Here is a 288,358-nt window from a genome sequence, read left to right as displayed (position 1 = left end):
TAACAAGGAAAAGGGAAGAAAAAATAAGATAAAGCTGGGGATGTTTGGAAGAGAGATGTGTTAGGTTAGGCTATAATATGCATATCACAAGACGTGCTTACTTTCTAAGGTGATGAGAAGACAAGTTGGGACTTAATTAGTTAATAAAGAATTCCAAGCAGCATGGACATACAATAAAGTATCCTTATTAATATAATAAATCACAATAGTAATAATTATTATTATTGAAGTAGTCTAAAACAGAAATAATACACATAGGAATGAGATACCAAATAAGAGGAGATAGATTTGACTTCTAAGTAGATATGGAAAGTAAGAAAGAGAGAGAATTATCATTAATTTTATTAGTTATAGAATGGCATTAGAATTACATAGAAATCTTTTCTTATTTATTTAGAGATGTATACTGAAGCATTAGGAATTATCCATCGTATCTACAGTTTACGTGAAATGCTTTAGCAAAAATGTAGAGCAAATAATTATAGTAAAATACTAATAGTTGTGATTGATTATACTGTCTTCTATCCTATTCTGATGTTTGAAGTGCTTACTCATAAAAAGTGAAACAAACAAATAAAGCCAAAATTTATTAATTGTCATCTACATTCTAGGTTGTGTTTTATGGGCTTGTAAACATTAGTAAATAGAACAGACTCAACTCACTGCCCTCAGGGAGCTTATACTGTAGCAGAGGGAGATAGACAATACATAAACAAAATAAACAAGAACAGTACGTATGTATGAGGTGCTAAGTGCTATGGACAAACAGAGCAGAGTTTGGAAAACTGGAAGTGCAAAGAACATAGTGGTCAAGGTCAGCCTCATTGAGAAGCAGACAGTTGAACAAAGACTTGAAGGGTATGAGGGAATTTTTCACTTTTATATCTGCAAAGAGCACTTGAGTCAGAGGAAAGAAAAGTGCTAAGGCATGGATTTCTCTGGTATGTTCACATTCTGTGAAAGGCAAGGGAGCCAGTGTGACTGAAGCAGAATGAGCCAGCATGGAAGCAGTGAAGATGCTCATGGGATCTGGTGGGCCACTGGGAGGAGTTTGGGTTTTACTGTGAATGAAATGGGAAGCCACCAGATTTGATTACAGGAATGACATGATCTGAGTGATGTTTTGGTTTTTTAATAATAATTTTTTTTAAAAAACAAGCTTTTATTATTCCTTTTTAAAAAAGATTTTAATTTATTTATTTGAGAGAGAGAGCTCATGAGAAGGGGGGAGGGGCAGAGGGAGAAGCAGACTCCCTGCTGAGGAGGGAGCCCGATGTGGGGCTGGATCCCAGGACCCTGGGATCATGACCTGAGTGGAAGGCAGAAGATTAATGGACTGAGCCACCTACTCTTCCCTGAATGATGTTTTTAGAGGGTCACTATGGCTGCCGCCTTGGGAAGGGGCATCAGGGCGGGCAAGGATAGAAGCAAGGAGAAGAGTTAAGACAACTAGAGTAACTGAGTGACTGACAGTGGCCTTTTGAGCCAATATTGTAAAGCTCAATATGAAAACTGAAACTGAATGTTCAAAGAGAAAAAACAGAGGAAAAACTTCACTGCCTCGGCATAGGCAGTTTTCTTTTACAGGACATAAAAATAATTATCAAAATTTAAAATTTCAACTCATCAAAATATTCACTGAGAAAATAAAAAGGCAGACTACAAACAGGAAGAAAATATTCATAGTATGTATACCTGATGAAGAATTCATAGAGTTCTGCAAGTCAACAATAATAAGTCAAACAAAACTACAATTATAGGCAAAAAACTTAAACCATTATTTCACAAAGAAGATATTTAAATGGCCAATAAATTTATGAAAATGTGCTTGCTCAACATCATTTGTCATCAGAAAAATTAAAATTGAAATCACAATGAGATACCACTATACACCCACCAGAATGACTCATATTGAAAAGACTGACTCCACCATTCCCTTTTAAAGTTGTCCAGCCCTTCAGTTCAGGAGTTCACAGCGGGATCTAGGGGACTAAGCGGACAGATGGTAAAGCAGAGGGAGGCCTGGCCTTGCTCCATTCATATGTATTGACAAGAATGCGGAGCAATCCGAACTCCCCCCACAATGGTGGTGGTTTAACAGCTCTGGAAAATTGGCAGTTTTCTATAAAGTTATACACCTACCTTATTACCCAGCAATTCCATTCCAGTTACATACCCCAAGAGGAATGAATATTTCAGCAAAAAAGGCAAATGTTATTAGTGACTTTTTTATCATAGGGTTATTCACAGTAGTCCATATGAGGAAACAACCTGCTTCCCCATCAACAGAATGAACAAACAACTGTGATATATTCATATAGTGGACCACTACTTGTCAGTAAGAAAGAACAGACTCCTTATATATGAATCAATTGAAAAACCATGAGAGTGAAAGAAGCCTATGACAGTAACATACTATATATTATTCCCTTTATATGAAATTTGAGAATAGACAAATCTAATCTTTGATTGATGACAGAAAGTAGCAAATTGGTTGCCTTTGGGTTGGGGTGAGTGGGAAGGGGCACCAGGGAACTTACTGGAGTGATATATCTTGATCGGAGTGTTAGTGACACTGGCACATTCACTTGTCAAAATCAGGTTTGTGTATTTTTCTGTTTATAAATCAGACTTTGATAAGATACCATAAGCATAAAGACAGATGATTCCATAATACCCTTTTAAGCTTGTTCAGCATGTCAGTCACATGGTTTGCTTGAACCTGTTCGACCAGGCACAGAGGCCTTACGGGAGTTGGGGGACAGCCCTGCTCTGTGTAGGGAAGGAAACCAAGAGGGTGTAATATCTCTGAAGCCAAGTGAAGAGAACCTTTCAAGGAAGAGGGAGGAGCAGCTCCGAAATGCTGCTACGTGAGGTTGAGAAGGACCAAGGACTGGCTATTGGATTTGACAGTGGAAAGGTCAGTAACTGGTGACCTGGAAAAAATGGTGTCAGAGGGGTAGTGGAGGTGAAAAACCTTCCTAGAGTAGGTTTAAAGAGAGTGGGAGGAGAGGAATTAGATATGGTGAACACAGACAAGCATTCTCAATTGTCTGGCTGTGTTCTCAGTGCCTAGCAGAATTCCCGGCATATATTTAAAAGATATTCACAAATACTTTATATTGAATGGTGTGTTTACCCCGAATAACCCTGAATCTGTTCTAATTAATTAAAAATCTCCCTCTCACACATGTGATTTAGTCATTGATACTAAGAAGTTCCTCAGGGCACACCTCCTTGAGTGAGCATTTTTAACGTTTACTAAAACATTTGTGTAGTCACGACTTCCAGAGCTATTGACACCATTATCCTAGCCATTATTGTTGGACCCCAGTATTTGTCTTAATAGACCCTTGCTAAGAAGATTAAGGATTTGGTGAGATAGTTAATAGCTTCAGGAAGAGGATTCCGTAGATAAGATTACATAGGTCAATCTTGTGGTATCCTACAGAAAACAAAACAAAAAAAGCTTGATATTTGTCTCCCCCTGCTCTCAAGCTTTTGGTTTTCTGATAAGCAGGAAAGATGTGCCTTTCTCCAGGGCAGACACAGAGTAAGTCTTCCTTTTACCCTTGACCAAGGCATCACAAAATGGTTAAGGACGAGGTCTGCAAATATTTCAACAGGAAGTCAAGTCCCATAAGTGAGGATTGAGGAAGAGAATAAAATCAGTAGGACATAAATGACAGTCCTTGTCACAAATGAAGAGAGGAAGCTTTATCAGGAAAGAGGCTATGTCTATTTCATTCTCCAGTGTAACCTTAGTAACTATCTCAGTGCCTGGTACTCAAAACAAAATATGGTAAGCACTCAAAAAAACAAACCAAAACCATATGAGACAAAATAGTTAAGAGTTTGGTCATTTGGGAATGCTAAGGCTGAAACATCTTTTTTAAAGGATTTAAGACATAATCATTGGGAAGTTGAGATGAACCTTGGTCTATGTGGTTGATGGGCAGAGGTCAGGCCTCAGGTAAGGTAGAATCTGTCTTTAGGCCCCAGAGCTCCAGAGTTAGCTCCCAGTGAGTCTTCTGCTCAGACTCTAGCCCTTTTACTTAAAGATGCTCAGACCTCCCGCTGTGGGACTAGATGGGACTGAAAGAGTTTGTATTAGCCCCCCAATAACTCATGCTCTTTTTAGAGACTTGATAAATCAAGTGTAGAATGATTCTTTTCAGCCCTTTAAGTTTTCTTATTGAAATGGTCCTAAAACATGTGCCAATGACCAAATTTTGACAAAGTGTTGTATTTCCAACAAACACTGATAAAAGAGGTATTCAGACCAAAATTTAGGAAACAGGATTTAAAATGCCTACTCCACCCACAGCTCTTGCTTACTGGCATTAGATCATGTGACCTCTTTTTTTTTTAAGTTTTGTTTTTGTTTTTGTTTTTGTTTTATTTTATTTGACAGACAGAGATCACAAGTAGGCAGAGAGGCAGGCAGAGAGAGAGAGGAGGAAGCAGGCTTCCCGCTGAACAGAGAGCCCGATGCAGGGTTCGATCCCAAGACCCTGGGATCATGACCTGAGCTGAAGGCAAAGGCTTTAACCCACTGAGCCACCCAGGTACCCTCATCATGTGACCTCTTAACTTTGTCCTCTGCCATTACTAATTGGACCCAGATTAACACCTGCCCTAAGCTGAGCCCATTAGATTCCCTCTCCCAGGAATATGGAATTGGTATTGGGGAAATCTCTAAGGACAAGGTACCAATTAAATGCACTATTTTTGGGATATGAAATGTTCTAAGCATTTTATAGAAGCTGGTCAATAATTTTCCATCTAAGATGGAATGCTTTTTTTAACATCATAAATTGACAAAGATCTAGGATACTTATAAGCTATGCTTCAATTTCTTTTTCTTTTTTTTTTTATTTTTAGATTTTATTTATTTATTTATTTGAGAGAGAAAGAGAAAGAAAGGAACAGAGGGAGAGGAACAAGCAGACTCCACACTGAGCATGGAGCCTGATGTGAGGCTTGATCTCAGGACCCTGAATTTATGACCTGAGCCGAAAACAAGAATTGGATGCTTAACTGACTGGGCCACCCAGGTGCCCTGCTTTAATTCTTTAGATAATTGTCACAATTGTGAAATGTAGTAAATGCCATTATTTGTGGTTTAGTTGAGCTATAGAAAGAAGAAGGAAAAAATGACCTTCCTATAGGATAAATCAGGACATTCCAAAGAGGAAGACTCTTTAAAAGAGCCATCCTCAAACTCTTGACCATCACTCACAGTTAGAAATATATCTTACATTTTAATGCATACACACACAATTGACACAAATGTTGTACAAAATTGTTTAAATCCTTATTATGTATAATACACCCTGATATTTTCAGTTCTATTTTCTGTTTTAAAATTACTGGTAACAACCCACTAATTGATTTCATAGCTCACTAGTGGGTTGTGTCCTAGAGTTTGAATGACACTGCTCATGGTCTATGTCTTTGTCCATTTGGGCAGCTATAACAAAATACCATAAATTGAGTAGTTTATCAACAATAGAAGTTTGTTTCTCACCATTCTGGAAGCCCAGGATCAAGGTGCTGGCAGATTCAGTCAGTGAAGGCCATAGATGGCCATCTTTTCCCTGTAACTTTACATGGCAGAAGAAGCAAGGGGTCTTTCTTAGAGGAGCAGTTACCCCATTCATGAGGGCTAATCACCTCAGAAAGCCCCCACCTTCTAACACCATCACCTTGGGGACTAAGATTTCAACACATGAATTTGGAGGATAAAACCATTTAGTCCATTGTAGTGTAATAGACTAGATAAAATAGTTCAGCAGATCTGTCCCAACAAATTTAAGCTTTGTACGAAAAGAGAAGCATCCAAAAGACTAAACAAAATGAAAAAAAAATTAACCCAGTTTCATTGAAAAAAATATTGCAGTTCCAAGGAGAAGTACCAAAGCATTAAGTACCTGGAGAAAACATCTACAACAATGGAAACTAAGAAACCCGCAAATCACAGACAGGTAAGATTAGAGTGTTTATGTGTATTTTGAAAGAGATGCATGTCATATTGAAGGCCCTCAAATGCTAGGGTAACAAGGCTGAGGCACTCTGGTAAATGTTGAAGGATCTAAAAATAGTAGTGAAAACTACCCAGTATTTAGCAAGGCTCACGGAATCCATGATGCCAGTACAGCTTAAGTATAGTGGAGGTGAAATGAGAAATTGAATACTCCACCCACCCATAGTGCAGGAGACCAGAGACCCCACTGGACATGTCCTGGGTGAGGAGTAAGGCTTTGGCTTCCGAGACCCACATTTTGTGACTAACAGCAAGGGCTTTGAAGGGAGCTGGTCCCACCTCCTACTAGCCCTGTGACTTTTATAAACATCTCTAAACATTTGTTTCCTCATGTGAAAAATAGGGATAATAACAGTCACTGCATCGTGACTCATTGTGGTTGTCACAATTAAATGAGATAATGCATCAAAAGGATTAGCAAAGTTCCTAACATTAAAAAAGCAAAAACAAAAACAAAAACAAACTAGCTGTGTTATTTTTGAATCAGTCACAACATAGGCAATGAGGGATCTGGCATCCAAATGAAAATGAGGTGAGAAAAGAAGAACCAAGATAGGAAACCAAGAGGATTCAGTACTCAAGGAGTCGTTGCATAAGAGATAGCAGCTTCCATGAGAATCACAGTTTGAGGGAGCATTTTCTAGAATAGGGGTTGCTGTTCTGGAAAGACAAAACAACAAATGTCTGTCTACAATACTGAAAAAGCAACAAACAGAGTAATTGAATCCATGTTACTGTGAATCTAAAGCCTATGTTCTTAATTACTGTATTATCCCATTGTAAGATTTTAATTGGGACGTTGCAATCAATAAAATCCAACACATACAACAAAGAGAATTAACAAATAGATTTGCTGAAATAATTCCATAATTAAATACTGTATGTACTTATGTACTTATGTTTCAAAGTGTTTTCACAGTCTGACAAAACTTGCCCTCTCATAGGGCCTTTATAAAAACAATAAAAAGCTCATGTCCTGTTCTTTCACCTGCCTGTTATTTTCCCTTCTAAATAAAACTGCCCCATGTTCACCTTAGAATCCACAGGCATAGAGGCTCAACAAATGTTTACTTGGTAAACTGAAAATGTCATCCAGAAAACCATATTTCTGGGTATAATACCTCAAAATGCAGCTAGCACTGAAAGATACAAAGAGATAAATAGTATCATAGAATCTAATACTACTTAGCAATAAAAAGGAAAGACTACTCATGCATGTTACGTGAATGAATCATAAAAACATTATTTTAAAAATCATTATGATTCCATTTTGGAAAAGATAAAATTGTAGGGTCAGAATCAGTGGTAGACATGGCATGGAAGACAGCCAATTATAAAGAGACATGAGGAAACTTTGGGAAGATGGAAATGTTCTATATCTTTTTAAAATTAAGTTTTATATTTTAATTCTAGTATGCTTAACATGCAGTGTTATATTAGTTTCAGGTGTAAAATATAGTGATTCATCAAATCTATATATTACACAGTGCTCATCATGGTAAATGTACTCTTTAATCCCCATCACTTATTTCACCCATCCCTCCTCCCACCTTGACTCTGGTAACCATTGGCTTGTTCTCTATGGTTAAAATCTGTTTCTTGGTTTCTCTCTAGGAATGTTCTATATCTTGACTGTGGTGGTGGTTACATGACTATATACCTTTGTATATGTCAAAATTCATAGAACTGTATGTTAAAGGGGTGAATTTTACCTTATATAAATTTTGCTTCAATAAACCTGACTAAAAATTTTTTTAAAAAAAGAAAACAAACAAGCAAACAAGACCCATCTATATCCTGCTTACAAGAGATTCACTTCGAATATAAGGATACACACAGACTGGAAATGAAGAGACAGAAAAAGATATCTCATGTGTATGGAAGCCAAAAGAAAGTTGGGATAACTGTACTTACATCAGACAAAATAGACTTTATTTTTTTTTAAGATTTTATTTATTTATTTGACAGACAGAGATCACAAGTAGGCAGAGAGGCAGGCAGAGAGAGGAGGAAGTAGGCTCCATGCTGAGCAGAGAGCCCGACGTGAGGCTCGATCCCAGAACCCTGGGATTATGACCCGAGCTGAAGGCAGAGGCTTCAACCCACTGAGCCACCCAGGCGCCCCCAAAATAGACTTTAGAACAAAGACTGTAATAAGAGGAAAAGAAGGCATTACATAGTGATAAAAGAGTCAATTCAACAAGGGAATATAACATCTGTAAATATCTATGCTATAGATAGAAGCTATCTATAGCATATCTATCTACGTGTAGAAGCCCTGAATTTATAAAGCAAATATTAACAGATCTAAAGGGATAAACAGATAGCAGTACAATAATAGTAAGGTACTTTAATACCCCACCATTATCACTGGATAAATCATCCAGACAGAAAATCAATAAGGAAACATTGGCCTTAAATGACACTTCAGGCCAGATGGACTTAATAGATATATACAGAACATTCCATCCAAAAGCAGCAGAATATATATTCTTCTCAAGTGCACATGGGATGTTCTCCAGCATAGATCATATGCTAGTCCACAAAACAAGTTTTAACAAATTTAACAAGATCGAAATAATACCAACTATCTTTTCTGACCCCAGTGATATGAAACTAGAAGTCAATTACAAAGAGAAAACTGGAAAAGTCACAATTTTGTGGAAATCAAACAACATGCTACTGAACAACCAATGGGTCAGTGAAGATGACAAGAGAGAAGTGTTAAAAATGTCTTAAGACAAATGAAAATGGAAATACAACATACCAAAACATATGGGATGCCACAAAAACAGCTCTGAGAGGGAAGCTCATAGCAATAAATGCCTACCTCAAGGAGCAAGAAAAATGTCAAAAAAAAAAAAAACCACCTAATTTGCTACTCAAGAAACTAGAAAAAGAAGAACAAATAAAGCCCAAAGTTAGTGGAAGAAAGGAAATAACAAAGGTAAGAGCAGAAATAAATGAAACACAGACTAAAAAAACAATGGAACAGATCAATGAAACTAGGAGCTGGTTCTTTGACAAGATAAAAAAATCAAACTTTTGGTTAGATTCACAAGAAAGAAAGAAAGGAAAAGAAAGAAATAAGGAAAGGAAGAAGAGAAAGAAGAGTACTAAAAAAAAATGAAATCATTTATGAAAGAGATGTTACAACAGAAACCACAGAAATACAAATGATCATAAGATGACCAAAAGACCATTAATAATGAACAATTATACACAAATTAGAAAACCTAGAAGAAATGCATAAATTCATAGAAAAACACAACCTTCCAACACGGAATCATGAAGACATAGAAAATCTGAACAAGACTGTAAGGAGATTGAATCAATGATCAAAAATCTCTCAACAAATAAAATCCAGGACCAGACAGCTTCCACTGGCGAATTCTACCAAATAAGATAAAGAACTGATATTAATTTTTCTCAAACTCTTCCAAAATAGAGAAGAGGAAGGAACACTTCCAAACTCATTTTATGAAGTCAGCATTACCCTGATACTAAACCTAGGTGAGGGCACCACAAGACAAAAGAGCATTACAGACCATCAGTGGAAGGCAAATACTATATGATTTCACTCATATGTGGAATATAATAAAACAAATGAACAAAATGGAAAAAAGAGAGAGACAAGCCAAGAAGACTCTTTTTTATTTTTTTAAAGATTTTATTTATTTGACAGAGATCACAAGTAGGCTGAGAGGCAGGCAGAGAGAGACAGAGGTGGAATCAGGTTCCCTGCTGAGCAGAGAGCCGGATGCGGGGCTCTATCCCAGGACCCTGGGATCATAACCCGAGCTGAAGGCAGAGGCTTTAATCCACTGAGCCACCCACGTTCCCTGAAGACTCTTTTTTAAAAAAAGATTTTATTTTATTTGAGACAGGGAAAGCAAGAAGACAGAGCATGAGTGGAGGTGGAGGGGGAAAGGGAGGGGAGGGGGAAAGAGGAAAAGTAAAGAGAGAGGGAGAAAAAGAGGAAGGGTAAGGGGGGAGGGAGAAGAAGGGGGAGGAGCAGACTCCCTGCTGTGCAGGGGGCCTGATGTGGGGCTCATTCCCAGGACCCTATGATCATGACCTGAGCCAAAGGCAGACACTTAGCCCATTAAGCCACCCAGGCGCCCCCAAACAGACTCTTAATTATAGAGAACAAACTGATGGTTTCTAGGGGGGAGAGGGTTGGGGGATGGGTTAAATAGATAATGGAGATTATAAAATACACTTGTCATGAGCCTCAGGTGATTAGTGGAATTGTTAAATCTCTACATTGTACACCTGAAACTAGTATAACTCTGTATGTTAACTGACTGGAATTAAGATAAAAACTTCAAAAAAAGAAAATTACCAGCAATCTCCCTAAAGAACATAGATGCGAAATCCCCAACAAAATATTAGTAAGCTATATTCAAAAATACATTACAAGAATTATACGTCATAGTCAAGTAGGATTTATTCCAGGGATGCAAGTGTGGTTCGACATCAACAAATCAATCAATATGATGCACCATTTTAACAAAATGAAGTATTAAAAAATCATGATCATCTCAATAGATGTAGAAATGCACGTGACAAAATTCAACATCCATTTATGATTGAGGGAAGAAAACCTCTCAACAAAGTAGATATATTAGGAATGTACCTCAACATAATAAAGACCATGTATGACAAGCCCACAGCTAACATCATACCCAATGGTAAAAAGCTGAAAGCTTTTCCTGTAAGATCAGAAACAATCCAAGAATGCCCACTCTTAACGCTTTTATGCAATACAGTATTGGAAGTCCTAGCCAGAACAATTAGGCAAGAAAAAGAAACAAAATGTATTTCAATTGGAAAGGAAGAACGTACAAGTGTCACTATTTAAAGATGAGAAGATACTATACATAGAAAACCATAAAGAATCTAAAAAAACTGTTAAAACTAATAAATTCAGTACATTTGTAGGATGCAAAATTAGTACACAGAAACCTGTTGCATTTTTATACATTGATAAGGAATTATCAGAAAGAAATTAAGAAGACAATCTCATTTATAATTGATTCAAAAACATTGAAATATCTATGAATAAATTCAACCAAGGAGGTAAAGCGTACACTGAAAACTATAAGACACTCATGATAGAAATTGAAGGAAACACAAATAAATGGAAAGATATTCTATGCTCAAGGATTAGAAGAATTAATATTGTTAAAATTTCCATACTATCTAAATCAATCTATACATTCAATTCAATCCCTATCAATTTTCTAATGGTATTTTTCACATAAATAGAACAATCTTAAAATTTATATGGGACCACAAAAGACCCCAAATAACCAAAGCAATCTTGAGAAAGAAGAACAAAGCAGCATGTTCCCTGATTTTAAATTGTATTACAAAGCTATAGTAATCCAAACAGTATTGTATTGGCATAAAGCCAGAAGAGATCAATAGAACAGAATAGAGAACCCAGAAATAAATCCACATATATGTGGTCAATTAACTTTTGAAAAAAGAGCCAAGCACATACAGTGGGGAAAGAACAGTCTCTCAGTAAATGGTGTTGTGAAAACTGGAAAGCGACATGGAAAAGTGTAAACTGGACCACTATCTTGCTTCATACATAAAAATAAACTCAAAGTGGATTAAAGGCTTGAATGTAAGACCTGAACAATAGAATTGCTAAAAGAAAAATGTAAGCAGTAAGCTCCCTGATGATTTTTTGTATGTGACATCAAGGCAAAATCAACAGAAGTGGAAAAAACAAACAAACAAAAACAAGTGAACTGACTACATCAAATCAAAAAGCTTCAGCACAATAAAGGAAACCATCAATAAAATGAAAAGGCGACTTATGAAATAAGAGAAAATATTTTCAAATCATATATCTGATAAGGGTTTAATATTCAAAATATATAAAGAACTACAATTCAGTAGCAGAAAAATAATCTGATTTAAAAATTGGAAGAGAATCAAAAAAATGAGCAGATGATCTGAATAGACATTTTTCTAGAAGATATACAGATGGCTAACAGGTACAGGAAAGGATGCACAACATCACCAGTCATCAGTAGAATACAAATCAAAACCACCTGGTAGAATGGCTAGTATCAAAAAGACAAGAAATAACAAGTGTTGGTGAGAATGTGGAGAAAAGGGAACCCTTGTGCACAGTTGGTAGGAATATAAATTAATTCAGTCCCTATGGAAAAGACAGTAGGGAGTTTCCTCAAAAATTAAAAATAGAACTACCATATAATCTAGGAATCCCACCTCTGAGTTTTTATCAGAAGGAAATGAAAACAGTAACTCAAAAAGATATAGGCACCCCCATGTTCACTGCAGCATGATTTATAATAGTCAAGATATGAAAACAACTTGCGTGTCCATTGATGGATGAATGGATAAAGAAACTGATTGTGTGTGTGTGTTTGTGTTTGTGTAACAGAATACTATTCAGACATAAAAAAGAATAAATTTGGGGCACCTGGGTGGCTCAGTGGGTTAAGCCTCTGCCTTCAGCTCAGGTCATGATCTCAGGGTCCTGGGATCAAGTCCCACATCGGGCTTGCCTGCCTCTATGCCTACTTGTGATCTCTCTCTGTCAAATAAACTCTGTCAAATAAATAAATAAAATCTTTAAAAGAAAAAAAGAATAAGCTCTTGCTGTTTGCAACAACATGAATGGACCTTGAGGGCATCGTGCTAGGTGAAGTAAGTCAGACAGAGAAAGACAAATAGTATACAATCTCACTTATATGTGGAATCTAAAAAATGACAAAACAAAACAAAAAACAAGAGCTCATAGATACAAAAAACAGATTGATGGTTGCCAGAGACAGGGGGTGAGGAGTGGGCAAAATGGGTACAAGGAGTCAAAACTTCCACTGATAAATAAATCATGGCTTACAGCATGCTGAATATAGTTAATCATGTGTTGCATATTTGAAAGTGGCTGAGAGTAAATCTTAAAAGTTCTCATCACAAGGAAAAAAATTCTGTAACTATGTGTGGTGATGGGTGTTGACTAGATATTGTGGTGATTATTTCATAATATATACAATTATCTGATCATTATGTTGTATTGCTGAAAGTAATAAAATGCTGTATGTCAGTTCAAGCTCAACAAAAAAGCGCAAGAAATAAAGGCCTAAAGATCGTAATGTAAGACACTTTTTGATAGCTTATTTCTTTAGATTTTTTTTTTATTCGACAGAGAGAGATCACAAGTAGGCAGAGAGGCAAGCAGAGAGAGAGGAAGGAGGAAGCAGGCTCCCTGCCGAGCAGAGAGCCCGATGCGGGACTCGATCCCAGAACCCTGAGATCATGACCTGAGCTAAAGGCAGAGGCTTAACCCACTGAGCCACCCAGGCGCCCGATAGCTTATTTCAAATACACCTATTAATTTTGATTATCAGAGTATTTCACAGAAGTCTTGAAAGCAATTATCCTGCTCTTAGCAAAGTCCAATATATCATTTAATTATAACATCTTAAAAATATGATGACTATTCTATTCTGTTAATTTGCTATTGTTTTCATGAAAAACATGTTGTGTAAGCCTGAAAAGAAAGTGAGAAATAGAGGGGGAGACGAACCATGAGAGTGAACTCTGAGAAACAAACCGAAGGTTTTAGAAGGGAAGGGGGTGGGGGAAATGGGTGAGCCTGGTGGTGGGTATTAAGGAGGGCACGTATTGCATTGGGTGTGAATGCATAAACAATGAATCTTGGAACATTGAAAAAACAATAAAATTAAAAAAAGGAAAGAAAGAAAGTGAGAAATCAGACATAAGCCTTAATTTGGAAGAACCACCTGGAACTGAAAAGTGAAAGGGGTAAAAGTGAGATTTCTTATATGAAAAATGTTTGGTTTAACTATTTTTAAATATTCAAGATCTGAATGATAAAAATGTAATCCTACATCTTCAAAGTATATGGAAGTATCCAGCAATTGGAGAGCTGCTTATCTTCCCGGACCATTTCCTTGGTTGGTTATCTCTGTCACAGTTGATACCAGTATATACCACTGCAGATTGTTATTATCCTGTCTTTTATGTTGTCCTATTATTCATTCATTCATTCTTCCATCTATTCATTCAATATATCATTTATTTAATAAATAAACATCTCTCTGCAACAGACACTGGCTGTGCAGGGCTGAGTAAGATGCACGATGGCCATGCCCTTTGCCTTAACATTCTAGGGAGGAGAGAGACCAAAAAATGTGAACAAGTAAATACCTTCAGATGATAGTAGATAGGTCTTCTGAAAAAGTAAAACAGGGTAATGGGATATAGAATGACTTCAGGGGTGGGCAGTGGATGGGAGAGCACTTTGGGCGGCGTGGTGAGGGGATCTGAGGGGCCAACACTTGATGAAGCAGCTCTGGGAAATGAATGATGGGAGGCAGTCTGGCTGGGGGAGAGATCCATGGGAAGATTATTTCTAGCATAGGGAACAGTAAGAGCAAATCCTAGGGCAGAAATGTGTTTGGTATTCAGTGAGGGCTGTCAAGCTGGCCCGTGTGCCCAGAGTACATTAAAGAGGAGGAGAGGGGTAGCAGATGAGGCCAGAAAGCTATGCAGGTCTCAGAGGCTTGGACAGGAGCTGCAAGTTTATTCTAACAGCAAGGGAAATCATCAGGGTTTTAGGGAGGGCAGTCATGTGATTTTCTTTTTAAAAGTCTCTCTCGCTTCTTTAGCGGTGGATGAGAAGGTAAGCATAATGTTCGGATGGCCACTGCTGCCATCCAGACCAGAGGTGAGGGTGGATTGGACAAAGGTCATAGCAAGTATGGTGGTGAGCAGAGGTGTGCTTAGATTCCAGTTTGCTGGAGGGCTGACAGGACTCTGATGGGTCCACTGGGGTGGCAAAAGGAAGAACTGGGTGACGAGGGATGTTTTTCGCTTGCTGGAGAAGTCTGGGGATACGAAAACATTCTACTTTTGTCTTTTTTTTTTTTTAAGATTTTATTTATTTATTTGACAGAGAGAGATCACAAGTAGTTGGAGAGAGAGGCAGGCAGAGAGAGAGAGAGGGAAGCAGGCTCCCTGCTGAGCAGAGAACCCGATGCAGGATTCGATCCCAGGACCCTGAGATCATGACCTGAGCTGAAGGCAGCAGCTTAACCCACTGAGCCACCCAGGCGCCCCTACTTTTGTCTTGTTACATTTGAGAATCACTAAGGGATACAAGTAGAGAAGGCAATTAAATATTCAAGTGTGTAGATCTGGGGAGAGATCAGATTATTTTGTGATTCATTAGCATATAGATTGTATTTAAGCAACAAGATCAGGTATAGTCACCTATGAAGTGAGAAGTGACTTTAATTGCAGAAGAAAAGAGGTCCTACAAGAGAGACCTAGGATGCCTAATATTTAGGGGAAGCTTAAAGGAAGAGGTGACCCACAAGCAATTCCAGTGATGCAGGAGGACAATTGAGAGCACACAACAATGGAAGCCAACAATGGAATGTGATCTAAGGAGAAGAAAATGGCCTTCTCCGCCAAATCCTGCAGTGTGGTCAAATTAAACAAGACTAGGGGCGCCTGGGTGGCTCAGTGGGTTAAAGCCTCTGCCTTCTGCTCAGGTCATGATTCCAGGGTGCTGGGATTGAGCCCCACATCGGGCTCTCTGTACAGCGGGGAGCCTGCTTCCCCATCTCTCTCTCTCTCTGCCTGCCTCTTTGCCTACTTGTGATCTCTCTCTCTGCCAAATAAATAAATAAAATCTTTTTAAAAAATTAAGACTGAAAATTGACATTGTATTGGACAAGGTAGAGTCACGGGTGACAGATTTGATTTAAAGGTCATTTCAGCAAATTCGATGGATGTCTAATTACAGTGGGTTGAATGGAGGCAGAGAAGTGAGAAAGAAGAGACCAAGTACCAACAATGGCTGGTAAGTTTCCCCGTGAAAGGGATGCTGAAAGTTGGGGCAGAAACTGGCAAAGGTCTGAACCCTCGAGAGAGTTTACTTACAAACAACACTTAAGGCATGACGCAGTAAAGGGCAAATAATGGCCAGAGAAAAGCTTGGCAGGCATGAGATCTAGAACCCCGGAGAGCAGAGAGTATACTTCTTCCTTGCGAAGAGAGTACATGTACTCAGAGTTAGACGTGTTGTAGACTAGATGGTGAGAAGATGAAGTAATTCGTGCCTGTTGGCTTCTATTCCTTCAACAAAGTATAAAGTGAGATCACCAGTTGAGAGTGAGGGAAGAGGAAGTATTGGAGGTTTGAGGACACGGGAGATAGGACATAAACAACATGGAGAGTCAGGAGCAATGTGTTTTATTTGTAGTTTCATCCTAGCACAGTGCCTGGCACATTGTAGGCGCTGAAATAATGTGCGAAGAGTGACTGAAGGTAAGAACCAGAAAAGAAAGAAGGAGGCATCCTTGCAAGAGGTAGTTAAGACAAGATACTACTTGACGCTTTATGTACAAAGCCACTTTCCCCACTATGCTGACCTTTTCAAGGGTAAGGGGATTCTGTCTCTTTATCTTTGTATTCTCAGGACATGTATCAAACGGTACCCGGACAATGTAAGTGCAAAATGATGCCTTTTTAAAAATAAATGAGTGACTATAAACATCAGGAGCTTGTGATCTCAAAGGATTTACAGGGTGAGATGGAGGAGTCGCCAGAAGAATTTAAATATTACACAGATGAAGAGCTGTAGTGGATTGATTATAAAGACAAACAGATGCTTTAGAGACATTTTAAGGAGGTTATAATATGCGACTACACATTCCCACAAAACTTCCTTTGTGACATTGTTTCAAGAATGAAAAGTGAGCTAAATGGATTTTTGCTCTCACCAATATGGCAACTCTTATAATTACTTGAGTTGACAGACTCTTTGATCTTTTCTGTACAATAGTAACAGCCTTAGTCTTGTTTGGCTAACACTGCATGTTATTGTGAACTACATTCCCACAAGCTCCAGAACCATGCATCTTGCTGACTTTCCTCTTCTAGACAGACTCAGAGAGAGGTCTTTTCTATCTGGCTGATGAAGCACCACATTCACCCACACCTGCTGTGGAATACCAGCCCCAGGGGAGTTTGGAGCAAGCAAGCAGATCCTGGCTTCTATGTTAGGCTTTTCTTACTTATTCTTACTTAGTTTTGTATAGCATCCTTCCCCATTTCTTGTAACATCACTTTTAGGAGTCAAATATTTGAAAAAAAAAATAGAGGAGGAAATGGGGCTATATAAGGGAAGATAACAAAACAGAAACAGAAAGGAAAGAAAAGAGAAATCCAACCACTGTAAAGTCGGTTAATATAATTACAGACACTTAATAAAAGTACAACAGAAAATGCAATAAAAAAGTATAATAAACTTCACACTCAATTTTAAAACACAGCAAGAAGGGCAAGGAAACAAAAGTTGAGAAAGAAATTTAACTCTGATCTGGTCCTTTTGCCCTATAATGGAGCTATTTTTTTAAAAAAGATTTTATTTATTTATTTGACAGACAGAGATCACAAGAAGGCAGAGAGACGGGAGAAGCAGGCTCCCTGCTGAGCAGAGAGCGGGATTCGGAACTCGATTCCAGGACCCTGAGATCATGACCTGAGCCAAAGGCAGCGGCTTAACCCACTGAGCCGCGCAGGTGCCCCTATAATGAAGCTATTTTTATGATAGGGAGAAATATGGTGCGGCCATAGCTATCTCCGGTTTTATGTGTTTATAAATCATAATAAATCAGAAGGGAGAGAGAACACAAACTATTTATTAAGGCTTTTACTAAGCACACTTGGCTTTTCTGATCCAGAAATAGTTCAAAAGAGGCAAGGCGAGGAACCGTTCCTCATCTTTGTGTAAGTGGTTGGCGCCCCCTAGTGGCTACTTAGATTCCCTGCCTGAGGATCCTAAATTGCACTTCAGAGACAAAGAACTTTGTGGAAAAAATAACTGTTATTTTTTAGGGTGGGGGGAACTACTCGGGTTTTAATGTCCTGATATAGAGGGTATCACCCCCCCCGCAGTGTTCTCTGGCAGCAAAGCTAAAATTTTTAATTGGGAAAATACAATCAATATTTGTTACATAATTAAAAATAAGCTTTCTTAACAACAACAAAACAAATAAACAAAAAAAGAAGCTGTCTTTGACAAAATAAAATGGCAGTCAAAGAGACAACAGCAATTATTCCATCAAGGAAAGCTTTCTCCTATCCATTTGCCAATATCTCCATCCAACTCTAGAGAATTTGCACAAGGGAATTTAACTCTGCAAATGGGTCAATATAATGCTATTAATTACTCTTTATATATTAATGAATGTACTTGTAAGAGCATTACTCAATTAAAACTCGTTTCCTTATAGTTTATATGTAAAGACTATCCTTTTATTTGTCCGAAGGTAGTTCTTTGCAGACCTTGATACAAGTTTTTTGTGTGAATCTGCAGCTTAATCCAGTGTTAAACATGATAGAAAAAAAAAATCTTCATTTTGATTCTTTATGTTTTCAGTGATCAACAAAGACTGGATGTTTGATACAGCTGTAACAGTCATGAGGTAAACATGTGATAAGGTGCTTGCAAGTACTTTGGGCATTACCTGATAGGCAAAAGCAAGCTGTGGTATTGATAAAAGCCTTTCACTGACAAATTATACTGTTGGCACTGAAGAGGATGGACCCAATCAGGGGGCTTAAGGAAGGAGGCCAGTTCTTTTTTTCTTTTCAAGTTTTTATTTAAATTCCAGTTAGTTAACATACAGTATAAATTTAGTTTCAGAGGTAGAATTTATGATTCAGCACTTCCATACAACACCCAGTGCTCATCACAAGTGCCCTGCTTAATCCTCATCACCCATTTAACTGATCATCCCACCCGTCTCCCCTCTGGTAATCATCCGTTTGTTCTCTATAATTAAGAGCTCTTTCTTTGTTTTCCTCTCTTTCCTCCCTCCTATGTTTATTTCTTTTGTTTCTTAAATTCCGTATATGAGTTATATCCTATGGTACTTGTCTTTCTCTGACTGAATTGTTTTGTTTAGCAGAATACTCTCAATCTATCCATGTCATAGCAAATGACAAGACTTCACTCTTTTCTTATGTCTGAGTAATATTCCGTTGTATAGGAGGTATACTACATCTTCTTTACCCATTCATCAGGCAACGGGGCATTTGGGCTTTTTACATAATTTGGCTATTGTCGATAATGCTGGTATAAACACTGGGACACATGTATCCCTTTGAATTGGTATTTTTGTATCCTCTGGTAAATGAGACTAATGAATCAAAGGGTAGTTCTATTTTTAACTTTTTGAAGAACCTCCATACTGTTTTCCGGAGTAGATGCACCAGTTTACATTCCCACTAACAGTGCAAGAGGGTTCCCCCTTCTCTGCATCCCTGACAATACCTGTTGTTTCTTGTGTTTGGGTGTTCAGTTTGATCAGTTCTTCATAGTTGTACATACTAACCATTTATCAGATATGTCATTCGCGAATATCTCCCATTTCATAGGTTTCCTTTTAGTTTTGTTGAGTGTTTCCTTCACTGGCAGAAGCTTTTAATTTTGATGAAGTCCCAGTAGTTTGTTTTTATGTTTCCCTTGCCTCAGGAGACATATGTAGTAAGAAGTTGCTATGGCACATGTCGGAAAAGGTTACTGCTTATGTTTTCCTCTAGGATTTTGATGGTTTCCTGTCTCACATTTAGGTCTTTCATCCATTTTGAACTTATTTTTGTGTAGGGTGTAAGAAACTGGTCCGATTTCATTCTTCTGCATGTCACTGTCCAGTTTTCCCAACACCATTTGTTGAAGAAACTGTGGGTTTTTTCCCACTGCATATTCTTTTCTGCTTTGTTGAAAATTAGTTGACCATAGTGTTGTGGATCCATTTCTGGGTTTTCTCTTCTGTTCCATTAATGTATGTCTCTATTTCTTTGCCAGTATCATACTGTCTTGATGTTTACAGCTTTCTAATAGAGCTTGAAGCCCAGAAATTGATGCCACCAGCTTTGCTTTGCTTTTTCAGTGTTGCTTGGCTACATTAGGGTCTTTCATGGTTCCAAACAAGTTTTAGGATTGTTTGTTCTATGTCTGTGAAAAATGCTATTGGTATTTTGATAGGAATTGCATTAAATGTATAGATTGCTTTGGGTGGTAAAGACATTTTAATAATATTTGTTCTTCCAATCCATGAACATGGAATGTTTTCTATTTCTTTGTGTCATCTCCAATTTCTTTCATCAGTGTTCTGTAGTTTTTAGAGTAACGATCTTTTACCTCTTTGGTTAGATTTATTCCTATGGGCATTAGGGTTTCTGGTATAATTGTAAGTGAGATCGTTCCTTGATTTCTCTTTCTGCTGCTTGTTATTACTGTATAGAAATGCAACAGACTTCTGTACATTGATTTTATATCCTATGACTCTACTAAATTCATGTGTCAGTTCTAGCAGCTTTTGTGTGGACTCTTTTGGGTTTTCTATATACAGTATCATGTCATCTACAGATAGTGAAAGTTTGATTCTTCCTTGCCAATTTGGATGCTTTTCATTTCTTTTTGTTGTCTGATTGCTGAAGCTAGAACTTCCAGTACTATGTTGGACAACAGTAGTGAGAGTGGGCATCCTTGCCTTGTTCCTGACCGTAGAGGAAAAGATCTCGGTTTTTCCCCCATTGAGGAAATAGTAGCTGAGAGATTTTCATATATGGCCTCTATAATACTGAGGTATGTTCTCTCTAAACGTAGTTTGTTGAGGGTTTTGTTTTTATCATAAATGGATGTTGTACTTTGTCAAATGCTTTTTCTGCATCTATTGAAATGATCATAAAGATCTGTATCTTTTATTAATGTGGTGCATCACTTTGATTGATTTGTGAATATCAAATCACCCTTGTGTCCGTGGAATAAATCCCATTTGATCATGGTGAATGATTCATTTAATGGACTGTTGGATTTAATTTGCTAGTATTTTATTGAGAATTTTTGCATTCATGTTCCTCAGGGATGTTGGCCTGTAGTTCCCTTTTTTAGTGGAACTTTTATTTGGTTTTAGTATCAGGGCATTGCTGGCCTCATGGAATGAGTTTGGAAGTTTTCCTTCTATTTTTTGGAATAGTTTGAGAAGAATAGGTATTAACTCTCATTTAAACAATTGGTAGAATTCCCCCGGGAAGCCATCTGACCCTGGACTTTTTTTTGTTGGGAGATTTTTTATTACTGATTCAGTTTCTTTGCTGGTTATCAGTCTGTTCAAGTTTTCTCTTTCTTCCTGATTCAGTTTTAGTCATTCGTATGTTTCTAGGAATTTATCCATTTCTTCCAGGTCATCCAATTTGTTGGCATATAGTTTTTCATAATTTTCTCTTATAATTGTGTGTATTTCTGTGGTATTCGTTGTTATTTCTCCCCTCTCATTTGTGATTTTATTTATTGGATCCTTTCTCTTTTCTTTTTTTTCTTAAAGACTTACTTATTTATGTAAGTAGTCTCTACACCAGTGTGGGGGTTAAGATCGAGAGCCTCAGGCTTTAACAACCGAGCCAGCCAGGTGCCCTTTTTCTCTTTTCTTTTTGATAGAAATCTGGCTAGGGATTTATCAATTTTATTAATTTTTTTAAAGAACAAACTCTTGGTTTCATTGTTCTGTTTTTGTTTTTGTTGTTTTGTTGTTGTTGTTGTTTTAGTTTCTATATCCATTATTTCTGCTCTAATCATTATTATTTCCCTTCTTCTGGAGGCTTTAGTCTTTGTTGTTCTTTTCTATCTCCTTTAGGTGCAAGGTTAGGTTGTTTATTTGAGAATTATCTTGCTCCTTGAGGAAGGCCTATACTGCAATATACTTCCCTCTAGAACCACTTTTGCTGCATCCCAAAGGTTTTGGATCATTGTGTTTCCATTTCCATTTGTTTTCATTCTTTTAATTTCTTCTGTGATTTCCTGGTTGACCCATTCATTGTTTAATACATGGAAATACATGGATTAAATGTATGTTAAATACATGGAAAGGCCATGTATTTGTGGTCTTTCCAAATTTTTTTTTTGTGGTTGACTTCCAGTTTCTTAGCATTGAGGTATGATTTCGGTCTTTTGGTTCTTGTTGAGGCCTGACTTGTGACCTAGTATATGATCTGTTCTGGAGAATGTTTCATGTGCACTTGAAAAGAATATGTATTCTGCTGCATTAAGATGTAATGTTCTGAATATATCTGTTAAGTCCATCCAGCCCAGCGTGTCATTAAAGTCATTGTTTCCTCGTTGGTTTTCTGCTTAGATGATCTGTCCATTGCTGTTAAGTGGGGTCTTAAAGTCCCCTACCATTACTATATTATTATCAATGAATTCCTTTATGTTTGTTATTAATTGTTTTATATATTTAGGTGCTCCCATGTTGGGAGTATAAATATTTACAATTGCTAGATCTTCCTGTTGGATAGACCCCTTTGTTATGATATAGTGCCCTTCTTCATCTTTTGCTACATTCTTTGGTTTAAAATCGAGTTTGATACAAACATGGTTCCTCTTTCTTTTGATGTCCCTTTACATGATAAATATTTCTCCATCTCCTCACTTTCAATCTGCAGGTGTCTTTAGGTCTAAAATGAGTCTTCTTAGGCAGCATGTAGATGGGTCTTGGTTTGTTTTTTGTTTTTTGTTTTTTATTTTTTGTTTGGACCAAGTATCAAACACTTTATTCCAGTTCCTGCTAAGCAGAAACAAATTATTCCAGTTCCTGCTAGGCAGGACCATCTGAAAGAGAAAAACTCCCCACATTCCTGACCCAGATATCAATCATCCAGTGGAGTGAAGAGGGGGAAGAGGAAAAAAATTTTACTGAAACGATGGTTTTTAATGGGAACCAGAGGTACGGTTACAATTACATAGTCCGACACAAAAAAACCCATGGTGATCAGGAGTTGGAAGGTTACAGAAATAATGAGGGTAACACTGGGTACAAGAAGGAAAGCTGTTGCAGGACCTCGGGAGCCAAGCTAATACGGCCTCTCCCTGCGATCCTGTCTGGGCTCACCTCTGGAGTCCATCTTGCCAGGGCCAAAGCCACCTCTGTCCCCACCACCCCGGCCCCCTCGGAAGCCCCCATGGTCTCCGCCTTGGCCTTGGTAGCCACCCCGATCATAGCCTCCTCTTCCACCACGACAATCATCTCCATAGTTACCCCCCATATGAGAGCCTCCCGGTCCCTGTCCTGGGCCATCTGGTTTAGGGGCCTTACACTGGTTGCATTCATTCCTCCAGGAGAAGATCAGGTTCTCACATATAGGATTTGGACACTTCCAGTCACCAGCTCGCTGCTGGCCGCCGCCAGCACCACCACTAGGGAATCCTCTCCGGCCACCGCCACCACTGCCACCACCTCTGTAGCCTCCGGCCCATAGGTCCTCCTCGCCCTCGGCCTCCATGACCATTGCCACCGCCCCAATTGAGGTCTGCTCGCCGAGTAGCAAATGAGACCTTGATAGGATTCCCAGAGAATTCTTTACCATCAAACCAGTCAATAGCTGCTCTAGCAGATGGTGGGTCATCAAACAACACTGTTGCCTCTCCCTTCAGCTTGCCCGTTTCCCTGTCTGTGTACAGATTAATCATGGGCTGTCCTGTTTTCCTATTTGTCTTAATAATACCAATCTGCTTGAAGTAATCAGCCACAGACTCAGTTGTAACATTTTCGCCAAGTCCTGCACCAAGATGGTGGTGTTGTCTAAATTATCCTGTTCGGAGTCATGATGTGATCCTTGGTCCCAAGGGCCACCAAATTTATTGAGGCCACCACGGTCACTTCCGCCCATGCCACCTCTGCCTCCACGGCCACCTTCACGACCTCTGGGTTCATAGCCACCGCTGCTACGGTTGTAACCACCGCCACTGCCCCGGCCGCGGTCCCCACGGTCCTGCTGGCCTCCCCCGTAGCCACCACCACCACCACTCTGGTCCTGATTGCCATAACCGCTGCCGCCACGACTCATGGAGGACTGATCTTGGCCGTAGTTAACTCCACTGCTACTGTTGTACTGGTTCTGTTGTCCATAGCCTTGAGGGGGATTATAGGAGCTTTGCTGCTGTCCATAGCCTTGCTGCTGTCCACTATAGCCAGACTGCTGGCCATAGCCCCCACTCTGGGGCTCCCCGTAGCCACTGCTCTGAGAACAACTACCATAACTTCCCGAGGTGCTGCTAGGAGCTGGCTGCTGGCCATAGCCAGGATAAGAGGACTGTTGCCCATAAGATAACTGAGAACTCTGGCTACTGCCATAGCCACCAGTCTATCCCTGGGAAGCTGACTGAGGGCCATAGCCTGTGTTCTGGGTCTGTCCATAAGAAGAACCATAGCTGCTCTGGCTATAGCCTGAAGTGTCTGACTGGCCATAACCACTGTAACTCTGTTGTCCAGCGGGCTGATTGCTCAGCTGGGAATAGCCCTGTCCAGGCTGGTGGGGTAGGCCCCATAGCTTTAGGTTGCTTGTTGGGTATAGTCATTTGAGGCCATATCCGCGCACGCACGCACAGGCTGACAAGCAACAAGATTCCAACACCACACAGCACCGACGCCTTGAGGACTGACTGGTTTTTTTTTTTTTTTTAATCCATTCTGACACTCCATGTTTTTTGATTGGAGCATTTAGTCCATTTACATTCAGAGTAATTATTGATAGATATGTATTTAGTGCCATTTTATTGTTCTGTCATTGTTTCTGGAGATTTTCTCTGTTCCTTTCTAGTCTTTGTCATTTTTGGTCTTTCTTTTCTACTCAAAATGTCCTTTTAATATTTCTTTCATGGCTGGTTTGTGGTCATGAACCCATTTAGTTTTTTGGGGGGGAGAAACTGTTTATCTCTCCTTCTATTCTGAATGACTGTTACTGGATAGAGTATTCTATTCTCTTGTTCTATCTAGTATTCTGTTCTATCCAGAACATTGAATATATCATGCCACTGCCTTCTGACTTGCCAAAAGTTTCTGGGGAGAGATCTGCTGCTAACCTTATTGGTCTTCCCTTGTAAGTTAGGGACTTCTTTTGTCTTGCTACTTTTAGGAATTTTTTCTTTATTGCTACATTTTGCAAATTTAGTTAGAATATGTCTTGATGTTGGCCTGCTTTTTTTTACTTTGATGGGAGTTCTCTGTACCAAAAGGAGACCAATTCTGAGGCTCTTTGGATAGTCCAAGTGAAAGATGATGTAAGCCTAAACTAGGGCAAAGGCAAAGAATGGGAAAGATGGGCTAGACTGAAGATTTTTCTGAAAGAGAATATTTAGAATTACTAACTGAACATGAGAGGGGAAAAAGTGGGAGTAATTGAGAATAACTGAGATTTCCAGCTTGGGGAAAAGGATGGATGGCAATACCATTCACTAAGAACAGGAATCTAGGAAAAGGACAATTTTTTGTGTGTATTCAGGTGGTTAATAAATGATAACGAAAAAAATATATTTTGTATGGCCACATAGAGGTGTCCAAAATACAGTTAAAAATACAAGTCTGGAATTCAAGGTTAAGGTTGGTGCTTAAGAAACAGATTTGAAAGTTAATATCTATGAATGAAGCAGTAAGAATGGTTGAGGACATCAGATAAGCACACCAGAGAGAAAAGAAGGAGTCCCAAGAGAAATCACAACAGCTAAGGCAGTGAGAGAGCCCAAGATAAGAAGAATGATCAGAGTTAAAAGGACCTCAGACAGTGGTATTTGAGAAGATCAGAGAGGAAGGACCATGAAACCGTGGCAATGGATAGTATCAAATGGGGCAGAGAAGTCCAGTAGACTGTATTTTTTTTTTTTTAAACAGCCTTTGGGCAATGAATTAAACAAGCAGAATAAATACCATTCAAAAACAGGCAAACATGGGTGCCTGGGTGGCTCAGTGGGTTAAGCCTCTGCCTTTGGCTCAGGTCATGATCCCAGGGTCCTAGGATTGAGCCCCACAGCGGGCTCTCTGCTCATCAGGGAGCCTGCTTCCCCCTTTTTCTCTGCCTGCCTCTCTGCCTACTTGTGATCTCTCTCTCTCTGTCAAATAAGTAAATAAAATCTTTTTAATAATAATAAATAGCATTTATTTCAACATGAGGAAATAGCTTATTGAGCTCTCAGTTCAAGGGAAAATATGTGAAATAAAAGCTTCTGTCTTCCTAACTGAACAGAGTGACTGTTGTAAAATGCTGAGGCTATTAACTTTTTTTTTTTTTTAAAGATTTTATTTATTTATTTGACAGAGAGAGATCACAAGTAGGCAGAGAAGCAGGCAGAGAGAGAGAGGAGGAAGCAGGCTCCCCGCTGAGCAGAGAGCCCGATGCAGGACTCGATCCCAGGACCCTGAGATCATGACCTGAGCCGAAGGCAGCGGCTTAACCCACTGAGCCACCCAGGCGCCCCGGCTATTAACTTTTCAAATGAATCACAATATATGAAGATATCGAAATTTAATGAAGTAAATGGATTTGTGGCCAGACAACACAAATATTTAGAAATACATTTAAATCACTAAACATTCAGCTGATTTGGTTATTAGGTTAAAATGGTAGAAGCCTGGGGCCCCATAATGCCATGGATAAAAATGGGGACTGGCTGTGGCCAGTTTAAAGGTGCTTCCTGTCAGGGTCCAGGCGGTTGGGAATAGGCCCCACCTGCCCAAGACCAGCTGATTCATTTCTACTGCGCATGTGCGACATAGGTCAGGTTGGCCAGGGAAGTGTCCTGAGAAGCCTGGTGGGGGGAGCAAGCTGTTGGGGGTACCTGGCGTTTGCCTAATTCCAAACCTTAATCTACACAATGCTCATCTTCCCCTTAAAGGCAGAGCTGGAGGAAATTGGAGGACTGGAGGACTGCCTTGCCAGGGTGGGGCCAGGCCTAATAGCCTGGGTATTTGGGAACTGGAAACACCTGAATTTCTTGGTGACTAGGCTCCATGGACTAGGAGGTCCCAGCTGCCCACGGTGGGACGGGGGATTCATACTGTGCATGCACAAGCCGCCCAGCCAGAGGTAGTGGAGGACCTGGAACTGGGTAAGTGTATGGAGAGGTCAGAGCACGACAGTGAGCTGTTGGGGATATAATGCATCTACCTAACCTTCACAAATGCAAATATTTCTCCTGGAGTCGAAGCTGGAGAAGACAGGACTGCCTTGTCAAGATGGAGTCTGGCTGGCTGCCCGGTAAACTTCACGAAGAGATGCCAGGGAGCCTTGATTACTGGTAAGCCTGGGATGCCATCAGGCAACCCATCAAATGAGAACCGACTGACTCCTCTGTAAAGCTGCTGCCTCAGAAATATTTAGTTGGGGCAGTTTCCCTCCACTCTGGAGGATATGCGGGTGGTTTGGAGCCAAACCGAGCTCCACCAGCCAGGAGGGCCTGGGCTGCCCTCGGAGGGCTGGCTGTGCACAGGCCAGGAGCAGGGGCCTGCCCTATTGGGCAAGTGTCTGGAGAGGCCAAGTCATGGAAATGGGCTGTGGAGGTTACAATTCATCTGCCTAATTCCAAGCCCTAAACAACACCAGTGCACGTATTCTCCTTGAAGGTAAGGCTTTGGGAGTCTGGACTTCATTGTGAAGACCATTTCTGGGCATCGGCTGGGGTATGCTTAACTGAGTGAGAGACACCTGGGAGCCTTGATTATTGGGAAGCCCAGGACATCATCAGGCATCCAGTCCAAATGGGGACTGATAGCCCCCAGTTGAAAATGCAGCCTCGGAAATATTTTCAGGGTGTAAGCTCTCTGCACCCTGAAGCCATTAAGTGGTTGGGGTATTGCCAGAGCTCTGTGGGCTGGACGGGGCCCTACAGCCCTAGGCCCGCTGACAGTGTGGGTACTGCCCATGCCTCAGCAACACAGGTCAGGGGAGCTGGGGCCTGACACCTGACACTGTCAAGGGAGGTCAGCTGACAGGAGGAGGCCACTGAGGGGACCTGCCATATGCCTAATTCTAAGCCTTAAGCCCCCTGAACACAGAACTGGGGGAATCCAGACTGCCCTGCGAGGGTGGATAGTGTGGGACACCTGGGTATCTTGATCGCTAGAGAAGTCGCGGATGGCATCAGGCAGCTGGTCCAAGTGGTCTGTCAAGCTGGTCTGTCACCAGTTTAAAGCTGTTGCCTCAGGAAGACTTCCGGCGAGCGGGTATTTTCCACCCCAGCAGCTCTGCAGGGTTTGGAGACTGGCCTGAACCCAGCAGAACTGCAGGGTGGGCAGAGGTCAGGGGAAGCAGGGACCTGAGACAGGGCAGCTTAGGGAGAGGCCAGGTCACGGAAGCCGGCTTTTGAGGGTAGCTGGTGGCTGCCTAATTCCATGCCCTACCTACACAAATGTACGTATTACCCCAACTCTGCTTTGTTTCGGGAGGCAAATCCTGTTCAGACTGATTCTTGTCTTTGCCAGCAACGGAGTTAACACTAATTCATGGTGTGAATTTCACAAGCCATTAGCACATGGGGTAATGACTTTTAATTTACCAATACAAAAATCGCATACTCCAAACCGAAGTTGTTAATCATACTGTTGCTCCGGTCAAGGGGAGATGAAAGGAATGAAGCTCTAATTTAGTTGCCATTCTTCCTCATTATAGGAGCTGGTTCTTGGGTGAGACTGCTTAGCTACTTGCCAGCATCAAGTCCAAGTCCCTTGGTGCTGAGGCAGGAGTGTGCTGGGCTTGCTAGGCAGAGAGCCACGGCCAGTAAGAGTCACCTTTACCCTGGCCGGAGCTAATTGTCCCAAGGGCTTTGGAAAGCTCTTTCAGATCAACAAAGAGCCGCCTTGTCCAGACAGAACACCTTTGTGTAGTAATTAGAAAAATCTCTGTATTTATAGTCAAAATGTCCCCTTGCCATGGTTGGTCCTTGTTTAGTGATAAGCCCCCAGCAGGGCCCTTCACTGCTGAGCTACTGAGTTCTTAAGGTTGAGAACAGATGAGATAGTGCCAACCTGATACCAGTTAATTTATTCTTATATCAAAACAACTTCACTACTAAAAAAAAAACCCACCTTTTTGTGTCTTTTTGTGTCTTTGCCATAAGCAAGTGGATTTGAAAGCCTTTCAAATGAATACACAAAAATCCATCTTGTGATTTCAAATCACTCTCACTCTAACTAATACTAAGGGCCTCATGGGGTACTTGGGTGGTACAGTCGGTTGAGCCCTCAACTTTCGGTTTCCACTTGGTTCATGAGCTCAGGGTCCTGGGGTCAAGCCCCACATGGAGCCCATTTTGGGATCTGCGCTCATCCTGGAGTCTGTTTGAGCTTCTCTCTTCCTCTCTCTCTGCCCCTCCTGCCGGTGCTCTCTCCCTCTCCCCCCCCCCCTTCTCCCTTCTTCTCCTTCTCTCTCAAATAAATATTAAAAAAATACTAAGGGCCTAATGCTCTGTACAAACATAAATTCAGGGAAATATCAACCCACGTTGTGATTCCACGTCACTTACCATCTTAATCACAACACTCGATTGTATTTTGCAAGTATTTTTCCTTTGACACACATTCTTTTACACCATAGTTTAATGACCAGTTTAAGCAACCACACTTCTAGTATTACCAAAATAAGGATGACAAAGAAAGGTACCAAAACATGGCATCATATCAATCACAAAATGGCCAAAAGTTAAGCTTCTTTTTTAAAAAAAGATTTCATTTATTTATTTAATTTGTTTTTTTGACAGAGAGAGACAGCAAGAGAGGGAACACACAAGCAGAGGGAGTGGGAGAGGGAGAAGCAGGCTCCCACCAAGCAGGGAGCCCAATGCAGAACTTGGTCCCAGGACCCTGGGATGGTGACCTGAGCTGAAGGCAGACCCTTAACGACTGAGCCACCCAGGTGCCCCAAAAGTTAAGCTTCTTAAACCACTAGGTGTAACTTCTCTGACAATTATGTTTCCAAGTAAAAATCTTTTTTCAAGATTTTCTTTCTTTCTTTCTTTCTTTCTTTTTTTTTTTTAAAGATATTTGTTATTTATTTGACAGAGAGAGAACGAGGGAGGTCACAAGTAGGTAGAGAGGCAGGCAGAGAGAGAGGAGGAAGCAGGCTCCCTGCTGAGCAGAGAGCCTGGTGCAGGGCTCCATCCCAGGACTCTGGGATCACGACCTGAGCCAAAAGCAGAGGCTTTAACCCACTGAGCCATCCCGGTGTCCTTCTTTCTTTTTTTTTTTTTTTTTAAGTAACCTCTACAGCCAGTGTGGGGCTTGAACTCACAACCCAAGATCAAGAGTCACATGCTCCACCCAGCTGAGCCAGCCAGGTGCCCCTCCAGGTAAAGATATTTTTTATGAAGCTCCACGGGGTATGGCCTGCGTAACACTGTCAAATTCAGTTGCCATAACATCAGAATTCAAGGCTGCCATTATTTTAGGATTTATTATTTATTTTGTTTTTGTTCTCTTTTCAATTCCTGCAAATTATTTTGACTTTATTAGTCACATCTTCCAAATGTTTCCTAACTTGTCTTAAGTTTTCTAATGCATGACTTACATTTATTAGATTAATTTTAGGCGGCTCAGTGTGAAACATTTCTCTGGTTATTTTAATAGTTCCTTCACCTTCTGTTGAGCTCAAATAATATCCTTTTCCTTCTACTGTCACATTCATCATCTGTTCTAGTTTTACACATCCCATCATGCTGCATTCCTTATTTTTCCCTTGACTCCAGGGTCCTGGGACCAAGTGGGAGAGGTTAGCTTAGCCCATGCTCTCATGGTCCAATTTCCTGTGTTAATTGGTTAAGCAGGCAATAAGGCCAGAGTCATAGGCACTCATACTATAGGCATAGCCACAAGTTTAGCAGTAATAAAGCCATTTTGGTTCAATTCCATAAACATATCCTTAGGTACATGTTTTCCTTGTATCATAAGGAGGATTTCTGGGCCTGTAAGCTTCACTCTGAGTTTTAATGTTGGGGAACTACACAAGTGTAGTAACCATTGTCATGCTCCTCCTAGAAATGCCAATATTCTAATTTCACAGTGGCTCAAAGAAGCACAGCTGTTAGGATGTATGGCACCTACTTGACTGATGTTTGGGCTGTTATCTCAGTATTGTCCTGAGACTATTGCTGGGGTTTTTTTTTGTTTGTTTGTTTGTTTTTTGGGTTTTTAAAAAAGATTTTATTTATCTGAGAGAGAGTGAAATCACAAGCAGAGGCAGAGGGAGAAGCAGATTCCCCACTGAGCAAGGAACCTGATGCAGGGCTTGATCCCAGGATGCCAGGATCAGGACCTGAGCTGAAGGCAGATACTTAACCAACTGAGCCACCCAGGCGCCCAGAGAACATTGCTGTTCTACACTTGAACTTAACCAAAAGGCTGAGAAGTGATTGAGAGTATCGCTGTTCCAAGAGTATTCCACACATCAACCAATCTTAACGGCAACAATTGATGATCTACAGGCAAAGAAACATCTTTTATGTCTTTCCTTAGTATTTTGTTATTTTTAGCATTACCTCCAACCAAATTTTCATTGCTCTATTTACATCCTTATGAAATTAATTGATGTTCTGTAATATATTGCTAATTTTATCCATCTGTGTACACAACCATGACAAAGCTGCCATGGTATACATGTGAAATTGTGATTGTTTGGTTTAAAATTCTTTTTAAAAATTTCATCAGTTTGGAATAAGAAAAAGTAACTGCCTTTTATCCTCCTACCAGTCCAACAAGCCTCTTCTTTCTTTAGCAAATCTGTTTTTGGCATAAGTTGTAAATTTGGCACAAATGAAGGTGGATAAAACTGAGCACAATTAGGGGATCTATATCTGGCTTGAAAGTGCTGTGTATTAAATGTCAAAGTGCTGTGTATTAAATGTCAAAGCATAGTCTACTATTTTAGGTTCTATTATGAGCATGAGAGGTTTTATTATCAGAAGATCCTAGATTCTTGAGTAGAAATCTGTGGTGTGAGGCAGAAGCCTGATGTATATCACCATGGATACTGATATGTGTGATATGCTGTTTTCTATGTGCCTACCATCCACCTTACAAGCTGTCCCTCTTCTTTTAATGACTAGACATAGTATCCATAGATCTGTTGTTAATTTTCTAATAAGTGAACATGGATTAAGTTGGAGTGTAGTAAATAATCTTTTTTTTTTTTGCTTATTTCTATTATAAGGTATAGTTGCCCATTTTGCATATCCAGCAGCATCTCTCATACAATGAAATGCTAGTGCACAGAGTAAATTTGGAATTAAAGTGTGGTTACTTTTAGAGAGTCTGCTTTGTGTTCAACACTGCACTCAATTCAGTAAGATAAGGGAAAAGTACAAAAGTCGGTACCTGGGTCACCATACGCTCTGGGTTGTAATACCAAGAGCCAGTTAGTAGTTCAGGCCAATTTTCAACCACCAAATCAGCATCTAATAGGGTTGTTCAAGATCCTCATTGGTTCTTACAGAGATTGAAGTGGAAGGTTTCCACAGCTTCATCGGCTTCTCTAAGTGTTCTGTTTTACCATTGATTGAAGGTTTCCCAGTCACTAGATCATGCTGATAGCAAAAGATGGAGTCAGGATGTTTGACTCGGTGATGCTGGGATGCTAAGTTGCAATAAGGTGACCAGCAGGGTGATCCACAGGGGAAGTAGAGGATGTCACAGACTATGGAGTTGGATCTGGACCAAAAGCTGTCATTCTGATTTGGACTGGTGGCACAACCATTGCTGGTGCTATCAGAGGAGTACCCAGAGCAGCAGTGAGAGTGCCATTCAGTAGTACACAATAGGCAATATAATATGTCCAGCTGGTGCCACGCAGCACTGACCCATTTAGTAACCTTGATATGGCCAAAGATGCATACTACATTAATTCCTGCAAAATAAAGATAGTGTCCTATGCATTTTTAATTTTTTGTTCTTGCTACTCAAGGAAATCTGTGGTTTTCATGGCCATTATTCCCAATATTGCCTCAAATATCATCACCCAGCACCATGCTAGGATAAACATTAGGCATCTAGTGTTGACAGAATAAAATATATTCTTCAGGCCTGAAATTTCTACAGAGGCATTATGTTATTTTTAAAAATTTGATGTAATGTGTCCTTTCCTTCAGTTACCCACGAGGTTTCATTAGTAGCAGGTGCAATAATTTTTGCAGTACTACATACATCATTATGTCTTTTAAATTAACACTTTTCCTTTTAACTTAGATTCTGGGGTGTTGCTAGTGCTAATTCTGATCTCTGTTGATGCCTACAATATTAATATGAATTTTTCCATTCTTTGTGTATCTACAGTTTATTTTTTTTAAGATTTTATTTATTTATTTGACAGAGAGAGAGAAATCACAAAGGCAGAGAGGCAGGCAGAAGCAGGCTCTCCGCTGCAGAGCGCCTGACGTGGGGCTCCATCCCAGGACCCTAAGATCATAACCTGAGCTGAAGGCAGAGGCTTAACCAACTGAGCGACCCAGGTGCCCCTGTGTATCTACAGTTTAGAAATCTTGCCACCTCCCAGATTGTTTTAGTCTAAGCTTTCATATATAGTTTGTTAGTAAACAACCTAATTTTTGCTTGAGCAACCCATTATACCTTTAAGTTGAATCAGAGATGATTGAGTTGTAGGGCTGGTGGAAGTTCCACATTATGTCTTGCTCCTTAGCCCATTCTTGTATTAGCTTTCCTGTGAAATGGGCCCCCTAAGCTAATTGTAGGATGACAAGCAATCCAGATTTCTAACACTCTGACGGTGGATTTTTTATCATGTTTCCTGCAAAGATAGGGTGATCCTATTCCTGACCACATGGTACAGTGGCATGCATATGGTTTATTCTATGGTACAGGCAAGGATCCCATGTATTCAATCTCTGTAATTCAGAAGGGTCTGTCAGGTTTGATCTTACCTCAAGTATTCATCAATGGCCTCCAAGCTTTACACTTTCAGCAATTCTCATATATCTTAATTGAAATTTGGCAGGTATCCGTATGTTTCTTTTTTCTAACCATGTTCTAGTACTGTGTGCCAGCGTTTGGTGATCTGACCTGTCAACTGGCATATCTCAGTATTCAGATTTTATGTTCCACTGTTTTTCTTGTTTGTTTATAGTTATGATTTGAATTGATTTCCTCATTAGCCTGTGAATCATTTTATTCTAAGATAAATTTTAGGGATCTTTGCCTCATTAGTTTTCTTGGTGAGTTTGTCTACCTGGTTATTAAATTTGATTACTTCAGAGTTATCCTTCTGATGGGCAGACACCCGTGTGATGAATATGGATAGATCAGCCAGTGATATTTTCTGCCACATGCCCTTATCCTGCATGTTCATATTTCTGACTTTCCAGTCACTTTCCTGCCATGTTCCTGATGAAAGAGCTACTCCATTAGCTGTTGCCCATGAGTCTAAGAAAACATAGAACTCATTCTTATTTTTCTTACCTGGTTGTTCATGGTCAATTTTATGGCTCTTGGTTCAGCTTATTGTGCTGCTTCTCCTGAGCCTGATTCTGTCAGGATTAGACCATCATTAGTTAGATTAACCAGTCTGCCAGCATATTCCAGAAGGCATCATGGAGGCTGATTCATCTGTAAGCCATGCGTTGTTGAGTGCTGTAAACCAGGATGGTCCTCATTGCCGTACTGTTCAAGTTTGGAGAGGCTCATTCTTTGGAAGTTCTGTAAAGTTCACCATTGGCATTGCTGAGATCTCCTTAGTTAATGCAGAGGGTTGATTCTCCATCCATATGTCTTGCTTGGAAATAAACCAGTTGCATGTTAGGACTTTTTGGGCCGGAGTAGTTCCTTTCTCTGTTGGTCTGAATATGCTTTACCTACTCCAGAATAGGCTATTGGATTTTAAGTATAATTACTTTATTTTCTACTAGTGGCTCTGTATTTTGTAGGGCCTCAGAGACTACCCAAGTGAGCCTTTCAGTTGGTTGGTATCTGTTCTCGACCATGAGAAATTCTTAGACTAAAATCCAGTTGGGTAAAATTTGGGAATCTGCAGTGGTTCAGTCCATAATAACAAGTTGCAAACCCTTGTGAATTTAGGTACTCTAAATATAGTTTATGTTTGGAATCCTCATTATTTGGTGATAATGTACTAGATGTTCTGACATTTTTTCAAATAAGTAAAGGCTGCCTCTTGAGTTTCTGCCCATCTAAATTCCCTAATCTTCTTAGCTATTTTATAAATGTGTTTTAATATATCCCCATATGTGATATGTTTGTTTCCAATATACATGCAGTCCTATCAGTTTCTGATCTGCTTTTTTTGTGATAGGAGTTGGTATGCAATCTGTTTGGTTTATGACTTGGTCTGGTATTTATCTGCCTTCAGAGAACCAAATTATGCCTAAAAATTCTGTAGTAGTGTGGAGTCTTTGGACCTTACTTGGGTTGATTGTCCATCCTCTGAGTGTAAAGAATTCAGTTAATTCAACTTTTTTTTTTTTTAGGTCATAATAAACTCTTTATAAACATATATTTTTATCCCCAGGGGTACAGGTCTGTGAATCACCAGGTTTACACACTTCACAGCACTCACCAAAGCACATACCCTCCCCAATGTCCATAATCCTACCCCCTTCTCCCAAACCCCCTCCCCCCAGCAACCCTCAGTTTGTTTTGTGAGATTAAGAGTCATGGTTTGTCTCCCTCCCAATCCCATTTTCTTTCATTTATTCTTCTCGTACCCACTTAAGCCCTTTGATGCTAGTTTGTTCTTCCAGGTTATCACCAGAAATAGGAGTATCATTAATAAAGGAAATACTGGTTTATGTGTATGTTGAATTTTCATGAACAGCCTGTTTATCTTATGTTAGTGTGTTGTGGGCTATTACTAGTCTGCTAATTTATCCTTGTGGTAATCTAGTAAACTTATATTGCCTGCCTTCTCACGTACCTGCAATCTTGGTTTGATTTTCCTCATCGACTAGAATAGCAAAGAACATGTCAGGTAAGTCTGTCACTGTGTATTGAGTTCTGGATCCAGTGGTGATACTGTTTATGATAGCACCTCTTTCTAGGAGTGCTCCCTCAATTTGGGGGAGTTTTGTTTAAATTCCTATAATCTGTGTTTTTGAGGGTGGATTGGGTTATTATATGGTGAAATAGTAGGCAATAATTAGTTCCTTTAGGAGTTCCTGAATTTTTCCCTTAATTTGAAAATGTCCTGTGACTTCCATTCCAAGCATGTTTTCTAAATTGAGACCTGTGAAACCATAGGCCATATTTTTACTTATTTTTTTAAAGTAGACTCCATGCCCAATGTGGAGCTGAACATGGGGCTTGAACTCAGACCCTGGGATCAAGACCTGAGCTGAAATCAAGAATTGGATGCTTAACTGGCCGAACCACCCAGGCAGCCTCAAAGTGATTGGTTGATTGATTTATAGAAACCTATAGCCTTAATGAGTGGTCTATCACCAGTCTATGCACTCACATCCCTTAGGTTGATTTTTCTCCAAATCCTTCATTAGTCCCTTTTTATTGTTAAAGTTTTCTAAATTACTAGACTATCCTTGTAATCATTTTTACTTGGGACCCTATATCTAAAAACAGAGTGGTATATGTATTTTTATATACAAGAGGTTTCTATAGTTAGTGTAACATAGGTGCAGTTGGTTTTTAATGAAGTTATTCTATTACTTATACTGAGTTAGTGGGTCTACATATGGGTTTCTTTTTTTTGTTTGACAGGCAGAGATCACAAGAAGGCAGAGAGGCAGGCAGAGAGAGAGGAAGGGAAGCAGGCTTCCTGCTAAGCAGAGAGCCCGATGTGGGGCTCGATCCCAGGACCCTGGAATCATGACCTGAGCCGAAGGCAGAGGCTTTAACCCACTGAGCCACCCAGGCGCCCCTACATATGGGTTTCTATTCATAGGTCTATTTACTCTAAAAGATTCTTTATTTCTGTTTCTTTGCCACCGTAAGTAGTTTCTGGGTTTTCTCTATCTTTTTAAAAAGATTTTGTTTATTTCCTTGAGAGACAGAGAGAGGCCAAGGGAGGGACCAAGGGAAAGGCATGAAGCCCAATGCAGGGGCTCAATCCAAGACCCTAAGATCATGACCTGAGCCAAAATCAAGAGTTAGACGCTCAGCCAACTGAGCTACCTAGGCACCCATTTCTGGGGTTTCTATTTTTATAATTTGTTTTACAGTGTAGTGGTCTAAATAGTTAAGGTGGCCAGTAGGGCCTTGTGGGTTTAGGCTTTTATGGTCCATTTTTATTAGGCCCATTTATATTAAGTAAAGGCCTTTTCTATCCATATATGTGAGTGTTAAAATTATAGCCTTTATCTTAGTTCCTCAGCTGTTCTTATCCAGTCAATCAGTTTCCTGTGTTTCTGGCAACTGCAAATAACTGTTAATAATGTTGTTCTGTTCTGTGGGGTATAGCTTTAAGAATGACCTTTCTATTTAAGTTTTTCGTAAACTCCAGTTAACAGTGTAGTATTAGTCTCAGGTGTACAATACAGCTATTCAACACTTCCACACAACAGCTGGTGCTCACCACAAGTACACTTCTCAATCCCTGTAACCTATTTAATCCATCCTCCCACGAACCTCCCCTCTGATAACCATCAGTTTGTTCTCTATAGTTAAGGGTCTGTTTCTAGGTTTGCCTATCTCTTCTTTTTTCCTGCCTTTGCTCTTTTGTTTTTAAATTCCATGTGAGTGAAATCCTATAGTATTTCTTTTTCTCTGACTTATTTCACTTAGCAAAATACTCTAGCCCCATCCAAGTCATTGCAAATGGAAAAAGGACCTTTTTATTTGTTCTGTCACTTTTGCATGTAATGATGAGGGTGTCTATCCCCTAACATAAGTCATAGTTAATAGTCATAATTTCATTATTACATTAGTAGATTCCCTGATATTTTCCATGGAGATGTGTTAAGGGACATCTTAGGGCCATATTAGGTATAAGCCATCTTAACCTCCAGGTGGCTACTATTCTGTCAAACAAAGATCTTTGTAAATTAGTACTATTTTCTCCAGATGCTCTGAGATGATGATTAAATTTAGCATCTGTGTAATGGGTCTAAGTTGTGCAGCCTCTATTCCTGTGAGAACCAGGTTAGTCCTACTTTGGACTACTAATAGCCACTGGGGTTTTTTTGGTCCAAATCAGTCTCTTGGAATTCCATTCTAATTTTTGTCATTTCTTGTCTGGAATAAGCTCCCCCTCCAGTGACTCTGATTATAGTTTTGTGTATTTTCATGGTCCTCAAATCTAGTAAGTTAAAGTTACCAGGGCCAAAAGGATTTTAAAAATCCTCCTCCTCTAATAAGAAGTTTCCAGGATCCTCTTTGAGAATCCTGGGGCACACTGGTGTCCTTAATCCACACTGCTCCATGGATTAAGGGAGGTCAGAGTCAAGATGGCAGAGAAGTAGCAGGCTGACACGACATCAGGTAGCAGAAGATCAGCTAGATAGCTTATCTAAACATTGAAAACACCTACAAATCCAATGGGAGAGTGAAGAGAAGAAGAACAGCAATTCTAGAAACAGAAAATCAACCACTTTCTGAAAGGTAGGACTGGCAGAGAAGTGAATCCAAAGCGATGGGAAGATTGACCACGGGGGGAGGGGCCGGCTTCCGGCAAGCGGTGGAACAACGGAGCACAAAATCAGGACTTTTAAAAGTCTGTTTCGCTGAGGGACATCGCTCCAGAGGCTAAACCGGGGTGAAGCCCATGCGAGGTCAGCGTGGCCCCAGGTCCCACAGGATCACAGAAGGGCCGGGGGTGTCTGAGTGTCACAGAGCTTACAGGTATTAGAACAGGGAAGCCGGCTACAGCGACAGAGCCGAGAGTGAGCTCACAGCTCGGGGTCACCTTGAACGGGTCGCAGGCTCGGTGAGCTCAGAGCGTGGCTGGAGGCCAGTGATTGGGCTCTTCTCTCTGAGGGCGCACTGAGGAGTGGGGCCCAAAGTTCTCGGCTCCTCTGCGCTGGAGACTGGGAGGCCGCCATTTTCATTCCCGTCCTCCGGAACTCTATGGAAAGCGCTCAGGGAACAAAAACTCCCCAAAGCAAACGGAAGCAGATTAGTCAGCACGCCCGTGGTAAGGGTGGTGCAATTCCACCTGGGGCAAAAACACTTGAGAATCACTACACCAGGCCCCTCCCCCAGAAGATCAACAAGAAATCCAGCCAAGACCAAGTTCACCTACCAAGGAGTGCAGGTTCAATACCAAGGAGAGCAGCAGAATTCCAGAGGAGGAGAAAGAAGAACATGGAACTCATGGCTTTCTCCCTATGGTTCTTTAGTCTTGCAGTTAATTTAATTTTTTTTCTTTTCAATTTTTTTTCTTCTGCTAATTTTTAAAATTTTTACCCTTTTCTTTTTTAACTTTTTAAAACTAGTTTATCTAATATATATTTTTTCTTTTGTTATATTTTTCTTTATTTGTTTTCTTTTTTTAATTGTTTCTTTTTTTTTTCTCTAAACCTCTTTTTATCACCTTTCTCCCCACCCCCCCACAATTAGGGGTCTCTTCTGATTTGGTTAAAGTGTATTTTCCTGGGGTTTTTGCCACCCTTTTAGTATTTTACTTGCTCCTTCATATACTCTTATCTAGACAAAATGACAAGGCAGAAAATTTCACCACAAAAAAAAGAATAAGAGGCAGTACCAAAGGCTAGGGACCTAATCAATACAGACATTGGTAATATGTCAGATATAGAGTTCAGAATGAAGATTCTCAAGCTTCTAGCCAGGCTTGAAAAAGGCATGGAAGATATTAGAGAGACCCTCTTGGGAGATATAAAAGCCCTCTCTGGAGAAATAAAAGAACTAAAATCTAACCAAGTTGAAATTTTAAAAGCTATTAATGAAGTACAATCCAAAATGGAGGCTCTCACTGCCAGGATAAATGAGGCAGAAGAAAGAATTAGTGATATAGAAGACCAAATGACAGAGAATAAAGAAGCTGAGCAAAGGAGGGACAAACAGCTACTGGACCATGAGGGGAGAATTCGAGAGATAAGTGACACCATAAGACAAAACAACATTAGAATAATTGCGATTCCAGAAGAAGAGAGAGGGGAGCAGAAGGTATATTGGAGAGAATTATTGGAAAGAATTTCCCTAATACGGCAAAGGGAACAAGCCTCAAAATCCAGGAGGTGCAGAGAACGCCCATCAAAATCAACAAGAATAGGCCCACACCTCGTTACCTAATAGTAAAATTTATAAGTCTTAGTGACAAAGAGAAAATCCTGAAAGCAGCCCAGGAAAAGAAGTCTGTAACATACAATAGTAAAAATATTAGATTGGCAGCAGACTTATCCACAGAGACTTGGCAGGCCAGAAAGAGCTGGCATGATACATTCAGAGCACTAAACGAGAAAAACATGCAGCCAAGAATACTATATCCAGCTAGGCTATCATTGAAAATAGAAGGAGAGATAAAAAGCTTCCAGGAGAAACAAAAACTGAAAGAATTTGCAAACATCAAACCTGCTCTACAGGAAATGTTGAAAGGGGTCCTCTAAGCAAAGAGAGATCCTAAAAGTAGTAGATCAGAAAGGAACAGAGACAATATACAGTAACAGTCACCTCACAGACAATACAATGGCACTAAATTCATATCTCTCAATAGTTACCCTGAATGTTAATGGGCTAAATGCCCCAATCAAAAGACACAGAGTATCAGAATGGATTAAAAAAACAAAACCCATCTATATGTTGCCTACAAGAAACCCATTTTAGACCCAAGACACCTCCAGATTTAAAGTGAGGGGGTGGAAAACAGTTTACCATGCTAATGGGCATCAGAAGAAAGCAGAGGTGGCAATCCTTATATCAAATAGATTTTAAGCCAGACTATAATAAGAGATGAGGAAGGACACTATATCATACTCAAAGGGTCTGTCCAACAAGATCTAACAATTTTAAATATCTATGCCCCTAACATGGGAGCAGCCAACTATTTAAACCAATTAATAAAAAAATCAAAGAAATACATCAACAATAATACAATAATAGTAGGGGACTTTAACACTCCCCTCACTGAAATGGACAGATCATCCAAGCAAAAGATCAGCAAGGAAATAAAGGCCTTAAATGACACACTGGATCAGATGGACATCACAGATATATTCAGAACATTCCATCCCAAAGCAACAGAATACACATTCTTCTCTAGTGCACATGAAACATTCTCCAGAATAGACCACATCCTGGGTCATAAGTCAGGTCTCAGCCAGTATCAAAAGATTGGGATCATTCCCTGTATATTTTCAGACCACAATGCTCTAAGCTAGAACTCAATCACAAGAGGAAATTTGGAAAGAACCCAAATACATGGAGACTAAACAGCATCCTTCTAAAGAATGAATGGGCCAACCAGGAAATTAAAGAAGAATTGAAAAATGTCACGTAAACAAATGATAATGAAAACACAATGGTTCAAAATCTGTGGGACACAACAAAGGCAGTCCTGAGAGGAAAATATATAGCGGTACAAGCCTTTCTCAAGAAACAAGAAAGGTCTCAAGTACACAACCTAACCCTACACCTAAAGGAGCTGGAGATAGAACAAGAAAGAAAGCCTAAACCCAGTAGAAGAAGAGAAATCACAAAGATCAGAGCAGAAATCAATGAAATAGAAACAAACAAACAAACAAAAACCCAACAGAACAAATCAATGAATCTAGGAGCTGGTTCTTTGAAAGAATTAATAAGATTCACAAACCCCTGGCCAGACTTATCAAAAAGAAAAGAGAAAGGACCCAAATAAATAAAATCATGAAAGAAAGAGCAGAGATCACAACTAACACCAAAGAAATACAAACAATTATAAGAACATACTATGAGCAACTCTACGCCAACAAATTTGACAATCTGGAAGAAATGGATGCATTCCTAGAGACATATAAACTACCACAACTGAACCAGGAAGAAATAGAAAACCTGAACAGACCCATAGCCAGTAAGAAGATTGAAACAGTCATCAAAAATCTCCAAACAAACAAAAGCCCAGGGCCAGATGGCTTCCCAGGGGATTCTACCAAACATTTAAAGAAGAATTAATTTCTATTCTCCTGAAACTGTTCCAAAAAATAGAAATGGAAGGAAAACTTCCAAACTCATTATGAGGCCAGCATCACCTTGATCCCAAAACCAGACAAGGATCCCATCAAAAAAGAGAACTACAGACCAATATAGTTGATGAACAAAGATGCGAAAATTCTCACCAAAATACTAGCCAATAGGATTCAACAGTACATTAAAAGGATTATTCACCACAACCAAGTGGGATTTATTCCAGGGCTGCAAGGTTGGTTCAACATCCACAAATCAATCAATGTGATACAATACATTAATAAAAGAAAGAACAAGAACCATATGATACTCTCAATAGATGCTGAAAAAGCATTTGACAAGGTACAGCATCCCTTCTTGATCAAAACTCCTCAGAGTGTAGGGATAGAGGACACATACCTCAATATTATCAAAGCCATCTATGAAAAACCCACCACAAATATCATTCTCAATGGAGAAAAACTGAAAGCTTTTCTGCTAAGGTCAGGAACACGGCAGGGATGTCCATTATCACCACTGCTTTTCAACATAGTACTAGAAGTCCTAGCCTCAGCAATCAGACAACAAAAGGAAATTAACTGCATCCAAATCAACAAAGAAGACATCAAACTATCACTCTTCGCAGATGATATGATACTATATGTGGAAAACCCAAAAGACTCCACTCCAACACTGCTAGAACTTGTACAGGAATTCAATAAAGTTTCAGGATATAAATCAATACACAGAAATCAGTTGCATTTCTCTACACCAACAACAAGACAGAAGAAAGAGAAATTAAGGAGTCAATCCCATTTACAGTTGCACCCCAAACCATAAGATACCTAGAAATAAACCTACCGAAAGAAGCTAAGAATCTATACTCAGAAACCTATAAAGTACTCATGAAAGAATTTGAGGAAGACACAAAGAAATGGAAAAATGTTCCATGCTCCTGGATTGGAAGAACAAATATTGTGGAAATATCTATGCTACCTAAAGCAATCTACACATTTAATGCAATTCCTATCAAAATACCATCCTTTTTTTTTTTTTCAAAGAAATGGAACAAATAATCCTAAAATTTATATGGAACCAGAAAGGAACTTGAATAGCCAAAGGAATATTGAAAAAGAAAGCCAAAGTTGGGGGCATCACAATTCTGGACTTCAAGCTCTATTACAAAGCTGTCATCATCAAGACAGCATGGTACTGGCACAAAAACAGACACATGGATCAATGGAACAGAATAGAGATCCCAGAAATAGACCCTCAACTCTATGGTCAACTAATCTTCAACAAAGCAGGAAAGAATATCCAATGGAAAAAAGACAGTCTCTTCAACAAATGGTGTTGGGAAAATTGGACAGCCACATGCAGAAGAATGAAACTGGACCATTTCCTCACACCACACACAAAAATAGACTCAAAATGGATGAAAGACCTCAATGTGAGACAGGGATCCATTAAAACCCTTGAGGAGAACACAGGCAGCAACCTCTTAGACCTCAGCCACAGCAACTTCTTCCTAGGAACATTGCCAAAGGCAAGGGAAGCAAGGGCAAAAATGAACTCTTGGGATTTCATCAAGATCAAAAGCTTTTGCACAGCAAAGGAAACAGTTAACAAAACCAAAAGACAACTGACAGAATGGGAGAAGATATTTGCAAATGACATATCAGATAAAGGGCTAGTGTCCAAAATTTATAAAGAACTTAGCAAACTCAACACCCAAAGAACAAATAAATCCAATCAAGAAATGGGCAGAAGACATGAACAGACATTTCTGCAAAGAAGACATCCAGATGGCCAACAGACACATGAAAAAGTGCTCCACATCACTCAGCATCAGGGAAATACAAATCAAAACTACAATGAGATATCACCTCACACCAGTCAGAATGGCTAAAATTAATAAGTCAGGAAATGACAGATGCTGGCGAGGATGTGGAGAAAGGGGAACCCTCCTACACCGTTGTGGGAATGCAAGCTGGTGCAACCATTCTGGAAAACAGCATGGAGGTTCCTCAAAATGTTGAAAATAGAACTACCCTATGACCCAGCAATTGCACTACTGCGTATTTACCCTAAAGATACAAATGTTATGATCTGAAGGGGCATGTGCACCCGAATGTTTATAGCAGCAATGTCTACAATAGCCAAACTATGGAAAAAACCTAGATGTCCATCAACAGATAAATGGATAAAGAAGATGTGGTATATATACACAATGGAATATTATACAGCCATCAAAAGAAATGAAATCTTGCCATTTGCTATGACGTGAATGGAACTAGAGGGTATCGTGCTTAGTGAAATAAGTCATTCGGAGAAAGACAACTATCATATGATCTCCCTGATACAAGGAAGTGGAGATGCAACATGGGGAGGTTAAGGAGGTAGGAGAAGAATAATGAAACAAGATGGGATTGGGAGGGAGACAAACCATAAGTGACTCTCAATCTCACAAAACAAACTGAGGGTTGCTGGGGTGGGGGGATTGGGAGGGGAGGAGGGGGATGGCAGAGGGGGGAAGGGAGGTGGGGTTATGGACATTGGGGAGGGTATGTGCTATGGTGAGTGCTGTGAAGTGTGTAAACCTGGCACAGACCTGTACCCCTGGGGATAAAAATACATTGTATGTTTATTAAAATAAAAAAATTAAAAAAAAAAATCCTCCTCCTCAGTGGATGGATTGTTGTCCTTAAGAGCAAAAGGCTCTAGGTTTCCTAGAGTAGGTTTCCTCCTACTCTGGAGATCACTTTTTTTTTTTTTTTTTAAGATTTTTAAAATTTTATTTGACAGAGAAAGACACAGCAGGAGAGAAACACAAGCAGGGACAGAGGGAGAGGGAGAAGGAGGCTTCCTGCTGAGCAGGGAGTCCAATGCAGAGCTCCATTCCAGTACCCTGGGATCATGATCTGAGCCAAAGGCAGAGGATTAACCACTGAGCCACCCAGGTGCCCCTGGAGATCTTGTATTTTTGTTGTTTTGTTTTGTTTTGTTGTTTTTTAAATTTATTTATTAGAGAAAGTGAGAACATGAGTGAAGGGGCAGATGGAGAGGGAGAAGTAGACTCTCCACTGAGCAAGGAGCCGGATGCAAGGCTCAATCCCCAGGACCATGGGATCATGACATGAGCCAAAGGAAAATGCTTAACCAACTGAGCCACGCAGGCACTTTTTGTTCTAGTACTTTTCCTTTCATCTTATCAGCATCTATTACTTAATGCACCTAATAAGAGCACTAGAATGTTTTCCTTTGTTGCTTCTTTTTTAAGTTCAACTCTACCCTCAATGTGAGGCTTGAACTCACGACCCTGAGCTCAAGAGTCGTAAGCTCCACTGAGCCAGCCAGCTCCCCACTGATTTTTATTTATTTATTATTTTTTTTTGGTAAGATTTTATTTACTTGACAGGGAGAGGTCACAAGTAGGCAGAGGAAGGCAGAGAGAGAGGAGGAAGCAGGCTCCTCACTGAGCAGAGAGCCTGATGTGGGGCTCGATCTCAGGACCCTGGGACTATGACCTGTGCCAAAGGCAGAGGCTTAACCCACTGAGCCACCCAGGCATCCCTGCTTTTTTAAAATATAGGCTATAACTTAATGGATTAAGTGATCAGGACAACATTTTAAGCTATCTTCATTTTAAGATTTGTCCAGACTAAGTCTTCAGGGGTCTTCAGGGATCCAAAGAAGTTAACATATAGTCCATACTACCCCTAAACCAATTCTTGAGTAATTTTGGTTGGTTTAGTGACTGGGGCATATTTGCTATTGTCTTCCTGCCTTTCCCAACAGTGTTCAATATATGTTTTATTACAGAAGCACCTTGATGAAGTTCTTACATTGTCGGGAGAAGCCTGGTTACTGGGGAGGGCTATTGTGGGGTAACTGCCATCTGCCTAATTCCCAGCCCTAACCTACACAAATGCACATATTCCCATGAAGGCAGATCTGGAGGAAACCAGACTGCCTTGCTGGGGTGGGGTCAGGAAGATGGCCCCACACCCGTATCCTCTTGGGATCTCCTGGGAGCCTTGGTTACTGGAGAACCCCAAGACCCCATCAAGCAGTCCAATTAGAGACTGATTATCTTCTATTTAAAGCTGCAATATTTGGAGGTGGGCTTCTTTCATTCTAGAGGGTACACAGGTGCTGGGGACCAGCCAGAGCTCTCTAGGCCTGGAGGGCCCCAAGTGCTCAAGGGCAGCCATCTGTGCACAAGCTGCACAGGTCCAGGTCGAGGGGCCTGGAACTGTGCATGTATCAGAAGAGTCCAGGTGTCAAGAGCGGGTTTTGGGGATCCATGACATCTGCCTAAATCTAAGTCCCAACTACATAAAAGCACACATTCTTCCTGCAGGCAACCCTGGAGACTGTTTTTGCTAGAGTGGGTCCAGGAAAGATGGCTGGGGTACCCTTCATTGAGTAATTACTGGGAGGCTCAATGACTGGTTTCCAAGAAGATATTTTTCTACCCTTTAAGTTTTTTTTATAGCTGCTCTAAAGATTGAATTGGCATAAAACAGATTAATAACAGATAAAACAGATTAATAGGTGGGAAAAAACCTATTATGGTTTATTACATATGCACAGGGACCCAACAATGACATGGAGACCCAAAGAATGACCAAAGCTTTTGTACATTTTAGACAAAGAAATACATCCCTATGAGGAATTAACAGGACAATTGTGTTCTTTTGTTCAGGAGCTTCAGTTGGTAAGAAATCCTAATCAGGATTTGAACTAGGGTAATAAATTAGTAAAAATAGCCAGGCTTGTTTATACAGACTACTTGGGCCTGAATTCCTTTTCTCTGCCTTCCTGCCTCCTGGTAGAGCCATGGAAGTTACGTTTCATGGGCAAAGGCAGGTCAGAGTGTTTTCCAAGCACTGGCTGTTTAATAATTTTAATTCAAAATAATCAATATGCCCAAGTGGCACCTTTTGGGGTGGCCTGCCCCAGACCCCTACACTTTCGTCCTTTGCAAACTCCTCAGAAGTTCCAAGTCCTAAAAAACTAAGCTGGTAGATTTTTAGTTCTGAAAATGAGTCAGTTCAGTTAAACTCATTTCAGGAGGCAGTGATGCAGGTGTGTTCCCAAAGTTAGGGCTATGGTGCTATACCAGAATTAAATAAGAGGCATTTCTATGGAAATAAGGAAAAATAATGGTTAATGACTGGAACAAATTATGTGCCAGTTGCAAAGGTAACCAGCTGAGAAGATTTGTAGATGTCAGGATTGAGGCATCTTTAGGTGGAGTGAGGTCAGGCAGTGGTAATCTGATAAATTTTCCTGAAGCTTTATAAACTCTTGACATTTTGAGTGGCCTGCCCATACAGCAACAGACAGGAAGATTGTCTATATGAGAGCTATTGTAGCCTCAGGAAAAAAGGGCAGTTATTGGTTTTCAATTTCAAATAAAACAAAGGGGAATGTTAGTTTGGATATTGTAGCTAGACATTGGATGAAACTGGAAGAATTCAAGATCTAGTCTAGTTTATAGAAAATGGAACCTCAAAAATAATGAACAGAACTAGAATCTAATGTGCAGAAGTATATATTATAGTTTCAACTGAAACATTTTTCTCTCCATAGTTACCCCAATTTCTATCAGTGATAACCACAGTAAGACTAATTTAAAGTCTAATTTCAATAAAATTGTCTTGATTATTTACATCAGTGCAGCAAGAATAGTGATTTGTCATATAGACTCTTTCAAATTTGCTTTGCTGGGGCTTTTCATAAACAATCTCAGATTGAACTTTTTACAGCCTTTCATAGTTTAGAAGCCAAGCCAAATACTAGCCATCAGACTTCACCTGCAAAAGCTATAGATTTGGGTTACTTCTTATCTTTTTGATGTTCTCAGACTATCATGAGGTTCTTGATCCTCTAGGAAGTGATGTGCTCACCCAGCAAGGATGCTAGGAACTCTGTAAGCAAAGAATCAAGCTGATATTTCCAAGATGCTTATTGGCTCCAAACAGTCAACCTTAGCTCCTAAAAGCTGTCTGGTCATATCAGAATCTATGCATGTCTCTCTCAAATAGGATATTCCAGTCAAAGCCTTGTTATATAACCAGTGTTTCCAATTGTGTTCTGTTCTAAGGAGAACAGATTCTTATTGAAATTATGCAAATATACAGCCATGAAAGCATAAGAAAACTCATTGAGAATTTCCAAATTCTGGAGGGATTGGATAGGGGAAAAAAAGATAAATTATTCAGTTCTGCTTCCAAAGGTGTAATTTACCAAATTTCTGTAAGTCATAGCTTATTCTTCCAATCCATGAGCATGGAATGGTCTTCCATCTTTTTTTGTCTTCTTCAATTTCTTTAATGAGTGTTCTGTAGTTCCTTGAATACAGATCCTTTACCTCTTTGGTTAGGTTTATTCCCAGGTATCTTATGGTTCTTGGTGCTATAGTAAATAGAATCAATTCTCTAATTTCTCCTTCTATATTTTCATTGTTAGTGTATAAGAAAGCAACTGATTTCTGTGCATTGATTTTGTATCCTGCCACATTACTGAGTTGCTATATGAGTTCTAGTAGTTTAGAGGTGGAGTCTTTCGGGTTTTCCATATAAAGTATCATGTCATCTGCAAAGAGAGAGAGTTTGACTTCTTCATTGCCAGTTTGAATACCTTTTATTTCTTTTTGCTCTTTGATTGCTGGTGCTAGGACTTCTAGTACTATGTTGAACAACAGTGGCAAGAATGGACATCCTTGTCGTGTTCCTGATCTCAAAGGGAAGGCTGTCAGCTTTTCCCCATTGAGGATGATATTCACTTTGGGTTTTTCATAGATAGATTTTATGAAGTTGAGTGTTCCCTCTATCCCTATACTTTGAATCATTTTAATCAGGAATGGATGATCTATCTTGTCAAATGTTTTTTCTGCATCAATTGAGAGGACCATGTGGTTCTTCTCTCTTCTCTTATTGATTTGTTCTGTCACATTGATTGATTTGTGAATGTTGAACCACGCTTGCATCTCAGGGATAAATCCCACCTGGTCATGGTGGATAATGATTTTAATGTACTGTTGGATCCTCTTAGCTAGGATCTTGTTGAGAATCTTAGCATCCATGTTCATCAGGGATATTGGTCTGAAATCCTCCATTTTGGTGGGGTCTTTGCCTGGTTTGGGGATCAGGATAATGCTGGCTTCATAAAAAAGAGTCTGGAAATTTTCCTTCTGTTTATATTTTTTTGAAACAACTTCAGAATAGGTATTATTTCTTCTTTCAATGTTTGGTACAATTCTACAGGGAATCCATCAGGTCCTGGGCTCTTGTTTTTTGGGAGGTTTTTGATCACTCCTTCAATCTCATTACTAGATACTGGTCTATTCAAGTTGTCAATTTCTTCCTGTTTCAGTTTTGGAAATTTAAGTTTCCAGGAATGCATCCATTTCACTAGGTTGCTTAGTTATAACCTATAAATCATAGCTTAAGAGAAAAGATTTTCTTACATCTGGAAAACAAAAGATTAAAAACCAGCAAAATTTCTAACAAAAAGCATTACAAATTATAATCATACTCCTCAGTTTATTCAGTCCTACATAATTAATTTTTGTTGATCTTGATCTTTGTTAGTAGTTTTATGAAGCCATCAGTTTCTCCATCAGAGTCCTGTAAATTCTTACACAATTCAATGGTATGATCTTTAAGTTATCAGAGACCTGTATATTGGAGTACTTGCCAGAGATTTTTCTCTGACTCTCCTTGATGATGAAGCAGTCTTGCCAAAATATTAGAACAATTAACTGTGTGTAAATGACAAAAAGACATAAGAATACCTATGGCTAAAGATCTGATTAGCATTTGTTACAATGCAATTAATAAGGAAATTTGGTTATTTCTGTGACACACAGCACTTCAAGATAATAACTAGAATTAAAAGTGATAACATACCAAGACACATCAGATTTTTAGGAGTTTCATATAATTTCTAGGACCCTTACATTTTAATAACATATATCTCCACAAATTTAATCTAAGAAGATTTAGCATCACTTTTTTGACAACGCTTCCCATGTAACTTAATATACCAAATAAACTTAATTAACTTATTATCTCTTATGAGAACAAATCCTTTTAGATATTCCAGGGATCTGCTAAATATTTCAAGGTTAGTTTCTGGTCAAAAGACTTCATTTTAGGGGTGCCTGGATTGCTCACTTGGTTGAGCATCTGCCTTTGGGTCAGGTCATAATCCTGGAGTCCAGGGTTCAAGTCCCACATCAGCCTCCCAGCTCAGTGGGGAGTCCGAGTCTCCCTTTCCCCTGCTCCTGCTCTTTCTCTCTCTCTCAAATATATAAATAAAATCTTAAAATTAAAAAAAAGACTTTAAAGTGGGATTTGGGGAAGGTTTTTGAAAAATATATAAAGACTTGGGCATTTGATTAAATAGGATCACAGATCACTATGAAACAATACTTGGTAATCCATTTAACCAAAGTGGCAATTAAAAACTTCACAGACAAATACAGACAGTTAAACACTTACAAAAAGCCTTAGCTCTTTTAATGTTGAATAGAGATATCTTAAGTAATCAAAGACCTGAAAAAGACAAAATGTATGGGGTGCCTGGCTGGCTCAGTTGGAAGAGTGTGCAACTCTTGATCTTGGGGTTATGAGTTTGAGCCTCACATTGGGTATAGAGATCACTTAAAAATAAAATCTTAAAAAAACAAAAGATAAAATGTAGAATATTTGTTTTTCTAGATAGATTCCATTAAAGGTAAAGAAAAACATTTCTTTATAATTTTTTACTAAAAGACGATCAATCTAAGAAAATTTTTAGCAGAAAAGACAAATTTTAATTTTGTACCAGCTTACTTTGATATTAAAACTAATTTCTAGTCATTAAGGTTTGATGGAGCAGAAAAAGAATGCATACTTGGAAGGAAAAAAAAATGTATAAAGTGGATTTCCTGGAAAGAATGCTGCTGATTATGGACATTTTACAGCTGATGTAATTTTCTAAATGGCCATAAATTTACAAATGCAATATTAGAGTAGTTTTAAAAGGAGATGTTGGGTATATCGGGATCATTACGGGTATCATTTTCTTTGAAATTTCTTTTCAGCTTAACAGTATTCATTGTTTTTGCACCACACCCAGTGCTCCATGCAATACGTGCCCTCCCTAATACCTACCACCTTGTTCCCCAACCTCCCATCCCCCTCCCCTCAGGTTGTTTTTCAGAGTCCAGAGTCTCTCATAGTTCACCTCCCCTTCCAATTTCCCTCAACTCCCTTCTCCTCTCCATCTCCCCATGCTATTTGTTATGCTCCACAAATAAGTGAAACCATATGATAATTGACTCTCTCTGCTTGACTTATTTCACTCAGCATAATCTCTTCCAGTCCCATCCATGTTGCTACAAAAGTTGGGTATTCATCCTTTCTAATAGAGGCATAATACTCCATAGTGTATATGTTCTAATAAATTTATTTTAATTTTAGCCAGCTTGACCATACATTAAAATTTCTTTTTAAAAATGTTTAAAGCTTATATTTATTAGAAAGTATAACCGAGGGGAGCAGAAGCCAGAGGGAGGGGGAGAAGCAGACTCCCCATGGAGCAGGGAGCTTAATGCGGAGCTCAATCCCAGGATCCTGAGATCAGGACTTGAGCCTAAGGCAGACAATTTAACTGACAGAGTCACCTGGGCATCCCTAAAATTCCTTTTAAAAAATTCCTTTTCAGGGCACCTGGTGGCTCAGTCAGTTAAGTCCTTGGCTCAGTTCATGATCCCAGGGTCCTGGGATCAAGCCCCTCATCAGGCTAGCTGCTTATCAGGAGACCTGCTTCTCCCTCTCCCTCTCCCACTGCTTGTGTTCCCTCTCTCGCTGTGTCTCTGTCAAATAAAATCTTAAAAAAAAATTCATAAATAAAGTTTGTCTTAAGTCTCTCCTCCTTAAGTAAACAGCCTCAGCTTCACTTTAGGGCAAAATTATTGGCTTTATTTCCTCAACAAAAATGCATCTCATTCCTCATACCTTCTTTTACCAAAAGCACTCCCCCTTTTCTTGCATAAGGAATTTATTTTTTAAAGCCTTTTTTTGTTTGTTTGTTTGTCTCTTTTTTCTCCTGGGAGCTTTAGGGTTTCAGGTCTTATATTCAGGTCTGTAATCCATTTTGAGCTTTTGCTTTAATTCCAGTATAGATAACATACCACATTACATTTGTTTCAGGCACACAATATAGCAATTCAGCTATTCTGTACATCACTCAATGTCCTCAAGATTAAGTCTACTCTTAATCCTTTTCACCTGTTTTTCCCATATCCTTCCCTTCTGGTAAAACTATCAGTTTGTTTTCTGTAATTAAGAGTCAACTTTTTGGTTTGTCTTTTTCCCTTTGTTCATTTGTTTTGTTTCTTCAAATCCACATGTGAATGAAATCATGTGGTATTTGTCTTTCTCTGACTTACTTCACAGCAGTATACCCTCTAGCTCCATCTGCATTGTTGCAAATGGCAAGATCTCATTCTTTTTATGGCTGAATAGTATGGCATTGTGTATATACACCACATCTTCTTTATCCATTCATCTGACAGTGGACACCTGGGCTGCTTCCATAACTTGGCTACTGTAAATGCTGCTGCTATAAACATAGGGATGCATGTATCCCTTTGGATTTGTTTTTGTCTTCTTTGGGTAAATACCTAGTAGTGCCATTGCTAGGTCATAGGGTAGTTCCATTTTTATGTTTTTGAGGGATCTCCATACTGTTTCTACAGTGATTGTACTAGTTTGCACTCCCACCAACAGTGCAAAAGTATGCCTTTTTCTCCACATCCTTGCCAATAGCTGTTGTTTCTTATGTTGATTTTAGCCATTCTGACAGGTGTAGGTGATGTCTCATTGTAGTTTTGATTTTGCATTTCCCTGATGATGAGCATCTATCTTTTCATGTGTCTGTTGGCCATCTGTATGTCTTTGGAGAAATGTCTGTTTACTTCTGCCCATTTTTAAACTATTTGGTTTTTTGGTGTTGAGCTTGATAAGTTCTTTATATATTTTGGACACTAACCCTTTATCAGATACGTCATTTGCAAATATCTTCTACCATTCTGTAGGCTTTTAGTTTTGTTGATTGTTTCCTTTGCTGTGAAGAAACTTTTTATTTTGATGTTGTCCCAATAGTTTTTTTCTTTTGTTCCCCTTGCCTTAGGAGACATATGTAGAAAAATGTTGATAGAGCTGATGTCAGAGAAATTATTGCTTGTTCTCTGCTCTAGGATTTTTATGGTTTCAGGCCTTATCTTTAGGCCTTTAATCCATTTTGAGTTTATTTTTGTATATAGTGTTAAAAAGGGCCCAGTTTCATTCTTGTGCATGTAGCTGTCCAGTTTTTCTAATATCGTTTGTTGTTCTTCCTTTTGCATATACTTGCCTCCTTTATCAGAGATTAATTGACCATGTAATTGTGAATTTATTTCTGGGCTGTCTGTTTGGTTCCATTGATCTGAGTGTTTGTGTGCCAGTACCTTACTGTTTTGATTACTACAGATTTGTGTAGTATCAGTTGAAATCTGAAATAGTGATACCTCCTGCTTTGTTTTTCTTTTTCAATGCTGCATTGGCTATTCCAGGCCTTTTGTAGTTCCATGCAAATTTTAGGATTGTTTGTTCTATGAAAAATGCTTTTGGCATTTTGATAGGGATTGTATTAAATGTGTAGATTGCTTTGGGTAGTATGGACATTTTAACAATATTTGTTCTTCAGTCCATGAGCAGGGAATGTGTTTCCATTTCTTTGTGTCTTCCTCAATTTCTTTCATGAGTACTTTAGTTTCAGAGTACAGATCCTTTACCTCTTTGGTTAGATTTATTCCTAGGTATCTTATGGGTTTTGGTGCAATTTTAAATGGGATTGATTTCTTGATTTCTCTTTCTTCTGCCTCATTGTTAGTGTATAGAAATGCAATTATACATTTGAGATTCTATAGTGCATTGATTTTATATCCTGCCACTTTGATGAATTCCTGTATGAGTTCTAGCAGTTTGGGGTAAAGTCTTTGGGGTTTTCTACATAGAGTATCATGTCATCTGCAAAGAGAGAGAGTTTTATGACTTCTTTGCTGATTCAGCTGCCTTTTATTTCTTTTGGTGTCTGATTGCTAAGGCTACAACTTCTAGTACTATGTTGAACAGCAGTGGTGAGAGTAAACATCCCTGTTGTATTGCTGACCTTAGGTGAAAAGCTCTCAGCTCTTCCCCCATTGAGAATATTTGCTGTGGGTTCTTTATATGGCTTTTATGATATTCAGACATGTTTCTTCTGTCCATAAATTACAGAGCTTTTATCAAGAAAGGATGCTTGGATTTTGTTAAATGCTATTTCTGCATCTGTTGAGAGGATCATTATAGTTCTTGTCCTTTCTTTTATTAATGTAGTATCTCACATTGATTAATTTGAGGATGTTGAATCACACTTGTAGTCCAGGGATAAATCCCACTTGGTTGTGGTGAATAATCCTTTTAATGTACTCTTGGATCCCACTGACTAGTATTTTGCTAAGAATTTTTGCATGCATCTTCATCAGGGATATTGGTCTCTAGTTCTCCTTTCTGCTAGGGCCTCTATCTGGTTTTTGGATCAAGGTAATTCTAGCCTCATATAAAGAATTTGGAAGTTTTCCGTCCATTTCTATTGTTTGAAACAGCTTCAGAAGAATAGGTTTTAATTCTTCTTTAAATGTTTGGTAGAATTCCCCTAGGAAGCCATCCAGCCCTGGACTCTTGATTTTGGGAGATTTTTGGTTACTACTTCCATTTCTTTGCTGGTTATGGGTCTGTTCAGGTTTTCTATTTCTTCTTGTTTCTGTTTTGTTAGTTTATATGTTTCTAGGAATGCATCAATTTCTTTGAAATTGCCTAAATTATTGGCATATAGTTGTTTTATTCTTATAATTGTTTTCTGTTTTAATTGTTTATATTTCTTTGGTGTTGGTTGTGGTCTCTCCTCTTCCATGATTTTATTTATTTGGGTCTTTTCTCTTTTCTTTTTATAAGTCTGGCTAGGGGTTTATTGATTTTACTAATTCTTTCAAAGAACCAGCTTCTAGTTTCATTGATCTGTTCTCTTCTTTTGAGTTCTGTATCACTGATATCTTCTCTAATCTTTTTTCTCTTCTCCTGCTGGACTTGTGCTTTATTTGCCATTCTTTTTCTAACCCCTTAAGGTGTAAGGTTAGGTTATATATTTGAGATTTTTCTTGTTTCTTGAGAAAGGCTTGTATTGCTTTATACTTCCCTCTTAGGACTGCATTTTTTTTGTTTTGTTTTTAAAGATTATTTATTTATTTGACAGACAGAGATCACAAGTAGGCAGAGAGGCAAGCAGAGAGAGAGGAGGAGGAAGCAGAATCCCCGCTGAGTGGAGATCTTCTGCTTAGATGACCTGTCCATTGTTATGAGTGGGGTGTTAAAGTCCCCTGCTATTATTGTACTATTATCAATGAGTTCTATTATTTTTGTTGTTAATTGTTTTATGTATTTAGATGCTCCCAAGTTAGGGGGTAAATATTTACAATTGTTAGATCTTCTTGTCGAATAGACACTTTTATTATAATATATTATCCTTCCTCATTTCTTATTACAGTCTTTGATTTAAAATCTACTTTGTCTGATATAACGATTGCTACTCTGGTTTTATTTTGATGCCCATTAACATAATAAATTGTTCTCCACCACCTCACTTTCTATCTGGAGATGTCTTTGGGTCTAAAATGAATCTTTTGTGCTTGCTTAGGCAGCACATATACTAAAATTGGAACAATACAGAGAAGATTAGCATAGGCCCTGTGCAAGGATGACAGGCAAATTCACGAACCTTTCCATATTTTTATTATAGCAAATAAATAAATAAAATTTTAAAAATAAAATAAAGTGAATCTCTTCCAGACAGCATATCAGTGGGTCTTGTTTTTGTTTTGTTTTAACCCAATCTGATCCCTTATATCTTTTGATTGGAGGATTTAGTCCAGTTACATTCAGAGTAACTATTAAAGATAAGAATTAAGTGCCATTGTATTACCTGTAAAGTCACTGTTTCTGTAGATTGTCTCTGTTCCTGTCTGGTGTTACTTTTGGGCTCTCTCTTCGCTCAAAGGATCTCTTTAATATTTCCTACAGGGCTGGTTTATTGTTCACAAATTCCTTTAGTTTTTGTTTGTCCTGGAAACTTCTTATCTCTCCTTCTAGTCTGAATGATAGCCTTGCTAGGTAAAGTATTCTTGGTTCCATATTTTCCCCACTTAGCACTTTCAATATATCATGCCAATCCTTTCTTGCCTGCCAGAAGTCCATGGACAGGTCTGCTGCCAGTCTTATGTTTCTCCCCATATAGGTTAAGGGTCCCTTGTCCCAAGGTGCTTTCAGGATTTTCTCATCTCTGAAATTTGCGATCTTCACTATTATGTGTCAAGGTGTTAACCTATTTTTATTGATTTCAAGGGGGGGGTTCTCCTGCACTTGAATGCCTGTTTCTGTCCCCAGATTAGGGAAGTTCTCAGCTATAATTTATTCAACTAAACCTTCTGCCCTTTTCTCTCTCTTCGTCCTCTGGAACTCCTCTTATTCAGATATTCTTTTTTTTTTTTTTTTTAAATTTTATTCATTTATTTGACAGAGAGAAATCACAAGTAGATGGAGAGGCAGGCAGAGAGAGAGAGAGAGGGAAGCAGGCTTCCTGCTGAGCAGAGAGCCCGATGCGGGACTCGATCCCAGGACCCTGAGATCATGACCTGAGCCGAAGGCAGCAGCCTAACCCACTGAGCCACCCAGGCGCCCCATTATTCAGATATTCTTTTGCTTTATGGTATTGCTGTTTTCTAGAAGTCTCCCTACATCACCCAGTAGTAATTTTTCTCTCTTTTTCTCAGCTTCCCTATTCTCCATCATTTTGTCTTCTATATCACTGACTCTTCAGCCTTGTTTATTTTAGCTGGTAGAGACTCCATTTTTTACTGCATCTTAATAATAGCATTTTTAATTTCAGTCTGATTAGATTTTAGTTCTTTTATTTCTACAGTAAAGTATTCTCTAGTGTCTTCTTTGCTTTTTTTAAAAACCCAGCTAGTATCTTTATACTTCTTGTTTTGAATTCTAGTTCCAACATCTTATATCTATATTGATTAAATCCCTGGAAGTGACTACCTTCTCCTGTTCTTTCTTTTGGGGTGAGTTTCTCTGTCATTATGTCCAGAAAAGAACAGAAGAAAGAGAGAGAAAGGACAAAATAATAACAAAACTGGAAAAATACAAATAAAACAAACCAGAAGAAAACAGAAACAAAACAGAATAAGAAAAATTCAAACAAGTAAAACAGAACAAAACAATAAACTAGATCCCATGTGTATTTTGGTCTGTTTGTTACAGTGAAATACAAGGAAAGGAAACCAAAAGTGAAAAATATGTATAATGTATATATAAAAATTAAAATTAAGAAAAACACCCCACAAATGATATATACTGTTTTCCCCAAGAACTAAGCTGTGCAGCCCTCTATTATCAGAAACTTGGTCTGAGCAAGTTGTTCTTGTTGGTCTTCCGGGGGAGGGTCCTGTTGCACTGATTCTCAGGTGCCGTTATAGTTGTGAAAATAAACCTCCCTTGCCAGGGGTCTGGGCTCAGTGTAGTGGCTCTGGATTGCATTATTTTGTTCCCTAAAGGCTTTCAGCACAGATGGGGGATGAAAATGGTGGTGTCCCCTACTCCTCTACCATCTTAACTCCTCCCCCTATTAGATCTTGCTGAATAGTCCTTATTGTGATATAGTGCCCTTCTTCATCTCTTGTTACATTCTATGGTTTAAAATCAAGTTTGATATAAGCATGGCTACTCTGGGTTGCTTTCTTTGTTTGTTATATGTATTCTATCTTATATATTTTTTTATTTTATTGTATTTTATTTTTTCAGTGTTCCAAGATTCGTATGGTCCATATATACAAATGAATATTAGGCAGCTATCAGAAAGGATGAATACCCTGGCTTTTTTTTTTTAATATTTTATTTATTTATTTGACAGACAGAGATCACAAGTAGGCAGAGAGGCAGAGAGATAGGAGGAAGCAGGCTCCCCGCTGAGCAGAGAGCCCAATGCAGGGCTCGATCCCAGGACCCTGGGATCATGACCCGAGCCGAAGGCAGAGGCTTTAACCCACTGAGCCACCCAGGCGCCCCAACCCTGGCTTTCTTTTGATGTCCATTTACATGATAAATGTTTCTCCATCCCCTCACCTTCAATCTGCAAAAGTCTTTGGGTCTCAAATGAGTCTCTGGTAGGCAGCATCTAGATGGGTTTTTGTTTTTGTTTTAAAGATTTTATTTATTGATTTGACAGACAGAGATCACAAGTAGGCAGAGAGGCAGGCAGAGAGAGGGAGGAAGGGAAGCAGGCTCCCTGCTGAGCAGAGAGCCCAACACAGGGCTCGATCCCAGGACCCTGGGATCATGACCCAAGCTGAAGGCAGAGGCTTTAACCCACTGAGCCACCCAGGCACCCCTGGGTCTTGGTTTTTTATCCATTCTGATACCCTGTATCTTTTGATTGGAATATTTAGTCCACTTACATTCAGAGTACTGATATGTACTTAGTGCCATTTTATTACTTGTTCTGTCATTGTTTCTGGAGATTTTTCCTGTTCCTTTCTGGTCTTTGTCACTTTTGGTCTTTCCACTGAAAGAGTCTCTTTTAACCTTTCTTGCAGGGCTGGTTTAGTGGTCATGAATTCCTTTAGTTTTTATTTGTCTGGGAAACTTTTCATCTCTTCTTCTATCCTGAATGATAACCTTGCTAGATAGAGTATTCTATTCTATCTAGTATGCTATTCTATCCAGTGCATTGAATATATCATGCCATTGTTCTGGCTTTCCAGAAGTTTCCGTGGAGAGATCTGCTGGTAACCTTACTGGTTTTCCCTTGTAAGATAGGGACTACTTTTGTCTTGCTGCTTTTAGGATTTTTTCTTTATTTGCAAATTCAGCTGCAATATATCTTGGTTGTTGGCCTGCTATTGATTTTTATGGGAGTTTTCTGTGCTTCGTGGATTTGGATGTCTGTTGCCTTCTCCCAATTATGGAGTTTTCAGCTATAATTTCTTCAAGTAAACCTTCTGCCCCCTTTTCCCAGTCTTCTTCTGGGACTCCTTTGATAGAGTCACTGAGTTCCCTAAGTCTACTTTTGTGGTCCAAATTGTTCTTTTTTTCAGTTTCATTATTTTCCACAATTCTATCTTCTAAGTACATTCCTGAAACATATTCCTGTCCTTCTCCCATCCTTGTTGTCATTACATCCTTTTTGTTGTTGTTATTTTGTATTTTATTGGACTGGGGTACATTTCACCATTTCTGAGAGTGTGAAGATAACATAGGACTAAGAATATAGAAAAGGAAAGGGGGAGAAGCCATCCACAAATTTGAGTAAACTAGAAAGGTATGTAAAACATTCAGTTGCAATTGAGGGGAAAACCTGTTTGGAAGTGAAAGGAGGTCCTTGGTTTCTAACAAAAATCTCCTAAAGACTCTACTATATAAGGGTCAGTTTATGGAAAAACTCCAAATTACACAAAACCCCATTAGGCAGGAGAAGTGGGCAGGATAGAAGGATGTGGGCTGTGAGGCAGCTGGTGTGCAACAGGGACGGCTGGGCAGGAGGCTGAGGCTCAGGCCCAGGACCTAGAGGTAGGAGTGGGCTAGAAGACTAGAGGTATGTTGACGCATTCACCCAAAGCTCTGGCTTTCCATTTCATCTCTAGGATGCTGATGCTTTCCTCAGACAAGAGTCATTTTGTCCTTGTAGTCATTACATTCAGCTGGCTTTCGATCTTAGTTAATCCATTTTTCATTTTGGTCTGGTTGTTTTTTATCTTTTTTAGTCTTTGTAGTAAGGGTCTTCCATGCTTTTCTGCAGCCCAACTAGTATCCTTATGGTCACTGTTTTAAATATTCCGTATATCTGTTTTGGTTAGATCCCTGGCTATGACCTTCTCTTGTTCTTTCTTTTGGGATGAATTCCTCTTTCTTGGCATTGTAGGTCTCTATCTTCTTCTCTGTGTTGGGAAAGCCTGTTTGGTTTCCTGCTCCTGAGAGTAATGGCTTTATGAACAAGAGGTCATATACTGTCCAGGGCCTGGGACTCTAGGAAAGTGTCTTTGGGGTATGCTGTGTGCCCTCTGCTGCTGTGTTTTAGCTACTCTATGTCTCAGGTCAGGGCTCTCTAGAGTTTCTAACAGCCTGCAGTGGGGAGTGTTTGGACCTTGGCCAGAGTGTGGCAAGTTGTAACTAGGTGTGCTCTGGTCTGCTTGTTGAAAGAGACCTGATACTGCTTCCACTGTAGCTGAAGTTTTGTAGAACTCTATGGTCAGTAGACATGCGTGTGCAGGGTTTTGTGCTGGTCTTCTCGGGGAGGGGCCTACTGCACTGGTCTCATGCATGCTTGCCCAAAAAAAGCTGCACCAGCAGAGTGGGGTGGTGGTGGTCGGGGGGAGGATGGGACCTGGTGCGAGCAAGCTAGGCAGCGAGAATTGGTGCTTAACTGCTTCCTGATGTTGATTCTGCTGAGGGGTGGGGGAGGGGGATGGTGCCAGCCTGCTCTGAGGAGAGTCTGTGCTCACTGCTCTCAGGGAAGCACTTTCTGAGGAGTGAATAATTTCCCCTTCTGCGTTCATGGGCATTTTTCAGATCACTGATGTCGCGTTGTCTCTGGGTTTCTTACCTGACACAGCACTGCACATCCTGGGCTCTACCTCATCCAAGCTTGCTGACTTTTAAAATCCCAAACTTCGGGTCCCTGGGGTGGCTCAGTGGGTTAAGCCTCTGCCTTCAGCTTGGATCATGATCCCAGTTCCTGGGATTGAGCCCCATGTGGGGCTCTCTTCTCAGCGGGGAGCCTGCTTCCCCCCACCCTGCCTGCCTTTCGGCCTACTTGTGATCTCTCTGTCGAATAAATAAATAAATAAAATCTTAAAAAAAAAAAATCCCAAATCCCAACCTGGTGTGGTGGGGATTTCTATCCTCTGGGAAAGGGCTTCACCATGCTGGCACTGCTGCAGGTTTGCTCCAGAAGGGCTGTCTCGTCAGAACTCAGGGGCATGGGGTTTGAAGCAAGCAGGCTAAAGAGCCAGGGTCCTGGTTAGCTGCCCTTGGTAGGTGTGTCTAGACCTATAAGGGGCAGGAAAGGAAATGGTGCCCGCTGTTTTTTTGGTTCCTGGAGAGGCAATGCCCCTTCTCACAGATGTACCCCAAAACGTACAGTTTCTCCCCGAGCTTCTTAGATGTCCTTCAGATTGTGCAGTCTGCCCTCCTCCCCTCCAGGAGGGGGTATCTGTCCTCCAGTCTCCATCCCAAGCCCAGGGACCTCTCAGACTCCAGTCCTGAGCCCAGCTGGCTGCAAAACTCATAAAACTCAGCCCTTCTCATTTTCCCAGCCAGTGGCTTTGGGGAAGTGTTCTCCTCCAACATTCCCCTGTCTACCCCCCAACCCCCGGCCTTTCTCTGTGACCAGGGCTCATTCCCCTCTGCAGCACCCACAACTGGTTTCTCCCCAAACACTTCCTACCTTCCTTGAAGTGGCCTCTTCTCTCCCTCTAGTTATGCAGTCTATCAGCCCTCAGATTGATTTCGTGAGTGTTTAGAATGATTTGATAGTTACGTAGCTGTATTTGAGGCCCGAGGCAAGCCTAGGGCCCTCCTACTATGTCACTATCTTAGCTCTGAACTCTACTTTCTATCTATAGTAGGTTCTTTATGAATAACTGTCACTCTGTAATGTACTCTTTTAATTTTTTTTAATGGTAACTTTGAGATAAGTTTCAAACTTTGATCAAGTCCAGTTTATTAGCTTTTTCTTTTATACTTAGTGCCATTTTGGGTCTTAAGACATCTCTACTTATTCCATGGTCATAAAGTTACTCTCTTGTTTCTTCTAGAATCTTTATAGTTTTAGCTTTTACATTTAGGTGTGTCATCTACCCTGACTTAATTTTAAGATACCTGAGGTAGAGAATGAGGCTCCTTTTTTTTCCCTCCTTAGCTTTCCTTTACCAGGGTGAGGATATTTCCTTCATCCCTTAATTTGTTGAGTCTTTATCATATATGGGTTTTGTATTTTGTTAAAAAGCTTTTTCTGCATCTTTTGATACAATTGTGGTTCCCTCCCTTTATTTCTCTTATTCTGGGCACCTGGGTGGCTCAGTGGGTTAAAGCCTCTACCTTTGGCTCGGGTCATGATCCCAGGGTCCTGGGATTGAGCCCCGCATGGGGGGTCTCTGCTCAGCGGGGAGCCTGCTTCCTCCTCTCTCTCTCTCTGCCTGCCTCTCTGCCTACTTGTGATCTCTCTCTGTCAAATAAATAAATAAAATCTTTAAAAAAAAAAAGGATTATAGTTTTGTGCCACCTGTTGTTCAATGCCTAAAAAGGACTGCCTTGCATGTTTTGTTCAGTTTTATAATCATGTAGGACCTGAGGGCAAGACCAATACCAATAATTCTATTATGGCTATATGTAAAAGGTTCCTACTCAAAGTCCACATTCTTAACTACATTAGTAAATTATCTCTATGATGGGATTCCATATTATAGAAAAAAATGTTAAACACTAGTATGTTGTTTTTTGCCTATTAGAGAGGGAGAGGGCACAAGTTGGGGGAGGGGCAGAGGGAGAGTGAGAGAATCTCAAGCAGACTCCCCACTGAGCATGGAGCCCTGACTTGGGGCTCAATCCCATGACCCTGAGATCATGATCTGAGCTGAAATCAAGAGTTGGATGCCCAACCAAGTCACCCAGGTGCCCTGGAAATACATTTTTAATAATATGGAAAAATATCAGCAGGGATTAAAGAATGAGAGAGATGAAAGGGTAAGAGATTGTTGTCAGAGACTAGGGATGCTGGAATGAAATATTTCATAGATGAAATACATGATAACAAGATCTTACAGGCCTAGATGGCTTAAACAGAATAGTGTAATTTCTATGTTTTGCATAAAGACAAAACAGTGACCTGACAGCCACTGGATTATGGTCTTTGATGGCAAGAACTGGGTGAATGATGATGGAAAATAAGCAAACTTCTAAACAAAGGGAAAACAGGAAAGCAGGACAGGTAAATTTTGAGAAAATGCCATTAGTTCAGTTTTGAATAAATTTTAAGTTTTCTTAGAAATCTATATGACATCCAGGGACTGCCTGGGTAGGCAACTGAAAATACAGATCTGTTGCAAGGAAAATATGGAGATATAGATCTGAAAGTTATTACCATAAAGATTATTATTGAAGCAACAGGACTGGATGAGATGATATAAGAAGAACATATACCTTTAGAGGAGGTAAGAAACCTAAGGTAGAAACCTAGGGAATCCTGATATTTTAGAGTAGGCAGATAAGAATACTAAGAATGGATGTTCAAAGAAGTAAAAGGCAATGTAAAGAGGCAATGTGGCTTTAGTGGTTAAGAGCATGTACTTTGGAGTCAGTTCAAATCCCAGCTATTATAAAGCTACATGACCATGAAAAAAATTACTTAACATTTCTTTGTCTGTTTTCTCTTCTGTAAAGCACAGTGAACAATACTAGCACTTGCCTAATGACAGACAATCGTGATAACTATGGAGGCTCATTCAACACCCAAACTCCTGTCCTCTCAAACTTTATTAGTAAAGAAGACAGCTGGATCAACAAATTTGAGTTAGCTCAACAGAGGAACAGAAAGATTCCCCCTCTCTAACACAGCTACTTCATTTACAAAGAAGTTTCCATTAGTACATAGCTACACAGATATTTCCTACTCCACCTCAATAATAAATATGTAGAACATTATAGAGGCAGGGTTTCTTTCCACTGGAACTTTGGACACAGTGCATGCAGACTATACCAAAGTTATAGGATAAGAGTGGGATTGTGTGTTTTCTCCTACTACTGACTCCGTAAACTTTTCCTCAATAAACTATTTTACACCTATATCATATGGTACTACAGTGTTGTGCTGCATGACTTCCTTGAAAGATATTTCCTTATGACTCTTCCTCTTACTTGTTCCTCATTAAAATACAGTAATACTTGTAAAGAGTTTACAAACCTGCCTGGCACACAGTGTTAGGTAAAGGTTAGCTATTTATTTTTAAAAGGACAATCAGGAGGGGCGCCTGGGTGGCTCAGTGGTTTAAGCCTCTGTCTTCGGCTCAGGTCATGATCTCAGGGTCTTGGGATCGAGCCCCACATTGGGCTCTCCGCTCAGCGGAAGCCTGCTTCCCCCTTTCTCTCTGCCTAGTTCTGCCTTCTCTCTGTCAAATAAATAAACAAAGTCTTAAAAAAAAAAAAAAAAGAAGAAGGAGAATCAGGAAAGACTAGCAATGTTCTAGAGTCAAATCAAGAGATAACAAAGGAGAACTGGTAAACAGTGTCAAATGCTACCAAAAATCAAAGAATGAAAATAGGACACTGGGTGTGGCAACAGAGTTGTAAAAGATTGTATTAGGTTAAGGATTGGGTTGGAAGTAGGGTAAAATAGGGAATATAGAATGGTTTTTCTAAGAAATTTGGTGGCAAAAAATAAAAAAGTGCATAGGTTAGTGTTTTTTTTTTGCTTGCAAGTGACAGAAATCTAATTCGAACGAGCTTTGTAAAAGGACTTACTATAAGAATATTGTGATGTCACAGAAGGCAAGGTCAATCATGTGGCTGAGTCCCAAAAGCATGTGGAACCAGGATCTTCAGCTATTCTTTTTCTTGTTCTTTTCTGTAGGTTTGTTTCACTTTCTCTCCTTCTTTCTCCAGACTAGTTGCATTGCTGCTGGCCCACATGGTAGGAAAGACGACTATCAAAAGCTCTGGAGTTTAACATTTTACAGTCCAAGCATGCAAAAAGATAGAGGAGTTTGTTTGCAGTTTGAGTTTTAAAATTCCTAAGACAAGGGGCATCTGGGTGGCTCAGTGGGTTAAGCCTCTGCCTTCAGCTCAGGTCATGATCTCAGAGTCCTGGGATCAAACCACGCATTGGGCTCTCTGCTCAGCTCAGCAGGGAGCCTGCTTCCCCCCACTGTCCCCCCAACTGCCTCTCTGCTTACTTGTGATCTCTGTCTGCCAAATAAATAATAAAATCTTTAAAAATAAAATTCCTAAGACAAGACTCTGGCCCTTAACCTAAGTGTCTAACCCTGAATGAATCCACAGTAGCCAGGGATGGTAGAGGTGAATGGACTGGAGTATAACATGGCTATTCCTATTGCAAATATGTATGAAATGCAATGGGATGTGGGAAAGTTCAAACAAAATAAGTATGCACTATAAGGATACAGAGTATTTTTTTGAGAAGTAGGTATTATAAAGGTGGGGTTTTAGTTTTTGTTGTTTAGGCCAGGGAAGGGATTTGAACATATTTATAGGAATGGGAGAAACCAAAGGGATAGGATTAAAGATAAAGGACAAGGCATGGGTTATTTGAGAGAGTAAAATCTGAGAATCAAAGGGAAAGAATGGAATTTACAAGTACAAGGACTGGCCTTTCAGAGAAATAGGCCTTTATGAGAGGGGAGGGAAGAAAATATGAATGCATGCTGGCATAGGCAGGTCTAGAAAGATGAAGGAAACTAGTGGAAACTGGACCTGAAGATCTCCCATGAAGCATGTGGCTAAGTCACCTCTTGAAAGTATAGGAGATTCAGTAAAGGGGGTAGTTGAAAAGAATAACAAATATTAACATTCCTGTCAAGAGGAAGAGAATGGAAGCTAAAAGGAAGAGGTTAAGGTTTGTCAAAATTAAAAGTCCAGCTCAGACTGGAAACTAAATTAATGAAGGTGTCAGAAGTACAGTCGACTAAGTAATGTTCACTAGTCCATGAACAAGAGCTCATAAGGCACATGATAGAAGGTCAGGGGAAAGGGAAAAAGGGTGTTGGCCAAGAAGACTGAATCAGTAATTTAACTCTTACAGTCAAGTCACTAATGAGTAGCAGTAAAAAGATAAACTTTATTCTACCCCTGACAAGTAATTATAAATTCTGAATTACTGTTATTCAAATAGTACTGTCAACATTAATGGCTTTGCTGCTTACATATTAGAAAAATTCCTAAGGACACATTTATATATGCTTTAAGTATATGGTCTAAAAAAACCAAATTTGAACCCTAGAGCGATTTTTAAATTTGAAGGTTTAAATATGTCATCTTAATTTTGCTGCAGTATTTTTATTCTACCATAAAGCTAGCCATGTATAAATGTGCCCCTAACCCAAAGTCCATCTCCTGATACTTAGAACGAATCAGTTTCTTTGGAACACATACTTATGTCATTATGTAAATAATTCCACCTGTAAAACAGGAATAATAATAGCTTATGTGAGGAGTACCTGGGTGGCTCTGTTGGTTAAGCATCTGCCTTTGGCTCAGGGCATGATCTCAGGGTCCTGGGATTAAGCCCTGCATGATGGGGGGGGTGGTCCCTGCTCAGCAGGAAGCTTGCTTCTCCCTCTCCCTCTGCATGTCACTCCCCCTGCTTGTGCTCCATTAAATTAACACAAAATAAGTTGTGTTAATTTAATGAGTTACTATAAAGCGCTTAGAATAGTGATGGATAAATGGTAAGCACTCAACAAAAGCCAGACATTATTATTAGTACAATTATGAACCCGGGGCAGAATGACTTCTAAATTCTTACTTACTCATTCTAAAAGTAACATATTACTAGAACAATAATTGAAAATATAAATTAGTCCATGTACTTCCTATGCATTTTAACAGTGATTTTTAGATAAAAAACAAAGCAGCAAGTTAAAACAAAATGAGTAATGAATTAACTTTCACAAACAGAATAAGGTTTAGAAGAACTTTAAATATACTGAAATAAAAATTTATTCAAAAGCAATAAATTAACAGCTTCTATGAAGTATGAGCTACATGTAATAAACACAGTACCAAAAATCTCATTTTTCACCACATCAACATCTTCATTTAATTATAAATTTTCTCCCTGGAATAAAAAAAAAAAAGATTAGCTTTTGAAATATTATTAATTTAGCATTAATGTCCACTATAATAATCAGGAGCGTAACTGGAAGCAAGAGTGGGAAGTATTTACTCAATTAAGAAATATGAATCAGGGGTGCCTGGGTGGCTCAGTGGGTTAAAGCCTCTGCCTTCAGCTCAGCGTCCTGGGATCGAGCCCCGCATCGGGCTCTCTGCTCAGCGGGGAGCCTCTTTCCTCCTCTCTCTCTCTGCCTCTCTGCCTACTTGTGATCTCTCTCTGTCAAATAAATAAATAAAATCTTTAAAAAAAAAGAAATATGAATCAGAAAAAGTCAATAATGGACCACATGGAATATAAAAAGCAAGTAATTCTGGTTGGGCAATGGGAGGGAGTGCAAAGTCAAACTAAATTGATATAAAAAAAACAGAAGACATAAATATTTAGACAGTGAGGTCAGACCATGGTTTGAGGGCACAATAAGGAAGATAGATGAAGGGCTACCTGAAAATAGTCAGTGAAAAAGAAGAGAAGTAAGAGAAGGAAGGGAAATGACAAGGAAAAGCCGTGTGCACAAAAAAACAGCACAACATAGAGAAGTAGAGAAATACAGGAAAAAGGCCCGGGAGACTTTTCTTTTTTAAGAGGGAGAGAAAGAGAACAGGCGGAGGTGTAGAGGGAGATGGGGCGGGGGGGGGGGATCTCAAGCAGGCTCCGTGCCCTGCACAGAACCTTTCACAACCCTAAGATCACGACTGAGCTGAAATCAAGAGTTGGACGTTCAACTCATGGAGCCACCCAGGTGCCCCGGGTCCAGGAGATTCTAAAAATATAGGTCAAATACTTTTGTCCTACTTAAGTCAGGGATTTGAAAATGTTACCATGTCCTTAGATATTACCTATAGTCTTTCTTTGCCCTGTTTCTTTCCAGCTCTGTTTTCAGTAGCTGACTTTCTCAGTTCTTATTTTTCATTTTATTGCATGGCATAGGGACCACATTTGTTAACTATTTCTCCTTTTTGGAAATAAGATGGATACAAATAATACTTCTTGTAACTTCCTAATAACCTGTGAATTAGCTAATCAATCAAATTCACAGCACATTATTCCACCATTCAAATCTAAAACAGGAGTTTTTAACTTTATCTCTGAACTCCTTTGATAATGTGTTCAAAATTTTGTGCACGTGTAATTTTTTGTGACTTCTGAAGCTTTTGTCAGCGGCTTTATTGTTAATGGAACTGGAAACAGAGTCAACTGTTAGGAAAATCATTTGGGCTACAAAACAAATAAAAGAGCTAACACTTATTAAGCGCTTCTTACAAAGTAATTTCTAGGTTTTTTTCTGCTGTATCAGTGGACTTTAAAACTGCACCGTTGGTGGGGGCGCATGGGTGGCTCAGTGGCTTAAGTGTCTGCCTTCAGTTTGGGTCATGATCTCGGGGGAATTGAGTCCCCATCGGGCTCTCTACTCAGCAGGCAATCTGCTGCTCCCTCTGCCCTCCCTTCCCACCCCCGTTCTCTCTCTCAAATAAAATCTTTAAAAAATATATAAAACTGCACACTCTGGAGCAGGGCTGGATTAAGCCCAATAATACCCTCAACACAGCCCCAAAATGATACCCCCTCACCTGACCATTGCTTAAAATAAGGAGCTTAATGGTTCTTAACACAGATCAGTGCATGACTTAAATGCCAAATTGTTTTGCTCTCTAGAGAAGTGAAACTCACACCATAAATCAGAAACCAATGTAGTATCTTGAGGACGCCTTCAAATCAAACTTAAACCTGAGTCACTCACTATACCGAAGAAAAAGATACATTAACAGTGCACATTAAATTGCAGCAAGGCAGATAAAGACAATTACAAAACAATCTACTACACTTAAGTGTGGTGGTGAAAGGGTTAAGAGCATTATAGCTAGAGTAAAAACTGGTGCTCCCCTTCCCTTGGTGCCCTAAACTCAAGCTTATTTTCCTTAAAGGTTAATTCAGGGCTGTTCTGGAGTATGCATAAGCAGACATGTAAAGAGGTGAACAGGTTAAGTAACTGGATAAAGGTCAGATACAATCCACCTTTAATCAGAGAGATTATCTTTGTATCTGATTGACATATTTGGGTGGTTTCTTCATGACATCTCATTTAGATAATACTTTCCTTGGCTTAAAAAAGTTTTAACATTTCTGCTTTTAAATCAGAGACCAATGTAATATACTTTCATGTGGGTGAAATGAGCTAAGGACCAGACATGGCCTACAGATCAAGGTTCTACAACCCAATTTTATATGTCATTTTTTTAACATTTATTAATGCAATGTACATATAAATGACCATGAAGTTAGTTAGACAGTAAAATTATAGGAAGTCAAAGTTTCTTTCAATGATAGCAGTCTTGGGCACCTGGGTGGCTCAGTGGGTTAAGCCTCTGCCTTCAGCTCAGGTCATGATCCCAGAGTCCTGGGATCGAGCGCCAGAGCCCCACATTGGGCTCTCTTCTCCGCAGGGAGCCTGCTTCCCCCTCTCTCTCTCTTCCTGCCTCTCTGCCTACTTGTGATCTCTCTGTGTCAAATACATAAAGTCTTTTTGTAAAAAAAATGGTAGCAGTCTTGCTCTGAATTTTCTCACCTTCCATTAAAGACAAAACACACCCCTAATCTATTAGGGCTAGTGGGGAAGGAGCCCCTACAGAGAAAGTATTAAAAAGATGTCTTCAGTCACCTTTCCCTTAAAATTAAGGTTTAATACACAAGTAATGACCATCCAAAAGTTGAATAAAACCCACAGATGAGCATTTGTCAAGCATCAGTCCTAGCATGGGTCCCAAAGGTGTAGTGAATGGAGTTCTGAGCAAACCAAAGAACCAGTCCCTTCTATCAAAGATGAAACTAAGCCAACACATGTAATGCAGTTGAGAGTCATGAGCTATGAGGCCCAGGTGAGATTAATGTTGAGTAGCATTTGTGGTTTATACAATTAAAACTAAGAATATGACTAGCAATAAACAAAACTATATGTGAACAGAATTTAACTTAGGCTGGATTTTCTAAAAAAAAAAAAAAAAAACTGGAGATAACATTTTGCATATTTTAATATGGCTCTGGGCTTCCATTATAACAGAATAGGTAATAGTGCCCACTACAATAGAAGAACCATTTGGTAACTAATTTTTTTTTTAAGATTTTATTTATTTATTTATTTGACAGAGAGAGAGATCACAAGTAGGCAGAAAGAGAAGGAAGCAGGGTCCCTGCTGAGCAGAGAGCCCGATGCGGGACTCGAGCCCAGGACCCTGAGATTATGACCTGAGCCGAAGGCAGCGGCTTAACCCATTGAGCCACCCAGGCACCCACCATTTGGTAACTATTAAGGTAATAACAGTACCAATCAATAAAGATTAAATGAGTCAATTTATGTAAAGCATTTATTTCTTTATTTTTAAAGATTTTATTCATTTATTTGAGAGAGAGAGGGAGAGCGTACAAGTGGGGAGAGGGGCAGAGAGAGAGGGAGAAGCAGACCTCTTTTTAATGGGGAGTCCATGGGCGCCTGGGTGGCTCAGTGGGTTGGGCCGCTGCCTTCGGCTCAGGTTATGATCTCAGGGTCCTGGGATCGAGTCCCGCATAGGGCTCTCTGCTCAGCAGGGAGCCTGTTTCCCCCTCTCTCTCTCTCTCTGCCTGCCTCTCAGTCTACTTGTGATTTCTCTCTGTCAAATAAATAAATAAAATCTTTAAAAAAAAAATGGGGAGTCCAGTGCAGGCAGGGCTGGATCCCGGGACTCTAAGATCAGGACCTGAGCCGAAGTCAGACACCCAACTGAGCCACCCAGATGCCCCTATGTAAAGCATTTAAAATAGTGGCTGGTGGGTGCCTGGGTGGCTCAGTGGGTTAAAGCCTCTGCCTTCAGCTTGGGTCATGGTCCCGGGGTCCAGGGATTGAGCCCCGCATTGGCCTCTCTGTTCCATAGGGGAGCCCGCCCCTCCACCCCGGGCCTGCCTCTCTGCTTACTTGTGATCTCTGCCTGTGAGATAAATAAATAAAATCTTTAAAAAATAAAATAAAATAAAATAGTGGCTGGCAATAAAATCTTTAAAAATAAAATCTTTAAAATAACAGACGAATGGATAAGGAAGATGTGGTCCATATACACTATGGAGTATTATGCCTCCATCAGAAAGGATGAATACCCAACTTTTGTAGCAACATGGACGGGACTGGAAGAGATTATGCTGAGTGAAATAAGTCAAGCAGAGAGAGTCAATTATCATATGGTTTCACTTATTTGTGAAGCATAACAAATATCATGGAGGACAAGGGGTGTTAGAGAGGAGAAGGGAGTTGGGATAAATTGGAAGGGGAGGTGAATCATGAGAGACTATGGACTCTGAAAAACAATCTGAGGGGTTTGAAGTGGCGGGGGGCGCGGTGGGAGGTCCGGGTACCAGGTGGTAGGTATTATAGAGGGCACGGATTGCATGGAGCACTGGGTGTGGTGAAAAAATAATGAATACTGTTTTTCTGAAAATAAATAAATCAATTTAATAAATAAAATAAAATAGTGGCTGGCATATAGTAAATGTGATGTATTACCATGATTACAATATGTCACTGAATTAATCAAGTTTATCCTACATAAAATAAGTTCTATTTACCAGAAATAGACTGTTGCTCATCTAGGACTCTAAGACCATTGGAATAGAGTAGAAGTTCTCAAAGAAAGCAGTGCTCCCCTCCTGGGGAACATTCTGAAAATTTGGTGGTAGTTCTTTTTGGTTGTCACTGCGCTGAGGAGAGCCTGTTGCTGGTATATAACTGAGGACAAAAGATGCAGATATATTTGCAGGGCCATTTCACCCAACAGAACTATCTGTCTGGAAATCCTACTAGACTTCCCTAGTCTCATTTTCCAAGATAATTTTCACATACCTTTCCTGTTCTTAGTCTTCTAGAATCTTACTCTGCCACAGTTCCTAACGTTACTAAGAAAACCTTCACTAAGAAAATAAAGGCATGTGATAAAGAAATTTCTCCCTTCTCACCAAATCTACTCCATGTGTTTCTGTACCCATATATTGCACTTTCTTTCCCACTACATTACATGAACTGTCCCTTCTTTTATCAAAGGCCAGTTCTACTTCTCTGCTGTATTCTCTCTTTTAGCCTACCTTAAGAAGTTTGTGCCTTCTATTCTCTGTCTTGAATTATCATTTTCCCTGTCTACCAGATCACTCTCACCAATCAAATGCTGTTTTATCTCTTATTCTAAAAAAAACAAAACAAAACTCTCTCTTGACATTCCATCTCCCTCATTTCTTTACATCAAAAGAGTTGCCTGTTTTTGGTGTTTCCTTTTCTTCTCCTATTCTCCACTGATCACACTCTAACCAGGCTGCCTTTATCCTGTTACTCTAAAGCCTTTCTCATAAATATCACCAACAGCTTGCACAATGCCAAATATATCAATTATTAATCCTCACTTTATTTAGCAACATTTAATCTTTTCTGAAACATGTGCTATATTACATTTTCCTTATTTTTTCTATGTCTATGTTTAAATCTCAGCTTTATTGGATCCTCAAATTCTTGAGTGCTAAAAATAATTTAGCCTTACTAACTTAGGCTTAATTTGGGAGCTGCTTTTTCTACCTCCACTAATTCCCTGGACTAAATCTAGCATTATGGCTTTAACAACCATCTATATGCTGATACCTCAATTTATAACTTCAGCCTCATTAACCCAGTCATTTGTTTGTCATCTATCTTGGACATCTAATAGAAATCTCAAATTTAATATATCTAAAGTCAATCTTTTGAACTCTCCATGCTTCCAAATCTGCTCATCTCCTAGTATCCCCAATGAGTGAAAGCTTAGTTACTCTTGCCAAAATCTCTGGAGTCTTCCTTAACTTCTGTTTCACTCAAGACCTACATTAAATCCTGTTGGTTCTGTCTTCAAAATGTATCCAGAAATGGAACTATTCTCAACAATTCCACATCTGTCTCCTGCCTACCCCAAATCATTTCCTGTGGGGATTATTATAAGTAGCCTCCTGGATAGTCTCTGCTCTTGCTCCTTTATCATTCATTTTTCCTAAAAGAGCCAGAATGATTCTTTAAAAACATAAGTCAGATAAATGTCACTCCCCTAAGCAGGACCTTCCAATGGCTTCCCATCACACTTCAAATAAAATCCAAAGTTCTCACAGGAGCGGTAACACAGCTGGAGCACCCCCACTCCCACCTTAAAACCCAACAACTAGCATCATCTCTTATCTCCTACTACTTTCCTTCTTGTTTATACCAAACCAGCAATACCTTCTAGCTGTTTTTTGCACCTATCGGGCAGGTCACCACCCCAGGACTTCAGTACCTATTGTTCCCTTTCCTCCAATGCTCTTCCTTCAGATATTGGGATAGCTTACTTCTGACTTCCTACAAGACTCTGATCAAATGTCACCTTCTTAAGACATCTTCCCTGACCACCCTATCTAAAACAGTACCCCCCATCACATTGCATGCTCTTACATATTTCCACCTAGCATTGGAGCATATGTCTATTTATCTGTTTACTAATGATCTCCTCACTAAAACATAAACTCTGTTTGGACAGGGTCTTTGTCATTTCTGTTTATTTCTATAATTCTAGAGCCTGGTGTATACTAGATGCTCAATAAATAATGAAATGGCTGATTAAGTGATAAAAATAAACACAACCTTAGTTTTAAAGGCTATATGAAAACTAATTTTCAGGTATTATATATGATTTTATCAGGCATTATACACAATTGCCTAGTTTACCTCTTGAAATTTCATTTGAAAATTTTATTTAACAAGAATATTACTTAAACAGTGTTTCTTTTTTCCTATTTTTTTTTATTATTATAAACATATATTTTTATCCCCAGGGGTACAGGTCTGTGAATCACCAGGTTTACACACTTCACAGCACTCACCAAAGCACAAACCCTCCCCAATGTCCATAAAACAGTGTTTTGCTTTTAAGTAGTAAATTAAGCTCTTTTCAATGTGGAAAAATGAAGGTCTTTGTCTTGGATCCAATCTAAAAATGCTTTAAAAACTTTTTAGGCCACCAGTGCTATTTTGATATGTTTGAAAATGAAAAAAATGAGCATTGGAAAAAGCTGGATTTCTCTGGAAGGGATTCTTTATTTCTGCATGCAAATTATAGATTAAATGCTTTTAAAAACATATTGAGGGGCACCTGGGTAGCTCAGGTGGTTAAGTGTCTGCCTTTGGCTCAGGTTATGATCTTGGAGTTTTGGGATCAAGTGCTACATCAGGCTCTCTACTCAGCCCAGAGTCTCCTTGTCCCTCTGCCTCTGCCCACCAGCCACTCCCTCCCCCTCCCCGATCCCCTCCCCTCCTTCCCTCCCACCACCTGCCAGGTCCTGCATGCAGGTTCTCTCTTTCTCTCTCCTCCCTCAAATAAATAAAATCTTAAATGTTGAGTGTAAGGTATGTGTAATAGGAACAGAATTGCCTATTTATGATATGCTCAAGGAATAAAAGAAGTAGAAAAATCATGTAAATGAGATACTCTGCTACTGTGGAAGTCTATGAACAAAACAAAGGTCACCTTAATTTTTCACTAGAATGGTTTCCAGGAAGTCTAGAAACACAGTAAGTTTTGGAACTCCAAAAACATTTTCCAGTACAGCTGACCCTTGAATAACATGGGTTGACCTTTGATTAATAGGTTTCAATGGCACAGGTCCACTTATATACTAATTTTTTCAATAAATGTATTGGAACTTTTTTTGGAGATTTGCAGCAATTTGTAAAAATAGAAGACCCTCATAGCCTAGGACTACTGAAAAATTAAGAAAAATTTATGTCATAAGTGCATAAAATATATATAAATTTATTATAAAAAGTTAAGATTTATCAAAATTTATACACACAGAGACTGTATATGGTGCCATCTGCAGTTGAAATGTAAACAAATGTAAAGATGCAGGATTAAATAACTGCATAAAAGTACATATAGTACTACTGTAGTAATCTTGTAGTCACTACCTGTTGTTACTGTGGTGAGCTCAAATGCTGTATTGCTTAAAACACTGTGTGATGTTAATCACAGTTCGTCTCGCCAGTAAAATTACGTATCGCAATAAAAAAATGACCTCTTGCAGTTCTCACATATTTTTTTGGTGTTTAGTGCAGTACCATAAACTTCTGAAAACAGGGGACCCATAGGAAGTGCTGCTAGTGATGTTGGAAGTGCTCCCAAGAAGCAGAGAAGAGTTGTGTCATTACAAGAAAAAACTGAATTGCTTGGTATGTACCATAGATTGAGGTGTGCAGCTGTGGTTGCCCATTTCCAGAAAAATGAATCCAGTGTAAGGACAATTGTAAAAAAATAAAAAAGGAAAATTTGTGAAGCCATCACTATAGATCAGTGGGCATGTATGAAAACCTTGCACTTTTTATCTTGTGTTGAAAATGCAACTTTTATGAGAGTAGAAGAATGCTGTAAGAAAGGCATATGCCTATAAGACTCTAAAACCATTCAAGAAAAAGCAAAGTCATTGTATGATAACTTAGAGCAAACGAAAGGTGAAGGGTCTAAAGCTGGAGAATTTAATGCCAACAGAGAATGGTTTGATAATTTTAGAGATGGGTTTGACCTAAAAAATATCAAGGTAGCCAAGTAGCAGCAGCAGACAGCTCTGGAACACCATTAAAAAAATCACTGAGCAAATGGTGGAAGTTGGATTGGTATCATATAAAAAGAAATGCAAAAGAAAAAAAAAGAAAAAAAATCACCCAGAAATAGTGATGTATTTCCATAAAGCTACACCAAATGGACCTGCCTCTCCTGTCTCCCCTTCCACCTCCTACCCCTTCTGCCTCTGCCACCCTCAGACAATAAGATCAACCCCTCCTCTTTCTCAGCTTACTCAGTGAGAAGACAAAGATGAAGACTTTTATGATAACCCACTTTCATTTAACAAATAATCAAGCTGCATGGTTAATTAACTTACCTTTTGTATGTGTGTTTTCACGTGAAAACCTAGTAATGTATGACAAGAACTGAGAGACATTTCTGTGTCATCATCACCTAAGTACTGATTGTATAGAACATCAGGTGCAAGATTTGTATGGAAGTGGACAGACTATCCTTACATAGATTAAAGGTGAGTAATAGGTAATATAAACTTCATAATGTTTTTTCTTACCATTTTATAACTTCACTTTCAAAGAATAACACCATACAGTGTGCCCTTCTCTCTATTAAATGAAGAAGGTGCACAACAGCTCATCATCACAAGTAAGTGATTTTTAAGAAAATATAACACTGTTTCCAGTGCTGTATTATAAATATGACTAGAATATAGTTTGCCATAAACATTTTATGATTCATCCATTAGTGTATAAGGCTAAGCTACCATAAAGCATTCATATTGCTACTGCTTCCTTTTCTATGCATGAATTATTATACCTACAAATAAATATGAATTTATTTTTTACATTACCTTTTCATTTTTGATATCTAGTGTTAGTTATGTATATAACATCTATAGTGTTTTGTATAAGACAGTACTGATATATGTACTGACAAAATGTAAACAGATGATTTATAAACTTACAGTATCAATAATATCTGGTACTGTAAATGTACTTTCTCATATGATTTTCTTAACATTTTCTTTTCTCTAGCTTCTTTTATTATAAGAATACAGTATATAATACATATAACATACAAACTATGTGTTAAATTGACTGCTTAGCTTCCCAGTAAGGCTTCCAGTTAACAGGCTATTACTAATTAAGTTTTGGGAAAAATCACTGTATGATGTGATTTAACACAATAAAAAAAATTTAAAAAAGTTATATATGGATTTTCAGCTGCACTGGGGTGGGAGAGGGAGGCAGGGGGTCAGTACTCCTAACTCCTGCATTATTCAAGGGTCAACTTTATTCTAGAGTTCAAAATATTTTCCTAAAAGGAGGCAGACTTAGTTCTTTAATCAAATATAGATTATATTTAATTAAATGTATAGGCTGTTTTAATCAAAGTTAATTTTCAAGGCTAAATTTTCTTTCTTTCTTTTCTTTTTTAAAGATTCTGTTTATTTATTTGACAGAGATCACAAGTAGGCAGAGAGGTAGGCAGAGAGAGAGGGGGAAGCAGGCTCCCCGCTGAGCAGAGTCAAGGTTAAATTTTCAAACCTACTTACAATGGATTTTTTTGAACTTTCAATATTTGCATATCACTTAATAGCATGCTTCATTGAAATATATGGATTTTCCTACAAATAACAAAATGATATTCACTGGAGACAAATTATTATAACTTCAAATGTATGACATTACATACCTGAGGTAAACCAGCACCTGTTTGCATAGAAGATTTTTTTAATAATCTCACTTCCTTGTTTATGTATCTTAGCATTCCACTGAGAGTACTGAAGTCATTACTCTCAGAACTATCATCTTCTGGGTCATATGTGAGAGGTTTAAATGAGTCTGACTGGGTATAAGTCAGATCCTTCTGGCTTTCTTCTAATGTTGCAGGCTGTTCGAACTGCATTTTTTTTAAGTCCTGTAGTAATTCTTCAGAAAGATCTTCAACACTACGTGTCTTGAAACTAAGGTCGCTGGCACTAATAGAGCGACGTAGCTTTCTATACTTGAAAAAAGCTGTGTGAGAATGTTTAGCAAGTTTTGGATCTTGAATGTTCGGCATAATTTCTGCTGCAGACGTAAGCAGGGCTGGTAGAAACTTGAGGTCTTCTGCCCTTTCACGTCCAGAAATTTTGGCTTGTAATCTGGTTAATTCTGATTCCTATAGAAAAATAGGCACATAGTAGGTGTTCAGACATTTTTGTTAAAAGAAAAAGTTACTTAGATGTCTTCTGGGAGTCCATGATTTTCTAAGTCAACCTTCTGCCCAGAACACATATTCCTTTTATAACAACCCATGAGACTTTTCCAAGCTCTGTTTAAACCCTTCATTTTGAGACAATTACATATGTTCACTTGAAATATGTTAAAACTATGCTAAGGAATTCCATGAAAACTCGATTTTCCTTATACCAATGTTTTTCGATTTTAAGTGCTAATGATAATAGTATCAATTTCTATTTAAGACTGAAATCTTACATCTAAAAATTTCTCTTCAAAAGTATAATGGTACACTATATTTTGCTAATCTAACATATATATATATACACACACACACACACACACAAAACTACTCCCTTTAAAATTTCTAATAGGAAATAAATTTATGTTAACTATTATGCTTCACATGCCTTCATTACAAGAAAGCTTCATTATACCAGAAATTTTTCAAAGAAAAACCTTTCAATTGGCAATAATCGTACTTTGGATAAACCTCATTGGCTACGATACTGCCACCGCGCAAAGCTCAAAGAAAAACCTTTTAAAAAGTGATTTAGTAAAGACTGATTTATGAAATATTAAACTTCTCATTTCTTTTTTTTTTTTTTTTTTAAGATTTCATTTATTTGACAGAGAGATCACAAGAAGGCAGAGAAGCAGGCAGAAGGCTCTCTGCTGAGCAGAGAGCCTGATGCAGGGCTCAATTCCAGGACCCTGAGATCATGACCTGAGCCTAAGGCAGAGGCCCAGCCCACTGAGCCACCCAGGTGCCCCTAAACTTTTCATTTCTACTATTTTTTCCATGTCCTTCATTTGGATCCTCTGACCCAACTTTAGAATCCAAGAATGAGACTGCGTATACTGAAAAACCATAAAGCCTAAAAAAATGAAGAGGAGACGTAAGTTAATGTTTAGTAGTCTTCTGTTCAAATACATTTTCTGTTTCTTATAGGTATCTATAAAATATATATTTCTAAATCGGTCACTTTTAATCTGATAGTATCTCTTCTTTCTAAAAATACTCTGCTTACTAAAACTGTCATAACCACAGAATACATTACAAAATGAAAGTTTAACATGCTTATTTAAGTACTACTTTCTCTAGGTAAACATTATTTCCAAGTGGCTAGAGTGCCAACTTTTGTAGTAAATCTTATATTTACATTCTGATAATCACAATTAATAAAGTAGCTACAGAGTTAACACATACAGGGTTCTGTGCAGTTGAAATATTTTTTAACTCTAGCCACAGAGTTATCTAGCCATAATTGAGAATTGTGCTATCTTAGCTAAATCGAGTCCATGTAACTTTCAGTTTAACACTTAGCTTTTATAATGAAATATAGTGTAACTGAATACATTAAACATAATTCAACTTATTAAGACTTGCAGAATTTCACTGTTGTGGTCACTATTATATAATAAAGTAATGCCTTTAGGGCTCTCAGAAAATGGTCTAAGCTTTGCCCTTACTCTGGTTAACCTCAAATGATAGGGTATTTGTGAGGGTATTACAGGAAGTGAGCTGAAAAGATCAGTTGTCTCAAACTCTTGTTCTTTCTTCTCCCTCACTTCTGTTTCTGTTCTCTGTCATTTACTGCTGCTGTCAATGGAATTGTTGTCCATTATTTATAGCTACTTCTAATTGTTATAGTTATGCCAGCTTCTGCTCTTGTTAGCTTTTTTTCCTTTCTATTCTCCTTATCTATTCTTCGGTTCAGACTCTAGAGCCAGTTAATATTGACTTTGAGAATTACTGTCAAAAACTTCTGAATAATTAAGTGCAATCCAATTCTATTTATCTCGGTAGTAATAATTAACAAGTGAGCAGAGATAGCTATAACAAAGGATATGCAATCTAGAATCTTTAAATTTTGAGTCAATTTTTTATAGTGAAGTTACATAATTTTATATAATTGTTGTAAATCTCCAGAACACTAGGTATATTCATGTCTCAAAAAAGCACAGAGTGTTCAATCTAAACATAATTTTAGATTATATCTAGGGGCACCTGGCTGGCTCAGTGGAGCATGTGATTATTGATCTCAGGATTGTGAGTTCAAGCCCCATGTTGGGTAGAGAGATTACTTAAAAATAAAATCTTAAAAAAAAAAAAAGATTATGTATATTCAGCTTTCCTTAGTATTGTGAATAACAAGTATGTTACAAAAGGAATTTGAGTGCTCAGCTTAGTAACTAGAAATATTTCTAAAATATTATTTGAATTTTTTTGCTTTTTAATAACTTCTGTTTTGTAATAAAATTATTTATTGCTTCAGAGCTGTTAGTGAACTTTTTTTGTAAGGTCTTAGCTAGCAATGTAAATTTCATACATAGTGGCAGTTCTGAACTAATATTAAATTTTTATCTCTATGTAGCAGTAGTGATATTAATTTCAAATTCTACACTAAACTGCCATAGCTCAGCAGCAATGAGCTATTTGGAAAATAGTGTATAGTAAATTTTTTTTTAATATAAAGGAATTTTGTTTAATGAAAAATGCTCCTACTTGTAGGTACATCAAGGGTGGAACTTTCTAAAGTAAATATAATTAAGTCTGTATTTGAATAAGTTCTAGTCCAAGATGATGACATAAGTGATTCCTCCCAAGACACACTGAATCTACACCTAGTCATGGAGCAATTCCCTCTCAAAGAAGCCAGCTGAGCAACATCCACACACCGGGTTAATGAGAAAATACCTACAAAAGGGCCATTCTGTGGGGGAAACACTTCACTCCCAGCTTCTCCCTGAGGAGTGAAGAGTATGGACCCCACCTCTAACACCCCAACTTTTAAAACTACCATTTGAGGAATGTGTGCTAAAACAGCTAGCTCTAAAAAGCTATTCATGAGACCTACAAGACTAGAGCAAATAGAAAAATAGTTCTTAATGGGCTCACAACAATGTGGTATGGCTGTCTACCAGGGATCAGCACAGAAGAAGCTGGCAAAAACAGTCCACCTCTTCATCTTTCCCTTAATGAGTCTTATTTATGTACTTTAAAAGCTTCTGCCCGAGGGTCAGTTTTCTAATTTAGCACATGTCTAGGAGCACCAGAGCACCAGGTACCCCATCCACCTTTTTCCCTAGAGTCTGCTTCAAATTTCCAGTATCAAAAAAAAAAAATTCCAGTATCTTCTTGAAAGGAGCTTGTACTCATCTAGCATTCAAGCTTTTGAAGCTGTTGCCCAAGGGACTGGCCTCTCTGGACTACATGACTCCGTAGCCAACAGGGTTTGCTTTCATATGTCTAGCAGGACTGTGGCAAACAAAGCAGTTCTTAGTAGGCAGAGGAGCACACCCTCATGCCTAAAAATGTAAGCCCAGCGCTGAGGGAACAAATAATAAAGCCCGTCTCTCAGTTTCTCTCTGTAAGGATCCCAACTACATACTTTCCTGGCTCTTACCCAAGGGTCTAGACTTTAGACAGTCTACATCTAGGTGCTGACTGAGATCATCATACTCTTTGGAATACTGACAAATCATGGCACACCCTCAACTACCAGGATCCACCTAGAACAAAGAAGGCTGAACAATCACAAAGGTTTGAAAAACAATAAGGAACTCAGAACCAGATGATCAATAAGGCATATCTCCTACACAATACCACTCTGTCAAGACTGGGATAGGTGGCTGAAAGCAACACAGAATTGAGAAAAATGAAGAAACAGGGGAATATATTCCATACAAAAAAATAAGCTGAAACTCTAAAAAACAGACCTTAATGAGACAGGAGCAAGTGATTTACCTGATAAAGAGTTCAAAATAACATCATAAAGATGTTTACCAAGTCAGGAGAACAATGCATGAACAAAGTAAGAATTTCAACAGAGACAGAAAATATAAGAAGGTACCAAAAATCACAGAGCATAAGTAGTCACAGAATGAAAATACAGTAACTGAACTGGAGAATTCAACAAAGAGGTTCAACAACAGACTAGATCCAAGAGAAGAAAGGATCAGAGGACCCAAAGGGTAGTGGAATTCGATTAGAGGAGCAAAAGAAAAAAAAATTAAGAAGGGTGAAACCAGCTTAAGGGACTAATGGGACACCATCAAGAGGACCAACATACACATTATAGGGGTCCCCGAAGGACAAGAGAGAAAGGAGCACAAAGTTTAGTTAAAGTAATAGTGGCCCAAAGCTTTTTTAACTTGAGAAAAGAAACAGACATCCAGATCCAGGAAGCCTAGAGAATTCCAGATGTGATGAATCCAGAGATCTAAACTGAAACACTTTATAATTGTCAAAAAACAAAGACAGAGAGTCTTAAAAGCAGCAAGAGAAAAACTACTTACGTATAAGGAAACCCTTATGAGAAAATCAACAGAAAATCTGTAGATAAGAAGAGAATGGCATTACACATTAAAAGTACTGAATGGGGGGAAAAAAGCGTACCAACCAAGAATACTCTTCCTGGCCAAGTTGTCCTTCAGAATTAAAGGATAAAGAGTTTTCCAGACAAGGAAAAGCTGAAGGAATTCATCTCCACTAGACTGGCCTTACACTAAATTTTAAAAGGAATTCTTTAAGCTGAAATTTAAAAATGCTAAATAGTAACAGGAAAACATATGAAAGTTTCAAGCTCATTGGTAAAGGCAAACATATAGTTAAATTCAGAATACTCTAATGTTCCAATTATGGTGGGTAAATCACTAAAACTCTAATACAAAGAGTTAAAAGACATGGGGGTAGTTCCCAGGAAAATGAAGGAGGAGGATTCTAAGCTTACTTCGTCCTATGGATACAACTAGATAACACACACATCAGTGTAACTAATCCAGAAAATGACCTGAAGACTAGCAGAACAGGCTCTCCACTGCTAAGTGTAGAGAAGAGACCCCATAGAAGAGGGTAGGAAGAGAGATGCAGTTGGGAGCCTCAGTGACTAGCAGGATTGTCTGCAGGAGTGAAGGACACTGTGGGCATGGAGAAGGGAGAAGAAGAGCATACTCCATGCCAGAACTCTAGGCTTGGGGACCTGCAATGGGAAGATAAATCCCTTTAACATTTGGCTTTGAAAACCCGAGGGACCCAACTCCATGAGTTCTTACAATCAGTGGGGCTTACCACCTGGAACTTTAAATATCAGCAGGCTGGGGTCTGGGAGAGCTGGAAGGGTAGAGTCCCTATGCTGAAAGAGAGAAACAAATAGTGCCACGGAGGTACAGCATAGAAGCAGCAGTTCGAAAAACTGCCTGGGGTAAAAAGGAAGGAGGTGTGTGTGTGTGTGTGTGTGTGTGTGTGTGTGTGTGTGTGTTGGAGGGACAGGGATCTTTGGGAGATTTCTCCAACAACATAAGAGCTCCATATTTCCCTCCCCTGCCTCCCAGCCTAGAAAAACAGACACCTGTAGGAACCAGGGCAGCACAAACACTCTCCACCTAGCTTGCTAACAGTGTGTCCTGGCCCTGTGTCCACCTGTAGACTCGCCCTATCCAACCTATCCTGGGCAAGAGTATTCAAAAGTGGCTCCAAGTCCCTTCCCAAAGCAGACTAGCAAATACCTTGCTAACACCGTGTACCCTACTGCTGTGTTCTCCTGCAGACCTGCCCTTGACAGGATTCCATCCAAAGTGGTGGTGCAAGTTAGCAGTGCGAAAGCAGCCCTGACAAGGGTCAACACCACTCCAAAGGGACTCCTTGACCAGGAAGAGAGGAAGATAACCACACACACCAGTACAACTGTGGCCCTGTCAGTGGGGTGGAGGCAGACATCTGGTCTGACTGCAGGCCTCACCCACTAACAAAAGCTTCTCAGGGGAACAACACAGAGAACACCCTGCAGATCTGGCAAATGCCTGGTCTGACTCAACTCAAGCCCAAGGCAGCCCCAGACTGGCTGACTACCAAAACAGGGACCAAATCCTGCCCACAACAGGCAAAGAAAGCCATTGGAGACTACTGGACTGACGGCAAACGCAGCTTAGCCACAATAGTAGGGCATATATGACACACTTAAGAGGCACCCCTGAAGCACAAGGTTCTGGTGAACAGGGGATATTGCAGGGCAGGGCACTACAGAACATCATCTTCATTAGGCGGTGACTTTCAAGATCAAAAGACATATATGGCTTTCCTAACATAGAAATAGATACAGAAAGACAAACTGAGGTGGTAGAGGAATTTATCTCAAATGAAAGAACAGGACAAAATCACAGCAAGAGAGCTTATGAAACAGAGATAATATGTCTGATAGAGAATTTAAAGTAATAGTCATACATAAAGATACTTACTGGGGGACGCCTGGTGGCTCCGTTGACCTTTGGCTTGGGTCATGATCCCAGGGTCCTGGGATCAACTCTCACATCAGGCTCTTTGCTCAGAGGGAGCATGCTTCTCCCTCTGCCTTACCCCACCCACAAATAAATAAAATCTTAAAAACAAAAAGAACATACACACTAGACTTAGGAGTGGAGGACCTCACAGTGACACCCTCAATAGAGACAGAATACATTAAAAAGAACCTGTCAGAGATGAAGAACTGAATAACTGAAATTAAAAATATATTAAAGGGAATAAATAGTAGACCAAAGGAAACAGAACAGATCAGGGACCTGTAGGACAAAGTAATGGAAAACAAGCTTAACAGGGAGAGAATAAAGAACAATAAAAAACCATTGATTAAGGAAACTCTACAACACCATCAAGAGTAGTAACGGTCACTTTATAGGGATCCCAGGAAGAGAGAAGAGGGGGCAGAAAATTTATTTAAAGAAGTAACGGCGGGCACTCAGGTGGCTCAGTGGGTTAAACCACTGCCTTCAGCTCAGGTCATGATCTCAGGGTCCTGGAATCGAGTCTCACATCAGGCTCTCTGTTCAGCAGGAAGCCTGCGTCCCTCTCACTCTCTCTCTCTGCCTGCCTCTCTGCCTACTTGTGATCTCTCTCTCTGTCAAATAAATAAATAAAATATTTTTTTAAAAAATAAAAAAAAATAAAGAAGTAATGGCTTAAAACTTCCTAAATCTGGGGAAGGAAACAGATGCCTAGCTCCAGGAGGCACACAGACCACCCCCCCCCAAATCAACCTCCATTGGTCCAAACCAAGACAATAGTAATTAAAATGGCAAAAAGTTAAAAAAAAAAAAAGGCAAAAATGTAGTGCTAAAGAGAGAATTTTAAAAAGCAGCAAAAGAAAATAGATACATACAAGGGACCCTATAAGGCTATTAGTTGATTTTTCAGCAGAAACTTTGCAGGGCAGAAGATAATAGCATGATATATTCAAACTACTAAAAGAAAAAAACATACAATCAAGAAAAAGAAAATTTTCATTTTATCTTTTTCAAATTCAATTAGCCAACATATAGTACCTCATTAGGTTTTTTTTTAAAGGACTAGTGTCCAGAATCTATAAAGAATTTACCTCATTAGTTTTTGATAAAGTGTTCGATGATTCATTAGTTGTGTTTTAACACCCTATGCTCATCACATCATGTGCCTTCCTTAATGACCATCATTCAGTTACTCCATTCCCCCATCCACCTCCCTATCTGTAACCCTCAGTTTGCATCCTGAAGTCAAGAGTCTCATGGTTTGTCTCCCTGATTTCTTCCCATTCAGTAATAGAAAATTTGAACATGCTAATTACCAACAATCAAATTGATTCAGTAATCAAATAACTCCCAAGAAGCAAAAGTTCAGGGCCAGATTGGTGAATTCTATCAAACATTTTAAAAAGAGTTAATACCTATTCTTCTCAAACTATTCCAAGAGATACGAGAGGAAGGAAAACTTCCAAACTCTTTCTATGAGTCTAGCATTATCTTGATACCAAAATCAAAGACACTATAAAAAAAAAGAACTACAGGCCAGTATCACTGATGAACACAGATGCACTCATATGTGGAATTTAAGAAACAGTGCAAAGAATCACAGAGGAAGGGAGGAAAAACTGAATAGGAAGTCATCAGAGAGGGAGAAAATCCATGAGAGGCTCTTAACTATAGGAAACAAACTGAGGGTTGCTGGAGGGGAGGTGGATGGGAGTTGGGATAATTGATGGGCATTAAGGAGGGCATGTGATGTGATAAGCACTGTGTGTTACACGCAACTGATGAATTACTGAACTCTACGTATGAAACTAATGATGTACTATATGTTGGCTTATTGAATTTAAATTTTAAAAATTCTCAATAAAATATTAGTAAGTTGAATCTAACAATATATTAAAAAAATCATTCAGCACAATCAAGTGGGATTCATTCTGGGGATGCAAATGTGGTTTGCTATTCATAAATCAGTCAATGTGATACATCACATCAACACTAGAAAGGATAAGAACCATATGATCATTTCATTAGACACAGAAAAAGCATTTGACAAAGTACAACATCCATTCATGTTAGAAACTCTCAACAAACTTTTAGAGGGAACATACCTCAACATAATAAAGGCCATATGTCAAAAACCTATAGCTAACACCATACTCAATGGGGAAAAACTCAGAGCTTTTCCCCTAAGACCAGGAATAAGACAAGAATGTCCACTCTCACTACTTTTATTCAACACAGTATTAGAAGTCCTAGCCACAGTAATCAGACAAGGAATAAAATGCATCCAAATAAAGAAGTAAAATAATCACTATTTGTAGATGACACGATACTATACATAGAACTCTAAAGACGTCACCAAAAAACTACTAGAATTGATAAATGAATTCAGTAAGGTTGCACAATACAAAAATCAACATTCAGAAATACATTGCATTTCCATATACTACTAATGAAGTATCAGAAAGAGAAATTAAGAAGAAGAAATTAACAGTGCCATTTATAATTGTACCAAAAGTAATAAAATACCTAGGAATAAACTTAACCAAGGAGGTAAAAGACCTATACTCTGAAAACTATAAACACTGATGAAAGAAATTGAAAATTACACAAAGAAATGGAAAGATATTCCATGCTCATGGATTGGAAGAACAAATATTGTAAAAATATCCACACTACCCAAAGAACTACAGATTCTATGCAATCCCTGTCAAAATACCAACAGCATTTTTCACTGAACTATAACAAATAATCCTAAAATTTGTGTGGAACCATGAAAGACCCTGAATAGCCAAAGAAATCTTAAAGAAGAACAAAACTGGAGGTATCATAATCCCAGATTTCAAGATGCCCTACAAAGCTGTAATAATCAAAAGAGTATGGTACTGGCACAAAAACAGACCCCTAGATCCAGAGAACAGAACAGAGAGCCCAGAAATATACCCACAGTTATATGATCAATTAATCTTTGCCAAAGGAGGAAAGAATATGCAATGGGAAAAAGACCATCTCTTCAATAACTGTTGTTGGGAACATTGGATAGCTGCATGCAAAAAAAATGAATTTGGGCCACTTTTTTACACCATACACAAATATAAACTCAAAATGGATAAAAGACCTAAATAGGAGACCTGAAACCATAAGAACCCTAGAGCAGAGCACAGGCAGTAATTTCTCTGACATCAGCTGTAGCAACATTTTTCTAAAATATGCCTTCTAAGGTAAGGGAAACAAAAGAAAAAACAAACTATTGGGGCTTCATCAAAATAAAAGACTTCTGCATGGGTGCATGGGTGGCTCAGTCAGTTAAGTATCTGCCTTCAGTTCAGGTCATGATCCCAGGGGGTCCTGGGATAGAGCCCCATGTCCCTCCTGAGAGGGAGCCTGCTTCTCCCTCTCTCTCTTCCCTTCCCCCTGACTCAAGCTTGGTCTCTCTTTCACTCTGTCTCTCTCTCAAGTAAATAAAATCTTAAAAAAAAAAAAAAGCTTCTGCATGGCAAAGTAAACAATCAACAAAACTAATGAAATGGGAGAAGATAATTATAAATGACGTATCTGACAAAGGGTTAGTATCCAAAATATATAAAGAACTTATACAACTCAACTTCAAAAAACCAAATAATCCAATTTAAAAATGGGAGGAAGACATGAACAGACATTTCTCCAAGTACGACATATAGATGGCCAACAGACAAAATGAAAGATGCTCAATGTAAGTAATCCTTAGGGAAATGCAAATCAAAACCACAATGAGATCATATCACACTTGTGTAAATGGCTAAAAATTAACAACTCAAGAAACACAAAGTGCTGGCAAAGATGTAAAGAAAAAGGAACCCTCTTGCATTGTTGGTAGGAATGAAAACTGGTGCAACCACTGTGGAAACCAGTATGGAGGTTCCTCAAAAAACTAAAAATAGAGCACCTGGGTAGCACAGTTGGTTAAACAACTGCCTTTGGCTTGGGTCATGATCCTGGAGTTCAGGGATCGAGTCCCACATCAGGCTCCCTGCTCAGCAGGGAGTCTGTTTGTCCCTCTGACCACTCCCCTCTCATGCATTTTCTCTCTCTCTCAAATAATTAAATAATTTAAAAAAAACTAAAAATAGAGTTATTATATGACCCATAAACTGCACTAGTGGACATTTATCCCCAACTATAAAAACACTAGTTAAAAGGGATACATGCACCCTTATGTTTATTGCAGCATTATTTATAAGAGCCAACATATGGAAGCAGCCTGTGTTCACTGAAAGATGACTGAATAAAGAAGATATGGCATATACATACAATGGAATATTATTCACCCATTAAAAATGAAATCTTACCATTTGCAATGACATAGATGGAGCTAGAAAGTACAATGCTAAGTGAATTAAGTCAGTTAGACAAAGACAAATTTACCCTATATGATTTCACTCATATGTGGAATTTAAGAAACATATAAAACAAGCAAAGGAAAAAAAAAGAGATAAACCAACAAACAGACCCTTAACTGCAGAGAACAAACTGATGGTTACCAGATGGGAGGTGGGTGGAAGGATGGGGAAAATAGGTGATGGGGATTAAGGAGACCACTTGTCCTAATGAGCAAGGGGTGATGTACAGAAGTGCCTAATCACTATGTCGTACACTGAAAACTAGCAAAACACTGTATGTTAACTATATTGGAATTTAAAATAAAAATTTTTTAAATAATATAGATAAAAAAATATATCCCATATAAATGGAAATCAAATGAATACTTGTATAGCTATACCTACATCAGAAAAAACAATCTTTAAGCCAAAACTGTCAGACAAAGCATGTCATTATATAATGACAAAAGGATCAATATAATAATAAGAGTACATTATATAAATATTTATGAGCCAAAAAACATATATAAGTATATAAAGCAAATATTAACAGACATGAGGGAAGAAAAAGACAGAAATATAATAATGGTAGAGGACTTAAATATCCCATTTTCATCAATGGCTAGATCAAGGCAGAAAAATCAATAAGGAAAAATTGGACTTGAACCACACATAAGATCAAATGCACTTAACAGACATTTGCAGAACATTCCATACAGCATAAGGCCTGTATACATTCTTCTCAAATATACAAGGGACATTCTCCAAGGTAAACCATGTATTAGGCCACAGAACAAGTCTTAATGAATTTTATTTTATTTTTTTTTTTTTTTTAATATTTTATTTATTTATTTATTTGACAGAGAGAGAGATCACAAGTAGGCAGAGAGGCAGGCAGAGAGAGAGAGAGGAGGAAGCAGGCTCCCTGCTGAGCAGAGAGCCCGATGCGGGACTCGATCCCAGGACCCTGAGATCATGACCTGAGCCGAAGGCAGCGGCTTAACCCACTGAGCCACCCAGGCGCCCAAGTCTTAATGAATTTTAAAAGACTGAAATACTAATATATTCCAACCACAATGGTATAAAACCAAAAATAAATTATAAGAAAACTGACAGTTCACAATTATGTGGGCATTAAAAAATATGCTACAGAACAGCCAATAGGCTAAAGAAATTTAAAAAAAAATTATCTCAAGGCAAATGAGAAAGGAAATACAAAATACCAAAAATTATGAGATATAGCAAAATTACTTTTAAGAGGGAAGTTCATAGTGATAACACCTACATTAGAAAACAAGAAAGATTGCAAATAACCTAACTTCACACTTTAAGGAACTAGAAAAAGAACAAACTAAGCCCAAAGCTAGGAGAAGGGGAAATAACAAAGATAGAGCAGAAATTGAGACTAAAAAGACAACAGAAAAGGTCAGGGAAACTGAGCAGAGGGTTTATTAAAAAAATTAACATATAATGTATTATTTGTTTCAGGGGTACAGGTCTGTGAATCATCAGTCTTACATAATTCACAGTGTTCACCATAGCACACATCCTCCCCAATGTCCATAACCCAGCCACCCCATCCCTCCCACTCCCTTCCATTCCAGAAACCCTCAGTATGTTTCCTGAGACCAAGAGTCTCTGAAGGTTTGTTTCCCACTCTGGTTTCGTCTTGTTTCATTTCCCCCTCCCTTCCCCTATAATCTTCTGTCTTGTTTCTCAAATTCCTCAAATCAGTGAGATCATATGATAATTGTCCCTCTCTGATTGACTTACTTTGCTTAACCTAGTATTCTCTAGTTCCATCCAAGTTCCAAATGGCAAGATTTCAGGGTTTTTTGATGGCTGCATAATATTCTTTTAAAAAAATAAAATAAAGGGGCACCTGGGTGGCTCAGCGGGTTAAGCCTCTGCCTTCCGCTCAGGTCATGATCTCAGGGTTGTGGAATCGAGCCCCACGTCAGGCTCTCTGCTCAGCGGGGAGCCTGAGTCCCCAACCTCCCGCTTGCCTTTCTGCCTACTTGTGATCTCTCTGTCAAACAAAAAAATAAAATCTTAAAAAAAAAAAATACACAAATATTTAGCCAGATTTACCAAGGGGAAAAAGGGCCCAAATAAATAAAATCAGAAATGAAGGAGAAGACATTTCAACTGCTACCAAAGAAATACAAAGAATCATTTCAGATTGATATGAAGACTTATATGCCAACAAGCTGGACAATCTAGAAGAAACAGATAAATTCCTAGAAATACAAAATCTACCAAGACAATCATGAAAAAATAGAATATCTGAACAAACCAATTGATAGTAAGGAAATTAGATCAGTAATCAAAAACTTCCAAAGAAACAAAAGTCCAGGACCAGATGACTTCATTACGAATTCTACCAAACTTTAAGGAAGAATTAATACCAGCCCTTCTCAAGCTTTTCCAAAAAAAAAAAAAAAAAACAGAAGAGAAGGAAACCCTTCCAAACTCATTTTAGGAGCCAGTCACCCAGATACCTAACTAGACAGGGAAGCCCCAAGCAAAGTAGAGGCCAGTATCCTTGATGAAAATAGATGCAAAATTCCTCAACAAAATTGAAGAAAAGCTGAATTCAATAATATATTATAAGGATAATACATAATGATCAAGTTGGATTAATTCCATAGATGTATAAGGATGATTAGGTTTACCATCTGCAAAAAAAATCAGCATGATACACCACATTAACAAAATAAAGGATAAAATTTTATGATCATCTCAACAAATGCAGAAAAAACATTTGAAAAAATTCAACATTCTGTAAGACCAGGAACACTCTTGCCACTTTTATTCAACATAGTACTGGAAGTTCTACCCAGAGCCATTAGTCAAGAAAAAGAAATAAAAGGGGTGCCTGGGTTGCTCAGTGGGTTAAGCATCTGACTCTTGATTTCAGCTTAGGTTATGACCTCAGGGTTGTGAGACAGAGCTCTGTGTGAGGCTCTGTGCTGGGCCTGAAGCCTGCTTAGGATTCCCTCTCTCCCCTTCCTTCTGCCCTTCCCACTCCCTTTTTTCTCCCTCCAGAAAAAAAGGAAGGAAGGAAGTGGGGAGGAAGAAAAAAAGGAAAGATAGAAGAAATAAGTATCCAAATTGGAAAGCAGCTGTATTTGCAGATAACATGATATTAGATATAGAAAACACTAAAAAATCCATCAAAAAATTGTTACAATAAATGAATTCAGTAAAGTTGTAAGATACAAAATCATTGTATTATCCAAAGCAATTCACAGATTCAGTTCAATCCCCATCCAAATTCCAGTGGCATTTTTCAAAGAAACAGAACAATCCTAAAATCTTTATGGAACCAGAAAAGACCCAAATATCTAAAGTAATCTTAAGAAAAAAGAAGAAAGCTGGAGGCATCACACTTCTTCATTTCAATCTATATTACAAAGCTATATAGTAATAAAAAAGTATGGTAATGGTATAGAAATGGATACATGGATCAATGGAACAGAACAGAGAGTCCAGGAATAAGCCCATGCATATACAGCAAATTAACTTATGACAAAGGAGCCAAGAATACACAATGAGAAAAGTATAGTTTCCCTACAAGTTGTGCTGGGAAAACTGCACAGTCAGATGAAAAAAGAAAAAACTTCATTACCATCTTACACCATACACAAATATCAACTCCAAATGGATGAAACACTTAAAAGAAACCATAAATTTCCTAGAAGAAAAAGTATGGATTAAGCTACTTGATATTAAGTTTGGCAATAATTTTTTGGATCTGACACAAAAACAAGGGCAATGAAAGCAGATATAAATAAATGGGACTATATTCAACTAAAAAGCTCTGCAATGTAGTGTAAACTATAAAAATGAAAAGGCAACCTACATACAGGGAGAAAATATCTGAAAATCATATATCTGATAAAGGGTGAATATCTGAAATATATTAAGAATTCATACAACTCAAAACCCAAATACAATTAAAAGTTGGCAGAGGAACTGAACAGGTATTTTTCTGAAGAAGACATATAGACAGGCAACAGGTACATGAAAAGGTGCTCAACATCACTCATCATCAGGGAAATGCAAATCAGAACCATAAAGAGATACTATCTCATACCTGTGAGAATGGCTAGTATTAAAAAAAAAACAAACAAACCCAACAACCACCAAAAACCCAGAGATAACAGTGTTGGTGTGGGTGTGGAGACAAGGGAACCTTTGTGCACTGTTGGTGGGAACGTAAATTGGGACAGCCACTGTGAAAAACAGTATGAAGGTTCTGGATAAAATTAAAATTAGAACTACCATATGATGCTACAATACCAGTTTTGGGTATATACACAAAAGGAATTAATACAGGATATCAGAGAGACATGTATTTCTAAGTTCATTCATGGCAGCATCACAGCCAAGTTAAGCAAACAATCACAGTGTTCATCAACAGATGAATGGATAAAGATGTGGTATGTAGATACACACAGTAGACTATTATTCAGCCATGAGAAAGGACACCTTATTTGCGACAACATGGATGGACCTTGAGGACATTATGCTAAATTAAATAAAACAGAAAAACAGTTCATGGTATCACTTGTATGTGGAGTCTAAAAAAAAAAAGAGAGAGAGAGTCAAACTCAGAAACAGCAGATGATGATGGTAATGGGTATTAAACAGGGCACATATTACACGGAGCACTGGATGTTATATGTAAACAATGAATCATAGGGGCACCTGGATGGCTCGGTGGGTTAAAGCCTCTGCCTTTGGCTTAGGTCACCATCCCAGGGTCCTGGGATTGAGCCCCGCATCGGGCTCTCTGCTCAGCAGGGAGCCTGTTTCCTCCTCTCTCTCTGCCTGCTTTTCTGCCTACTTGAGATTTCTGTGTCAAATAAATAAATAAATAAATATCTTTTAAAAAAACAACAACAATGAATCATTGAACACTACATCAAAAACTAATGACATACTATATGGTGACATAACATAATAATGAAACAGCAGATAGAAAAGGGATTGCTAGGCAGTGGTGGAAATAGAGGTTAGTGAAACAGTATAACATTTTAACTAAAAGATGAGTAAGGTCTGAGGATCTAATGTATAACATGGTGACGACAGTTGGTAATATAGGTATTATATAACTGAATTTGCTAAGAAAGCAGAAAAATTTTCTTACCAAAAAAATATATCTAAAACTTTTTATGTTTGAACTTAAAAATTATTTCTCCTGGGGTAATATGATATACATCATACTCATAATTCCCACACCCAATATCTTCTAAATAAAATGCTTTTTATTCAAACTGGTCAACATTTGATCATATTTTCCTTTATAAACTAAGGACAGGGAAAACAAGTCATAAATGTACTTATATTTTATGTACTTCTATATGTTTACTTACTTTAATAAGTAATGCTTCATTTGTAGCTTCAATTACTTCATTCCTATCTTGGACTTGTTGATGCAAATTGCTTACAGTGTCCTGTGCTTCTTCTAATTCCAGTTTTGCCTTCTCTAACTGTTCATTTAGTTGCTGAACAGAAGTCTTTTGAGAGTCAGCAGAAATCTTCCACTTCGCATGGTTCTCTTGATGTGACATCATCTACACAGCCCCAAAATTGAAAAGAAAAGGAAAAAATATAGGAGGGAGTTGGTTTCGAAAATATTCTAATACTTTTCACTTCCATTTGTACTAAAGTAAATTCTGATTATAGGTACAAACATCTGATTTCTCAACAAATAACCGATTAGAGGAAAAAAGAGGAAGAAGAAACCTATGGTCTTAAATTTACCTAAGAACAGTTAGGCACATACAATGGGCTGTTTTTGTTTCTGATTCGAACCACTTTACCTATACAGACATTTTTGTGACAATTGGGAAAATGTGAACAAATGATGGGTATTTGATAATATTCACAAGTTATTTTCAATTTTTAGGCGTGATGATAGTATTGTGGTTGTTTTTAAAATATCACTTATCTTTTAGAGTTACCGAAATGTTTACTGATGAAATAATGATGTCTGAGATTTGCTTCAAATAGAAATAGATATGTGGGGGAAGGGAAGTGAGTGAGATGTGGTGATCATACTTCCCAGTTTGCTCGAGACTCACCAGGTTTTATGCCTGGCATCCTGGTGTAGTTAAGAACAGCATCATTTTTCATTCTCAAAAGTATTCTGCCCCCCTTTTTTTAAGATTTTATTTATTTATTTGACAGAGAGAATACAAGTAGGCAGAGTAGGAGGCAGAGGGAGAAGAAGAGGGAGAAGTAGGCCTTCCAGTGAGCAGGGAGCCCAATGTGGGACTTGATCCCAGGACCCTGGGATCATGACCTGAGCCGAAGGCAGCCACTTAACCAACTGAGCCACCCAGGCGCCCCAAAGTATTCCCTTTTAAAAAGAAATTGTCAGCATACTTATAAATGAAATCACATTGGCCAATAGGTTGGCAATTATTAAAGTTGAATAATAAATATAGGAGGATTTATACCATTCTTTCAAAATTTTCCATAATAAAAACTTAAAAAAAAATCTATTTCTTATCAAAAATATCAGGGGGCCTCTGGGTGGCTCAATGGGTTTGGCTTCTGCCTTCAGCTCAGGTCATGATCCTAGGGTCCTGGGATTAAGTCCTGCATCAGGCTCCTTGCTCAGCAGGGAGTCTGCTTCTCCCTCTCCCTCTGCCTGCCACTCCCTGTGCTTGTGCTCACTCTCTTTCTCTCATAAAAATAAATAAATAAAATCTTTGAAAAAAATATTAGGACTTTTGCAATTATTATTGACTTTTCTGACAAGTCTGAAACCTATAATTTTTAAAATGCTATTAAAAATTATTAATCCTTTTTACTAACTTTGTTACTTTTTTTTCAATTTATTTATTTTCAGAAAAACAGTATTCATTATTTTTTCACCACACCCAGTGCTCCATGCAATCTGTGCTCTCTATAATACCCACCACCTGGTACCCCAACCTCCCACCCCCTTTAATGATTTATTCCTTCATTTTTATATTCAAACAACATACATGCTTTAAAAATAAATCTTTGTCAAGTACCAAAGAGGATAAAAACATATTACAAATTTTTATATTATACATATAAAACAGTATCAAATATTAAACAGCAACATTAAAACCTATTTTCACAATTCATTTTATGTACTACCTGCTTATAAATACTTTCAGAGGGCTTAAAAAACTTAAAGTAAAAAATTGAATGATAAGAAATTAAAGTAAAGTAAAGATTACATAATAAAAATGCAAAGAATACTTGCTGGTAAACACTCTAGCTGGACTAGTTATTACTGATGGTCACTTGGTTGAGTAGCTAATATTTACTTATTAAATAATTATGTTGAATCCAACAGCATTCCATTTGTCTTTAAAGACCAAGGACTGAAATCTCTTAGCCTATTAACTGGATTCAGTTTGCAAATATGTTTTGTTTGGCAGACACAATGTTTTCAAGGAGATCTGAATCTAAACACATTTAAGCAAGACATAGTGACCAGTGACTACAAGCCTTACCAATCTCTCACAAATATGATAGTTCCAAACTCCTCTGAAAGGAGTAGTTCTGAATGTGGTTGTAATCCTTTTCATATAGAAAAATGCTTTATTAGAACTCTAAGTAATTTATTTGGTTCTAATACATACATTTTAGATATTGTTAGATATAGTTTTTAAAAAGACAAGAAGTGCTATTCTAATTGATAACACTTCATTTCTATAAAGGCTCAGGACATACTAGGTAGATAAAAAGTATCAGGTTCTAATTTTGCCTCTCTAACTTACTATCAGAACAAATGTCGGAAATTGCAAAGCATTGTACATTCATAGCACATGAAACTACTTATGTTGTTTACTAAATATCTCCAGTTAGTTTTGGCAAGTGCTATTTATAACTGATGATGATGATGATGATGATGATAAGCCAGGCTCTGGCCTAAGATCTTTAACTATATTCATTGAATCTATTTAATTCATTTAATCCAGTTCTATGAGGTACATATGATTATTCTGCCCATTTTAGACAGAGATGTTAATTGCTCGAGGTCACATAAGTGCCAGGTGATAAGCTGAGATTTGGAACTAGACTACCTACCTCAAGACTTTAAGCTCTTAACCCCACAGTGCATGAACTCACTGGATATGAAGTGGAATTATATTTAGCTACCAGAAATGAAGACCATAATGAGTTATTCTATAATGAACATTTAGAAGCTAGACTTATAGTTTCATTTAGATAGTTCAATCCACTTCTGTAGCAGGGAGTTATGGAACAAATTAACATTTTTCTTTACCTCCAGATGATAAGCTTCTTTGAGAGATTCTACTTCTGCTGACAATTTCTTGATTTCTGCTTGCATTCTTGCTTCTAAATGAGCTTCACGTACTTGAGAAGCCCCCAATTCTTCAGCTAAATGGTGTCCATGAGCTTCCTTAAAAATGACACATTAAGGAAAGTTTGTTTATTTGATTATTATAGCTAAACCAATCATGTGGATTTATGGAAGTATTTTAATCTTTTATAATACTATATAAGTGCTCATATACAAAATTAGTTTATTAAATGGTATACCTTAAAATCTAGACATTTAAGAGACTACAAATGTAGTAGTATATTGTTTATCACAATGTAATAGTTCACTAACCGATGCATTCTGTAAAACAAATAACCACAGTATGTTGAACTTCAGTAGATAAGTCTACTGTAAGGTTTGCCTATGCATTTTATTCACCAAATGCACTGTTTGCTTAACAAGAGTCAGTTGTGGGGTGCCTGCGTGGCTCAATCAGTTAAGCATCTGCCTTTGGCTCAGGCTGTGATCCCAGGGTCCTGGGATTGAGCTCTGCATGGCCAGGCTTCCCACTCAGCAGGGAGTCTGCTTCCCACTGTGCCCTTCCCCCCAACTAATGAGTGTGTATGAGCTCGCGCGTGCTCTCTCTCTCTCAAATATATAAATAAAATCTTTAAAAAGAAAGAGTCAGTTTTGTTTATCCAAACCTATTTATGCTAGTTGTGCTTGTTATTATAATTATGCAATTCTAATATACATTATATATGAACATTGAGGAAATATACATGCAAAAAGAAAGGTTTTTTTTGTTTGTTTGTTTTTAAAGATTTTATTTACTTATTTGACAGAGAGAGATCACAAGTAGGCAGAGAGGCAGGCAAAGAGAGAGGCTGGGAAGCAGGCTCCCCGCTGAGCAGAGAGCCCAACACAGGACTCAATCCCAGGACCCTGAGATCATGACCTGAGCCGAAGGCAGCGGCTTAACCCACTGAGCCACCCAGGCACCCGGCAAAAAGTTTTTATATTAAAAATTAGTTATGTGCCTTGAGACAGCTTACTGAATGAGTCAAACATTTTTTACTCAATTAGAAGCAATCAAAATAGTTGTAAAATATTGTGGGAAACCCCATGTAAAATAGATGTTATACTCTGATTTAAAAATGTCTTTTAATTTTTACTCTACTTTAAAGAAACCAGAATTGCAATAGATGAGGGACTAGGAGTATGGTTAATGCAAAAAGATTAGGTGGAATTCTAATCAAAGACCCTACCCACACACACACACACATAAAAACAAGATTGGGTCCAAAATTAAAAGATTTACACATGAATACATATTTAGAGTTTTGAGCTGAAATATTTTATATTAAATTATCATTTTAACAAATCAAAACTACAATGAGATACTACCTCAAAATGACCAAAAATAACACAAGAAACAAGGATCCAGAGAAAGGTGTCGGTGAGGATGCAGAGAAAGGGGAATCCTCTTACACTGTTGGTGGGAATGCAAACTGGTGCAGCCACTCTGGAAAACGGTGTGGAGGTTCCTCAAAAAGGTAAAAATAGAACGACCTGAGGATCCAGCAATGCACTACTTGATATTTACCCAAAGGATACAAAAATACTAATTCAAAGGGATACATGCACCCTGATGTTTATATCAGTATTATCTGTAATAGTCAAATTATGGAAAGAGCCCAAATGTCCATCAACTGATAATGGATAAAGATGCAGTATATAGATATAATGGAGTATTATGCAGTCATAAAAAGAATCAAATCTTGCCATTTGCAATGATGTGGACAGAGCTAGAGAGAATTATGCTAAGTGAAATAAGTAAGAGAAAGACAAATACCATATGACTTCACTTATGTGTAATTTAAGAAACAAAATAAACAAACCTGGGTTGCACGGAAAGAGAGGAAACCCAAGAAACATAAGCTTAACTATAGACCACTATGGTTTCCAGAAAAGGGGTAGATGGAAAGATGGAAGGATGGGGTAAATAGGTGGTGGGGATTAAGGAGGGCACTTGTGATGAGCACTGGGTGTTGTAAGTGCTGAATCACTAAATTCTACATCTGAAACTAGCTTGAATTTAAATGAAACTTAGAAAATAAAAAAAGTTACTCCCCCCCATTTTTTTTTAAGATTTATTTATTTATTTATTTATTTGACAGAGAGAGAGAGAGAGATCACAAGTAGGCAGAGAGGCAGGCAGAGAGAGAGAGGGGGAAGCAGGCTCCCTGCTGAGCAGAGAGCCCAATGTGGGGCTCGATCTCAGGACCCTGGGATCATGACCTGAGCCGAAAGCAGAGGCTTTAACCCACTGAGCCACCCAGGCGCCCCTTCCCCCCGCCCATTTTTAATTTAAGTTCAATGAATTGACATATAATGTATTACTGGTTTCAGAGGTAGAGGTCAGTGATTCATCAGTCTTATATAATATCCAGCGCTCATTACATCACATACCTTCCTTAATGTCTATCACCCAGTTACCCCATCCCCTCACCTCTACCCCCTTCAGCAATCCTCACTTTGTTTTCTATGATAAAGAGTCTTTTATGGTTTGTCTACCTCTCTGGTTTCCTCTTGTTTTATTTTTTCCTCTCTTCTGCTATAATTCACTGTTTTGTTTCTTAAATTCCTCTTATCAGTGAGATCATAGGGTAATTGTCTTTCTCTGATTGACTTATTTCACTTAGTTAGCATAATGCCCTGTAGTTCCGTCCATATTATTGCAAATGGCAAGATTTCATTTTTTTGATGCTGAGTAGTATTCCACTGTATATAAATACATCTTCTTTATCCATTTATCTGTTGATGAACATCTGGGCTCTTTCCATAGTTTCGCAACTGTGGACATTGCTGCTATAAACATTGGGGTGCAGGTGCCCCTCTGGATCACTACATTTGTATCTTTGGGGTAAATACTCAGTAATGTAATTGCTGGGTCATAGGGTAGCTCTATTTTCAAATTTTTGAGGTATCTTCATACTGTTTTCCAGAGTGGCTGCACCAGTTCACATTGCCACCAACCGTGTATGAGGAAGGTTCCCCTTTCTCCACATCCTCACCAATATCTGTCATTTCCTGACTTGTTAAATTTAGCCATTCTGACTGGTGTGAGGTGGTAACTCATTATGGTTTTGATTTGTATTTCCCTGATGCTGAGTGCTGTTGAGCATTTTTTCATGTTAAACTGTCACTTTAAATAATTCCTCACTTTCACTTTTTTGATTAATTGAGCTTTTTATATCCACAGAAAATCAATTATATTATACTTAGATACTACTGATAAGGATAGAGATGAGATAAAAATAGACAGCTTCCTAGGAGCTTTTCCTAGGAGACTTGCAAATGCCCAACATATTCTAATAAAAATTCCTTATATATTCTTTTTAAAAAAATTTATTAGAAAAAAATATTTATTAGAGAGAATGCACAAGCATGAGTTGGTGGAGGGGCAGAGGCAGAGAGAGAAGATGACTCCCCATTAAGCAGGGAGCCCAACACAGGACTCCATCCCAAGACCCCATCCCAAGAGCCTGGGATCACAACCTGAGCCCAGAGCAGACACTTAACCAATTGAGCCACCCAGGCATGACCCCTTATATATTCTTTATTAGTCTAACCAACCAGGTATGTGAATAAAAGCACTAAATTTACCAAAATTAAATGTAAAGATACTTTAATGCAATTCCTATACTGTATTAGTAACCATAATAAAAAAGCAGAGGATTCACAGGCACTTTTCTGAAACACCAATAAATACATTTTTCTAGAAGTCTAAGTAATTAACCCAAGCATATCAATCTAGTATTTTTAAGCAAAGTTGTTAACCTTCTACCAAATCCTGGGGAAATACAATTTATATTATTGTTCTTGTTATTAAAAGTACTTTCTCTCAGTAAGGGTTCTGGACTACAGGTTTCATAACAGTTATAAACTTAGTAGCTACAAATGTAAACATTTTACTCAAGAAAGATTAGCTTTGTTTTTTTTTTTCCAAATGATAGCTTAACTCACTTGAAAATCCAAAAGTACTCTGTAACTCAATTAATTGAAAACTAATGAGTTTGGCCAAAACTCAATTCCAAAGGTTTTCTTATTTATATTACTAGGCTACACTAAATATAACACTTCTCTTCTTAAAACTTTAGCAAAATATACATAACATAAAATTTACCACTTTAACCAGTTCTAAGTGTAAAATTCAGTAGCATGAAGTACATTCAGTGTACTGAAGTTAATATAATCTATAATCTAAAAAAATAAATGCTAAAATTTTAAAAAGATTTTTAGTAAGGTAAAATTATTTAAAATAGGGATTACTTTTTCTTTAGAGAGTTGCTTTATTTCCTCCAGTTCACTTGAGAGCCTTTCTACCTCTCTCTGTGCTTGGACTTGTTGACGACGAGCCTCCAACAATTCTGCATGGGAGTTCTGCATCTGCTCCCGAGTTAGCCTCAATTCTTGCTCCATATCTATGGCCTCCTTATACTGAGTTGCAATGTACTGTTCCTGTTCTTTCATAACCTGAAAAATGCAAGATATTTGTAGGTTTCAAAATGAAGTTATATAGATTAACCTATTTCTTATTTTGATTTTTCTTTTAATAAGTGATTTCCCCCAACCCAACTCAATCTCTATAAACTTTAACACACAAGAGGCGCCTGGGTGGCTCAGGTCACAGTCCTGGGTTGAGCCCTTTATCGGGCTCCCAGTGGGAACCTGCTTCTCCCTCTCCTCCCTGCTTGTGCTCTCTCTCACTATCTCTGTCACTATCTGTCTTTCTGTCAAATAAATAAAACCTTTAAAAAAAAAAATTTAACATACAACATCATCCACTGTGAAACTGATACTCACAATTTTTTTTTTAATTTTTAATTTTTTATTAACATAAAATGTACTATTAACCCCAGGGGTACAGGTCTGTGAATGGCCAATGTTTTTTTCTTTTTAAATGATAAGAAAATGTACCGTAATCAATCTGGGACTAATTGTATTTTGCATGACTAATATGCAAGCTGTATAATCCTTCATCATTATGACTATAACATGGCAGAATATATAATAATATAAAGAGACAAAAGAAGCTAATACCTGATTATCCATTTCACAGATGGAGAATACACTGGCATGGATAACCAAAAGCCACCATTAATCCACATGTTTGGGTTAAGGTCATGACCTTATTTTCTGTAAAAGTAAAATTTGCCACTGGGACTGCTACTCCTTCTGAAACATTTCTGCATTACTACTCAGTTAAATCCCTAGTAAAGTATTGTTTCCTTAGAGAGAAAAATATCAGTGAAAAGTAAGTTAGTTCTAAATTAGTTGGTGAGGGAGATTAGAATGTAGGTAATTGACTTTAGGGCTGATAAGAAGGAAAGAAATGAATATAAATCATTAGGACCCTGACGTCTGGAATGGAGACCTTGGGTCCAAGGGTATTACATATCAGTGTAAATCTCATGTAAATATTTTTAGTTAACCTTTGTTAGGGAACATGAAATGACTGGACCAATAATGATTTTCTTTTCCCTGGGGCCCAAACTTGCTCTCAAAGGCTTTGCTTAATTTATGTATAAATTCAATGATTTATTCATGCTTACCATGTGATATGTGCTGTTTTAGGTACTGAGGACTTAAGAGTGAACAAAGGAGACAAAGTGGCTACCTTTATGGATAGTATATCCTACTGAAGCAGACAGACAATAAAGAGCTATATGTGAAGTTTTTAAAGTTGATTATAAAGAGCTATATGTGAAGTTTTAAAGTTGAGTATAGTATTTAAAAACAAAAAAAGTTTCATATATGAGAGCTCTCAGAAGCAAATTCACTTTTTAAAAAGGCAAGTGGGTAGAATGGGTTCACCAGTCAACACACATGTAAACTGATAATACAAGGACATCAAATTTTATCTGGCAACTAACTCAACATACTTGGTTTCAATATCCAAGTTCATTCATTCTCTGGAGGGAGTTCCTCAAGACAAATATATATGTTATTAATATCTGTATCTCCAGCTCTGTTTCATTGCAGGCTCTTAATAAATATTTTTGACCAAGTAAGCACATATTGTGGGTTTACTATGTGACAGATACCATGCCAATGCCTGTAGGCAGTATAAAGATAAGTTGATGCCCTTCTCTATAATTCGAATATCAGAGTAAAATATTTAGAAAGGTCAAAAAAACCCAATAATTATCTGACACAAATAATTAGCCTCAAAATATTAGGGCACAGTTTCCGTATTTTAAGACTAGTTTAAAACAAAGATTTATGCTACTTTTCAGATAATATTAATCTGTTCCTTAGAAAATAATTTGCTTACACTTTCCATTTCTTTCATCTTTTGTTGTGTTCGTTCATTTTCTTTTTTCAGTTGACTTATCTCCTGTTCATTTTGTAGTGTTATAAACTCTTTTTCTCGAAGCTGTTCTTTGGAATTTTGCAATTTTTCATTCAAATTTTCTATCTGAATTTTAAACAGAGCAATATTAATGTACCTAAGGAAAAACAGTTCTTTAATCATAACTGCAATCCAAATAAGTCAAACTTTAAACACATTTATATACAACAGCAAAATATAAAAATGTATTTTTCTTAAGACCACCATAACGTAGACATTAACATCAGAATTCTTATGCTTAATAAGATGCTTATCTATATACCTAAAATACACTATAAGAAATCAAGTCTCAATCACATTTGTTTAAGGATAATTAGAGTACATTAAAACAACAGATGTTACATGACCTCACAAGTAGTTTTACAGGTAATATGTGCAAGAGGTGAAAAATATAGTTAGTGAAAACAAAGTCCTCTTTCCCACTGTGTTCCTTCCTTAGCGGCAACCACAGTTAAGAGACTTACAAATCCTTCCAGAGATGTTTTATACATATTCAAACATGCACACATGATGATAAACATGTGGACACACTGAGACAAGAAAAACTACATTCAAAGTAACATTAAAAGGGTAATCATCAGGGGGTAGGGAGTGAGGAAAACGAAGAAATGTTGGTCAAAACATATAAGGTTTTTGTTGTATAGGATGAGTAAATTCTGAAAATCTAATGTACAGTGTATGGTTATAATTGTAATACTATGTTGTATACTTGAAATCTGCTGAGAGAATAGACCTTAAGCATTCTCAACAAAAATAAATAATTAAAATAACTGAGGTGATGGCTATGTTTTTTAGCTTGATTGTGTTAATTATTTCACAGTGTATATCAAAACATGTTGTATACCTCAAATATATGCAATTTCTGTCATTTATATTTCAATAAAACTGGGGAAAAATTAAGAGGAGAAAAGTGAATTTAAAGTAACATATACAAGGTGGTTAAAATTATGTAGTATTTTTGTTATATGTGTTCTATAAAAAAGCCATATTATGTTAATAATAAATAGACGCTTACAGTAAAGGAGTTATTTTTAAAAACAATATAAAGCATGTAATTTTAAATAATTTACCTGTTTGTTGCATTCTTTAAGTTCCAATTCTGATTTCTGCAGAGTACCTTCTAATTTAATTATTTTCTGTTCCATTTCTCCCCTGTGTTCACGAATAGTCATATCCAAATGTGTAACCTAAATACCAAAGTAACATCAAACTATTACTCAACTTAATTCTAATGTTAAAAATTGTGTTCTTGGAGTGTGTTTTAAAATTGTTTACAGTAGGTATAACTGAAACATAAACTCATCTCAGATTATTTTACAAAATGAGAAAAAATATTCATTGCTTATTGATACTGCATCTTAAGCCTCATATATATTATAGAAACTTGAAGAAAAGATGCAACTATATTCATAAATATCAAATAAATGATTTAGACTTCATTTCATGCTAAATAAAAGCTGCTAAACACAATGCAATATAATAAAATTGTGGAATGCAGCAAAAGCAGTGTTTGGAGGAAAATGTACAGCACTGAATGCAAATATTAGAAAAGAAGAAAGATCTGAAATCAATCACTTAAGCTTCCACTTTGGTAAACTAGAGAAAGAAGAAGAAATTAAATCCAAAGTAAGCAAAAGAAAAGAAATGATAAAAGTTAAAGCAGAAATCAGTAAAATTAAAATTGGGAAATCAACAGAGAAAACCAACAAAATCAAAAGCTGATTCTTGAAAAGATCAATAAAATCAGTATGCCTCTAAGCCAGACTAAGAAAAAAGAGAGAGGACACAAATTACTAATACCAGAAATGAAAGAGAAGACATTACTATAACTCTCAAAGATGCTAAAAGGATAATCAGAAATACTATAATAATTCTCTGACCACAAATTTAATAAAACTGATGAAACAGACCAATTACTTACAAGACAGAATCTTACAAAACTCACACAGGAAAAGACAATCTGAATAAGCTCATATCTATTAAAGGAATTAGTAATACTTTCCCAAAGAGAAAGCAGCAGGTCCAGATGGGCTCTCTGGTAAATTCTACCAAACATCTAAGAAAGAAATTATACCAATTCTTGCAATCCAATTCCGAAGACAGAAGCAGAGGAAATACTTTCTAACTCACTCTATGAAGCCAGTACTAACCTAATTACCAAAACCAGACAGACATTTCAACACACATTCTCGATAAAAAAAAAAACTCTCAGTAAACAAGGAATGGGGGAACTTGCTCAACTTAATAAAGAATATCTATAGAAAAACAACAGTTAGTATCATACTTAATGGTGAGAAACTAAAAACGTTCCCACTATGATCAGATACAAGGCAAGGATACTCTCTTTCTTACTGCTGCTTTTCAAAACTGTTCTAGCAGTCCTCACTAAAGCAGTAAGACAAGAAAAAGAAATAAAAGATACATATCTTAGGAAGGAATACAAAACTATATTTGTTTATAGAAAACATAATCATCTAGATGAAAAATCCAAAAGATTTGACATAATAATTCCTAGAACCAATAACTGCAGGATACAAGAAGTACACAAAATTTAGTCACCTTCCTATATACTAGCAATAAGTAAGAGGAATTTGAAATTAAAAACATAATATGATTTACATTAGCACCCCCCAAAACAGATACTTAGGTATAAACCTAGCTAAATATATACAAGATCTATAAAGAGAAACTACAAAACTCCAGTGAAAGAAATCAAAGAATTAAATAGAGAGATAGTCCATGCTCATGGATAGGAAGACTCAATATTGTCAAGATTCAAGATGTCAGTTAGTTAGTTGCAACTAAGTCTATATATTCAAGGCAATTCAATCAGAATTCCAGGAAGTTAATTTGTGGATATTGACAAACTGATTCTAAAGCCTATATGGAGAGGCAAAACACTGGATATTCTTAGCTAACATGATACTAAAGAGGAGCCAAGTTGGAAGAGTGACATTACCTGACTTAAAGACACAAAAGAGCTACAGTAAACAGACCACGGTACTGGCAAAAACAGAGATGAATAGATAATTGTACAGAAGAGAATCCAGAAACTAAATATGTCAATTAACCTTTGACAAAGGAGAAAGGCAATACAATGCAGAAAAGATAGTCTTTTCAACAAATGATGCTGGAATAAGTGGACAACAATATGCAAAAAAAACTAATATACACCACACCCTTCACAAAACTCAAAATGAATCACAGACCTCGATATAATTTGCAAAACTATAAAAGTTGTAGAAGATAACATAAACTTTGGATGACCCTGGGTGACTTTTTAGTTACAAAGCCAAAGGCATAATTCATGAAATAAACAATAAGCTGGACATCATTAAAATGAAAAACTTCCGTGAAAGTCAATGTCAAAAGATTGTGAATAAAAGCCACAAACTAGAAGAAAATATATGTAAAAGACACACCTGAAAAAGGACTTATATCCAAAATATACAAAGAACTCTTAAAAGTCAACAATAAAAAAGCAAATTACTCAATTAAAAAATGAGCCAAAGACTATAACAGACACCTCACCAAAAAAGATGTGCAGATAGAAAATAAGCACCAGAAAATATCCTCTATCCCATATGTCATCTGAGAAGTTCAAATTAACCAGGAGATACCACTACACACTAATTAGAATGGCCAAAATCCAAAACACTGACAACAGCAAATGCCAAGATGTGGAGCAGCGGGCATTCACATTCATTGCAAATTGGTACAAGCCACTTGGGAACACAGTTTGGAAAGTCTTACAAAATTAAACATACTCTTACCATATGATCCAGTAATCATGCCCCTTGATAATTACCAAGAGAAGTTGAAAACCACATTTAGATACCACCTTACACCAGTTAGAATGATCAAAATTAACAAGACAGTAAACAACATGTGTTGGAGAGGATGTGGAGAAAGGGGAACTCTCTTCCACTGTTGGTGGGAATGCAAGTTGGTGCAGCCACTTTGGAAACCAGTGTGGAGATTCCTTAAGAAATTGAAAATAGAGGGACTGCCTGGGTGGCTCCATGGGTTAAGCCTCTGCCGTCGGCTCAGGTCATGATCTCAGGGTCCTGGGATCGAGTCCTGCGTCGGGCTCTCTGCTGGGCAGGGAGCCTACTTCCTCCTTTCTCTCTCTCTCTCTCTGCTAGCCTCTCTGCCTACTTGTGATCTCTCTCTGTAAAATAAATAAAATCTTAAAATCCCAAAGATACGGATGTAGTGAAAAGAACGGCCATTTTTACCTCAATGTTCATAGCAACAATGGCCACAGTTGCCAAACTTTGGAAAGAACCAAGATGCCCTTCAACAGATGAATGGATAAAGAAGATATGGTCTATATACACAATGGAATCAGAAAGGATGAATACCCAACTTTTGTATCAACATGGATGGGAATGGAAGAGATTATGCTGAGTGAAATAAGTCAAGCAGAGAGAGTCAGTTACATGGTTTCGCTTATTTGTGGAGCATAAGGAATAACATGGAGGACATGGGGAGATGGGGGAAATCAGAGGGGGAGACAAACCATGGGAGACTGTGGACACTGAGAAACAAACTGAGGGTTTGGGAGGGGAGGGGGATGGGAGGTTGGGTGAGACTGGTCGTGGGTATTATGGAGGGCACATATTGCATGGAGCACTGGGTGTGGTGCATAAACAGTGAATTTTGGAACACTGAAAAAAATTAAATTAAATTTTAAAAAATTATATCCACATAAAAACCTGCACACGGATGTTTATAGCAGCTTTATTCATTTAATTGTCAAAACCTGGAAGCAACCAAGATGCCCTTCAGTAGGTGAATGGTTAAGTAAACCATAGTACACTGAGACAATGGAATATTATTCAGTGCTAAAAGAAATGAGCTATGAAGCAATGAAAAGATGTGGAGAAAACTTAAATGAGTATTACTAAGTGAAAGAAGCCAATATGAAAAGACTATGTACTATATGATTTCAACTATATGACATTCTGGAAAAGAGAAAATGATGGAGACAATAAAAAGATCAGTGGTTGCTAGGGCTGGGGGAAGAGAAAGAAGGATGCTATGTGGCGCACAGAAAATTTTTACGGCAGTGAAAATACCCTGGGTAATATATCATAATGATGGATACGGGTGATTAAACATTTGTCCAAACCCAGAGAATGTACACAAGAGTGTATTGTAATGTAAACTATGGATTCTGGATGATTATAACGTGTAGGTTCATCAACTATTATCAAATGTACCACTTGGGTGGGGAATGTTGATAATAGGGAAGGCTGTGCATTTATGATAGCAAGGTGTATTTGGGAAATCTCTGTACCTTCTACTCACTTTCACTGTGAACCTAAAACTGGTCTAAGAAATAAAGTCTTTAAAAAAGATGTCTTTTGAATAGTTTTGCTCCTCCAACAAACACAATATTAAAGGAGTTACAACTCCTTTAATTCCGTTGTCTTATGATATGCAATAATGTAAGAGATCAAAAGATTCAGATACTAAGCTAACCTTCAATCTCAAAAATAAACTTGCTATAAAAATAGCAAGATGAAGAAAGATGACATACTACTAACTTTTAAAATATAAATGTGCACAAACATATATGTTTTAAAAAGGTCCATTTTACCAAAAAGGGGTGACCTCTGAAACCCTGTGTGATTGTACTGTAACAGAAAATTTCATTAAATTTAATTAAGAAAACCAACTTGAGCTGCTCTTTGCTTTAGTTCCCAATTTCTCTCCTTAAGTGCCTGATCCATTTCAAGGAGTTCTTGCTTTTTATCTTCATTCTCCATCTTGCATTCTCTGCAATTTATCAAAGGAAAAAGGTCAAAGCAAATAGTAGGAATATTATAGTTTTAAAAAATTAAGTCAATTGGGTTAAATTCCTGTAAGTTAAAAGTGATTAAGATATATGCAATTATTTCTGATTGAAAGGGCTCAAATTAAAGAAATACTGTATGAAGAAAATGACTGGTATCAAGTTACTTTAATAGAGTATTCTCAAAAGGTAAAAGTTAACTCAAACACTATTACTGTAGACAATTTAAACTAAATGTTAAAGTACTCCTAAGATAGAAAATGGAATCAGAGAAAGTCAATTATCATATTGTTTCACTTATTTGTGGAACATAAGGAATAGCATGGAAGACATTAGGAGAAGGAAGGGAAAAATGAAGGGGGAGAAATTGGAGTGGGAGATGAACTGTGGGCTCTGGGAACAAACTGAGGGTTTTAGAAGGGAGGGGGTCCTGGGAGGGTGAGCCCAGTGATGAGTATTAAGAAGGACATGGATTGCAGGGAGCACTGGGTATTACATGCAAACAATCAATCATGGAATACTACATCAAAAACTAATGATGTACTACTGTATGGTGACTAACATAACCCAATCAAAAAACAAAGTTAAAAAAAAAACTGAATCAGTGTAAGAATTTTAAAAATATGTCCATATTTTTTCATTTACAGATCAGGAGAGCATTTGAAAGTGTTTCTGTACGACAGCTGTAAGTTTATTACAGTTGAATGAGTCATTTATCTCATGATTGATATCTTCGATATCCACAGCTCCATAAATAACCACTGTGTTTCTCATGGGAATTTTACTCAAATGATGCCTTACATATATAGCTAAGTATTGAAGTCTAACATTTTTTATAAACTGTATCTCTCCTAAAACCTTAACTTATGTATTATTTTATATTATAAAAATGCTTAATACTGACACAACTTTAAGACTACTACCACTTAGATCAGAGAGTGCAATCAAAGAATTTTAATTTGGAGCTCTATGTTCCAATACGACAAAAGCTAAAAATGTTCATCTTGAAAATCTTCATATTGTTTTCCAGACTTAAATATAAACAATATTTGAAAAATATCTGATTTGAAAAAGCAGATTGTGAACTTCTTTAATGAACTGTTTACTGTTCTATTAAAAGTCTCAACAGTTAGGGTTGCCTGCGTGGCTCACACAGTTCAGTGACTAACTCTTGATTTAGGCTCACAATAAGATAGATGTTCTTCATCATTTGGAGAATACATACTAATAGGTCCAGGAGAGGAGAGAGATTATAAATAATAAACAAAAGGTAAAACATAAAGTGCTATGTTAGAGCATTAAATATGTTAGTACATCTCTCAATTCCTGAAGTTGTCTTAAAGTGATGAGATAATGCATGGGTGGCTACTTGCGAGTAGGTGGTTGGAAAAGGGCCCTTAGAGGTAATATGAAAGGCAAGAGGTCAGCCATTCAATCATTATTTCAGGTCAAAAAGACAATTACAGCAAAGTCAAAAAGTAGGAAAAATTTACTAAGTTTTAAGTATCAACAAAAAATCCAAGCTTCAGGGTGCCTGGGTGGCTCAGTGGGTTAAGCCTCTGCCTTTGGCTCAGGTCATGATCTCATGATCTCAGGATCCCGGGATCAAGCCCTGTATTGGGCTCTCTGCTCAGCAGGGAGCCTGCTTCTCCCCCGCCCCCCTGCCTGCCTCTCTGCCTACTTGTGATCTCTCTCTGTCAAATAAATAAATAAAATCTTAAAAAAAAAAAATCCAAGCTCCTTATCAGGAAATACAAAGCCCTACATGACAGGGTTCCTGCGTGTTTCTCTGGCCTCATTTTATACTCTTCCCTTTTCTCTTGGCCTTTTTGTTGAAGATATAGTATAGGGGAGGGTCAAAATAAAATGGTCCAAAGACCAAGGATGGAAATATTAGTCATGAGGAAAGGCTGAATTATTTAGAAGGAGCATGGGACAGGCTGCCTGGGATGAATAACAGTGAGCCAAACGCAACTGAGAAATTTAGACATCTAGAATTAAACAGCAAACTTTACTGTATGACCCAAAGAGTCAGAGTAATAAAGTGAAATACCTATAAATGTGGTATCATTTCTTACTGTTTAACATACCTAAGTTCAGCTGTAAGATCCTTTATAGTAGTGTATTTTTCCTCTAAAGATAATTGAGCCTTCTGTAGTACATCTTTCAATTCCTGAAGTTGTCTTAAAGTACTTTTTAATTCTCCATGAGCATTTTGGAGTTCAGACTCTAATGCTTCCCGTTTCTGCAAAGCTTCTGCTAGTTCAGTTTCAGTGTTATGCTGTAATTTTTCTAATTCCTTCACTGTTAAAAGGAAACAATAATTTTAGAATTATACAAAAATCATTTTTATTAAAAATTTGTAAAAAATTATAATTAAGAGGGCGCCTGGGTGGCTCAGTGGGTTAAGCCTTTGCCTTCGGCTCAGGTCATGATCTCAGGGTCCTGGGATCGAGTCCCGCATCGGGTTCTTTGCTCAGCTGAGAGCTTGCTTCCCCCTCTCTCTCTGCCTGCCTCTGTGCCTACTTGTGATTTCTCTCTCTGTGTGTGTCAAATAAATAAATAAAATCTTTAAAAATTATAACTAAGAATATCCAATTTTATTCATCAACAAGAGGCAAAATACTGACCACCCATTGTCCCTTCTAGCCCTACTAACACAAATGCTCACATTATTCCACTTTTCAAATATAAATATACAGGCAGCTAAGCTCAGCTAACCTGTTGCTTACCAGAATTTGTCTTCTTATCTAGTTCGGTCTTTGTCTGTTCTAAGATCATATCTAACTGAGAGAGATGCATTGCTTTATTTTCTCCATCTCGCTTTAGGTACATTATTTCTTTTTCCATTTTAGAGAGTTCTTCTTTATACTGATCCATCTCAAGTTTTACTTGCCTGGTTAAAAGCAAAAAATAAAACAAGTAGGATAATTCGGAAACCTAAAAGCCAACTGATTTTCTCTGACTAAACAAAATCTGTAAGTTATTTAAGAGCAAATATCAGCAAAACATCTAGTCAGAATCTGGGTCATCCTTAAGTCATATTATTAAAAATGCTCCAACTAAAAGACTGTAATTGTGCATCAATTATGTACCACTAAATATGACTGTACTACCTGGTAATATTTAGCAAGGCTAGCTTCTTTTCAATCTAACTACAGTTAGCTTGTGAAAAGCTTTGTATACTGAGTATGTATGTATCCATACATAGATAGGTGTCACATTCATCTGGAATTTCTGTTATCTGCAACACAGAAAAGGAAGCCAACCAATCAAAATATTCACCATAATGACCATACTACTCATAGGAGAATCAAGTGAGTTATTTTTATTCAGACCTTTATTATTTATGTTATCCTTTTTAGCTTTACAAGGGACTACTGGGGTTCCCCAACTAGTGCAACTTTCTTGCTTTAGATATGAGGAAACTGGAAGGTCAGTGAGTTGTCTGGGAAAAGACAAATAATTATTAACAGTGAGAGAATCAGGTTTACTAACTTCCAGTCAATCCTGAGCTTATTTCAACATGGAAGATCTTCTACCTATTGACAAATCAACATAGTGAGAGAAAGTTTTGAGCCCATTTGTTGGTAATTCCAAAGTGATATTCACTAAGTAAACAAGTGCTAATGTCAGCCTCAATGGTGGGTAGAACTGACACTCTTTGAATCAACATTTTTTTGCTGTTGTTCTTTATGTCTTGAATATTTTGTAAATTGAGTTTGCAAGCAGGAACATTTCTTTTGTAAATGCAACTTAGACAAATGTGGATTTGTTCAAGAGGTTTTTAATCTGATGTCCATGAGTGAAACTGAGGAGAACTATAAAACTCCTGAAACAATATGCAAAGTTATGTATACATGTGTTCTAGGTATAGAAAATAATCCATAGCTCTTTATCACACCCTCAAATATGTCTATAGTCCAAAAAGCTAAGAAGCTTATTAGGTAAGTGCTAATTACCCTTTTACATTTCTAAAATTCCATGTAAGTGATTTTTAGCTTAATTAATTTCTTATATTACAGTAGATATAAAACATAATTAGAAAATAATAAATGCAAGAGGTTGGCATACAGTACCAAAAGATGACAGCTTATCAGCAAAGGAATTGAGACAAAATTACATTAAAAAAATATAAGAACTTGAAAAGGACAGTAATCTACAGACATTTAGTAAAAACCCAGAGCTTTGTACTCTTCAAGATTTTGTTGAGGTGCTACTATATTTTTCAGCATGGTACAATAACTAATGTATGTAATGATAATCCTAAGACAACCAGAAAATTTTTAAATAACAAGAAAATATATATTTTAGAAAATTTCTGCCAAAAGGAGTTTGGGTTTTTTTTTTTTAAGATTTTATTTATTTTTTTATTTGACAGACAGATACCACAAGTAGGCAGAGAGGCAGGCAGAGAGAGGAAGAAAGACTCCCTGCTGAGCAGAGAGCCCAGCGTGGGGCTCAATCCCAGGACTCTGAGATCATGACCTGAGCCGAAGGCAGAGGCCTTAACCCACTGAGCCACCCAGGCGCCCCTGCCAAAAGGAGTTTTTTGTTTTGTTTTAAAGTTTCAGTACTTGGTAAAGGTAAATTCCACTCTTATTTATTTATCAGCAACTACTCATTATTTCTTGATGCTAGGTAAATGAGGCATTAGAATAATATAATAAATATTTATGGATTTGAAAATTTTAATTATTATATAAGTAATCCAATACCAAAATTTTTTCCCTTTCAAAATTTTACAACAGGCTTTAAACCCACCCAGTTTTTCCAGAAATATTTCACTGTCTTACTGCAGAGTTATTGAGAGCAATCAACTCTGAGATTGGAAATAAAGCCAAAGGAAGAGTTTTGCAAACATAATACTAAACTTTAAGAATATGATGGCTGACTCTCTGGCCAGACTCTCTGGCCTCTTCCAATGTAAAATAAAAGTGCTATTATGAGCCTCAGCACTAAGAAACCAGGATCAGGATCATTTACATGAAGTGACATTTACATGTAGCACCAGAAGCACCTTTTCATACTTGCTTCAAAAAGTTTGTTTCCTTTCTTTCTCTCTGAAGATATTTTAGTTCTAAAACAGATCCAAGGAGATATTTTAACTGTTATAACTTTTGGGAGAGAAAAACAGAGTTTTATAAATTGTAGTTCCAGAAGGGAAAGCAGCAATAATGGGACCAGAGAAAATGAAAAAGCCTTGCTTCATGAGGAAAAGATAGCATAGAACTAGGATATTTCTTTCTTATGAAGTCTAATCATTTTGCTCATAAGCTTCTTATTAGTATTTGGGACTTACTTTTCCTCCTAAATGTGCCTATTAGCTATAATCAAGGAGAGGTTTTGTTTAGAAGTCAAAGAGTGAGAATAAGAAAAGTAACAAGCATTGCTTCAATTTTCCCATTGAAACAGAAAGCAAGATCATCAATGACAGCAAAGACTGGGGAGTGGTTGTTAGGAGTTTTGAAAGAAAATGACTAAGTATAAAAGAGTCCTCTACAGAAGTTAGTAATGTTGTGATTGCCAGACAGCAGGTCCCTTAAGGGACCTTAAGGATGAAATTATGAATTTAAAGTAAGACTGATCAGTGTGCTTATATTTTCCTCCAGCTTCTCTAAAGATGCAAGCACAGAGTAGTGTGAGTTGGATTTTTAGTGCTGTGTAGAAAAAAGTAAGAAAGAGATAAGAGAATTTCAAGTAGATGCAAATCATTAATTTTAATGACTGATCAGAATTTAAGCTGGGTAAACAAAGGAGAAGACATCAGGGAATGAAAACAGTGATGGAACTGATGAATTAAGTCCTGGTGAGATCAAAGAACTGTTGAATTTGGGGGTATTAAAGGGAATCAGGTGATAATAGAGGTATAGATGCCAAATATTCAGATCACAGAAAAACCAGAGATACTGAAAATGATAGGATCTAGAGTAAATCATGTCAGTTGAGTGGCTGAGGTATGATAGAGCTCAAGATCATTACAGGAGAGGGATCTTTAAATGAGAAGCTAGCATCTCAGATGGATCAGCTAACATACTGAAATCCTCAAGAAGACTGGTGTTGGAGTGGTGTTGGAGGAATCAACAGTACATCAGGTGGCCTGTAGGTGTCAGCAACAGTGAGGAATGATATGGTCTCAAGACCAGAGAAAAAAAATTTAACTTTAGAGGATTGCAGGACATGAAGCAAGGTCCTTAGGGAAAAGTAAAATTTCTGTTAAAGCGAGAGGGAAAAAAAAAGTAGGGAATATAGAGAATGTTTTTCAGGATGAACTGTGAATTTCAGAGGACAAGTAGAGGTCTCCAGAAGTTGGGATAAGCTAAGAAGGAAACATTGTATATGGTAAGGTTTGGGGAATTAGTATGAGAGATGACTGTTGACCTGGAAATACACAGCTTCTTGCGGCATCTGGCATTAGCAAGGACAAAGTTATTATGTAACTATTCAAGCAGACTCTGGTGGTGAGGCTGTTGTGTGGGAGACACCAATCAGTGGCAGAAAGAAGGTCTAAAGAACTGTGATCTTAAGTCTTAAACACAGGGCAATCTTCTTGACCCAGTGGAGAGAGTTGACATCTAGAAAAGAAAGTTGATACTCAATGCACAAAGCCTAATCTTTACTCCTGCCAGTGGGAGAGAAGGAACCTGGGGACATAGGGTCTTAGTTCAAGTTAACTCTTGATTCCTGTTGATAGCATGGTGGTTTGAGTATGAATGTATTATTAATTATGTAAACTCTTGTTGACAAAGCATAGGAGTCTGGGGAAGCTGAGGCATGCTTTCAGCTATGGGTCCCTTTCTTAACCAATTAACTGTTGGTTCCTGGGCCTAGCTTAGCAAAATTAAATCAGAATCCTTAGAGGTGAGACCAAAGCATCAGTACTTTTTAAAGCTTCTCAGGTAATTTTAATGTTGAGTTAAGGTTCAGAACCACTCTGTATTCTGTTAAGTTATTCTTTCCCATAAACAATTAGACACCGTGAAAGTTTTCAATGAGTACATCTTTACCTAAAACTTTTAATACTATTCACAATTTAATATAACACAGTACTTGCTGAGTGCCTATGAGGTATAGGGAACTATGCTAACTGTTGTGGGAGGACCCAAAAATAAACCAGAAATTATTTTGGCTTTAAGGAACTTATAATACAATAGGAGGATAAAGAATATTAAAATACAATAATACAATACAAAAAAGGCATAAAGAAAAATATAAAGGTACAAACAAAATGCTAAGAACATGGGCTGTAAAGAAATTCAATCCTTAAGCAAATACTTCACTTAACATTATCTGACATTGAAATTCAGGTAACTACTGATATTGAAATAGGAAGAAAAAGAAAAAGTAACATATCCATTTTACCTGGCCGTACCAGTAAGCTCAATAACTTTTTGCCTTTTTAAATCGGCTTCATGCGAAGCTGCTTCACATTTCTCCTCCATTTTTCTCAACTTTTCAGCTGAACTTTCCCTTTGTTTTTGAAGTTCTTGTTCCAGTTTTGACACCTTGAAAATAAAATTTTCTTTAAGTATTTTAAGTTCAGTCACATCATAATATTCTTTGGAAGAAAAATATTTACATAACTATGTAGTCTAGCCTATCATTCAGTTTCAAGATGTATTATAAAACTCAAAGTACAGACGAGGAAGCAAATGTTTCAGTAAAAAAAAGCAAAACTAAACTTTGTGTAGGATATTTCATTCATATACATATTTATAGAAGTAGCCACATCATAACACCAAAGTAGGATTTACAAGAATTGAACAAAATAATGGTAATGTTCCCCCTTTCTTCTTCTTTTTTTTTTAAAGTTTTATTTATTTATCACAAGTAGGCAGAGTGGCAGGCAGAGAGAGAGAGAGGGGAAGGGAAGCAGGCTCCCGCTGAGCAGACAGCCTGATGCGGGACTCGATCCCAGGACCCTGAGATCATGACCGGAGCCAAAGGCAGCGGCTTAATCCACTGACCTACCCAGGTGCCCTGATAATGTTCCCCTTTTCATTTGAAATGTTTTCTTCGCTTGCAAACTATGTTGCCTTCCTTCTTCACAAATTGGCTCATTTGGTGAAGGATTTCTAAATTCCCAACTGCCTTCAAAGGTTACCACTTTCACTTGCTCCTATTGATAGAGCTATTTTCCTCCTATATAAATCAAATTGCTTCACTGGTGTTCTGAATTCATTTTCTCAGGAACTTATCCACTTTCTCAGGAATTCATACTATTGCCTATCACTCCTCTTTCCTTCTGGCTTCTTTATATTATCATTTAAACATGTTCGAGATATTCCCATCATAAAAAATTACCCATACCTCTACCTGTCTCCAACTACCACCACCATCCTTTCTTTCCTCCTCGTCAAAGCCGTTTCTCAGTTTTCTATGCTTGTTGTATCATCTTCTCACTTCTCACTCATTCTTCCACCCAAAGCAAGTTAGCCATTCTACAGAAACTGAGCAAGGTCACTAACAACCTCTATGTTGATCATCCTAGTGGACATTTCTCAACCTTCATTTTACTTGATACTGATTTCAGCAGCCCAAGACACCAATTACCATTCCTAATTTCATGAAATAGTTACTTTGGTTTCTATGTACCGCATCTCACAGACATCTGCCCAAGTCAATCTTCCCACCTCTCACTCTGTATCTTCTTCCTAGTTAATCTCAGCCACTCCATGTTTTCAGTGAACATTCACATGACTCTGGTTATGTTAATCTCTGGCTAATGACTTTAATATCCTTTCTGCTCTTCCTTTTTTTTTTTTTTTTTAAGATTTTATTTATTTGTTAGAGAGAGAGAGAGCACGAGCTCAGGCAGACAGAGTGGTAGGCAGAGGCAGAGGGAGAAGCAGGCTCCCTGCCGAGCAAGGAGCCCAATGTGGCACTTGACCCCAGGACGCTGGGATCATAACCTGAGCCAAAGACAGCCATTTAACCAACTGAGCCACCCAGACGTCCCTCCTTTCTGCTCTTCTAAGACCTCTCACTAAATAACTGAATACAGATTGTAAGGTATTAATATCTACACCTCTAACTCAAATTCCAAGAATAAAATTAAAATAGTACCCAGGTAAAAACTAAAGGGAATAATCAAAACCCACCCATTCTACATTTTATTAAATAGCACACTCATAAGCAAAAAGAATCTAAAGAGTAATAATCCAAAAGGATCTAACATGGAATCTATACATAGAGAAACATGAATGAAAGGCAGAAAGAGAATATTGTGTACACTGGAAAATTTATTCCAAATACTACAGAAACGTTTAGATATAAAATTCTTTAGACCCTTGGGCGCCTGGGTGGCTCAGTGGGTTAAAGCCTCTGCCTTCCCCTCAGGTCATGATCCCAAGGTCCTGGGATTGAGCCCTGCATCAGGCTCTCTGCTCCGCAGGGAGCCTGCTTCCTCCTCTCTCTGCCTGCCTCTCTGCCTACTTGTGATCTCTGTCTGTCAAATAAATAAATAAAAATTTTAAAAAAATTCTTTAGACCCTCAAAGAAGTTAAAGAACATACAAAAATCTCTTAAAAAAAGATCAAGAAGAAAAAAGAATTACCAAATGAAAAATACAAATGAACTGGTAGATTTAAGAGAAAAAAAAGAGAGAGAGAGAGATGGAAACCATAAAATCATTATGGAAATGAAAACAACTTCAGAAGGAATAAGAATTTTAATCAATTCTATAAGCCAGAGTCAACAACAGGGGACTTAGGAAGTGGTAATCAAATACAGATGAGATGAAGAAATGCTTCTGGATGAAGACTTTTACAAAAGGGATGGAGAGCTGCAGAACAGCTGTCTCTTAAAAAAAAGAAACTTGATATGTTTTAATATATTGAGTGATTCTTTAGTTCCACTAGAGAGGCTGAGGATGAATTCAGAATACATAGATAAAAAGCCATCCAAATGACAAAAAGGTGAGTGAGGTGTTGTGAGATTACAGGGAACTATCATTTTCTAATTCACACATTTTTGTGAAGTTTGAAAAAGAGAAACCACGAAAAATATGAAATATCTGTCTGAAGAATTCACATGAACTGGCAATGAATGAAAGAAAAGATTCAATTCTAGTATTAAATTCCAAGAATTTTTTTCATTGGAGTGAGAAGTTATTTTTAGAAGTAAGTAGTTTCCTTTGGGATTTTTCTTGTAGTGCACTGCTTTAGCATTTGTTTAGGATCACAAGTCCTGATCCAAAAAACATGGTTGAATGAAGAAGTCTAAATTATAACTAAGTTCTATGGATGACAAAAATGTGCCCATGGTATTCAAGGTGCTGGTTAGAATATACACAAATACAACTTCACCCATTTTTCAATGTTAACACAGAATATTTCTTACAACACGAAATCTGTGAGGTAAACAACAATATAACAAAATATTTATTATTGATTATTAAAATTTCTATTTCATACAAGTGAAACTATTTTGACCAATAAGATATACCTGTTTTTCAAGTTTAGTTTGGATGTCTTCTAGCTCTTCATTTCTAATTGTCTCTTGTTGTAACATTTGCTGCTGTTGCTGAAGAGTGTGCTGTAGCATAACATTCTGTTCAGCAGTCTCTTGAAGACTGTGATTTTTTATCTTTAGTTCTTTCTGTAAACAGTATACCTAATAAATATATACATTTCTCATTAAAATGACATTTCAAATAAGAAGTCATAACGTCAAAGCTATCTTCCTTATTATCTTCACTTGTCACGTGGAATGATTGTATTTACGGCTATTGTTTGTTATATGGAAGGTCAGGTTCACTTTTCTGATGGGAGTACATGTTAGAAGGGTCTGCTTATAAGGCTGACTCCTGGCTGGTGTCTGGGAATGTGGCTTTTGAAACATTCCCTAAGTGATGAGATTGTCTTGCCTCGCTATGGCACTGAATCATGCTTTCCTTCTGGGAGTCTATAATTTTGATCCCTGTCCTAGGGGACCAACCCACAATGAAAAACCTGAACTTTGAGTCATAAACAGACTTCTCTGGGCAGAAATGCCGCACATATATTGCCATATTTCACTGCTATAGAAATGAAATGTTTTATCTGACCCCCTCCCAGAAAAGGGAGAGACCCAAAGAAGCCATGGATTTCTCCATACTCTATATAATGACTCCTTACTGAGAATACACTATAGCCATAAAAACACTGCACACATGTTAGGTGCTATTTATTATATTATCATTGCTACTACTGCCTTTTGTAAAATAATATCTCAGTAAGGTATGTGATTATTCATGCTCCAAAAAACATAAAGGAATGACAATATCAACTAAGAAACTGTATTCATTCTTGCCAAATATTTAGGACTTGAATATGCTGGCCTCCAAATTGGCTTTATAAGATACCTTTACAATTATTTGGAAGTACCTATTAAGAATGAAAAAAATTCCCTTTGTCCTAGTAAACCAAACCCAATAAAACTGCCCAAAGAAATTATTTTAAAAATCATAGTAATAACACAGCATAATATAATATGTATTTTATAATATTCTTTATGTGCTCCCAAAAGAAAGGAGAAAGCTTAATAAATGATGATATATCAATCTGATTTAAAATGACGCAACCATTTAAAATATTTATTTATTTATTTTTAAAGATTTTATGTATTTGTTTGAGAGAGAATGAGAGAGAGAGAGCATGAGGGGAAGGGTCAGAGGGAGAAGCTGACTCCCCACCAAGCAGGGAGCTCGATGCGGGACTTGATCCCGGGACTCCCAGTACTGTGACCTGAGCCGAAGGCAGTTGCTTAACCAACTGAGCCAACCAGGTTCCCTAAAATCATAACTTAAAAGACAGTAGGAAATATAACATTTTACAAAATGAAATTAAGTGGAAAAAGCCCCCCAGAATTACATTTCACTAACATAATTATGAAAAATATGCAGGCAAATAGAAAACTGAAAACTTATGTATAAGAAAGTGGACTGTAGGCAAATCTTTAGAAAATATCTTATTGTTGCTTATGTAATTTCTTTTTTAAAGATTTATTTATTTGTTTATTTGACAGAGAGAGAGATCACAAGTAGGCAGAGAGGCAGGCAGAGAGAGAGAGAGGAGGAAGCAGGTTCCCTGCCGAGCAGAGATTCCCAATGCGGGACTCGATCCCAGGACCCTGAGATCATGACCTGAGCCGAAGGCAGCGGCTTAACCCACTGAGCCACCCAGGCGCCCGTTTATGTAATTATTTTTAATATGAAGGAAAATAAAAGCCACTCCTTTAAAGGAAAAAATACCTTCCCAATAAGTATTCCAGATGGAAGAAATTTTAAATTGCTAAGAAATAGTGGAAGATAACCCTGATTTGGTCCTTTGTTCTAATTATCCAGCAGTTGAACAGTGAGTAGCATCATGTAGGGTTCAGGGGCCAAATATTCTTTGCTCATGATGAGAAGCTCTTAAGTTTTGCATTTTTTCATTATATGCTGACACTGTATACTTGGAGAACCTTAGGCAACTAACCAATTTCTAATTCTATTATTATAGTTCTTTTTTTATGCCAATCTACTTAATTTTGTCTACATGAAAATAATTTTAGTGCCACCATGTATCAGTATCACCTGTTTTCTCTCTTTTACTTGCTAGCCCCCAAGAAAACTGCAGATAACACTTAGTGCAATAGTTTATTTTATACAGAACTGACTTGCCTGCAAGATAAATTCAAATACTATTTTTTCTTTATTGGAACATCCTGTCTTATAACTTACAGAGTCAGAGAAAAAGATGGTCAAAATATTAAAATAAGATGAAACAGAAGAAAAAAAAAGATAAGCCTTAGCTAAAATACCAGGAAACCATACCACATAATAACAATTAAAAATTTATTTCAGCAACCTGGTCACTGGCAAAATAATTTCAATTAAAACTACTGAGTATCAACCTGCATATATTCAATTTAAAGTGGCATTTTATTGTACTACCCTTTAACTTCCACTTGACTTTAAAATATAAGAAATAGATTTTAGATTTTACATTATATTCTCTACTAAGTTATTATGTTCAGAGAATAATTTTCCTAAGGGATTTATCATTTTATAATTAGGGTTAAGAAGCAATTAGAAATTATACTATAAAATCTACTTGACAATTAATTTTATCCAGATTATATCTGAAGGAAAAATACTCTCACAATTATTATGAAAAATAAAATATAACCCAAGGATGCCTGGGTACCCCACTCAGTGGAGCGTCCAACTCTTGGTCCCAAGGATGCCTGGGTACCCCACTTAGTGGAGCGTCCAACTCTTGGTTTTGGCTTAGGTGGATCGTAAGATTGAGCCCTGAGTTAGGCTCCGTGCTCAGTGACGAGTCTACTTCTCCCTCTCCATCCGCCCTTCCCCCTGCTCATATGCTCTCTTTCTCTCCAATAAAAAATAAAATCTTTAAAATAAATAAATTAAATTAAATATAACCCAGAAAAGTTACTGATATGATATGATGATGCCAACTTCTTGAAATTTCAGTCTATCAATTTGAATAAAAATACCAATAAAATGATTGATTTTATGCAAAAAATGTTTAGGGTTATTTACATCTATTTTGTGTTTATTTTCTCCTATCATGTTAACAATGTAATTCTGCATCATACTTTTATCACTTTTTAAAGCATTTTAATATGGAATTAAAATATTTTCAAAATGATTTAGAACTCTAAAGTTACTATTATTTTAATCATTTATTTATTTGACAGACAGAGATCACAGTAGGCAGAGAGGCAGGCAGAGAGAGGGGAAGGGAAGGAAGCAGGCCCCTGCCGAGCAGAGAGCCCAATGTGGGACTCGATCCCAGGACCCCGACATCATGACCTGAGCCGAAGGCAGCGGCTTAACCCACTGAGCCACCCAGGCGCCCCCTATTATTTTAATCATAAATGTACTTACTTCAACATGTGGAAAATAATATTTACCTGAGGCAAAATTTCAGAGGAATATTTATTAGCTTTTTGTTATAGATAATCAACATTTAGTTTTTACAACGGGAGAACTTCTTACCAGTATGCTCTAGGGTCACCTAATTATTCAGTTAGTACGTAATTTGGAAATATTTACGGATTTTAAAGATTTTAAAACATCTTTATAACATCACCTATTACTAAAAGAATGGATGTACTATGAATCAAATCCAATTTCCTAAAACCTAGCTATAAATCATTAATACCTCACAAGTCTGATCCAAGATAATACAGCTGACTCTTGAACAATATGGGTTTGAACTACACAGGTCTACTCATGCAGATTTTTTATAGTACAGAACTATAAGTGTATTTTCTCTCCCTTATGATTTTCTTAAATCACATTTTCTTTTCTCTAGCTCACTTTATTGTAAGAAAACAGTATATAATACATATAACATAGAAAATATATGTTAATCATCTGTTTTATGTTAAGACGTCTAGTCACCAGTAGGCTATTCGTAGTTAAGTTTTTCGGAAATCCAAGGTTATATAGGGATTTTCAAGTACATGGTGGGGAGGGGGTGGGCAACCCTAACCTCTGGGTTGTTCAAGGGTCAACTGTAATTATATTTACCAGCATTGATATTAGAATTTGCTCTAAAGACAAATAACTCAAAAGTAAATAAATGTATAGGGATGGTATTTAAGAAAACAAAATAAATAGTAATTGGATTATTCTGTTTCTTATCAACATATGTGAAAGATAACCTGTTAAGTAAGCCAAATACACACGCATTGAGATAATAATTCAGCAGCAATAAAAAGTGCCAATCTTTCTAATTTACTTACTTATTCCTTAGTATAGTTGTACATACTTGACTACTACTTCTGATTTCTAATTCAGTTTGGAGCCAAGATTTAATTTTTTTTTTTTTCCTTTGGACAGAGACCACAAGTAGGCAGAGAGATAGGTGGGGAGAAGCAGGCTCCCTGCTGAGCAGAAAGCCTGATGTGGGGCTCGATCGCAGAACTCTGGGATCAAGACCGAAGTTGAAGGCAGAGGCTTTAACCCACTGAGCCACCCAGGTGCCCCTGGAGCCTAGGTTTATACTTCCAGTTGTTTTGGAAATAATTCTAAGCTCATTTTAGGTTAATGCTTACTATCCACCCTAGTCTCTGATGCAGTTTCTGAAAACACAAAGTGTTAAAGCTCAACAAACTATCTTGTTACAAATACTGCCTGTCTGCAAATTCCATCTCTGGCAAGTCCATTTACACTCAAGTATAGTGAAGGCTAGCAAAGAAATGTTTAAGTAATGTTTGAAGAAGTTCAAGGTAAAATAAAAATATTTTTATCTTAAAAAATCAAAGTATCCAGGGGCGCCTGGGTGGCTCAGTGGGTTGGGTCGCTGCCTTCGGCTCGGGTCATGATCTCAGGGTCCTGGGATCGAGTCCCGTATCGGGCTCTCTTCAGCAGGAAGCCTGCTTCCCTCTCTCTCTCTCTCTGCCTGCCTCTCTGACTACTTGTGATTTCTCTCTGTCAAATAAATAAATAAAATCTTTAAAAAAAAAAATCAAAGTATCCATAGTTGAGGTATCTTAAATTCCATATACTATAATTGAGAAACAAAGATGTTATAATAGCCTTCATGGAGAGACATGGAAGGAAGAAGACAGGACCAATAAAATATGAAGATTTTCTTTCTGAATCTCTAAGCTTATATAATTATGTGATTATACCTAAGTCTGGAATGCTAGTCAGCTACATATCTGCTTTCAGATCTATGCATGCCTTTCCTTTGCTCTGCTCCAGGTATTGCAGGAAATTCCCTTTTGGATAATAGAAAGATTTAGCCAATGGGAGGGACTGGGAGCAGTTCTCCTCCTCTATAGCCTCAGTTTTAGACAGATTCCTTTGTGGACCTCGCTCCATTAGGCAATCCCGCTTCTGGACTATAATCATAGCATCTCTTCCTGATATTTCTCTATCCCTGATAATGGTAGTAGGTCCTTCCTTATGATAATCTGAGTTATCTTACCATGCTTTGTTTGCTTCTCCCCTCTTCCAGCACCTGCGTATCTAATTTTCTGCATAAAATTCTCTCCACTTTAAAGATAATAGAAAGGATTCTCTTTTTCTGGTTGGAACTTTCTGATACATTCAAGTCAACTTCACTGGACATTTTTGGGGGACTATTTCTAAACAAGAATTTAAGGTTTAAGGCTTATATTTAATTTTAGAAACAGAATTTATTTTAAATTTATATTATAAATTCTTACAAAGAAATAAAGGAATTCTTCACTGAGGTTATACAGAGGGAGAAGCAGGCTACCTGCAGGGAGCCCAATGGAGGGCTTGATCCCAGGATCATAGGATCAATACCTGAGAGCCCAATGCAGAAGATTAAACCCACTGAGCCACCTATGCTCCCGTTAATGGAAAGGTTTTTTTTATTAGCTACTGATAAAATATATACTTTTAAAGAATCTTAAAAATAATATCTCAAAAAGAAATCATGTGGAAAATATGCTTTTTTCACAAAAATACTAATTTACCTCTTCAGATTTCTTCTTCAGCTGTTTTTCAAACTTTTCCTTATTTCCTTCTAATTGATTCAAATGCAAGGCAAGTTCTTCCTTACAAATTTCCAGTGCTGAATCTAGTTGTCTGACCTAAGCAAGAGAAAAACAAAAAAAGAAAAATCAACTAATACCAATGAATGCTTATTATATGTTCAATATTTTACAGGTTTATCTCCTAATGTTACCTAACTGCTTCAAAGTGAATACACAGCCCAAGTCAGGATACGAAATGCTATTACAGAAAAGATTTATTTAGAAAACTAATTTTTTTATTGCAAATTAGGAAATCAGAGGCTGGAGTCCTGAAGAATAAACAGAACATGAACAAGCAAAGAAGGGCATTCCAGGAAGAGGGAGTATATCCAGAGACAAAACAATGTGAAAAGGAATGGTGTGAAGTTGGCAGTTTAGGGTACAAAGAGTATTAATTTATAGGAGATGGGTATTTGGGAGATTAGTTTGGAAAGACAGACTGGGACCAACTGACAAGAACCTGTAGACCAAATGCCCTAAGACATTTACCTAAAATAGTAAGCAACATTTAAGCCAATTTCTTAAGTTCCCTTGATCAAGAAAATAATAAAATGAGTACAAACTAGTGTACGGTACTAATAATGCTATGGTGTGAATATTCTGAATGTGCTGAAGTCACAAAGAAAATGAAAATGTTTTTGTAGCTAGGAAAAAAAAAAACTGAGGGAGCAGCATTTGCTCTGAATCAGTGATAACATTTTCAGAAAAGCGCAGCACTGTAACCTGGTTCAAGAGTTCACATAGCTGCAAATGCTTTATGCCAACTTACTATTAAAGAGCAAATGAGCAAAGAGCAATACACGTTCAGCAAATTTTTTTTTCACAAAAATTAGTTCAAGGACCACAATTTGCACACATGTTCCATATCCCATCTCTCAAAAAGATGTTTGTCTTGCTTCTTTCTTAGTGTAATTCTGAACTTCTCAGGCGTGGTTTTCCCCCCTTAATCCAGTAGCATTCTCGTAAATCATCTTGAAGGCATAAAAGAAATCTCAAGATGAAAGAAAGAGAAAAATGCTCCCTCTTGCAGACACTATTCATTCTATATCATGAATTATATTTACAACTCTTATTTCTAAACAGGGAATCCTGACAGTTTTTGAAGATTGTCCCTATAAGCCTGTGAATATAATCATCCAGAGCTAAAAAGTTGGTAATTTTTAAATTATTATCCTTATTAATAGTTACCCTAGTAATTATTTTTAAATTAACATTGGTTTTATAAAGGTATAAATACTTATGAGTTTTCTTTATTTCTTTTACCCCTGAGGGATTTTTTTTTTTTTTAGATTTTTATTTATTTATTTGACAGAGATCACAAGTAGGCAGAGAGGCAGGCAGGGGGCGGTGGGGAAGCAGGCTCCCCACTAAGCAGAGAACCCAGTGTGGGGCTCAATCCCAGGACCCTGGGATCATGACCTGAGCCAAAGAGAGAGGCTTTAACCTACTGAGCCACCCAGGGGCCCCCCTGACAAGTTTATTCTTTAGTTTTCTTTCTTAGCCATGAGAATGAGCTCTGGTACTTGTATCATCTCCCACACACAGGGAAAAAATAAAATCTGTGCCTGTCAGAATATCACACCTGATAATTAATAAGGTAAAAACTAATTCAGGCAAGCTTTATCACTAGATGTTAAAACCACAGGTTATAGGTTGTGGAGGAGCAGTACATTCACATGGCCTGAAAGAATCACTGCACATTTTATTAATTATAAAGGGAAAAAATGGTGAGATCTGGTAGTAATCAACTTAAGTAAAGTGCCAATATTGGCAATACCAGTAATGGGGTAGTCTGACATGTGCTTCTTGATGGGATGCAGAATGTGGTGTTCTAGTTGACCCAGACTTTTCAGAAGATTCAGAATCAAGAAGAACAGAAGGAAAGAGTAAGTTCAGGAAAACCTAAAGTGCCAAATGCAACATGTAATTATAAATGAATCCTATTCTGGAAAAAGAACAAGAACAAGCTGAAGTAGTATTTCTCAAGGTTTTAATGGGCATACAAATCAGCTGGGCACCCTATGGAAATACAGATTATAATTCAGTAGAAGGGCAAGGATTAGGGTGAGGTAAGACAGGAGATATGGGCTCAAAATTTAAGGAGGCACTCACTCTCAGGGCCATGCCAAACGACAATGCTACACGTATACAACCCCAACAGTAAGCATCTCCCTAAATTTTACACCAGAAGCAATTTACTTCCTTTTTTTAAGATTTTATTTATTATTTGACAGAGAGAGACACACAGAGAGAGAGAAGAAAGGGAAGACAAGCAGGGGGAGTAGGAGAAGGAAAAGCACGCTTCCCACTGAGCAGACTCCATCCCAGGATCCTGGTATCATGACCTGAGCAGAAGGCAGATGCTTATTGACTGAGCCATCAAGGTGCCCCCCACTTCCTTCACCTTAATCCCAATTCTGTTCAGTAGGTCTGGGGTACAGCCAAAATTCTGCAAGCCAAACAAGTTTCTAGGTGATGCTGATATTGCTAGTCCACAGACCATACTTTAAGTAGTAACGCTATAAAGAACAATTTTAAATAACTGGAAAAATTCCAGTATGGACTGTGTGTTGAATGATGTCACTGAATTGATTTTTACTTTCTCTGGTGTGTAGAGTGGTATAGTCACATAGGAGAAGTTTCTGTTCACAGGAGATGCAGGTTTAAATATTAAAGATGTAAAGTCTTATGACATCTGCAATCTTCTCTCAGGGGTCTAACAAAAAGGAAATGTATAAGTATGAGATTGGGTGGGTACGTGCACAAGTGGGTATGTGTGTGTAGGTGTGTGTGGGGAGAGATGAAATGAATGTAGCTAGAGTTTAACAGACAGTAAATCTAGGCAGAGGGTTCACAAATGTTCTCTGTCCTATCCTTTCCATTTTTTTATAGGTTTGGAATTTTTCAGAATAAAATATAATTAAAATTAATAAATCAATTTTAAAAATAATAAAACCCAGAACACTCACTACTCTGTTGGTTTTATTATTTGAACAAGGAGTTTGAGAGTCTATGGATAAGAGAGTCATTTGGATAAGCATTATTCACCTCATACAAACCAACTATAAATACACGTGTGTATATATGGACAAAAAATGAATGAAATTAAAACAAAGACACTGCTTCATTGAAGCAAAGAACTTCCTCAGGAGTATAGTCTAGGGGTAACCAGGTATGGGCTCTAGTCTACCTATCTTCAACAAAAGCAGCTAAGTTCTTTCACGGTGGTGCACTTATGACTTTCTTTGGGAAAAGTAAAAAATTCAGAGTGGAATATAAAAGCAAAACAAAACCAAAGAAAGTAAGTAAAAAAAAAAATCTCTAAATCTAACAGGCACCTTTTCAATATTCTATTTAACCACATGTAATATAATTGCTTTAATTTACTGGTTTCTTATTCCTGTTCAAAATTTCTCATCAATCTTCTAGTTCTCAGTAGTCATACTTTCATAAGTGATATAACTTTAAACTAATTCTTACAACTCTTCTGCAGACAGAAAATTCAGAATTTTTATGATTTCATTAATTATATTTGTATTTCCTTTGTTAATGGTTGAACTGACTGCATTTTTTAAGAATTTACCAATGTTAAGAATATATTCTTTGATTGGTTATTTTTTAAAAATTCACTTTTTTAAAGTCATAACTTTTTTTTAAATATTTTATTTATTTGACAGAGCAAGATCACAAGTAGGCATAGAGGCAAGCAGAGAGAGAGGGGGAGGCAGGCTCCCTGCTGAGCAGAGAGCCCAATGTGGGGCTCAATCCCAGGACCCTGGGATCATGACCTGGGCTGAAGGCAGAGGCTTTAACCTACTGAGCCACCCAGGCACCCCTAAAGTCATAATTTTTTATGCAAAGAACAAATAAAGGTATGTAGAGGGCACAGCCAAAGTCAAGAAAGGAAGGTGGTAATAACAGAATCAAGAAGAAACTCGATTTCAAACTTCAATTTTGTTGGTACAAATACCCTGTAGGTTAGGTTTGGTATAGCTTGAGTCATAGGAATGTTGTTTCTGTTTCTTCTTCATTTTGGTATTCGCCCCAATAATATAAAACCTTCCTATTAAGGGAATAAAACCCAATGACATAATTTCTTCTTTTACCAATTTTAATACCTGGTTACTAACATATGGAAATAAGCTACTAGATGTGTTAGGCAGCTTAATAAAAAACAGGAGGTAAGTGGCAATATAGATTTTATTTAATGAAATTATTTCATGCCTTTTATAATGATTTTTATAATGATTTTTTTCATGTTAATGATGTTAGATGTTATTTTTACATGAGGAAATTAACTGACATGGCATTAAATGTTGAAAGTTTTGAAGAATACTATATGAAAGGTACGGATAAACATATAATTGTGTTTAAAGGCATACTTGGTAACAAAATGGATTAAAAACAGAATACTAGGCAAAAATAACACTGGATTTTTAAAATATTCTTTATATCCAAGCCATATATGAAAGAATAAACATTCATGTTTAATAAACAGCATGTTTGGACCTATTTTTAACATTAAAAACGCAAAGGAGAAATATCAAATATATAATAAGTACTTATTAAACTTTGAGTAACTGAGTATGTGCTAAACTATTATAGGTACCTCATTTCATCTCCTCCTCATACTGACCTTCCTCCAGAGTATTACTGTCTCTATTTTACTGATGAAAAACTTAAAGTTCAGTGACTTAAATGAACTAGCCAGGGTTAAAGTTAACTAGCAAGCACTCTGAAATCAGAACTGAAACTCAAGTCAACTCAGCTCCTAAACCCATTCTTTAAACCATGAAGACAGAGTATCCATGAAACTGTATTTTATCTGGAAATTCTGATTTTACCGTTAATTAATCTTATAGCAGAACTGGTATAAAGAAGCAAAACTCAACTGCTTGTAGATTCATCTCCCTTCACTTCTGGGTTTTTTTGTGTGTATTTTTTTTTTAAGATTTTACCCATTTATTTGACAGTCAGAAATCACAAGTAGGCAGAAAGGCAGGCAGAGAGAGAGGGGGAAGCAGGCTCCCTGCTGAGCAGAGAGCCCGATGTGGGGCTCGATCCCAGGACCCCGGGACCCTGGGACCATGACCTGAGCTGAAGGCAGAGGCTTTAACCCACTGAGCCACTGAGGCACCCCTTCACTTCTGTTAATTCTTTACTGGTAATGTTAATAAGTAGCTACAGTTAAAAAAAAAAACAAAAAACATTTTTCATTAAAAAAGAAGCCTTACTTCAGGCAAAAAAAAAAAAAAAAGAGGTTAGATAATCCACAAAACAGATTATCAACAATCAAATAATTAAGATTATAATTCACAATGAAGAAAATATACTCACAGAAAGTAAGTTCACTGACTCAGGTAAAACCTTTACTTGTGAGTTTTTATCCAAGTAATTTTTGCAACTTATAGAGAAAAGTGTAAAAGCTACAGAATGTCTCTATTAAAAAAAAGTTTTAAAAAATTAGCATACTGGCCTTGATTGTTTCTTCAGATACTTGGTTCTGTAATGTTCGCAAAGCTTCATCTTTCTTCATGTTTTCCTTTTCCATCTCCTAAAAACACATAGATTAGTAGCAAAAATATGAGTACATGTATAAATATTTTAATTTTAGCATTACTAATGGGCTGTTAAGCAACTGATTTAATTAGAATTAAAGGTACATTATAGAAACGTAAGTATTTGTCAGCGTTTAAACAACATTTTCAGGAGCACCTGGTTGGCTCGGTCAATTAAATGTCTGCCTTTGGCTTGGGTTATAATCCTGGGGTCCTTGGATCGAGCCCCGCATTGGGCTCCCTACTCAATGGGAGTCTGCTTCTCCCACTCTCTCCTTACTTGTGCTCTCTTGTTATCTCTGTCTCTTTCAAATGAATAAATTAAAAAATAAGTTAAAAAATGAATAAATAAATATAATAAACAGCACTTTTACAAAGATGATTTTACCCCTTTGCTTTCCGTCAGGAGTCTGTCTAGAGATTCAAGATGATGTTGTTTACATATTATATCTTGCTGCAAAATGGACATAGTCTTTTCTTGTTCTTTAAACTGTTGGTCTTTTTTCTCTAGTTGAGATTCAAGCTAAACATAAAAACACGATTTATTATCTTTCATATTATTTTATAAAAAATCATGAAACATGTTATATACAGAAAAGAGTATAATACTCCCAAGTTAAATTACAACTGAAATTAAATAGACTTTTGCATTGTGCCAAATTTCCTTCAGTTTCTCTCCCTTGAGAGAAGAAATGAAATCACATAGCCAGGTCTTATCTTTCATCAATACAGTTGATTTCCTCCCTCATCAATTGAGCTGACCCTTGACCAGCACAGGTTTGAATTGTACAGGTCCACTTATATGAGGATTTTTTACAGTATAGTGCTGTAAGTGTATTTTTTCTCTTCCTTACAATTTTTTAAATCACATTTTCTTCTCTCTGGCTTACTTTATGGTAAGAATACACTGTATAATACATGTAACATACAAAATATATATTAGCTAACTGTTTTATTATCACCAAGGCTTCTGGTCATGAGTAGGCTATTAAGTTTTGGGGAGTCAAAAGTTAGATGTGAATTTTCAACTGTGTAGGAGGACTGTGCCCCTAACTCTTAAGTTGTTCAAAGGTCAAATGTACTATGCTGATATGGTCAGTATTATTCTCGGGCATGCTTCTCACACATGTTTTTTGTGTTTACTACATATGTAGGTCTATGAATGATATGTAATATATTTCTATTTTAAAATTTTACACAGACAATATCAAAACACATGCAAGTTTTAGTGGCTTGATTTTTTTACTCAATATTATTTTAGATATTCATCCCTGGATAGTTATCTATGTATCCATATGTGGATCTAGTTCATTGCTTTTTCTAATAGTACAGTATTCCACTGTAACAACAAACTACAGTTTGTCTTCTCTTCTACTCAAAAACAGTTTAATATTCTATTTTTCACCATCACAACAATGTTAAATACATCCTCTGTGCATGTCTCTTTATGTATTAGAGTTTCTTTAGAATAGATCACCTAGAAGTGGACTTTCTGTTTGTAGGATAAGCACATTTCCAATTTCATTAGGTATTTCTCTTCAAAGTGCATCAAAATTTATGCTTATATTAGAAATGTAGAAGATTCTCATTCCCACAACTTCAACAATAACTGGTGTTATCAAAATTTCAAAATACTTTTGTGAAGACAAAATAGGAAATTACTGATATGTGTAATATGCATATTTGTGCATATTATATGCAAAAGTGAAAAAATTATGTGATATATATAATACTCACATAAGTATATAATACAAATACGGCAGAACAAATATGGCAAAAATTATGTGATATATGTAACACTCACATAAGTATATAATACAAATATGGCAGAACAAATAGAAAGTATTAAAACTAAGGAACTCTGAGGGGCACCTGGGTGGCTCAGTGGGTTAAGTCTCTGCCTTTGGCTCAGGTCAGAGTCCTGCGATTGAGCCCCGCATCAGGCTCTCTGCTTGGCAGGGAGCCTGCCTCCCCCCCTCTCTCTGCCTGCCTTTCTGCCTACTTGTGACCTCTGTCAAGTAAATAAATAAAATCTTTAAACAAACAAACAAACAAAACTAAGGAACTCTGGAAACAGTAAAATGAAAATAATCAAATAACAAATTAGAGAAACAGAACAAATAAAGATGGAAGAAAAGTGAACAGAGCCTGAAGGACCTACTGGACACCATCCAGTAGACCAAAATGCAGATCATGGGAGGAGAGGAGAGGGAAAAAGGGACACTGAAAATATCTGAAGAAATAATGATTGAAAATGTCAAAATTTGGGGCACCTGGCTGGCTCAGTTGGAAAAGCATGCAACTCTTGATCTCAGGGTCATGAGTTTGAGTCTCATGTTGGGTGTAGAAATTACTTGACTAAAAACTTAAAAAAAAAAAAAAAAAGAAAAGAAAGAAAATTTCTGAATTTAATGAAAGACACTGATAAAAACATCCAAGAATCTCAAATCCAAGAAAGATGAACTTAAAAGGGAACTGCATGAAGACATATTATAATGAAAACTTTCTAAAGACAGGGGTACCTGGGTGGCTCAGTGGGTTAAAGGCTCTGCCTTCAGCTCAGGTCATGATCCCAGGGTCCTGGGATCAAGCCCCACATCAGGCTCTCTGCTCAGCAGGGAGCCTGCTTCCTCCTCTCTCTGTGCCTGCCTCTCTGCCTACTTGTGCTCTCTGTCAAATAAATAAATAAAATCTTAAAAAAAAAAAAACAACTTTCAAAAGACAGAGAAAAAATCTTGAAATCATCAAGAGTTAAATGAGTAATCATATACAAGGATCCACAATAACATTACAAGCAGATTCTCATCAGATACTTTGGAAGCCAAAAGACAATGTGTTGAAATGTCCACCAAGAATCCTACCATCTGGCAAAACTGTCCTTCCAAAGTGAGATAGCAAATAAGACATTCCCAGATAAATAAATGCTGAGGGGGTTTTGGCCACTAGATATGCCCTACCAGAAATGCTCAAAGGAGATCTACAAAGTGAAATGAAAGGACACCAGACAATAACTCAAAGCCATATGGAGAAATAAAACTCTCAATAAAGATAACTGCAAGGATAGTTACAAATCTAGTATTATTCTAACAACAGTTGTAATAACATTTTTTGTTTTCTATAGGATTTAAGAGTCTAATATATTTAATGAAGAGAAAAACCAGTTAGTGTAATTTATTAGTATAAATTTGGTTTGCAATTCCGAATCTTCTTTTCTACATAATTTGAGAGACTAATACATTTGAATGAATTATTAGCTTATGTTTTAGGGCACACAATGTATAAAGAGATAATTTTGTGACATTAACATTAGAAAGGAGTGAAAATGGAGCTGTAAAAGGAACAATATTTGTATATTAGTGGTTAGGGTGGTACAAATTCAAATTAGAATAATAAAACTTTAGAATATTAAATGTAATACCCATGACAACCACACATACAGCAATACAATATTCACAAAAGGAATGGAAATGGGAAAATAATTTTAAAAATTCACTACAAAAAAAACAAACTAAATTCAAAAGGAGATAATAATGTAGGAAAGGAGGAACAAAAAAAGCTATAAGGCCTATAGAAAACAAACAGCACAATGACAAAAGTCAGTCAGTCTGTATCAGTATTTACTTTAAATATAAATGGATTAAACTCTCCAGTCAAAAGATAGAGACTGACAGAAGATAAAACACATGATTCAACTACAGTTGTCCCTTGAACAATGCAGAGATTAGGATGGTTGACTGCATGTGCAGTTGAAAGTCAGTATATAACTTTTGTCTACACAGAAACTTAACTACTAATAGCTTACTGTTGACCAAAGCCTTACCAATAACATAAACAGATTAACACATATTTTGTATCTTATATGTATCATATTCTTAGAATAAAATAAGCTAGAGGAAAAATATTAATAAAATCATAAGAGAAAATACATTTACAGTACTGCTTTTAAAAAAATCCACAAATAAGTGGACCCATGCAGTTCAGACTCTTGTTGTACAAGGATCAACTGTATATGCTGTCTATAAGAGACTCACTTGAGATCCAAAGACATAAACATGTTGAAAGTGAAAGGATAGAAAAACATATTCCATGCAAATAAATAACCAAAAGAGAGCAGGGGTACCTACACAAATATCAGATAAGACACTTTATATCAAAAAAGTTTTTAAAAGAAAAAGAAGGACATTATTTACTAGAAGGCTCAAAATAATAGTGAGATTTAATAATTATAATGTTTACTCATGTAATGACATGATATATGAGGCAAAACTGACAAAACTGAAGGGAAAAGTAGACAGTTCTACAAAAATAGTTGGAAACTTCAATACCCCACTCATAATAATTAGAAGACCAGACAGAATATAAGTAAGGAAATAGAGGACTTAACATAATAAATCAACTAGATCTAATAGACATATACAGAACATTCTACCCAACAACAGAATATACATTCTTCTCAAGTGTGAAGGGGACATTTTGCAGGATAGACCATGTTAGGCCACAAATTGAAATTTCAACAAATTTAGAAGTACAGATATCATTCAAAGTATCTTCTCCAACAACAATCAGATGAAATTAGAAATGAATAATGAAAGGAAAATTTAAAAATTCACAGGACTGGGACATTAATTAAACAACAGATTTTTAAACAATCAATGAATCAAAGAATTCACAAGGGAAATTAGAAGAAATCAGGAGACAAATGAAAACAAAAACACCACTTACCAAAACTTAAGAGACACAGCCAAGTGGAGCTAAGGGGTAATTTACAGCTATAAATGCTTATATTCAAAAACAAAAAAGATCTCAAGTCAATAATTTAACTTCAAAACATAAGGAACTAGAAAAAGAAGAACAAACCAAACCCAAAGCCAGTTGAGAGAAGGAAAGAATAAAGATTACAGTAAAAGTCAACAAAATGGAGGACAAAAAACAAAGTGTATCAATGAAATGAAAAGTTAGCTCTTAGAAAAAAACAAAACAAAATTGATAAATCTTTAGCTAAGTAGATTAAAAAAACAGAGAAGGCACATTACCAAAATCAGAATTGAAAGTGGGGACAGTACTGCCAATTATACAGAAACAAAAAACGTCATAAGGGAGTACTATGAATAACTGTATGCCCACAAACTGAATAATCTAAATGAAATGGACACATTCCTATAAATCAAAACCTACAAAGACTATATAATGAAGAAATAGATCATCTGAATAATGACCTAAAACTAGTAAGAGGTTCAATCAGTAATCAAAAGCTCCCAACAAAGAAAAGCCTTGAACCTGATAGATTCACTAGTGAATTCTACCAAACATTTAAAGAAGACTAATGTTCAACTTCAGCCACATGACAACTTCTTTCAAGATATGTCTCCAAAGGCAAAGAAAACAAAAGCGAAAATGAACTTCTGGGACTTCATCAAGATCAAAAGCTTCTGCACAGCAAAGGAAACAGTCAACAAAACAAAGAGGTAACCCATGGAATGGGAGAAGATATTCACAAATCACAGTACAGATAAATGGTTGATATCCAATATCTATAAAGAAGTCCTCAAACTCAACACACACAAAACAGATAATCACATCAAAAAATGGGCAGAAGACATTAACAGACACTTCTCCAAAGAAGACATACAAATGGCTAACAGACACATGAAAAAATGTTCATCATCACTAGCCCAGCGAGATTCAAATCAAAACCACATTGAGATACCACCTTACACCAGTTAGAATGGCCAAAATTAACAAGACAGTAAACAACAAGTGCTGGAGAGGATGTGGAGAAAGGGGAACCCTCTTCCACTGCTGGTGGGAATGCAAGTTGGTGCAACTACCTTGGAAAACAGTGTGGAGATTCCTTAAGAAATTAAATATAAAGCTACCCTATGACCCTGCAATTGTTTACTATTGTGTACTTACCCCAAAGATAAATATGTAGTGAAAAAAAGGGCCATTTGTACCCCAATGTTCATAGCAGCAATGGCCACAGTCACTAAACTGTGGAAAGAACCAAGATGTCCTTCAACAGACGAATGGACAAAGAAGATATGGTCCATATACGCAATGGAGTATTATGTCTCCATCAGAAAGGATGAATAACCAACTTTTGTATCAACATGGATGGGACTGAAGAGATTATGCTGAGTGAAATAAGTCAAGCAGTCTGTTGCTCAGACTGGGTAATGTTATTGCTCTATATTTCAAGCTCATATTTTTACACACAAACACACACACACACACACACACACACACACCACCCCCAATGGAGTATTATCCAGCCACAAAAAAGAAAAACATAGTATCTTACTCTTTCAATCTGCTTTTCCATTTCTTTATGCTGTTCAAGATGAATTTTCTTGGCCTTTTCAAAAGCTAAACAAATTTTCTCATGTTCTGTATTGATATTGGTTTCTAGACTTCTTATCTTTTCATTCTTTTCCTAGACATACAAATACACTTTAAAAGAATACAACTGACAACTAGTTTTACATAAAAGTACATAAGTAAAGTATTAAATTTGTCATACTCTATTCTTTGAAGAATCACAGTAGTTAATATGTAAAACTTCAAAAATATTTAAACAGTTACTGAAAAGACAAAATAGTTATTTAAAAAAACTATTTGTGGAGCATAACAAATAGCATGGAGGACAAGGGGAGTTAGAGAGGAGAAGGGAGTTGGGGGAAATTGGAAGGGGAGGTGAACCATGAGAGACTATGGACTCTGAAAAACAATCTGAGGGGTTTGAAACGGCAGGGGGTGGGAGGTTGGGGGAACCAGGTGGTGGGTATTAGAGAGGGCACGGATTGCATGGAGCACTGGGTGTGGTGCAAAATAATGAATACTGTTATGCTGGGGAAAAAAAAACTATCAAAATAAAAAGATTTAACTATTTCAAAGTACTGAAAAGCATATCAAAGAAGTATACCATTTCCTTCAAAATTCTACTATAATAAAAATGAGAAATTACAGATAACAATTTACCATATAAGCCTATAAACTTAAAAATAAAGAAGCAAAAAAATGAATCATCAGAAAAATTTACTAGAGTTTATAGTTTCCTATACAACAATGATACTAAAACAAGCACACTATCACAAATCAAGTGCCTTAAAGTCACAGTGAATTTGTAGCCAAACAGTAATTTTTACCATAAGCTCCTGTTCTAGCTCTGCATTTTTTGCAGCAATCGAGGAATAAGCAACTATTTTTTCTTCCAGCTGTTTCTCGAGAGTTAAAAGTTGAGAACATTTCTTTGTCATCTGAAAACACATTGAAATAAATAAAAATAAATTAAATGAATAAATTATTATTTCTTAAAAATTACTTTTAAAGATAAGTGACAATCTAAAAGAAAAATAGTGAAGGGGAGACCAGATATATGACAGATTGTCCCATCTTTTTCTTAAGTGTGGGGTAAAGATTTTAAAATGAGAAATCAGACATTTTAAAAGTACTCCTATCAAAAAAAGTATTCCTACAGACAGCATCAGCTTCAGTCTAAAGTGTGAATATAACATATACACGTGGTTCTGGTCTATAATTGCCTAAGAAGGCATCCTTATTCTGTCCTCAAAAGAAATGAAGATCAAATACTCACAAAACACGCATTATGCAATTTTCAAAATGTAATCCAAACATATCTGCATCAGAATCATATGCACTTGTTCACCAATGGGGATTTCTGAGCATTACTCCATATCAGAATCATTAGAACAGTACCCAAAATCTGCACGTTTAACAGGCATCCCAGCTCATTCTGCTGTTAGCTAACATTCAAAATCATCTATTATCACTCTTTTTCTTCTAATTACATAATCCAAATTCTTGACTTGTTGAATGTTTATTAGCCATATTAACTTATACTTGGAAGAAATAATAGACTGCCATACATTAGAAGTTCTACCATATTTGATACCTGCTAGCCACTAGAGAGTAATTTCTTACTTTTAACATAGGTTAAAACCCAAAGGTTTCCAAATATGATTTTAAAAGATTTTATAACTGATGTATAAATCTGGACTTACACATCCAACTTTGACACAACTCTACAGGACCTTTTTTCTTGTCTCCACAGTTAGTACATACAAACAGCTAATTCAAGCTTACTTCACTTTCCAGTTTGCTCGAGTTTGAAGCTTTCTCCAGCAGCTCCTCTTGTATCAGCTGAAACTGACTAGTTCTGTGGGCCATGTTAACCTTCAAATCAGAATTCTCAGCTTCTATTTGCATCAACTTAGCACGCAGTTCTTCTATTCCAGAAGTGAGTCTTTGTCTTTCTCTTTCATACTGCTTATTCACAGTATATTGATTTTGGTCTTTTATTCTTTCTGCTAACAAACATAGAAGGAAAATTGTTCTGTATAAAACTTAAAGAATAGGGGTGCCTGGGTGTCTCAGTCTGTTAAGCATCTGCCTTTGGCTGGGTCATGATTCCAAGGTCCTGGGATCAAGCCCTGTGTCAGGCTCCCTGCTTGGTGGATAGCCTGCTTCTCCCTCTGCCTCTCCTTGTACTCTCTCACTCATTTGCTCTCGCTCTATCCCAAATAAAAAAAATCTTAAAAATCTTTTAAAAACAAGCTTAAATAAAAACCTATTAAATGTTGAAAGATCTAGTTATAAACAAAGTTTAATTTCTCATCTAAAAAATACTAAAGGGAATGGAGGAGGAGACATACATTAAGGAAAATATAATGAAAGAACATAGTAAGTAAGGTACTTTCCATATTTAAGTACATAAAAGTAGGAATAAATTCTTCTGAATCACTCACTTTTCTAGACTATTCCTTTATAACAGAAAGAGTCCTTCTCTCACTCTAAAAGTATCCCCCCCCCTTTTTGGATAGAAAACATTGTTTTTAAAAAATCATTGTTTTTTAAAAAAGCTGTGCTGTTTCCTTAAACTGAAGTTGACCATAAAATTTCTCTGGATAACCTGGAATCATTAAGAATATTTTGATATAGTGACACCTGGATGGCACAGTTGGTTAAGCATCTGACTCCTACTCGGGTCATGATCTCAGGGTCCTGAGACAGAGCCCTGAAATCAGGCTCCCTGCTCAGCAAGGGAGTCTGCTTCTCCCTTTCCCTTCTGACCTTTCCCCCACTTGTGCTTTTTCTATCTCTCATGTTCTCTCTCACTCTCAAATAAATAAATAATCTTTTTCAAAAAAAGAGTATTTTTGAGGCACCTGGGTGGCTCAGTGGGTTAAAGCCTCTGCCTTCAGCTCAGGTCATGATCCCAGGTCCTGGGATCAAGCCCTGCATCAGGCTCCCTGCTTAACAGGGAGCCTGCTTCCTCCTCTCTCTCTGCCTGCCTCTCTGCCTACCTGTCATCTCTGTCTGTCAAATAAATAAAATCTTTTTTTTTTTTAAAGTGTTTCTTTAAAAAAAAAAAAAAGAGCATTTTCATGTACTGTATACAGATACAAGTTCAAAAACTGAAGAACGGAATTCTTCCTAGTCTAAACTAGCTCATAAGAATTCAGTGATGCTTTTTGAAACTACTGAGGGTTAGCGAAAATAGTTGTTCAAACACATCCTTTCTCCACTACACACATATAAACCTACTCCCATCCAAAAGTGACTGAGTTTTCAGGAGTGCCTTAAAGGGACATAATCTATATGGCATGAAAACACACATAGGTATGGAAATGTGTAGAGATGTATTATGCTTTCAAGGGTTGCTTAAGCAGCCATCTCCTACCAATTCTCCATGTTCCTAATAGTTCACATTCTAGGCTATCTATCTATCATTAGCTCTATACTCTTTGATGTAAGAGAATTTATAACATATTTATTAACACCTCTAATAACTAGTATGCACTCTGCTAATAATCTCATTACTCATTCCTATTCTCTCTAATCACTTAGCTATCTAATTTTCTCTGCTGTCATTTTTCCTACCACCAGTCAATTATACTTGAAGATAGACCATGATAAGTTAAAGATACATAAGTTAACCACTAGGGCAACCATTAAGAAAATAAAGAGGGGGGGCGCCTGGGTGGCTCAGTGGGTTAAGCCGCTGCCTTCAGCTCAGGTCATGATCTCAGGGTCCTGGGATCGAGCCCCATATCAGGCTCTCTGCTCAGCGGGGAGCCCCTGCTTCCTCCTCTCTCTCTGCCTGCTTCTCTGCCTACTTGTAATCTCTCTCTGTCAAATAAACAAATAAAAATCTTTAAAAAAAAAAAGAAAAGAAAAGAAAGAGGTATAGTTAGCTAATCAATAGTGGAGACAAGAATGGAATACTAAAATATAACTGATCCAAAAGAAAGCAGGAAAGAGGAATAAATGCCATTAAAATAAATACCAAACAAACACCAAGAAGACAGTTTTTCTCTCCCTCTCCCTTTCCCCCCCCACAAGGGGGCAAAAGTACTATTATTTAAATAAATAAAAAGGTACTTGATGTAAATCTTACTTAAAATAAAGTGCAGCCATTAAAAATATAAAGTTCGATACATTTGGTCAAATCTTTGTTTTTTTCATAGGCTTCATCTTTGTAACTATCAGCACAATCAAGACATCTAAAATTTCCATCAGAAACAAATGGCCAACAGACAGACATATGAGAAGTGTTCAACATCACTAAGTATCAGGGAAATGCAAATCAAAACTTCAGTAAGATATCACCTCATACCTGCCAGAACAGCTAAAATAAAAAACACATTTGGAAAACAATATGGAAGTTCCTTAAGAAACCAAAAACAGAGGGGCACCTGGGTGGCTCAGTGGGTTAAAGCCTCTGCCTTTGGCTCAGGTCATGATCTCAGGGCCCTGGGATCGTGGGTGCTCTGCTCAGCAGGGAGCCTGCCTGCCCCCTACTGCTTCCCTCTCTGCCTACTTGTGATCTCTGTCAAATAAATAAATAAATTCTTTAAAAGAAAAATAAGCAGAATTACTATATGATTTAGTAATTTTACTACTGAGTGTATACCCAAAGAAAATGAAAACACTAACTCAAAAAGATATATGCACCCCTATATTTATTCCATTATTATTTACAATAGCCAAGATATGGAATCAACCTAAGTGTCCACCAATAAATGAATGGATAAAGAAGATAGGGTGTGGGTGTGTATAAAATGGAATATTACATTTCAGTAATATCAACCATAAAAGTAATATCAGCCATAAAAAATAAAAAATAACAAGATTTTGCCATTTGCTACGTAAATGGACCTGGAGGATATAATGCTAACTGAAATAAGTCAGAGAAAGACAAATACTGTTTGATTTCACTCACATGTGGAATTTAAGAAACAAATGAACAAAGAAAAAAACACAAAAATACACTCATATATGGAGAACAAATTGGTTGTTGCCAGAGGGTGGGGAAAGAGTTAAACAGATAAAAGGGATTAAGAATACACTTATCATGATGAATGCTGAGTAATGTATAGAAATGTTGAATTACTCTATTGTATACCTGAAGCTAACATACCACGCTATGTTAATTATACTTTAATTAAAAAAAAACAAAACTAGAAAAACATACCCGCAGGATCCCTTGTACTCCTTCTCAGTTTCCTTTGGGTTTAATTGTCCTTAATTTTTCCTACAGTGAAAGCTTAGATTATTGATTTTAAACATTTCTTCTTTTCTAATCTAAGTGTTTTAAGGTATAAAATTATCTTTAGGCAATGCTATAGCTAACACTAATTTTTATATGTTCTATTTTCATTTTATTTACTTCAAAATATCCTATAATATCTTTTGTGTGTGTTTATTTCCAAATATTTAGAATTTTCTGGAGAATTTTTGGTTATTAGTAGTGGACATTAGGTTGTATGAATGAATCTGATTTGTTTTTTTTTTTAATTTCAGTTTTTTAAAATGTTTTGAGACTTCATTTATTAGCCAGCATATGGAGTATTGTGATGAATATTTTAAATACATTTGAGAAAATTGTATATTCTGGTGATTACTGTATAGAGTGAATGTCAATCATATTAAACTTCTTTATAGTACTTAAGTCTTCTTTCCTCTTAATGATTTTTTTAAAAGATTTTATTTATTTATTTGACAGAGAGAGATCACAAGTAGGCAGAGCAGCAGGCAGAGGGAGGGGGAAGCAGGCTCCTTGCTGAGCAGAGAGCCTGATGTGGGACTTGATCCCAGGACCCTGAGATCATGACCCGAGCGGAAGGCAGCGGCCCAACCCACTGAGCAACCCAGGCGCCCCCTCCTAATGATTTTCTGTGTACTTGTTTTCTCAATTACTGAGAAAGTACTTTTGAAATCTTCAGATTTATATGTGGATTTGTTAATTTATCCTTCTAGTTCTGTCAGCCTCAACTCTGATTTGTCCAAAATTAATATAGTTATTCCAGCTATTTTTTATTGATACATAATTGACATATAACACTATATTAGTTTCAGGTGTATGACATAATGATTTGGTATATGTATGTATTTTGAAATGATTACTACAATGTCTATTTAATATGCATCATCACATATAGTTACAAATTTTAGGGAGGGATGACAGCTTTTAAGATCTTCTCTCCCACATAAACAAGGAATCCTGGAACACTGCATCAAAAACGAATGACTAACATAACACAATAAAGAAAAAGAAAGATATTCTCTCCTAACAATTTTTATACATATAATACAGTATTAGTAACTATAGTCATCATGCTATATATTACATCTCTAGGACTTGTTTATATTATAACTGAAAGTTTGTACCTTTTGACCACATTTACCCATTTTCCCCATCCCCAAGTCCTGCCTCTGGCAAACACCAGTTTCTCCTCTATGAGTTTGTTTTGTTGTTTTGACATTTCATACATTAGCGAGATCATGCAGTATTTCTTTCTCTGCCTGACTTCTTGTTTAACCTCATGTCCTCAAGGTTCATCCATGTTGTCACAAGTGGCAGGGTGTCTTTTTTAAGGCTGAATAATATTTCAGTGTGTATGCGTACATTATATACATATATATATAGTATAGGAGTGCAGACATCTTTTCAAGATAGTGATTTCAGGGGGTTGGCAGGATAGAGTAACCAGATGACGGGTATTAAGGAAGGCACATGTTGTGATGAGCACTGTGTATTATATGCAACTAATGAATCCTTGAACACTACATCAAAAACTAATGATGTATTATATGATGGGTAACTGAACATAATAAAAAGAAAAGATAATGATTTCAGATGTCAGATAAATACTCCAAACTGGAATTACTACAACATATGGTAGTCCTATTTTTAATTTTTTGAGGAACTTCCATCCTGTTTTCCAAAACAACTGTACAATATATGTCATCACCAACAGGGCACAAGGGTTCCCTTTTCTTCACATCCTCACCAATGTTTATTTCTTGCCTTTTTGATGATAGCCATTCTGAAAGATGTGAAGTGATATGTCATTGTGGCTTTGATTGCATTTCCCTGATGATTAGTGCTGTTGAGCATCTTTTCATGTGTTTACCATGTGGATGTCTTATTTGGAAGAATGTCTATGTAGATCCTCTGCCCATTAAAAAAAATATATTTTATTTATTTGAGAGAAAGAGAGAGCTAGGGCAGGAGCAGAGGGTAAGGACAAGCGGACTTTACACTGAGTGCCAAACCCAACCTGCAGCTCGATTAAACGACCCTGAGATCAAGAATGAGTTGAAATCAAGAGTCAGATACTCAAATGACTAAGCCAGGTGCCCCGCCTCTGCCCATTTTTTTAAATTAAATTTTTTTTGTATTGAGTTGTAGGAATTTTTATGTATGGATATTAACGCCTTATCAGATATGATTTACAAATGCTTTCTCCCACTTTATAGGTTGTCTTTTCTTTTGCTGGAGAGAAACTTTTTAGTTTGATATAGTCCCACTTATTTTTACTTTCTTGCTTTTGGTTTTGGTCTTAAGTCCAAAAGAAAATCATCATCGAGACTGATATCTAGGAGATTTTTTTCTTATATTTTCTTCTAGTTTCATGGTTTCAGGTTTTATATTCGTCCATAATCCATTTTGAGTTGATTTTTGTCTGTAAGATAGTAGTCTACTTTCATTCTTTTGCATTTGGCTATTCAGTTTTCCTGACAGTGTTTATTGAAAAAGCTATCCTTATCCTATCGAATGTTCTTATCTCCTTTGTTGTAAATTAATTGACTCCTCATGCACACGTTTTGTGGTCTCTATGCTGTTCCATTGATCTATGTCTGTTTTTTTTTTTTAAAGATTTTATTTATTTATTTGACAGACAGAGATCACAAGTAGGCAGAGAGGCAGGCAGAGAGAGAGAGAGAGAGAGAGGAGGAAGCAGGCTTCCTGCGGAGCAGAGAGCCTGATGCGGGGCTCGATCCCAGGACCCTGAGATCATGACCCAAGCCGAAGGCAGCAGCCCAAACCACTGAGCCACCCAGGCGCCCCCTATGTCTGTTTTTAATGTCAATACCACACTGTTTTAAATATTATAGCTTTGTAATATAGTTTGAAATTAGGAAATGTGATGCCTCCAGCTTTGTTTTACTTTTCAAAATTACTTTGGCTATTGGGTCTTTTGTGGTCCCATACAAATTTTAGGATTGTTCTACTGTTCTATAAAAAATGCCATTGGAGGGCACCTGAGTGGGTCAGTCAGTAAAGCTTCTGCCTTCAGCCCAGGTCATGATCCCAGGGTCCTGAGATTGAGTCCTGTATCGGGATCCCTACTCAGTGGGGAGTCTGCTTCTCCTTCTCTCTTTGCCTCTCCCCTCTGCTTATGTGTGCTCTCTCTTTCTTGCTCAGATAAATAAATCTTAAAAAAAAAAAAAGAAAGAAAGAAAGAAATATATCTTTGTATTTAAAAAAAAAAAAAAAAAAAGGCAGGGCACCTGTGTGGCTCAGAGGGTTAAGCCTCTGTCTTCAGCTCAGGTCATGATCTCAGGGTCCTGAGATCAAGCTCCACATTGGGCTCTCTGCTCAGCGGGGAGCCTGCTTCCCCCTCTCTCTACATGCCTCTCTGCCTACTTGTGATCTCTCTCTCTCAAATAAATAAAATCTTTAAAAAAAAAATAAAAATTAAAAAAAAAATTTTTTTTTTAAAGCCACTGGAAAGGAGCTAGAAAAAGAACAACAAACAAAGCCTAAAGTCAGGAGAAGGGAAATAAAGATTAGAGTAGAAATAAATGATATAGAAACAAACAAAAAAAGAAACCCAGAATAGATCAATGAAACCAGGAACTGGTTCTTTGAAAGAATAAAACTGATAAACCCTGAGTCAGATTTATCAAAATGAAAAGAGAGGGGAACCTGGGTGGCTCTGTCAGTTAAGCATCTGCCTTTGGCTCAGATCATGATGTTGGGGTCCTAGGATTGAGCCCTGCATTAGGCTCCCTGCTTAGCGGGGAGTCTGCTTCATGCTCTCCCTCTGTCCCTACCCTGCTCATGCTTTCACTCACTCTGTCTCTCTCAAATTAATAAATAAAAAAATCTTTAAAAAAAGAGAGAGAGAGAGAAAGGCCTCAGATAGATAAAATCATGAATGAGGAGAGATCAGACCAACCCAAACTAGTACTAACAGATTATCGATAATAGAAACTAAACTTTTGATAATCCATTTCTCTAAAAAATTATCATAAAAGACTTAGAATTAAGGGGCACCTTGGTGGTTCAGTCAGTTAAATGTCTGCCTCAGGTAATGATCCCAGGGTCCCTGCTCAGCAGGGAGCCTGATTCTCCCTCTGCCCCTCCCCATGCTCATGCGTATGCTTCCCCCTCCCCCAAAATAAATAAAATCTTAAAAAAAAAAAGACCTAGAATTTAAAAATTCAATTTAATACACTCACCTAATTGACTTCCTCCTAGTTTTACTGGTTCTGTCTCTAAACTATTTAATTTGCCACTTTCTTGTTTGTCATTACAAGCAATAAGACTCTTAGATAACTGATTTGCAGCCAGGTTTGCCTGAAGCTTTTGAATTTCTGCCTCCTTTATTGCAAGCTTAATCCTGGAACAAAATAAAATACACCAAAAAATTATTAGAAAGATCCTATATAAATATCTCATATCATTTTTACCTCAAGTTAGCAAAATTTTAAAACTCTGGTATTTGTTAACTATTGGGCAGAATGTAGAAATTCTTACATACCATTGATTGGAATCTAAACTGGTCAGCTATTTTAAAAACTTGATAGTACCTAGTAAAACTAAAAATATACACACACCATGAGCCAACAATTTTACTTTTGGAGAAACTCTGGCATATTGTAAAAGGAAACATGTAAATGTATGTAATTTGGAGCACTGTTTATAATGGAAGAAAAGTAGAAACAAGGTAGCTATCAATAAATAGTGATAGATACAGTTATAGGATAGACTCCTATATAGTTAGCTACTAAAACTAACCATACTAATCCACCCATTGATTAGTCACTCTAACTACCTACCTCACTCTAACTACCTACCACAACATTTATGAATTTAAAAAATAATGCTGAGTGAAAAAGCAAAATTACAAACAATATAAGCACATAGTATATTTTCCATGTATGGATGTAAACATATACAAAATGGACTGAAGAATATACACCCAATTCAGGATGGTGGACACTTAGGAGGAGAATGAGACTAGTGGGAAGAAATATCCCATAATGTTTTTACTTAAACACATTTGAAAAAAAAAATCACAGAATGTTACAAAGAATCAATTATTAGTTGTGGAAACACAGATATTTGTTATAATACTTGCAGAACAACATTTCTGTACATTTTTCATCTTCTCAAAGATTAAATTAATTTAATTATCAATTTTAAAAAAACACTGTATTTGCTGCAACTTCAGCATCTGAAAACCATACCTCAATTCTGAAATCACCATTTTATTTGCCTCACAGCAGCCAATGTAATTGTCTTCCTTGTTTGAGAAACTACTCATCTGGTGTTTAGAAAGAGATGATTTAAAACCAAACATTTCTCTTTTTAACTGCAAATTTAAAAACAAACACATGTAAACTTACAACATCGATGGTGCAACTGTTTTATTATTCAGAACTCCAATTTTTAAAAATTATGTGAATTAACAGAAATAACCTAAAGTCGAACAATAGGATAAATGTATAAATACATTATGAAATATTAAGATAGCAGGAAAAACACAAGAGTTAAAATAAATCTGCATTATATAAATCATCTGGAGACATCATATAACACTACATTAAGTGGAAAACAACAGAGGCACATGTAGTATTTTCCAAAAATATATTAGTAATATATGTTTTTCTAGAGCATTCACATTGTGGCAACATTTAAAGTATAGCCAAGAACGATACACATGAGTTTCGGAATAGTGCTTACCTCTGTGGACAAATTGAAAGGACTGGGATCTAACACAGTACATAAAGAGGCTTTATTTATCTGTAAAATTTTATTCTAAAAAAATCTGAAGTGGAGGGCGCCTGGGTGGCTCAGTGGGTTAAGCCGCTGCCTTCGGCTCAGGTCATGATCTCAGAGTCCTGGGATCGAGTCCCGCATCGGGCTCTCTGCTCAGCGGGGAGCCTGCTTCCCTCTCTCTCTCTCTGCCTGCCTCTCCATCTACTTGTGATTTCTCTCTGTCAAATTAATAAATAAAATCTTAAAAAAAAAAAAAAAAAAAAAAAAAAAAAAAAAAAAAAAAAAAAAATCTGAAGTGGATATCACCCTATATTACTCAGATATAGCAAGTGGTATGTGCTTTTCTGTATGTTTGAACAACAGAGAATTTTTTAAATTAGTTGTGAAAGGGGGTAAGATAAGCACTTAATGACTACCACCTTCAAATTATAACCAAACCAAGCTTCCTAGAAATGAAAAAAATTCACAATTCCAAACCATGTTATTCCTAGCATTGCATGAAACACAGGATCAAACATATATTACCAAACCAACTTCAGAATCATATAGAAAGTAATTCATGATATTGAGTCAAATGAGAATATCAGTTTAAAATGAATGCTATTGGGTTCCTGGGTGGCTCAGTCAGTTAAGCATTTGTCTTTGGCTCAGGTCATGAACCCAGGGTTCTGGGGTGAAGACTTGCATCGGGCTCCCTGCTCAGCAGGGAGCCTGCTTCTCCTTCTCCCTCTGTTCCCATCCCCACTTATTCTCTCTCTCTCTCCCTTTCAAATAAATAAAATCTTTTTAAAAAATTAAAAAATGAATGTAATCTGCATCTAATTACTGTCAAATTTCAAAAGTAAACAGTACATTAAAAACCTAAGCAAAAAAACCAGGATCCTAGGAAAGCAGATATAGCAGAGGTCTGGGAACCAAGAATTATGCATTCTAGTTTTAATTCTGCTACGAACTAGTTGTAAAAGTTACTTACTTCCTTGGCGCTACATTTCTTCAGCAATAAAATGACGGTGTTGAATCAAACGATTTCTAAGGCCCCTTTCAGCTTATTAATTCCATGGTAGTTTAAAATTGATAAAATCTACCACCCACTCAAATATATTTGAAACCATCCATGAGATATTTATCTACGCTCTTTTCCGGATCTCACCCTTATCGTACAGGTATCAATAATGGGTTTCTGATACAGTTATATTTACTTTCTTCCTAATCTCACTTATACATATGGTCATATATATAACTGAAAGAGAAATGGTGGTCAGCTGCTCTCATACAAACATTTTAATGTTCTGTGCATTCTAGTAAGTACATGAAAAGCCACACAACATTATTAGTCATTAGAAAAATGCAAATTAAAACTACAATGTGATACCACTTTATACCCATTAAGATGGCTATAATCTAAAAGACAGATAATAAAAGATGTTGGCTAGGATGCAGAAAAGCAGGAATAATATTACATTCCTGGTGAGAACCTAAAATGGTAGAGCTACTCTGGAAAACAGTTAACATAACTTTACTATATGACAAAGAAAGTCCACTCCTACATAACTATCTACTCAAGAGAAATGAAAAGTATGTCCACAAAAACAGTTGTATGCAAATGTTCACAGTAGCATTGTTCTTAATAGTCCAAAAGTGGAAGCAATCCAAATGTCCATCTAATGGTGAATAGATAAATAAAATGTGGTATATCCATCCATACAATGGACTAATATTAATCAATAAAAGGAAATGAAGTACTGATATACATCACAATGGATGATCCCCCCAAATTTTTAGAATGCAAGAAACCATATATTGTATAATTTTATTTATATGAAATGCTCAGAAAAGACAAATCTCTAGAGACAAGAAGGTAGATTAGTGGTTCCCTAGGGGTGGGTGTGGGTACAGGGACTAATTATAAATAAGCACAAAGATCTTTTGAGGATGATAACAATGTTTGAAAACTAGATCGTGGTATTATTCCAAAACTTTCAAGGTTACTAAAAATAACTGAACGGTACAATTAAAATTAGTGAGTTCTATGCTATGTCAATGTTACTTAAATGAAGCTATTTAGTTGTTGTTGTTGTTTTTAATTTTATTTTTTTATAAACATATAATGTATTTTTATCCCCAGGGGTACATGTCTGTGAACTTAGGTTTACACACTAAATGAAGCTATTTTTAAAAAATCCTGTGTCAGGGCGCCTGGGTGGCTCAATCAGTTAAGTTGCTGCCTTTAGCTCAGGTCATAATTCCAGGGACCTGGGATGAAGCCCCACGTCAGGTTCCCTGCTCGGTGGAAAGCCTGCTTCTCCCTCTCCCTCTGCCTGCTGCTCTGCCTACTTGTGCTTTCTGTCCAAAAAAAAAAAAAAAAAAATCCTGTATTGTTCTTACATATGGCACCTCAGAGACTAAGACAGGTGGAAGAGTAGAAAGGTTAAGTGCAGAAAAAGAAAAGGGATTAGACAGAGGAGAAATTCATGATTGAAAGTACAGATATGTAAAAATACGTACATACATACATACATGTATACTAATAGAGCAACCACAAGATGATGACCTTTCATAAAGCAGTTCAGTAAAATTTTCTTTTTCACCCATACTTACTGGCAACTGGGACATAACTTTTTCCAAACTTCTCAGTTCCACCCTTGAACTTTCTATTTCTTGTTGACACAAATCTAGTCGCTCATTCTGTGCTACAACACGGACCTTTAATTCTCGGTTTTCATTCATTAGAGAAAATTTTTCTCTAAGTACTTCTTCTTTGTCCTCTAATTCACTCTCTAGTTTCAGAATACTTTGCCTAGATTCAGTCAGTTGTGCCATAACTTCTGAATTTTTCACTGCCATGAGCCTTAATTTTTCTTTTCCATTGTTATTTTCTTCTTTTAACTGTCTATGAAAAAACAAGCATAAAAATGAGAATAAAATATACCCTATTTTCAGTAGTCATATTTAGTTAATCTCACTTTTAAAATATTTTTAAAGCTTTAATTCTAGAACAGTAATACCAGCTCACCTTTACTGAGTGCCTACTTTCTGCACGCCAGGCACCCACAACTTTATGTGGGCAGCAATATTATCATTCTCTGCTTACAGATAAGGAAACCAAGCTATAGAAAGGTTATGAAACTTTGCCAGTGCTCACAGTAAATAGGAGGGCAGGATAATTCCATTATCTTCAAAGCATTTCTGCTCCCTTTTGAAAAGTGTAAGACAGGAGATCTAACTCAAAATCCTAATTCAACATATTGCAACATCAAGAAAGTTTTAAATTTTTTTTAAAGATTTTATTTATTTGATAGAGAGAGATCACAAGTAGATGGAGAGGCAGGCAGAGAGAGAGAGAGATGGAAGCAGGCTCCCTGCTGAGCAAAGAGCCCGATGCAGGACTCGATCCCAGGACCCTGAGATCATGACCTGAGCCGAAGGCAGTGGCTTAACCCACTGAGCCACCCAGGCGCCCAAGAAAGTTTTAAATTATATAAGGAAAAATCATGAACTATTAGCCATAACTCTAAGAAACAGTAATCAACCATTATTATTTTCAAATATATATGCCCACACACATCCACATATACCTATAAAAACATGTCAAACATTAGACAATCTAATCTTTAGAACTGTTGGTGAATGGATTAATGGATATAAAAATGTGGTACATCCATACAGCAGAATAATATTCAACAATAAAAAATTAAATACTGAAATACATCACAATGCATTCATAGTTTCCTATTTCACATTTTTAATGTCTCTGAAATGAGAAGTCTGGAATAAGTAATTCATCATGACTTGAAAAACACATATTTTACTAACAAGCTAATGTCACTCTGCAAGGACAGTATGTGTGTGTTCATTTTCTTTAAATATATGCAAAGCAAATATGTTGATCATATTACTCTGTATTTACAAGTATATTAATATCAACATATTTTATTGGTTAAGAATCCTAACGTTAGCACCCGAATGTTTATAGCAGCAATGTCCACAATACACAAACTATGGAAAAAACCTAGATGTCCATCAAGAGATGAATGGATAAAGATGTGGTATATAAATACAATGGAATATTATACAGCCATCAAAAGAAATGAAATCTTGCCATTTGCGATGACGTGGATGGAACTAGAGGGTATCATGCTTAGTGAAATAAGGCAATCAGAGAAAGACAACTATCATATGATTTCCTTATATGAGGAAGTGGAGATGCAACGTGGGGGGTTTGGGGGGATAGGAAAAGAATAAATGAAATAAGATGAGATCAGGAGGGAGACAAACCATAAGAGACTCTTAATCTCACAAAACAAAGGTTGCCGGGGGGAGGGGGGTCAGGAGAGGGTGATGGGGTTATGGACATTGGGGAGGGTATGTGCTATGGTGAGTGCTGTGAAGTGTTTAAAACTGGTGATTCATAGACCTGTACACCTGGGGCTAGTAATACATTATATGTTTATAAATTATTTAATAAAAAAAAAGAATCCTAACGTTACCTAGAAAACAATTTCAGTCACGAAACCTATCTTTCTATGCAATTTAAGGCCATAATTACAATATACAAATATTCTATCTTATAATGTTTCAGTTCTTTCTTCATTTCCACACAAAAATCCTTTTTCCACAACAGGATACTATACCTTAATTTCTCTTTCAGAATTTCAAGGTCACTTTTATATAGACCACACTTTTCCTGTAGCCTTTTATTTTCTTTTTCACAGCTAATTAGATTTTTCTCTAATATTTCTTCTTCAACTTGAACCTAAAACAATAATTCATTTTAAGTGGACATACTACTGTGGTCATAAATTTTAGGTGTTCCAAAATAAAAAATAGTGATTTCAGGAATAAAAATAAGAGTACAATTCATATTCAACATGTTTAAGGCCCTGGTCTTGTAGTGAAAGGAACAAAGTAAACTTCCTCAGCAATAACAAAGGGCAGGGAGGGGGACTCGACCATCTGTCCAGAAATGGTTAAGGCCTGTGAAAGAGGGGCAATGGTACCACCATCTGAAAGCAAGTGTTCTGGCCTCACAGGCCACAGGCAAGCAACTCATATAGGGATGCTACATCAAGTTAGTAAAGGCATACTATACTGCAAATATTCCAGAGAAATAATTCTTGAAATTTTAGCCACTGAATACTCCCAGTGAAATCAAATCTAAAACAGGTAAAAGTAAAGTGCCCAGAGGGTGCCTGGGTGGCCTCAGTTAAGCATCTGCCTTTAGTTCAGGTCATGATCCCAGGATCCTGAGATCCAGCCCCACGTCCAGCTGCCTGCTCAGCGGGAATCTGCTTCTCCATTTGCCCCTCCCCACTGCTCATTCTCTCAATCTCTTTCTCTCTCTCTCAAAGACAGAAATAAAATCTTAAAAATAAAAAGTCAAGCACCCAGGTTGGAGTGGTGGGAGAAGAGGGCTCAAGAGATCTGCCTCCACTTTCTGTTACATCTACATTACTACAGGGCTCTGCTGACCACGGTTTGAAAATGAGAATCCTAAGGAGAAGTGTGAAAAAGCATCTTGTGTTTTTCCTCTCTTTCCTGTATAAAGTCCTCCCTCTCCCTGAGGATATTCCCCCGCAGTGAGTATTCTATCTCCTTCATATTACCTTATAAAAAATCCCTTCTATGCTATTTCATTCCCATGGGGATCTTCTCCAAGGCTTTCAAAACAGTGACCAGATTAATTTACACTTTAGACCAGTACTTAATAAGATCCTGATTTTTAAATTTTTTTTTCATTGAAATATAGTTGGGCACCTGTGGGCTCAGTGGGTTGGGTCTCTGCCTTTGGCTCAGGTCATGATCCCAGGGTCCTGGGATGGAGTCCCACATCGGGCTCTCTGCTCAGTGGGGAACTTGCTCCCCCACCCACCCCTGTCTCTCTGCCTACTTGAGATTTCTGTCTGTCAAATAAATAAATAAAATCTTAAAAAAAAAAAAAAGAAAGAAAGAAATACAGTTGACACACAATGTTACATTAGTTTCAGATATCTAACACAGTGATTCTGCAACTCTATGCATTATGCTATGCTCACCACAAGTGTAGTTCCCATCTGACACCACACAACACTATTACAATACCATTAACTCTATTTCCTATACTGTACCTTTCATCCCTGTGACTTATGCATTCCCTAACTGGAAGCCTGTACCTCCTACGGGTATAGCCATTTTGCCCTCCCCCACCCTCCTTCCCTTTCTGTGAACCATCAGTTTGTGTTCTTCATTTATAGGTCTGATACTGCTTTTTTGTTCATTTTTTTTAGATTCCATATATAAGTGAAATCATATGGTATCTGTCCTTATTAAATTTTTATTTTTTCTAATTTTTAAAAAAGATTTTATTTATTCATATAAGAGAAAGAAAGAGAGTAAAGAGAGAGCACAAAAGCAGGGTGGGGGTAGAGGGAGAAGCAGACCCCCTGCAGTGGGGAGCCTGATGCCGGGCTCCATCCCAGGACCCTGAGATCATGACCTGAGTTAACCAACTGAGCCACCCAGGCACCCCTCTTATTAAATTCTTTTTTAAAGATTTTATTTATTTATTTGACAGAGAGAGAGAGAGCAAGCACAAGTAGGCAGAACAGCAGTCAGAGGGAGAAGGAGAAGCAGGTCCCCCACTGAGCAAGGAGCCTGATGTGGGGCTTTATCCCAAGATCCTGGGATCATGACCTGAGCCGAAGGCAGATGCTTAACCAACTGAGCCACCCAAACACCCCCTTATTAAAATTTTATTATTTCTTCTGTTTACCTTTCTTTGAACAGAATCATTAACTTCCTCTGTTTTAATTATTAAATCAAAATGAAATTCTCTCACATTAGTATCTATTGACCAGACCTCCCTTCTGAGCTCAACATTTGAATATTCAGCATGTGGCCTTCCTCCAAACAGGTTTTATAATCCCTGTGGTATTACTTGAAAATATTAAATGAATGTAATAAAGTCACTATACTACTATGCAGAATCTGTTCAAGGAATGTTCCTTGAGAAGTTTTTTGCTCATTAAAAGAAGATTATGAACACCAGCCTTAACCACTATTTATAAATTCTTTATTCCAACAATTTTATTATGAGGTCATAAAAATTATTCCCTGCTTTAGTTGTAAGCAAACATATTCTTTTTATGTCTGTGTTTATATTTAGATATAGACAGTAACACAAACACTGAATTGGCACATCTGCTTCTTACCTTTTCCAGTTTTTCTGCCACTTTTTCTTTATAATGTTGGAAAGCTTTACTTAACTCTTCAGCATTATATAGTGCTTCATTCCTTTGTCGTTCAGCTCTAAAATTTAAAAAGGGATGATTAATAAAAGCAAAGAATGTTCTACATTTGACTAGTGAAACTCCAAAGTAACCTATACTTTATTGTAAGGAAAAATTAGAAATGAGCAGTACTAAAAAAGAATAGTAGGCTTAAGCTGCAAAATGAAGAATAGAGACTAAAAAATTTCCTCACTATTATCAATATGAAAAATAAAGTACATTAACTTTGAAACATATATACATTCCTATGTGTTGGCAATTTTTTTTCTTTATCTGGAAAAGATTATGGGAAGTGGCTTAGGCTGTACAAATTCTCAAAGATCAGCTATTACAAAACCAGTCCACTGTCTAGTATATTAAAAATACTCAATAAATCCTATGACCTTTGCAAAGGGCAAGTAAATTTTCAAGAAGGTATTTTCAAAAGACATATCTAAAAGATATAAAAATCTGAATAACAACATCCAACCACTACAAAGCCCTGCCTTAGTTAACCCTGATCTTTCCTCATACTTTTCACATCGAACTGAGACTACTGGGCTGAAATATAATCAGTATCATACCCACGCCTAAACGTTTTTCTATTATCTAAACTTCTCTGTAAAGTCCAGACCTTAGCCTAAAGATTTTATAAAGCAAGGGGATGCATGACAGGGAGGAAATGGGGACACCACAGTGAGATCAGAGGGTTTGCATGTACCTGAGAACTAACCTTTAATTAGGTCTTGTGGCCTACCTGTGCATGGAAAGGGGAAAGACTATGTTATTTCTAACAAATTCCTGGGAGGCCAAAGCAAGCCGCCCCCATCACTACCTTGATTGGCATTTCTAAAGTATATATGTTAATCTCAAGGGGCCCAGAACGCGTAGCCCCAAGAGAGGTAATCCAGTGAACATGAACAAGATGGAGGGCCAAAAACAGAGTCAGGACTGTCAGCACTCCTACAAGCACAAAGCAGGGATCTTATTTAATTATTAAAAATCAATAATGAATTTTCCCAGCAACATTTTATGAACTTTTTGTTTTTTAAATTGCAAACAGGTACCCCTTAATGCAGATTAACCAATTTTGATATTTTGCCACAACTGCTTTTGTCTCTCACCTGAGATGTTTTTGTAGTGAACTGCATTCTAGAGAAATTAGTAACCTTCACCCTTAAATACTTTAGTATGTATCCTAAGAAAACACACATTGCCTCATATAACCACAACTATCAAATTCAAGAAATTTAAAATTGTTACAATACTATTATCTAACATATAATTCATGTGTAAGTTTTATCAGTTATTCTAATGTTCTTTATAGATCTTTTTTTTTCTTCTGATCTAGGATCACATACCGCTTTTAGTTATTTTCTATCTTTAGTTTCTTTAATCTAGAATAGCTCAGCTTTTTTTAAGTCTTTCATGATACCGACAATTTTTTTACAATAATAGTTTGAATTTATTGAACATATATTATGTGCCACAGAGAGCTTTAGCTGCTTTATATACCTAATCAAATGGTCACAACTCTCAATTGGACATTATCCTTATTTTATCTGTAACTAGTACCTAAAAAGACTAAACAGTATGCTCAAGGCACGCCCTCACACATACTAAGTAGTAAACACAATGTATGAATCTGAGAAGCAGGTGGGCCCTTGCTCTCAACCACCAGGGTACACGGATTACTGACACAAAATTAAATGTCAAATAAGGTGCACAAAAAACCACATGATTTTAGACTCATGCTATGCGAGTATTTCTTTTTTCTTATATAGGGAAATATGAGCATTCTCTGTTTAATAAGTAGAAAAAAACCTTTCTCTCTCTCTCTCTCTCTCTCTCACACACACACACACACACACACAGAGGTTACTCAAAGGTCTATAATGACAACACCATTGAAGAGTCACACAAGATGAGATCTTCAACTGCCAGAAGCTGGTGGACAATTCTATGTTTACTGTGAAGCCCTGGATTCAATGATTCTACCTTCTTTTACTTCCTAATGTGATCAAGTATAAAGTTAAATGACCTATGACCAAAGCTGGCATAAATATGCAGCAGCCACTCAAGCTATCTGGAAGTAGATTATCACTACAACATGTTTTTCTCATCCTACTTCCCTCTCTTTTCACAACTACCTACTATTTCTCAAGCTTTGTGCCTCACCAATGAGAGAAACACATCAGACCAGGGTTCTCTCACATTCTCTAGACAGCTGATGTGTCCCAAGTGAGAAATCCAGTAATCATTGAATGCATGCTGCTAAACATCTGCTTAGCTTTGCCTGTTTCCTCATGAGTAGTAGATGTAGGCTATTCATTCTTGGGAGCACACTACATAAGTGACATTATACTCTTTCCACTCTACCACATATGAAATACACAATGTCAGTCTGTCCAGCACCTTAACTTACTGATTCTTCGAATCTTTCCCCTGATTTGTAATGCCACCTGTTACATACCACGTTTCCCTTGTGTGTCTGTTTGCTAAAGAGGGTCTGTTCTATACAATCAATTTGGGGGGGGGGATAGGATATTCCTATACCAACAACACATTAATTTAATTCATATAACTTGAGAAGTCCTGGTATCTACAGGCATGTCCTCCACTTTGGTCTACAGCTTCAAAATTGTCTCCCTTATTCTTAGACCTTTGTTCTTACATATGATATTCAGGGTCAGTTCAATACGGTTTACCGAAAATCTTTTAGGATACTGATTGAAATTGTATTAAATGTATCAATTATTTTGGGGAAAACTGACAATTTTATATTAGGCTCCCTTCCAGAAAAAAATAGTATATATAGCTTTATTTTAGTATGTGCTGTCAAAGCAATCTCTGATATATACTTCATTAGTTAGGCCTTTCTTAAAATTTTCAGTAACATTTTATAACTTTCTCTATCAGATTAAGTATGTCCTTCTATTCTGACATTTTTATATGTGGGGCCTTACGGATCCTAGGAAGACTGGCCCTCCCAGGGTTAGCCAATTCTTAAAGATAGGAAATTACTCACCTGGAAGTTTACCTTTCATAAATGAACTAATCAACCCCAGAGCCAGTTCCTCACTCCAGTCTTTGGCTCTTATACTCATGGCCAATAATCCCCTGTCCTAATTACCTCAGGACCAGGTACTAGACAACTCAGGACAGTCTTACACTCAGTCCATTGAGATTATTTATACTACCAAACCTAAACCTGCTGACCCTGCCTTAACTGCTCCTTCTCAGACACCACAATAACATCTCCTGCTCATATTTTTCTCCCAACTCTCTGACAAACCCTGATGCTTCCCCCCAATGGCCCCCTGCATAACCTGCATATCAGAATTCCAAGGGCTCCACAACTTTGCCAAAACTTGATATTGTGGGCCATAATGGGCCTGTTTCCTTTTGTCATCACCATTGTTTTCTTTGGTTTACTTTCTTGTAGGCAAATTTTTAACTATTGATTCAATATCTATAATGGCTATATATTCACGTTTTCAATTTATTCTTAAATTCTGTTAAATTATATTTTGTTAAAAAGTCATTTATTCGGTCTAAGTTTTCATATTTATCATACTACAATGGTTTATAGTATTTGGTCTTATTTCTTAAATCATAGCTAAATCTGTAATTTAGAAGTTCCTTTTCAATCCCAGTATTGCTTTTGTGCCTTGTCTCCTTGATTAATCTTATCTGGTACCCATTAGTTTGGTCATTATGAAAAGAACCAGATTTAGGTTTTTGTGATTCTATTGTTTTCTATTCCATCATTTCATCTTTTATTATTACAATACTTCTATTTTTATTTTTCTTGTGATGCTCTTTTTTCTACTGTCCTTTTTTTGACTATATAAATTGGATGTTTTAACTCATTCATTCTCACTCATATATTAATTTAACATACACATAGGAGGCTAAAAATTTTCCTCTAAGAATTTATTTGGCTATACGGATGTAGTGAAAAGAAGGGGTACATGCACCTCCAGTGTTCATAACAGCAATGTCCACGATAGACAAACTGTGGAGGGAGCCAAGATGCCCTTCAACAGATAAATGGATAAAGATGTGGTTTACATATACAACGGACTATTACTCAGCCATTAGAAAGGCTGAATACCCATCATTTGCATTGACATGGATAGAACTGGAGGGGATTATGCTGAGTGAAATAAATCAAGCAGAGAAAGGCAATTATCGTATGATTTCACTCATCTGTGGAACATAAGGAATAGTGTAGGGGATCATAAGGGAAGGGAGGGAAAAGTGAATGGAAAGAAATCAGAGAGGGAGACAAACCATGAGAGGCTCTGGATCCAGGAACCAAACTAAGGGTTATAGAAGGGAGAGTATGGGTATTAAGGAGGGCATGTGTGATGATGAGCACTGGGTGTGTGTGTGTTATACACAACTAATGAAACATTGACCACTACATCAAATGTACTATATGCTGGCTAACTGAATGTAATAATAATAATAATAAAAGAGTATCTTTGGCTGCAGCCCATGAGCTGTGATATTTTTTTATATCACTCCTCTTCAAGAGCTTTCTAATCTTTATCTAATTTCTTCAATGCTCCATAAGTATCAAGAAGGCCGGCTTTAAATTTCCAAACATACATGATTTTGGGGGATTACATTCTAATTTAATTGTACAACAGTCTGAGAAAGCAATACATAAAACATATCAATCTTTTGGTGTTTGTTGAAACTCACACTTTTGGCACAGTGAGGTGAGAGATTATAAATATTCTAGAAGTGCTTAAAAGAGTGTGAATTTTCAAACTGTTGGGTATAGGTTTCCATATATACACATGAGATCAAGATTGTTAATTGTCATTGAACTCTTCAACTTCTAGCTTTCTTGTTACTCACCTAACAACTCCTAGTAATGTGTAAAAATGTTCCCTATATGATTACAGATTTGTTCATTTTATTTGAAATTTTACTATTAGATTCACACAAGTTCAGAATCTTTAGGGCTTCTGCTTAGGGTTATTTAAACATTATATACAAGCCTTTTTTGTTTGTTTGTTTGTTTTTTGAGAGGGGGAGAGAGGTTTGGGGCGGGGAGAGGAGCAGAGGGAGAGGGGGAGAAAGAATCTTAAGCAAGCTCCACACCCAGCACAGAGCCTGACACAGGCCTGGATCTCACAACCATGAGATCATGACCTGAACAGAAATCAAGAGTCAGACAGTTAACCAACTGAGCCACCCAGGCACCCCTATAAGAGTAATTTTAACTCTAGTAATGCTTGTTGCACTTAAATCTATTTTGTGTGATATTAATATAGCTATATCTACTTTGTTTTAGTGACTATTTGCCTAAAATATTTCTTCTAATTCTTTTGCTTTCAATTTTTCTGTGTCCTTATATTTTGGGTATGTCTCTTATAAACAGCGTAAAGCTAAACAATCTTTTCCTTTAAACTAGTTTTCTAACCCATTATGATTATGATTAATCTTCAAGTCTTTGCAAAGATTCCAATTTTAGAATGCCAACATCCATTCTAGATGGATGGAGTTTCAAAAAGCTCTCAAAAATTTAGATGTCATATCTCTACCTAAAAATATCAATTGCCTATATGTGCTCTCCAGATTAAAACACAAACACTTTGGCCTAACAATTTCTTGCCTCATTTCCTACTATATCTATCCATTTATAAGTACAAAAAACCCCCTACTATTCTTAGCAGTGATGCTTTCATACTTCCATGCCTTGTCCAGAATGTATGAAAACAAAGTCAACACCCTTCCATAAAAATTATCTCTTATTTAAGTTTTACAGAGATAACCAGTCACTCTTCCTCTGTACTTTTTCTTAGCTATATTATGAAGCTAGTCTTTGTGTATTATCATTTCACTATTTCAAATAACCATATACAAAATGTTTATCTGAATAAGTAAAAATTTATCTGAGTATGTCTTAATTTCAGAATGTTTAACCCCACAGTTTACACTTAAAATAGCCACATTGGTTAGTGTTTATTAAGAGGCACCTTACATTTCTTTTTCTCATTTAATCCTCACAAAGATATACTATCATCTTGATTTAACAGAAGAACAAACTAAAGCTCAAGAAGGTCAAACAGTTTGCCCAAGATAACAGAGCCACTGAGAAATAAAATCTGGTTGACTCCAAAACCTAAATATTTCCACAAAGTAATAGTGCCATCCAAATATATACTGAAACTTGAACTGTACTAACCAAATACTGTGGGAAAATGTTCTTCCAAGCTTACTTTAAGGAAAAATGACTTAAAGATTTCAAGTGGTTTTTAGAAGTTTAATTGCACATGCAAACAAATATTTAACTTATCTCTGACAACTTTTCAAAAAATACTTTCTTAAAAAAAAACTTTCTTCAAAACCTTATTTTATCATGGTATACCTTTTTTGAAAATAAAAAATTTTTTACATTCCCACCAACAGTGTAAGAGGGTTCCCCTTTCTCCACAACTTTGCCAACTGATGCAGTCACTCCGGAAACTGTATGGAGGTGCCTCAAAAAGTTAAAAATAGAGGCTCATGGGTGGCTCAGTCAGTTAAGCGTATGAGTCATGATCTCACCTCAGGACTAGATCTCAGGGTTGTGAATTCAAGCTCCGTGCTGGGCTCCACACTAGGCATGGAGTCTACTTTAAATAAAAAAAGAAGTTAAAAAATAGAACTTTCCTACGATCCAGCAATTGCACTACTAGCTATTTACCCAAAGGATACAAAAATACTAATTTGAAGAGATACATGCACCCCAATGTTTTGACTATCGACAATAGTCAAATAATGGGAAAAGCCCAAATGTCCATCAATTGATAAATGGATAAAGAAGATGCAGTATGTATATACAATGGAATATTCTTCAGTCATCAAAAAGAATGAAATCTTGCCACTTGCAATGACATGGACGGAGTTAGACAGTATTACTTCAGACGAAATGAGTCAGTCACAAAAAGACAAATACCATATGATTTCATTCATATGTGGCATTTAAGCAACAAAACAGATGAACATGGATGGGTGGGGGACAAACCATAAAACAGACTCTTAACTACTGAGAACAAACTGAGGGTTGAAGGAGGGGAGGTGGGTAGGGGATGGGTTAAATAGGTGATGGGTATTTAGGGGGACACTTGTGATGAGCAATGGGTATTGTATTTAAGTCATGAATCACTAAATTCTACACCTGAAGCTAGTATTACACTGTATGTTAACTAACTGGAATTTAAATAAAAACTCAAAAAAGAAAAAAAAAGTTTTTTAAAGATTTTATTTATTTTTTTTTTTATTTGAGAGTGTGTGCAAGCATGTGAGTGGGGAAGGGACAGAGGGAGAGGGATAGAGAGAATCTCAAGCAGGCCCCTCCTGAGCATGGAACTGAACAAGGGGCTTGATCGCATTACCCTGAGATCATGACCTGACCTGAAATCAAGAGTCAGATGTCTAAGTGACTAAGCCACCCAGGAGCCCCAAGAAAAAAAAAATTTTTTTGAAGATCAAAATGCAGATTATCACTTTACCCTGTGTAAAACTGCTATAATTATATAATGATATTAGAAAATATTATTAACCTTAAAAAATTTAAATCCTATCCGTTTACAAGTTAATTGACATTAAAAGTTAACGGTTCCTTAGTCAATGCTACTTACAAAACTTTATCTTAACACGTATTTTATATAAAATAAATACTTCTGCATTACTTATGTGTTCCTAAAGGAAGACCCAACTACACTTCCTCATGAATTTTATGTAGTTCATAAAAGTTAATTTCAGAAATAAATATCAATATACTGACTATCATTATTAGGTTTCTAATCCCAATCCAGAATGCCAGTAATATGAAGTTTTTAATAGAAAATGAAAAAAAAATTAATAGACAAAAAGAACATTAAATTATCCTACCACCAGGTTACTTAAATTTTTTCATTTTAAAAATTAGCTATGATTTTATGGGGCGCCTGGGTGGCTCAGTGGGTTAAGCCTCTGCCTCCAGCTCAGGTCATGATCTCAGGGTGCTGGGATCAAGCCCCGCACTGGGCTCTCTGCTCAGCAGGGTAGTCTGCTCCCCCCTCTTCTGCCTGCTTCCCTCACAACTTGTGATCTCTCTCTGTATGTCAAATAGATAGATAAAATCTTAAAAAAAAAAAATTAGCTATGATTTTAAATAGGTAATATATTCTTTTTCCTTCTTTAAAAACAATTTGTTTTAAAATTTGCTTTGAAAACACATACCTCTTTCCTTGTTTACTTTGTTCAAGTAAGTCCACCTTTAACTTTATACACTCTTCTTGGGACTTCTGCAAACTCTGCTCCTTTTCAATCACCATTTTCTGGCTCTGCTCTAACTTATCTTCAGCCTCCCTATTAAATAAAGGATATATATATTTTTTAAAGATTTATTTACTGAGAGACAGTGTGTACATGCATGTGTGTGCAAGTGGGGGGATGGGCAGAGGTAGAGAACCTTCATGCAGACTCCCTGCAGACCCAGACGGGGGTGGGGGTGGTGTTCATCTCACCACCCATGAGGTCATGAACTGAGCAGAAACCAAGAGCCCAATTCTCAACTAACTGAGCCACCCAGACATCAAAATAAAATTTTTTAAAAGGCTATTAAAGAGATTATTCCACGTATGCAAGAATAGCTCAATACTAAGAATTCTATCATTTTAAATCACTGAGGTAAGAGAAACCATTATTTAATAAGAGATAGACAAAATTCATCATCTGTCTACTAAGAATCTTTATAAGGAATGAAATAATACATATATCTGAAAAAACAGCTTATATCCTATTTCATAATCAGATACTAGAAGCATAACTATATAGTCCAGAAACTAGATAAGAATGACTATTATCACCACTATATTCAATGATTTCTCGAACAGCTACAAAAAGAATAATGAAAAGGAGTAAGTATAAATTTTGAAAAGACAATATTTTCTTTCTTTTGCTGATACTATCATTAGCTGCCTGGAAAATCCAGGAGACTCAAAATGATAAATTATTAGAATAAAAGATTATGACAAATAGTTCTAATTACAAAAATGATAAATTATTACAAATGATAAATTAGAATAAAAGATTATGACAAATAGTTCTAATTACAAAATTATTATACAAAAAGCAATAGCCTTCCTATATACATACCATCAATGAACAGAACATGAACAAACTCACAACAACCAAAAATACAAAATACCTAGGAATAAAATGAAAATAACATGTAATATAAAGAAATTACAAGACTGATGGTAATGAAAAATTACTTTAGGGTACATGAGAATGACCTGCAGGATTTATTCAAACACGGATTGCTGGGTCTCATCTCTTAGAATTTGTAATTCAGTAAATCTGAGACAGAACCTGAAATCTACAATTTTTAAGAAAGATTTATTTATTTATTTATTCTAGAGAGAGGAAAATGGGGGAGAGGGAGAGAGAATCTCAAGCAGAGATTCTGACACAAGGCTCAAACTAACAACCAAGATCACAACCTTGAGCCAAACCAAGAGTCAGATGACTGTGCCAGCCAGGTGCCCCTGAGACCTACAATTTTAATAAGTTCCTAGAAGATGCTAATATTGCTGGTCCCAGAACTACACTTTGAGAATCATCAAAATGAAGTAATGGGCTATTTAGTACACATACAGCTCTCATTTTATTCAAAGCAGAAGAAGGGGATAAATTATAAGGTGCCTGATTCCTTCTATTTTATTTCTTGACCTCCCACTGAAGCACCAGTATGTACTACTACATGAGGCAAGAAATGAACGAGTTCATCTTCAATAAAAGCATGTAAATAAGCATCTTAGCTAAGATTTAGTCTTTTTTAGCCCCCTTAAGCATCACGCATCCTGGAGCCAAGAGGAGATACGGTGGATTGTAGAACAGATTCCTTAAGTTCTAAGACAGTCTACAGGACACTACAGATTTATTGGGGTACAGATTTCACAAGATATACCAAAAAGCAGAAGAAATAAAAATTTTAAAGCCTTAAAAAAGTATACTTACCTCAAAACTTTATCTTGGGCTGAAACTTCTGCTTCTAAATTTATAATCTGTTCTTCTAAGATTGGCACGCTGGCTGCCTGTTGTTGAACAGATTCAAGCATAGAAACCTAAAACAACAACAAAATAAGTTTTAGAGCACTTCGTGTCAGAAGATAAATTAATCTAATTGGTACTTTGTTTCTTTTTCTGACTGATGAGGGTGTCCAATATAACTCCCTAATCACTGGTCAATGTAAAGCTCACCCTATCTATTCTTAATATTCCAAGATAACTGATTAGCTATTTGGGGTTGGGGGTGGAGAATCTCTACTGACAACATCCAAGAAGATAAATTTCACATAAATCAGAAAATTAAATATAAAAGATCAAATCATAAAAAAGTAAACAAAAAAATACCTATTGAATCTTTTTACAATTTAAGACCTTATTTTAGGATACATGCTTACTAGAGAAAACCTAGAAAATACAGAAAAGCATAGGTCCAGGAAAGAAAACCTGGAGTACAGCTCAAAATCTCTGTCGGTAAGTCAACACTCTTTTTCCCATTCTTAAAACACCAACAATCAAATGATGGCCTATCAAGAAGAGAGAGAGAATTTATTACCTGGGGAAACTGAACAGGAAAAGTTTAGAACTCTGGGCAACTATGTAGAATGATGAGCAGGGATGAAGTATTTATAAATAAACAAATTGATTAATATAAAATGGTCAGTTTCCAACTACTTTCTTGATCTGATTTAGGGCTATCCCACAGGTGGGAAATTAAAGGATTCTTTGCTGGAGAAATTCAAGAGCTCCAAAGGAAAAGACTTCACATACTGACACTGGATGATAGAGCTAAGGTATCTCCCTACAAAAGAGCCATCTCCCCAGATATCACCAACATATAAAGCTCAGTGGGTAACAAACTTCACCTTCATACACAGAGCTTCTAAACAGAATTTAAGTGCCTTTCTCTTAAATATAAATAGCTAAAACACTAACATCTGCAAAAACATTTCTAACCTATAAGTCAGAGGCCAAAACAAAGAGGCAACTGGCAGCAAGCAAGGCAAGTATGCACACACACACACACACACACACACACATCATTAAATCTGTAGAAAGCTAAGTGAGGATGCATCAGGATATTATTCAATACAAAGCAAAGAATTAGAGAATCTGGAAAATGAAAAAATATGACAGCTAAAATATGATTCAACACAGGTAGATGATAGTTTTGAGAAATCTCTTAAAAAGTATCATAGGGGGTGCCTGGGTGGCTCAGTGGGTTAAAGCCTCTGCCTTCGGCTCCAGTCATGATCCCACAGTCCTGGGATCGAGCCCCACGTCAGGCTCTCTGCTCAGCAGGGAGCCTGCTTCCTCCTCTCTCTCTCTCTCTGCCTGCTTCTCTGCCTACTTGTGATCTCTAATAAATAAATAAATAAAATATTTTTTTTAATAAAAGTATCACAAGAAGACAAGCAGATAGGAAACATGGGGGGAAAAAAACTTAATAAATTATAAGGTTGAAAGAGTTAGAGGGCCAGTAGAGGTGATCACCTAAGAGGAAAAACAGAAGAAAACAGAGGGAAGAATATTACTGAAGAGATTGCATAAGAAAAATTTCCAGGACTAAAGAACACAAGATTTCAGCCTGAAAGGGTCCTCACTAAACAAAAGGTCTACTGAAAGACATGTCATTCTGAAATTCTGAAACACCAAGGAAAGAGGGAAGATCCTTAAAACTAACATAATATGCTTGCTTCAGCAGCACATATACTTAAAACTACCATAAAAGGAAAAACAATGGAAAAATTACATGCTAAGAAAAATTACATCCACAATGGCATTGGACTTTTCAGAGAAGCAGCAAAAGATAGAAGACAAGTAAGCAATGTCCTAGAAATCCTGAGGCAAAATAATTTTCAACCTAAAATCAAATGTAGGGGAGAAATTAGGACATTTCAGACATGCAAGGGGGGTTTACTAGAAAAATATGTTCCACTTAAAGAAAGACTAAACCAAGAAAAGAAGAAGACACAGGATCCAGGGACAGTAGATCCAACCTAGAATATCAAAGACGAGTCTCAGGAGAGCAGTCGGACAGCAGGCCTGAGGGGCAATAAGCTGCCCAGAGCAGGATGCCTGGCTCCAAAAGTGTAACAAACATTGGGAAAGATAAATTATGAATATACTGGTTGACACAATGAGGAATTTCAGCGCAAGATTTCCAATAGTGGTATATATGCAACAGCAAAAGCTAAGACCTGCCCTAGGAAAGGGAGTCTCCCTAAAAAATATTTTGTTAGGCAATGTAGAAAATGTAGAAAATGCTGACATGGTAAGTAAAATATAAAATATAATATAAAACATAAATACATATTTTATATATAAAATATAAAATAAAATATAAATAATTATAAATTATTTATAACTATAAATAATTCTCCTATTACATACAATAAATAACCACTGGTATGTCTACATACTAAAAGAAAGGAACAAAATGCTATGTTTTGGTTTGGTAGTTATTAGTAAAATTCTCTTAATATCCCTTTGCCTTTAAATAATTAAGCTTCTATGACTTAAAAAAAAAATCTATAGTTGGTAGGAAAGTTAAAACAATTCATAAACAAAAACGGTGAACAAGGGGAGCCTGGGTGGCTCAGTGGGTTAAAGCCTCTGCCTTCAGCTCAGGTCATGATCCCAGGGTTCTGGGATCAAGCCCAGCATCAGGCTCTCTGCTCTTATTTGTCTGTCAAATAAATAAATAAAATCTTAAAAAAAAAAAAAAGTGAACAAATTACATAGCAAACAAACATAGTGAAAGGTAACCTTGTGAGAAATCAAGAAAAACAAAATACTTTTCCTCAAAAAAATAAAATGTAAAAAAAAAAAAATAATAACCTCAGTATAATACTGAATGCAAAGTACAATAAATCTTGAAAAAAAATTTTCCCTGTAATTTGGTTATTCTAAAATTCTATCCTAGAAATAATCCCAAATACAAAAAACTTTCTTGTTCATTGGAGTATTTTTTTTCTTCTTAGGCTGGAATTATCTCCAATAGCACTTTTTGTTTAAAATATACAAAAGAGCTGGCTCAGTCAGGTAAGTGTCTGTCTTGGGCTCAGGTCTTGATCCCAGGATCCTGGGATCAAACCCTGCATTGGGCTCCCTGCTCAGCAGACAGCTTGCTTTTCCCTCTCCCTCTGCCTGCCACTCTGCCTACCAGTGCTCTCTATCTCTCTGTCAAATAAATAAATAAAAATCTTTGAAAAGTAAAAATAAAATTAAATTTAAAAATTAAAAAAAAATAAAACACACAAAAGAAAAATTAGGATCTCCCATAACCCTACTACTTAAAACAATACAAATATAAAAGGAAACAGTGAAAGCCTCGCCGGAGACAAGACATTCCAATCCCTCTCAAAATTATCAACAATATGGAGTGGAGTCTTTCTATTCTTATATATGTTATATATACCTATATACATAGACACAAACATATAGACACATTTGCTCTTTTAATAAAAAGCAAAACTGGGATCACCCTGCCTATGTGTGTTGCTCTGTAATGTTCCTCTACCACTCAATATTTTAGGTAACAGTTTTTGAATGCTTTAAGCAGATTCTCGGTGCCTTTTCATGTATTAACAACTTTGGATCTTAGAATTGATTTATTTAACCTCAAAAAAAAGCTTTGTAGCAATCCCTTACAGGGATATATTGTAATTTACCATCCCTCTATTATTGGACATTTTGGTTTCTAATTTTTTGTATAATTACAATCATACAGCAAAAAATAGGAAACCATTAGGGGCGCCTGGCTGGCTGTCTGTAGAGCATGAAACTCTTCAACTTGGAGTCATGAGGTCAAGTCCCACTTTGGGTGTAGAGATTACTTAAAAAAAAAATAGCCACTTAAAAGGAGAATAAATTATGGCATAATCACATAAGGAAACAAAGCTACGATTAAAAAAATGATCAGGGGAAAAGCCAAGTAAATATATTAGAAAATGCTTGGATTATCCATCAGAAAATGCTCAGGATTGCCTGGGTGGCTGGGAAGTTTAAGCCTCTGCCTTTGGCTCAGGTCATGATCTCAGGGTCCTGGGACTGAGACCCGCATTGGGCTCTCGGCTCAGCGGGGAGCCTGCTTCCCCCTCTCTCTCTGCAGACTTGTGATCTCTCTCGCGATGTCAAATAAATAAATAAAATCTTAAAAAAAGGAAATGCTCAGACTACGCACGAAGTTGAAAAGCACAGGAAAAATGAAAACTATTCAGTCTGGATTCAACTATGTAATAAGCCAATAAAGTAGTTTCTCATTGGTGGAAACTGGGTGATCTTTCTCCCCTTTTCTATTTTCAAAGTTTCAACAATGGAATGTATTAGTTTAAAAAGGAAGATAAATAAGCTATATTTTCTCTATAAAAAGAAAACCACATGAATTGGTAATCTTAAGATTTTAAGAAGCTCTGACTTATATAAATACAATCTCTCCTAAATCATTTGCAGATATTAAACTCATGTAAATTAGACTCCAACATTCCATGTTGATCCTATATTATCATTATAAAATTTATTATATGTAACACATTAAGCCAATACATGGACTATTTTTCCAATTCTAAATCTTAAAATGATTCAAAGTACTTTCCATTGCCATAGTCACCACTTCAAAAAACATACTTTTGCTCTTGACTGTGTTAATTCAAAGTGGACAGATTCCATTTTAGTCATTAAAGAATGATTCTGTGAGACCAAACAAGCATTCTGTTGCCTGAGTTTGTTAAGTTTCTCTCGAAGATTTCTGATCTCCTGATCCATGGGGGCAGATGAAAAAGACATCTGAAAAATTAAAAAGAGCAATCTATTTTGGATTCTTTCATTAAGCCTTTTAGGTAATGGAAAATGATGAACAACTGTCAGTAAAATGACTAACTCAGAAAATGAGTTCAGATGTTTAGTGAGTGCTGGTGAGGCTGTGTGGGACAATCAGCTGGTGAATATGGACATAAATAAGCATAGCTTAAAAAACAATGGTACAATTTGGGAAAGTTCTTGGTATTATCCAGTAAAGTTGAAGACACTAACACTCAACAATATTAGTCCTGGGTATAAACCTAAAACTTTTACACCTGTAAATATAAGAATTATTCATACCTACCTTGTCCATAAGAGATAATGGAAAGAATCCAAATGACAAAAAGGATAATAAATCAACAAAATGGATCAACAAAATGGATAATAAACAAATTCTTTATACACATTTTTGTTATACATCTGAATATATATTTTATAATAAATTCTTTTTATTTTCATGAGGGTTGAGGTTTTTAAGACATGATTTCATTCTTAAAAAAGTAATATGCAATTCAAAACTATATAAAAAGTATATGCAGAAGCCTCATTCCCATTTTTAGTAGGTAAGTAACCATTTAACAAGTGGGTTTTTTTAGGATTTTAATTATTTGAGTGTGAGAGAGGGGGAGAGAGCAAGCACAAGCAGTGGGAGAGGAAGAGAGGGATGGGGGAGAAGCAGAGCTCAACAGGAGGCTCATGAGGCTCCATCCTAGCTAGGACTCTGAGATCATGACCTGAGTGGAAGTCGGATGTTTAACTAACAGAGCCACCCAAACACCCCTTTAATTTTCTTATTTATAAATTTTTGTATAACACCAATCATACGAAAAAACATTAGGGAACTGAGGCACCTAGGTGGCTTGAGTGACTGAGTGTCTGCCTATGGCTCAGGTCATGATCTCAGGGTCTTGGGAATGAGACCCGCACTGGGCTCCCTGATCAGCAGGGAGTCTGCCCCTCTCCCTACTCATGCTTTCTCTATCTCAAGTAAAAAATAAAATCCTAAAAAATAATAATAATGGGGAACTGCCTATATAGGAAAGCTAGGTTAGGTCTTAAACACAGTCTTCTCATGTTTCCACCTTCATCTCCAAGCAATACAAATTACCCACCCTCACAGTGAGTTATGCAAAAAGTAGCATTCTATATACGTCATTTTGTACCTTGCATTTTTTTAAATATATCCTGCCAATCTCTCCATAATCAAGATAGTTAGAAACTCCTTTCATCTCCCCACCTGAGCTGCAGTTTCACTGCATGTTTATTCAACCAATCCCCTGTGATAGGCACTTGAGGTATTTCTAATCTGTTATGACAAAGTCTCCTTTTGTACTTATGCAGGCATACCTGTCATGTACCTTTCTACAAGTGGGATTCTCAAGTCAAGGGTAAGAGCATGTGTGATTTGGGGAAACATTACCAAATGCCCCTCCATAAGGGACTGTATCATTCTGCACTGCTACCAGCAATGTATGAGAATGCCTATCTCCTCCTAATATTACCAGCAAAATATAGTGTCAAATATCTGATAGGTATGAACTGGTACCTAAGTATAGTTTCACTGTGAATTTCTCTTATTATGAATGAGACTGAACACCTTTTTATTTGTTTGAAGACCATTTTAATTTCCTGTTTCATACATGTCTTCTGTTCATTTTTCTATTGGGTTGTTCATCTTCTTCCTAGAAGCTCTTTCCATGTTAAAGAGATTAGCTCTCTGTCTTTAATAGGCATCATCAATATTTTCCCCTCCAATTTGTCATTAGTCTTTTGATTTTGTTTAGGGTAAAACACAATGATTTCAATTAAAGCATATATGTAGCAAAAATGATCAGCAATTTGATTTAGAATATAGATCAAATTTCATAGAATTACACAGTCTTTGAAGACATGGAATTTGAATTTATTTTCTAACTTGCAGGCTCACAAAGCTTCATAAGCAGCTTTCTTAGGAAAAGAAAACCTCTCAACTGTTAGCTTCCTAAAATGGGAAGAGCACATTTTTATGAAAGAAGATTACGATGTGCATATGCAAACAAATGCATGCGAGTGTGCTGGCAGTGAGATAATAGAGAACAGGAAAAAGAGATTGGAAAGGGAGATTGAAGGGTTGAATAAGGAAAAAAGGTAAACACAAGGAGGTAGATAATAGGACTGGAAAAAAAAAAAAAAAAAGACAGAAGGAAAAAGTTCCAGACCAGTAAAGATGTCTAAGATCATGCACAAAATTTAGGGATAATGAAAAGAGAACAGTGCTACACTATCATATAGCACATGACCCAGGCTAAATATACTAAATATATTTTAACCACTTAATAAATAACTGATTTCCTATTATGTGCCAAAAATCACAGGGGTTACCATTTACTTGGGAAAACAAAACATTTAATTGCAAAAAAGTAATAAATATAGAAGTCTAAAAATACAGTAATACACCACAGCAACTACTTTCCTGTTAGGACATAACAAGAACCATAATATTTAAATTCAAGAGTCTTAAGCACAATGGTAAAAGACTATGGAAAGCATAAACAGATATTTAAAGAAAAAACTCAAAGAAAAGGTATTTTAAGTAAACAGGTCTGAAACTAAAGTTACTTTTAAGTAGACAGGTCTAAAAACAATAACCTTATCTCTTGGCTTTTTTGGAAAATCAGTACTGCCAGTGGGCATTTTACAAACTTTTTTATAAGGTATGTGATTCAAAAGTCCAAGCTGGTGAGGCTGAGAAAGATCTTCCAGAATGAGTTTTTCAGGTCTTGAGAGATTAGGAGCGTAATCAGAATTTTCACTTGGACTAACACTAGAGAAAAAAGAAAAATCCATTTTAGTTCCTAATTTAAGTATTCACTCCAAATTTCTATACATTAAATAAGAAAACAGAAAGAAAAGCACCTGAAGTTGTGATGGAAATCACATCAGTTATGAACTTAGAGCAATCTCAACTAAAATTCTTAATAAATTGTAATGAGTTTTAACAATCTGTGTAGTTTAGAGACTCTACGCTAGAATTACTTAAGATTCAAAAAGTAGTCATAATAATAAAAGATTAATTAAGCCCAAAACATATTTTGTACTGAGTCCTAATATAGTACAGGTGTTTACTTAATGTATAAACACTTCTCTAACACTTCTATTTTCTTTCCTAAACCAAGAATTACATTAAAGATTATAGATTATTTCCTATTCTATTCTATTAAAACACAATATATAATAATAAACTTCATACATTTTACTTTCATAAATTAAAGTCATATTCTGAAGTGCATATGTGATTTTACTTACGTACCTGGATAACTCTTCCCCTAAATTCTGTAAACTCCATTCTGTTATCTTCAGTTCATGTCTTAAGGAAGCAACATTTGCAAGCAAACTTTCTTCTTCATTGTCTTTATTACAGTACTCTGATGAACTAGATTCCATTTCTTAAAAAAAGAAGTGTATTTCTTGTACCTTGCCAGAAAGAATCTGTGGTGTCAAAATACTCTCACATTAATAGAATTCAACTCATTATTTTTCTATTTATCTCAAATGTTGTGCAATCTTTCATGGTAATTAAAAAAAAAAAAAAAAAAAAAACCCCAGTTACAATGAGTTTCTCCGCAGTGTAAAGCCAAGGAAATAGAAAGTTCAATAGTTCCCCTTTCTTAAGCACATTTAATCTTTCTAACAATAGTGCACATTAAACACTGTTATTCTATGTTAAAGTTAAAACAAACTAAAAGGGATGCCTGGGTGGCTCAGTGGGTTAAGCCGCTGCCTTCGGCTCAGGTCATGATCTCAGGGTCCTGGGATCGAGTCCCGCATCGGGCTCTCTGCTCAGCAGGGAGCCTGCTTCCCTCTCTCTCTGCCTGCCTCTCCATCTACTTGTGATTTCTCTCTGTCAAATAAATAAATAAAATCTTTAAAAAAAAATAAAATAAAATAAAATAAATAAAACAAACTAAAAATAAGGTAAAATAAATTATTTGCTTAAGGTCACATAAACTGTAAATGGTGGCAACAAGATCTGAACCTAAGTCATCAGGATCCAAAGACCTTTTAATTATATCATACTGTAATTTCTAACTCATAGATCAATTTCAAGATGAGCTGTTTGAACCTATAAAATCAAGTTACAATCTCTGGAAATCTGACAAAATTGGTATCATTATAGTCATTCATATTTTCTTAATGGCAATTTATTACCAAATAAAGGTTATCTCCTTCTCCCATTCACAATGGTTATAAAACTAAAAAAACAAAGACATTCGCATCACAATCATAGAGATCAAAATCGCATTTGGCAAGTTAACTCAGAAATACATGAAGAAAAGTTTTTCTTTCTTCAACTGGTGAGTATCTCTAGAGCTCTGAATACTCTACTAAATAACCTTTACCCATAAAAATCGTGATAAAAGGCCACATTTTATTATTAACGATTAACACATACAATCATTATGTATTAAAGTACATATTAATATAATAAAAACTAAGGCTTTAAAAATCTCTACTACTGTAGATCTTTCTGCATCTTAAAACTACATTCTTCCTTCAGATCCCATTTACCTTTGTCATTGTAGCACCTCTTTTTCATCACCCTTCTAGAATTCTGACCACATCTCAAGCTCCAAAAGGTTAGGAGTCTTATGTATTATGTTGAGAACTGTAAGGCACTTACAGGTCAGTATGTTCAGTGAATAAATGAAGACTGCTGAATTGCCCTTCCCTCCCTTCACCCACCTAAAATAGAATAGCAAATTTATTCCCCACGCAAAATTTCTCAGATGTAAGAAGGAAGATTAAAAAGAAAACTCTCACCTTTTTGGAAGAAACTGTGGCAGGAAATTAAATGAGATGCTATGTAAGAGCTGAGAAAAAGTTTCTTTTCTCCCTTTTCGTTTGCACAAATTTGCTTCTGCCTAGGTGAGAAGATTCTCCCATACAAAAGTCGATGGGTCAGGTGCCCATACTGCTTTATCTTTTCAACATCATCTATGGGATGGTGAAGGAAAAAAGGGTAGTACAGACAAGCTGGATAAATTCCAAAATGTCATTCGATACTAAGTTTAAACTAAATCAGGTTTTACATCCAACATCTTCTATGTATCTTTTTTTTAAACATTTTATTTATTTATTTGACAGAGATCACAAGTAGGTAGAGCAGCAGGCAGAGAGAGAGGGGGAAGCAGGCTCCCTGCTGAGCAGAGGAGCTCGATCCCAGGACCCTGGGATCATGACCTGAGCCCAAGGCAAAGGCTTAACCCACTGAACCACCCAGGCGCCCCTCTTCTATGTATCTTAATGTAACAATTCCCTAAAACTTCTTAAGTACCAATGAATACATTTGCTTTTAATTTTTTTTTTTCTTGCTGAGCCATTTACTTTCAGATGAAGACTTTTCTTCCCTTCAACTTATAGTAGGCTATAAAAGTCTATTTTCACTGCCTTTACATACGTGGAAAAGGGCATCATGCTACCTACAGGCCCTGACCAGATCCTCTGCTGGTCCTAATAACGCGTCGGTAGCTCTACGCTCACGCACACCCGTCAACACTGAAAAACAGGTGTTTTTTATAAACCTTGTACGTAAAGGATGGGCTGTAGTCGAAAAAAGAGTCCTCATTTGGGAAGGGGCTTATAGATTTATGGCGTATGGTCCGGTTACCAAGAACTCTCAATTTGACAGCAATGATCCTACGTTCATCTGAAAGAAGCGGATTAAAACAGGACATCTTCCTCCGATTTCTCATGTAAAATAAAAGCCTGCAGAGCAGCGTCCGCAGCAAGGGTGAAGACGCGAAGCGCGTCCGAGGATGCCGGGAGGGAAAGGAACAAAACTCCCCCAGGTGGGCCTGTTTTCACCCTCCAAGGAGCACTCACTCACCACCCAAGTCGTAGTTGGGAGGTAGACCCACCTGACAACAGCGCGCGCCGCGCTCTCCTCCGCGTTCGGAAGCCTCGTACCCTCTCCCGAGCTCAGGGCGTGTAAGCATCAAACACTCCACGCGGGGAACGAGGGAACACCGCCGCACCGAGTTCGAACCGCCGCGGGAGCCGTTGGGGACGCGCCTACCCGGCCGCAGCCCCGCCCCCCGCGCAGGCTCTGCGTGTGGCGACGCACAGGGGTGGGGCCTGTCGGGGCTCGTGGTCTGCGAGCGTGTCCAAGCCCGCTCGCCCGGAACTACATTTCCCACAATTACCCCAAAGACTCCCATTGGTGTGAGGGGAGCCAGGGGAATCTGCCGCCCGCGTGTGAGGCGGAGCGCGCTCACGCCGGGCCTGAAGGGGGCTGACACCGAGAAGGGTGCGGAAAAGACTGGTGGCCCCGCCCCTCGGTCCCTACCCTTCGGAGGCCGGCGTTTCCCGCTCTGAGGGATCTTGTGCCGCCGCCGCGGCCGCCACCTGGGGTTTTTTCCAGGCGCGGGGTTTCCCTGCCAGCCACAAGGAGTCCAGGGAGGAAAAACGGAGCCTAGGTGCCAATAACCCCTGCCTCCCGCGTCTCTTCAGCCCGAGATCGCCCCGGCAGGGATGGGCGACAAGATCTGGCTACCCTGCCCGGTAGCCCTGCTCCTCCTGGCCACTGTCTTCTCAGTGCTGCTGCCGGGGGCGGCCGGCTTCACGCCCTCCTTAGACAGCGACTTCACGTTTACCCTTCCGGCCGGCCAAAAGGAGTGTTTCTACCAGCCCATGCCCCTGAAGGCCTCTCTGGAGATTGAGTACCAAGTAAGTGCGGAGGGTGAGCCAGCCTCCTTCCTTTATCCCAGCTACACCGCGTCTTCGCCTCGCACCCGCTGGGAAACTTCTTGTGGACTCCCGGGGGGAGTGAAGAGGCAAGGGCCGCCGGGGTCGCCGGCCCGCTCCGCGCAGGCGCGCGAGGCTTGGCTCTCCTGGGGCCGGGGACCCAGAAGTTAGGCGGGACCTGGAATTGACTACCCTCCCTCTCCCCTTTCCTCCAGTCGGAAAGAGGCCAGCGCTGGTGATCTTGGTGGTGTTCCCTTTTGTTTCATAATTCGCCCATCGCCTTGCTAACCGGCACATGCTCCGGTATTGGGAATTTCGCAATACAGGACTGATAACACGTTCTCCTTCATCATTGGAGGAGATGATGACACTTGGTTTGCTATCCCCACCACGCTCACCCAATTCCGGCATTATAAATCTTCCCTGTCATTGCTTCATTTAAGGATTTTTGAATTGTGAACTTGTGATTATCACTAAATCCGATTTTGGAATATTTTGAAAGGAGCTCTTGATGTATTTAATGGGGTACCCTTCCTTCTCAGTTACATATTTTTAAATCAAGCAATATTTAATTGTATATTAAAACTTTATGACTTTTAATTCATCCTTGTAAGCATTTCCCCCATATCATTGATTTCTTTTTAGTGTCTTCATAATATTATGTAGGGATTTGCCTTAATTTATGAGTCATTGTGATAGTGGGTAATTTCTCAGAAGAAATCTTGTTAGTTCCACACAGCTAATTTTGATGTTTCTGGGTAGCACTAAGAAAAAAACAAACAGAGCAGGATGCATTGGTGTGGTTCCCCGTTTAATTTTTTCACAGATTACTTAATTTATAATAAGTTTTTATAGGTTGATGCAAAAGAAATTTTTCAACAATTACTGTCGTGTATAGAGTTAAGTAAGTTATGTAGAATTTTCATCGGAAGGAAACTTAGAATTAATTTATAGATATTTAAGGAAAGCAATAGCACAGTGTCTGAAGTCATATAGTAGGCAAAATTGGGGCTACAACGCAACATTTATTGATTTCCAGTGTAGTTCAAAAGTCCATTTACCATGTGCCAGTAATTGGCAGGTGGGAGGCCAGGATGGGAGGAGTATGGCTAAGATGGCCAACTATTACACGGACAAAAAAAAGCATCCGTTTTTTAAGGATCTAATTATTTAAGGGATACTGTGCTAATAAACAGCTAATTTCAATAAAGTATCGTTAAGTGCTCCTAGAGGACAGCCACTTCTCTGGTGTTTCACAAAAGGATTCTTGGAGAAAATAAATTTGAATCCTGAAAGATGCTTAAGTGAGGTAAGAATGCAAGGAAGGAGGGGCATTTCAGGAAAAGGAATAAAACACGAATAGTTACAAAAATGCATAGTGTATTTTGTTGGTGGACAGTATGTGGACACTACAAGTGCTGAGTTTTTATTAGACCTAAAAAGACTGTGAAGTCTAAGGTGAGAGTAGAAATAAAATAGACTGGAGAGGGACGCCTGGGTGGCTCAGTTGGTTAAGCAGCTGCCTTCGGCTCAGGTCATGATCCCAGCGTCCTGGGATCGAGTCCCACATCGGGCTCCTTGCTCGGCAGGGAGCCTGCTTCTCCCTCTGCCTCTGCCTGCCTCTCTTGTCTGCCTGTGCTTGCTCGCTCTCTCTCTCTATCACTGACAAATAAATAAATAAATAATCTTAATAAAAAATAGACTGGAGAGGTCAGGAGGCTGGATCAGGGATCATGAATCTTATCCTCGTGTGCCATGCTGAGTGGCTTTGCCCTTGTTCTGTACAAGGGCCATCGAAGATATAAGCAGCATGGTAACAGAAATGTTTTCCAGATACATCACTGGGTACAATGTGGAAAAAGAGGGCAAAATTAGAGGAAAGGAAACCCAACTGGGGGTTAGTGAAATAATCCATGTAAGAAACAATTTGTATTATTTGAAAATTCCTTAATGTTTATCCAGGTGTTAGTATTAGGGAGGAATTGTATATGAACTACTGACCTCTTAGGATTATAAGACCTGTAGAGATAAAATACTTGGGTTGAAATCCTAACTCTGTCACTTACCACCTATGTAATTGGAACACGTTACTTAACCTCTTGCTTGTAGAATAGAGATAATAGTAATTACCTCATAGAGTTGATTTGAAAAAATGAATTAGTAAGTGTTCATAGACCATCCCTGACACTAGTAAATAGGCAGTGAATGTTGATTTTAATACATTTATGTTTCTAGAGTTATACAGCTGGCTTGGTTTAACTTTATGCTCTGCATCTTTAGTCACTCTTAAAGGGACTGATACCCCGAAGTAATCCCCCTAAACAACTTGTTTTGATTGAAGAAAGAAGTAAAATGATTTAATGTCTGTAGTCCTAGACAAGGTTGAGGGGTTTGTAGGGTAAGAGATAATCTTCAACTTTTTGTTTGCAGTTTCCAACTGCATGATTAATTTTCCATTAACAGGCTACTGCTTTTTTGTCTTCGTTTTTAAAATGTCAGGGAACAGACATTCTAGACATTGCCCTTGGGTTACTGTGACATACTGAAAATTTTTAACATTTGTTACTTTTCAGTTTTAGGACACTTTTAGAATAATTAACAAGCCCCACATTATATTAAATTCTTGAAAATTTTAAATGTCAATACATAAATCTTATGAATAAACTAGATCATTCAGTCAACTTTTTAAAAATCATTCCTAAGTGCATAATTTGTTGGAGCACTATGCTAAGTGCTGCAGATATAATGGTGAGTAAAAATATAGTCCATGTTCTCATACAATCTAGTACTGAAGAAGACAGTAATCAGACTTTACAAATAAATGTAAAATTATAACTAATAAGTGCTACGAAGGTATGTTATGAGAAGGTTTAATAGGAGGACTTAATTGCATCTGGGAATTGAGAGAAGACATTCCAGAAGTAGAGTTCAGATCTGTAGAAAAATCAGTCTTATTAGGCACAAGAGGGTAATTTAAATTGGCATTGATGAAGGAGATAGAAAAAAGCCTTTGAGGAACTGAAAGATTGTTATAATAACAGTACAGACTAGGAAGAGTGGCACTCATCTTCTAGTGAAGTTATAGGTAAGTTTAGTTTCAGATTATGGTGTTTTTTAAATAAATATTTTTATGTTTTAAAATTGTGTTTTATAGGGACACCTGGGTGACTTGGACCGTTAAGTGTCTGCCTTCAGCTCAGGTCATGATCCCAGGGTCCTGGGATCGAGTCCCACATCAGGTTCCCAGCTCAGTGGAGAGCCTGCTTCCTGCTTCTCCTTCTTCCTCTGCCCCTCCACCTGTTTGTGTTTTGTTTCTCTTTCTCAAATAAATAAATAAAATCTTTTTTTAAAATTGTGTTTTATAGATTTTTAAGTTATCTTCTGTGTTCTAATTGTTTTTAACAATTTCATTAAGCCTGACAGTCACTACCAATAGTATCTTTTAAACCCTGTTTTACTGAAATCTTTGTTTTGTTAGATTTTTTTTTTTTAAAGATTTTATTTATTTATTTGACAGAGAGAGAGAGACAGAAAGAGAGGGAACACAAGCAGGGAGAGTGCGAGAGGAAGAAGCAGGCTCTGCTGAGCCGGGAGCCCAATGTGGGGCTTCAATCCCAGGACCCTGGGATCATGACCTGAGTTGAAGGCAGACGCTTAACGACTGAGCCACCCAGGCGCCCTTTTGTTAGATCTCTTATATTCTGATGTAATACGTATCTTTTTTGGTTTTTTAGAGGATACCTTTGAGTAATTCTTTTAAAATGCTTTGAGTCCTTGGACAAACTTTTTGCTTTCACTTTAATATAATTTTCTTTTACTTGGGATCATTGAAGGCATGGCTGTATTGTTTTTTTGCATCTAGTATTATATGTAAGAATTCTGATGCCAATCCCAATTCTTGTTTTGCAATTCTCTACTACCTATCACTGGAAGTTTCTAGGTTGTTCTTTTTAAATCTTTTGGGAAAGTCAGTAGGATTTTATCTTTCACATCTATTAGCACCTTCCAGAAAAGATTTTTATCTTTTGAAGTAAGAATTTTTGTTCTCTTATTTGATGATTTCCTCCCTTCATTTCTCTTGAGTCTCTTCTTTGAAATGCTTGTTAGATATCTGAAATCTTTAGCTTGGTCCTTCACAAAGGGTTTTACCATTTTTCTCATACTTTTCACCTGTACTTTTTTACCTTGTCCTGAGAATTCCTTGGTTCCTTCCAGTTCTCTGATTTTTAGTCTCTATCCATATTCATTCTGCTGTCATTACATTGGTTAAGGCTTTATTTTGGCAACAGCGTTTTTTATCTTGTTTGTTTCATACCAGTAACCTCATTTTTATGGATTACATATTCTTAAATTTCTCTGAGGATATATATATGAAGAAACATTTGAATTCTGTTTATATTAACTATTTTTTCAGAATTTAATCCTTGTAGTAAAACCAGTAACATGAAAAAGAGGGCATTGATTTCAACAAATGTGTTTCTCTAGTCTGTTTCAGTGAGAATTTTGAGATTGATAACTATTGGTAGCTGGACATATCCTTTGCTCAGTGAACTATCTTCCAGAAATTCCTTACTCTTCATGTCTGTTAACAATCTTCCTAGATTTCCAGTGTTGTTATTTATATCATTATATATTTTCTTCATTTTATTGGGATTTGAAGATGAAAGAGAATTATGTATTTAGCTAGCTATTTGAAACTACTTCTGTTGATAAGTAAGTAGAGCACAAGAACAGGTAATTTTTTTTTATATCATTCCATTGAAGGGAGACAAACCATAAGCAACTCTTAATCTCAGGAAACAAACTGAGGGTTGCTGGAGGGGAGAGGAGTGGGAGGGATGGGGTAGCTGGGTGATGGACATTGGGGTGGGTATGTGCTATGGTGAGTGCTGTGAGTTGTGTAAGACTGATGATTCACAGACCTGTATCCCTGAAGCAAATAATACATTATATGTTTAAAAAGAAAAAAAAAGCCACCAAGAAAAAGAAAATGGAATGTTAAATAAGAAAAAGAGTAGTTATCAGAAAAAAAACTGCTGAATTCAACTTTTGACCTTGCCTTCATTGACTGTATCTACCTTGAGAAAAGTGTTTCTCTCTGCCTCTTTTTTCCCCGTTTGTTCTGTTGTTTGGTTCTTTTGTTTTACTGAGAACATTAATAAGATCTATCTCTTAGAGTTGCTGTGAGGAAATTAACCCAGATAAAGCACTTAAAACAGTGTGTGGCATACACTTGTTAATTGTTAGCTATTATCATCATTTTGGGATTGTAAAGGAACAGACTCTGTTCACTGACCAGTAAGCATATAGCCTACTTGAAATATTCAGTTCATATTGGGGGAATAATAAGTGAATGCACTGAAGAAGTCAGCTGGAGTCAGATGATGGAAGGTTTGAGTTCTTGGTTAAGAAATAGCTAATTATTATTTTATTGAAGAGGAAACAAACTCAGGAAAGTTACATAGCTTGCTCTAAATTGCCTAAGTAAAAAGGTTTACCATTTGAACTCCCTTTTGTGTTTCATTCCACTCTACAGGGCTTCTCAGTCAAGGCACCATTTTAGGAACATTATTACAGTAATAGTTATAAGACCTAAAGTTAGGTGATGGCAACAGAATTGGTAAGAAAGCTCCAAAATGAATGGAATTGCATTGGATGATCTTTGTGCTCCTTTCTAGGCCTTACATGCATTGTTGACTTTCTTTACCTAAGTTTAGAAAGAAAATCTTCTCATTAAAAAAAAAAACTTTCATCATGTGATTTACTTTATATATTTTTTATTTTCAGAATTTATAATGTGTGTTCTTTTCCTTTGTGCTTTTCTACAGGTTTTAGATGGAGCAGGATTAGATATTGACTTTCATCTTGCCTCTCCAGAAGGAAGAACCTTAGTTTTTGAACAAAGAAAATCAGATGGAGTTCACACGTAAGTGATCTCTTAGTTGAGTTCCTTAGGCTAAGTAATGCCAGTGCTATCTTCAGGGCAGGGAAACTTAGCACTTTTAATCCATACATCAGTATTAAATGATTCCATATGAACATTTCAAACAGTCCTAGATAGTGGTCTATCATAAACTAAAATGTCTTTCATTGGGGCGCCTGGGTGGCTCAGTGGGTTAAGCCGCTGCCTTCGGCTCAGGTCATGATCTCAGCGTCCTGGGATCGAGTCCCGCATCGGGCTCTCTGCTCAGCAGGGAGCCTGCTTCCCTTCCTCTCTCTCTACCTGCCTCTCCGTCTACTTGTGATTTCTCTCTGTCAAATAAATAAATAAAATCTTTAAAAAAAAAAAAAAATGTCTTTCATTGACTTTTTCCTCTTTTTTTAGATATTTTGTATTGATCCCCAATTTTTTCTTTGCTTTGATTAAATAACATGAGTATGCACTAGGTATTACATTCAGTCTGTTGGGGCATTTTAAGCCTGTCTTTCTGACTAGCACAACCTTTCCATCTTAAGTTACTATTCCAGGTATGTATCCTATAGTTTGAGCTGCTGGCTATATCATCTTTGCCCACTATTTCCTTTCTTAAAAAAACAAGTACAGTCCATCTTTGTGTGTATGTTTTATGTGTGTATGCATGTAAAAGTTGGGGTTTTTCTCACTCAAACCTCATTCTTTTTAGATAATTGAAAGATGTGATAGTAAAAGGTATGACCATAGGAAACCAGAAAGAAAGAAAATAACTTATTGTAAGTTTAGAGTTTGACAAAAGGCTATATATGCTCTCTTAATCTCACTTCTCTTTTTTGTATCTCAGTGGTGTGTTTCCCTGTTCATTCTATCATTTTACTGTAGCATTTTGTTTTCTTATTGCATTAAAACTTCCTGTGAGTTTACAGGAAGAAGAAAAGCAAATACAATCTAATATTTGCTATAAACTAGGCTTTGCATTTTATATGCTTCAGATTAATCATTCCAACCCTCCAAGGGAGATTATTTGATTCCTCAATTCCCATTTTACAGACAAGGAGGCTCAGAGAAGTTAAGTAAGTCTGAAGGGATACACATTTATTAAGAGGAGGAAGCAGGATGGATCAGAATTTTTGCTTTCTACCATATGATAACTTAGAACATCTCTGGCACATAGCACTGTGTAAGTACTAGCTATTATATTTACTGGTCTTTAACCAGCATACTTGCCATGTAATTGATAGTAAATACTAAATACATGTATGAGTGAATGAGGAGGAAAATATCCCAACTATGATACTCTTTTCACAGTGCTTTATTTTATTTTTATTTAATTTTTAAATTTTTTATATTTTTTAATTTTTAAAGGTTTTTCTATTTAAAACGTTTTTAAATTTCTTATCTTTTATTAAAGTGCTTTTTTAAAATGACATTTTATCTCTGCAGAGGTCAGAAAAAAAATTGTATAAATTATTAATAAGTAAAATAGAGAAACAGATTTAAAAAGTCAGTTTTGATTGATATATTTTGAACTTTGCTTTCTCTGATAGTTATATGAACAGAAACTAAAAATATAGCTCATCGTTAAATGTCAGAATCTAGAAAATCTGTACAATTTGTCATTTTTTTCCTCCAATTTTGTCTTTTCCTTTAGAGATAAATTAACTGTTAGTGGGAAAAGGCACCTTATTACTTTCCTGCATAGAATTACCTCTCATTAAACGAGTGGGGGATAGAAGAATTAGTTTGTAAGAGTAAATGTTAACATTAACATTTATTGAATTCTTTCAATGCCAAGCTATTGTTCTAAGCACTTTTTATTTATTTTTTTATTCTCTCCACAGTCCTGTGAGGTACATGATTTATCATGTTATCAATAAAGAAATTGAGGCATAGAGCCCTAAAGTAGGTTAATGAAAGTTACACAGCTAGTGAACAGCAGAGCCAGGATTTAAAACCAGGCTGTCCAACTCACTCTTAATCACTACACCCAATTTACAAATCTACTTTCTAAAACCTCAGATTTAAATAAAATTTTATCGGGGCACCTTGGAGGCTCAGTGGGTTAAAGCTTCTGCCTTTAGCTCAGGTCATGATCCCAGGGTCCTGGGATCGAGCACCACATCGGGCTCTCTGCTCAGCAGGGAGCTGCTTCCCTTCCTCCCCCTCTGCCTTCCTCTCTGCCTACTTGTGATCTCTGTCTTTCAAATAAACAAATAAAATCTTATAAATAAATGAATAAATAAATAAATAAAATTTTATCTTTAGCTATATTAACTTTTTAAAGGCCGGTTATAAAGTATCTCTGTTATGGCACTGAAATTTTTTTTTAAATCCTTAAAACAAATACTGTCTTTTCAGAAGGCAGGATTAGTAAAAATGTCTCCAAACAGAACTATAAACAGCTTAAGTAATATCTATTGGCTGGCACGTCCAGGAATGAGAAGTCTGTTTGTGTGTTTGTGTGTTTATATTTTTCTAGACATTACTATACTATACTATAACATTAACATTACTATAACTCTTAACCAGAATTTATCCGTTCTGGACTACTGCTTCTACTTGAAGGGAAAATTAACTCTGCTGTTTTTATTTGGATAAAATTTTGTATCATTTATAGTATTTAAGTTCCTTCCTACTAAAAGCAGTCAACACAGATTTAGAAAGAGATTAGTATAGGAATGACTATGAAGTAGTAAAACATCTGTTTTCTTTCCCATACACATGCTGAAGTTCATCCATGTGTCAGTGCTTCTCAAACTTTCTTCTTTTTTACTCTTCTCCCATGCAACCTTTCTAGACTTTTCTGTCTCATAACTTGGCCATGAAATTTTAAAACCAGTTTTTGTACTGTTTGTTTATCTGTACTTTACATGCAAAAAGAGTAAGTACAAAGCTTCTCCTTTTTATCCAGTGCAGGGTTAAGAATGGCTAAATAAAGTTCAGTTAAATAAAATTAAAACTAAGAGTTAAATTTAAAAGTGATTAAAATTGAACTTTACACAAAAGTCATAACATTTTTTTTCCTTTTAAAATTGTTCCCCACTGTATTCGCCAGTATATTCTTCAAGCTTCTTCCAAAGGTTAAATACATCCTCAAGACAAAGGTTTGTCATGACTGAGGAGATTGCAAGGAATGCAGACAGGCTCTGAGCAGTACTATAGAAAAGAAAGATCAATTAACATGAGTCAGAAAACCAAGCTTCGTCTATGCCTATGACAGGCTGTGAGATCATAGGCAAGTATTTTAATTTATGTGAACCTTATTTTACTTACCTTGAAAAGGTCAGTTATGCCTACTTGCAAATATGATGGTAAGGATTAAAAGAATTAAAATAGTGTATAAATTATAAAGGGGTATATAAGTATTGGCTATTTTTTATTTATAGTATATATGTTAAGATTCAGTCAAATTGCTGAGTTCTTCTCTCTCATGCTTAAAGTAAATAAGTTGGATATAGGGGTAGAAAAGAAGTGGAGATTGAGTTAAAGTATCAAATGTTGTAGGCCAATTATTTTGAATGTGAAGCTAATGAGACCAAGATACAAGTTTAACTTAGATGTGAGTGGCATTTATTCTGAAAGCTAATACCACTAAGAGTAGATCTCCATTTATTGGCCACTGATCCTTAATCTTTGTGAATCTATGTTATAAAGATGTTCTTAATCTGTAGGAGGCCTGGAAGAAAGCATTTAGAACAATCCATCACTTTTGAAAACAAAAGTTAGTTTAGAAAGTAATCTCAATTAAAGGGGAGGTTTGTGGTCATATTTGCATATGAATTGAACTCATGATAAATTACTCCTAATATATATAAATATTAAAGATCATTGTGAGGTATCATGTATCTATGTTTTTAATCCTATCCTTTTCCAAAAACTAGGTCAAGATCTTTTACCATAACTTCCTGAGTAAATGCCAAGCACATCTAAGTTACAACCATATATATAAAATAAATATATATTTCCATATATATTTCCAGGTTGCCTCTTTCCCAAGATATTTTAAATTATCTTTCAATACTAAAGAAGTCTTTTTATCAGCAAACTATCCAATTACTACTATAAACTATGTTATTTCTTACCTATAGTAGTTTTTCCTTTGATCCCAAATAGGAAGTACAGATAACTGAACACATGTACTTTTTTTAATACAGGGTAGAGACTGAAGATGGTGACTACATGTTCTGCTTTGATAATACATTCAGCACTATTTCTGAGAAGGTGATTTTCTTTGAATTAATCCTGGATAATATGGGAGAACAGGAGCAAGAACAAGAGGACTGGAAGAAATATATTACTGGCACAGACATGTTGGACATGAAATTGGAAGACATCCTGGTCAGTATGGTCTTTTAATAAATAAAAATTATCCAGAAATCTATGTGATAGGCACTGAAATAAGCATTTTCTCTGCATTATCTCATGTAATCTTTACTTAACTCTATGAGGATTATTTATCTTCATCTTTTCAAAGAGGAAATTGTGGTTTAGGGGAGATTAAGTAATGTTTGTCACATAACCAGAGAGGGGGAAACTAGAATTTGAAGACTCTTCTTAACTATAAACACCCTTAGTGTTCACAAACAGAAGAATGTAATGATCTATAGCATACTTGCCGAGAAAAAAGTTGAGCAATTTGTAAACACTTAAGGTGTTCTAGGCACTTTTCCCACAGCATAATTTTTATAACATGAAATTTCTTATTAATTGATTAATTTGGGAACACTGTTTATATCACTCAGACCAGACCTAGCAGTTACCAGAAACTAGGACTACATTCAAGAGTAAAACCTTTTAGAATATGGCTTCTTTGTTTGAATTTCTGTACCATTTACATGCATAATGAAATGTGCATGTGTAAGAATCTACTTGTTAATAGTACTGGTGATAGGGGGAAAAGGTCACTACCCTTCAGCCACAGGTAGATATAATCAAATGATAGAATGTACTGAGTGATATTTGTAAATAGTGTATATAGCTGTATTGTAGAAATTCCTGCAAGAGAAATAACATGGTCATTGCAAATTAAAACTGTGTAAACCCTAATAGTCTTATAACCTGGATTTTTAAAAATAACATATTTTGATCACTTGAGGTTTTTTTAGGAAAGCAGCTGTCAAATAGCAGATGAGATATTACTTGTATGTAGATCAGTTAGCTTAAGAAGTCAGAAAATTAGCTGGTCATGTATGTGTGATTGCTTAGTGACTAAGCCCTCAGAGCCTTGGTTTCCTCACCTGCAAAATGGGGATAGGGTTGTGAGGATGAAATAAGAAATGATGTGTGTCTAAGTGCTTTTAAACAGTGTATCGCATAATGAATATTAGTTTTCTTAACTTTTCCACTGGTGTTACTATGAATGCAAACTGAAAGGATTAAGTTTGATAGGTATAAATTTTTATAACGATAGTTTTTTTATCTCAACATAATTTCCCATGTATATATCTTTTAAATTTCAATCTTATTAACTTACTCTTCCATTTTAAATTTATTTTGCCAACAAAACTAAAACACTAGTACTTATCTTATTAGTACTTCACTGGATTCTCAAGAGATTTAATTCATTCACATGGTTAAACAAAATGACAAGTTCAGACTCAAATATGGCTTAAATACTAACAGACCTTTTTTTTTTTTTTTTTTTTTTTAAGAAAAATGTCTTTCAGGAGCTTTATTTCCCAAAATTTTGTATAACAGCAAACTTTGATAAATAATTTTGTATTTGGTTATCATTGCTGTAATATTGAAAAGAACTCTGCATGATCTTTTTATCTGGGGATATGAATAACTTATTTTTCTAGAAAATATTTATATTACTAGGTAATTTGCTTTACAGAAATGCCCAAATGATATTATACTTTGTAGTTTTGTAGGTTTAGCAGAAAGTCTGGAATTCTGAGTATAGTTTTTTGCTTAAATAAGGATTTTAAGCAAAATGACTATCCAGGAATATCTGTTTCTAGTATTTTCTTATTTTTCCCATAAATACATTGACCCCTGCACAATGCACAGTTGAACTGTGCAGGTCTACTTATGCACAGATTTTTTTCAGTAGATATATTTTCTCTTATAATTTTCTTAGTATCATTTTAATTTCGCTAGCTTACTTTATTGTAGGAATACAGTATGTAATGTATATAATATATATAACAGGAGATGTGTCGATTGTTTACGTAAGGCTTCTGGTCAACAGTACGCTATTGGTAAAGGTTTTCGGGAATCAAAGGTTTTATGTGAATTTTTAACTCTGCAGGGCAGTGGTCTCTCTAACCATGTTTTTCAAGGGTCAGCTGTACTTTGACATCATTTCAAATCTCAACTTAATTTTAACTTACATTCATAAAGCCCTTTTATAGTTTTTAAATCACTTCCCTCACCAGGACTCTACTATACAAATAGGTTTTTCAGAAGATGTGCAACTTAAAGTGCATCTTGATAAGCTTGTTTTACAAATGTAATCTTGGAACATTTTTGTATTAAAAAATAATACTTTTGGATGTATAATATGTATATAAAAATTGGAAGGTTTTCTAATTTTTATTATTTTCTGAGATGAAAACATTGGGTATTTTGCTAGATGCTAAATTGGACAAGACTTACATTCAAAGAAACTACTATAAACACTGTATTATATAAAGATATCTAAAAGCTGGGTTTTTGTTTATTTTTTAAACTAGTCTTTTTCTTATGGTTGTGAGGGCTAAGAAATAGTATATATAAAATTCCTGGCACTTTGCTACTGAAATATCTTTTCACATTATTTTCAATTTACATTAGCTTTGCTCCTCTGTTAAGTAACTATGTGTAAACAATAATTTAAAGATATCAGGAGAACTGTTACATAAACTTACAGATGTTTAGGTAAGCTAAGGTAGTACCTACCTGTCCCTTAATTAAAATTGTTTGGATCTAAAACTACTATGAGTGTCAGGGTACTGTGACTCACATGTTTAAAATAACTTAAAATTACTGAGCATTCCTTTATAGTAAAATTATTTTATTTATCTCCAGGAATCCATCAACAGTATCAAGGCCAGACTAAGCAAAAGTGGTCATATCCAGACTCTGCTTAGAGCATTTGAAGCTCGTGATCGAAACATACAAGAAAGCAACTTTGATAGAGTCAATTTCTGGTCTATGGTTAACTTAGTGGTAATGGTGGTAGTGTCAGCCATTCAAGTTTACATGCTAAAGAGTCTATTTGAAGATAAGAGGAAAAGTAGAACTTAAAACTTTAAACTAGAGTACTTAATACTGAAAAAAAAAAAAAAAGGCGGAGAAAATGCAATACACTGTTATAATCAAGACCATTAATAGTCTTTTTAAAAAATGTTTTCAGGCATTACCACAAGTGTGAAACGAGTATAATTTTAAGGTGAAAGGAGTCTTCACTTTCATCTGTGCAAGTAATCTTATTGCTTCACTTGTACTTAAATGTATAGCAGAAATATTTCAGAATGTAGGTATAATTGAATGAAGCCATATTAATCAGCATTTTCCTGAGTTTGAAAAAAATTTGCAAATGTCATAGGTGATTTAAATAAATGAACTTTTGGGCTAAATGCAACACCAAACATTGTTTTTAAAAGACTGTCTTATCTATAAGTTTCTTTGTACATGTGGCAATTACAAATTAGAAGTTTTCAGTATATTGAAGTTTCTTTGTAAATGTAGCAATTATAAATTAAATGTATAATTTTTCAGTATATTAAATTATAAATCATCTGAGAATTACCTAATCATGGATTGGATATATCTTTAGAAAACAAAAACTCAATTTTTCTTTTTATATATGTATCTCTCCTATAATGTAAACAGAAGCATAGCTGTGAAAAACAGATTTGTGAGATTTTTTTATAACCAAATATATTTGAATTTAAATATTAGCAAAAGTATTATATACTTAGCTTATATCCCCCAAGGCCAACATCTTGATAATTCTTAAAAATGCTCAGTCATTATGAAAATTGGAACAAATTTTCTCTTTGAAATGAAGTAGCTAAAGGCTGCTCAGTCTCCATAAGGACACATTTTGTCTAGTCCTTAACTAAGATCTAGAATTTTGAAACTAAATGTGAGGGAAAATAATTTTATTTTTATATTATCTATCAACAGTGTTATGTTAGTTTTAACATGACTACTGACTTGGATAATACATTATTATCAACAGTTGTGAAGGAAATATTGCTTGAAAATCTAGGCCTTAAATAAATATCTCCTTTTCTGAGTTCTCAAAATCAACAACAATCAAGAAGAATTTAGGTAAGCTTGAGAACATCTGATCAAAATTAAGTTCACTTTATTCAAACCATTTCAGATCATAAATTATTCAATATTTGTTTTTCTAATAAATCCTTACATATATTTTTTTTAATTCACTAAAATAAACTCTAAGTATCTGGAATCTGATTGATTAATCATAAAGACCCAATCCTAGTATCAATCATGAGACTAAATCCCAGATAACTGAAGAAACTATACTTGGCTAGGGTTTTATTTTTCTACAGTTGTTTTATTCTGTTTTGAATTGTCTTTTATAAGCATTCAGGTACATTTTATGAAACAAACCCTACTGTAAGGTTTAGCACTGGGTACATACAATTGTTATAATTTCATTAAATGAACTTTCTGATCACTTTATTTATTGGCATTCAAGTAAGGATTTGAAAGCCCACAGAATCCCAAATTTAAAGTCAGTATGTGAATAACTATGTAAATCTCTGCCATCCTTGCTTATTGCAATCTGTGGAGCATTACTCAAATACTAGTAATTTAGCTACATCATGAATTAAATAGAATTTTCAGGTTATACCCATTTGTAATATTGAGACAAACAGGCGTTAGAAACAATCAACTTAAAAATTTGAGTATAGAACCTCTCTGTACATTACTACTGCTGGAATTCTTAATAAGCAATGATCTTGAGAGACTGGTTTTGGTTGTTAATTTACAGTCAGAATGGTACAAAAGAGATTCATTGTTCTCCTTTTTACACCCTTGGGAGGATGAAAAGGTTAGCTATATCTCTGCTATGAAGCTTTTTAAAAATGAGGTAAATGCCATATACAATTGATTACCTTAACTGGCCAAGAAAATGTTTTAAGTGTCCAGGAGTAGTGCCTACAATACATGCAAAACAAGGGCCAACAATCACTTATGAAGAGACCTCCTTGTACCCCTTCTGTTAAATTTATAATGAGAAGCAACCTTACCATACTATAATAAAACAGTACAGATAGAAACTACTGCATCTTTTCTATAAAACTGTGATTAAGAATTCTACCTCTGGCTGGTTACTGTACTATACTGATTCCTTGTCTAACAATGCATTTGTTAAATTATCTACGATGACTTGTGCCACTGATTTAAACCTATGATTCAGTGTAGCTTTGCGCAGTGGCAGTATCGTAGCCAATGAGGTTTATCCGAGGCGCGATTATTGCTAATTAAACCTATGATTCAGTATAATGTCTTATCTTATGATGGCCTTATCTGGAAACAAAGAACTTAGGAATATTGAGAACAATTTTATTTTTATAGGCACAAAATGAAGAGTGGGTTTAAGAAGGATGTTACTTGTATTAACCAAAAAAATATAATTAGCAAAGAATTAAATATTTCTAAAGGCATATAGCTTATCTGCTTTATGGTTTTTTAAATGTCAATATTGAGTTTTGAAATTAAAATTAAGCAACTTACCACTTAATGTCTGAGTTTGTCTTCAGTTTTTAGTTAAACTCTTAAAAATACAATATTTAAGGCCTAGAGTTTATTCTTATTTGCATTTGGGTCATTAATGGTGTGTCATTCTTTCATGTGAATGTCAAGGTTAGAAGGTAAGTGAATGTCAAGGTATAGAAGGTAATTAAGTGGTTGAAGTAGCATGGAAATAAATTATAAATTGAAATGTAATTTTATGTTAAGTATGTTTACTCTTCTTCAGTATTGTTATTATGTCTTAAAATTAACAAAAATTGAGTACCTACAATTGTAAGCCTCCCCAAATAATTCTTTAAACTTTTAAAAGATTCAGCATGTAATAACTTCATCTTCATACACAATCAATGTTTATAAAATTGATTTATAGTTGTGAATAGCCATATTAAATGAGCAGTGAATACCGTTCTGAATTAATAAAAATTACAAAGAAAATCTTATGAACCAGTTATTGTAAATGTTGTCTAATCCTTAAAACCTTCATTGATCTCATTTTAGCCGTATGTGGCTCTCCCCTACATTTGAAAACCCATAGTTCTCTTCTGTTTGTTATTGTACCTTGCACTGAAGTTCTATTAACATGTGTTTTAATCATCTGTTGCCCAAACATGCATTGTAACTATTAGGTGCTCAAAATAAAGAAGCAGGAAAGGAAAAAAAGGGCAAAGGTCACCTCCGGAATACTGGCAAATCAAAATTCATTTGAGCCTATTTCTTTGTCTATAGAAACACTTTAAGATAGCATCTTAAAACTTGGTCAAAATCACATTTAAGAGAGTCCAGTGCTTGGTGGAGGTTGGTTATTGGTCATTTCCTTCATACCATCCAGACAACACACTCTTCCCCTATAATGATAGAATTCCTTAGGCACCTTTCTGCTTCTGCACTCCCATCACTTCCAGGTATCTGGGCTTCTGAAAGGTTTGTCATTAAAAACTAGAGCTATGTTACACTTCATTTCTCTCTGGGAAATTCTCTCGTTTATCTGAAAGAAAATGGCAAGCAGGGAAAAATCTGGAGGTCTTCAATGACCATAAGTCAAAAGCAAAATGAACAGAGGATCAGTTATCCTTCACTGAAATGAACTCCCTTCTATATAGACTACTCCCCAGTCCTGGAAGTTTTTAAGTGGCGGTAATTATTAAATGTCAGATGGTTTATTTTTAGATTGGATATCAGGTGGGAGGAGGGACTAATAAACCTAACCTTTCTACTCTTCAATTCTAAAAGGACTAGTAATGCTATTTGTAGGAGAAAGCTGAAAGAAAAGGCCACAGCTTAAAAAGACACATTTAAGAGTTCCATTTTGCTGGATTCTTGATGCTCAAAACCAAATTGGAAACAAAAACCAAAATACCATTGACAATCAATAAATATCCAAATATCCAATAATAAATATCCAAATAAGTAGAGAAATGTACCACTAATGTACCATGGATGGAAGACCAATTCTTCCTAAATCTATAAATTTAACATAATTCCTACCAAAATCCAGCAAGATTTTTAAAAAGATTTATTTATTTTAAAGATTTTATTTGAGAGAAAGAATGAGAGAGAGAGCATGAGAAGGGGGAGGGATCAGAAGGAGAAGCAGACTCCCTGCTGAGCAGAGAGCCCGATGTGGGACTTGATCCCCGGACTCCAGGATCATAACCTGAGCTGAAGGCAGTCGCTTAACCAACTGAGCCATCCAGGCGCCCTAAGACTGATTTATTTTAAAGAAAGGGCAGAAGGAGAGGGAGAGAATCCCAAGCAGACTTCCCACTGAACACAGAGGCTGCTGCAGGGCTTGATCTCAGGACTCTTGAGAGATCATGACCTGCGTCAAAAATCAGAGTGGGACGCTTAACTGACTGAGCTACCCAGGCACCCCCAGCAAGATTTTCTTATAGACTGATAACAAGCATACTCTAAAATGTATATGGGAAGGCAAAAGACAAAGAACAAGACAAAAGGACTAAGACAATTTTTAAAAAGAATAAAATGAACAGTAATCAACACTGTGTGATACTGGTGGAGGAAAAGACATATAATGGAACAGGGATTCCAGAAATACACTGAACAAGTCCAACTGATTTTTTACCTAAGTGCAAAAACAACAGAGAAAAGATGGCATCTGGGTGGTTAAGTCCGTTAAGTGTCTGCCTTTGGCTCAGGTCATCTCTGGGGATTCTGGGCTCGAGCCCCCACATTGGGCTCTCAGCTTCTCCCTTCTTCTCTTTCTCTCCCTGTGCCCCTCCCCATTGCTCATTTCTCTCTCAAATAAAATATTGAAAAGAAAAAAAAAAGGCAGTCTTTTAAATAGTGCTATAGCAATTGGAATAAACAGGTTAAAAAATTAACTTAAATCTAAGAAAACTGCAAAGCTTTTCAAAAAAAACAAAACTAAAAATCTTCAGGACCTAGGAGGACTAGGGCTAGACAAAATCTTCACACTTGACAATAAATGCCTGATGCATAAAAAGAAAAACTGATAAACTAGAACTCATAAGAAGTAAAAACTTTTGCACCACCAAACATGCTGTTATGGGCTTGGAAAGAGCAAGCTATAAAAAAGGAGAAAATATATGCAAACTATCTATCTGAAAAAAGGACTAGATTATACAATTGACTATGTACAGTTCAAACTCATGTTCACAGGTGAACTGCATAAAGAATTCTCACAGCAGAAAAATCATTTATAAAATGGGTAAATATAAAGAAATATGTGGAGCATGTGAAAAGTTGTTCGACATTATTAGCTATTAAGGAAATTCAAGTTGAAACCATAAAGAAGGGCACCTGGGTGGCTCAGTCAGTTAAACGTCTGCCTTCAGCTCAGGTCATAATCGCAGAGGCCCCCATGGGGGGAGCCTGCTTCTCCCTCTACCCTTCATCTTGCTCCTGTGCACTCTGTGCACACTTATGCACTCTCTCAAATAAATAAAATCTTTTTTAAAAAATAAAAATAAAACCATAATGAAGTATCACTATCCAAATGGGTAGTGTCCAGAGGTTATACTAAAATGAAATGGCTATCAGAACACTATCATGGCAAAACCGCATCTATTTCCAATGATGCAGAATCAGCATTCAGTGAATCTCAACAGAGAAGCTATCCTTTACTTTTTTAAATGCTGACTTTTCAGTGGACAATCCGGGTATATAGGTATATAATGAAAATCTTGAACCTTGAACACAGAATGATTGATTCCTTCACCCTTTTGAAAGTAAGTCTTTTTGCTGTAAAGGATCATGGAAGTAAGGCAGATACGACTGAGAAGCACTTATTGAATATAATACAAGCCACTGTAAAAAAATGCCCAAAGGACATAAATTTAAAAACATGTGCTAGCAAATACTACTCCATTATCCCTTGGACATACAGCAAAGGAGAAAAGGATGAACAAAGACCAGTTTGTTTAGACAGGGAACCAAGAAAAGTTTAGAAAACACTATGCAAATGGCCCATATAGAAGAATATTTCCTTTTTGGCACTCAAGGGACGATCAAGATGCAATACTTTTATAACCTCAAAGCATCTAGTAAAAGTTGCAATTATCACAATATTCTAGGGAAAAATTTATATTTTAGAAGAAAAATTAGAGCATTACTATGTCTAGTACTTTTAACACAAAAGCCAAGAATCTCCCCTTCAAGAGTTAACAGAAACTGGGGAGAAAGACGTGTTCAAGACTCATCACTCATTTTTCTAAGTCAGCTTTGTCATTCATTGCTCCAGGAATTTAGCCAGATCCCTCAAACCCAGGTGGTATCCTTCTTAGTGCTCTCTCTACACCTGTTTCAAAGCACTGACCACAATGTATCAAAGTTAATGTATACAAACCCTCTACTAGACTCTATGAAGGTAGAGATTCTATGTCTATTCTATCCACCACACCCAGCACAAGTTCTAAAACACACTACTTGTTAGTGCAAAGATAAGGCCCACCATTTATTAAGTGAAATGTGAAGTTTCAAAACATGATCTTTAATAAAATAAATCTAAAAGTCTAAGGGTATATTTTTATACCATTATCTCCAAACTGCAGAATGGAAGATTTTCAGAGTTTTGTGTTGTACAAACTTTTTACTAAAATATTTTTATATCACAGTTAGAAAATACTAAAGCTTCTCCTTTTAGGGAAAAAAAAAGTTGATAAGAGATTTCCTCCCTTATTTTTCTCATCTACCACATCCAATGCCCTTTTCTCCTAAACCATACCTTCATCCTTTTAGGATTGCTTCACTAATTCTCCCTTTTGATGCCTCAGCTGAGAAACAGTTTGGGGTTAGGCAGATAAGCAGTATGTTAGAAACAGCACACTTTCCTCCAAGTCAGGCTTAGATATGGAAAAGGAGTACTTTTCACCCCAGGTGAGAATAATTTCTGTAACAGGAAAATTCAGAATTGGACACTATTGCAAATTACTTATAAAAGGGATGAATTACTTGTAAATCATAGTATTTATTTAGTTTTCAAGGCTCCCTATTACTGGGCTATAGCAAAATGCTTGTCATTTTCTAAACCTAAATTTATACTTCTCAATACCAAAGATAAATTACTGTAATTTTTCAGTGAAGTCAGATTCAGTAATTATTTAAAATATTTTAATGTTTTTTAGTGTTAGCCAAGAAAACCACCTGACACTTTTTTTTCTTTCCAGGTTAGTCTTTTCCTCATTCATTTAAAAAATCAAACTATTTGCACATTATTTTCAATATTCTTTACAGAAATTATTTCCAATTATGATTTTTTTTACAACCTTTTTATGCAACACCACTTTGGAGCACAAAATGGACTTCTGAATCCATAAGAGTGTCCACCTAGAAAGCCCCACAAAGTATTTTCTTGGAAATGCCTCCCAGTGCTTTTGCTTCAGAATAAATCACAAGTTTCCTATGATTAATATAGGCATTACTTGCCATTGTTCAGCTAACACCATAAATCTGCTCTAATTATTTCTCTATGATAGCCCCTAAGACAGAAAGCTCTCTCTTATTTTTTACTGAAAATTTTCTATAGACCTACCACAGCACTACCATGAAGAAACTTACTCAAATGTTAGGTCTTTGTTTAATGAATGGTGATGAGCAAAAAAAATTTTTTTTAAGATTTTATTTATTTATTTATTTGACAGAGATCACAAGGAGGCAGAGAGGCAGGCAGAGAGAGAGGAGGAAGCAGGCTCCCTGCTGAGCAGAGAGGCCGATGCAGGGCTCAATCTCAGGACTCTGAGATCATGACCCGAGCTGAAGGCAGCGGCTTAACCCACTGAGCCACCCAGGCGCCCCTATGATGAGCAAAACTTTAATAATAAAGAACATAGGCTTCTGGGAAATGCCCAGTAACATGGTCCTAAGTCCATCCACTTCTTTGTTGCTTGTATTACTTTCAAACATGAACTTTTTATTCCAACCAAGGCTATCTTCCTTCTTTACTGTTCTCTAAGTGGGGCTGCTCCTTTTCTGTTCCATTTAGTATCACTAGCTTCCCAGGTTCTCAAAACTTAAGACCCCTTACATGCTCAGTCATCAAGTACTGTTAACTCAGCTCCCTAATCCTTCTATTTCTAGCATTCCTGCTGCTTCTACTACTTCAAATTTAGCTACATGTAAATCTAGGTTTGGCACTCACCGCTTCCCTCTAACTGATCCTACATACCAGTGCCAAAGTAATCTCAACACACTATATAGTCTCATCACAGCAGGCCCATCAGAATCCTGATCTTTTCCAGCCTCACCCACATCACATCCCAACTCTTTTGTGTAGACTTAATCACCTGGCTTCCTCCTCAGGCACTCTGTAATGCTCTATCATGTTCCCTTCTTCTCCACAGTTTCGTATCATTTGTGTTCCAATTTAAACTCCTTCATTAAGTCTTCCCTAATAATTCCTTTCTCTCAAATGTTCTCCATAGCCAGCACACCCCCACCCCCCCGGAAAAGAGTAACCTCTCCCTTCTTAAATCCTCTTTCCACTCTGAACACTTAAAATAGCTGAACATACACATTCTTATCTTCCTAGCAAAGAGAACACCAACAGATACTCTTTCGCATTTTCCTCCTAGTAATCTCTTGGAATATAGCAGACACCAAAATACCAAGTGGGATGTTCAGTCTCAACTCCAGGCCTATTCTTACTCTGCTCCTTCTTTTTGAACCGAGCTTTTCTCTCCCTTAGCCTGTAAACCCCACCCTTCAAGGTACAACCTAACAAATACTGCAGTCAAAAACAATCCCATTTCTCTGGTGATATATATAGCACCTATTTGGATATCTGTAGTAATGTTTTCCAATGTTGTTTAATTCTGTTTATGACCTCCCCAAACTGTGCCATTCTCTACACCTCTTAAACTCCCCCCTTAACCGGGGCGCCTGGGTGGTTCAGTGGGTTAAGCCACTGCCTTCAGCTCGGGTCATGATCTCACGGTCCTGGGATCGAGTCCCGCATTGGGCTCTCTGCTCAGCAGTGAGCCTGCTTCCCTCTCACTCTCTCTGTCTGCCTCTCTGCCTACTTGTGATCTCTGTCAAATAAATAAATAAAATCTAAAAAAAACAAAAAAACCTCCCCCTTAACCAACATCCATCTCTGAACTTGTTTATACCGTTTGTTATCCTATCCTATTTTTGCCACTCAAAAGCTGATCCTCCTTCAAAGCCAAATCCAGCTGGGCACAGTGGCGCGCCTGTAGTCCCAGCTACTCGGGAGGCTGAGGCAGGAGGATCGCTTGAGCCCAGGAGTTCTGGGCTGTAGTGCGCTATGCCGATGGGGTGTCCACACTAAGTTTGGCATCAATATGGTGACCTCCCGGGAGCGGGGGGGACCACCAGGTTGCCTAAGGAGGGGTGAACCGGCCCAGGTCGGAAACGGAGCAGGTCAAAGACATCCAAATGACATTCTGTTCAGTCTTTCTCTAATGTCTCTCCAGGTTCCTATGGAACTTCGACAAATACAGTACTCAACCACATTTCAACTTAAATTTAGCTGTATTTATGTCTGTGCCCCCTTAAGAATTCAGACCAGGACTCCTAATATTTCATCTGTCTTCACAGCAACTTAAAGGTATTCCAAGAATGACTTGCATTTGAATAAATAACAGCAAAAAATGGTTTGAAACACCATTTTTCAGAACTGAAACATAAAAAAAAAAAAAATCCTGTAATAATACTTAAGTGAGTTAAACTCGGCCTCCCCCTTCCCCAGCCAATGTCCAAGTCCTAACTCAAATACCTGTGAATGGTGGATCTTATTTAGAAATAGGATCTTTGCAGATATAATTAAGTTACAGATCTTGAGATGATATCATCCTGGCTTTAGGGTGGGCCCTTAACTCATTGACTACTATCTTTATAAAGGAGAGAGAGATCTGACAGAGGGTAAAGCTATAAAATTGGAGGCAGGAAATGGAGTGATGAGTCTACAGCCTAGGATTGCTGGCTGCTACCAGAAGGAATCAACCTTGACACCACCTTGACTTCAGACTTCTAGCCTCTAGAACTGTGAGAGATAAACTGCTGTTGTTTTATGCTACTAAGTTTGTGGTAAATTGTTAAGGAAGCCCTAGGAAACTGGTAACACCTGAGTAGAACGGCATTTTAAATACCCAGAAAAATAAACTTTGTTTTTATTTTCAAAGATAAGAATAATAATAAGAATCTTAGGAAATAGAGGAGTTTTATTTTACTAAAACTGTATTTTACCTAAATTTATGAGATCAATTTTATTTCTAAATTAGTGGCTTATCTTAAACAGAGTTCAGTGCAACCTCTCAATATAAAATGTCCTGTGTTAAGGATACAGTTTTAAAAGTTTTAAAATCAAAGTTATATATGCTATAATAAAAAAAAAAGTCATGCTATTTCTAAAGCAAATAATGATGATGAGTAGATGAAGTTCTATTTTATCATTGTATTTTCACTACAGTATAAATCTTAATGTTCTTAGTAGTGAAGGTTCATATTTCCAACCTAATTTAGTATTAAGTATGGATCAATATTTTGTTTATTCTCGATTAAAAAAATTTAACCCTTCCCTTTTAACCCTTACGCCATGTTTCTAAGCTATCCGACTTTTGCTTTAAGTCAGTGTGCGTAAGGAATACAAAATTAATTTTACAAGCCTAAACCAACTCTAAAGCCCTCAGATTCCAAATATATGTATGATTCTGTATTTTGCTAATTTTGCTTACCTAAGACACTGACATCTTCCATTAGTAGATAAAATCTATTATAATAACATTGCTGACAGCATATATATATTTTGTCTAGGAAGGGCCCTAAAATAAATGTAAATTGTATTTTAAAGAGCATGAGCCTTGGGGCGCCTGGGTGGCTCAGTGGGTTAAGCCGCTGCCTTCGGCTCAGGTCATGATCTCAGGGTCCTGGGATCAAGCCCCACATCGGGCTTTCTGCTCAGCAGGTAGCCTGCTTCCCTTCCTCTCTCTCTGCCCGCCTCTCTGCCTACTTGTGATCTCTGTCAAATAAATAAATAAAATTTAAAAAAAAAAAAAAAAAGAGCATGAGCCTTTATATTAAGTACTACTAAGTACTTAGTTTTAAAATATTTTCAAACTTTTGGGATGCCTGGGTGGCTCCGTTGGTTAAGCCGCTGCCTTCAGCTCAGGTCATGATCCTGGGGTCCTGGGATCGAGTCCCGCATCGGGCTCCTTGCTTGGCAGGGAGCCTGCTTCCTCCTCTCTCTCTCTCTGCCTGCTTGTGTGTATTCTCTCTCTCTCTGACAAATAAATAAAATCTTTAAAAAAAATAAAAATAAAATATTTTCAAACTTTTGAAAATCATTTTAAAAATAATTATTTTAAAAAATCAAGAGTTTTGTTCTAGTGAAACGTTTTAAATTATACCTTCAACATAAAAAAAGAAACAAGTACAGATCACTTAAAATTCTGCCCATTTTTCTGACTTTAGCCAAGTTCATAAAACAAACCAAATTTAGTCTTTGTGTCCACAGATCCTGTCTTCATGCTTTAATAAAAATGCTTTTTTGCACCAAAAACAAACAAAAAATAAATTTGGTAAACATGGGGCGCCTGGGTGGCTCAGTGGGTTAAGCCGCTGCCTTCGGCTCAGGTCATGATCTCAGGGTCCTGGGATCGAGTCCCGCATTGGGCTCTCTGCTCAGTGGGGAGCCTGCTTCCTTCTCTCTCTCTCTGCCTGCCTCTCAGTGTACTTGTGATTTCTCTCTGTCAAATAAATAAATAAAATCTTTAAAAAAAAAGTTGGTAAACATTAGTTTACATGAATTTGGTAAAGCAACTATTTTCTTAGACATTACAATCCTCTGAAGCTTGACATTTAACTGCAGTCAATTTCAGCATGTGAAGTACTAAAATTAAATTACTAGTATCAATTCTTGCACTCATTTAACCTATAAAGCCATGAAAATTAGTTAATTATTGCTGATTGAAATGCCATCTCTTCTCTGTTGCTTTAAAAACTACCCTAAGTATGTGCATATAATAAAGCCATGTCATTTTGCTACTATATGCCAAGTCCACATTAGACAAGATACTATGTTCTTTTCCATAATGTAGAGATGGCATAAGCCATTGAATCTAACACCTTACTGGAGGAGAAAAGCCACCTGGCTCAACTATGAGCCATGGAGGTACAGTTTTGGTTACTATGATCCTGTTTATCACAAATCTCTTCCAGGATCCAAGAGAGGATTTATAACTGGTTCAATGATATATTTTTTTAAAAGATTTTATTTATTTGACAAAGAGATCACAAGTAGGCAAAGCAGCAGGCAGAGAGAGAGGGGGAAGGAGACTCCCTGCTAAGCAGAGAGCCCAACATGGAGCTTGATCCCATGATTCTGAGACCATGACCTGAGCCGAAGGCAGAGGCTTAATCCACCCAGGCACCCCATAATGATATTTTTTGTATTGCAATTTTGCTTTTATCTTATTATACTTACTAGTTAATAGAAAACAATGGTGCTATGTTTTCCAAGAAGTTTTTGCTATCTTAAGGTAATCTGAAAATCAATTAGAGAGGCACAAAAGAATCAACCTACTCTAGACTACATTACAGTCTTATTTCACCTACTCAGCTTTCAGATTTCTAAAAATCTCAACCACTTACAATTATAAAATAGGAAGCAAGTAAAACAAAATGAGTAATGACTATTTAAAAAGCCAGCTACTGGGGCGCCTGGGTGGCTCAGTGGGTTAAAGCCTCTGCCTTCGGCTCAGATCATGATCCTGGGGTCCTGGGATCAAGTCCCACATCTGGCTCTCTTCTCAGCAGGGAGCCTGCTTCCCTTCCCCTCTCTCTGCCTGCCTCTCTACCTACTTGTGATCTCTGTCTGTCAAATAAATGAATAAAATCTTAAAAAAAAAAAGCCAGCTACTTTTTCAAAGGAAATCATTCTTGAAAACTCACTGAAAGAAAAAAAACAGAACTTGGGTAAAAGTGAAGTTTAAAATTCTATTTATGGGGTTATCTTTTTTGTTCCAGAAAACCCTGCTTAATTTTTTTCCATTCTATAGCAAATTAATGTTTAGAAGCTAGGTGGGAGAAGGCCACTCAATGCACTGTGAATAAATGTGGTTTATTAACACGGGCACTGCCACAGATGATAGATGTAAGGCTAACAAGCATAATATAAAAGCACCACCTAGCCTAAGACTGATTCCCCTACCCACATCCAGACCACTCAGAGTACCACCATACTATAGCAACATAAAATAAATAAATGTTCACAATCTCTCAGTAATTAGGAAAAGGTAAACATGCTAAAGACAGTGTTTTAAACACATGAAGCACTTAATACTTCTAGAAGAATCTTCAATAAAATGGCATTTTAAATATTTCTGGTCTCATTTAATGGTTTAAAATTGCTTAAAGGGGGCACCTGGGTGGCTCATTTGTTTAAGCATCTGCCTTCGGCTCTGGTCATGATCCCAAGGGTCCTGGGATCCAGCCAGCTCTCCCTGCCTCTCCCCGTTTGTGCTCTCTGTCAAATAAAGAAATATCTTAAAAAAGAAAAACAAAAGTTGTTTAAAGAACAAACTATAGCTTATAAAGAGGTATCAAGAATTAGTTTCTGATGACAAAATTCTTCATTGGAAACTTTACATCCAAAGATAAAAATAACACAGAAAGTCTAAAATGCCAGGTTATGCAAATTTATAATACAAAGAAAAAAACAGACCTCTTATAGATCTGCTCTTGGATTCTGTTAGAGATTTGGTAATAAAAGAATACAGGAACCAAACTGCCCCCACAAATCTAAAATGAGCTAATAGACCTTCTTTTCCAAAACCCTCTTCAATATGCTTCATCCTCAAGGAAAAGTTTAACTTCACAGATATCTAAGCCAGCTTTATATATTTTGCAAAGGCAACCCAAATTCTCACAAAATCTTGTTTTTAAGATTTTAACTTATTTGAGAGAGAGGGAGAGAGTGTAAGTGAGTATGGGGGCGGGGGGCAGGCAGAGAGGGAGAGAGAATCTCAAGGAGACTCCACACTTAGTGCAGAGCCTGACACAGGGCTTAATCTCAAGCTTGATGTCATAACCCTGAAATCCTGACCTGAGCTGAAATTGAATCAGATGCTTAACCAACTGAGCCACCTAGGCAGCCCATAAAATCTTGTTTTCGTCTCAAATTCTGTATAGGCAAAATTCCCTTACATTCCACTAACAGTATTAAAGATAAATATGCATGAGGTCAATTAACGACCAAAACAATATTAATCATAATCCTTCATTAATTTATACTAGATGCTATTAATATTTAACTTAAATTTACAACCCCATTTTGAGTAATTTAATTTAATGTACTTTACTTAAATTGTTATGGATCTAAAAGTACATATGCAAATTACTAATTTATAGAAACACTATAATTATTATGTAATTAAATTAAAAAGACTTTCAAAACATCTGAAAAACTTGATTTCTTAAAGAATTGTTTTTAGTGCATAAACAATTTTAGAACATAAAAAAATTAAATTAAATTTTAAAAAAAAGAACTGTTTTAGGTCAGCTTACTTTTAACTTCCGCTTAATACGACAAACTTAATTAGCTGCTAGATATTATTCATTGAGATATTGTCAACATTTCTTTTCAGCACTTGACATAATGATGGTTTGAATAAACATGGTAGAACTCAAATGTAAGCTACTTTTTTTTTTAATTCCCAAGCCTAGGCTACACACAAAGGCACTAAGGATCAAACATAAACATCCACAAGGGAGACAGCAGAAGCTAACAGGCATTGCAGACTACTCACACTGTGACTTCAAGATTAAACAGAGCCCTCCAAATTTTAAAAGTTATCTGCCATAGTTTTGTAGTACAGATCTTGCATATACTTTGTTCCATGAATTCAATGTCAGTGCTACTCCTGTGATATGTAAGAAAACTCAATTAAAGTAATCAAATACTAAGAATAAGATTTTTGTTGCATAGGGGTGCCTGGGTAGCTCAGTGGGTTAAAGCCTCTGCCTTCAGCTCAGGTCATGATCCCAGGATCACAAGATCGAGCCCGAGCCCCGAATCGGGCTCTCTGCTCAGTGGGGAACCTGCTTCCCTCCCTCTCCGCCTGCCTTTCTGCCTACTTGTGATCTCCGTCTTTCAAATAAATAAAAAAAAAATTTTTTTTCGTTGCATAGAGTTGAGTTTCAGAGGGCCACAAACCATTATCTAAGACTTTTTCTGCCTTCTGCCCCCCATGAACCAATCTGTGTCTGTTCTGAGATTGTATCACCCTCACTGTGAAAGCATGGAAAGAAAAAAGATAAAAGACTGTATCTTTTGGTAAATGCAAGGAACAAAAATTAGACTAATGATTTTGAATAAGATACGTTTTTGTTTTATCCAGTAAGTACATTTTATCATCTATGAAGGTTTTGTTCATTTGTTTATTTGTTTAAATCCAGTGGAATTTTCTTGAATGAGATATCACATTCCTTGAAGATGCCGCAAAAGTGAGGAATTACTATTACTAAGCATACAGTTTTAATACTCATCATCTCTAACAAAGAGAAAATGCCAGGGGAGCAAGCAAAGAGGGATTTTATTGTGGAGAAGTGAGGGAAGAAAAATAGAGTGAGCTAGTTTATTTGCAGTCATAAGTCATAAATCTGATTTTAAACATAAAGACAGTATAATATTTTAATCTAGATATTGCTCTAAGACATTTTGATGTAATTAAAAATTACAAATATTGTACTTACTCCCATTCTCTTTGTTGATATTCAGAGAGCCAATCAGTTTGCTTTCATAGCTTCTCCTGTATCTCAACTTTTATCAGTATGACATCTGGTTTCTTAACTGCTACTATTTAGAAAAGAATCCATGACCAGATAAAATTCTTACTTTACATTTAACTGTCAAGTTTTTATTTTCCTGAGGAAAGAAGATGACTGCCACAGAAGAAACCAAAGGAGACTTTTGGGAGTGGATATTTGTAGAAGTACTCAAATATAATAATTTAAAGAGGAAAACTTACCCACATTACACAGGGCATTTTTTTAAAAACTATTTCCCAAAGTTGCATCTTCCTTTGCCATCATATCCTCATTCGAACAACTCTAGAACCACATTATATAACAAACGGTCTGCTAGAACTATGCAAGTCAGAGAATGCTCCAACCAAAACTTAATAGTACCTGGCAGAAACTCAACCAAGTAGTTCAGAAGAATTAGTTTTACCTCCAAGCTGGTAAAAGAAATCTTCTGAATATATACACAATAGAAACCAAGCTTTTACAGTTGGACATAACTTGCAAAATATAAGGGGAGAGGTACCCTCAAATCACACATCAGTGAGCACTAATTTGTTAAATATTTAGTAACAAAAGATGACTAGGCAAGATCGGACTTCATCACTCCTACATGAGAATTTATAAAATAACTCTGATAATCTCATATTCTGATCTAGTCAGATCATATAAGAATCCATACTTATCATTTATTATCGGGATATTTATGAAAATGTATTTGTTTTGAATAAAAATGTAATTAAGAAGAGTAAGGCATACTATTTTTACATCTTCTCTTTCTATAGTCTAGGGGCAAAGCTCTTAAGGAAAAAAACCCAAAATACTTTGATGTGAACCTGACACCTTCTATATAAGCAAAAAGGAAAAAACATAGTTGAAAAGTCCGAAATTTTTGAATTTGGGGGACAAGGTAGATAGAGGGAGATACACTGTCTTCCAAGTAGGAAGTGTACAAGCTGACTAAACATTATTTTTTAGAGGATCATTTTAGATGAACATACAATAATTATTAAGATTATTTGAGGGACAAGTGGAAAATGAGAGCCAAGTTTTATAAAGATTAATTCAAGTGAACATATTTACAATGGAATTGGAAAATCCTTAGCTCCTTGGCTAAATTAAAGCAGTCATTTACTGCATCAGTGTGTATTTTCAAGCAAATACAGAAGCAAAACTCATTAGCTCTTTAAAAAATACACACATTTAATGTTGGTCTGTTTTAATTCTAAGTAAAGCAATTCCAAAAATACAAACTGAACATCAGAGCCATGTGGAACCACCATGATAAAATAAAACAGACATTCACAATAATTACGTCTAAAGACAGTTCAGCTTAATAAATCATCTTCCAGGTATACTAAAGAAAGAATTACTAAAATACTGCTGGTGTTCAGTTAGAATTAAAGGACTTTGGGGAAAATGAAATAATATGATACAGGTGGAGTGAATAAGGTTACACGGGATTTACATTTTCCATTACCCCTAGATATAAACAAACATTCAAAATCAACACAAACTCTGTGTGTTATTCAAAATATTGCAGCTGCAGGAAAGGCAACGTTAAATTAATAGCTAGGGGAAAATCAAGTTTTGGTGGAGGTAAACAGAAGTGACAGTTTTTAATTTGCACTTTTGTAAAGCTCATTTATACCTGGCCAACCAGGAACCAAATGCAGGACAACGAAGTTCTCTGCTTCTTTTGGCTATAATGTGACAAGGAAAGGTCATCTTTTGAAGATGTTTAAAGAAATAAAGCAACTTTCTTTATAAACAGTCAAATAATCAATCAATGGAATAAATAAGTACTAACCCACATTTTTACCGCTCTGTAACCACTACACTTTACATATTTTTCATTTTGGCGGCAAATTCCCCAATTTTTAGGCAAAATCCACCAATCACTTTTAAGAGTAAAATGAATAGCCACCAAAATAAGAATATTCTTCTGTTTACTCTTTGGCTAAAAAAGAAAACAAACAAACAAAACAAAACAAAAAGAAACAGAAGACAACTCTAACACTGGTGATAAAAGAAACTGGTTTTTTACATGTAAAATAAAGTTATCAATTTAAATCTTGGTACATTTTATAAAAACAAGAGGTAATGTTGTAATAAAACAGTAGTAGCCTTGTCAGGCACCATACTGTTTGTTAACCCTGTGCAATAAAATACTTTGTTCATACTACACTTATTCAACATGACTAACATTTACTACAGACATTTCAGGAATCTTCACGGGACTCCTATAGACTTACTGTTAAAACTGAGAGACATTTACAATCAAATGTGCCATGAAAACTTGAAAACGTTACTTCTAGTAGGAGATAATGTTCATATTATTTGAATTGGTTTTAGGTACTGAAGAGCTGAGTTACAAGGACTGAAAGTGAAAAGCATTCTAAAAGCCCATGAACACTGTTGTTCACACCCTTCTTCAGAACACACTAAACTTTAAACTTGTCTGACACATTTCTCTTCATACATAGCAAGCAACAGCACCCAATAAAAGCCTGAGAAGAAATGCTGCTGTGTAAATACTGCAACTATTCCTGAAAAAAGAATTATGGGATATATACTCCAAAGCTGCCCATTCCCATAATTTGTATTGCATAGGTCACATAATCACACACATATATATACACACCTGTGTATATATATGCACATGCAAAGAATATATTAAGACGACAATGAAGTCTAGTCACAGAGCAATTTACAGGCTCAATATATTTTTTACACTTTGCTTGAAAGAAAATTTCAATATTTTACAGTCTTTTAGTAGGCATTATATACACTGCACTTTATGAAATCTGAAAGGTATTGAAATAAATTTTTTCCAACATTTTGGCAACAAAACAGACAACGTTTCTCCAAATACTTGTGCTATATCTATCTACATGATCTGTTTGATCTGATAACCACTAATCACAAAAACTGACTCAATGGAATAATTAGAAAAATTATCTAACACCATGCATGGATCTGAATCATTTTTAATATCCTATCCTAGAAACATTCTACAAATCTTAAGATTTAAAAAATTAAGTCTCTGTTCTGATTTTTAAAAGATATCTTTTTATGACAATATCCATAACATTGACAGGTACATGTTAAGGCTAGTATCATCTCCTTTTGTGAATTTTTTTTTTTTTTTTTTTTTTTAAGAAAGATAGTAAAAGCCAGACTCCTTTATCCTTTAGGGCTTTGAACTGTACCTACAGAAAATGAGAGTGCAGTGAACATAATGTTCAGTCCTACAGTCAGGATGCAGTTGCTCCTTCCCATTCCACAAGATACTGCACCTTTCCATCAAGTGTCACCCGACGAGCCAATACTCGGTATTTTTCACCACATGCTATTCTACCTGCAGCACCAAAATAACTGGTAATGGAGTTTTTTAGATGATTGAGTTGCAACTCCTGATCTGCTAAGTTATTCAAAATCTCTGTGTTGAGTTCATCAAATTGGTAATCTTCTTTGCCTTCATCATCTTTTACAATTTCTGAGTTCTGAGTCTGGAGTGCTCTTCTTGGAAGACGACCCCTTCTCCTCCGTAAATGTGGTATTGCAGCAGGCCAAGATCTTCCTGTACGAGTTCTTTTTCTGGAGTCAGATAATCTATGGAACAAGAAAGTTCATTAACTGTCTACTGAGTTTATAAAGCTTATCTTGCCCAAACAATATATTCTCAGATTTTTTTTCTATCACTCTACTGTAAGTATATACCCTTGCTGACATAAAAATCAGCCAAACCAAAACAATACATGCTATTTTTATAAATGGATTATCACTCGCCTTCGTTAGATTCCATCACCTTCTTGGGGCTGACCTTTGAAGAGCTTTTCTTCCTTAACAATGTACTATTAAGCTTAAAAGAATCAGAGGAAGTTTTTAATTACGAGGCCAATGAGACATATTCTTACCAAGAAGAGGCCTATTCATATTAGTCAGAAATCGTCAACAGTCTTATCATTAAAAAGAAGACAGTTCATTCACTCATTCAATGCAGTAAATACTTAATAAGCACCTACTTTATATACAACATTGTTCCATGTGCTTAAAAAGATGGTAGAACTAGAATAAATGTTCTCTTATTACCAGTTCTAGGGCTAGTGAAGTAATGTAATGAACTGGAATAAACATAAACTAGAAATCAGGGTACCCTGAATCTAGCTCTATGATATTGGCCAAATTCAAATCTCATATCCTCTGTCTTCTCTTTTGTGAAGAGGTCAAGTGGGGGGGTAGAACTAGATCATCTCTGAGGTCCTTTTTGACTCAGAAATTCAATGATTGTATAACCTTATAACAAGGGGAGAATATAGCCTAATAGCTAAATTCAAATTTACATTTAATTTGAATATCTAAATTTGAATAGCTAAATTCAAAAATTACAATCACACTGCTCAACTCAACATCCCAGCTCTCTTATGCTTGTTAATAAACATGCTAGTCTGGGCATGTTTCTTAAAACTCTCTCAAGTTCTAGTTTCTTCATCTTTAAAATGGAAGTAACAAGACCTACAACTCAAAAGATTGTTTTAAGAATTAAATAAGACAATGTATAAAGGAAGATTAGCAAAGTGCTTGGATAAGAGGCCAAAACAGTTCACATTATTCTACACAATTCATTAAAAAATAAGTTACATTTTAAGCTCTTTAATACTCTGACTTTTGTATGATTTACATGAGCAGTTTCTAAATTGTGGACAAAAATTAAACTAAGGGAAGTATAAAAACTTGCAAACTATCTTCTCATAACTGACATATCTTTAATAGAGGTATCCTTCTAAAAAATCAGGTTAACTAAAATATTTGAGAAGTCTGCTACTGATAGAAATCCTGAGTTTAAGATCTTTTTAGTAACAAAAGGATGTGCATGTCTGATTCAGATATTTAAAAAAAGAAAAGTCTTCCTAAAGCAAGGCATACCTAAATATTATAAGTATAAAAAGGTCTCAGGGAAAAGAATATAACCTATAAACACCATTATACCTCTTTTCTGTGTACACAGCAAAATGACCTGATAAATATTAACAACCTAAGGAATCTACATATAGATTGCTTCTTAAACACTCAAAGGCATACTTGTATCACTTTCAAATGCTAAGGATGTATTTAATCATTACAAAGAAAAAATTATCTAGAAGAAAATTAGTAAGGAATAAGAATATAAAATATCTACCCATAATGCCTGGAAATGCTAGACGAGGTAGTTTCTTTTGCACTGGAAGCACCCGTGAAATCCACATCTGAGGTATTAGATGTATGTGCAGTTCCCTCAGTTCTCCTGAGACAAAAAAATTTAAATGGTATAACGACTATATTACATAACAATAGAAATACTCATTTTCCCCCAAAAGAAAATTCCTAGGATAGGAAAAAATAACTTTCTATTTACCCTATAGAAGAAGGTAAATCCAAGGTAGGATTCTCTGAAATTGATTCCTTATCCTGGAAAATAAAAAGTAACATTTAAAGCATGATTCTGAAGAAACTGGAAAAGATACTCATTTTTCAGTTAATTTCAAGCTTCTTTCCTCTCTGAAAACATATATTAACACATCCTCTTACCAAAGGTGGCTCAGCAGTTTTCTGAATCATTTTTCTTGTATATGGACCAGGTGGACGACCTACAGATTTTTTCTTTCCTTTTTTTTCTATGCCATTGCTTACTTCCCTGAAACATAAAACCATTATGTATTTAATCTCTGCATAAAGAAAATAAAAAGACAATGTATAATATACACCCTACTTACATAATAATTAGGTTATACTTTTTTTATATTAATGGTAATATAAAAAATTAAAGTTGAATCTACAAGTTTAGTCAAGTGCATAGATAATACATTTCAATTTAAATATACATTTCTTGAGAAATATTTATGTATGAAAGGTTTAAGAAAAAGTGTTCTCTTTACTACAATTCTGAAAAATATATAACATCTTAAAGTTAAAAAGCAAAAACAAAAGCAGACTACTATACTGGATGGAAGATTTCTTAGTTTAGGTTGTTACTATGTGGGTATTTGGGAGATCTTTCAAGAATTTATTACTAAAAGTGATTACAAATTTAATAGTTACCCATGTGGAGCCAGGAAGTGTCTGCATTAAAATATTTTAGTTATAAACACAGGTTGCCTTTAGAAATGAGTATCTATCTATCTATCTCCTTGAATGATGTTTATCAGAGAATGAAGCCCAGGGTGGCAGAGTATAGAGGAAGGAATTCATCATATCAGGCAGGGAGTCATTCAAAAGACACAATCAGAAAGCTCTAGAAAACCATTTTTGAGACATGAAAGTAAATGTCAACCATTAGGAAGGGGGAAAAAGCAATAGTCAAGGACATCTCTAATTAACAGAAAGGAAAAAAAGAAAGGACAAATATCAACATACAGAACATCTACTTCATTTACTCAACAAACATTATCCACCATAGAAAAGGGGTATCAGATAATAGGAATACAAAGATCTTCCCTGTGCTAAGGGGTTCACAGTATAGTTAGAAGTTGACAAAGGTGTATACAAGCAGGCTAATAATTCAGTGCCATAAGAAAGTCACCCAGGAAAAATTAATTAAAAAACATGGAAAAGGAGGAATACTACTATATAATGGGCTAGAAAGAGGTAAATGGAGAAAACTAGAAAACAACTACTCAGACACCAAACTAAAGTTGGGAAAGTACAAGGAAGGAGAAAGTTGGGGAACTAGAGGAAAAAAGCTTAACTAGAACTATAATCAAAACTCTCAAGGATAAGGTAGATGGGGTATACATTTTTTTTTTGAAAGATAATCAACATTTATAGAGGACTCTTGGACTAAAGAAAGTACTCTCAGATTAAAAGCACCAATGCATATATAGGACCCAGAAGGAATAAACAATGCCTTTAACGAAAGCTGAACCATTTCCTGGTGGCATCAAATGAAAACCTGATAGCTAACATAGATGGAGTATCTTATTAATATGACAGGAATGAGAAAATTTGTGTAAACCTTTTTTCTAATTCATAAAATGGGCAACTGATAGCAAAGGGTTAATGATAAAATCTGAAAGTGCTAAGAATAAGTATGCTTTCCTTTAGGGAAAAAAAACTTGAAAGCAGTATCTACTTTACTACAAACTCAAATGGATATGAAACACTGTAATTTACCTTTTCTTACCTCCAAGATGACTATCTCATACCTTTTATTTGCTCCTTAAATTTCCCTCTCTGCACAATCCTCTCAGCCATTCTTCACACCTCAGTATTTCTTTAAGAAAATAGAAGCTACTAAGCAGTAACTTCAGTCATCTTCTAAATCTCTAACAGAACTAGCATCTGTAGCCATTTTCACCCAATTTCAACAAAAGGGTGTAAGTCCTATCAAAAAGTCCTATCAAAAACATATTTATGTTCTAAATCCCTTCCCTTTTAGTTTCTCAAGGACTTTAAGATATCTTCAATTACCTTCCCTCTCTCTTCTCCACTGGATCATTCCTACCAGTATATAAAGATAGCTTCCAATTAATTTTCCATCTATTAAAAAGCCATCACTTGAGTACTTCCTTCTCCTCTTCAGCTTCCATTTGTCTACCTCTCTTCACAATAAAACTACTTTGGAGTGCTGTTGACACATGCCCTCCCTTTCTACTTTCTCCCTTCTCATTCAGATTTCTTAAAGATTTCCTTTCCTATTTTCCACTTTTCCTTTATTATCATCATTATTTTCAATCTGCCTATGCCCCTTTTATTAGTAGAAAAAGCCCAGTTTTGACATGTTAATTGAGTAGTGCTGGATTCAATCATACCTTAACCCACTTCAATCTGACTTCTATTCTTTCCTCTCCAAAACAAAATAAAACAAAACAAAAACCCCTGTTTTTGTTAAGGTCACTAATAACAGAATACTATCTTTGGCAATAAACATTTTTCTCTCATCTTAAATCCACTTCTCAGCAGCATTCAATACTGTTTAATACATTAATCTTTCTTGAAACACTTCCCTTTCTCTTGGTTTTCAAAAACACCAAACTTTCTCGGCTTCCTCCTATCTCACTGATCATTCTTTTTAGTCTCTCTTGTTTATTTCACCTCTTCCAAATCTCCAAATGATAACAGGGCATTATTTGGGGCCACAGTAACTCCCTCCCCACCCCAGCTATTGCTTCCTAGGTAATTTCATTCATTTTCATGGCCTTATAAATCAGCTTCCAAATTTGTATCATGTGCCCTGACCTCTCAGGAACTCCTGACTTACAGACCCAGAAGTCTATATCTAACATCATCATCACTTAGATATCCCTTGTAAAAATCTCAAATTCAATTAGTATGAGACAGAAGAATGCTTCACTCACCTTGCCAAATCTGCTCTTGCAGGGCTTGATAACAGATAATCACCACCCACCAGTTACTCAAGCCAGAAATCGGAGCATTATATAACTTCTTCACTCCTCCGTTTTTTTCATAAATTTAATTCATTAGTAAAGTCAATAAATTCTGCCTCCAACAGAGATCTTAAATCTATTTTCTCTCCATTTGACTGATAGCACTACTCAGACAATCTTTCACCTACACAGCTGCAGCAGTCTTCGTTTCCTTTGCTTCTATTCTTACCTCTATACCTATCCATTCTCCAAAGAGCATACAAAGATGTCTTTTTAAAGGATAATTCAGTCTGCTTACATCTTTAAACAGCTCCTCATCATTAAAAACAATCCGAACTCCTTAGGAGACCTACACGACTCTAAAGATCAAGTCCCACCCAACTTTCCAACACCTGATGCTGCTCTCTAGCCCTCATTCATCCCCTACTAGTCTGTGAGTTCCTACAACATGCCTCACAGCCTTCATACTTATTATTTCCACCACCTGCAGTACTCTTCCCTTTGTTCTGCACATTGTTTGTCTCATTCTTTGAATTTCAGCTTAAGTATCATCTTAAATAGGCTCTCCTTAAGCTTCCTTCTTTAAAAGTAGACTGCTTTACCTATATCCATCCCAGAACAATCTAAACCCATATGCTATGTCCAAGATGGCCTAACATGACCTGTAATTGTTTTGTTTATCACCTTTCCTTCCCACTATACTATTAATACCATCAGGGCAAAAACAAAGTCTGTCTTGTTATTATATCTCCAGCACTTACATAATAAGATGCTTGATAAATGGAATGAATGGATGGATGGATGGATGGATGGATGGATGAGAAATGAACAAACAAATATACAGGCCAGTACTTAAACTGTCTAACAAAATCAACAGGACTTATTCCTGGAAAGCCTAAGATCTAAAATAAATAAATAAACATCTAAATTAAATTAACTCTTTGTACCTTGTCTAAGCAAGAAATTATAAACAGGAAAACAAATCAAGGTAACTACCACTTGTACTTTCAAATATACTAATGAGACTAAATAACACATTTTTAGTTACAAATAAGCTAAAGAGAAAAACTAAGCCACAGATCACTTTTACCTTGAATCAGATATAGGTTTGGATGCCTTTCTGCCTTTAATTTTAAATTCATGGGATGTTCCTTCAGGTTCTTTCTCTGCTTTGAAAGCCACATTTGGTGGCACAGGAGGAACACGAATTCGCAACCCAAACAAATGCTTCTTCTTCTTTATTTCTTTCCCAGACATAAACCTAAATTTTTAAAAAAATTAACTAAAAATTTAAAAACTGAACACATATACATGGCAGACCCTAACTCATAACTTTCAGATGTAAAGCCTTTATACATGAAAGTCCACCCAATACTATAAAAACTCATTCTTTCTCTTTGCTTTCCTTTCCTTGATTCTTATCTGCTCCAGAGCCACTCCATAGTAGGATATAATGGAGGAGTAAGGAGGGAGGGAAAGAATCAGAAGAGAAGAGCACATGTCCACTTCTAACTTTTTAAAGGAAGAAGAGTAAAGCATGGTCGTTTTTTAGTCCTAAAATGTGCTTTTCCAGATTTCAGTGTCATCTGTTTAAAAGATTTCAAGAAAGGTTTAGGAAAAGAAGAATTCTATTTCAGAGTGGATCTATGAGGGGAGAAACCTAGTCAGAAAGTAACAGCTGTTAAGAGTGGAAAAGGGGACCCAGTATGAGAGGTTCAAAAAATAAAAGGAGTCTCCAGTATGTCAGTTCCAGAATTGGAAATAACATGGAGCAGGGAAAAGTTATTTCCATCTGGGTTTAGGTCTCTGAAAAATGTGTTTCATGACTGTTTCCCAAAGTCCTCAGGCTCCCTACTCCAAAACACCTCACCTACCTTCGTTCTACTAGGCCCTGCCTAACCTGAGGAACCACACACCAAATTGCTTGGAATATTCTTCCACTGTTACGCAGGTTTGAGAAATGGGAGCTAATATTTCTATCATAATAGGAATAGATGTATTATTTCTGGTACCCTAAATTGGATTACAGAATTCACATCCTGTAAAGTACTTTTTACCAGTACAGTAACTGCTCAGGCACTTTATGGCTTTTTTAACTGGCCTAAGTATCTAGCTAGGCACTAGTATTATAACATTTTTAAGGAGGGAATGTTGTCCAGTTCAAAAGAAGCAACTTGTTAGAAACAAAAATTTTATAAAATAATTCAATGGTTGGTTACAGCCAGCCCGAACACTTAAAAATTTTTTTTCTATTGCAATTTTTAAGTGTTTTTTTAAAATGTAGACTTTTTTAAAAAAAAGGAAAGCCCATACAAGAATATATCAAACAATAACCAATTATCAAAAATTTAGTACTAATACTACTTTTCTCTAACTGTTGACAATAACTAATCTTAAAATCTTAGAAGATCTCATAATCATTTTAAAACCAATATGCTCTACAGTATTTTCCACTATCGTTTAACATTTTCCCACCAGCTAAGATTTTATTTTCAGGAGACTGCATTATAAAAACAAGTCATCACTGAATATGTTTTTCAACTGAATAGGCCAAATTCCTAAGATATTGGTATGTCTGCCTCTCAATCACCATTCCCAGAGGATTGCTTTTCCCTTCTCCAACCCTTGAGAATCACTGTTTACTCAGACTAAAAAACAGGACATTAAAAAGTTTAAAATGGTTTGTACTAGTTCTAAACACCAATCCCACAAACCTTAAACAATGCCATTATTCCTTATACTTACTAAATGTCTCCCTCATAGGGATACACAAAATAAATCAACTTACATGGTCTTGTAATCATTTAATGCCTCCAGAACATGCTCATATCTTTCAGATTTTGGTGTGTCTGCCAGCTGTGAAGTATCAAGAAACAATTTAACGCACTATAATTTCATCAATTAGTAATATACAGGTGCTAGACAGAGGCAATGTGATGCAGAAGAAAAGTGTACTGTCAGAAGATCTAAATTCTAATTCCAGGTCCTCACTGACTAGCTGCATGATCTAAGGCCATTTAACCTCTTAAGATTGTTTCTTATCTATAAAAAGGGGAGTAAAAATCCTCCCCTAATTACTTCACTAGTAATTATGTGAATCAAATGATATGGCTGAAAGAACTGTAAACCGGAAAATGTTAAAAGAATGGAATTTTCTTAGTTATTAAATTTAATTCTGTAATCTGAGAAAATAATATATTAGAATGACTTTAATATTAACCATATATTGGATCTAATAGATATTATTAGGGAGGAGTATAAAAAGTAATGAAAACATAAAATTTTATTTACCAATAATCTCCATAACTTTGAAAAATTCTGTGAAACTGGAGGGGAGGGGTTGTTTTCAGAAAACTTACAGATACTAGCCAGCCCTAAAACTCAAAGTGTCTCAGTAATATTTTATCATCAAAAATCATTTAAAAATCTATTCAATTCTACAAAGTGTTTTTTGATTTCAAAAGGCTTCTTCAAGAGTCATTTCTGCCTCTTCTTCTAAGTTTAAAGCCTAGGGCCCAATAGCAAAAAAATTCTAAATTCTTATAAAAGGACCATTCTTAGTTAAAATCACAAAAACTTAAAAAAATAAATAAATCCAGAATATCATAGCTGACTTCCAAGAGTACCACCAGTATGTTTTTTATCAATTTATCAAAGCTCAGAATTGCTTCAAGAAGAGTAAACAAATCTGTCAGATAGAATGTTAGAGATAGAAGAAATTTACAGAGTCATCTACTCCAACTCTCTTTATTTTATAGATTAATTAACAGATATAAAAGTTAAATGAAATGCTCAAATTCAATGGCTGGTTAGTGAAAGAGCTAAAATTCTGAACCCAAGTGACAATAAGTCCATCCATTCAACATTCACTAACAGCCCATACTGTGCTAATGCACTGGGTGCTTTTAGAAAATAAAAGAAATAGGACAGTCTGGTGCTCATACCTCTATACCCTATTACTTCCTCCTACTGTAATTTCTGCAGTGTTCAATGAAAGAGAATTTCTATTAAAAAAGAAATAACACAACAGACATTAAAGCCTGAAGGACACTTGCAGTGTCCATGTAATTCAAGGTTCCATCAACACTGCAGTCCCTTTTATAGTACTGATAGGTGTTCAACCTTGGTTTAAATACTAGCAATGATGAAAGCTGATGAGACACCCACTGAGGAAGCCCATTTCACAGGTGGACAAATCTTCCTTCCTGGAACTCTTCTAGTCCTCTCTTACAAGACAGTTCTTCAAATATTTGATAGGAGATATCATGTCTAAGTATAAGATGCCTAAGTTTAAGAGTAGGTTGAAAGTTTTTAGCAAACACATTGGCTAATTTCATCTCTTGCTCATCCCCACCTCCTCACCTGAACTCTAAAATCTTGTCAGATAAACTGATGAAATCAAGTATTCGCTATCATACACTGCTTCTTCTGAACTGGCTGGATGTGTATTTAAGCCTAAGAGCAGAACTTATTAGTAACTATTGTTAATTTGTTTTGTTTTCAGGTCAGTGTTTGAGATAATCTTTTCTCTTGATTCTGTCATCCTTCTTAAAATTAGACACAAAGACAGAATCCTGTGGCTCTCCATTAGAATCTCCCTCAAGAGTATTTCCAAGCCATTGAATGCTTCTGTTTCTATTATTCAACTGGTTACATATCCATTTTTTACTTTTAATTTTAACCAGTTCAAATTTTAGTACCTAATATGGAATTCAGTTACACTATGTTTATACTATACCTATAGCATTTGACTTACCAGTGTGGCTAACCATATAAAACGGGGGGGGAGGGTGGATATTTAATATGATTTATTCTAATAAAAGTGTTTTTCCTTATAGCTTTTTAAATCTTCACAAACCACACATCTGGAAAATGTACTCTACAATCTTGCTGAAAATCAACAACAAAACTATTTCTCAAATCTATTCCTCTTTTACTTTTTGAAAAGCACAATGAACTCTTTCTTTTGGTACTTGCTCTCTATGGTTTCTCAGATATTTTATCTGTAAGTTCCTTCAGCACTCCAAAACTACTTTCCATAGAACTATATATATTTGAACTTGCATTATGGGGCCAAGGGATCCCTTTCTGCATTTTGAAGACCCAAAGTACAGACATTATAGTTTAAATCAAATAATCTGTATTAAAACAGCACCATATTCTAAGTCTACCATCTGATCATGAGGTTTATAATACTGCTAACATAATATCCATTTTCGTTTCTCCCACCACAGACACTAATCTCACATTATGCTTTGACTCTCAGGGTTGTAAATTTCTTTATAGATATAAATGCTATTAGGTATAGTTATAGCTCTTCCTTTCAATAAAATATACCTTTGAATTACCAATATTGAATTCCATGCTGCCTAGGCTTAAGTATGCAAAACAGGGTTAAGTAATTTATTTGCTAACCTATACAGCTGTATAATAATACAAAACACTCAAAGCCTCAAGTATTGTTGTTAATCATATTTCTTATAATTTTCATTTTAAAATATTATACCACCTCTATTATTCATTTTTTTTTCTCTAGCCAAAACATCGTACGTGCTATAGTATTTCATTTAAGTTTATGACTTTCTCCCTACATCCTTCAAAAGGTAGCACTCAATATACTACTCTGCTATGAATCTTTGGGGGCTGAAATTTAAGATTACCATTAACAGAAAAGTAGGCTGCCTTTATAAAACTAGGATTTCAGATCACATTAGAAATTAAGGACAAATAATAATAATTAGATTCTGAAGTATGAATATTTCTTTTTAACTCTCAAAACCAACCTGGTACAACAGTTATTTCCTCATTCTAAATAAAAACCCTTAAGCAACCTTTATTTGGATCTCAAATATTGCATTATATATTTTTACAATCTCAAAAAAAAAAAATTACAAAACAACAGTTTCTCAAATTGCTCATTCAGTCTATATAAGGCACAAAGTCTCAAAGATGTAAAAGAAAGAAAACAAAAATCGCAAAAGAAAACAGGATATAGAACTATCATTATGTTCCAGTATGTTCTAAGTTTCAACCACTCTTCACAATCCTGAAATAACCAACTAAGAAAAGAAATATACATAAATGGCAAATTTGCCTTCAAATATTTTTGAAACTTGTTATAAAAGAAGTCATAGCATTTCCTTTATATCAAAAAAAAAAGCATAAAACACTAAAAGGATACCACTGATTCTATTAAGATTGCTCTAAGTAATTAGAAATTGAAGTAAGTATTTACAGGACTTCCAAAATAATATAGAAATACTATTAAACTTTGGCCAGTGTTATCACATATTAAATTAAGTCCTAATTCAGCTCAGAAAATTAATGTAAGTACCTCCCTGTGATTAGTGTGTCCATATATATATTCCTAAACAAAAAGCCATAAAACTCTCAATCAACTTCTCAAGTCATCACAAGATTTTTTTCCTTTATCCACATGGAGGAAAAAAACTCCACATTTAAGAGAGAGTTAAATCACAACCATTTTTTTTTGTTTGTTTCATTCTGAGAAGAACCTTCTAGACCAAGTGTCTATGTCATATAATCGATTGTATTTATAGTAAGAACCAGTGTTCAAATGACAATACACTTAACATGCAGGATTTCCCATATTTTTTAAGTAATTAAACCTATCTTATAAAAAAGATTTTTTAACACAAAAGTCTTTATAAACAAAAAGAAAGTTTCGTAAAACTAAATCTGGATTAGTGACAAAACTCAATTTGCAATTCAATTTCAGTTAACCAAAAATACACTACTTTAATGATCTGGAATAATCCATTATTTGTATTATTTTTGTTTCTATTATCACAAACATTTAAAACTAAACTAAGTTACATTAGTTAATTAATTACATATAAATGTTACAAATAAATGTTGAGGCAGGCATAAATTTTATAGTCTCTATTATTAAATCGTACTCTCAAAATCAATCATGACATTATAAAGATTTAAAAGATTAATACAGAGAGTTAAAAGCTGAGCTTTCATCTCTAAATATTTGAGGATGGAACGACTAATCTAAGTCTGAATATTTTGGTTTGTTTTTTTTTTTAATGCAGGGAAAAAGCAATGGGAAATGATTAGAAAGTCACTTGTTCTGAAAATATACTTGATGGCTCCAAAAAATGGAAACACTCCCCAGAAAAGTAAACTTTTCCATTGTAAAGTTTTATTAGAGTATAATGTTCTTAATTTTTAAATTTAAAAAATTTCCTTATTGGCAAAGAATAAGAAATTGAATTGAATGCATGTCTTATTTCTAAGACATCACATAAGCTACAGAAAATGAAAACATGTATCTACTAATAAATTTTTTATATGTATCAGAAGTATAGCTAGAACTAAAATACCTGAGATTCATAAACTGAATTAATTTCTTAGACTAACTGTCTAGACTAATAGTCTAATTGTGATTTTTGTTTTCTATTTTCAGCATCTTAAATAAAACCTAAGTATAATTTTCCATTTTAATAAAAGAAAGCATTTGAAATAAAGTAAGAGTTTTTAAATGTGTGCCCACTGTCTACAACGAAGTAATTACTACAGAATTTAATCATGTGAAACATAAAATGTACTAAGAATAGAGATGTATCTGCATATGAAGTGCTGAAGGAACCATGGTTAGAAACAAAGCACTTTAAAAGTATTCATTAAGGGACGCCTGGGTGGCTCAGTTGGTTGGACGACTGCCTTCGGCTCAGGTCATGATCCTGGAGTCCTGGGATCGAGTCCCACATCGGGCTCTCAGCTCCACGGGGAGTCTGCTTCTCTCTCTGACCTTCTCCTTGCTCATGATCTGTCTCACTTTCTCTCTCTCAAATAAATAAATATTTAAAAAAAAAAAAAAAAAAAAAAGTATTCATTAAAGTAGGGACGCCTGAGTGGCTCAGTGGGTTAAGCCTCTGCCTTCGGATCAGGTCATGATCTCAGGGTCCTGGGATCAAGTCCCGCATCAGGCTCTCTGCTCAGAAGCAGGGAGCCTGCTTTCCCCTCTGTCTCTCTGCCTACTTGTCATCCCTCTCTCTCTCTGTCAAATAAAAAAACCAAAAAAAAAAAAAAAGTATTCATTAAAGTATTAAATATTAAAGATGACTATAATGAACCTTATAGCCACTAGTGCCTTATACTTACTTTTTTCTTTTATTACCAATCATTATTATTACTATTACTATTATTACTAATCATTACTATTAAAATTTATTACCCATCATTATTATTACTATTACTATTATTACTAATCATTACTATTAAAATTTATCAACTCTGCAAGACACTGGTTTTCTCTCAAATTTCATCTGGAAAAAACATATAACAGAAAAGAATGTTGTGCTCCAACTTCTAACACTCAAAACATCTTAGCTCAATTAATTTTAATAATATCTTTTACTTAAAAAAATCAAAATATCCTGCAAGTGTTTGTTTTATAATTTGCACAACTGACCTACCACAAACTAGCTTTTAAATGTGCATTATGCTCTCCCCGATGCCCCATAAAACCCCCAAAACAACTCAAAATACCCTGATATACTATTTGACATGAACCATTTATAAACTGCCCCATGTCTAAAAGCTACAAAAGTAAAAATTCTTCCTAAACTTCTTTAGTTTACACAACTTTTACCTCTTCCAAAAGTAATGTGACTAAAATTCACACATCTGATTCCACATATTATAAAACAAAATTTTTATTTAAGCTAAGAGTAGTTAGGGGTGCCAGGGTGGCTCAGCCCCTTAAGCATCTGACTCTTCAGGTTATGATCTCAGGTTTGTGAGACAAAGCCCCAGGGTCAGGCTCCATGCTGGGTGTGGAGCATGCTTAAGATTCTCCCTCTCCCTTTGCCCCATCCCAGCACTCCCACCTTCTCTAAATGAAAAACAAAACAAAAAATAAAACATTTAGCTAAGAGTAGTTAATATCTAGATTTTAATAATTCAAAATAAATCCTTAAAACAGGTTAACCACTAAAGTTTCTTCTTTATGCTTGTCCACTGTTTCAAAATCTTCTTCAAAGAACATGCATTAACTTTTACATTGCTTTTTTTTTAAAGACTCTGTAAACCAGCATAAGTGGTTAGACTTCCCAAATGAAAAGCAAAATGAGATGTCAGAATGAGGGGGATAATCTCCAGTTAGAATAGCTTTACTCCCTAACACATTACTCTAACACTATTACTGGGTGCCCCCCATTCCTGGAAGTAAAAGATTATATACAAGGGAGTACCAACAAGAGAGGAAGGAAGAGTGTTGGTTTTATCTCCTAAATCTATAGAAACTTAGAAAAACAGGAGGAGGAAACATAAGATACACAATAAGAATTTCACTAAGGACCCTCCTATCTTTAACTATAATGATTCTCACTTCAGAAAATCAAATAATTTACTTCCTCCTACATTTTCCGAGTCAACAGGCAATAAACAGGAGGAGAGGGCTGGCCCTGATAGATGTTTAACTTATACATTTATCTTAGTTGTTTTTAACAGAAACAAAACAAAAATTGACATCAAGTAGCTAATAAAGTTAGCTCTAAGACCACTTACCTCTCCAGGATGCAATCTATCCCAGTTTTCATTAATGTATGTCATAAGCTCAAGTTCAGAATCAAAGTATTTCTTCTTGTGAATAACACTTAGGTTGTAAAGGCATAGGTGTGCTATATCTACCCTGGAATCCAAAAATAATCACAATATACAAAAGCAATGTTTTTAGTTATTACGAAATCACATTTAAAAAAATAAAAACAGCAATTAAAAAATCCAAATTGAAGTATATAGGTAAGCAGAGGGTCAACAGCATAAGTTATAATCACAATGTAATAAATTACATATGAAAATAATTGGCAAACATTAACTAAATACTTGCTTATACTGAGTAGTAAACATAAACTAAAAGGAATTTGAGTAATTTCTTAAGATGCATTCAAAGAGGAAGTGACTATATTAGAAAAAATAACTCATAATAAAAATATCTACATTTCACTTATATATAAGCCATAGAACAGCTCATATTTTAACAGACTTTATCTGAGTCATGAGTTAAATCTTATCTTTTCCTAAAATACATAAAACATTTAATAAAAATTTCTAAGTACTGGGGCACCTGGGTGGCTCAGTAGTTAAGCATCTGCTTTCAGCTCAGGTCATGATCCCAGGGTCTTGGGATGGAGCCTCATATCAGGCCCCCTGCTCAGCAGGGAGTCTGCTTCTTCCTCTCCCACTCCCCTTACTTATAGTCCTTCTCTCACTGTCTCTCTCCCTCTCTATCAAATAAATAAATAAAATCTTTAAAAATGAAAACAAAATTAAAAAAAATTTCTAAGTACTTACTATAAGCATTTTATCAGAAATCTCTCAAAATTCATCACACTTCCCATACCCAAGAATTACACTAAAGCAGAAACCAGCATATTTCGTATAAGACCTCTCTCTTCTGCCGTATGCTATTCTGAAGGCCAAAAGAATTAAAAACATGAATAAGAATTTTGAAAATCTAAAAGGTATGTGAAGCTACGTTCTATGCATTAGAAAATAAATGGCCTTATTATTTCAGCAATTAAACTAGATAATCTTTACTGAAATGACATCAGGTTTAAGGATAAGTAAAAGAAAGCCAAGCATAAAGAAAAGCAAATTTTTATTTAAACCAAGTTAACATATTCAGAAACATTTCATCCTGTAGGTTTAAGAATATGGCCCTTTATTGTTCCTTAACAGAAATGTCTATACTTACCACTGTAATGGTAGACGTTTGAGGTATTCTGGTCCAGAACTGCAGACAGAGCAAATAAATGTATAAAACCTAAGGAAAAAAGAAAAGTTGCATACTGAGTAATCAAAGCTAAACATAAATTATTCAACAATTTTTTTTTTAAAGATTTTATTTATTTATCAGAGAGTGAGGGGGGGAGAGAGCGAGCACAGGCAGACAGAATGGCAGGCAGAGGCAGAGGGAGAAGCAGGCTCCCTGCTGAGCAAGGAGCCCGATGTGGGACTCGATCCCAGGACGATGGGATCATGACCTGAGCTGAAGGCAGCTGCTTAACCAACTGAGCCACCCAGGCGTCCCTAAATTATTCAACAATTAAAGCTAATATTCAGCAAGTACATATCCTACAAAAGATAAGCGATACACAAAGCAAAATATAATCTGAATTATGACACTGTGATTTAAAGTTTTTCAGTTAATGACAAATAATGAAATAGTTCATATATGGGGGGGGGGGCAAAAGCACTTTTTTTTTACCCATTAGCCATTCAGAGCTCACACACAGGTTCATACACAGGTACAGTTTACTAATGTCTTGTGTATACCATGAGCTGTGATGGCAGCCCCCATATACAGTGTTATACTCAATGCTTTAAACAATCTGGTAACATAAAAGAAAATAAGCTTCTCTTCCTAAATTCTGAAAGACAGTAAGCAGCATAAGCCAACATTAAAACCCAGGTTTTTTATGCCAAGTTCAGTGCTATTTTATTTTTCTTCCTAGAGCTCTCTGCTATTCCAAATAGCAGGAGGAGGGTGTAAATTTTGTATCAAGGTTCTGTAGCCTTTTCCAATTTTCTGTCACAGGATCCCTTTGAGGTTTTTAAAAGGAAGGTACCAATGGGAATAGTTTAGAGTATTGTGGGGCTATAGGGGCAAATACAATCACTGATCAAATACTTAAAACTATTCTGGAATAACACCTAAAACCACAAAAATTATGTGCATTTTAAAATTATGTATAATTTAATAAAGTCTATCATTTCAGTATTTTCCCTCTAAAGTGATTCCTTCACAAATTATTTGTAATTACATTTAGAAATCTGAAACTGTAAACATAACTACAGTATAAAAGCCAAAAAAAAAAAGTATCAATTGGTCAAGTTCAAGTGGCCTTCTTACCTATCTCCAAATAGCATTGGCTTTTGCAGGCATTGCACACAAGCCTCATGAAACCACTGCTTACATTTGCAGCATTGTAACATCTTTAAATACCAGCTATAAGAAAGATAAAAAGATTAAAATTACTACTTTTCCAGGTAAAGTTTTAAAAACAAAGCAAAACAAAATCTAGTGGCATTATACAAAATATAGTCATGATTAACCATAACATTTCTGCTATATTTAACACAAAATTTTTTCTTTCCCAAAAGGCTACTGGTGATTCCACTCCTCCTTTCTAATCCACAAGAATTTATAAAGCCTGGTTCCTAGACGAGTGAAGAATCTGTGCCAAAGAACAAACCCAGGATTTTTTTTTTCACACTGACTCTCCACATCTCCTAAGGGAGATTAGTTCAGAGGTTACTGACGTGCACAGCTGTTTGCCCAATATACCCAATAGTCACAGGCAGCTCTGCATTGTCACAGTGTTTCCATTATTCCTTTCCAGTATAATGAAAAGCAATGTAAAATAACACCTTTATATATAAATTTGGTTAACATAATTATAAATCTAATCAAAGACTTTACCAGATATAAAGCCTTTGTGACAGGTTTTGTTATTTTTCAGATAGCCGAAGAAGCTAAAACTGAATCTCTATCTAGGGATATCCTCTCTTTTCAGCTGGTATGTGGTTTTGATGTAATGTCCTTACTGGTCACCCAAATAATGCCTTTTCTTCCAATAATTATTTTGCTCAAAAAGTCAGTCCCCAATTAACCATAAGCCACATACAGTCAAAGGAATGAAGACTGATATTAAGTAAGGTTATTATTCATTCATCAAAAGACTAAAAAATGCTAATTATGTTCCAGATAGGTAGCTAGGTCCTCTACTAAAGTCAGAGTGGCTAACAATATCAAACACCGTTCACATGGTCATGGGACTTCAAGAACAATGAATGATCCACTTCATAAAATGTCTATGATGGCTTCCACCTATATTAATACTTTAAACCAAATGCTAGGTATAAATGAATAAAGGAAAAGATCATTCTCTATGTTTATTCACTGTATCTCTATTTTATAAGTGATTAAAGAAACTAGACAAATGTTTCTTAAATCTGCAGGTGACCTAAAACTAAGAATTGTTATGAAAAGGTTAAATCACAAATTTAAAATTCCATTAAGAATTAGAGATTAGGAAGAATGAAGAGCTAAAAACTCATTCATCTATACATTCATTTATTTATGTTTCATCAAGAACTCATGTCCCAGTCATGGTAAACTTTTACAGACATTTCCTGTAATGCATTTGAACAGATAATATGTTAATGATAATGACTGTCCCTTAATGACTTTTAATGACAATGACTAACCCAGGATTCTCCTCAACAGTACACTTGCTGGGGTGCCTGAGTAGCTCAGTTGGTTAAGCGTCTGATTTTGGCTCAGGTCATGATCTCGGGGTCCTTGGATTGAGCCTGGAGTCTGGCTCCCCACTCGTTTGTCCCTCTCCTTTTGCCCCTCCCCCAGTTTATGCTCTCACTTTCTCTCTCTCAAATAAATAAAATCTTTAAAAAATAAATAAATAGCATTTGTCTTAAGAGAAGCAGAGTCTGAGAGGAAGGACACAAGAAACCAATAATTACAATTAAAGAGTAAAATATGATTCACTACCATTTTTTTAAATGTAGTACAAATACATGATGCACAACTTGACTTAATATGAGCTTACACATACACACAAAAAAAGAGGAATTAGAGGTATTAGTTGACCACCACAAACCTAAACTGAACAACAAAAAAAGTAAGAAGACAACCCAAAAGAAGTAGTAAACAGAATCTTCCCTTGTAATAACAGAAGCATAACGTTCTGAACTCTAATAGCTCAATTATATTGTGAGATTATTCTTGGAATTTTCTAACTTTCTAATAAGCATTTTCTAATCATAACACCGTATTTCAAGAGTAACTTTCAAAACCTGGAGAGCAACAAAGACAGAGGTGAGAAGTCATGTCACAAAGAATGTTTGATGATAATGGAGATTTTAACCTGGAAAAAAGACAGTGTTAGTATGAGCCATGGGAGGGAGAAATATGATTGCTGGATTGAAATACTTTTAAGAGTTACCTTATAAGAGAGATAAGATATATCTGTTTAGTTCCAAAAAGCAGAACAAAGACCAGTAATCAGAAGTTAAAGGTAAATTTCTAAACATTCTTAGTTAAAACTCTTGATTCATTTATTTAGCTAACATCTAATGATACAGATGCTATGACCTCTAATTTTCTCCTTATTCTATTGACACTTTCATGCATTTACAATTCATTATCATTTCCATATCACAATAAATAACAAAAATAAAAAAGATAATATAAACAAAAATCACTTAAAGGGCATGAAATAACTATTTACTTACTCTCCAGGGCCTCCACAATAGCAATAACATTGCTGGACATTGGTTTTATGACCTGCATCCCATTCAAGGTCTGCCACACTATAGGGTAATGTCTGCTTCATGACTTGCAATGCTTTGGCATTTGGTCCTTTCTTAAGCGCACCACCCCTCTATATTAGAGGGAAAAAGTTATTTGAACGAATGAAGAATAAAATCTTAAATACAGTTCCTTAACATAAAATGCTTCTGAAACTTCTAAAGAAACTTCCATTCTAAATTTCTTACCATATCACAAACTGTTTGACTACTAATAATCTTTATTTATTTTGTTGTCTTTCAAATTATTGCCCCAATTCCAAGACCACTCACTATCAGAAAATAAGTGCAAGGATAGCTGCAAGTCACTTAAGCGCCATTAGTCAAACAATAAGCCTCACCTCTTTCTACCCAGCACTGATTGCTCATTTCAGTCACATAAACTTTCAACGTACACAATCATTACGTTGAGAGTGCCTTACAAATTCCATTTAGGGCTTTAGCCCAAAACACTTAAAAGATACCTTTGTTGTTGTTGCAAAAACACACTGTCGACAGAGCCATTTTTCATCTGAATCAATCACACTGGAATCAATATGAGGTGTGTGACACAACTGATGATACCCTTAATATCAAAAAAAGCATAAAGCAAATTCTATTTTATTAATAAATACTGCAACACAATTTCAAGAAGGCATTTTTAGTACTCTTCTCCTACATTAATATATTTACAACTGATGAATAAATTTATGATAACAGCTTCAAGTTATCGATGTAAAATACTTTTAATCATTAATCTTCAACAGGAGCGTTAAGTATATAATAAAACTTTTCCACAAGATTAAAAGAAATCAATGTTTACCTTGGCCACACTTATCACATATAACCATTTCATTGGGAGCTTCTGAATACTCTTCTTGACATATTGTACAGACCATTTCCCCACTTCCAGTGGCTCCTAAAATATTTAAAATATACATTAAAAGACAGTCATGATAAAGAAGTATTTCATATAAAAAAACTACTTTTTGACTCTGCGGGTAGCCTGTATTGGCAATGTTTATTCACTGTATCATAATGATTCCTTCTCAAGGCAAAGTACTATCCACAAAATGCTATCTCTATGCAACCTGTGTCCCTCCCACCTTTAACTTAACATACCTAACTTACCTACATTGATAATTTAACCTGCTTTTACAGCAGATGGCATAATTTAACCTGTTCTCAGGCAAGATCCTTTATTCACTTCTAACACTCATACTCCCCTGGGGGACAAGGAAATGTGATGTTTTGTAAACACTAGAATCACTCTCCAGAATACACATCTATCTACCTATATACATGTGTTCACTCATCCTACACTATCTACTATCATGAGACTGAAGAAAAAGGGCCAAGAAGATATGTCAATGACTTCTTTCTCTCTGGATTCAGCACACTTCTCTTTATTTACTGACATGAAAGAAGCTGAACTCCAATTATTTAATCTCAAGCTTCAGAAATCTGGAAATATGGTGTCCAATAAAGTATCCTAACAAAATCTCAGGCAACAGAAGTGGTTTTTTTACCTTAATAGGTAAATCTATACTTATTAATTAATAATAATACTTATTAATAATAATAGGTAAAATAATTTTATCTTAATAGGTAAATTAAAATTATATTTTTACCTTAATAGGTAAATTGTTTCCTCATTAGGCATTTTTATTCTAGTAACAATTTTATTCCACAAAATTTAGAATATGATTTCAATACTCTAACATCATTATTTCCAATATTCTCTTCTCCTCAATTTCATAGTTAAACTACATGGTATATTCATATGCCAATAATAATTAAAATGTACCATTCTCTGCTATTAGCCAAATATCGTTAAGCTCTTGATATATATTATTTTGTTTAGTTCTACAGGCATCTTATTATTAGATAGAGGAACTGTGGCTCAGAAAGATAAAGTAATTAGCCCAAGGATCCTCAGAAAGTATCAAGGCTAGGATCCAAATCCAGACATGCCAGAGTCCATATTCTCTCCAATTTGAGATCCTTCCTTTCATCAATATTTTAGAATATTTTTTTCTAACAAAAGTACTGCTCATACTGCTATTTTCAAGATTATAATTTCCTTTTTTTAGTTTTATTTATTTATTTACTTGACAGAATATCACAAGTAGATAGAGCAGCAGGCAGAGAGAGGAGGAAGCAGGTTCCCCACTGAGCAGAGAGCTTGATGTGAGGCTCACTCCCAGGACCCCGAGATCATGACCTGAGCTGAAGGCAGAGGCTTAACCCACTGAGTCACCCAGGTGCCCCCAAAATTATAATTTCTAACAGCTGTATAATATTCTATCCAGTAGAAATAACCAAATTTACTTTATTACACCTCTACTCTTACATAAGTTACAAAATTTTTGGTTTGTTCACTTTTTTAAAAAATATTTATATATTTGTCAGAGAGAGAGAGAACACAAGCAGGCAGAGTGGCAGGCAGAGGAGGAGAGAGAAGCAGGCTCCCTGCCCAGTAAGGAGCCCAACGTGGGCGGGACTCAATCCCAGAACCCTGGGATCACGACCTGAGTCAAAAGCAGCAGCTTAACCAACTGAGCCACCCAGGCATCCCTGTTTGTTCACTTTTTGCATCTTTCCTTGTTTATGGTCATCTCTTGTCCTCTCTCCCTACTTCTCCCAGGTTTTGTTTACTTCCTTGTACTTGGAAGGAAACAGCCTCCATAGGTTCTGAGTTTATGGCTCTGGTCAGGAGAGCAACCTGACTGAGCCTGACACCTCTCACTTCAAATCAGCATTTCCCTGAAAAAGGACCAATGGCCCCAGGTTTTATCTTAATACATATCAAGTTTTTTGTTGTTGTTAAAGTAAAACTACAGTAAATGTTTTCCACTAGCATTTTCACTTTTGAATTATTTTTTTTTAAAGATTTTATTTATTTATTTGACAGACAGAGATCACAAGCAGGCAGACAGGCAGGCAGAACTGACTATGCAGTATCAATTAAAGAATATAAAACATTAATGCAACCATTAAATATCCAAAATAAAACTATTTTCACAGAAACCATATTAGGTGTTAAAATTTAAAATCCTTGGGGTGCCTGGGTGGCTCAATGGGTTAAAGCCTCTGCCCTCAGATCAGGTCATGATCTCAGGGTCCTGAGATCAAGACCCACATATGGCTCTCTAATCAGCAGGGAGCCTGCTACCCGCCCCCGGCCTCTCCCTGCCTGCTTCTCTGCCTACTTGTGATCTCTGTCTCTGTCAAATAAATAAATAAAATCTATTAAAAAAATTTTTTTAATCCTTTTAAATGTATTTGTTTTAACCTATCTCCCTTTTGTAATGCACATTTCTTTGACTACTAACATAACTCTCTCTACATTTTTCCTTATTTACATTAACTTTTAAAAATAATCTTATTAGGACGCCTAGGTAGCTCAGTCAGTTAAGCGTCTGCCTTTGGCTCAGGTCATAAACTCAGAGTCCTGGGGTCAAGCCCACACTGGGCTCCTGCTCAGTGGAGAGCCTGCTTTTCTCTCTGCCTGCCACTCCCCCTTCTTTGTGCTCTCTCTCTGACAAATAAAATTTTTAAAAAATTATCTTATTAGATGGATGAAATTAGTCCAATTTATTAAGTCATTACAATATGTATCTATTATTAGCAGGCTTCTTATAGGAAGAAAATTACTAAAGCTACACTCCACACTGAAATCTGCCATAATGCAGTATTCAGTTTCATTTCCTCATTCTAAAGCAACTCCAATTACATGTGCGCTATTTTCTGGGTACTAGAAAGAGTTAAACAGTGGCGCAGTCAGTTCAGTTTAGAACTCTTGGTTTCGGCTCAGGTCATAATCTCAGGATAGTGGGACTGAGTTCTGCACAGGGCTCTGTGCTCAGTACAGACTCCACTTGAGCTTCTCTCTCGCTTTTCCTCTGCCCCTTTCCCCCATGCATGTGACTCTCTCTCTCTCCCTCTCAAATAAATAAATAAATAAATAAATAAATAAATAATTCTTAAGGAATAAAAGAGTTAAATAGCCAAGGAGCAATTCTTTTTTCTTTTCAGTTCTAGGGCAATAAAAAACGACAGTGAGCAAAAACAGTCACAGACCTCTAAACTGAAATATTGGGTAGAACACACATTGGACACTACCCTTCACTTTCACAACTTTAAAAAAATATATTTATTTATTTGAGAGAGAGAAAGAGAGAACGATAAGGTGAAAGAGAGCATGAGAGGGGAGAAGGTCAGAGGGAGAAGCAGACTCCCCTCAGGGCTGAGAGCCTGATGCGGGACTCGATCCCAGGACTCCGGGATCATGACCTGAGCCAAAGGCAGTTGCTTAACCAACTGAGCCACCCAAGTGCCCACACTTCCACAACTTTCCATATGTACTACAGGCTTTCTTCTTCCTGTCTGAAAGGAAGGAATGGATAGAGGGAGGAGGGAGGGAAGGAAACAAATATATCTATAATCTGCAAGAACCCTGAAAAGTTGAGACTCATAACTAATAGGGGAACAGAAGCAGTGTAACATGTTTCAGTCCTACCACAAAGAAAGATCCAAGTTTACAAACGAATAATAATTCATACATTAATTCTGTACGCAGGGTAACAAGATCTGCTCAATACAACTACTGTTAGAGATCTCCTAATCTTTCTCCTATCCCTCTTCTCACTGACTCCTCAATTTCAGATTTAAAACATAATTTCAGAACTTTAAACTGATCAATCCCAAGAACTATAAAGTTTCTCCTGAAAAACATATTACTAGAGTAAGAGCTATCCAGTTCCCCACTTAAGCCCCAATTACCAACTATGTACATGGTAATTAGATCATTCTAATATTCTTTAACCAAAACTTCCTTATTCTTTAAAAAATTTAAGAATGAAATCAAGAAGTTAAAAAAATTTAAGAATGAAATAAAAAATTAAGAATGAAATCAAGAAACAGAACACAGTAGTAACCTACCACAGAATTCCACTTGGGATTCAAATTAAAAACCCAATCACCAAATACTTTAGAAAGGTATCCACCCTTTAGAGAAAGAAAATTTGTATCTCCTTGATATGATATGAAACACAGGTCTTAGCACAGGCCTCTTAACTCAATTAATAAGTAGGGCTTTGGTGTGCAGCTAAAATACTCAAATTTTTAGTACTCGTAATAATAAATCACTTTTCACAAGAAAAATACCTGGGAACAACACCCTTATTTAGCAGATTCAAAGGGTATACAGTAATCACAGAAATTATTACAGTAATAAAAAAGAGAAAGCATTACAAAAAACATACCTATAACCAAACCAAGGCATACCTATATTCACTTTTACTTGCACCCAAATACAGCCTCATTTTCCCATCCAAATTTAAAACCCCTTATTAGATTGTCATTTCAAATCATTCTTATTAATGAATACTTCTAGTACCCTAAACCTGTTTAATATGTCCTAATATCCCCCAAATCATCTGGCAAATAGTATGTTCTCAATAAATACTAGCTCTCTACATTACTTTTACTAATATAAGCAAGTAACAGTTAAGTTGAAGCCCAAAGTGTTACTCATATTAGTGGCTAAAGATTTTTCTTCAAAATTATTAGATGGGCCCTAAAAATAGTTCATAGATGTACACCACTGACGCATCTGTTCCTTAGTCTACCTCTAATCTAACTAAGAATAATTCCTGTTCTTCTAGGGTTTATAACAGATTATAACTCCTTGAGGACTATGAAGCACACATATCCTCAAAAGTGATTCTGAGTTACCTCAATATACTGTATTCAATAAAAAAAAAAAACACTAGAAAGTGACAGACTAAAAAGAAAATCAAATTTTAGTGTAAATCATGTTCAAGAGAAATAGTAGCACCTGCCTGTTTGAATGTCCTTCCAGAGAACCCAGGATTTAGAACTGTCTTCAAATATGATGAAGCAGCTCTGTTTCAATATGTTTATCTGAAATATAGAGGAATATTTATGGTGATTTTTTTGTAAGTTAAAAACGTGAAGTTAAACTCAGAATTATTAAAAATTTACTGCAAAAAAACAACAAAAAATATATAAAGGTAAAACTTGCCTTTTTGATAGTTCCAAGATAAAACAAGCCATCTGACCATCTAGCTAGGACATCCTGACCCTCTTCAAATTTACATGCTGGCTTTTTGACTTTATGTCCATCCTGTAAAGACAGCTTGGTCAAGGATGTTGGGGTCTTTTGGTTTCGACGTAAAGGAGACCGCTTGTGGACCAGTGAATTACCTGCCCCTGTAGAGTCTCTGATTAGGAATAAAAGACCATATATAAGATTAACTTACTGAAAGAGCTTATTTATACACCAATGATATGTTTTATATATTAATCAAAAACTGATTTATTAAAAAAAACCTTAAATTGGGAGAAAATTTAATACTCTATGGAATAAGTAACTTCAAAGAAAATGATAGTTGTTCTCAAAATTCATTCAATGCCTACCCTTACTGAGACAAGGATTCAGCAATCACTCTAAGATCCTACATTCAGGGTACAGATCTAAGCTAAAGCAGGTAAGCCATGGTCATCAGTAAAGGATGCCTTAAATCTCATGACTGGGTTTAGATAAACTAAAAAGAAGTTACATGGCACAATTTCATAAGCACATGAAAAGAATAAAAATAATTATGCCACACATAGTGAAAACACACTAACCAGTGACTTTGGGGTAGTTGGGTATATTCAACTCATTGGAAGAGTAGTCATGACCTCCTTAAGTGAACCACCACTGAATTAAGTCGTTTATTGATGGGAATGTGTCCCAAGTCCCTAAAATATAAAGACTAGGAGTTTAATAAAATTAAGAAACACCATTTGTACAAAATCATACTCAAATGAGAGGTATAACATCATTTTTATTTTTTAAGCAAAAGACCCCAAAATTATGTATTCCAAAATTATATTATTATTCATATATTAGTAATTCCATAAAGAGCATAGCATAACCACAGCATTACTACCATCAACTTTTTCTCAAAGGTAACAAAGCACTGTTTGTTTGGTTTCATTTTCTTAACATAAGATGCTTTACTAATTAAGCACACAGCAATGTATAAAACTAGACAGACAATAATTCAAAAGTAGATAGTATAAAAGTTAAGTAAAAATAAAATATGTGGGAGAGAAAAAAAACTGTTTCAATACCTAGGAATTGGGACTACCTAATTTCAATACCTAAGAATACACAAATTCTAGGAAATTCTATCATGAGCTTCAACATGAATAAACCTTTAAGATATTAGGCTAAGCAAAAGAAACCAGACCAAAAAAAGAACAAATATTGTATAATCCCACTTACATGACATAACCAGAGTATCAAACTCATAGACACACAGAGCAGAATGGTGGCTGCCTAGGGCCAGGAGGAGGTCGGTATGCAGAGTTAGTGTTTAAGGGGTAGTAGAGTTTCAGTTTGAAAGACACACTACATTTTTTTCTCTTCAAGTTTCTATTTACGTTCCAGTTAAAAAATAAAATAAAATAAATTTTAATTAGTTAACATACAGTATAATGTTAGTTTCAGGTGTGGAATTTAGTGCTTCATCACATACATATAATAGCCACTTACAAAAAGTGCCCTCCTTAATTCCTATCTATTTAACCCATCCCCCACCCACCTCCTCTCTAGCAATGAAAGATATTTTAAAGATATCCAAAGGAATAATGATTGATATCTTTCCAAAGTTGCTAAAAACCATTAATCTACACACCCAAGAAGCTCAACAAACTCCAAGTAGGACAAATAGCAAAGTGACTTATATGCAGAAATACCACAGCAGAAATGCTGAAAGAAAGAAAAATAACTCATTATGTACAAGGAAACCCCAAAAAGATTAACTTCTCATCAGAAACAATGAAGGCCAAAAGGCAGCAAGATCCTACATTCAAAGTGCTAAAAGAAAAAACTGTCAACCTTATACCCAGCAAAACTGTCAACCTTATACCCAGCAAAACTGTCAATCTTCTACTCAGCAAAACTGCCATTCAAAAATGAAAGCAAAATAATTAATCTAGGATAAACAAAACTGAGAGAATTTGTTGCTAGCACAGCTACCTTATAAGAAATACTAAAGGAAATTCTTAATAAGGTTGAAAGCCAGTAAGCCAACAGAAATATAAATCAACACACACACACACAAAACAGTGGTAAAGGTAATTAAGTAATTATAAAAAACAGTATAAATGCATACTTCTAATAACTCAAATATATGGAACATATATATGTGTATAACTGAATTATAAGGCCTATAACATAAATGGTAATAACATCACAAAGGAGGTGGTGGGAACAAAATTGTATTAAAGTAAAGAGATGATACCAGATCATTACATCAACCCACAGGAACAAATGAAGAAAACCAAAAATGGGAAGTAAGAAAGTAAATGTAAGTGAAGTATGTCACTTCAAGGAACTATCTGGCAAATACCCATCTTAGTCACTGTTTCAAGTAAAAATGGTATTCCATGAAAAAGCTGTTACTAAAAACAATGACATAAATATCCTATCTATACTTCCTATTTCATCACATATAACATTATTAAAACTCAGGGGTGCCTGGATGGCTCAGTCAGTTAAGCAACTGTCCAGGCTCCCTGCTCAGGAGGAGGCTGTGTCTTCCTCTGCCCCTCCCCCTGCTCATGCTCTCTCCCTCAAATAAAAAAATAAAAATTTTTAAAAATATATAAACTCAAAATTAGGTAAAAACAATTTTCAGTGTTTCATCAGGAATGTTCTACATGAAAGAGGGTTCTCTGTGTATGCATGCATTTGGTGGGTTTTGGGTTTGTTTGTTTTTTTACTATGAGTGCTCAACAATGAAGAATACTGCCTTGTTTCATGCTAAGGTGCACAGCAGTTTGACCAAACATCATTTTCATGCAAACTGTAAAGACATCGACACAATGAGAAAGGCAAATAATATCTAAGTATTATGAAAATAATTCTGAGCTTCAGACTCCTACAAGGATTCATGGATCACACTGTGGGAACCATGCTCTAGGAGAACATATGTTGCCATGTATCTAAATAAAGGGAATGTGTCTGCCATGGACAGCTGTAATGAAAAGGCATTTAGTAGGATCAGGGGTTAAAAGTCTGACAAGATGAGTGCTAGAGAGAAGTAAAAATGGAGAATGAATCTACCATTAACTTTACCAAAGGAGTGTTCAATGCCAGGCTAAGAACCTTCTTTCTCCAGAGATGAAATCAATTTAATGCCTTCATCACAACATTAAAATTATTCTATCAGCAAGCACTTTCTGGAAAACTATAAATTCAGGGGCCACTTGAGGGATTTTGCTTTCCTTAAAGAAACTAACCAAAACCTGAGCAACATAATTAATTATAGGTGAAAAATGACTTCAAAAGAATGCCATGGTGGCTACTGACCTAGAACCTTCCAAATCTAGACCAGAAAATATACAAAAATCAAAACTGAAAACATTCCTAAATTGGTTTTGTATGCTATGCTATTGCTTCAACAAATTCTCTTTTTCATGACAGCCTCCCATCTTACTCTCTTAAAATGTTGTAAGTATCTTTGAGAAAAAAGAGAAAACTAAAATTCCGTGCTCCCTGCTCCCTTTCACCAATCCTATTTCTTTCCTCCCACTCACAGCCAAACCTTTGGAGGAAATTTATACACTCTTAACTCTATTACTATAGTCTTTCCCATTTACTCTTCAGCCCATAGCAACACACATCACCATTCCCTCACCCAAACACTCCATCAAAAACAGGGATTATGTCTGACTTACTCTTTTTTCTTTTTTAATTAACATACAATATATTATTTGCCTCAGGGGTATAGGTCTGTGAATCATCAGTCTTACACAATTCACAGCACTCACCAGAGCACATACCCTCCCCAATGTCCATTACCCAGCCATCCTATCCCGCCCCCCTACTTCCCAGACATCTGTCTTACTCTTATTCACAGCTGTATCCTCAGTGCTCTGCATAGGGCATGATACATAAAAGGCAGAATGGTTTTATGTAACTTATAAACTTCAAGCTCAATTCAAGAAAAATCTATATTTAAAGAGTTAAATTATTTCTAAAAATGACTGCATGCACAAATAGTCTGTTTTGTTCCAAATAAACAATAGACTCTAATTCACATACAACAAATACATAACAATCTTTATTCACATAAACATGAAGAATATAAATCATATATAAAACTGCATTAACGGGTATTTATAAACAGTATTATCCTTTTAAAAATTTCTGTCCAAAGAAGCTTTACAAAAAAATAAGGCAAATGACCCGTAATAGCATAACTCAAACATAACCAAGATAAACACTGTATATGTATCCCCTTCCAAGGTAATTTCTCCCATTACTGTCACTGATTACTTCCCTCCTCTCTAGAATGTGACCTTTATTAGAAGCCAAATTAGTTTTTCCAATTTTAGAATTTATTATTTCCCTTCTGATTAAAGGTAAACATAAGATAGTAAAATAATACAGAAAGAGTGAAAAGTGAAAATTCCCCATCATACTTTCTCCCACAAAAGAACTGTTAATCTCCTGACTTTTCCTTTGTATATACCACATACACAAACATAACTCACATAAAATGTTCTAATTTAAAGAGTGGAATATTACATATACTGTTCTCTAACTTCCTCATATAATAATGTATCTTGGACAATGTAATATCCATCTACACAAGTATAAAACAAAAGTATGTAAGATAATCCTTTCTTCAAATGCAAAGCTACTTTCCAACTACTACCCAACTGAGGAACATTTAGTATGTTTCCATTCTTTTACTATTACAACCAAAAAAAGCTCATCCTTTTCCATTTTATTTCTTTTTTTTTTTTAAGTATTCCTGGTACTACATGAGATAAATTCATAAAGAATAATTACTATAACAAAAAATATAGACATTTTTCCTTTTTGCTGTAGAAAATTACAACATGCAAAAGCAAACTAAACAAGTATTAAAAAAACCATCAGGTATTCACCAACCAGTTTCAATTACCATTTCATAGCTAATACTACTTCAACACCCCATTCCCCAACCTACATTATATATATATATTTTAACTGACAATGTCAAATGAATCTCCAAAAAAGTAGTTTCACTGGCACTACCTGAACAGCATCTGAAGGCCTAACACTTCACCAGCAGTATTTACCCTTTTATTATTTGACAGACAACACACACACACACACACACTACATTTCTATCTACAGTTCTATTATTATTAGAGGTTTTTTCCTTTGTTAATTTGTATGTCTTCTGATCTCTGCCTTTTTTTTTTAAACTAAAATGTTCATCTTTTTCATAATGACTTAAGAGCACTTTATATATTATGAATAAGAACACTTTGTTACACATGTTAGAAATACTTTTCCCAGCTCATACTCTATAAAAGTGCCATGACAAAGATTTTTGATAGGGGGATCAGGACTTGGTGTTCAGTTATCTCTCATCTTGCATCCAGGCTGCCTTGCCTATTTAAGAAGCCATACCAGAAAAAATTTAAACGGAAAACCGAAACAAATAAAGGAGTTGGTTTGCATGCCCTTTTCTTAAATTGTGTACTCCTAATTGCCATTGTTAGGTTACGTAAGGTGCTCGTGGTCTTCCCAACGCCCATCAAATCTCCAGTCCATACCTTTTCATTTTACATGATGTTAACAGTGTCTTCTCCCAAATGGAGTTAAAGTTAAATTTCACTCTATTTGGCAGATAATCTTTAGTGTATAAATACAGGGCAGTTCCAATTAACTGAAGCAGGATTTTTTGAGGTCAAATGTTTTATTAAATTTGTAAAACAAAACTAAACTAAACTAAAAATCCATAGAATAGTTAAGTCGACTTCAAAAAGAAAGAACAAAGAAAGAGAGAAAGATTCAACCTACCAAATACTGTGACATATTCCAGAGAAAAACTGTTCTGTACAGGTAAGGAACAGACAATAAGATTATTACAACAGAATAGGTATCTCCAAAACAATTTCATTTAAGGGAAGTAGATATATAATAAAAGTAACAACACAAAACAGTACAGAAAGGACATATCATTTAGTAAACAGTACTGGGGAAAATGATTCACTTAAATGGAGGAGAAGCTATACTCTTAATTCACAATTCACAAAAAGGTGCATTACAGATGGATTAAAGACAAAAATAAATGTAAAACTTCAAGCATAACTAGAAAATATAGCATATTGCTATGACAACTGATGAACTATTGAACTCTACATCTGAAACTAGTGATATATACTCTATGCTGGCTAATTGAATTTTTAAAAAAGGAAGATGCTTTTTAAACAGAAAAAAAAAGAATTATTGTTATGATCTTGGAAGCAGAACATACATACAACATGGAAAGATGCTGCAAATGTGTTGTTGAAAGTAAAACGAAATTTATCGCACAATTATCATTTATGAAAATTGAAAACATGCATATATAATACCATATATTTTACCATGACATATATTAAATATTTTCAAGTAGTAAGTGAGAGTAGGAGATCTGACTGAGAACTGGGGAAACTGGACATGTCCTGACCAGAGAATTGTGATGCTGTAGTGTACTTCTTTCTGTTGCTAAGATCTGACTCAATTATATCAGCTCCTCATACTATACAATACAGATTAACAAAGTAGCAGAAGTCAAATTCTATTTCCAGAATGGTCACAACGCTTTTACTATTCCACAACATACACATAAAGAATACTTCTATCTATCTATCTATTGATCTATATACAATTCTATCCATAATACTACTACTTAGAGAAGCACTTTTTTCTTCACTGCTACTGATGTCCATCTTGAGAGAGACTGCCTGGAAAAAGTTTCCTCCCTTGAAACCAAATGGAAGACCAGGAGTTCAACTAGCTACTTTCTTGGTTTACTACTCCTACAATAAATAAGACACTAATTCAAGAACTTGGGAATTAGATGCATAATTCAAATAGTATGTGGTCTTTTTTCTTCCCCAATTTAATACCCCAGCTAACAAGAAAACTATCTGAATATTATATGGGAGACCACAGACTGATTTCATGTCTGCAACAATCTCTGAGAACTATTATGAGACCAATATTAAAAAACAGGGGTTAAGGACTTGATATAGTTTAATTTCTCAATAAGCAGCAGAGGAAATAGGAAGAAATTCAACTCACTTTCAGGTTAATTATTTTTCTTTCAATAAATATTTAATGAGTATCTGTTCCAGGCCTAGTGAATAAGAGAGTCAAGGTCCCTATCTTCAGCACCCAAGATTTTGACAGGAAAGACTCAGCTAGACCTTCCTTCTTAAGGCTCCTTTCCTGATTCAACCCCATCCACCAACTTAAGGTTAGATGCTCTCTTGGTATATGCTAGTTCTCCCACTAACATACTTCCAACACTCTGTTCCATTTGCCTACTTACTTATCTTCATCTACTCCCCACTCTCCAAATACTTTGTATTCTGAGGGGAAAATGACTGTCCCATTTTATGGGACCACTCCTTCCCCAGAACCTAGTGTACTGCCCAGAATGTACTGGTAACACAATAACTAATCAGTAAATTACCAGTAGTAGCTGGTAATTTAATTAAAGGCAATCTCTAAAGAGCCAAATGCCACTGTCCCAACATAGGACTCATCACCCCAGTGGGAACTTTCATCCCTCTGCTCCTGAGTTCCCTCCCCAATCAGCCATGACTGATCCACCACAACCATGTCTCTAGTACCCCTGCCACTACTCTTCAACACATGAAGTTCCACTTGGCAGCAAAGGAACTAAAAGGAAAAAAACCTAGTCTCACTTTGCACTGCCACCTCCCCCCACCCCAACAGGAGCACTCCTCTCACTCTAACTCACCCCAATCCAAAAAATCAAATGAGTATGCAATCGCAGGAAATGACAGGCACTGCTGTGATAGAGAAGAAAATACCTATTCTGCTGCTATCTTAAACTTTTATCTGCCACAGGTTCCAAGCAATCTCATCTCTCAAAAAGCAAAAGCTGCCATCTATCCCAGGCTCTTTCCCACAACTTCTTCCCTTCTCTTGGAAAAGCAGTACATGTGTGGGTGAATCACATGTGAACAATAAATGTAACCTAACAACAGAGCCACTTTGGGGAAAATCTTTCACAAAGATATAGTTAAATTCACGTGGCCTTGGAAGGCCAAGGTAGGGCCTAGGTACAAGCAGAAGGCAATCTACTGAAGCTTGGGCCCCCATTAAAGCTATGGGGAAAGAATTCTCTTCTTTCTCTTAAGGAAGGCACAAGTAAAATGAAGCTTGGGGCTGGCAGAATTCTTTCTGGTTGAGGGTTCCTTGAAAGTAGAACATCAAAGGGGACCAGGGTCAGACCAAGAGAACAGAAATCATAAAGCAGGCAGCTTAATGACTGGCTCTACTCTAATCCTTAGTTTTAGAAATTATAAAAACATAACAATGCATACTTTAAAAAAATTTCAAGTAGATAGATAGGTTTAAAACAAAATGCAGTCGCTGCCCACCCAACTCTTCCCACATTTCAATACTGCTCTCCAGAGGCTGATGCTTTCTCAACTCTTTTCAGCTATTTATTCTGGGAGGCACTTCCATAGTTCTAAATAATATGCATGTGCTTATATTTCTCTTTTTAACTGATCTATTTCACATATGACTTATTATAAAAAAAATCATAACAACTCCCACCTCTATAATCTTACTTAACTAATTTCATTAAATCAGTAATGTGCTTTAAATAATCCAAACTGTAAATATTAATCACTGCAAAACTAAATGGCACACTCTCATTAAACAACCTTTCTTTCTTTTTTTTTTTTTAAAGATTTTATTTATTTATCAGAGAGAGAGAGGGGAGAGAGCGAGCACAGGCAGACAGAATGGCAGGCAGAGGCAGAGGGAGAAGCAGGCTCCCCGCCGAGCAAGGAGCCCGATGTGGGACTCGATCCCAGGACGCTGGGATCATGACCTGAGCCGAAGGCAGCTGCTTAACCAACTGAGCCACCCAGGCGTCCCTAAACAACCTTTCTTATTCACTTTTTATTTTTCCTGGAATTGCTTATTCTGAGCCTTTATGTATCTAAACTTACCTTAGTACTAAACTCACAATGGACTGTTTTCTGGATACTTTCCTTAAGTAGTTTGATGATATTCCCACTTATCCCATTCAACACTCAGCATTGATGATGAAAAATCTGGTACTTGAGTAGAGGTATTTAGTATTTACTAAGAAATGAATAAGCCACAAAGATAAAAGGTACAGAATAGGGAATACAGTCAGTGATATTATAATAGGAGTATACAGTGAGTGACAGCTACACTTGTGGTGAGCAGAGCATAATGTAGAGTTGTGGAATCACTGCTGTATATCCAAAACTATTATATAGTGTGTCAACTGTAGGTCAATAAAAAACACCATAAAAATCATAAAATAAAATCAGAAACAAAAAAAGAAGACACTAAAACTCATACCACAGATACAGAGGATTACTATAAACAATTATAAACCAATAAACTGGACAACCGAAAAGAAATAAATGCCTAGAAACATACAACCTACCAAAACTGAATCATGAAGAAACAGAAAATCTAAATATAAGAATTACCAGTAAGGAGATTAAATCAGTAATCAAAAAAGTGCCAAAAAACAGAAGTCCAAAACCAGACATCTTCACTGGTCAATCCTATATTCAAAGAAAAATCTCAAACTTTTCCAAAAAAAAAAAGAGAAAAGACAACACTTCCAACTCATTTACAAGGTCAATTACCCTGATACTAAAACCAGACAGGGACGTCACAACAAAGAAAATTATAGGATAATATTCTTTTTTTTTTTTTAAGATTTTATTTATTTATTTGACAGACAGAGATCACAAGTAGGCAGAGAAGCAGGCAGAGAGAGAGGGGGAAGCAGGCTCCCTGCCGAGCAGAGAGCCCAATTTGGGGCTCGATCCCAGGACCCTGGGATCATGACCTGAGCTGAAGGCAGAGGCTTTAACCCACTGAGCCACCTAAGTGCCCCACAGGATAATATTCTTGATGAACACTGATAAAACATTCCTTAACAAAATACTAGTAAACTGAATTTAATAATACATTAAAAGAATCATACACCAAGATTATGTGGGTTTTATTTCACAGATACAGGATGCTTCAACAACCACAAAAATCAATGTGATACACCACAGTAACAAAAAGAGGACAAAATCATATAATACAACAGATGCAGAAAAAGCATTTGACAAAAGTCAACATTTATAATAAAACTCTCACAAAGTGAGTACAGAAGGAACACACCTACCTTAACATAATAAAGACCATATATGACAAACATCATACTCAGCAGTATGAAAGAGAGAAAACTTTTTCTCTAAGATCAGGAATAAGACAAGGATGCCATCTTTCACCTATCTTCTTCAACACAGTATTGGAAGCAATAACTGCAGCAATTAGGCCAAAGAAAGAAATGGCATCGAAATTAGAAAGGAAGAAGTAAACATGGCACCATTTGCAGATGACATATTATACACAGAAAATCCCTAGGATTCCAACAAAAAACTGTTAGGACTAATAAATGAAATCAGTAAAGGTGCAGGAGACAAAGTTAATATATGAAAATCTGCTGTTTTTCTATACACTAACAACAAACTATCAGAAAGAAAAATTAACAATTCTTTACAACTGCCCCCCCTAAGAAAAATCCTAGGAATAAATTTAATCAAAGAGGTGAAATACCTTACACTATAAAAACTGTAAGACATCAATGAAGGCAAGTGAAAAAGACAGAAATAAATAAAGACAGTTCATACACATAGAACAAAAGAATACTGTTAGAATATCCATACTACCCAAAGCAATCTACATACACATTCAATACAATCCCTATCAAAATTCCAATAGCATTTTTCACATAAAAAGAACAATCCTAAAACATGTTTGGAACCACAAAAAACCCAAATAGCCAAAGCAATCTTAAGAAAAAGAACAGGAGCGCTTGGATGGCTCAGTGGGTTAAAGCCTCTGCCTTTGGCTCAGGTCTCGATCCCAGGGTTCTGGTATCAAGCCACAGGTTGGGCTCTCTGCTCAGCAGGGAGCCTGCTTCCCCACCCCCCACCCCACCCCCGCCTGCCTCTCTGCCTACTTATGATCTCTGTCTGTCAAATAGATGAATAAAATCTTAAAAATATATATAAAGTTTAAAAAAAAAGAAAAAAGAAGAACAAAGTTGGAGACATTACACTTTCTGACTTCAAACTTTATTACAAAACCATAGTAATCAAAACAGTATAGTACTAGTATAAAAAGAGACACATATGTCAATGAACAGAACAGAGCTCAGAAATAAACCCACATATATTTGGTCAACTAATTTAAGACAAAGGAATCAAGAATATATCATGGGGGAAAGACGGTCTCTTCAATAAATGGTACTGGAAAAACCGGAGAGCCCCATTAAAAAAAAAAGGATTTGGACCACTATCTTATACCATTCACAAAAATTAACTTAAAAATGGGTTAAATATATGAACATAAGAAACCATGAAACTTCTAGAAGAAAAAATAGGAAGTAAGCTCCTTGATATCACTCTTAGTGATAATTTTTTTGGATTTGGCAACAAAAGCAAAAATAAACAAATAGAACTATATCAAAACTAGGCTCTGCACAGCAAGGAAACCATCAACAAAACGAAAAGGCAACTACCGAATGGGAGAAAATATTTTCAAATCACGTATTTGATAAAGGGTTAATAGCGAAAATATGAGGGTGCCTGGATGGCTCAGTAGGTTAAACAACTGCCTTCAGCAGATTCATGATTCCCAGGATCCTGGGATCCTGGATCCTCGGGCTCTCTGCTCAGCAGGGAGCCGACTTCTTACTGTCTCTCTGCCCTTCTCCCCAGCTCATCCTCTCTCTTGCTCTGCTCTCTCAAATAAATAAAATCTTTTTTAAAAATTCATACAACTCGGGGCACCTGGGTGGCTCAGTGGGTTAAAGCCTCTGCCTTCGGCTCAGGTGATGATCCCAGGGTCCTGGGATCGAGCCCCACATCGGGCTCTCTGCTCAGCAGGGAGTCTGCTTCCCCCTCTCTCTCTGCCTGCCTCTCTGCCTACTTGTGATCTCTCTCTGTCAAATAAATAAATAAAATCTTGAAAAAAAAATTCATACAACTCAATAACAACAAAAACAAGATCTTGATTAAGAAATAAAGAGAAAGGGGCGCCTGGGTGGCTCAGTTGATTAAGCAACTAACTGCCTTTGGCTCAGGTCATGATCCTGGAGTCCAGGGATGAGTCACGCATCAGGCTCCCTGCTCAGCAGAGTCTGCTTCTTCCTCTGACCTTCTCCCATCTCACTCACTCTCTCTCTCAAAATACATAAATAAGATCTTTAAAAATAAAAACAAAACAACAACATAAAGGAAATGAGAAGATCTGAACTGACATTTCTCCAAAAATATACAGACAGCCAACAGGTAGATAAAAAGATGCTCGACATCACTAATAATCAGAAATGCAAATCAAAACCACAATGAGATACCACCTTACACCTATCAAAATGGCTATTATCAAAAAGACAAGAAATAACAAGCACTGGTAAGGATGTGAGAAACGCAAATTTTGTGTACTGCTGCTGGGAATTTAAATTGGTGCAATGGAAAACAGTATGGAGGTTCCTCGAAAAATTAAAAATAGAACTACCATACGGAGCACCTGGGTGGCTCAGTTGGTTAAGCATCTGCCTTCAGCTAGGTCATGATCCATGGTCCTGGGATCAAGCCCCTTGTTGGACTACCTGGCACAAGGCCGGGTGGGCAGGGGGGATGATGGATGCTGCTGCTTCTCCCTCTCCCGCTGGCACTCCCCCACTGCTGATATTCTTTTGTTGCCAAATAAATAAGGTCTTAAAAAAAAAAATACAATCCAGCAATTCCACTTCTGAATATTCATCTAAAGAAAACAGAAACACTAACTACAGATACATATATCCCCATGTTCATTGCAGCATTATTTACAATAACCAAGACATAGAAACAACCTAGGTGTCCTTCAATGGAAAAAGACACACACACACTCACACACACACAGGAATATTATTTAGCCATTAAAAAAGAACAATCTTGCTACCTGTGACAACATGGATGGACTTTGAGGGCATTACACCAGGTGAAGTAAGTCAGACAGAAAAAGACAAATACCATATAATCTCAACTATATGTGGAAGCTAAAAAAACTACAACAATAAAAAAAAACCAAAGCTCATAAAGAAAACAGAGCGGTGGTTGCCAGAGACAAGGAACAGGAATGGGTTAAATGGGTGAAAGAAAAAATACACACTTATAAAATAAGTAAGTCACAGGGATATAATGTACACCATGGTAACTATAGTTAGTTATACTGTACTGCATACTTGAAAGTTGCTAAGAATAAATCGTAAAAGCTCTCTATCACAAGGGAATAAATATTTTAACTATGTATGGTGATAGATGGTAACTAAAATCATGGTGGTGATTATTTTGCAATTTATACAAATATCTAATCACGATACTGTATACCTGAAACTAAATAATGTTATATGTCAATTTTAACTCAATTTTAAAAATGAAAAAAAAGGGGGAAGGGGCACTGTAGTAAATACAGGGTCACACCAGGGATTGAAATAAGAAAAATCCTAGATGTCATTTTTATTTCATCCGTTGGATATAAAACCTGGAGCACAGATCCCGGGGGGGAAAGAAAGAAAAGAAAAAAAAAGAATTAAAGTTAATAAATTAAGTATCCATCTCATGTTGAAGGGGGCAGGAGGAGAGAAGTAAAAGGGAAAGAAAATCAATGAAAGAAAAGCTTACAACAGAGAAAAACAATGGCACTAAAACTTGGTCTACTGAAAAGACTGATAAAACTGGCAAATATCCGGGGGAGATTAATCAGGAAATCTAGGAAGTAGCTGGATAAAAAGATGCACAGCTCAGAAAGAAAATCAGGTTTGGAAGTAAAGACTTGAAGTCAGAAAAATAGTGAAGGTATGTATTTGAAGCCCTGGATAGAAATAAGAAGAGAAACGGGATGAGAACTTTACTATAATAAAAGAGCAAAGTGAAGATTCTCTGCTCCTTCTCATGCTAAAACAAACAGAAAAAAAAAAAAAAACTTAAAACAAAAACATACTCAAAACAAAACAACAACAACAAAAAAACCAACAACACACTCCATCTTCAATCATACTAAAGTATACATGAAACTCCAAACCGCAATACAGGAAAATGGAAAGCAGCTGAAAGAATAATAAACACTAGTAAAATGGGGAAGATTAAACTTAAGCACGCAGCAGAAAAGAATGTTAAGAAGCAACCCACTTGTCCCACAGAACCCCAAAAGACTAAAGAATTGGCAGCACCAGACTGAAGACAGAGGTCAGGTGAGCTCGAAGAATAGAGTAATATGTGGAAGTCTGTATAAAAGGACTCTTGGATCCCTAGTCACATCTTCTATTTGTACTACCTGTATATCGTATCAGGAGATGAAAAGTTTATTCATTCAAAGACAAATCAAGGGAAACAAACACAAAGTACAGAGAGGAGAATAGGTGAAGTGCCCACTGAAAATGGGGAAGGTTTTCTTTATATATTCAAGTTTTAAAAATCATTTTTCAGGGGTGCCTGGGTGGTTCAGTGGGTTAAAGCCTCTGCCTTTGGCTCAGGTCATGATCCCAGGGTCCTGGGATTGAGCCCCGCATTGGGCTCTCTGCTCAGTGGAGAGCCTGCTTCCTTCTCTCTCCCTGTCTCTCTCTCTCTCTCTCTCTCTCTACCTGCCTCTCTGCCTACTTGTGATCTGTCAAATAAATAAATCTTTTTAAAAAAATCATTTTTCAACACCTAATGAATAAACGGATCTAGGTATTGAGTACCAGTGGCTTCTAAAAGCACAAGAGAAAGAACTACTGAATGCTTCTTGGGAGAACATACCACATCTATGAAGTAGTCATGCCAAAAAAAAAAGCAAGAAATCTGGAATAAGCTTCTACATCTAGCCACCAATTTATAGAAAATGCAGAGAAATGATGTTCAATTGCACAATGGGGATGTAATCGGCAAAATCCAAGCTGGGAAATTTATATGTCAAATGACTGGTTTCAGGGTGCCTGGGTGGCTCAGTGGGTTAAACCCTCTGCCTTCGGCTTGGGTCATGATCCCAGGGTCTTGGGATCGAGCCCCGCATCGGGCTCTCTGCTCAGAAGCCTTCCTCCTCTCTCTCTCAACCTGCTTCTCTGCCTACTTGTAGATCTCTGTCAGTCAAATAAATAGATAAAATCTTAAAAAAAAAAAAATGTCTGGTTTCTTCCACAAATAATCTCCCCCCAAAAATGGGTGGGAGGTAAGTAACAAAGATTTAAAACATGTATTTTTAAAGGATGCTCAACATCCCTAATCAGGGAAATGCAAATCAAAACCACAATGAGATATAACCTTAACATCTGTTAAAAATGGCTAAAATTATTTACCAAAAAAACCAACAACACAAGAAATAACAACTGTTGGGGAGAATGTGGAGAAAAGGAGCCCTCATGAGCTACTGGTAGGAACATAAACTGGTACACCACTGTGGAAACAGTATGGCTGTTCCTCAAAAAATTAAAAATAGAAATACCATATGATCCAGTAATTCCACTACTGAGTATTTACTCAAAGAAAACACTAATTCAAAGATTTATGTGTCCCTATGTTCACTGCAGCATCATTTATAATAGCAAAATACAGAAGCAACCCATGTCCATCAATAAATGAATCAATAAAAATGTGAAACACACACAGGAATATTACACAGCCATAAAAATGTCAATACTGTGCCATCTGAGACAACATGCATGGATCTCCAGGGATTTTGCTAAACAAAATAAGTCAGACAGAAAAAGACAAATACCGTATGATTTCACTTATAAGAGAGGAGGGACGTGGAGCAGAGGGGAGGGTAAGGGAGGAGGAGGACAAAAGGACGGAAGAAGGTAGGGAAGGGACTCAGTTGGTTAAGCCTATGACTCTTGATTTTGGGCTCAGGTCATGATCTCAGCAGTGTGAGACTGAGTCCCACCTCCAGCTCCATGCTGGGTGTGAAGCCTACTTAAGATTCTCTCTCTTTCAGGAAACCTGGGTGACTCAGTTGGTAAAACATCTGACTCTTGGTCTTGGCTCAGTTCATGATCTCAGGATCCTGAGATCGAGCCCCACATCTGGCTCTGTGCTCAGCAAGGAGTCTGCTAACGATTCTCTCCCTCTCCCTACGCCCCAAAAGGGGAAAAAAAAAAAAAAAAGAATGAGACCTATTGATACAGAGAAAAAAACTGATAGTTCCCAGAGGGGAAGGGTGGGGGCTGGGCAAAATGGGTGAAGGGAAGCAGGAGATACAGGCTTCCAGTTATGGAATAAATAAGTCATGGGAATAAAAGGCACAGCATAAGGACTACAGTCAATGATATTGTAATTGCAATATATTGGGACAGACAGTAGCTACACTTGTGGTAAACATACCATAATGTACAAACTTATGGAATCACAAGTCTATGAAAATTTATCACCCAAACACACTCTCTTTGGGCCTTAATAGAAGATTCCAAAGAGAGGCGGTAAACCAAAAAGGCAGACGTGAGAGGCACCTGAGTGGCTCAGCTGGTTAAGCATCTGCCTTCGGCTCAGGTCATGATCTTGGGGTCCTGGGCTGGAGCCCCGTGTTGAGCTCTCAGTGGGGAGTCTGCTTCTCCCTCTGTGCTCTCCGTCACCCCCACCAAATAAATAAATAAAATCTCTTAAAAGAAAGAAAAAAAAAAAAAAAAGGCAGACCTGAGATGCAAAGGAATCAACATGGGGAGATACAAAGGAATTCCCAGGGTGACTGTGAAGTCAAGCCCCAAGACTAAATCGTGCAGTTAAGTCCAGAGAGCAAGTACAGATTAGAGAAGAGATCCAGAAGAGCTCCAAGGGAATATCTCTAAGAAAAATAAATGTAACTGATAAATTACAGGACAGATAGTGTGGAAAAGCACACTCAAGACATTTTACAGAACAGTGGAAAGATGTGTGAAGATTTCAGTGTTCAAAGAAAACTAAGCACATTCTATTTTTTAATGAGGCAAATTTTAAATCCAGTTGTGGAAGAAATGTAATCCCAGAAATAATAGCTAAAAACAACTAAAAAATGTTTAGCATGGTTCTGAGAATTCTGCATGCAATAATTCATTTAACCCTAACCCATTACTTTGCCATATCAATATTCTATCGATTTATCAATGTTTATATAATCACACAAAGGAAATTTTTTATATAAGCATATTAAAAAACTTGAAGAGGCTATCAGAGAAATTCCTCATCTAATATTACTGAAAAAAAGTCCAAAATTGATGAATCAAACAATGCAATGCTTACTTAAAAATACAAAGAAACAGGGGTGCCTGGGTGGCTCAGTGGGTTAAGCCTCTGCATTCAGCTTGGGTCATGATCCCAGGGCCCTAGCATAGAGCATCGGGCTCTCGGCTCAGTGGGGAGCCTGCTTCCCCCTCTCTCTACCTGCCTCTCTGTGATCTCTTGTGATCTCTCTGTCAAATAAATAAACAAAAATCTTTTTTAAAAAACTCAAAAAATACAAAGAATCAACGGAGAGTTAAAAAGCTGGTGCCTCGGAGCACCTGGGTGGCTCAGTGGGTTAAAGCCTCTGCCTTTGGCTCGGGTCATGATCCCAGGGTTCTGGGATCGAGCCCCGCATCGGGCTCTCTGCTTGGCAGGGAGCCTGCTTCCTCCTCTCTCTCTCTGCCTGCCTCTCTGCCTACTTGTGATCTCTGTCAAATAAATAAATAAAATTAAAAAAAAAAAAAAAAAAGCTGGTGCCTCTGAGAAAAGTAGAGGGAACATATTAAAAAACCCGTATCTTTTTAGAATTTCGTAACTAGAGCGTGATGTTTCACACTCTTAGAAAGTAATATATATATTTTTTAAGTAGTTAGAAAGTAATATTTTAATTTAAAAAAAAATTTACTTACTAAGTGAAATGGCGCTCCAATACTAAGTAAACTAGGGGGCTTTTTCACATAACTACCTGGGAAGCTTTGATATGTTAAAACAAACTATAGTTTTTCCCTAACATTAGGCCACAAGAACGCCCTACTACCTCCCCCTCAATCAGCTCAAGAAACCAGTTTTATGGCAGTGGTTTTCAAATTTAATCAAGTCCATAAATCTGTGTCAATCTATAGCAACATAAGGAAAAACAAAGACAATATACTGAGTTAAATTAATCCATAATAAGCTGTTCAGCATTCTGAGCACACCCTTCTTACACTCTTAATACCTTTTCTTTAGTGAAACAAAGGTAGTTAAGCAGTAGTTTTTAAAAACATTCTTAATTTCCAAAATAAAAAGCTGGTAACCCTATGTCAGTACACTATCTCCACTCTGCCAAAGACAATTTTGGTTCATGAAAGTCAAGTCAGAGAAACTGTGGAAAACTCTTATTGGAATGACAGGCAAAAAAAATCCTCTGATGGAAGAAGTCACCACAAAAATAAATAAGATAATTCAGAGAAAAGAGTATCATTTAAAAAACAAAACAAAACATGGAACAACCACTAAGAAAACTAAGAAAAAGGAGGTAGTAAAGGTGCCTGGGTGGCTCAGTCAGGTAAGCATCTGCCTTCGGCTCAGGTCATGATCCCAGGGTCTTGGGATTCTGGGATCCAGCCCTGCATGAGGCTCCCAGTTCGGTAGGAAGGCTGCTTCTCCCTCTCCCACTCCTTGTGCTTGTGTTCCCTCTCTCGCTGTATCTCTGTCAAATAAATAAATAAGATCTTTAAAAAAAAAAAAAGGAGGCAGTAGTATGTACCTAAGAGGTTAAGTAAAATAAGTAATATAAACTGCTTAATGAAGTTAACAACTCCAAAGTCATCTGGGACCACAGGGTTTAGAAGCAAAGACTAATAGGATGAGTTTAGCTTACATTTTCTAAAATTTTGGCTCATTAAGGATCTCAAAGGAGGTTTTTGGAGTGGGAAATATTTGAACATTAATAAAAGCTGTTTCTACAAAAACAAAGAAATCGCTGAAACTAAAGGAAAAATAACCTAACCATAAACATTCATAATCTAAGAAACCTACTCTCTTCCTTCCATAGACTGATGATTAGTTCAGAATCTTCTGTGTAACAAGTATAATAAAAGCTGAATCAAACAATATTTTAGAAATGTGTAACTTAAATGACTTCATGTACATTTGACTGCATTTCAAATTACAACTGAAAGAAAATATTTTGCTTATCACTAGATCTCTAAAACTTTTCTTAGTGTCTGCCACAAAGTAGGTACTTAGTAATTATCTCTTGAATAAATTAGTGAAAGCCTATACTTAACAATATACATACCAGTCAGTAAGTCCTTCATCCATCAAGCAAATATGAATGCACATATTCTACTATGAATCCTATGAATGCATATATTCTACTAAACACAGCTCCAGATTTGTTCATGTATTTAAATGTAGAAATCAAAAGTCAAAAAGTCTTTTAAAATTGTACTTAATTTCATCTCACTTGAAAATTGAAACTAAAAGTAGAGGCAATCCAGCAGTCTCCACGTAGACCTCAAGTTCAGCCTGAGACCTCTAGAATTAAAAATAGTTTAGCCACCTAATAGGTCAGGCAATGACAAAGATGTTTACACTTTCAATGAGTGTGGCTTTAGCTCTCTTCATGAAATTATAGAAAATATATCTAAATAACTTAAAGTCTATGATAAAATTTCAGCTTTAGAGAATATTTCTGTATATTTAGACTTTTGCAACAAGTATACAGTATTTTTGTGATCACAAAAATTTTTAATATATAAGACTGTAACTTTTTAAAAAGATTTTATTTGTTTATTTGAGAGATCAAGAGAGCATGAGCAGGGGTCAGGGGAAGGGGGGAAAGAGAAACAGACTCCCCACTGAGCAGGGAGCCCACCATGGGTCTCCATCCCAGGACCTTGGTCATGACCTGAGCCAAAGGCATACACTTAACCAACCGAGCCACCCAGGCGTCTCAGAAAATATTTTAACTTGTAAAAAATTACAAATGATACTGTTAGATATAACACATCAAGTATTTTCAGAATGGCACAGAAATACCACTCAGATACAATATCAGATTTCAGGAATGTACTGGATTAAAAAGATAACTGGTTAAGCCTATTCAACACAAATCCACAGTCATCTGAACTATTTGTGCAAATAGAAAACAAAACGTCTCCACAATGAGAATTTAGAACTAGCTAATGATACCAGTTTGCAGATTCCTGACGATATATTAGTTGTGAGATGACCAGTTATCTTGTATATGTGATGGATAGTAGGTAACTACAGATTTAAAACACCAAAACCAACAATGCCAATAATATACATAAAAACATAGATAACTGCAAATATTCAAATCTACAACCGGTCAGGTTGATTACAATACATGAATGAAACTACACTAACAAATCAGGAGAAAATGAACTGAATGGAAAGTGCAAAATTTTAATTATAATCCTGCAGAATTTGGTCCTCAGATCAGGGAGGAAGAAATAATAAAACTGAGGTATCCTTACTTCAGGTCACTAACTCTGCCCCAGAGTTTAACGTTCCAATTCCTAGAAGTATGAACTGGATCTTGGATATCAGAGCAAACAAATTAAAAGTGCTTGAAAATAACATCACCTTACTACATAGTGTTTAACTTTCTCAAGAGTGTTCACAACTCATTTTCTCCTAATAACAAAGTCAGAAGAAGGAAGAGAGAAGATTATTCCCCTTAACCAAAAAGAAACATTAACTCAGAAGTAGAATCACTCTTGAAGTTCTAAAAATGTCAGATAATGCCTGATTACAACCCCAAACTCTTGACTCAATATATGTGGTAAACTCTAGCAAGCCACACTGTCTCTTAGACAAAGCTATTATCGGTATTTGTCATTTGGGATCCCGATTATGAACTGGTCATTAAAAAACAATGGCAGGGCGCCTGGGTGGCTCAGTGGTTAAGCCGCTGCCTTCGGCTCGGGTCATGATCTCAGGGTCCTGGGATCGAGTCCCGCATCGGGCTCTCTGCTCAGCAGGGAGCCTGCTTCCTCCTCTCTCTCTCTCTCTCTCTGCCTGCCTCTCTGCCTACTTGTGATTTCTCTCTGTCAAATAAATAAATAAAATCTTTAAAAAAAAAAAAAAAAAAAAACAATGGCAAAGCCAAAAATATTGTCAGACTTAACAACTGGTGAAATGAGATTCATTGCCATTATCAAGACTCTTGCCCATAGCATTTTTAGCCACAAGGCTTTTACTGGCCTAATTTAAGTCTACCAGTAATGAAAGTCATTTCTAGAGATGATTCAACTCGGTTAAGTTTCCTAGGATAGAACTAGCTGCCTGCCCCTGATTTTGACACAAAAACTCAAGGACATCTGTCTGCAGTTTATTTTTCCAAAGCTCTGCACTTAAGAGTTGCATGCAGATAAATACAAAAGGACCTTATAAATAGTTCAAACAACAAAACTAAAACATTCTAAAGTATTTACTATGCTGGACATGGATGGAGCTAGAGATTATAATACTAAGCAAAGCCAGTCAGAGAAAGACAAACACCATATGATTTCACTCAATTGTGAAATTTAAGAAACAAACAAATGAGCAAAGGGAGAAAGAGAGACAAACCAAGAAAAGAGACTCTTAATTATAGAGAACTGATGGGGAGAGGGGAGGTGGGTAGGAGGATGGGTTAAATAGGTGATGGGAATTAAAAAGGTGATGGAGATTAAAGAGTGCACTTGTCTTGATGAGCACTAGGTGATACATGAAATTAATGACTCACTATATTGTACAGCTGAAACTAATATAGTACTGTACGTTAACAATCCTGAAATTAAAACAAAAACTTAATTAAATTTTTTAATTAAAAATAAATTTTCCGGGCGCCTGGGTGGCTCAGTGGGTTGGGCCGCTGCCTTCGGCTCAGGTCATGATCTCAGGGTCCTGGGATCGAGTCCCGCATCGGGCTCTCTGCTCAGCAGGGAGCCTGCTTTCTCCCCTCTCTCTCTCTGCCTGCCTCTCTGCCTACTTGTGATCTCTCTCTGTCGAATAAATAAATAAAATCTTTAAAAAAAAATAAAAATAAAAAAAAATAAATTTTCCATAATGAATTTTTTAAAAGATATTTACTAGGCTAAAAAGGCTACAAATACAGCATCACAAGTTTTGCAGCTAATGTAAAATATATCTTGGCATCTTAAGATCTAGCCATACAGGACTTTTTTCAATTCTTCAAAAACCAAGATCTTTCCCACCCAAGACATCCATAGATACCGTGCCTACTATCAAAACTTCCTTCCCCACTCCTGCATTCTTTACATGCTGATTCTTCTAAGTAACTCTTTTAAAGTAGCTGAACTCTACAGTATTCTCTGTATAGCTGAGAGAACTCTTGTTCTTTAAAATCATAACCTGTAACTACATTTTTCTCCACTCTTTATTTTGAAAACTGCCAAATATAATCAGAAAAAAGTAACCATCAATATACTCACCAAGATTCAGCAATTAATATTACACAATTCTCTCACTCCCATACACACACACACATTTTTTGCTGATTCATCTGAAAGTTGCAGACATCATGACACTTCACCTATAAATACCAGCATGTACCCCTGAATGAATGACAAATCCCATACAGCCCCAAGACTATTATCAAACCCAGAAAATTTAACATTAATAATACTGCCTAATTTAACATTAATATTACTGCCTACAGTCCAAATACTCCATTTGACACAAAAATGTTCTGTAAAGCTTTTTTCAAAATCTAGGATCCAGTCAAAATTCACCCAAGTATTTTGTCATGTCTTTTCTCTTTCCTTTAATCTAAACTGTATCCTTGTTTCATTTTAACGGGGTATTTTTTTAAACCAACTGTCTTCTGACTTCTAAGCTGAATGGTTATATGCTACACATTCTGGATTTGTCTTATTGTTTCCTCATGATTAAAGTCAGGTTAAACAGTTTTAGCAAAAATAAGAAACTGATGATGCTGTGTGTTTACTTGTTCTGTGTGTGGGTTTGTGTGACCCCTTCAAAATCCTGCTTACCCCACAAAGGCAGAGTAAATGGCTATGTTGTTCAACAATGTATTTCTAGCATCTAAGACAATGTCCCACATAGGAAGTCCTCAATAATATTTGCTGAACAAATAAGAAAACGAATTCTCCATAGCATATAGTACCAATATTCAAGAGTGGAAACCAACAGATATTTGTTGATGTTAATTTATGTTTAACAGGTAATGCTGTTAGGATCCAAAACTGTATTATGAGAACATTTTGAAATTTAGTATAAGTCTATTTTCAGCAACAGGTAAATGCTCTTGTTTGTTTTGTTTCAAGTTTTTATTTAAATTTTAGTTAGTTAACATAACAGTATATTAGTTTCTAGAATTTAGTGATTAATCACGTACAAGTAACACCCAGTGCTCATCACAGCAAGTGCCCCCATCTTCCTTCCCTCCAGCAACCCTCAGTTTGTTCTCTATAGCTAAGAATCTGTTTTATGGTTCTCCTCTCTCATTTTTTTTCTCCAATGTTCATCTGTTTTGTTTCCTAAACTCCTCATATGAGTGAAATCATGTGGTATTTGTCTTTCACTGACTGACTTATTTTGCTTAACAAAATACACTCCAGCTCCATTCACATCATTGCATATGGCAAGATTTCATTCTTTCTTATGGCTAAGTAATATTCCATTGTCTGTGTGTGTGTACAAACACATACAACACCATCTCTTCTTTATCCATTCATCAGGTGATGGACATTTGGGCTCTTTCCATGATTTGGCTATTACTGATGCTACTATCAACATCAGGGTCCATGTGTCCCTTCAAATCAGTGTTTTTGTATCCTCTGGGTAAATACCTAGTAGTGCACTTGCTGGATCTTCAAGTAGTTCTATTTTTAGCTTTTTGAGGAACCTCCATACTGTTCCAGAGTGGCTGCATCAGTTTACATTCCTACCAGGAGTATAAAAGGGTTCCCCCTTTCTCTCCACTCTTGCCAATATCTGTTGCTTCCTACAGTGTTAATTTTAGCCATTCTGACAGGAGTGAGGTGGTATTTCATTGTAGTTTTGATTTGTATTTCCCAGATGATGAATGATGTTGAGCATCTTTTCACGTGTCTGTAAGCCATCCATAGTCCTTCTTTGGAAAAATGTCTATTCATGTCTCCTGCCCATTTCTTAACTGGATTATTTGTTTTTTAGGTATTGAGTTCGGGAAGTTCTCTATAGATTTTGAATACTGACCCTTCATTAGATATATCATTTGCAAATACCTTGTTCCATTCCAAAGGTTGCCCTTTAATTTTGCTGACCGTTTTCCAGTAGGTAAGTGCTCTTAACCAGAGGTGCATAAAATGCTATCTACCTTCTAATGGAGAATTTGTGCAGATTGCTATCAAAAAGTCCTCAGAAAGTCAACAGAGGGGTTCAAGCACTCATAAAAGATTAATGTTGAGGACAGGAGGGAATGACACTCTATTCTCGATGAAAATTGGTTTATTTAGTTCCTATATGTTTAGAGCACCTTGGTATTAGAAAACTAATTCTAAAGGAAAAAAAAGAAACAAAAATCTCTCTCAGGAATAGTTAAGTGGTACATGTGCTGGCCACTCAGAGATCTGAAAGTTCAAAATTATTGAGCTCTGGGAACTTGAAATCAGGAGAAAGTTGACACATATTTTTCAAAAAGCTGAGGAGCTATACTGAGACATACATGCAAAGTTATTAATGCACAACAAAAATTATTTTCTTTTAAAAAATCACTTTTGTTACGTACAAACCTTCAAGAACAGGAACATGGTAGAAGGTCTATTGGTCATGCAACTTCTTCACTCAAAGGCAGAGGTTTATTTCAGAGAAAACAGAGCTACAAACATGAAATTCCTCAACTTATCCTTCCCCTAAACCTATCCAAAAGAGCACTTACCTAATTCACTTCTGTGAAGAAGACATACCTCTTTTCTTCATTATTAGAGAGTAATCTCACTTTATCAATTACCTGCTTTATTTTAAATCTTAATTTTGCATGATGTAAATATGCCATAATCAAAGTCAAATTAAAAACAAAAACAGTTCTTACAAATTATTCCTACAATTTTCTCCTTATTTCACCAATAAAATTTTAAAAATACATTCCACTTAATCCATTACAAATTGACTGTCCTGATTACTTTTAACAATTACATCAAAGACCTCCAAATGACCAAATACCAGACAATGCTCTAATTTCAGTTCTCACCATACTCCATCTTTGTGTAATAACTGATGGTCATGACCTTTTTCTTTAAATTCATTTTCTCTAGTTCCTGAGAATTTTATCACCTATATTAAGTGACTCTTCTGCCTCCCTTCTGATGTCTCCATACTGACTCTTCCTCCCCTGCCAACCCTTTAACATTGGGAGTGGTCTTCCCTTCTTTTGTCCTACATGTTCTGCTTGTCTTAATGTTCTCCTAATGCCTCACTTAATATTTTTAAAACGACATTATTTATTTTGGGGAGGGGGAGAGCATGTGAGACAGACCATGAGCAGGGAAGAGGGAGAAGCAGACTCCCCAAAGAGCAGGGAGCCTATTCAGGACTCAATCCTAGGACGCTACCTTACTTCACTTAATTTTTATCTGTTAACAACTTCTACATCTCCAGCCCCATCCTGTCTCACAAGCTTCAGACTCTTACTGCCAATTTCCCACTAGACATCTCAACCTGGATTCTCCAAGAACCTTTACCTTAACAAAACTGACATCTTCTTCAAATTCCTCCTCTTTCTCCAGTTAATGACTCTACTAAGTTAATGCCATTCTTGTCTCATGAGTTCTTAATCTAAAAGCTATTATTTGATTCTTCCCTCTTCCTGACCCTCCAAATATTCACCAAGTCCTAAGTATTCGTTAAAGATCACCTCTCAAAAATCCCTACAACCACTACCTTATTTCAGGATTTCAGGTCATTATCAGCTCAGCTCTTGCCTGCACTACTACCATATACTTCCCTAACTGATCTTTCTGCTACCAACCCATGCACTTTCAGTCTGCGGTATAGAAAACCTGCTTTAATCACTCGTTCACCTTAACAGCTCCAACTGTTGGTCCTACTGCCCAGAGAAGTCATTAACTAAAGGACAATTTTCACATTTTAACTCTATGAAATGTAGATCTGTATTATAACTGGTGAAATAGTCACCAACTAGCCAGGTAGTATGAGTAAAGTACTCCTCATTGCCAATACATACGAATACACTAAGAGCATCAGCATCAAAACATAGAGAAATGGTGTTCACAGCCAATGGGGAGGAAATACTAAAGAAAATACTGAGGCATGCTTTATCCATACAGACACCAAATGGTTTTGGGGTGCGGTACACAGTAAATCAGACATGTTCAGCTGGTTTCCCAAACTGAGAATCAAGAATAGACCTGTTTGAGTTAAAGAAAAATCTGCAGTATAGCCCAGCACCAATTTTTATATAATTACTTCAATTCTCATATAGATTTGCTTAAGAAATACTGTTACCAATACTCAAGACGAAACCAAATTGACACTGTGAGGAAGCTGTGCTACAAAATTGAAAAAATGATTCAGAATCCACACACACCATAAACCTTACAAGAATAAACCAGATCAACAAAGTTGCAGAATACAAGATTAATATGCTACAATCAAATGCATTCCTACATGCTACCAATGCATAATCTGAATGAAATTAAGGAAAAAGTTTCATTTGCAATAGCACCAAAAAAGAACAAAATACTTAGGAATAAATCTGACAACAAAAAAATGTAAGGCTTGGGGTTCCTGGGATCAAGCTCCATATCGGGCTCTCTGCTCAGCGGGGAGCCTGCCTCCCCCCCAACACCTCTCTGCCTGCCTCTCTGCATAGTTGTAATCTCTGTCTGTAAATAAATAATAATTAAAAAAAAAAAGTAAGGCTTGTACAATGAAAACTACACAACAAAGAAAGCAATTAAATAAAACCTACATAATTGGAAAGAAATTATCCCATGTTTCTGGATGTTAACATTCTTAAGATGGCAATTATTTCCCAAGTCCATCTACAGATTCATTACTATCTACCAAAACCCCAGCTGCACCTGTTCTGCAAAAATTGACAGACTGCTCCTAATATTCATATAGAAGAACAAGAAACCCAGAATACCCAAATAATACTGAAAAAGAAGAAAACCAAAGGACTAGTACATCCCCATTTTAAAAGTTAATACAAAGTAACAGTAATCAAGACATTATTATGCAAGCATAAGGACACATAAGTGGAATAAAATTCATAATCTGAAAACAGATCCTTACATTTATGTAAGGTCTTTGAAAAGACTGTCAAAACAATACAATGGGAAAGAAGAGTCTTTTTAACAAATGGTTCAGGGAAATTGGCATTTGCACCTAAAAAAAAAAAAGGAAGCTGGACACCTACTTCACACCACATACAAAAATTAACTCCAGGGGCGCCTGGGTGGCTCAGTGGGTTAAAGCCTCTGCCTTCGGCTCAGGTCATGGTGTCAGGTTCCTGGGATGGAGACCCACATCATGCTCTCTGCTCAGCAGGAAGACTGCTTCATCCTCTCTCCCTGCCTGCCTCTAGGACTGCCTGTAATCTCTGTCTATAAAATAAATATTTTTTTAAAAATTAACTAAAAATGGGGCAAAGATTAAATTTAAGAGCTAAAATTATATAATTCTTTTTTAAAATATTTTATTTATTTGAGAGACAGAGTGAGCGAGAGAGCGCACAAATTGGAGGGAGAGGCAGAGAAGAGAGGGAAAAGCAGGCTCCCCACTAAGCAGGGAGCCCAATGCAGGGCTCAATCTCAAGATCCTGGCAGGATCATGATCCCAGCCGTAGGCAGACACTCAACCAACTGAGCCACCCAGGCACCCCTAAAATTATGTAATTCTTGGAAAAAAACATAGGAGTAAATCTGTGTTACCCTGTGTTAGGCAACATTTTCTTAGATATAACATCAAAAGCATAAGCCCCACATCCGAATCCAGCTCCCTGCTCAGCAGGTAGCCTGCCTCTCCTTCCCCCTCTGCTTGGTGCTCCCCAGGCTTTTGCTCTCTGTCAAATAAATAAATAAAACCTTTAAAAAAAAAAAAAAAAGCAAAGCATAACAAAAAAAAGGGACAAATTAGACTTCATCAAAATTAAAGCCTTCTGTGCATCACAAGACATCATCAAATGAAAGAACTTGAAGAACAGGAGAAAAAAGTTGCAAACCACACATCTGATAAAGGGACTTCTATCCAAACCACATAAACAATGCTTACAACTCAACAATGAAAACATAAATAATCCAATTTTTTAAATGGGCAAAGGACCTAAATAGACCATTCTCCAAAGGTATAAAAAAGGCCAATAACTACATGGAAAAGGTGCTCAACATCACTAGTCATCAGGATAATGCAAACCAAATCCACAATGAGATACAACTGCACACCCACTAGAATGCTTATAACCAAAAGACAGACAAGTACTGGTAAGGATGTAGAGAAACTAGAACCCTCAGAGCTGCTGGTGAGACTGCAAAAAGGTGCAGGCTCTTTGGAAAACAGTTTGGCAGTTTCTTGAAATGTTAAATACAGAGGTGTCACCTGACCCAGCAGTTCCACTCCTAGATATGTACCCAAGAGAAATGAACCACATATCCACACAAATCCAGTAATGAACATTCGCTGCAAATAAAAAACTATTAACTGCAAAATGTGGAAACAACCAATGCCCAACAACTAATAGATTAACAAAACGAAATATATATCCATACAAAGAAACATATTTTGGCCTTAAAAAGGAATGATACATGCTATAACATGGATGTATCTGAAAACATTATGCTAGGTGAAAGAAACCAGACACAAAAGGCCACATATTATATGGTTCCATTTACATGAAATGTCCAGGATAGGCAAAATATAAACACAGAAGATTGGTTAGAGGTTGCCAGGGGTAGTGGGAGGGAATAATGGAAAAGTGACTGCTAATGGTTAGATTTTCATTTTGGGCTGATGAAAATGTCCTGAAATTAGATAATGGTGATGGTTGCACAACTCTGTGACTAAAAAAAAAAAAAAAAAAAATCAGTAAATTTTACCTTAAAAGGGCACAAACAAGTGAGTTATATAAATGATAGATTAATTACCTCAATAAAGTCATTGACAAAGTATACAGTTAATGTATGTAAATTTTACCTTAAAAAGCTTTTTAAAATAACAAAAACAACGGAGAGGAGTGGTGAGTGCAGAGATACAGATGAAACAAGCATGGATACAAAAAAGTTTATACTATTCTGTTCCCTTAGTACATAACTTCTAAATTTTCCTTAATAAAAAGTTTAACTGATATATTAAAAAAACAAGTAATTGTTTAAAAATAACAATGTAGGGGCGCCTGGGTGGCTCAGTGGGTTAAGCCTCTGCCTTCGGCTCAGGTCATGATCTCAGAGTCCTGGGACTGAGCCCCGCATTGGGCTCTCTGCTCAGCAAGGAGCCTGCTTCCCCCTCTCTCTCTGCCTGCCTCTTTGCCTACTTGTGATCTCTGTCAAATAAACAAATAAAATCTTAAAAAAAAAAATGTAAACTAACTTTCTTAACATCGATCTTTGCTCTTGTTTGACAAAGGAAACAGAATCATATATTAAAAGATCAGAGAAGGGGCACCTGGATGGCTCAGTCATTTAAGCCTCTGACTTGGCTCAGGTCATTATCAGGGTCCTGGTAGGGAGCCCTGAGCTGGGCTCTGTGCTCAGTGGGGAGTCTGCTTCTTCCTCTCCCTCTGTCACATCTCCCCCCACATCCCCCCCTCACATCTTCCCTCCACCATGCTCACTTGCAAGTAAATAAATAAAATCTTTAAAAAAATAAAAAAAGAAAAAAGAAAAATTAAATTAAATTAAATTAAAAATAAAAAAAGATCAGAGAAGTTGCTACCTTCTTCATTCTTTTGTAGAGATATGACAGAAAACTAGGTGTGAGGCACAAATGAAGAATACTTTACCTTAAAAATGTACAAAAAGAATTTCAATCCTTAGTTCCAAGATAGTTCCTTACCCTTGGGTTCCTGTGGTTTCCATGATTATTAGATGTGACAATTTTTTTTTTTAATTTGACAAAAGGAGAAAGATCACCAAGTACACAGAGAGGCTGGCGGGGGTTGGGGGGGGATCGATCCCAGGTCCCTGAGATCATGACCTGAGCCAAAGGCAGAGGAGTAACCTACTGAGCCAACCAGGCACCCCTAGATGTGACAATTCTTAATAAATAAATGCAGTAACCCAATACTATGCTGTCTAATACAGCAGCCACTAGCTACATATGGCCATTTAAAATTTAGTTCTAATTAGTTGAATTATAAATCCAGTTCTCAGTCACACCAGCTATATGTCTAGTATTCAACATCCACATGCGGCTTTGCTACCACAGTGGATAGATGAGATACAGTACACTGCCATCAGTGCAGAAAATTCTATTGAAAAGCACTACACCAATACATAAAAAATACCCACACAGAAATTTATACTTTTTTTTTAAGATTTTATTTATTTATTTGACAGATCACAAGTAGGAAGAGAGGCAGGGAGAGAGAGAGGAAGAAACAGGCTCCCCACTGAGCAGAGAACCTGATGCAGGGCTCGATTCCAGGACCCTGAGATCATGACCTGAACTGAAGGCAGAGGCTTTAACCTGAGCCGCCCAGGTGCCCCAGAAATTTATACATTCTAATTTAGGGTTGTTATACTGCATTTTAATGCAATAAACCCTGAAAAACAAGGAAAACAAAGCATAAAAATATCAACCAAAGAATACTATTCATGAAGTCCAGACTAATTAAAACAGCAGTTCAATTTTACTTCCAGAACCACCCAGCTACAAATATTGGCTATGACAACAACTCAGGTGCAAATTTCCCTATCTGTTAAAATAGATTATTACTATATCACCAGTTTCCTAAAGCCAGATATAAAGATTATGCTGAAATAAGAATAAAGCAAATTACCCTTTCAGTCAAGGATCTAATGAAAGGTGTATTTATAAATCAACGACATCAAAAAATTTATGACCCACACCAAAATACACAGAATAAAATCGCTTTCCAAACTGAGCTTTGCAGCAACCAGCATAATTAAAAACATCACTAAATATATTTTGTTTAATCCAGAAAAAAGTTTAACTGGATGACTTCTATACTTCTAGTTCTAAAATTGTGTATTTCATCCTGATAGGTAGGTACAGATTTCCGTTAATGCCATTAACATGAATATGCAGCATCAGGAAACAGGTGCACTCTTAATTCAAATATTTTAGAATATTTTTAGCACTTAAAAAAATACCTGAAGGTGAGCAAACTTAAAATGTGAATTCGAATATGCTTTTATATTTAGGAACCTAAAAAAACAAAAACCATTTCACCTTGTATTCCCTCTCAAGCTATAACTGCAAATGTTTGGAGTGTCAATAACATTCTAAATATCAAGAATGAAATGTTCCATATTAAGAAATTTAAAATCAACTCCTTCCCTGCCAAAATTACTGAGCACCTAAAGCTGTGAGTCAAAATGGCTCCATGTAAAGCATTTTCAAGCCTTTGAAAGGGTCACTTAAAAATATAAGTACATTTTACTTTACCCTTATAAAATACTTTCAGATTCAGTCTTTGCAATCTACTGCCCAAAACAAAACAACACAAAAAAGGAATTCTCAAGAGAAAATGAAAACATGGAAATTGAAACCAGCGTGTAAGCAACCTATACAGAAGGGTCGCATGGAATCAATGCTGCAGGAGAAAGTTACTACTATCGCAGCATCTGAAGTCAAATTAATACAGGCACTATTTACATATTTCTAGTTCTGTACTGACCTCATACGGTACTTTCTGACGTTATACATAGACAGGCCTACCTAGGTCTTCATATTTTTATTTGTAAATGGGTCTAACTTTAACGTAAGTTAAATGTTTTAAAGAATAGAATAACATTCCATATCCCTTTTCCATTGTTCACTAACCCTCACTGTTCGTCAGATCACCCCGATAAATCCATCTGTTCCCTCTAGTTGCTTCCAAAAAAAGAAAAAAAAAATTCTAGCAACCAAAGACACCAGATTGTAAAACACACACTCAGAGTTAAGAGTTCTGGCACTACCAAAATATGTTAAGAAATCTTGGCAAATCAGTTAAAATCCCTTGAACCGTAATTACCTCAGTTGTAAAAATGAATAATACATATCTACATCCGAGGAGGGATGAGTTAGATTTCATTGTCCGCTCCAAATATTAGGTGTCTCTCTGCCACCTCACATTTTCCCTCCCCTTTCACCCCTTTAAAGCTTTCAGGGTTTGCTTCCAGGCTCAACTTAGTATTTCCCTTACCCACGTACTCCATCCTGCCCTTCTACTCAGCCCCTTACTCCAATTCCATACAATTCCACCACCCTCCGGTTCCAAGCTGCTACTTCCCTTTGCGCCCCCTAAGGTCCCAGGCAGCACCTTCATTCAGCTCCCCACGTCTCCCTCAGTCCGCATTTCCTAACGGCTCCTCCCCTCGGTTCCCCACCCCCTCATCACCAGGTTCATCCTGCCCCTCCAACCGTCTCCCGCCCCCAGGTTCCTTCCTGCCCCTCCAAACACAGCTTCCCCGTCTCAACGTTTCATCTTGGTCCTCCAACCGACTTCCCCAATGCCTTGCTCGCTCCCTATTTTATCCAACACCTAAATGACCACACCATTCTATCCATCCTTTTCAACATATACATAAATGCAAGGGACCCACATACACACACTGGAGATCCCACCCCCACTTCGATCCTCCATCTTTTATACTTGCTTCCTTTCTTCCTTCTCCCCCCCACCCCCACCTCCTCCGGAAGAGCGTGGTTCCCAGGCCAAGGTCTCTCACCTCATTCGGTCACTTCAGTGGTGCCAACCGCTTCATACAGGAAAAAACAACCAATCACGTCCCCTTGGGCGCTTCCCCTGCGAGTCCAAGCACTTACTGGGCACCCGCCCCACCGGGCACCCCGCACATGCACACGCGCAAACCGAGGTCCTGGGGACGAGGGTTGAGAGCAGAGTGAGCCTTCTTACACCGGCCTCAAACACAGCCCACTTCTTTACAGCCCTTCGCCATTTTGGTTTCCCGCGGACCGCCGGTGCATTCTGGGTGCGCGGAGCGACTCTGGTGCCGAATGGCAGCTCTCCAGGGCAGCGAGTGGGCGGGGACTGTGCAGCAAGCGCGGAAGAACACCGCGCTCTGCGTCCCTGGCCGAAGCTGAACAAAGAAGGACTCTTTCACGTAGCGGTGGGAGTTAAGTCCTTCCGCCGCCGGCGCTAACACAATAGTGATCGCTGCGTTCCTGTCCGTATGCTGTGTTACTGCTGTTTCTCTTGTAAAGGAAGGTGTCGTGTCCAGTCTGCGTTGTGCATTTTTTATTTCCGGAAAAATGCAGCAGTGCGCTCTATATCTGGTCTTGCCGACTTACTTTCATTATCTTAGATAAAACACGTTTCTTCTGTCTTTACCTGGAGGCCTGCTCTTCGAATTTCCTTCACCGAGGAGACCCTGGATGTCAGAATTAAATTTTGCTCTGCGATTATAGTCCAGTCCCAAATTCCTTATCAGGAGCGCCTTGCGTAGAAGATTTTCGGAATTTTTTTTTCCTTGACAGTGAAAGTTTTTCTGTGTACCTGCTTTGCAATCATTCCTAATTGTGATGAAATCTGAGAATAATACCTTGCAAAGTGATTTATTTTAGGAATACAGAACTTTTCTCATATTAGGGCAAACCCTTAGCCTGCCAATATTCTGCTGCCGACCGGAAGTCCATGTGACAAACTGGAAGGGCATGCTTAGTTACAACCCAACTCCTCCTAGTAGCCACCTGGGGTACCTTTGTTCATAATTTTGTCAAAATATATATTTTTAATTTTAAAATTATTTTATGTTTTTATCTCATTATATAACAGGGATAATTAATACAAGGATAAATTAATACAGGTTTCTTTTCTCTCAGAAGAAGTACATCTTGGGCCTAAACTCACTTTGCTCACATTTCAAAAACGATTCTCCCGCCCATAATCTCAGGATTTGGCAAATAAATATTTGTTCTATCCAAACCATTCAACATTTTAAATATTTTAGTCATACTTTCTACTCCTTTGCTTCTCCTAATAATTCTAATCAAATTTAAGTCTGTCTGAATACAGCGTCTGCTACCTTTCAAGTTTCACTTTCTCTGAATTCTATTATAAAGTAGTTTCTCATAAATTCCTCTTCCATGCCCTTAACACTTTTGGTTGAGAAGAGTTTTGACTTAAAAAAAAGTAGATACAGTTCACAAATGAATAAAGATATTACACAAATGGATATATTTGCTGTGCAGCAAAGCCTAATCATAGAACATAAGTTCTGGAGAACATTTGGTCTAAGTTCTCAGTGTTTCTCCCAAGGGGTCATCAAGCCACAACTTAAACATCTTCAGTAGTTCAGTTGCTCAGAGTAATTTCAATTTCATCAATCCTAGTAATTAGAAAATTCCTCCATCTATAAATGTACAATCTGCCTTTTTTTTTAAGATTTTTATTTATTTATTGGACAGAGATCACAAGTAGGCGGAGAGGCAGGCAGTGAGAAAGGAAGGGAAGCAGGCTCCCCTCTGAGAAGAGATACACACCCACCCACCCACCCCACCCCATGCAGCGCTGGATCCCAGGACCCTGGGATCATGACCTGAGCCAAAGGCAGAGGCTTTAACCCACTGAGCCACCCAGGTGCCCCTATTAATCTGCTTTCTTATGTTTCCCATTTACTGGTCTAACTTTTGGCCTCTTTAGCCACAGAAAAGTATTCTAATCCCTTATACATTACAGAAGCAATGATGCCTATTTAAAAAAAAAAAAAAAAAAAAGAAGGAAGGAAGAAAGAAAAAGCTTGTCGTTTTTCTAAAGTGCATCAATTTAATTTAAGGAAACCAGGTGCTCAGGGTATCGAAGTCACTGACGGAGTCATGGTATAATATAAAGAGTATCCATAACTGAGGGCTTAGAAATTTCAACTACGCAACATGCAATAGATTAGGACTACACATAGATGCGGGTATTATCTAGGTGTATCGGTGGGACAAGGTGAGCCTAGGATCCTCTTCTGCCATCTTCCAGACTTCTGCCAGAAGTCTTGGAGTAGGACTTCAAAAAGAAATAAGTGTCAAGTGTCTCAGAAATAAAAGCAAAGAAACTCTAGTCAGAGCAAACGGTACTCTTTACTGTTGTTATTTACTTATATCATAGTTGTTAGGACTGTTCTGGTTCTCCTCTCTTCCAGACATAGTACAATTACACTTCTTATATCCTTGAAGGTAGGCATGGCCATGTATCTCGTTTTTACCAATAAAATGGGAGGAGAGGGATGTGTATCATTTCCCAGGAAAAGCTTTAAGGGACAGAGGCACATTCCCTTTCCCTCTGTTGTGGTGATAATGGAATCATGTATTAAAATAGAACATCTGTCACTTCAGGTCCCTAAATAACAACAATAAGCAGAAACTAGAGTTGTGCAACCACCAGCACAGTAAGTTTTAAAACATTTCTACCACCCAAAAAATATCCATTTTTCCCATTTGTAATCAGTCACTGTTCCTATTCCCAATCCCAGACAATGTTATGTATCTCCGCGGGTTTGTCTTTCTAGCCTTTTTATATAAATGGACTCCTACAATATATAGTCTATTGATCTGGCTTGTTTCACTCATCACAACGTTTTGAGGTCCATCACTGTTATACCACATGTCTATAGTTCTTCCTTTTGTATTGCTGAATAGTATTCCATTGCATGAATGTAATATATTTTGCTTTATCCTTTCACCAGTTGATGCACATTTCAATTATTTCTAATTTTTGGCTATTATCAGTAATGCTGCTGTAAAACTTTGTGTACAAGTCTTTGTGTAGATGCTTGTTTTTATTTTTCTTGGATAGTCTCCTAGAAATGGAATTGTTATGTTGTATGATGTGTTTAACTTTTTGAGATAACATGTAAGCAATGCATGAGGGTTTCAACTTCTCCATATCCTCATCAATACTTGGTATTATCTGTCTTATTTAAATTGAAGGTTAAGTTATTTAACTTTCTACCATGACCTAACTGTACTATCTTCAACCTAGCAAAACCATTCCCCAGTCAAATGTATGATTATCCTACCTCTTGGAAGATTCCTTTCAGACTCTCTCTCATCTTTTGCTAATAGAACTCAGAGTCCCCCTTCTCTCTCTCTCTCCCTCCCTCCTTTACTCCATAAATACTGAATGAATGTCATCTTGTTTTTTGGTTATGTTTCTATTTATACAAAGAATTAAAGAACTATTGTCTCCAGTGGGAGTGAACTGGTTTCTCATTGTGGTTTCAGTTTTTATTTCCCTAATGGCTAATGATATTTAGCATCTTTTCATGTGCTCATTAGCTGGCTATTCTTATATCTTTGGTAAAGCACACACTCAAATCTCTTACCCATTTTTTAACTGGACTGTTTGTCCAGTTATTATCAAGTTATAAGCTTTTTACATATCTTGGATACAAGTCCTTTACCAGATACATGATTTGCAAATATTTGTTTCCACTCCATGGCTGGTCTTTTCATTTTCTTAATGGTGTTTTTGAAGCTCAAAAGTTTTGTATTTATCAAAAGATAAATCCAATTTATCTTTTTTTAAATGCCATAAGCTTTAGATGTTACATCTTAGAACTCTCTGCCTGACCCAAGATCACAAACATTTTCTATTGTGTTTTTTCTAGAAGTTTTATAGGTTTGCTCTTACATAGTTTATGATTCATTTGAGTTACCTTTTGTGTACACTATGAGGTATGGGTCTCTAGTAATCTTTTTTGCATACACATACTCAATTGGAGGAAATAAAATTTTATTGTAATAAGCCACTGCAACTTGAAATGGTCTGCCATCCAGCATATTTTATGTGTACCATTTATTATGACTGATACAACCTAGATATGTTAATATGGAACAGAACTCAGTAATGATATTAAATCTCTACCATAATCAGAACCAAAAATAAAAAATATGAAAATTTGAGTGGAGTATTCAAACATTAAATAATTCTCAATATTTAACATTGAAAAGTCACAGGGAAATTAAAAAATACTTCATTTACAAACCTAAAACCTCCCAATTATACCTATTACCCTCTCATGGAAAACGGCTAGAAGACCTTTAACATGGTCCATTGTGCTGAGGTAAAAATGCAAATCATCAGACAAATCAGAAAGGTCAAAGAAAGACATGCTGTGTCCTTGTAGTTGGCTTTCATAAGTCTAGAAAGGAACTAGAACTGAAAAAGGAAAAAAAAATGATTCCATAATAACCAAAGGACTTGTTAAAAATCCCTTTTCTTTTTTATCCAAAGCTTAAACATCCATATATAACAAGAACAACTGCTTTTAAAACAGCTATTTGTTGTAAAAAGTGTCTATAGTTGACCCTTAAACAACACATGAGTGAGTGACACCGACCCCACCCCCACCCGGCAGAGTTGAAAATCCATTGTATAACTTTCAGTCCTAAAACAATTAACTACTGTGCTAACTTTGGCAGCACATATACCAAACACTTAACAACTGACTGCTTACTGCTGACTGGAAACCTTACCAATAACAGAAACAGTTGATCAACATATTTTATATGTTATGTGTAGTGTATACTATGTTGTTACAACAAAGCTAAAGAAAATAAAATGTTACTAAGAAAATCATTTGAGGGGGGGTGGTGTCTGGGTGGTTCAGTTGGTTAAGTGTCTGTCTTTGACTCAGGTCATGATCCTGGGGTCCCGGGATCAAGCCCTGCATCCAGTTCCCTGCTCGGCAGGAAGCCTGCTTCTCCTTCTCACTCTGCCTGCCTCTCTGCCTACTTGTGCTCTCTCTTTATCTCTCTGTCAAATAAGTAAATAAAATCGTTTTTAAAAAGAAGAGAAAGAGGGGTGGCTGGGTGGCTCAGTTGGTTGGACGACTGCCTTCAGCTGAGGTCATGATCCTGGAGTCCCGGGGTCGAGTCCCACATCAGGCTCCCAGCTCCATGGGGAGTCTGCTTCTCCCTCTGACCTTCTCCTCACCCATGTTCTCTCTCATTGTCCCTCTCTCAAATAAATAAATAAAATCTTTAAAAAAGAGAGAGAGAAAGAAAGAATAAATAAGTAAATAAGTCATTAGAGACATCAGGGTGGCTCAGTCACTTAAGCTTCTGCCTTTGGCTCAGGTCATAATCTCCACGTCCTGGGATAGAACCCCGTGTGGCCCTTCCAGCTCATCAGAGAGACTGCTTTTCTCTCTCTTCCTCTGTCCCTCCCCAATTGTTCTCTCTCTATTTCTCTCAAATAAACAAATAAAATCTTTTTAAAAAAAAATGGTAAGAGATGGGACACCTGGGTGGCTCATTGGGTTAAGCATCCAACTCTTGGTCTCGACTCAGGTCATGAGATCTAGGCTCAGTGGAGAGTCTTCTCAAATTCCTCTCCCTCTCCCTCTCCCTCTGTCCCTACCCTCAGTGCCCATTTTCTCTCTCTCTCTCTCTCAGTAAATAAAAAAGAAAAAGAGAATCCTAAGACACATACATTTAAAGTACTTTGTTGTATTTATTTTAAAAATCTGCATGTAAGTGTTTCTGTATAGTCCAAACCTGTGTGTTCAAGGGTCAAATATATAGAAAATTTAGATCCCTCATATAATACACCTTAAAATACAGTATGCCATTATCAATTTATTGACTGTCATTTCCAAATTCACTCATTTATTGCTTTGTGAAAATGGATATGGGCCCTTTAAATATTTTTCCTTCAGCGGCTGGCAGACCATTAAGCATTGTCAGAGAAGAGTGCTGAAGAGACCATGCGTTAGAGCAGTTTCCCCTTCTGGTTCTAAAGTGCACTCCCGGGGTACCTGAGTGGCTCAGTCAGTTAAGCGTCTGCCTTTGTTCAGCTCAGGTCAGGAATCCAGGGTCCTGGGATCGAGTCCCACATCGGGCTCCCTGCTCAGTGAAGAGCATACTTCTCCCTCTCCGTCTGCTCCTCCCTGCCCTACTCGTGCTCTCTCTCTCAAATAAATAAACAAAAATCTTAAAAAAAATTAATAACGTGCACTTTCAGCAGGCAGTGTGCACAGCTTCCCCAGAGCTGGGATCCTGTAGTACATGCACCTTCCCCAGGCTTGTCAAATCATCTTTGCTCTACCCCAGCCCCAGAAGGATTTGGATGTGCTGCCAGCAGGTGATATTTGTGCTGTCTTGGCAGTCAGAAATTTCAGGTGAGTGATTGAAAAGTGTGTGTACAGTCAAAACAAATTACTCAAGAGTCAAAAGAGCTAGGTTCCAATTCCCACTTCCACATCCCTACTTATTACACCAGCTTTGGAAGATTAAATCACCAAAATTTGAGAGAGGGGAGATGAGGGAGAAAGACAGAGAGAGAGAGAATTATATCCAATAGTAAGAAAGATAAGCTATCTTGTCTATCTTTACACTGCCATTTTGCTGAGCATTCAGAGACATGGACAAGGTAAGAGAGACAACATGAAATGAGAGACAGGGAAACAGAAGTAGGAATCCCAGGGGACTGAAGACCTCATTGCCAGTCAACCTTTGTCACTTTATTAGCTGAGAGATCTTAGGCAATCACTAAACTTTCCCAGTCTGACTTTTTTGGTGGGCTCAAAGGAGGGGGGGGGCGTTAAGAATATCAACATTAAATCTTTATCAAACAGAATAAATGAAATAGTATGTGTAAAGTGATTTTTTCCCTTATAGCAATTATTACATGTTTGACTCCTCTGATTCAACTTCAAGTTCTTTGAGGGTTGGATGACACCATTCCTCTTTATTTCCCTGTTCCTGGAAACACATGGACCACAGAGTAACCCTAACAATACATAAATTTTAATGGACATTTATAACAATAAATAATTTATAATACTAAATAAATGGACATTTATTGAATAATGTTAAATATGTTCTTCTTAATGTGGAGAACTACTCTGTATACGGTTCAGGACCAGATACAAGAAGCAATAATACATATCCACAAAGTAGATTGGAAGGCTTAAGGGTCTAGAGATAATGATATTAAAAAGCAATTAAGGTACAACATAAATCTATAAAAAAAAGTGAGAAGGTGTGATATATCCTAAGAATGAGAACAAACTTAGTGGAACCTAGCATGAAGAATATAAATAAGGATAGAAAGATGGATGGGTCTTATTGTGAGAGACTCCATATGACAAGTGATATACTCGTTAAGACCTTTTTGATTTGCAAAGGTTATGTCTGCCACCTGAACAAGCTTTGGAAGGGCAGAACCCCTTGCCTTGGTCTCGCCTGGAAACAGAAACTAGAAAGGTATCGGGCTCTTCCATCTCAATCTCTCTCAGTCTCTCCCTTTCCCCACATCTCCCTCTCCTGTTTCTACTTTCTTCTTCCTCTCCCACTCTACCTCTCCTGTTTTTACTCCTCTTGGAATGGTGTTTTCATTTTCTTCCTCTGCAGATGGTCTTCTCTTTTTAGTAGGAAAAAGGCACTCAGCAAAGCTACATATTACTATAGTAACCGGTTAAGAAAAGGAAATTCTCTCCCTCTACCTCTTTTCCCCATTCCTAATCCCCACCTTTAGAGTTCTAGGAAGGAAGGAAGGTAGGAAGGAAGGAAAGGAGATGAGATGAGAGGGGAGACGATGTGAGAAGTGGGGAGGGGATGTGAAGAAAGGGAAGAGGAGAGGAGAGGGAAGGGGTTGGAAGAGGGGAGGGGAGGGAAACGGGGAGGGTAGGAAAGGAGATCCCATGAAAGCATTTCAATAGGCTAGGTTTGGATCACATGCCAAACCTGTACCAGATGTTACAGGCAAAAAGATGAGCTATTATGTTCAGCAAATTTTGTTCAGCAAAATTTTGTTCAGCAAATTTTGTTCAGCAAAAATTAGATCAGTTCCCATCCCTGCAGCCAAAGAAGTGAAGTTTTCTATCAGCAGCTACCACAAGAAGCACATATTTGGAGTGGAAGAAACGGTGTTTCCCCCAAAAAGGGGGTTGCTATGCTGGGCTGCCACTTTAAATCTAATAATATGCAATGAAGTTTGTACTTCCATTGATAACAACAGTGATAATAATGTTAATAATAATATTTACTGAATGTTTGGCCTTTGCCAAGATGTATGAAAAGTACTTTACAAATGTTATTTAATTTAATTTTCCCAACTACCCTAAGAAAAAGCTATTAATTCCTATTTTACAGATAAAGCAACAAAGACACAGAAAGGATAAAAAAAATTATCCAAAGTCACACACAGTAAGTGCAGATTTAAATCCAGTTTTGTTTGACTTTGGAACCACTCTTTAACCGCTATCCTATAGAGAAACAGAGGAACCATCAAAGGCTTTAAGATAAATCTATCCTTCAGAAATATCTCTCTAATGTGGTGTGGAAATTGGATTCAAGATGGAAAGTACTGTAAATAAAGAGGCCACTGCAACTGTCCAGTTGTGTAATGGGCAAATGCCTGGATAGAAAAAAGAAGGCACTCCCAAGACAGAAGAAGATACTAACAAAACCTGGCAATTATTGGAAGAGATATGTGAAAGAATGAATTGATTTAAGAATATTTCTGAGAGGGGCGCCTGGGTGGCTCAGTGGATTAGGGCCTCTGCCTTCTGCTCAGGTCATGATCCCAGGCTCCTCGGATCGAGTCCCGCATTGGGCTCTCTGCTTGGCGGGGAGCCAGCTTCCCTCTCTCTCTCTCTCTCTCTCTCTCTCTGCCTGCCTCTCTGCCTACTTGTGATCTCTCTGTCAAATAAATAAATAAAATATTTTAAAAAAGAATATTTCTGAGGTTTGTGGCTTGAGTGAAATGAAAGATGATGACTGTGTTTCTTTGTTTCTTCTTCCCTCTCAGTCCTTTTTCCCCCTACTTCATCTTAACATAAGGTGGCTGATGTTGAAGCTAACCAAGACAAATAAGAAAATATGTGAAACAACTTAAAGAAAAAACTAATGAAATAAGTTCTGAAGAAGTTGAATTTAAGTTGTCCATGGAATATTAAAACAAGTATGTCCAGTGTACAGCTGGAAATGCATTTGGAGTTCAAAAAAGGAGTAGGCTGGTATAAGATGGAAAACTACACACCTAATCAACCCTTAGTACTCCAATCCAATCTGCTTCATTAGCATTCTTCCCTGACTCTTCTATGCCAGGAATAAGAGGTTGGCACAATTAGTAATTATAATTAAAGCAGAATAAAATCTTAAGTAATCAAATTTAATTTTACAAAATTTGTGTATTAAACTGGAATACCTGCAGGATGGCTGATAGGAAGACAAAAATGAACAGTGCTTATGGATTTTGTTTTATCATTGTCATCAGTTAATAAATGCAGAGTTGGGCTACCTGGCTGGCTTAGTCAGAAGAGTGCGTGGCTCTTGATCTTAGGGTTGTAAGTTTCAGACCCCTATTGAGTGTAGAGATTACTTAAAGACAAAATCTTTACAATGATAATAATAATACATGTTTAGTTTATGGTTATCTCTAAGTGGTAAGATTCTTTTTCTTCTTTGTGCTTGTCCCTATTTCCTAATTTCCCTGCTCCTCTAATAATTAAAATGTTATTTAAAAAACTCATACAGTGGGGCACCTGGGTGGCTCAGGAGGTTAAGCCTCTGCCTTCGGCTCAGGTCATGATCTCAGGGTCCTGGGATCGGGCCCGCATGGGGCTCTCTGCTCAGCAGGAATCCTGCTTCCTCCTCTCTCTCTGCCTTCCTCTCTGCCTACTTGTGACCTCTCTTTCTCTCTAATAAAAATAAATTTTAAAAAAAGAAAGAAAAAATAAAAAATATTAAATAAAAAAATAAATAAAACTCATACAGGGCAGCAATATAGATTTTTGGTCATATAACCCATGAGAAAATTTAGATGCTGCCGGAGGCTTTTGAAAGCTCCAAAGCTGTCAAAACCTGGGCTCCTTGGGGAGCTCTCCAGGGTACTGGACTGTTTCTCCTGAAATTCTGGCCAGTGAAACAGATCTTTGTGTTTCTCTTCTGACTTACTTGCCCTTTGTCTACACTAAATCCTGCCCTTCTGATTAACTGGCTATCTTAACTATGTCCTAACCAGCAACTTAGTTCTCTAAGTGAGTTTCCAACAGGCTTTAACTGTTAATTATATACTGATGCTTACAAAATCTATGGAGTCAGTAACTTTCTTCCCACCCAAATTCATCTGTTCCATTTCTACTACCATTAGCTTCCACTAATTTGTTTAACAAATTCTGTTGAGTATAAACAGATATGGAAAATGCAAAAATATAAAACTTTCAGAAGATGACCTAGGAGAAAATCTATGTGGCTCAGGTTTGGCAATTCATTTTTAGATTCAACACTAAAACCATGTTCCATGAATTAAAAACACTGATAAGTTGAAATTTATGAAAAATATTTTTACCTTGTGAACAACACCATTTAGATAGTGGGGGGAAAAAAGCCAAGGATTGGGAAAAAATATTTGCAAAAATACATATCCAGAATTCAGTAAAGTTGCAGGATAGAAAATTAATATACAGAAATCTGTTCCCTTTTTGTATACCAATAATGAAGTAGCAGAAAGAGAAATTAAGAAAACAATCTCATTTACTATTGCACCAAAAAGAATAAAATACCTATGAATAAACTTAATCAAAGAGGTGAAAGACCTTATACTCTGAAAACTACAAAATACTAATGAAAGAAAATGAAGATAACATGAACAAATGGAAAGATATATCATGTTCATGGATTAGAAGAATTAATATTGTTAAAATGTCCATACTACTCAAAGCAATGTACAAATTCAATGTGATCCCTGTCAAAATACCAACAGCATTTTTCACCAAACTAGAACAAATAACCCTAAAATTTGTATGGCACCATGAAAGACTTCAAAAATCAAAGCAATCTGGAGAAAGAAGAACAGAACTAGAAGTATCATAATCCTGGATTTCAAGATATACTACAAAGCTATAGCAATCAAAACAGTATGGTACCAGAAAATAAAAAAATAAAAAACAAACAAATAAACAAGACACATAGATCTATATAACAGCATAGAGATCCCAGAAACAAACACATGCAGAGACAGTCAATTAGTCTATGATGAGGGAGGCAAAAATATACAATGCAGAAAACACAGTTCCTGGAGCACCTGGGTGGCTCAGTGGGTTAAGCCTCTGCCTTGGGCTCAGGTCATGATCCCAGAGTCCTGGGACCGAGCCCCGAATCAGGCTCTCTGCTCAGCAGGGAGCCTGCTTCCCCCTTGCTCTCTCTGTGCTGCTCTGCCTACTTGTGATCTCTCACTCTGTGTCAAGGAAATAAACAAAATCTTAAAAAAAAAAACAGGAAAATTTCATTAAAAAAAAGAAAACAGTTTCTTCAGTAAATAACGTTGTAAAACTGGGCAGCTACATTCAAAAGAATGAAACTAGACCACTTTCTTATTTTCATACACAAAAATAAACTCAAAATGGATTAAAGATCTAAATGTGAAACCTGAAACTATAAAATTCCTAAAAGAAAAAGTAGTAATCTCCTGGACTTTAGTCTAAGCAACATATTTATGGGTGTGTCTCTCCAGATAAGGGAAACAAAAGAAAAAATAAACTATTGGGGTGACATCAAAATGAGACGTTTTTCCAATGGCAAGGCAACCATCCACCAAATGAAAAAACAACCTACTGAATGGGAGAAAATAATTGCAAATGGTATATCTGATAAGGTGTTGATATCCACAAAACATAAAGAACTTATGCAACTCAACACCGAGAAAACCCAAATCATCTGATTAAAAATTGACAGAGGACCTGAATAGGCATGTTTCCAAGGAAGACATATAGTTAACCAACAGATACATGAAAAGATCCTCAACATTGCTAATCATCAGGGAAATGCAAATCAAAGCCACAAGATAACACTTCACACTAGTAAGAATGGCTAATAACAAAAGACAAGAAATAACAAGTGTTGACAAGAATGTGGAAAAAGAGAACCCTCATGCATTGTTGGTAGAAGTGTAAATTGGTGCACCCACTGTGGAAAACAGTGTGGAGGTTCCAAAATTAGAAATAGATATACCATATGATCTAATAATTCCACTACTGCATATTTACTCAAAGAAAATGAAACTCTAATTCAAAAAGATTTATGTTTACTGCAACATTATTTACAATATTTACAATAGTCAAGATATGGAAGCAAAATAAGTGTTTATTGACAGATGAATGTGTAAAGAAGATGTGGTGTAAATACATACGCATGCATGTGCATGCACTGGAATGTTAATTAGCCATACAAAGAATGAGATGTGCCATTTTGACAACATGGGTGGTCTCAGAGGGTATTATGCCAAGTGAAATAAGTCAATGCAGAAAAGCAAATACCATGTGATTTCATTTATATGTGGAATCTAGAACAAACAACAAGCAAAAACAGAAACAGACTCATAAATATAGAGAACAAAGTGGTGATTACCAGAGGAAAGGTGTATGGGGGGATGGGTAAGATATATGAAGGGGATTAAGAGATATAAACATCCAATTGTAATATAAATAAGTCACAGAGATGAAAAGTACAGCATAAGTAATACAGTGAATAATATTTTATTGTTATAGAGTGACAGATGGTAACTATATTTACCATGGTAAGCATTGCATAATGTATAGAATTGCTGAACCCGTATGTTGTACACCTGAAGTTAATATAACATTGTATTTCAACTACCCCTAAATAATAAAATCTTTTTAAAACTTAAATTATGATGCTTAGAAATATATAAATCTTATAAACAGATAATGTCATTTATGTCTAAAAATGTTTCTCTTCTATAATCCATGTGCTTTCCCTTTACTCTTTTTACAATTATTGAGGGGCAGTTTAACAAACTTTCTAAAATGAGTTTTCAAACAATCTATTTTAGTTGCAATCTCATTTTTTGGTACCTATTTTACCTTGGCTGTGATTAAAATTTCTAAAACAATATAAACTATAAAGATTTCCCAAATTACATGCTCATATTTCTTAGATTCTCTATAATCCCAAGAAGTTCTGGTTTTAAATTATTCAGTTTTGTTTTTGAATCTTCAGTCCTTGAAAAAAATTTTAATAGGCTATACCATATTATGATTTAAAAGAAACAGTGGAATGTGAATGGGAAGGGTGACCATGGATATCAGTCAGTAGTTATAGTTGATATATTTGGAGAAGTCTAGGTCTAACTTTTTAAAATTGAATTCAGTAGTCTCAATTGATTTTATTGAGAATATTTTGGTAAGTGAATGATGGTAATTTCTACCTAGATCTCATTCTTACATTCTCAAGCTTTCACTCTGATATGCAGTGAACTTAGTGTGGTGGATGAGTATATTAGATTTCACAAAAATGTGAAAATTAGTGGGCTGAATTTTGTTTTAGAGCACCAATTATTGTGGTATTTACTTCTGTTTGAATCAACTATAGTGTCTAATGTCAAAACAAGACATTGGATCCAGGAGCTCTTAAGGTAGAAATTATCCATGTGCAGATGGTGACAAGAGTGACCAATTACACTCTGGATGTATAAATACCATAAGTATATATGAGAGTTGTGAATGGAATAAGGATTCTCACAGTATTAATTCACTTTCAGCAAGCCGTGCAAATAAAGGGAGGGTAACACAATCTGTTCTATACATTTTAAAATTTTAATTGCTGTAACACGAGAAACGGTTTCTTAAGGGTAGAAACCCTCAACTGCTTTTAGACTACAAAGTCCATCAGTTTACAGTTATAGGCTTCCATCCATCCAAAATATCTGGTATTCTTATGGACAATAGTCTCACTGTTCAACTTAATAGATTTTTGTATACTTGGAAGTAAAGTGCTTTTAAGTCATGACATGACATTAGCTTTGGCCTTAAAATTAAGCCTTTTATTCAAAAGGCCTTCTGCTTTTTCTTTCTAAGGACTTCTGTGAAAGATTTCTGTTGTTAACATATATTTCTTTTTTTTTTAAAGCATTTTATTGATTTATTTGACAGAGAGAGAGATCACAAGTAGGCAGAGAGGCAGGCAGGGAAAAGGGAGGAAGCAGGCTCCCTGCTGAGCAGAGAGCCCTATGCAGGACTCAATCCCAAAACCCTGAGACCATGATCTGAGCCAAAGGCAAAGACTTAACCCACTGAGCCTCCCAGGAGCCCCTATATTTCATTAAAATATAACATTCGATTTTTCTCCAGTATCTTCACGAAAACAGCAAGAAAGTTTTTGTACCAGCCAATAATTTTCTCTAACACGTATTCTTTCCAATTACAAAGTATTGGTGCTATTTCTGGAAAAATATAGAAAAATACAAAGCATAAAATAAAATAAAAATTATTCTCTATCCACATAGACATAGACACCATAAACACTTTGGTATTCATAGTTCCATATAAAAGGGAGAAAGAAATATGATATTCCTTGTTCATTTAAATTGGAAGTAGGAAATGCTACAAGTGTGGCTAGTTAGATTTGTGAATATTTTCTTTTCTTTTTTTTTTTAAGATTTTTATTTATTTTGAGAGAGAGAGAGGGAGAGAGAGAGAGCGAGAGAGAGAGTGCACAAGCCAGGGAGAGGGGCAGAGGGAGAAGCAGGCTCCCGATGCTGGGCTCGATCCCAGGATCATGACCTGAGCTGAAGGCAGACGCTTAACGACTGAGCCACCCAGGTACCCCTGAATATTTTCTTTTCTAATACCTATTGTGGAGATAATGAAAAATAACTATATGATGCCAGAATAGGATATATCTGTAATTCCCATTCTGATGAAAATTTAAAAAAAAATGTTTACATAAGACTAATTATAAAATATCACCATAAAGAAGAATAACAGATGAATAAACTCATTGTCAAGATGTATCTCTAAAGTGAAGAACATCAAGAAGTACAATTAAAAAAACCCATAGAGTTTAGCAATCAATGTAAACTGTGGACTTTAGTAAATAATAATGTATCAAGGTTGGTTCATCAATTTTAACAAATGTGCCACACCAATGCAAGATGTTAATAACAGGGGAATCTAAGGGGTGGGAGAAAGGAGTATATGGAAATTCTCTGTACTTTCTATTCAGTCTTTTGTCAATTTAAAACTGCCCTAAAAAGATAAATTTCACCAATTTTTTTTAATGAAAAAAGAAGTAAAACAAAATAGTAAGAATCTGGGGCGCCTGGGTGGCTCAGTGGGTTAAAGCCTCTGCCTTTGGCTCAGGTTGTGATCCCAGGGTCCTGGGATCGAGCCCTGTGTCGGGCTCTCTGCTTGGCAGCAAGCCTGTTTCCTTCTTTCTCTCTGTATGCCTCTCTGCCTACTTGTGATCTCTGTCTATCAAATAAATAAATAAAATCTTTAAAAAAAATAGTAAGAATCTGCAAACCTCAATACTTTTCTGAGGGATTTTTCACCTGCATGTTTGCTAGTTCTTCTTTGTTGGCGGAGCTCTTTACTAGTAACCATGACACCCCTTCCTCAGTCCTCTTCCTTTTTATTCTCCAGTCTATTCTTCCTCAACTAGTTCATCCACTTCCATGACTTCAACTGTTACTTATCATCTATCGCTTATCGCTTAGATCCCTCCTTTCTTCCACTGAAAGTACACACTCACCCTGGGTTCCCATCTTGGATCTACCTTGACCATTTTCTGTCCTACTTCCACTTTCCATTTCAGGCACATCAGATGAATAATCTTTTTACTTACTAATCTGCCTGAATGTCCTTGTCCTTCCTTTCATCTTTCCCTGTCTTAGTCATTCTTTAAGCAAATGTCCTAGAGCAAATGTCACTAGTTTTGTGAAGATACTCCTGACTCAGCTGCTGCATTAAGTCAGCATTTGCTTATAATCACAATTGGGGTTTTAAAAAAAGGGGAAAAAACCCATCACATTGTCTGGTTCATATTGTCATTAGTTGTGTGTATTTTGCTTACTTCTTTCACCAATCTGTGACATTCTGGGAGGTAGGGTAAATGTATTACTCAATTTTGCATTGTCCTGTTACTGGAATTAAGTACTGGGTTGTTCTATTACTACGGTACTAGGAACATAAACAATAATAAAAATTTCAGTTCATGACAATCAAGCTTGAGCTGACTTGAACTTTTTGTTAAGATACCCTTCTGCTTTCACAAAATACCTGTTGAACTGACTGAAGACATTGATGGTGTTCGTTGTCTGCAAGAAACAGTCCTGAAATATTAAAATTTACATTTTCATTTCTTTCTAGTTCATTAACAAGCATCCACCTTAAAATGCAATAAAAAATAATTTATAAAATAGAGAATTATACTTTAAAAGGCCTATTGAAGTGAACAAAGACTGATAATATAGTTTTTAAATATCATCAAGAGAAATTGAGTCTCAAATAATCCAGAATAAGTAAAGTTGGGGATTTCATTAGCATTTTTCTAGAACTTTTCATTGGAAGGGTATCTGCATAAATCAGTGGGATATCACCTCATACCAGTCAGAATGGTTAAAATTAACCACAAGAGGTGTTGGCCAGAATGCAGAGAAAGGGGAACCCTCCTACACTGTTGGTGGGAATGCAAGCTGATGCAGTCACTCTGGAAAACAGTATGGAGGTTCCTCAGAAAGTGAAAATAGAGCTGCTCTACAAACCAGCAACTGCACTACTGGATACTTACCTTAAAAGATACAAATATAGTGATCCAAAGGAGCACTGTGCACTGGAATGTTTCCATCAACAATGTCCACAATAGTAGCTAAACTATGGAAAGAGCCAGATGTCCATCAACAGATGAATGGATAAAGAAGATGTGGTATATATATACAATGGAATATTATGTAGCCATCAAAACCCTTGAAATCTTTCCATTTGCAACAACTTGGATGGAACTAGAGGGTGTTATGCTAAACAAAATAAGTCAATCAGAGAAAGACAATTATCATATGATTGCACTAATATGAAGAATTTGAGAAATAAGACAGAGGATCATAGGGGAAGGAAGGGAAAACTGAAACAAGATGAAACCAGAGAGGGACACAAACCAGAAGAGACTCTTAATCTCAGGAATCAAACTGAGGGTTGCTGGAGGGGAGGGGGTTCGGAGGGATAGGGTGGCTGGGTGATGGACTCTGGGGAGGGTATGTGCTATGATGAGTGCTGTGAATTGTGTAAGATTGATGAATCACAGACCTGTACCACTGAAACAAATAATACATTATATATTAATTTTAAAAATTTAGAAAATGAATATTTCACTTGGCATGAAAGCTAGTCTTCTGTGAAACATCAAATTTCAAATCTTTGTGACTACAAAGTTTACAAAAGAGGGATATGAGGACATGGGTATATTTTGGGTTTTGGTTTTTCAAAAGAACAAGACTTTCATCATACCCTGAGTGTCTGGTCACTAACACGCAGACAAATATAACTGAACATGCTGCACTGAAAGTCAGCCAAATATATGTATTGATTGGGACTAGAAGACTAACACTTTATCATAGTTAACTAGCATATTTGGAGTGCTCGCTTCGGCAGCACATATACTAAAAAACTAGCATATTTGGAGGTAGAGAGAGAGAGTGTGACAACAAACACAAAGTACAAAACCAATTGCTTAAAATGCAAGTAGATGTTAATCGAGGAGGGCTGAAGTAGAGCTTCAAGATTAGCACGAGATACAGAGATATGAAAATACAGAATATGATCAGAAGCAAACATAAATCCCTGTCCCCCTTTCTTCTTCCTTTCTTCTAATAAGGCACTAACTTAGTGTTTATTATGTGTGTGGTAGCTTCTGGAGACAGAAAAAGCAAAAAGCCTTTATGAATCCTACCCTCAGAGTTAAGTGAAGGAAAAAGTAAATAAACAATTTCAATACAAAATAAATGCCGTAACAAAACAAGAACAAAATAATGTGAAGAGGACAAGCCTTTAAATTTGCATCGGAAGAGAGTAGGAAGAAGGTGAAACTAGTGTTGGGTGAGGATGCGGGGGAAGATTCTATGTCCAACGAGATAAAAATGTGAGGGTGACAGGTGGCAACCATGCTGTACCCCACTAATGGAGGTCTGTCTAACTAGAACAAGGAGTTTGTGCTGGGATAAGAGAATATGAATTTAGAAATTCAGGCAAGCAAAGGAAAGTAACTTGGGAGCAAGAGCCTGGGAGAATTTAACTTTTTCTTAACCTTTTTCCTTAATTTTTAAACTTTTTCTTAACATTTTTTAAAACTTTTCCTTAATCTGTTGTCATTGTGAAAATGGACATTTCCCTGTGCACATGGTGAGCTCCTTCCATCCTTCAAAGACCAGTTCAAATGTTCTGGTGTTCATCCCATTGGTGCCAAGCTCCTTCTTGTTTCACTTTATTCCCATTTCCATGTTTCATTTGCTCAGACTGTGACTTATTTAGATACTGATTTATTTGTTTCTTCCTTTTAGTCTGGACTTCTTGAAAAGGAATGACTATGTCTTTTCCTTCCACTCTTATTACAGAGGAGGCTCCCAAGACAAACAAGATGATGAATTAACAATTAGGAGATCAGCATTTGTTTCCTTCTTTTTTTATGAATAGAATTCCTTTTTTGCTTTTTAAATGAAATGCTTTTTCATTAGAATTAGTCTACATATACCCTTAGAAAAGCAGAAAAACCCAGCATGGATTGTTTGTTACACGTTTCTTTCTTGTAAGTTTTATTTTTTTTCCTTCCCTACTTCTATAACTGCAGATAACCTGGAAATCTTATGCAAGGGTATTCTGGAGATCATCTTTCCTTAGTTCCCACCCACTCTACTCATTTCTAAAGTTTGAAGGCGTCTTCAGGCTTATTCTTACTCTTAAAACATAGAGGTACTTTTTAATTCAGACTGATGTCCTAGCCTTCTTTTCATTTGGACTATTTACAAGTCAACCATGATTTATTTTAATGGCCAACATTAGCTGCAACAGAAAGACAAAATCCAATAAAGTCCCTATAATGGCTTTTACCAAAGATTAAGTCCTTTCTTCCCTGTCTTCCACAGACAAATGCACCTGGCAGCTTCAGAAACTAGGTTTCCCTGGTATTTATCAGCATGTCTGTCTTTTTCTGCTTATTTTAGGGAAAAGGTGCTCTGCTTATCAGCGCTGGCAGACAGTAGTTTTGTGAAAGTGATCAACGCTGATTCCAAATGTTGGAGCCAGTCTTCCACGGAGAACTCTCTGTCCAGGTCTGACTGTACTCTACATATTAAAGTGTTTTAGTGCTAAGAACTTTTAAAATATTGTAATTCCTTTGAAATTAATGATCCAAGCATGACATGTACTTGATTTATGCTTGCTTACCACACTGCAGACCACCTAAAGTCAGGCACTGTCAACTATAATACCTTGGGCAGGGTAAAATTGAGTGAGTATTTCTTGAATTAAGTTAATGGAAACCAGGACTGGCTACATAATGTGCAGAGCCCAAGGTGGAGGGAGTGAAAATACTGGGTCCCCTTGTTCCAAAAGCAGGAGAAAAGTACCATAACAAGTACTAAAATATAGTGTTTGTGGCAGAATTATTTGTAAGAGTCATATTAAAGAAATATAATATATACAAACAACGCAAATGTCCATCAACTGACAGATGGATAAAAAAAACAGTATATTCATATACGGTATATTATTTGGCCACAAATAGGAATAAGGCACAGATAAATGCTACAATGTGAATGAAACTTGAAAGCAATATGCTAAGTAAAGGAAGAAGTCAGTCACTGAAAGGCCATATATAATATGATTCCATTCACATGACATATCCAGAAGAGGGAAATTTATAGAGATAAAAAGAGACCAGTGATTGCACAGGGCTGAACAGGGGAGAGGGATTTGCTGGGGAAAGGGGGTAGGTGTTCTTTTTGAAGAGATGAAGATGTCTTAAAATTGACTGTGGTGATGTTGTACTTAACCTGTGAATATATCAAAAACCAATGAATGGTACACTTCTAACAGGTGAATTGTATGATACATGAACTATACCTTAGTAAAGCTGTTTTTAAAAAGTGCTGAAATATAAAGTTTTTCCTTTCTTCTGAAGTCTCTTTCTGGACTTGCAGTGATGCTGTTTATTTGATATTTTACGTCATTCTAAAATTTAAAACTATACAATTTTAAATTATTAGCATGGATTTCAATGTTCACTTTTGTATTATGCACTGCCAGTTTTATTTTATTTTTTTTTAAAGATTTTATTTATTTATTTGACAGAGAGAGATCACAAGTAGGCAGAGAGAGAGAGAGGACCCTGAGATCATGACCTGAGCCGAAGGCAGCGGCTTAACCCATTGAGCCACCCAGGTGCCCCAGTTTTATTTTTTTAAGAGATTTTATTTATTTATTTGAGAGAGAGTGAGTGAGAGAGAGAGCATGAGGCGGGTGGAGGGCACGGGGAGAGAGAGAAGCAGACTCCCCCAGCTGAGCAGGCAGCCCGGGTCCTGGGATCATGACCTAAGCCAAAGGCGCACAGACACTTCATTGACTGAGCCACCCCGGCACACATGATACCAGTTTTAA

The 288,358-nt window shown here is 36.6% G+C and overlaps 3 protein-coding genes, 2 non-coding genes and 2 pseudogenes across 20 annotated transcripts; 3 read left to right on the top strand and 4 right to left on the bottom strand.

Annotated features, from left to right (window-relative positions):
* Window positions 1-22,987: 22,987 nt before the first annotated feature.
* LOC101681699 lies at window positions 22,988-24,501 on the bottom strand (annotated as a pseudogene).
* Window positions 24,502-55,722: 31,221 nt separating this feature from the next.
* Window positions 55,723-55,829, top strand: LOC123387495. The gene has a single exon (XR_006601932.1). It is a non-coding gene; the product is annotated as a U6 spliceosomal RNA (small nuclear RNA).
* A 10,649-nt stretch (window positions 55,830-66,478) lies between these two features.
* Window positions 66,479-177,401, bottom strand: CCDC18 (coiled-coil domain containing 18). 9 transcript variants are annotated; one of them, XM_045064875.1, is made up of 30 exons: window positions 177,126-177,343; window positions 175,224-175,397; window positions 173,713-173,848; window positions 173,052-173,226; window positions 170,250-170,408; window positions 165,573-165,679; window positions 163,791-163,919; window positions 155,508-155,604; window positions 152,952-153,073; window positions 150,919-151,210; window positions 147,789-147,913; window positions 146,778-146,938; window positions 139,110-139,333; window positions 138,152-138,262; window positions 137,308-137,439; window positions 131,395-131,529; window positions 130,925-131,002; window positions 125,389-125,505; window positions 119,389-119,556; window positions 116,305-116,447; window positions 111,675-111,838; window positions 111,033-111,246; window positions 108,827-108,926; window positions 104,213-104,329; window positions 103,065-103,208; window positions 101,060-101,263; window positions 96,725-96,862; window positions 93,825-94,025; window positions 77,280-77,747; window positions 66,481-66,945 (listed from the first exon to the last, which is right to left on the bottom strand). In XM_045064875.1, the coding sequence occupies exons 3-30, from the start codon at window positions 173,844-173,846 to the stop codon at window positions 66,931-66,933; spliced, it is 4,374 nt and encodes a 1,457-aa protein (XP_044920810.1). In that variant the 5' UTR covers window positions 173,847-173,848; window positions 175,224-175,397; window positions 177,126-177,343; the 3' UTR covers window positions 66,481-66,930. The 9 variants fall into 9 exon arrangements, with proteins under 9 accessions (XP_044920813.1, XP_012911594.1, XP_044920810.1 ...); XM_045064873.1 differs by lacking the exon at window positions 177,126-177,343 and adding an exon at window positions 176,321-176,597 and having other exon boundaries at window positions 139,110-139,330; window positions 173,713-173,891; XM_045064871.1 differs by lacking the exon at window positions 177,126-177,343 and adding an exon at window positions 176,321-176,597.
* LOC123387487 lies at window positions 78,229-78,333 on the bottom strand (annotated as a pseudogene).
* Window positions 176,731-193,217, top strand: TMED5 (transmembrane p24 trafficking protein 5). Of its 2 annotated transcripts, XM_004752582.3 has the most exons (5): window positions 176,731-177,128; window positions 182,975-183,072; window positions 187,215-187,398; window positions 189,441-189,493; window positions 190,070-190,133. In XM_004752582.3, exons 1-5 carry the CDS (start codon window positions 176,934-176,936, stop codon window positions 190,131-190,133), a joined length of 594 nt encoding a protein of 197 aa, XP_004752639.1. In that variant the 5' UTR covers window positions 176,731-176,933. The 2 variants fall into 2 exon arrangements, with proteins under 2 accessions (XP_004752639.1, XP_004752638.1); XM_004752581.3 differs by lacking the exon at window positions 189,441-189,493 and having other exon boundaries at window positions 176,737-177,128; window positions 190,072-193,217.
* Window positions 192,446-192,587, top strand: LOC123387477. The gene has a single exon (XR_006601920.1). It is a non-coding gene; the product is annotated as a U4 spliceosomal RNA (small nuclear RNA).
* A 13,981-nt stretch (window positions 193,218-207,198) lies between the features above and the next one.
* MTF2 (metal response element binding transcription factor 2) lies at window positions 207,199-267,992 on the bottom strand. 7 transcript variants are annotated; one of them, XM_045064868.1, is made up of 16 exons: window positions 267,686-267,989; window positions 234,954-234,970; window positions 234,772-234,873; window positions 234,569-234,650; window positions 229,546-229,641; window positions 229,208-229,308; window positions 228,669-228,817; window positions 226,267-226,362; window positions 225,109-225,177; window positions 223,920-224,043; window positions 217,168-217,235; window positions 215,470-215,640; window positions 211,585-211,690; window positions 211,412-211,464; window positions 211,196-211,300; window positions 207,199-209,628 (listed from the first exon to the last, which is right to left on the bottom strand). In XM_045064868.1, the coding sequence occupies exons 5-16, from the start codon at window positions 229,619-229,621 to the stop codon at window positions 209,271-209,273; spliced, it is 1,476 nt and encodes a 491-aa protein (XP_044920803.1). In that variant the 5' UTR covers window positions 229,622-229,641; window positions 234,569-234,650; window positions 234,772-234,873; window positions 234,954-234,970; window positions 267,686-267,989; the 3' UTR covers window positions 207,199-209,270. The 7 variants fall into 7 exon arrangements, 6 of the variants coding, with proteins under 6 accessions (XP_044920803.1, XP_004752648.1, XP_044920804.1 ...); XR_006601822.1 differs by adding an exon at window positions 209,806-209,878 and having other exon boundaries at window positions 209,496-209,628; window positions 234,772-234,970; window positions 267,686-267,992; XM_004752591.3 differs by having other exon boundaries at window positions 234,772-234,970.
* Between the last annotated feature and the right edge of the window lie 20,366 nt (window positions 267,993-288,358).

Source organism: Mustela putorius, unplaced genomic scaffold, assembly GCF_011764305.1.
Source record: "Mustela putorius furo isolate JIRA1106 unplaced genomic scaffold, ASM1176430v1.1 tig00003853_pilon_pilon_pilon, whole genome shotgun sequence".
NCBI classification, from domain to species: domain Eukaryota; kingdom Metazoa; phylum Chordata; class Mammalia; order Carnivora; family Mustelidae; genus Mustela; species Mustela putorius.
The sequence above is the reverse complement of the archived record's forward strand: the minus strand, read 5'-3'. Positions and strand labels throughout refer to the sequence as shown.

What these genes read in the sequence shown, in the direction of transcription:
- TMED5 (XM_004752581.3), top strand. Translation starts at nt 176,934, where the DNA reads ATGGGCGACAAGATCTGGCTACCCTGCCCGGTAGCCCTGCTCCTCCTG. An exon ending in CTCTGGAGATTGAGTACCAA is followed by an intron (nt 177,129 to 182,974) that starts GTAAGTGCGGAG and finishes GCTTTTCTACAG; the next exon opens with GTTTTAGATGGAGCAGGATT. An exon ending in TGAAATTGGAAGACATCCTG is followed by an intron (nt 187,399 to 190,071) that starts GTCAGTATGGTC and finishes ATTTATCTCCAG; the next exon opens with GAATCCATCAACAGTATCAA.
- CCDC18 (XM_045064872.1), bottom strand. Translation starts at nt 173,846, where the DNA reads ATGGAATCTAGTTCATCAGAGTACTGTAATAAAGACAATGAAGAAGAA. An exon ending in CAAAAAAGCCAAGAGATAAG is followed by an intron (nt 170,409 to 173,051) that starts GTTATTGTTTTT and finishes TTAATTTTTCAG; the next exon opens with ATGTCTTTTTCATCTGCCCC. An exon ending in CAAAGTAAACAAGGAAAGAG is followed by an intron (nt 155,605 to 163,790) that starts GTATGTGTTTTC and finishes TTTAAATTTTAG; the next exon opens with AGCTGAACGACAAAGGAATG.
- MTF2 (XM_004752591.3), bottom strand. An exon ending in AAACGTCTACCATTACAGTG is followed by an intron (nt 224,044 to 225,108) that starts GTAAGTATAGAC and finishes TTTGGATTCCAG; the next exon opens with GGTAGATATAGCACACCTAT. An exon ending in AAACCTATATCTGATTCAAG is followed by an intron (nt 211,691 to 215,469) that starts GTAAAAGTGATC and finishes TTTATGTTTCAG; the next exon opens with GGAAGTAAGCAATGGCATAG.